This window comes from Pelophylax lessonae (genome assembly GCF_965119305.1).
Source record: "Pelophylax lessonae genome assembly, chromosome: 1".
NCBI lineage: Eukaryota > Metazoa > Chordata > Amphibia > Anura > Ranidae > Pelophylax > Pelophylax lessonae.
Genome location: NC_138768.1, coordinates 855,031,341 through 855,319,698, shown reverse-complemented (window position 1 = coordinate 855,319,698; position 288,358 = coordinate 855,031,341). Strand labels below are relative to the sequence as shown.

At 43.4% G+C, this 288,358-nt stretch overlaps 2 protein-coding genes across 2 annotated transcripts in view; one reads left to right on the top strand and one right to left on the bottom strand.

Moving 5' to 3' along the window:
• The window catches only part of SFXN5 (sideroflexin 5), a gene marked incomplete at its 5' end in the record, with an annotated part of 451,990 nt that extends 362,400 nt beyond the window's left edge, over window positions 1-89,590 (top strand). The window contains 2 exons of the mRNA XM_082264426.1: window positions 5,305-5,422; window positions 89,166-89,590. Coding sequence (XP_082120552.1) covers window positions 5,305-5,422; window positions 89,166-89,243 — 196 coding nt within the window. The 3' untranslated portion in view covers window positions 89,244-89,590. The remainder of the gene's footprint in view (window positions 1-5,304; window positions 5,423-89,165) is intronic.
• An 89,365-nt stretch (window positions 89,591-178,955) lies between these two features.
• EMX1 (empty spiracles homeobox 1) lies at window positions 178,956-279,427 on the bottom strand. Its single transcript, XM_082257615.1, has 3 exons — window positions 278,902-279,427; window positions 220,509-220,693; window positions 178,956-179,542 (listed from the first exon to the last, which is right to left on the bottom strand). The coding sequence occupies exons 1-3, from the start codon at window positions 279,242-279,244 to the stop codon at window positions 179,375-179,377; spliced, it is 696 nt and encodes a 231-aa protein (XP_082113741.1). The 5' UTR covers window positions 279,245-279,427; the 3' UTR covers window positions 178,956-179,374.
• Between the last annotated feature and the right edge of the window lie 8,931 nt (window positions 279,428-288,358).

The following is a 288,358-nucleotide window of genomic DNA, read 5'->3' as shown; positions in this document are numbered from 1 at the left end:
CCATTGAACATGTCCCTTTTCTCTTCACATAGAACACATTCCTTTGTTTGTCTCTTCACATAGCAAACAGTGCATTTATTTCTTTCCACATAGAAATAGTCCAAGACCTCACCTTGAGTAGTCTTCACACTTTTTACCCTCCTCAGCGCACATCGCTCCAGGAGGTCTTCTCCCATGCTCACACAGCGTCGGGAGGCACACATGACTGTCCTCCTCTCCCCAGATTCACACAGCATCAGGAGGCAGCAATCCTTAGACTTCCTTGGGACAAATTATAGAGGCCTTAACTTCCTCATTCTGAACAGCTGAAGGCCTTTCAACTTCCTTAAGCCATCCTGGCTACCTTTTCAGCCGACACCCTATAGTAATTGGTGAATTTTCTAAACCAGGTGGAAATGTATCTCCTGTCTGTGACTACATCCACAGATTTACCTGACTTCCTGTCACAATATATATATATATATATATATATATATATATATATATATATATATATATATATTCTGATATATACACCAACTGGCACTTTATATCACTAATCACCCCTTATTGGGATCTATCTTATTAGATAATATCACTAAGCACTTTATAACAATGATGATTACTTATTCCTTGGTTTTATTAGTGCTTTTATAAGTGATGTTTTTTGGATGTTATTTTTGATTTTAGTATTTATTGATATGGTGTACTTTTTTACCAATCTGTATGTGGTAAAGGCTTAACAGCCATACAGTCAATACCCTTGAGTCACCGAAATTCTACCACCTCTGTGAGGTAATATAATCTGCTACCCAATATTTCACTGGCAGCGCCATATTCCCTACCGTTATCTATTCAGACCAGTGATTTGTTTAAAACGTGGGCACGTAATCCATGTTTTAGCAGTAGCATAACTTCAAGAGGAACTTTTTTTTTTTTCCTCTTACCCTGTCCACTGGGTTGTCTTAAAAAAAAAAAAAAATACTCCTGCACCCAGTGACGTAAGCATGGGGGCAGGGGTGACCAACAGGGTTTAGAAAGAAACTAAAGGCAAAACTTTTTTTTTTTTTTTTTCATTTTGGATAGAGTATTGGAGGGTTATAACCCCTGTCATCTTGGTCCCATTGGGAAGATTACCCTTCGCTTCCTGTTCCATAGTCAAAACAGAAAGTGGGAGGAAATCCCTCCAAAGTGAGGGAATCCCTGGTTGTGATCAGAACTGCTGTCCCCATGTATGAGAGGTAGGGACCTCAGATTGTAAGCTCCTTCAGGGCAGGGACTGATATGAATGTGCAGTATATGTAAAGCACTTCGCAAATTGTCAGCACTATATAAATACCTGTAGTAAATAAATTGTTCCCCAAAGTCTTTCGCTCTGTCCCTCTCTGCAGAGATTTTTGTTAGGGAGCATGCACTGCATGACCACGTGTGTCCTATCTCATAAAGCCATGCACAATCTATGGAGATTCCACATAACAAACTTCTTGTAGGAAGTGCAGGAGAGCATCTCGAGATGTGGACCTTATTCCCCTGGTGGGAGCGTGCATGTCGGGGTGTCTTCAGGGAAACCCTACATGTGGCAATGAAAGATAACCAAACTTCTGATAACTTAAAGTGGTTGGTAAGCCACTGTGATAACTTCATACAATCCTCTGTTTTATAATGATAGATGCCCCACTGTGTGTACTTTATAAAAATAATGCCTCTGTATATCTTATTTAAGAGCGCTCATGTGACTGGCTGCCTCTCTCGATCTGACAGCTCAAGTGGGAGAGGCCGAGAATCCCTCGCTGATGTCATTTGGGGGGGAGGGGAGGATAGAGGTGGCCTGTCACGTGAGCAGCACTCTGAAATAAGGTATACAGTTTACTGTCCTTCAGATTTATGGGGGGCCAGACTGTGGGCCAGTGGGAGTGGAAAATATCTTTGCATATGTGTGAATAAACAAGGTTCGATGGCCAGTGGAAGTAAAAAAAAAAAAAAAAATGCGCATGTGGTCTGTAGGAGGAATAGTGCTTCACATTTGATATAAGTTGGAGCAATAGTATCCATTCAGTTATATCAATAGGAGGAATTATGCCCCATTGTTGGTCTCAGTGGGAGGAATAGTGCCCCACTTATTGTTAGTGTCCGTGGAAGAAATAGTGCCTCATCGTTGGTGTCAGTGGAAGTAATAGTGCCTCATATCAGTGGGAACAATAGTGCCCCAAGGGCCAGGTAGAAGCAAGCAAGGAGCCACAATCGGCAGTTTGGAGATAACTGGGCTAGGATTGCGTCAAACTGTGCAAATTTTGCCTGGTCTTGTGGTGGGACTGCATTAGGCAAGGCTGCCTGGTGCAGTCCCAACACACCTGGTGCGAATGGGCCCCTAAGGTCACCATACAATGCTCAGTTTTAATGAGAAAAAATCAGTTGATTCCCCCATCCGCTTGAACAGCACAAATGGAGGAATCTCCACTGCCAGCTGTTGTATTCAGGCAGCCACAGGTGCTGATGCTGCCTGAATACCTGAACAGGGATCTTCTCTGAAAGGTTTCCACCTCACCCCTGCGATTTTTGAATCGACTGTTGATGAATCAAGTAGTGCCTTGCTCAAGGCTCAAATGGTATATATATTAAAAAAATGGTCAATCCTAAATTCTTGAGGCCCTAAAACACCAGGACAGTACAAATATCCCCCACACAACTCCTTTTTGGAAAGTAGACAGTCTAAGGTATTTAGTAAGAGGCATGGCGAGTTTATTGAAGTTGTAATTTTTTTGTCACAGTTTTTTGTAAAATGAAGAAATTAAAAAAAAATAAAAATGTTGCCACATTTTTTCAAGGCTCAAATGTCAGCCTATATAGTCAGCATTGGCAGAAATTCAGTCCCTCTGTGGGGGTCTTTAGATGGTAGATACAGCGCCAACCTCTCTGCATCCCATCATGCAGTGCACATACCTAAGCAGGCAATAGAGGTGCATGCATTGCATCGTGAGATTTTGGAAGTCCATGCTAGTCTTGGCTTTACTAAATGACTGTAGATCAACCAGGGTTCCTCCAGAGGTAGTTAGGGGTTCATTGAGCTGTTGCCAATTGACCTCCAATCTAATGATGCCTGTATAGTTCCCGAACCAGTGCTACTTGCCCATTTTTTTTTTTTTCAAATCACTGGTCTACAACTTGTAAAACATTCTTAATGTCAAGGCATTACCCAAACTTACCCAAAACCTTCTTCCTCCTTCTGGAGCAGCCATTTTCACCCAGGGTTACATGGAAAACTAAGGTTCCACTAGAGGTTGCTAGGGTTTCTTGAGCTGTGACTGGTTGACCTTCCACTGGATGTCCTGCTTAGTTCTGATGCTAATACCACTTGGCAAAGCCAGCAACATGACCCCAATGAACTTTTTAGCTGTCTGTTGCATTCTTTCTACTGACCACCAATGTAAGGGACATTTTTCTCATTGACCTCCAATAATTATGTAGCATTGTCCCCGTAGGGCTTGCTGTATGATGACTTGTTGGGCCTCCACTGATTACCTGCACACAGTCACTTAGTGAACAGTTCACACATCCCTCCAGACTCCCCATGGCTCGTCGCACAATAAACAGTCCAGGGATATCGGTTTTTAGTGTTTCTTTTGGAACTTGGATGGGAGAAGGGAATATTGGGATACTCCATCTGTAAATAGAGGTGCATGCATTGCATCGTGAGATTTTGAAAGTCCATGCTAGTCTTGGATTTACTAAATGACTGTAGATCAGCCATTTTCAACCAGGGTTCCTCCAGAGGTAGTTAGGGGTTCATTGAGCTGTTGCCAATTGACCTCCAATCTGATGATGCCTGTATAGTTCCCAAACCAGTGCTACTTGCCCATCTTTTTTTTTTTTCAAATCACTGGTCTACAACTTGTAAACATTCTTAATGTCAAGGCATTACCCAAACTTACCCAAAACCTTCTTCACTCTTCTGGAGCAGCCATTTTCACCCAGGGTTACATGGAAAACTAAGGTTCCACTAGAGGTTGCTAGGGTTTCTTGAGCTGTGACTGGTTGACCTTCCACTGGATGTCCTGCATAGTTCTGACGCTAATACTACTTGGCAAAGCCAGCAACATGACCCCAAATGATCTTTTTACATGTCTGTTGCATTCTTTCTACTGACCACCAATGTAAGGGACATTTTTGTCATTGACCTCCAATAATTATGTAGCACTGTCCCCGTAGGGCTTGCTGTATGATGACTTGTTGGGCCTCCACTGATTACCTGCACACAGTCACTTAGTGAACAGTTCACACATCCCTCCAGACTCCCCATGGCTCGTCGCACAATAAACAGTCCAGGGGTATCGGTTTTTAGTGTTTGTTTTGGAACTTGGATGAGAGAAGGGAATATTGGGATACTACAACTGTAAATAGTTGACATTGGATAAGGACTCTCTCACTTGGCCTCACCAGGTTGCTTGTGGAAGCAGCTGCACTGCTTGAACCATACTGCCACATGTATTGAAAGGGTCAAGTCCCCTTGCTCTTTTCTCTCCAACAATAGACTTGGTGATCCAACATTATCTTCGGGACACTCACTAGCATCCCCTTTACTGAAACCCGTCCACTGACTCTTCTAGCTGCAGGGGTGCCCCCCCCCCCCCCCTCAAGTCAGGCCCCTTGACACAGATCTGTACTCACTGTACTGTAGAATCAGATCCTCCAGTGTCTCCTCTTTCAGTCAGTTTCACCAGACCTCTCGGTTCAGCTCCTCACTAGCACTCTCCAGGCCCTCAGGTTGACTACCTAAGGCCGCATGGCACCTCTACAGAGGAGCAGGCAGCCGCCCCCTCCCTCCGGGACTCAGCTATCCAGCTGAAAGACCCTGAGGACATGTGCTCCTGGCTTTTATACAGTATCCCAGCTTGCACCGAGGGCATTTTCCTCTGCCAAATCACCAGGGCTGTATCAAACGTCTGTGCACTCATTTGTCAGGTTTCCTCCCACTGTCCAACATGCCTCCCTATTGGACCAGTATGAAACACTCTGCAGACCGAACAAGTTGAACCTGAGCACAATGAGCAGACCTCACTAACAGATCCTGCTCTCGGGTAAGCAGAGAACAATATAGATTTACCTGCAGCCCTGTTGGTAAGCAGATAGGACTCAAAACTATACTTTCCCTCTAGCACCTACCTAGGAGGGTGCTACAATTCGTTTTAGTAAGGGTTCCTTGCAACCTGAAAATTACCTTAGCGGTTCCCCTGGGGTAATAAGGTTGAGAAGGGCTGCTGTAGATCCTCTTGTTGTGCTCCAGCAATATCTCTCCATCCTCATGGTCATCTCTCTTCTCTTCTCCAGGACATCCCTGCTGCGAACATACCCAAGACTGCTCCTCCCAGTGCATAGCCTTGTGTGCCTTGCTGCCTTCGGACTGGCTCTCCCTCTAGCCATCAGTCTCTTCCCACAAATGTCTGAGGTGAGTCACATGACTGTCAAAGTTTTGGGAAAACAATGCAAGTAAGAAATTTTGTTTTTTCTTTTTTTTCTCGTTATCCGTGTCCCCGTTCTTAGTTGCCTGGCAACAGAAGCTGCCCCAACTGTTCCAGAATCGGATGTATTCACACCTAATGCTGTGTGCGCAGGTAGAGCGCCGGGGTGAGCAAGTCTGCTTTGTTTAGAAGGGGGTTTTGTAAACTGTCAGCTTCTCCTTGGAGACAATCTGACTTTGTACTGCTAACAATTATTCCCAGGCAATGAAGATAAAAAAAAAACTCTGTAAAAACCGAAAACTTCATTCCTTTGTCCAAATATGAATTCCTGAAAATGCAGCATATGAGCCCAAAAAAATTAAGGATTTTATTCACCTTACCCCCACAATGTTTTACCCCATTCATGACCATGGCATTTTTTGCTATTCAGCACTGTGCTGCTTTAACTGGCAATTGCTCGGTCATGCAACACTGTACCCATATTTATTTGATATGATTTGTCACACAATTGCAGCTTTCTTTTGGTAGTATTTGGGTTTTTAATTTTTTGTTATGTAAATGAAAAAACAGAAAATTTTGGAAAAGGAAAAAAAACTTTTTTTCTTAGTTTCTGTTATAAAATTTTGCAAACAAATATCCTTTCTTCATAAATTCAGACCAAAATGTATTCTGCTACATTTCTTTGGTAAAAATAACCCAAATCAGTATTTATTATTTAGCCTGGGTGGAAGTTATAGCGTCCGCAAACTATGGTATGTATATTTAAATAAAATGGTCAATCCTAAATTCTTGAGGCCCTAAAACACCAGGACAGTACAAATATCCCCCACACAACTCCTTTTTGGAAAGTAGACAGTCTAAGGTATTTAGTAAGAGGCATGGCGAGTTTTTTGAAGTTGTAATTTTTTGTAAAATGAAGAAATTTAAAAAAAATGTTTTTAATATACTGTCACCAGTGCAGTACAGAATCATCATATGACTGATGTCACAGTGATCAGGGATACTGACTGGCCACAGTATGTAAAAAAAAAATAAATAAAAAAAAATGAAATTGTTTTTATCCAATTTTTTAAAAAACTGCCAGTGTACGTTGTGGTGTCTGCAGCTGCCGTCCTCTCGCAGTATAATTAACGACGCGTTCTCGGAGCTTGCGCTCCTTCCTCAGGCCGATATTGCGCCATTTTGGATGTTGAGGTTCAGGCTCCCACTGTACTTAAGTCCCACATCCAAAATGGCGCAATATCGGCCTGAGGAAGGAGCGCATGCTCCGAGAACGCGGCGCCATGACGTAATCACGCTTCCGGAAGTGAAGACGGATCGGCATCAGAGTGTCCCCGGGACTAGGAAGTGCGGCCAGCTACCGCTCACAGCCTGTCTACCGCAACCGCTCATGCCATCCTGATCCTATACCAGAGTGTTTGCTTATGAGCCTTCTATACCATTACCATTGTGAGTACCCCTTTCTTTGGTTCTATCCAATAAATCTCAAGTTACTGCACTTAGAGTGGCGCCTGTGTTTTCCTTCCAATTGACATCTAACAAACACGCTTGTAATCTGCCAAAAAAGAAGCTCATATACTTTTTTTGCGCTTCAGGCGTTTTGCTTCAGGGGACAAAACACTCATATGTGAACAGGGGCCATTGAAATAAATGGGATTTTGCTTGTTGGGCGTTTTGAGACTTCAAAGATGAGCGATTTACAAGCTGAAAAACGCTCAGGTGTGAACAGGGCCTAAAGGTGAACTAACCCTTTATGGCCTAAACAAATAGCATGCAGACAAGTATGGTCAGAGAAGGCTATACAGATATGTGTATGTATTTTATTGTGTATTTGGCTTTAAGCAAGATTTCCTTAGTGTTCAAGATCGAGACTGCTACTCCTGTGTACTCTATGACCATTTGTCAGTAGAATGATCTGGTGCCCCAATTCCCCTTCCCCCCCCCCGGTCCCTTCGAGACCCGATCCTGCCACTCAAGCTTAGATCTCTTAGAAGCTATCCTGTCCCTTTAATGTTGGTGACAGCTCCCCAGAAACATCATGTGAATTCACTTTGTGTCGCAGCGCCCGCCAAGAATTTGGTGGCCATGCGCCCTAAGCTCCCTCGAACGTGCCAGGAATGCCAAGTGCCCAGATGCAATCAGTAGTTTATTTTTTCTTTCCTCTCCATGTCGTACAAATGTACTCTTCCCTCATTACAGGCAGTCTGTGTTGGCTCTATTACCGCAGTCTGAGGTCATATGGCCATCACTGATTTTATGATTAGCGGAATGATTAATAACAACATTTGAGAATTAATGAGACTGCTGCGCTGGCGAGGATCGGCTTCCCGTCCAAGAACAAAACAAGTGTTCTTCCCTCTGTTTTTGCAGATCTCCTGCATCTATTACCCCGCATCTTTCTATAGAACCTGCTGCAATGACATGTACACTGAGTTCCCTCTATCGTTGGCCATCCATAAGACTACACATAGACTTGAGGGACGGCCAAGTATAAGCAATGCCATAGATAGATCATGAACATCACTGAAAAGAAAAACGTGGATGTGAAGTTTGTCTGTTTTTCGTTGTATGAACTAGAACAGTGGTCTCCAAATTGCAACCCAGGAGCCGGGTGTGGCCCTTTGCTTGCCTTTATCTGGCCATTAGGGCAGTCTTCCTCCCACTGATACAAAGCACTTTTCCTCCTACTGACACCAATGATGGAGCACTATTTATTCCCACTGACACTAACAATGGAGTACTTTTCCTCCCATTGACACCAATGATGGAACTCTAATCCTTTCACTGACACCAACAATGGAGCACTATTCCTCCTATTGACACCAACAATGGGGCACTATTCCTCCTATTGACACCAACAATGGGGCACTATTCCTCCCACTGACAACAATGGGGCAATAGTCCTCCCACTGACATCAATAATGGGGCAATAGTCCTCCCACTGACATCAACAATAGAGCACTATTCCTCCCACTGACACCAACAATGGGGCACTATTCCTCCCACTGACATCAACAATGGGGCACTATTCCTCCCATTGACACCAACGATGGCGCACTATTCCTCCCACTGACACCAACGATGGCGTACTATTCCTCCCACTGACACCAATGACGGGGCATTATTCCTCCCACTGACACCAACGATGGGGCATTATTCCTCCAACTGACACCAATGATGGGGCACTATTCCTCCCACTGACACCAATGATGGCACACTATTCCTTCCACTGACACCAACGATGGGGCACTATTTCTCCCACTGACACCAACGATGGGGCACTATTTCTCCCACTGACACCAACGATGGGGCACTATTCCTCCCACTGACACCAACGATGGGGCACTATTCCTCCCACTGACACCAACGATGGGGCACTATTCCTCCCACTGACACCAACGATGGGGCACTATTCCTCTCACTGACACCAACGATGGGGCACTATTCCTCCCACTGACACCAAAGATGGGGCACTATTCCTCCCACTGACACCAAAGATGGGGCACTATTCCTCCCACTGACACCAAAGATGGGGCACTATTCCTCCCACTGACACCAACGATGGGGCACTATTCCTCCCACTGACACCAACGATGGGGCACTATTCCTCCCACTGACACCAACGATGGGGCACTATTCCTCCCACTGACACCAACGATGGGGCACTATTCCTCCCACTGACACCAACGATGGGGCACTATTCCTCCCACTGACACCAACGATGGGGCACTATTCCTCCCACTGACACCAATGATGGGGCACTACTTCTCCCACTGACACCAATGACTGGGCACTATTCCTTGTAGATATTTTATTTTGAGAAGTTTCCAGAGGCCCATAAATTATTGTAAGGGTTCCTCCAAAGTAGAAAGGTGGAGAAATGCTACCTTGGGGATCAGGAAGGACTTTTTTACGGGTTTGAACCTAGACTATAGGTTTTTGTTCCCTACTTCTGTGTCAACTGTGGGTATAAGGTTCTGTTTATGGAGGTTTACTAAAATTGGTTGAGCTTGATGGACTTTTTCAGCCTATGTTACTACCATTTTACATGTCTGTCTTGCAGTATTTACAATAATTGAACACAATGTGAACTCTCTATGAATAAAACCTTTTGTGTTTATAGGGTGAAGTTCTGTATGAAACTCTATATGCTCAACAATTGCTCACAAATGACCACTGGTGGCCATCATAGGAGGGCCTTCTTCCACTGGTGGCTAATGTAAGGGAGGCCTTCTTCCAATGACCACAAATGCAAGGGATCCCTCTACTACTGAGTGATCACCAGTGTAAGGAGCCAATCTCCTCTTGAGCACCGGCATAAAAGGGCATCTCCCTGGCTATTTACACCAATATACTAGGAGCTATAGATATTTTAGCAGAGGTTCCCTAAGACCTATAAATTATTGCAAGGGTTTCTCCAAAGTAGAAAGACGGAGAAAGGCTACCTTACAGGTTCAAGAAGGACTTTTTTCCTGTTGGAGCAAATTAGATCAAGATTTATTTATTTTTTTTCCTTCCTCTGTGTCAACTATTGGTATAAGCTTCTGTTTATGGAGGTTTTTCTAATATTAGCTGAACTAGATGGCCTTTTTGGATTTTATGTTACCATCATTTTACATGCCTGTCTTGACGTCTATACAGTTCTATATGAAACTCGCTATGCTTGACATTTGACCACAAATGACCACAAGTCTGACCAGCGCTGTTTTATGTCTGAGCATCTACTTAGTGCTTTCTCTTTGCATAGAGCAGCAGTGAAGTGGCAGAAGGGTAGACATGGATTGGATGTAGCCCACACTGGCTTGACTGTTAAGAATACTTGTGCTATCAAACTTTTTTTTTGTTTTTTATCTGTCAACTGCCCTGAGGCAGTTGACCTAAAGTCAAGATGCTGCTTTATTCTGCTCTGAGGTTTACTTTCCTTGTGACAGATGTTGGCACTAGCAAAAAGTGATATAGTTACATAGTTACATAGTTACATAGTTAGTGAGGCTGAAAAAAGACACAAGTCCATCCAGTTCAACCTATGATGTGTGTGTGTGTTTGCTTTTAACCGTACATTGTATACCCCTGTATGTTGTGGTCTTTAAGATGTCCATCCAATAGTTTTTTGAAACTATCAATGCTCCCCGCTGATACGACTGCTTGCGGAAGAGAATTCCACATCCTTACCGCTCTTACAGTGAAGAACCCCTTACGCACTTTAAGGTTAAACCGCCTTTCCTCAAGTTTTAGTGAGTGGCCACGTGTCTTATTGTATCTCCTTTCTCTGAATAGTTTGTTCCTTATGCTAGGGTCGCCAGTACAGTATTTGTACATTGATATCATATCCCCCCTCAATCGTCTCTTCTCCAGAGAGAATAAGTTCAGTGCTTGTAGTCTTTCCTCATAGCTGATGTCCTCCATTCCCCTAATTATTTTTGTTGCCCTTCTCTGGACTTTCTCCAGTTCCAGCACATCCTTCCTGAGGACCGGTGCCCAGAACTGGACAGCATACTCCAGATGTGGCCGGACCAGAGTCTTGTAGAGTGGAAGAATAATCTCTTTATTTCTGGAGTGAATCCCCTTTTTTTATACAACCCAGTATTCTGTTGGCTTTGCTTGCAGCGGCTTGGCATTGCATGCCACTTCCAAGCCTGTTGTCTACCAGTACCCCCAGGTCCCTTTCCATCCTAGACTCACCCAGAGGTTCCCCCCCTAGTGAGTAGCTTGCTTTCTGGTTTCTGGCCCCCAAGTGCATTACTTTACATTTTTCTACATTAAATCTCATCTGCCATGTAGTTGCCCACCCCGTTATTTTGTTCAGGTCTGCTTGCAAGATTTCCACATCCTGCATAGAAGATATTGGCATGCCTAATTTAGTATCATCTGCAAATACTGAGATTGTACTAGATATCCCCTCCTCTAGATCATTTATGAATAAATTAAACAGGATTGGTCCCAGGACAGAACCCTGGGGGACCCCACTTTCCACACCCGCCCAATCCGAGTACTCCCCATTAATCATCACCCTCTGGACTCTCCCCTGGAGCCAGTTCTCTATCCAGGTACTCACCTTATGGTCCATACCTACCTTCCTTAGTTTGTACAGTAAGCGTTTGTGGGGAACGGTGTCAAAGGCCTTTGCAAAGTCCAGATACACCACATCCACAGGCTTACCTTTATCTAAGTGGCAGCTCACTTCATCGTAGAAGGTTAATAGATTGGTTTGGCATGAACGATTTTTCATGAATCCATGCTGATTACTACTTATAATACCGTTTTCATTACTAAAGTCTTGTATGTGGTCCCTTATCATCCCCTCCAAAATTTTGCAGACTACTGATGTTAGGCTGACCGGCCTATAGTTACCCGGGATATATCTCGGCCCCTTTTTAAATATTGGTACCACGTTGGCTTTTTTCCAATCAGCTGGCACCATACCTGTCTGTAAACTATCCTTAAAGATCAAGAATAATGGTCTGGCAATCACCTGGCTGAGCTCATTAAGAACCCTTGGGTGCAAGCCATCCGGTCCCGGGGATTTATTTATGTTAAGTTTCTCTAGTTTAGCTCTAAGTCTATCCTCTGTTAGCCATGGCGGCACTTCCTGAGGTGTATTATTTAGTTCGGCCTTACAAGCGGGGTTCGTGTAGCCCCTCGATTCCTTTGTGAAGACTGAAGAAAAGAAATTATTTAACACTTCCGCCTTTTCTCTGTCCTCAGTGGCCATTTTTCCTTTATCATCTTTTATGGGGCCAATGTGTTCTGGCCTCGCTTTCTTACTGTTTATATACTTAAAGAACTTCTTGGGGTTCTTTTTACTCTCCTCCGCTATATGTCTCTCGTGTTCTATTTTAGCCGCCCTGATTTCATCTTTACATTTCTTATTGCACTCTTTGTAGTGCTTAAATGCTGCCAATGACCCCTCAGTCTTGTATTTTTTGAAGGCCTTTTCTTTAGCTCTAATATACATTTTTATGTTGGAGTTTAGCCACCCAGGGTTTAGTTTTGCTCTTTTAAATTTATTTCCCTGTGGAATGCACTGGCCCACCCCCTTGTTAAGTATGCTCTTGAAGCACTCCCATTTTTCCTCCGTGTTCTTTGTTCCCAGGGTTCTATCCCATTTGATATTTTCTAGCAGCGAGCGCAGTTTAGGGAAATTGGCTCTTTTGAAATTCAGTGTCCTTATATTACCCTTGTGTTTCCTATTACTGTAATTAATACTGAAACCAATTGACCTATGGTCACTGTTCCCTAAGTTGTCCCGTATTTCTATATCCGTGAGCAGGTCTGTATTGTTGGTAATCAGTAGGTCAAGTACCGCATTGTTTATTAATACTGTTGTACTAGTTTGACTGCTGACTTCCTCGCATCCAATTTGCAAGACAGGAGAGTGTGACCGGCTTTCCGTGGAGCCCGTTCACACAGCTCCAGGGCAGCCGCGGTCCGCATTGGAAAAGGGTCGTGTGAGTCTTTGGTTCAGTTTCAAGTCCAAATGCAGGCAAAAATTCAGACCTGATTCAGAGGGATTAAAAGGCTCATAAGGTGGGGTGACGATCCAGCAGAATGGTGAAGGCGTCCGAGCCTGAAGTACACAGCTGTCATCTAATTCGGAATCCCGCCGGTGAGTGTGGTGTAACTCCTTGTGCAGGCTTGGTGGAGAGCAGCGCGGAACGCAACGCCAGTTGGCGTGTGACGTCACCAAAGAGGGGAAAACACAACGCATTTCTGAGCATGCGCAAAGCTTGTACAGAGAATGTGCGCTCCTTTCTCAAGACTTGACATGCCAGCTGGCGTTGCGATCCACACTGCTCTCCACCAAGCCTGCATCCGAAATTACACCACACTCACCAGCGGGATTCTGACTTAGATGACGGCTGTGTACTTCACCATTCTGCTAAATCGTCACCCCATCTTATGAGCCTTTTAATCCTTCTCAATTTGTGCCCTCATTTGGCTGATTGCCTTTTTTATGTAAAATAAACTGCTACACTTAGAGGCACTCTTCTGTGTTTTCTTTGTGCCTCATCTAGAGTCGTCTTCACTCTTGGAGGAGAGCTTTTGCCCCAATGTTTGACCACTTCTCATCCACTCCAGCCTGTTTATGGACATTACTATAGACCAGTGATGGCGAACCTTGGCACCCCAGTTGTTTTGGAACTACATTACCCATGATGCTCATGCACTCTGCAGTGTAGTTGAGTCTCATGGGAAATGTAGTTCCAAAACATCTGGAGTGCCAAGGTTCACCATCACTGCTATAGACACATTTTGCATTTTAGCCATATCTGTGAATACTTTGAGCGCTGGCATTTTATCTCTGTTAACATGTTAAAAGGTACATGAGATTTTTAATGAACGCGTTTACATTATTTTTCATTCCAATGAGCTGGCATCTGTACTATTTTGGATATGTGGTTGCGCCTTTGCCTTACATCACATAACCCCAGCGCTTACAAGAATTGATCCCATGACCACCAGTGACTTTTATCCAGGTTGTAGTCACTTTGAATCTGCCCATCCTGGCAATCTATTAGCCACCCTTGTAAGGGGAGCCCTTTCCCTGGGTCCTTGTACCATGGCCCTCAGCCCAAGTTGTTGTTTTCATCCTGTGAGAGCCCTCGCGCTGCTGGCAGGACAAGTCAAACGCAGCGAAAGGTTAATGAGCCAATGTGCAGGAGGATGACAGGGAAGCAGTAATTACTAATTAGATGCATTTTAACAGGAGGGAGGAAAGTGACATCTCCTCTTCACCAACTGTCAATAATTAGCAGATCTGCCGAGGCTGAAATGTGTCCACAGTTAAAAGGCTGACGCTCTAATGAAATGCCACTTGACGAAGGAGCTATACAGAGGTTGCAGGGCGGGACCCTGGTGACACAGATAGTGTGGAGATATATTGTTCATTCAAGGCTGATCTGTCAACGTCTTTACCAAAGCTGGCAATACACAGATCTCTTACAGCTATAGGTTGTACCTATGGGCTGCTGCAAAGGAGAAGAGCATGAAGGTTGGGCTTGGGTTCTGTCTGTCTTATACAAGGGGCCTACTTATAAAGGGCAACTCATCCCAAAAATAAAAAGACGCCTATAGTTTGTTACTAGGCTGAACTTGGAACAGTTGGCATGTTGGGCTTCAGGAAGTGCAGATAAGCCCTCTGGTAGTCACGGTTTCCTTAGAATACTAGTCCATGTCTATAGATAGATTAGGGGGTTAACTTGTATGAACCCTTTTATATAACTGCAGGGTGTATGGCTTAGGGCTCTTTCACACTGGCAGACCCGCCTGCTTAGCGGGAGATCTCTTCACTGATCGCCGCTGAGCAGGCGGATGACGGATACAACCCGACCCACTTCCTGTCCATTTACATCCAACTGTCATCTGATCTGCCAGGCAGATGGAGAATGGATCCCCCATCCATCTGTTTTTAGCGGATAGGATCGGATGTTGGCAGGTGTATAGGGACACATGTCTGTTTCAGTTATGGCTGGTGCTCCATGGGTCGGGGGGGTCGGCAGACGGACCTGACCACGGACCACACCGGCTCTAGCCCGCACCACGCTCCATACCCCCCCCCCCGGTCGCCAGCTCACTTACCCTGTGCTGTCCCTGGACTGACGTGGAGGTGGCAGCTTCCTCCTCAGTCTCCTCCGTGTCCCCCTTCGTTGGTCGGGCTCCTTCGCCAATAGGATGGCTTCTCCTTTCGGCCAATTGGGAAACGGGTCTCAGGACCCACTTCCTGATTGGCCAGGAGGAGGATCCGTGTGACAATAGCAAATATTAATTTGCTATTGTCACACAACTGGGTGGGCTCAGGGCGCAGTGCTCTGCGCCCCGAGCCCACCCTTTTTTGAAGCCTATTAGAACCTCTGGCTCTAATCACGTGCTTCAAAAAAAAAAAATCCCCCGTTGGAATCCATGCATCTGGTGCCCTGCATGTAGATTAGGGGGCCGAACGCATGGATGGGGGGGCGGCACGCCTAATGGACGGGCCGCCACTGGTCGGTTTACATCTGCCACTCCATAGAGGGCAATGGATGGTTCGATCAGAGCCACCTAAAAAACTGACAGGCAGACCCGATCAGTCCACAGCCTTATTATGGACCAGCACACCTTGAATATATTTTTTCTCAATGCATTTGACCATGAAGCCTGTTTTATACACACTTCAGCTTGTATAAGAGCAGTGTGAACAGCAAGCTTTGTCCAAGCATTTGCAGAGCTTTCAGCAGCTTTGTTGAAGCTTTTAAAATACCATTCAACTCCAGTTTGTAAATGCTGAACACAGTTCCGAATTAGTGTTGAATTTCACTTTAAGCAAGCTGATAGCAGGCTTCAGGAGGCTTTCAAAAAACAGGATCTGTGTTCAGCATTTTACAAACTGGAGCTGAATGGTCTTTTAAAAGCTTCAACAAAGCTGCTGAAAGCTCTGCAAATGCTTGGTTAAAGCTCGCTGTTCACACTGCTTCTTTACAAGCTGTAGCCCGTGTGAAACAGGCTCAACCACTTCAGCTCTGGAAGATTTACCCCCATTCATGAACAGGCTATTATTTGCGATACGGCACAATTGCGCCTTTGTCCTTTTTTCCCTCAGAGCTTTCTTCTGGTGGTATTTGATCACCTCAGAGGTTTTTATTTTTTGCAAAAAATGACCGACAATTTTGGAAAAAAAATAAAACAATATTTTTTAAGTGGGGTACACACTATAAGAAAATCGGGCAAACAATTGTCCGATTTTCCTCGTTTCACAGCAAATCGGACCCGCTCAAAGAAATTTCTTGCGAAAATTCGTATGAAAATTCTTGTACAACAAAGGCTTTTTTTGTTGTTTACTGTCTGATCGTGCGCAGTCTTTCTTTTCTGATTTTTCTCATACAAAAATCGTATGAAAACGATACACATTAAACGAAAATTGTTCGTTTTTTCACCTACGAGAAAAATTTTGGAGTTTGTCCCTTCGAGAATTTTCATAGGAAAATTCTAAATCGTCTGTAGAAAGTTCTGTACACACTATATGAAAATCGTACGAAAATTCTTTGGACATAAATGTTCGCCCAATTTTCTTACAGTGTGTACGACCCTTTCTACTGTAAAATATATATTAAAAAAATGGAAAAAATCCAGTTTTTTCATAAATTTAGGCCAATTTGTATTCTGCTACGTATTTTTGGTAAACAAAAATCCCAATAAGCGTATATTGATTGGTTTGCGTCTACAAACTATGGGATTATAGATAAATAAAAAAAAAAATGACCAAAATATCGGTATCGGCAATGAAAAAACTATAGCGGACGATCCCTATGTGGTACCCGATGACTGGCTCCTGCTGAGTATAATCCCAGCAGGAGTGAGTTGCTGGCAGCGTGCATTCGCGCCTGCTACCCAGGAGAGCCCGATCATGTGTGTATATATATATATATATATACATGATCTGGTGCATAGCTGACAGCCTGTAGCAGTAAAACTGCTATAGGGTGGTCAGCAAGTGGTTAAAGGATAAGTTCACTTTAAAAAAAAAAAATGCACATTTTTTGTAGGCAAAATTAATGTGCATTTACTATATATTTTTAGTAAATGCCTGGAAAGCATTGTACCTGTGATCAGCAGATCGCTGATGCCATTCCGGACTCCGACAGACTGTCACTGTAAGCTGTCTGGCCGTACACGCAGGCAGTTTGACAAAGACAGATAGACTCAATGAACTACTAGAGTGCTCAACGGTGTCCTGGTAGGTCATTGAGAACTACAAGCGAACAGTACTTAGGGACCTGTAAATCAATGACGAGGTCATGTGGGCGGAGCCCCGCATGGCTGTGGCTGCACTCTTTTCAAAATAGCGACAACAGGTGTGGGGAGAAGATCCCCGCCTTGCTGTCACAGGCAGTGCGGGGATCGGGTAACGGCTGCAGGATCGGGAACATGTTACCGAAGGTAAACTTATCTTTTAACATAAGAGCCTTGGAACCAAAATATAAAAAATATTGCGATTTTTTTTTTTTTGGCAAAAAATATGTAGCAGAAAACAAATTGGCCTAAAATGTTAAAAAAATTTTGATTTTGAAATTTTTTTTTGAGAATTTTATATAGCAGAATGTGAAAAATATTTTTTTTTTTTCTTTTTTTTTTTTTCCGAATTGTCGCTCTTTTCTTTGTTTAATAAAAATAGACGGTCCGGTAACACTTAGGCCTCTTTCACACGGTCCACCTCCGTAGGCGGATCCGTGTTGCTCAGCGGGGATCGATCCGCGATCCCCGCTGAGCCGGGCGGATGACAGCTCCGTCTCCGCTTGCAGAGCGGAGAGGGAGGTGTCTAAGCCCCCGCTGCCCTCTATGGGGGATTGGAGGAGAGCGGACCGCTTTCCGCTCTCATCAGATCCACTCCGCTCCGATTACTGAACGGATGGAAAAATAGGGTTTCCATCCGTCCAGATTTCACGGACAGGATCGGATGCAGATGGCAGCGGGTGTCAGCGGAGGTGACCTCCACTGACACCTGCTGCCCCATAGAGCTGCATGGTGGATCCGATCAGATCCGCCTAAAAAACTGACAGGCGGATCTGATCGGACCGCCCGTGTGAAAGAGCCCTTATAGTGATAACACCTCCATCCCTAAATCATTTACATACAGAAAGGGAAGATTTCCCTGGGACTTTAGAATGAGGCGAACACAGGTGGCCACTCAATGAAGTAAATGTAATCTCAATTTAATGATTAGTATCAAGAAAATGACATCATGTAACATGGTACATGAAATGTTAACCAAGCCAAACAAAGTATAGGCACAAATATAGTACATGCTTGAAATTAGTAACTGTATTGTTGCATGGTTGTAAACAGGCATCTTAATAACTTTGACGTGTTTCCAGAGAAAACTGCTCGCTTCTTCAGAAATGGATGCACACATGCATGTCTGTGAAAACACATATACAGAAATAGTATTGTAACAACAATCCAAAAATTAGTTATTGATGATGTTTGCAGGGTACAAAACCCATGAAGGATCCCAAGTCAGGGACCCATACTTACCAGTTGGCCGGGCCTGGACAGCGAAGAGACACTGAACTCCAGTGGCGGCATGAACGCCTGAACCGAGAGCTGATGGAAAGGGACCCAAAACCACCCAGCCGGGAGAGGATGAGGGACAGAGAAATGGTGTAGGTGTGTCTTTTTTTTGTTTATAGCGCAAAAATTTAATCGCACAGGTGATCAAATACCACTAAAGGAAAGCTCTATTTGTGTGAAAAAAAAAGGACATCAATTCTATTTAGACGACTGTACAATTGTCCATTAAAGTAACACAATGCCGAATTGCAAAATATGGCCTGGTCATTAACCACTTAACCCCCGGAAGATTTTACTCCCTTCCTGACCAGGGCCTATTTTGCGATTCGGCACTGCGTGAATTTAACAGACAATTGCGTGATCGTGCGACGCTGTACCTAAACTAATTTGACGTCCTTTTTTCCCACAAACAGAGCTTTCTTTTGGTGGTATTTGATCACCTGTGCGATTTTTTGATCATGCGCTATAAACAAGAAAAGAGCAACAATTTTGCAAAAATAACAATATTTTGAAATTCCCCAAAAAAAAAAAATGTAAAAATCTAAATTTTTTAACATTTTTCGGCCAATCTGTTTTATGCTACATATGTTTGGTAAAAAAAAAAACGCAAAAAGCGTATTTTGATTGGTTTGCGCAAAAGGTATTGCGTTTACTAACTAAGGGAAAGATTTTTGTCATTTTTATTGTTTGTTTTTTTTAACGAGTAATGGCGGCGATCTGCGATTTTTTTTTTTTTTACGGGACTGCGACATTGCGGCGGACAGATCGGACCCTTGACTGACATTTTTGACACTTTTGGGGGTACCAGTGACATTACTACAGTAATCAGTGCTATACATATGCACTGTTACTGTAAAAATGACACTGGCAGGGAAGGGGTTAACTTTATTGGAGAGGGAGGGGTTAAGTGTGTCCCTAGGGGCGTGCTTCTAACTGTGATTGGATGTGGCTTTGTGTGTAACAGCAGAGATCAACAGTCCTACATAGCAGGACCGTATGATCTGTGCTTTTACACAGGGGAGAATGACAGGCGGCTTTGTTTACATTAGCCGCCTGCCTTTCTCCCTCTCCACCCGACGATCGCGAGTGACCGGCGGACGTCGGGTCTGCCGGTCACACGCGCGGACTGCTTAGGGAACGAGCGGGGGCGGGAGCGTGCCTCCGGCGACGCGCGCTGCCCTCTATTGGCTCCCAGGCTAGTGACGTACCGGTATGTCACTTTGCCTGGGAGGGGCTGATCGCCGCCGTATATAGTCGGGCGGCGGTCGGCAAGTGGTTAAGGGGGGCAAATCATTCCGGTTCAGAAGTGGTTAATCATAGCTTTGAACCTTTGGGATGTGGTGGAACAGGAGATTCGCAACTGCGTGATGCTCGCATGCCAATATGGAGCAAAATCTCTGAGGAACGTTTCCAACACCTTGTTGAATCTATGCCATGAAGAATGAAGGCAGTTTTGAAGGCCAAAGGAGGTCCAACCCGGTACTAGCAAGGTGCACCTAATAAATTGGCCGGTGATTGTATGTATCCTAGGTGTGTGTTCGGCTTTTAATATTAGGAATGGGCTTTATTTTGAGGCTATTTGAAGAGTTGCTCTAAGGACCCCCTACTTTCACCTCCTTTTCTATTGATGAATATTTTATTCTAAATGATATTCTGAGTTGAGTCCCTTCTCTCTCCTTCTTCGTGACGTCAAGTGATGGTCATGGCACAGGCTGGGGCAGCTCATCCTGCTGACATAAATCACAATTATCAAGTAGCGGAAAAATGCCTCTCTTTTATCAAGTGCCTTTTAAGTGCTCCTTTCAGAGCCCCCGAAGGGTTAGTTTGGCCAGGGCCGTCGGATGTCAGCCATCCTCCCTTTGATTCCTTAATGGCTCCCAGCTATCGGGAAGAGATCAGCACTGGAGGTGTGAAGAATCAAGTGTCACCGTCACACCTGCACAAGATGCTGTGCGGATGGTTGACATACCTGAGCGTGTAAACACGAAACCAAATCCCCCGCCTGCACCTGAATGACGGGGACTAAGGAGCCACTTCCGGGCCCCGCTGCTGCCAGCCACAAAATATACATTGTGTTTACTGTGTACAGCCAATCCTTGGTAGCAATACAATCTGTAGGATACGGCCGCCAAAGTTTTTATTATTATACATGATTTATATAGCACCAACAGTTTGCGCAGCGCTTAACAAAATGAAGGCAGACATTACAGTTACACTACAATTTGGAACAAATGTAATCAGAGGGCCCTGCTGGTTAGAGCTTACAATCTAAAAGGGAGGGTCAATTGATACAAAAGGCAATAGCTGTGGGGGATGAGCTGATGGAGCAAGTGAAACAGTGTTATTAATAGCCGGGTAGGCTTCTTTAACCACTTTACCACCGGAGGATTTTGCTGTCTTACGTCCAGGCCACTTTTTGTGATTCGGCACTGTGCGACTTTAACTGACAATTGCGCGGTCGTACAACACCGTACCCAAACGAAATTTACGTCCTTTTTTTCCCATAAACAGAGCTTTCTTTTGGTGGTATTTGATCACCTGTGCGATTTTTACTTTTTGCGCTATAAACAAAAAAAGAGCGTAAATTTTGACAAAATAACAATATTTTTCACATTTTTTTATATGAAATTCCCCCCCAAAAAAATGTAAAAAATTAAATTTTTTTTACATTTTTGGCCAATTTGTTTTCTGCTACCTATGTTTGGTAAAAAAAATCACAATAAGTGTATTTTGATTGGTTTGCACAAAAGTTATTGCGTTTACTAACTAAGGGAAAGATTTCTGTCATTTTTTTTTTTTTTTTAACGCGTAATGGCGGTGATCTGCGATTTTTTTTTTTTTGCGGGACTGCGACATTGCGGCGGACAGATTGGACCCTTGACTGACATTTTTGACACTTTTGGGGGTACCAGTGACATTACTACAGTAATCAGTGCTATATATATGCACTGTTACTGTAAAAATGACACTGGCAGGGAAGGGGTTAATTTTATTGGAGAGGGAGGGGTTAATGTATGCCTGGTGCTTACGAACGTGTGTGGGGGGAGGTGACTGAGTGACATAAGGACAGATCGCATGTTCAGCTATGCTGAACACTGCGATCTGTCACTCCCTGTCACTGAGGAGATCCGCCCGCTTTGTTTACACAAGCGGGCGGATCTCCACACTCGATTCCCCGACGATCGGGGAAGAGCGGCGGCGATCGCTGCCGCTCCTCCCCTGGCCCGACTCCTGCTGTGACTGAACACAGCGGGAGCAAGCCTCCGGCGGCGCGTGCGCGCCGCCCACAAGGGGCGGAGTCCAGCGACGTAGGTCTACGTCGCTGGACGATAACGAGCAACATTGCTGCAGTAGCAGCAATGTGAGCGGGGGTAAAGAGGTTAAAGAGAAGAGTTTTCAGGGATCGTCTAAAGATGGATAGATTAGGGGACAGTCGGACATATTGGGGTAGAGAGTTCCAAAGAATGGGAGAAGCTCTGGAGAAATCCTGGAGGCGAGCATGGGAAGAGGTGACAAGGGAGCTAGAGAGCAGGAGGTCTTAGGAGGACCGAAGAGAGTGGCTTGGTTGATATTTTGAGGTTAGTGATGTAGCTGGGGGCAGAGTAAAACTTAAAGCGTAATGCTGGCCATACACTACCCGAAAGATCGTTCGAAAATCTGTCATTTGGTCCGATCGTTCGTTTTTCGTCCAGTTAAAACGGTTGTATACTTATAAAAAAAAAACAAAAAAACACAAACCTTGTAAGACAAAGGCATAATGAGCTAGTTTGCATCGCATACTAGCTCATTATGAAATACTTACCTCAGAATGAAGCCCCGGCGCGGTCTTCTGGACAACGCTGTGGGAGGTGTCATGCTCCCTCGGCGTCGCTTCCTGGTTCGGCGGCTCCAGTTGGTATTCCGCTGACATCCGCAATGCCATTGACTTACATTATGTCCGCAAATCATCCGCAAAAAAATAGGATGATTTGCGGACATACGGAGCGCCCGTGTGAAAGGGCCCTAATGCTGGAGGGTCTATTGATACTGGCTGCTGGGGAATCTATTGTTCCTGGTGGGGTTCTATTTTTGCATGGCGGTCTATTGTTGCGGATGTGGTCTAGTGTTTCTGGTGGGGGATCTATTGTTGCTGAAAGGGATCTACTGTTGATGGAGGGGGTCTATTGTTGTTGGAGAGCATCTATTTTTTCTGTGGCAGTCTATCGTTGTTGGGGAGGTCTATTGTTGCTGGTTGGGGTTATGTTGCTGGGGGGTCAATTGTTGCTGGCTACTGGAGAGTCTATTGATGCTGGGCTGGCTGCTGGGGTCGATTGTTGGTGAGGTCCACTGTTGCTGGGGGTCTATTGTTGCTGGGGAGAGTATATTGCTGCTGGATACAGGAGATCTACTTTAACCACTTGCCAACTGCCTAACGCCGATCTACGTCGGCAGTCAGCCCCTCACAGGCAAAGTGACGTAGGGCTACGTCACTAGCTTGTGAGGGTCTAGGGAGCGAGCGCGCGCCCCCGGAGGCGCGCTCCCGCTCCCGCGTGGTCACGGACCCCCCCGCGCGTGTGACCAGCGGACCCGATGTCCGCCGGTCACTCGGCGATCGGCGGGGGAGAGGGAGAATGTCAGGCAGCTTGTGTAAACAAGCTGCCTGTCATTCTCCTCACTGTAAAGACACTGATAAAACGGATCTAGTATGTAGATCCGTTGATCAGTGTCCTTACAGCTCAAGCCACAGCCAATCACAGTAGAAAGCACGCCCCTAGGGATACACACAGCCCCTCCCTTCCAAATAAAGTTAACCCCTTCACAACCAGTGTATTTTTACAGTAACAGGGCATATGTATAGCACTGATTACTGTAGAAATGTCACTGGTAACCCCAAAAGTGTCACAAATGTCAGTCAAGGGTCCGATCTGTCCGCCCCAATGTCGCAGTACCGTAAAAAAAATCACAGATCGCCCCGCCATTACGCGTTAAAAAAAAAAATGACAAAAATCTTTCCCTTTGTTAGTAAACGCGATAACTTTTGCGCAAACCAATCAAAATACGCTTTTTGCGATTTTTTTTTTACCAAACATATGTAGCATAAAACAAATTGGCCGAAAGTTTTAAAAAATTTTGATTTTTACTTTTTTTTTTGGGGGAATTTCATATAAAAAAAATGTGAAAAATATTGTTATTTTTGCAAAATTGACGCTCTTTTTTTGTTTATAGCGCGTGATCAAAAAATCGCACAGGTGATCAAATACCACCAAAAGAAAGCTCTGTTTGTGGGAAAAAAAGGACGTCAAATTCGTTTAGGTACAGCGTCGCACGACCGTGCAATTGTCCGTTAAAGTCACGCAGTGCCGAATCGCAAAATACCCCCTGGTCAGGAAGGGGGTAAAATCTTCCGGGGCTTAAGTGGTTAATGCTTTGCTTGGTAATATTCCATAAATCCCATACAAATTACTTAGTACCACAAAATGATACTTCTATATCCTCTAATGATAGTTCTGTATTCTCTAAAAGGGGTAGATCCAAGGAATGGTGCTCGGAGGGGAGTAGGGGGGCGGAGACAACAAGGGTTCCTGCACCTATTCTCTGAGAAAAAAAGCCCTGATAAGCCCTATAATAAGGCATACCTGTAGGTACAATTAATATCTCCTAAACCTGCACGGTTTAGGAGATATTTGCACTGCATGCAGCCGCTGACGCTAGCGGCGCATGCGCTCTGAAGGTCCGGCGGACCTTCAGAGTTCCTTGCCAGGCACTTGCCGGAAAGTGACTCTTTCAAAAGAAAAAAATTGCCAAGGGTGCTTGAGCTTCTATAGCAGCAGTTTTTTTTTTTTTTAAATAAAAAGTTTGATTTAAAAAAAAAAAAAAGACCATTTGAAATAAAATAAGTCATATTCTGAATACTGTCTTATGTCTTGGCCACACTGTTCCCAAAATAAATTTTAACCACTTGCCACCTGCTCACTGTCAAATGACTGTGGATCTGTACGGCTCTCATTCTGGGCCGGTGTTGGCCCATTCAAACGGGGCATGCGCAGCCCTGCACTGTCGGCTGTGTGTCCCCGAGACACAGCTTATCACTGACAGGGGGAAAACAGCCAATGATCGCAGCTGTTTACCATGTGATCAGCTGTGATCCATTCACAGCCGATCAGGTGGCTCTGCTCCCTGTGTAAAGTGCGCATGCGTGTGATCAGGAGTACGCTGCGCAGTCGTGTCAATTGCGGCATGTGCCCAGGAACACAGCTCGCTACGGACAGTGGTTAACAGCCAATGACCATGTCTGTTTACCACGTGATCGGCCGTGATCCATTCACAGCCGATCACAAATGTAAACACAATGCGGTAACTGGCTGTTACCAGCTCTTCTCTCCTCGCACACCATTTCCAATGTGAGAAGAGAAGAGCCAGGAGCAGTGAGTTGCTGATCTCTGTTTGTCAGGGACTTGCACCAAACACAAATAAAGAGAAGCTGTCACATCACCCCATTAACAGTGCACAGTCACATCGGTGCCCAGTAGCAATGTTACTGTCGCCCCCCCCCCCATTGCACTAGTCACCCAACAATCACCACATCAGTGCCCATAAAGTGCACCTGTCACCCATCAGTGCCCATAAAGTGCACCTTTCACCCATCAGTGCCCATAAAGTGCACCTGTCCCCATCAGAGACTACCATCAGTACCGTCAGCGGGTCCCCTATCACCCATCAGTGCCGTCGCCTGTCAGTTATCAGTGACCGTCGCATGTCACCCATCAGTGACCATCATTATTCACCCTTCAGTGGGGCGGTATGTAGTGGCCCTGACTCTTGGGGGATGTGACACTCCAGTGCTGGTAGTTGGGGCATTTGAAATTCCTGCGCTGGTACTTGGGGGTGATACTGGAGCGCTGGTGCTGGGCCTGGGCATTTGATGCTGGTGGCAGTGCTGGTACTGGGCATGGGCATTTGATCCTGGGGTCTATTGCAATAGACAACATCTTTTTTGGCTTCTTTGGCCTCCTTCAGATGGTGGAATGTTGTCAGGGAAGTGGTGCTCATGAAGGGGTCTTTGTTAATAGATGAGGGACGGGACAATTTCTTTGATTCATTTTAGGAAGGGGGTGGGGCTTTCCGTGGATTTGGTGTAGGAAATATATGCATTATAAATGGCCAAATTATTTAGATAAATCACTACTTTCTTGTACCATAAATGGGACCTCCTTGTTGCCAAATAGGGCTGAAGCCTACCGCTTGGACTGATCTTTTGCCCTGCTACTGTAATACACAGGGGTCTCACATATGTGAGGGGCTCCAGAATTGTTTTTCTGGATGGAGAAAACAAATTTTTTGGTTTTCTCCGGGTTTCGTAATTTCTGGATTTCGGAGGCTTTAAAGAGATTTGGGTGGCAGAAGCTTCCACTCCTGTGCCCAGGTCTTACCTGACGAGGCCTTCAGCCTGCTGCTAACTTACTGCCATCATGCCTCTGCCTGCCGCATGAACTGACCATACCTCTGCCTGCTACCTGTACTATGAGAATAATTAGCTGTAGCAAGAGGCAGTATGTTTATGAAGGGCTGGAGAGCGGTACAATGAGTGTCTGCAGGTAACAGTGTACCAGGACCAATATTATGGCTGTACTGAACATTTCTGCCTGGACAATTCCTTTGGACAAACGCTTTCCAATATCCCTGTACTTACTGAATAGTCCTGCCTGCTACCTGGATAATTACTATTGTTGTTGTTGAGCATGTCCCTGCCTGCTGCCTGGACCAACGCTCTCCTCTGTGGGCAACTGCACTACTAAAGCCACAGGTAATACTTTTTTTTTTTACCCTTTCCTCAATAGAGTTTATTTTGGAGTGTAATTCTGGTATGTACATGCTATGTGTTAGAAATATGAAGGGCCTTCAGAAATGATAGGTCGTCATGACATTAGATGTATAATTTATGTCCCTAGAACACCTGACGGTGTTTCCTGCATGTTGGGCCTCTGTTTGTGGCTAGGCTGTGAAAAAGTCTCACCCATGTGGTATCCCAATACTCAGGAAGAGTAACAGAATGTGTTTTGGGGTGTAGTTGCAAGTATGCATATGCTGTATGAGAGAAATACGTAACCTGTTAATATGACAATTTTGTAAAAATAAATAAATATTCATTTTTGCAAAGAATTGTGGGAAAAAATTACAACTTCAAAAAAACTCACCATGCAACTTACTAAATACCTTGGAATAGCTTCTTTCCAAAAAGGGGTAATTTGGGGGATATTTGTACTTTTCTGGCTTGTTAGTGTCTCAAGAAATGAGATAGGTCGTCAGTACATCAGGTGTGATCAATTTTCAATGATTGGCACCATAGCTTGTAGACAAGCCTTTCTTAACCCTTTCAACACAGAGGAACCCTTGAAAAACATTTCTGGTCTCGGGGAACTCCTGCTAAAAATGTAAAATCTACAACTGTCACATTAGTGTGACAGTTAGTGGGAAGAATGCTCTTTACTCTTGTCATCATTGGGAAGAATTACCCCCTTACAGACAGCAAAAAGGACTAATGGTGTCATTAGGAACTTATCTGAGAGGCAGAAATTGCCCCTAGCAAACTCAAGAGGAACCCTGGTTGAGAAACTCTGTTGAAACAAAAAAACAAGCGGAGCGCCTCTAAGTGCAATACGTTTAATGGAAGTAAAACATACAACAGGTGGTAACTCACTAGATGTGGATGAAGTAAAGGCACAAAAACAAACGTCCTGGGGTCAGGCTGTCCATGTAGCTAATGCCGAGAGAAAGGATGTTAAGAGGATCTGATCCGGTAGATGAAGCAGCGGGGAGATGCCGGCTCTGTCTTCCCCGGGACCGGACTCTCAAGGCAGGCGGGGACTCAGCTTCAGCCGTAGGACGTAAGCACGGTCAGGGGTGCACACGACGCGTTTCAGAGCGTGCGCCAAGCTCGTGGAGAGTGTGCGGGGGTCAGAAACTCTGTTGTAGACTCTATAACTTGGTCACCAAGACCAAATAATATACACCTATTTAGGTTATTTTTACCAAAGATATGTAGCAGTATAAATTTTGTCCAAAATTTATGAAGAAAAATTACTACATTTTATGACCGAAGCAAAGAAAAAGGCGTTTTATCACAAAATTGGCGGTATTTTTTTTCTTATAGCACAAAAAATAAAAAACCCAGTAGTGAATAACTACCACCAAGGTATTTGTGTGAAAAAAGGACACATTTTATATGGGTACAGTGTTGTGTAATTGTCATCCAAAGTGTAAGAGCACTGAAAGCTGAAATTTGGCCTGGGCAGGAAGGGGGTGAAAGTGCCCAGTAGGCAAGTGGTTAAAATGCAATAGTAGACCTTTATTGCCAGTATAGGGACCAATTTAAAGATTCTCTTATCTTGTTGGCAGATCCATACCCTTCCTTCATGTCTATTGCCCATTCAATAAGCACTTGAAATTTTCATCTTAGGCGACTACGCAGCACAACATACTGGTCTCAGGTATGCCAACAATTTGGCCCCTCTTGAACTCCGGCAGATGTTGATATGGGGCTTTTCTCTGTCTTCTTTGAATTCCATATAATCGCTCAATTTTCCTTCACTTACAAAGGTCACTGTAAAAAGATGCAAATTCAGCAATTTTGATCTTGAGGAAGGCAAAGATCCCATCTGTGACCAATTTTGTCATTCAAGATAAAATCCTTTTTGCATGAATTGGACTGGCCAAGATATTACCTAATATCCTTGGTATACTAGATGGCTAAAAATTGATGCGTGAACATCACATCTTCATATATGGCTTTAAACATGTGGACAACCTTCCAAATTACTGAGGTGTTTGAAATGAACGGTATTGTTAATACCACAGCATACAACAATTTGGGGGCCTTTTCTATTCCAGCGTTCCTCGTTCACAAAAATAGCTTGAAAAAGACATCGTTTGTTGAGTTTGGTGTTATCACGTACCTGGAGGTGAGCCTGAACGGTGAGGAAGGCCTCTCTTACGCCTCTGACTCAGGACCCCTGATAGTGCAGACAGGAGGCGCCGAGTATAGAGTAGCACGAGTGCCTGATGTAGCTGGAAGCAGGCTGATGTCCACAGACAGGGATAGCCGGGTAGGTCCAGAGCAGGTATGCAGGCAACTAGTGCTGGTGGCAGGAGCGTAGTGAGACAAGCCGGGTCAGAAGTCAAACGGTCATACAGAAGCCAGAAGGAGCAGACGTCAAGGGACAAGCCGAGGTCGGTGCAGGCGGAGAGCAGAGGATAGTCAGGACAAGCCGGGTCTGGTACTGGTAAACAGGATACAGGTTAGCAGGTTCAGGTCAACAAGGCTGAAGACAAAGCAGCACTGGAGCTGAGCAAGGGCTGGGTTTAAATAGCCCATTTGGCGCCAGCATCTGTCACGTTGCTTGCGCGCATTCGCATTCGCCAAGTCCCGGCAGGATTGAACAGAAACACAACTCTGAACAGCAAACCTCTTCTTACAGGTGTGGATGAACTTGAGTGGTCTTCACATAGCCCTGACCTCAACCTTAGTAAATACCTTTGGGATGAATTGTAACAGTGATTGCGAGCCAGGTCTTCTTATTCAACATCAGTACCTGGCCTCCCAAATGCTCTTCTGAATAAATGGGGCACAAATTCCCACAGACACACTCCTAAATCTTGTGGAAAGCCTTCCCTAGAAGAGTAAAGTATATTGTAGCCACAATGGAGGGTCAACTTTATGTTACCACTCAAGGTTGTGTGTGATGGACAGGTATCCACAAACCTTGGCAATGTAGTATATTTATAACTCTGCCACACTAGTAGTTATTAAATATTCATTAGATGCTTCTCCTAGCAAATAATTGTAACAACCCTGAGGTTGGAGTGCCACTAGTCTACAGTTAGTGGACCGATGGTCTGTACCCAGCCTGAGCATTCATTGTTTTTGTTTTCTGCATTCGCTGGGTTAATTCTAAGCCTAGGGCCTAGTTTGCTACTGCTTGATTCTGGGGAGTGTTCACCATTGAATAGAGCAAGAATATAGAATGTTATGGGCTATGAAGGTTTATTTTACCCCAAGCCCATAACTAGGAGGTTTGTTGCCTATTATGGGGCTCAGGAAGGCGATAAATATTTTGGGATCCCTTCTAGAAGGTTTGCTCCCTCCCAGCCATTGCCCAGCGAGGTATTTTTGGAAGTTGTGATTCCTTCCCAGGCATGCTGCCTTAGGAAAATAATCCAGAGGCCTTTTGACTCCCAAGTCTGCTGTTTGGGTAGAGTACAATTCAAGTGCCTAGGGCCCAAGATTGGAATCTGGCCTTCTGGCCTTGGTTGGGGCCTGGAAGTACAGGAAGGACCCTGCAAAGGGAAAAACCTTCAGATAAGTTTGCTCAGTCATTGCTGGTTTTAGCTTGATGGCACCCCACTGGCCCATGAAAAGAGCACAATTATTTGCGTGGAGAGAATATTAGTCGCTGTTTGGGTATCCTGTAAACCCCTGTGTCATGGACTTGCAATAGTTTGGCAAGCTTACCTGTCCCATCATGTCTGTATTAGAGGTCAGACTGCACTTCTGGTTCCTTTTTATCACCTCTCCTTCCTGTTCCTGCCCCACCCAGGTCATCACAGGAAGTCTATATTAACCAGTGCACTGCAGGTCTGCTTTGCTGTTCAACAGTGTTTGTTCCTGTTTGCCGTGTGCTTGATCTACATTTCTGTGTACCGACTTTGGCTTGTCTCTGACTATTCCTGTTTCCCTGTTACCCTGACCTTTGGCCTGTCCCTTGGTTACCCTTGTCTGCCTGTTACCCCGAGCTCGGCTTACCTTTCACCATTCTGTGTGTCCTGAGTGGCTGCTTCCCTTCTCTCCCTTCGGAGCGTGACCTGGGGGACCCCAGGGGCCGCGACCTGGGCCCAGCTGCAGCCAAGTCCATCCTCACCACTAGAGGCTCTGGTGAACACCTGCTGGGTCTTAGACTCCGCGCCCTGGGGAATCTTGGGTTCACGTTCCGGTCCATCCGCAGCAGTCTGCTATCGGGTTCACTACCTTGCGCTGCGCCCCTGCCTCCAACAGGGTGCAGTTGTCACCTGGCCACAGGTGACCTGACACCCTGTCCCTCTCTTTTTTGGATGCTGATCCAGTAAAACCTGTGTGGAAGTTGGCCGTTCATTCTTTGTTGGTGGGTCAATGCGTGCTTTGGGGCATCTGTAGGCTAGGTCACCAGAAGGCTAGCAGGGCCTGAAAAATCCAGCGACTCCTACTGGAGCCTTCACTAGGGCCATTAAACCTCATAGGACCATGTCATTCTAGCGACCCTGTCACTGAAGGCAAATCACCAGCAACAGGATCACTAAAGAGATTAGTGACCTGCTCCATAGGTGTCTTACCTTGTTGGCCCAAATGCTGCAAAGGGAACAGTGACAGCGCAGCACTTCTCTGTTTCAGCCAGCAACAGGGGGGCACGGCGGGAGCAGGTATGTGTTTTAGCGCCTCTCTTAGTGATTCTGTAGCTGGCAAGTTGCTGCCATCAATAGGATTGTTGTTGTCACATGGGCAATAGTGATATGATAGACATCCTGTAAGGTCTTGCTTTTCAACATTGCCATGACAGCTGCTTGTAGAGAGAAGGAGAAAATATATCTTATGTTAATTTCATGCTTCAGCTGTCTACTTTTGTACATCAGTCAAGTAAACAGCCAGGGTCTTGTTTTTCATCGTTTTATGACAGGCCTGACGTAATTCTGAGTTATAGGAGCTCTAGAGGCTAAAAAGTATGTTTAAAGCACGTGTTGTACTTTTAACGCTTTTAGATATAGAGGAAAAATATACCAGTCAGGTTTGCAATAAATTGGAAGTGCAATGGTGGGACATTGGCCTTGGCGTCATTTATATAATATTTCAATTTAGATATGTTCTTGGAATAATGTCTCTTTAAGCTCCCGCCGTACAGGCCAGGAAGAGCATGTGTGGACGAGCTGTGATTAGTAAGAGCAGACCAGCTGCTGCCGCCATCCTCTCCTACAATCTTTCCTACGACAAGAGAGGCCTTGGCGCTGCTCCGCCATTAATGAGCGCTGCCCACCCTTCATTAACAGTGCCCAGACTTATTAAGCTGGTAAACAAAGATGCAGCCATGTAAATGGAAGCATTTGGGTGTGTGCGCAAATGTCAGCTTCTACTTGATAGTCATTATTAATAGTATTGTACGCAATGCCACATGCTCGCTATTATCATATAACATGGAACAGATGTATGTACAGATCTCTGGTCTGTTCCTGTTATAGCCTCTGCTGACATCCTCCACCTGACACATCGATCCACCCAGAACTGAACCACAATTTTCTTTCTATTTTTTTATGTGCTGTCCTCATTTTCCTTTCCTTACCCATTCCTTCACTGAGAAATTAACACAGTACTCCTTTACCATAATTACAGTTTGAACGACATTATCTTTTATTGTCCTTACCATACCCACTGCTCAACCCAGAAATTAACACAATATTATAAGAATTATTGCTTTACCAGCTCCATTCTTTTTTCCTTCCCTTTACACCACTCTACTCAGAACGCAACACAACATTGCTTTCTTGGAATCTCTTATGTAAGCCTTGCTTCAGATGTGTTATTATTATTATTATACAGGATTTATATAGCGCCAACGGTTTGTGCAGCGCTTTACAATGTGAAGGAAGACAATACAGTTACAGTACAGTTCAAAATAGGAGGAACTAGAGGGCCCTGCTCGTTAGAGCTTACAATCTAGAAGGGAGGGTCAAGTGAAACAAAAGGCAATAACCGTGGGGGATGGGTTGATGGAGAAAATGGAGGTATATTTGTTAGGAGTTGGTAGGATAGGCTTCTCTGAAAAGGAGGGTTTTCAGAGATCGCCTAAAAGCTAACAGAGTAGGAGATAATCGGACAGATAAGGGTAAGGAGTTCCATAGGATTGGAGAGGCTCTGGAAAAGTCCTGGAGGCGAGCATGGGAGGAGGTGACGAGGGGGCTAGAAAGCAGGAGGTTTTAAGAGGAACGAAGAGAGCGATTAGGTTGGTATTTTGAGACTAGGCTAGTGATGAAGCTGGGGGCTAAGCTGTGGATGGCTTTGTAAGATGTTGTAAGTATTTTGAATTTATTTCCTTGGGTGAGCGGGAGCCAGTGGAGGGCTTGACAGAGAGGAGCAGCGGACACTGAGCAATTGGTAAGGTGGATGAGTCTGGTGGCAGCATTCATGATGGATTGAAGGGGGGATAACCTGTGTAGAGGTATGCCAACGAGAAGGCAATTTTGGAGATGTTGCGGAGGCTGAGGCGGCAAGATTTGGACAGCGATTGGATGTGGGGTTTGAAGGAGAGTTCAGAGTCCAGGACAACACCTAAGACCTTGGCATGCGGGGATGGGCTGATAGTAATTCCATCAATATTTACAGAGAAATCAGGGTAAGGGGCACGTGGTGGAGGAAAGATTATAAGCTCGGTTTTTGGATGGATTGAGTTTGAGTAAGATGTGTATCATCAGCGTAGAGATGGTATTGGAAGCCATGGGAGGCTATCAACTGACCCAGAGAGGAGGTGTAGATTGAAAATAGGAGGGGTCCAAGAACAGAGCCTTGGGGGACCCCAACAGAGAAGGGAAGAGGAGAGGGCGTACTTCCATCCTAACGTCTGTGAACGTTTTCTTCCCATGCATTTTGCTCTGACTTTTTTTACCAAAAAAAAAACCAACCCGTCGTGAACAATATTGGAACTTCCAATACCAGTGCCAGCACTAAATGCTAAATTCCTGTAAAGGAAATGCTCCATACAATCTTTTTTGATCTCTCCTATCTGGAATACTGCGCTAGGTAGTACCCAATACTGCCTTCCTTTGAACACTACTAGTTAATTCCAAATTTACTTGTTCTACCTAGTACCAAATATGGATCACCTTTTCTGGAAATTACACTCTCAACTGTAAATACTGGGCCATCCAACTCCTTCCGCTGATTCGTTTTCCTGGAGATAACGGACCTAATTATAACTGGCTTCCATTAGCTGAAGGTTTGCAGAACAGCAAATCCCAGCACAGGAATCTCACCAAACAGCCCTGAGAAACCTGGTTCAGCTCCAACGAAAAGGGTCAGTTTTAGGTGGGGTTGCCCTTTCAAGCAAGGTGAACACATCCGGAAACTATAGAGCTGGGATAGGCAAACTAAGGCATGGGTTCTAGGGTGGGCGTGCAGTGTAATTTTCAGTGGCACTCAGAAGATCGTAATGTGGTGTGCACACTGGCTCTTACTGAAGCGTCAAAGGAATGGAGAATCTTTCATTGGGCTCCTTCTCCCTACAAATACAGCACCACTGCTAATTATAAAGCCTGGGCTGGCCTTCTGCAAGAATTGGGCCTGAACTGAGGTGTGAAGGTGCAGGAATTAAAGCTGATCTGAGGTGAAAAAGTGCAGGAATTGGGGTGATCTGAAGTGTGAAGTTGCAGGAATTGGAGTGATCTGAAGTGTGAAGTTGCAGTAGTTGGGGATGATCTGAGGTGTGAAGATGCAAGAATTGAAGCTGATCTGATGTGGAAAAGTGAAGAAATTGGGGTGGTCTGAAGTGTGTAGGTGAAGTAAATGGGGTGATCTCAAGGTGCAGGAACTGAGGCTGATCTTAAGGTGTGAAGGTGCAGCAATTGGGGCTGATCTGAGGTGTGAAGATGATGGGACTAGGGCTTATATAATGTTTTCAAGATGCAGGGATTAGTGGGGATCTGAGGTGTGAAGGTGCAGGAATTGGGGTGATCTGAGGTGTGAGGGTGCAGGAATGGGAGCTAATCTGAGGTGTGAATGGTCAGTAATTGGAGTAACTAGGGATGAACTAATATATAAAGATGCAGGAATTTCAGCTAATCTGAGGTGTGATGGTGCAGGAATTGGGGCTGATGTGAGCTGTGATGGTGCAGGAATTGGGGCTGATGTGAGCTGTGATGGTGCAGGAATTGGGGCTGATGTGAGCTGTGATGGTGCAGGAATTGGGGCTGATGTGAGCTGTGATGGTGCAGGAATTGGGGCTGATGTGAGCTGTGATGGTGCAGGAATTGGGGCTGATGTGAGCTGTGATGGTGCAGGAATTGGGGCTGATGTGAGCTGTGATGGTGCAGGAATTGGGGCTGATGTGAGCTGTGATGGTGCAGGAATTGAGGGTTAATGTGAGCTGTGATGGTGCAGGAATTGGGGCTGATGTGAGCTGTGATGGTGCAGGATTTGGGGCTGATCTAAGGTGTGAAGTGCAGGAATTGAAAATTGAGCCCATCTGAGATGGGAAGGTGCAGGAATCAGGGCAGATCTGAGTTCTGAAGGGGGAGGAATTGGGGTGATCTTAGGTGCAGGAATTGAAGCTGTTCTAAAGGTATGGGAATTTGGGTTGATCTGAGGTTGTGATGGTGAAGCATTTGGGTTGATTTGGGGCTGATCTTAGGTCTACATCACGCTGTTGTTAACTGGCATGCCAGCTGTCCAAGGCTCCATTCACACTTGTGCAACTTGTCATCATGCAACTTTGGACATCAAAGTTGCATGACAAGCCTTTCCCTATGTTTTCCAATGATAACCATTCATATATGCATGACTTAAAATTGCAGTAACTTCAGAGTAGTTCATGCACTACTTTGGTCTGACCTTCATGCAACTTGAGGGCCATAGACTTCAATGTTAACCCCCAAAAGTTGCATGAAAGTCATACCTGAATGTTATACAATGCAACAGTTGTCCATTATCACTGATCAAAGACAAAATCGTATCAAAGTTGCATCCATCCAAAGTTGCGTCAAAGTTGCACCCCAAAGTTGGTGCAACTTTGGAGTCGTACAAGTGTGAATGGAGCCTAATGCTTACACATTGATGCTTATTGTGGAAAAGATTGCTCACCTGTGTTATAGAGGCTTCTGGCTGATTTTGTTGCCTGGCAGCCTTCTGTCAATGAGAAGGCCTCATAGGTAATCGCTTGACCTTTTGCCAGAGGTGTAGCTACAAATTGGGAGATATCTCACAGGGGTCAACCAGGTAGGCTTGTTGTATGTAGTGCAATGTATTAATCATCTCTTTTTCTGATGCAATTCACCCAACAAACGGAAAAGGTGTTGCATGCACAATTACCATCTTCATTCCCTCTTCTCAATGGGTCAGCCAGGTCCCACAGAGAAGTATTCATTATTGTCTCCTATAATAAAAAAAATATTTTCTCTCAATACGGGTGCTAAGCTTTTGTTTCGAATATATAAGTGTACAAAATACATTATATCAGTACATACCTGTTATCCTGCCAGTTTCATGTACTTCTTTATTGGAAGTGGCAGTGGTATTCCAACCAATTCTCTGTCTTCTGCATTGCGCATTATCCAGTTTACCTGTGAAGGAAGCCATCATTTCTCCCCAGCTAGCCACCGAGTTTGACAAAACTGGACGCCTTGCAAGGAAGCTCCAATGGCATGTTTAACAGTGGGTTCCTCCTGGGTGTCTTTTTGTCATACATTGAAGCTGTACAACCTTGGGTAAAGCATGGCAATGTTCTTCTGTGAGTTATACAGTACATGTTGCACACAGCCAGGGCTGCTGTTAGAAATTATGGGGTCCTGTACAGCCTTCCTGACGAGGCCTCTCCAACCCCGCCTATTCCACCCCCTTCCTGGGGTGCAGCTGAACAACGGCACTGACTTTATCCGCCTACCCCCTGAAATTGAAAAAAAAATTCCCACCTCTTGGGCCCCTCTGTTGACCGGATAGGGCCCAGAGAAATGTAATTTAAGCTGTGGTGAGCACGCATGAGGGGGGATGTGGACTAATAAAATCCAATTATTCATTTAGGCAGAAATGAACAAAAAAGTTGCCTTTTGCCCCCCTGTTTATCTGATGAGGCCTGGGCCCAGTACAACAGGACCAGTTGTACTGCCTTATCAATGGCCCTGCATGCAGCCTCTAAAGGCTCGTACACACTTGACGGAAATCGGACGAATATCCTCTGATTTTTCTCTCTCATGCTCAGTGGTCATAACCGTTTTTAGTTGACAGTGCATAAAGTTCACGAAATTTCTCGTCCGATTTTTTTTTTTTTGGTACATTTGTTCCTAGACTTCCGGGTCGTTAGCAACTTCAGATCATGCGCGGTCTTTCGTATCCGGTTTTTCGCGGACGTACTGCATACACATTAAATGAAAATTGGTTGTCTGGGGACGGACGATAAAAAATTTTGGTGTTTGTCCTTCCGTTTTTTTCGTTGAAAATGTCGGCATCGGCTGCTGAAAGTTGTGTACACACTAGCCGAAAATCGTACGATTTTACCTCGGATGGGAATTTTCGGCAGATTTTCTACTAGTGTGTACCCCACTTTAGGTCTGCTTACTGATCATACATTTCAATGTAGAGGAACATAGTAAAGGTCATCGGACCACAATGTGGAAGAGCATAAAAGATGTTTTATAGACTATTATTTTATTTGTTTTATTTACTTCTCTTACACCTCAACTTGTTCACATAGGGTTAACATGCACTTTAATGCCCCCATATCGAGACAAGACAGGGTTAATAACAGCAGTTTTCTGTCTCCCAAATTCCAGAAGTACTGCACATACCAGCATGTCCTGTCATATGTTGGAAATTCAGCCTCTGGCTTTACTTGTCCCCACCCTAGACTCGTCACGTAGCCTTTAGCCATATTCATCCAGATTTTCTTTCTTTTTTGTTTCCGGAGAGATGAGGAGCTGACAATCAGGACAGGTAACAATGACGACCGATATAAAGCGCGTCTTGCAGTCGTGCGGGACTTATCTCCCTGTGATGACGGCATGTCCAGGTGTGTTTCTGCACGGGTGAGTTGAAAGCCCGCTGCGTATATCTGGACTGACCCCTATCAGGTCAGTTTTGTTTGTTTCCAGAGGAGACGGAGGTCAGGAGACCAGCCCTGTAAAAAATGTAAAGTGCCCTGATCAGACAAGTGCTAATTATTTCTTTGAATTTCAATTAGAAACAAATGGGCATGGTAGGACTGGAGGTGTTTTAGGTCCTTTAATTATGTAATTGCTGTAATAAATATAATTATTGGTATTATTATTGCTAAATGAATGCAGTTAAATATTGGTTTAAAAATTAGTTCTTTTAAATTCAGCTAGATACCCAAATTCATTTAATTGCTCAGACTGAGAGAGGGAGGGCCAGAGCTAAAAACAAATTTGTTTCTGTAACAACACACATGCTTGCTGCAAACAGCCCAGAGAAACCTTACCTGTGTTCATAAGCTGGCCATAGATAGATCGAATCAGCAGGGAACGGCCAAGGTTTGATCCATCTATGGGAAGGCTGATTACCCAAGTCAATATCGATCAACTTGGGTGCAACCAGCTTGTTGGATTTTTCACATGCGATCAATGCCAGCGGCTTTAGCCAATGAGCAGTAATCATTGTGTTCTGCCGACCGTGAAGGCTTCCTGCCGGCAGAACACAATAGCACTGTGGGAGGGGTTTCCCCATCAACACAGTTAGGAATCAATCTCGATCGACTTGGGTGCAAGCAGCTTGTTGGATTTTTTACATGCGATCAATGCCGGTGGCTTTAGCCAACATGCAGTATTCATTGTGTTCTGCCGACCGTGAAGGCTCCCTGCCGGCAGAACACAATAGCACTGTGGGAGGGGTTTCCCCATGAAAACAGTCAGGAATCAAGGGATTTTCTTTTCTTCCACCCATGGTGGATGGAAAGAAAATGTAATCATCTATGGCTTGCCTTCCTCCTGCGATCCTCCTTGATTGTCCAACCAGAAGGTTTGGAGTGTACAGTATATGCGTCCTGCTGCAGTCCTTAACAAGGGACGTCAATAGGGGTTTTGGGGCACTTAGTCCTCCTGATACAAATGACCTGGGAGAGGAAGCAGAGAATTAATTCACTTACCAAGAATTGACCTACAAGGAGGCCTATTGTAGAGGCCGTACATTCCTCACACATTTGGGGTGTCCGGCTCACGCAGCCATCCACCACTGCAGGTATCGCTCATCACAGAAGGTCTTAGAAGTTCATAACCTCAGACATAGAACAATGAGATTAAAGTAGTACTCCAGGAATAAAAAAAGGTTTGGAGTGGGGAAAGGTAGATTTTCCACCACTTCCTGACCTTAAGACAGTAAGGTAGTTTCCACAACTCCGCAGCCAAATCCTGGCTCAGAGGTCCTATAACCTTATTGAATAAAGTGCCTTTGATGCTGCCTCTGTGCCTATTGGAGATTATCCTCAACTGGTTGTCATGCTGATCCTTTGGCCCGAGTACCTGCTTTTGCCCCAGGGCAAGTATGCAATGTTCCAAATTTAGTGGCCACATGCTTGGTCATCAACAGCCTGGCATCTAGTATTTATATAAATAGTCGGCAGTGGCAGGTTATGTATTTTTTGGCACATATTTCTTTTAATTCTCTTACCTGTAGCTCTACCCTACTCGTACGACCTGCTTTCACCTTTGCACTTAAGCACATGATGAGTCCTGTATCATTTTTTTCCTGTGGTTTAATTTGCATTTTATCTGTTTGGCGTGGATTCCAACAAGCACATCTTCCAGAGGTATAAGCATGCATCTTGTGTCAATGGCACACTATACAGACATACCATCAAGTTTTAGGATGGGTGCTGAAGTGATCCAATGGATGGCACCACCAAACTTAAATATCTTCAATTTGTAGAGAAAATAAAGTTCCTCTACAGGCTTCACCTTCCTCTCCAGCCACCCTGCATCAGAAGCTGGCTCCTCGCGGTCATGAATTGCTCCACATCCAACATTGGAGTGCTCAGAAGAAAGGGAGAAAAAAACACTCACCATAAAATACAAAATTAAAGTATTTAAAGCAAACCATTGCATAGACAAGTCTACAATGAGCAACCAAACCTAACCCATTTCACTCCTAACTAATGCTTAATCGTAGAGGCTCTTTGAATAAGCTTCAGTTAAGAGTGAAACTAAGGTTGGTTGCACCTGGTGGTCTTGTTTGTTCATTAATAAATTTACCCAGTTCATCAAACTTCTGGTCAAAAACTGAAGATTTACTATGTTATAAAGAACATATAGAAATGTTAATTGTGCCTACGCAGTATCCTGAAATGTACCTTTTATCTGGAATTCCATATGAAAAATAGAAATGCACTTCCTGGTATGTGAGGGCGCTTACGCACCTCCTATTCTGGACCTACAGCATCATATCAGTCAGCCTCAGACTGTGTGCAAAACTCCTGAACCATACCAGGCCACATGCCCCCTGGCAAAGCACCTTGTCTTCATGTTGATGAAAAAAAATGCCTATTTTCCAAAGCCTTTATGGGAATCTGGAAGCCCCCTTTAATAATAGGAGGGCACACAGATACCACCCCCCCACGCTAATGAGTATGATACATAGGAACCCTGCTCTTTCACAAAAAAAATAAAATGTTACCTAGAAATATGGACACCTAAACGTCCTTTATTAAAAAAAATATTAAAATCCCCCCTAAAATATCCCTCATTGTAAATTCATTGTCAATCACAATGGCTGATGGGAAAAAACAGATGACGTTCACAACTGATCCCGATGGTACTCCTAGCCAAATGACAGCTCTCTGAGCTGTCATTGGCTATATCGGGGGAATGGGCAAGGATAGTGGTGACATCATTGGCCATCAATGTCACTGTCCAAATATGGCCAGTGGCCATATTTGGCCAGTGATGTCATCGCTGTCTTGCCTCTAGTTACATTGCCAGAGATTCCCGGTGATGTCGGCGCTTCCACAACAAGTGCATTTTCCCATCCAGTATGCGAAATCCATTAAAACTTAAGCCCTGATGAAGGGGTTATCATTTGTACATTGGAATATCTGGTGTGACTTAATTTCCTACAGTTATCAGCCAGGGCGACAGTTGAGATCCTTTTGAGTGGAGAAGCAGCCTGCCTATAATCCAGATACCCTGACCAATCTAATTTTAATTTTTACACCAGTTGGTTAGTTCTAAGGCCACAGCACTTCCAGTTAATTTTTTTCCAAATATCGTCATCTCAAAAAATTAAGAGTTAGAGTCTGCAACATTACTATTTTCACTAGTAGGACACCATACCAAAATCTCCCTGGGTGCCATATTGGCCCTATACCAGCACAGAATTGGTTGTACAGTTACGGAGTGTGTGAGTGTTCAGGAGGGCCAGGTGAGTAAGAGAGCTGCTCCAGGAATGTGCAATGTAGGAAGAGATTATCGTCCTGTGACAGCTCTGCACCTCTGGCTAGAATATATATATCACAAATCTTCCTGTTTAATGTTCCTGTCTTACCTTGGACCCCAGTCATTTTCTACTGCTGATGTGTCCACCGATTAGCTTAATTAGCCTCAGCTTTAACGCTTAGGAATCTATTTATATAAGATTAGTTTTCCTAATTATTCTCCGAAACTGACTCGTGCAGCATTGATGTATTCATTTTATCAATTTTTTTGCAAATTGTATAAAGCTCTGGCTGTTGCACGGAATGGGCAAAATTGAATGGTCTTTGGTTTGATTGTGACCATTGCTGTAGGGCAAATAGTAAGAACTCAAATGGCGCTTTTCCACTGCATGGTACGGATCGGTTTGGCGCTTTTCCCCTGCATGGTACATGTTAGAATGGTTCGGTACGGTTTGGTACAGCGGCGCTTTTCCACTACACGGTACGGCTCGCTTGAACAGTACCACCTTGGTTGGGGTTCCAAGCAGGCCGCACCGATACCATATCCCACAATCCTTTATATGCAGCATTGATTGTTTGTCACTACTAGCCACTGATTGGTCAGAGAATCGTTGTAATCCCACCCACTTACTACTTAGTAGAAAAGCAAACCGGGCCGAGTAGAGCCTATACAGTGCTGAAAGGTGCCGACTTGTGCCACGCAGTGGAAAAGCAAACTGAGCCGAGCTGGGCCAAGCAGTGCCGAGTGGAGCCGAGCCGGTACTTGCAGTGGAAAAGTGCCAATATATTTTTTGTAATGTAAATATTGGCTTGTCCGCAAATGGAGAACGAATAATGTTGGTAGAATGTTCTTAGAGCTGTTTATCTTCTGATTTGGGGCGGTCATTTGCTTATCCATACCTAGAATAGCAGGAACATTTTGTTGTGGCAGCCACTGAAGAAGTAAAGTGTGAAGGTAAGTATGAATTAATCGGGTGGACTTTAAAGAGGACTTTCTACCTGAAAGGCAAGTTCTGCTTATTCCAGTGGCCTTCATTCCTTCCTTCTTAACTTTCCCCGACATCCTCCTGCAGCACCTAAATTAAGGTGATGTTATCCTCCTTCTGGACAGACATTGGAGAGTGTTGAGTCGCACAAATCTCACAAGAAGACGATCCTACATTATACTGCAGCATCTTCCAATGGGATTCTGGCCAATCCGCATTCTTGACAGTAGGATGGCATAACCCTCTGCACTACAGAAGTTAGGGAAATGTAAGTATATTATCCAAACCCCCCCCCCCCCCCAAAGTACATTAATTCAGCTTTTTAAGGTGTGGAAGGGCCGCCTTGAATAGGCAGACCATGCCAATGAGGTAAAAGGCTTGCTTTAGCCCCCATTCACACTTGAGAATTCTATTGCCTCATTCCCAATGCAACCAAGCTCAAGATAAAGAATCCCATTATTCTCAAAAGGCCATTCACACCTGAGTGTTGTATCACGGGTCGCCTGTTACGTGAAGTTTGAAAAAGTACAGGGGCACAATTGTGCATTTTTGGCCCCAAAGTCTTTAAAGTGATGCTAAAGGTATTTTATTAAAATAACAAGTATGTTATACTTACCTGCCCTGTGCAATGGTTTTGCACAGAGCAGCCCCAATCCTTCTCTTCTTGGATCCCCCACCGGTGCTCCTGACTCCTCCCCCAGCTAAGTGGCCCTATAGCAAGCCACTTGCATGCCTGCTCCCCAGCCCCACTCCCAGGATGAGACTCAGCCCCACCCCCTCTCCCTCCTCACTAGCTGTGAGTGACAGCAGCCAATGTCTCCTGCTGCTGTGTCTGAGCCAATGAGGAGAGAGAGAGATGCTGCTCTCATGCACATTGCTGGATCGAGATCGGGCTCAAATAAGAATAGGGGGGGGGGTTGCATACTGAAGGTTCTTCATACCTTCGGCATTTAGAATCACTTTAATGGGAGCACTTGGCAAATCATGTTTACGTGCATTATTCAGGCGTTCCTATTTGAAAATTTATTGGGCCAAAAAACGTGTGATTCTGCTGATGTATTTCAAATCGTGTAAAATACGCCATGTACAGTAGAGCAAAAAAAGCCTCTAAACTGCCTGGCTACACTTACGCTCAAGTGTGAATGGGGTCTTGAATGGGCCCTAAAGGAGCAACGTGACAGAGTCTCTTTAAAGACCTTCCGGCTTCAGAGACAAATTTGTTAATAGCTTTCATTTAGAGATCTAATCTGTTGGAAAGTAAAGAAAAGTATTTCTGTAGACCGCAGCCTTTACATCATTCAGAAAAGGGAATATGCCCCCTGGCAATATAGGGAAGGAGCATGTGTAATATTTATTGTGTCCGTACATCTTCAGACAGAGGATTCCGGTGTATTTACAGCACCTGAAACACACTGCAAGTTAGGACAGGATTAATTGCCACCTGAAGAATTTGGAAGAAGGTGGTAATAAATAGAACAGACATTAAGGACTATTAGGAAACGGTGTTGACCAAAAACTCCCAGGAATGGTTTCCTGCCATTCATTTCTCCCCTCCGAGATTGCTGTGATCAGCTTGGATGTTATGACAGGACAGAGAAGAGTACTGTACATGAGAGGGATTCCTCTGTAATTCACATCTGGGAATGTACAGTTCTCTTTCTACGTCAGGTAGTTTATTGGTGAAAAACAATATTCATAAATATTACATTTTTTGGATTTACAATAGAGAGAACAAATACAGAGTAAGACAGGACAATGTGGCTTGCAGGGTCCGAGTGTGGTCAGATATCTACTGGTAACCAAGTGGCTTACAAAAATTTTAAACCAGAAATTACATCCTATCAATGTGACTTGAAGTTACATAAGAAGAGTGTTACAGTCCGAAAAAAAAAATGTAAACAATAAAAGATAGAAAGTACAAAAGTGCAGTAACTTTAATAAAATGTAGAATAAGTTGGAAAATTCACAGCAAAGAGATATAAGGAAATGGCTGCAGCAGACCTGCTCATAAGGTGTACACAGAATATGGCAGCCATGAGAAAAATGACTAATTGTCCCTCTATTAAATCAACGTGCTGACAGCCATCTAGGCCAGTGGTTCTCAACCTTAATACCAGTGCGTGGTAAATTATTCCAAAACTTTCCTTGCTTCAACAGTGTGTGTGTATGTGTGTGTATATATATATATATATATTTAGTATCTTACAATAGTCAGTACACCGCTCACATTTTTGTAAATACTTTATTATATCTTTTTATGTGACAACACTGAAGAAATGACACTTTGCTACAATGTAAAGTAGTGAGTGTACAGCTTGTATAACAGTGTATATTTTCGGTCCCCTCAAAATACCTCAACACACAGCCATTAAGGTCTAAACCACTGGCAACAAAAGTGAGTACACCCCTAAGTCAAAATGTCTTAATTGGGCCCAAAGTGTCAATATTTTGTGTGGCCACCATTATTTTCCAGCACTGCCTTAACCCTCTTAGGCATGGAGTTCACCAGAGCTTCACAGGTTGCCATTGGAGTCCTCTTCCACTCCTCCATGATGACATCACGGAGCTGGTGGATGTTAGAGACCTTGCTGTCCTCCACCTTCTGTTTGAGGATGCCCAACAGATGCTCAATAGGGTTTAGGTCTGGAGAAATGCTTGACCAGTCCATCACCTTTACCCTCAGCTTCTTTCGCAAGGCAGTGTTTCCCTCAAGGTGTGTTTGGGGTCGTTATCATATTGGAATACTGCCCTGCGGCCCAGTCTCCGAAGGGAGGGGATCCTGCTCTGCTTCAGTATGTCACAGTACTGTACATGTTGGCATTCATGGTTCCCTCAATAAACTGTAGCTCCCCAGTGCCAGCAGAACTCATGCAGCCCCAGACTATGACACTCCCACCAACCATGCTTGACTGTAGGCAAGACACACTTGTCTTTGTACTCCTCACCTTGTTAACGCCACACACGCTTGACACCATCTGAACCAAATACGTTTATCTTGGTCTCATCAGACCACAGGACATGGTTCCAGTAATCCATGTCCTTAGTCTGCTTGTCTTCAGCATACTGTTTGCGGGCTTTCTTGTGCACCATCTTTAGAAGGGGCTTCCTTCTTAGACGACTGCCATGCAGACCAATTTGATGCAGTGTACGTTGTATGGTATAAGCACTGATAAGGTGATCCCCCACCCCTTCAATTTCTGCAGCAAGGCTGGCAGCACTCATATGTCTATTTCCCAAAGAAAACCTCTGGATATGACGTGGTTGGTTGACCATGTTCTGAGTGGAGCCTGTCCTGGCAAACCGCTGTATGGTCTTGGCCACCCTGCTGCAGCTCAGTTTCAGGGTCTTGGCAATCATCTTATAGCTTAGGCCATCTTTATGTAGAGCAAATTTTTTTTTTTTTTCCAGATCCTCAGAGTTCTTTGCCATGAGGTGCCATGAAGTGTAATTTCTTCAGTAATGTCACATGAAAAGATCTAATAAAATATTTACAAAAATGTGAAGGGTGTACTCACTTTTGTGAGATACAGTGTGTGTGTGTGTATGTATGTATATGTATATATGTATATATATATATATAAATCTATATATTGTGGGGACTAGCTCGGTGGTAGGCGTGGATGACCCCTTGGGGGTTGCGTTTTCACAGAGAAGATAGTCGAGAAGTGCTTGCAAACAACAGTTTGATTTATTAATGCATCTTTCTTCACCAGACTGCAAGCATCAAAACCAGCAAAAAAAAATAAAAGACAAAATAAATCCTTGCCTCTGTGGGCGGCTACCTTCTCACACTGGAACCTACCTAAGAGTCTGTCCCCAACCTACTGTTGGGCCGACTTTCTTATCCTACAGCGGATACTCGACAGTCCATGTTTTATCTCTTCACACAGCACATGTTCATTTAACAGGTCCCTTTACTCTTCACAATGAGAATGTCCCTTTGCTTGTCTCTTCACATGGCAAACATTCCTTTATTTCTTCCACATAGAAATAGTTTGTTTTCTCACCTTTGAGAAGTCTTCACAACTGGTTAATTTCCCCTTCACACAGGAAATGTCCATTGGTTTCTTTTCACCTAGAAACGATCCAAGACCTCACTTCAAGTAGTCTTCACACTTGTTACCCTCCTCAGCTTCACATCGCTTTAGGGGGTCTTCCCCATGCTCACACAGCTTTCAGGGGTCACACATCTGTCTGTCCTCCTCTCCCAGCCCACACGGCGACAGGAGACAGCAATCCATAGACTTCCTTTGGACAAATTATAGAGGCCTTCATTTCCCCATTCTGAACAGCTGAAGTCTGTTCAACGTCCTGCTGGCTAGCTCTGCAGCCGACACCCTATAGTAATTGGTGAACTTTCCAATCCAGGTGGGAATGTGTCTCCTCTCTGTGACTACATCCGCAGATTTACCTGACTTCCTGTCACAATATATATATACACACTTTATGCTCACACCATAAATGTATGGGAATACAAAGTATGTATTAAAGTGTTGGAATGGAAGGCTTTGGGTAGGCCTGTGGGGGGGATTGAGAAGGGGGTTAGAGGACTCTGCAGCCGACATGGTGGCCCTGTAAAATGTGAGGTGTCTGCAGTGAGTTGTAGGCAACTGTGAGGTATAGGATCTCATGAGGAGGTTGCTGGTCTCTATAGGAGGCTGGAGACTTTGCACAGGCACTGTGGAAGAAGACTGGAGGGCCCTTCAGGGGCTGGAGTGCACTGCCGATCAGTGCTGGAGGTTGGGGGAACTATGGAGGATGCAGCAAACTAGGGGGCACTGTGGGGGACTGGGGTTCTGTGGAAGGTTTTGCAGCACTGTGGCTACTCAGATTTTTTTACGAGGTCTGGGAGCACAGTGAGAGATTGAGTGGCATTGCCACCCACTATGAGAGGTTGGATGACACTATAGGAATTGAGAGGCACTGCATAAAGTTAGGGGATCTGCAGCTGGCTGGATGTCTGGGAGGAGGGAGGCTGCGGTCTGGCAGTAGGCCACTGCCCTTTGTCTGAGAACCACTTGTCTAGGCAATAGCCAGACTATGGCCAGTGGAAATAGAAAATGCCCCGGTTTCAGTGGGGGTAAACGAAGGCCCAACTTGGTTTTAGTGGAAGGAATAGTGCCCCATTGTTGGTATAAATGGGAGGAATAGTGCCCCATTGTTGGTAGCAGTGGAATGAATAGTGCTCCATTGTTGGTATTAATTGGAAGAACAGTGCACCATCATTGGTGTCTGTGAGAGGAATGGTACCCCATTGTTGGTGTCTGTGGGAGGAATGGTATAATTTGTCAGTGGTTGGAACGGTGCCCCCAGGGCCGGATAAAGGCATAGAAAGGGCCACACCTGTCCCACCAGCCGCAGTTTGGAGGCCACTGATCTAGACATTTTGCCATCACAGTGACCTGGAAGTGGGTGCATTGATCATATTCCATGTTAGCCACAGTGAGAGGGGTCTTCTGGATTGGGGCCCCAGATGAGTCATCATTATACCTCGATGCTTTGAGCTCATTTTGTTTATTCCGCATCTTTATTTTCTACACTATTCGTGCACTTTCAGCTTGTGCTTTTTGAGAGGATTGGCTGAACTTTTTGGGCTGATCTGACATAAGAGCTGTCAACACCTCACCTGCCCCTATACATCTTGCTCAGTGCTCAGGATCTTTTTTCCTGTCCAAACAATACAGGAAGTTATCAATGTGTTGGTAAAACCTTACATTTTAACATCAGTTACAGCAGCTGAACTCCAAACTCAACTTCTGTGCTTTCTCTCCAAAAGCCTGCCCTTCTTCTTAGTTGAAAAAAGTAGAAAGATCCCCCCTTCTAGGTTCCTGGCCCTAGGGTGGCTCCGCTACCTTGGAGGGTGCCATTGAGCCACCTTTTCACTTGCGCATGCTCCTGAGAGAATCCAAGTAATGCTATGAAGATGTCTGTGCTGATATGCACATGCAGCCTGGAAGATCTGATGGGCCAAGAATGCGCAGTGGCAATGGTAATGAAACCATGGGACTGGTAATTCCAAGGAGGTGAGCGGGAGACTTTCTCTGAAGTAATCAGTACGTGCCTCAACCAGAAGTTCAGGGAAGCAGAGCACCTAGAAGCTGTGATAATGAAGAAACAGCATTTAAAGTATTTTTTTATAAAAATGTATATTCTTATGTTCAGCTGGTTTCAACAAATGTGATAAAAATAAAAAAATGTAGCATTTAATTTAGGGAATTAATGACCCAACTGTGCAGGTGTCAAATTTAAGTGACAGAAGCTGCTGGAGCTATTAGTATCAGTTGTCCATCGACACGTCACCCAGTTCCTTAACGGAATGTCCATACCGACATGTTGCTGGAAGAAGATTCTCCAGAAGCCTGTACATTGTACCTGTGATCCACCGATCTAGTCTTCCATCCGGATTGTGTTCCATCCAGAAAGCACAGCCAAGTCCTTTCACTTCAGCAGTACAGCTTGGTCGAGAACAAACCACCAGCCTGCTGATTGGACAGTGCAGGAGCAGCAGGGCTGCCATCAGGGGGGTACAGCCCATACAGATGTAGGGGGCCCAGGCGTCCCGAGGGGCCCAGTCCCGAGGGATGCCCAGGCTCCAAGTTGACACCCCCCCTTTTTTTCTTTTCCTCCCCTACACTGGCAACTAGTCCCTACTCTCGCTGGTGCCACCCTTTGCACTGGCTCCCGACTCCCAGCCTCCCCCTGGCCGCCAATGTCAAAATGATTGGTTGCTAGGATCCCTTGGTGTCCTTGCATTCAATCAAATGCATTCACAAGCCCAGGCAGAGGAGGAGGATGTAACTTGGTGGTCAGGCCCGGGGGGGCCCAGGCCTAAAGCTGTTTAAGGGGCCCCAAAATTTCTGATGGCAGCAGCACACTGATGAATCAACACACTTTTCACACCACCCTCTGTACTAAATATTTTTTTGCTCTCAGCTGAGGAGTTTTAGGTGAGCAAAAGAAAGGTTAGTTTGTACTTATGCAAACGCCCCCCCCCCCCGGAATCTGAACTTCCCCTTTCAAGTGGTTGTTAAGCCACTTTATACCATCCTGTCTGGTCTGTTTAATAATCCTGTGTGCCTGGTGTGTCTGTGCTTTAAAAAAAAAAAAAAGCCATTCTTTACCAGTTTACCAGTTTTCAGTGGGCCAAGCGCCGCTCACGTGACCCGTCGGCTCTCTCCTATCGCCCTCTGACAGATGCCTGCAGTGGGCGGGGCCGAGGATTCCTCACTGATGTCAGTCGGGAGGGGAGGAGGAGGAGAGAGGCGGCGGGTCACGTGAGCGGCGAGTGGCGCTCTGAAAACTTGTAAAGAATAGCTTATTTTTATAAAACAGACACAGGGCACACAGGATTTATTAAACAGACTGTAGACAGGATATGAAACTTTAAATGAAACTACAGCAGCAGGAGGGGAGGGGGTGCGGGCACTGACACAGGAGCAGACAGACAGGGAGAAAAGGGGGAGAGAGGACAAGACTGATGATGGAGGCACGTAAACTGACCACAGTGTCATTGCTCAGCAGCCATGGTATACCATGGTCAGTTTACAGAGGGGAGTACATAGCCAGGCAGGATCAGCCAAGTATTTTAGGTGATAGAAGTGGCCAAATTACACAGCAAAGCACTGCGCTGTATAACATGCTTTAAGTTTAAGGGAACAGGATCAATATTTTTTTTTTTTTTAGGTTAACAAATGCTTTAAAAATAAATGCTGCTCAAAATAAGTATATTGACTAAGCCCCTCCCCTTCATGACATTGTTGAAAAGGGACAGAGCATGGGTCACCTTAAAATTATGGGTGACCTTAAAATGATGCGCCCCCCCCCCCCCCGAAAAAAGTTCTGCGGAAACCCATGGCTGTTGGTAGATGGGTTCTTCTATCTTACCCCCCTTCAATACCTTCTATTGTAGTGCTCTCCCTGGGGGAACCACTTGGTAGATGGGTCCTCCTATCTTACCGCCCTTTAATACTTTCTTTTGTAGTGCGGTCCCTGGAGGGACCACTTCATAGGTAGGTCCTCCTATCTTACCTCCTTTCAATACTTTCTATTGTAGTGTTCCACCTGGAGGAACCACTTGGTAAATGGGTCCTTCTATCTTAACCCGTTCAATACGTAATATAGTGCTCCACCTGGAGGAACCATTTGGCCAAAAATATCCCTCTCTAGATGTGCAAAGCTGGTAGAGACATCCCCAAAAAGGCTTGCAGCTGTAATTTCAGTGAAAGGCGGCTCTACAAAGTATTGACTCAGGGGGGCTGAATGCACTCCACACTTTTCATATATTTATTTGTAAAACATTTTGAAAACCATCATTTTCCTTCCACTTCACAATTATGTGCCGCTCTGTGTTGGTCTATCACAGTGATGGAGAACCTTGGCACCCCAGATGTTTTGGAACTACATTTCCCATGATGCGCATGCACTCTGCAGTGTAGTTGAGCATCATGGGAAATGTAGTTTCAAAACATCTGGGGTGCCAAGGTTCCCCATCACTGGTCTATCACATAAAATCCCAATAAAATACATTTACATTTTTGGTTGTAACATGACAAAATGTGGAAAATTTCAAGGGGTATGAATACTTTTTCAAGGCATTGTATGTGCTAAATCAAGATGAGGCTACACGAGGGCCGTGTATAGACAACTGTTTTCAATATCACCACCTGCTGCTGCGTCTGTATCAACAAATATGTACAACATTTTCATTCTCATGCAGCGCTAAGTGTACAGTGGTGCTAATAAATTAAATTAAATACTGGTGCAGCGAATATTAAATATTCACTGCAAAAAGCTTATTCCCCTTTTAACAATTAATAAAGTGCTCTGGCAAAGAAGTGCTCTAGCAAAAAAAGTGACAGAGTGCAGTCCGCAAATAAAGCATCAAGTGACAAAATCTTGGGTCCCTAAGGCTGCATTCACATGTCAGCGTATGGATCACGGGCAGAATCGCCACGATTCCGCCCGCGATCCGGAAATCATTGCAAATCGCGGGACGCCTGTGTGTTGCCCGTGATTTGCAATAGCATACCAAACGCTGAGCGATGTTGCCGCGATTTCCGCCTGCCGAATCGCGGTAACATCGCACAAAAAAAAATTAGTACAAGAGCTTCTTTGGAGCGTAATGCGTCCCTCGATTTTTTTTTTTGCGCGATGGAATCGCGGAAATCGCGGCAACATCGCACAGCATTTGGGGTGCTATTGCAAATCACGGGCAACGCACAGGCGTCCTGCGATTTGCAATGATTTCCGGATCGCGGGGAGAATCGCGGCGATTCTGCCCGTGATCCATACGCTGACATATGAATGCAGACTAAGACCCTACACAAACTGAAGGAGATTTACTAAAATTGGAGCACTCAGAATCTGGTGCAGCTCTGCATGGCAGCCAATCAGCTTCTAACTTCAGCTTGTTCAATTAACCTCTTTACGACCGCCCACCGCAGATATACTGTGGCAGGCAGCCGCTCCCAGGCGAATCGCAGTACATGTACGGCTCTCGCTCTCAGGAGGCTAGGGGGCGAGAGCGCGCCCCCACTCGTCAGCGGGGAAGCCAATGCACGGGGCAGGTGGCTCAGATTGCCGTCTGACACCCGCGATCGTTCCCCACTGAGAGAGAACGGTCAGCTGTTGTAAACACAGCTGACCGTTCTTCTCCCTGGAATGGTCATAGAGCCCATGTGATCCTTCTATATAGGATCGCATGTCTCTATGATCATTTCAGAAGCCACGCCCCCCACAGTTAGAATCACTCTCCTAGGCTCACATTTAACCCCTTGATCACCCATAATGTTGACCCCCTCCCTGCCAGTGTCATTATTACAGTTACATTGCATGTTTTTAGCACTGATTACTGTAGTAATGTCACTGGTCCCCCCAAAAGTGTCAAAAATGTCAGTCAGGGGTCTGATCTGTCCGCCGCAATGTCGCAGTCACGCAAAAAATCGCAGATCACCGCCATTTCTAATAAAAAAAAAACTATAAAAATGACATAAATCTTTCCCGTAGTTAGTAGACGCGATAACTTTTGTGCAAACCAATCAAAATACACTTATTGCGATCTTTTTTTTTTTTTTTTTTTACCAAAAATATGTAGCAGAAAACAAATTGGCCTAAAATGTTAAAAAAAATGTTGATTTTTGAATGTTTTTTTCTTTTTTTTGAGAATGTCATATAGCAGAATGTGAAAAATATATATATTTTTTTCAAATTTCTTTATTAAACAAGTAACAAGTGTACAGAGTATGTATGGTGGGCATATAAGTCCAGACTATAACATGAGAAACATCCGAGCCAGTTATCTGTACAGCAAACCACATTACAGAGAAGGTCAAGTCATTTATATTTTATTTCAAAATAGTTTTTATGTTAATAGCGCAAAAAATAAAAAATCGCACAGGTGATCAAATACCACCAAAAGAAAGCTCTATTTGTGGGGAAAAAAAGGACATCATTTTTATTTGGGTACAGTCGCACGACCGTGCAATTGTCCGTTAGAGTAACGCAGTGCCGAATCGCAAAATAGGGCCTGGTCAGGAAGGGGGCAAATCCTTCGGTCTTAAAGTGGTTAAGCTTTGACAATAAAAGCTGGAAGCTGATTGGTTTCTTTGCAGAGCTGCATCAGATTTTGCGCACTCCCGTTCTAGTAAATCAGCCCCACTGTTCCCACAGAGTTCACCAATATGCTGGAGGTGCCAGGAGGAGGAGGGCATTGCTCCATGTCTTCTGGTCATGTCAGAGACTTCAGGATTTCTGGTCCCATGTCAAAGTGGATTTTCAAATTCACTGATATCCAGATTTCTGACAACCCAGCTGCATTCCTCTTTGACCCCTATGTCACTGAAACACTATAAATGTTCTCTCTTGCCACACCCCCTTTATGCCGCTAAGGCATGCATACCGGGCTGTTGGAATCAAACGACATCTCCCTAAAACACTGGTTTGCCAAGGTTGCCGAAGTCAGATTTAAGGAGGAACTCATGGCCAGGGCCAACCATACTGAAGAATGCTTTAAAAAAAAAAATAAAAGTGGTTTTATTGGACTGCCTTTACGTGCTCTCCTGAATAAAACACAATTTTGAGCTCCCAAGCCTGACTCCACTTCTGTCATGGTCCTGGACGGGGGCTACTCCTGTCTTTTCCCCCTTCCTCCCTCTCCCCTCTCCCCAGCATCCTTCCACCCCTTCTCTCTCCACGCTTCATAAACACCCCTACCCTTTTTTTCTTTTCTCTCTCCCTTTTTTTTTTTGATACCTCACTGACACTAGGCCAGAGTTGGCTAGTCTGAATGGGCACTGAAGCCAGGGTCACCGTGTGTGTTTTTTACTTGTCTTGATCTTACATAGTTACATAGTTAGTGAGGTTGCAAAAAGACATCAGTCCTTCCAGTTCAACCTATGATGTGTGTTTGCTGTTAACCGTACATTGTATACCCCTGTATGTTGTGGTCTTTAAGGTGTCCATCTAATAGTTTTTTGAAACTATCCATGCTCCCTGCTAAATCCACTGCTTGTGGAAGAGAATTCCACATCCTTACTGCTCGGACAGTAAAGAATCCCTTACGTATTTTAAGGTTAAACCATTTTTCCTCTAGTTTTAGTGAGTGGCCACGTGTCTTATTGTACTCCCTTTCTCTAAAAAGTTTGTTCCTTATGCTAGGGTCGTCACCAGTACAGTATTTGTACATTGATATCATATCCCCCCTCAATCGTCTCTTCTCCAGAGAGAATAAGTTCAGTGCTTGTAGTCTTTCCTCATAGCTGATGTCCTCCATTCCCCTAATTATTTGTGTTGCCCTTCTCTGGACTCTCTCCAGTTCCAGCACATCCTTCCTGAGGACCGGTGCCCAGAACTGGACAGCATACTCCAGATGTGGCCGGACCAGAGTCTTGTAGAGCGGGAGAATAATCTCTTTATTTCTGGAGTAAATCCCCTTTTTTTATACATCCCAGTATTCTGTTGGCTTTGCTTGCGGCGGCTTGCCATTGCATGCCACTGCCAAGCCTGTTGTCTACCAGTACCCCCAGGTCCTTTTCCATCTTAGATTCACCCAGAGGTTCCCCCCCTAGTGAGTAGCTTGCTTTCGTGTTTCTGACGCCCAAGTGCATTACTTTACATTTTTCAACATTAAACCTCATCTGCCATGTAGTTGCCCACCCCATGATCTGACAATTATAAGAGAATATGTTGCCAAAATGAGTACCACATCCCATATATAACTAGATCATAGAAAATTCCTCAATAAGGGAGCTAAGGAGGGGACTTTACTGGTACCACAGGAAGACGCATACATTTAAATACAAATGCCTTTATGTACAAAGCATTAAACGTGATATTAAAATTGGGGAATCATTTGTTGCCGCATAATACAATTGCTTTTTCCCAACAACAAAGAATTTTTAAAGCAGTTTACATGCACTCACCGGACACTTTTTTTTGGTACACCTTGCTAGTACCGGATTGGACCCCCTTTTGCCTTCAGAACTGCCTTCATTCTTCGTGGCATAGATTCAACAAGGTGTTGGAAACATTCCTCAGAGATTTTGGTCCATAGTGACATGATGGCATCACGCAGTTGCTGAAGATTTGTTGGCGGCACATCCATGATGCCAATCTTCAGTTTCATCACATCCCAAAGATGCTCTATTGGATGAGATGTGGTGAGTGTGGAGGACATTGGAGTACAGTGACCTCATTGTCATGGTGAAGAAACCAGTGGTGAGATGATTGGAGCTTTGTGACATGGTGCATTATCCTGCTGTAAGGAGCCATCAGAAGATGGGGACACTGTAGTCATAAAGGGATGGACATGGTCAGCAACAATACTCAGGTAGGCCGTGGCATTTAAACGATGCTCAATTGGTACTAAGAGGCCCAAAGTGTGCAAAGAAAATATCCCCACGCCATCACCACCAGCCTGAATCGTTGATACAAGACAGGATGGATCCATGCTTTAATGTTGTTTATGCCAAATTCTGATCCTACCATCTAAATGATGCAGCTAAAATCATATAAACTCTTCAGACCAGGCACCGTTTTTCCAGTCTTATATTGTTCAATTTTGATGAGCCTGTACGAATTGTAGCACTTTCCTGTTCTTAGCTGACAAGAGTGGCACCCGGTGTGGTCTTCTGCCGTTCTAGCCCATCTGCTTCAAGGTTTGATGTGTTATGCGTTCAGAAATGGTATTTTGCATACCTTGGTTGTTATTTGAGTTACTGTTGCCTTTCTATCATCTCGAACCAGTCTGCCCATTCTCCTCTGACATCTACAAGGCATTTTCATCCACACAACTGCTGCTCACTGGATATTTTCTCTTTTTTGAACCATTCTCTGTAAACCTGAGAGATGATTGTGAGTAAAAATCCCAGTAGATCAGCAGTTTTTGAAATACTCAGATTAGCCTGTCTGGCACCAACAACCATGCCACGTTCAAAGTCAATTAAATCCCCTTTCTTTCCCATTCTGATGCTTAGTTTGAATTTCAGCAAGTCATCATCACCACGTCCAGATGCCAAATGCATTGAGTTGCTGCCATGTAATTGGCTGATTAGCAATATGTGTTACCAAACAATTAAACAGGCGGACCTAATAAAGTGACCGGTGATTGTATACCTTCATAGCAAGCACATAGATAGGTCAAGGCGTTTCACAAAATTGCTTCTTCGGGACACTTCGTATGCTTCAAAGAAGAGCAACCTGGCTAAAAAAACATACATCAGATTTGAGATACCAAAATCTTTATACAATTCATGAATCACAGGTGGTGTTGATTTGATTATTTTGCTGACGTGTCATTCTAAATGTAATGTCCATGCCACCCCGGTGTACCCCTAGGCCACATGTGTCAAACACGAGGCCCGTGGGCCAAATCAGGCCCTCCAGGCCTTTTTATGTGGCCCTCACACCTCTACTGCAGCTGCAGCAACCTCCTAGTTTCTGCCCCCACCTTGTCCCACCAGCCAGCAGCAGCGAGGAGAACAGAATTCCTCCACCTGATCCTAGGCTTCTCCGTGCTGCTGCATAGAGGCTCGTAAAACAAAAAACATAGACCAGTGCTTGTAAGACAAGTAGTACAAATGGTGAACTATGATTACATAGCCTGTGCATGCATAACGATGCATAAGGGATGAGGGCTCATAGTCCCTTCTAAGGGTGGACAGGGTTTATAAGCGACAGTCTTGAGTAGAAAGTCTATGGGTGAGAGGGGTGGCTGCCGGCTCCAAACAGAGCTAGATGGCACTCTGTAGCAAAACAAACAAGGGAAAGGGAGAATAGCGCAGCGCCACGTCAGTGTAGGTTTAAAAGATAGGTTTATTGCATAAAGACAATTAAAAACTCACAAGATGGATGTAAAAAGCCAGCATGGTATAATAACCATCTGCATCACTTGGGGATGAACTGGGAGATGGAGGGGAACAGCCTCTGGTCCTGGCTGTTTCGGTTATGTCCAGTACTTCCTGGTTCCTGAGCCGCCTTCCAACAGCGTCCTACATCACATCCGGCGGGTAGCAGGGAGGTGCTCGCATTCAGAGCATGCGTGCTCCTCGGAGTTGTATAAAGTACTCGAAACCCATACTTGAGTAAAAGTACAAGTGCTCGATTAAAAAGTGACTTGAGTAGAAGTACTAAAGTATTCAACATTTTTTGTACTTAAGTATTGCAAGTAGTTTTTTAAAAAAATGTGCTACTCAAGTACTGAAAGTAAAAGTACAAGTACTGTATTATGTAGTTATTAAAGAAAGAAGTCAAAAGTACACATGACATTATACACATTTTTTGAGCTTCATGAAACCTGCCATCTACTGTTCTGGCAGTGGTAATTTTTATAATTGTAACGAGTAACTATGCAGCACATAAAAAAATATCGGAGTAGAAGTACTGAAATCATTGAAAAAATGTAGTGAAGTAAAAGTGGAAGTAGGAGAAAAAAATTCTACTCTAGGAAAGTACAGATACCGCCTTTCGGTACTTAAGTACAGTAGTGAAGTAGTTCTACTTAGTTACTATACATCTCTGGTGCTCCTTCAGGCGTTGCTAGACTACTGCATAGGGGAGGAACCTAAATACGGAGACGTAGACCGAGGGCAGCGGCTCCTGTCATCATGACAATAAACAGCCGGCACGAGAGGCCAGCATTAAACATAAAACCTAGAGCAGGACTGATGATAGAAATGAAAAAAAAAATGGAAATGTGTGCTGTTTAAAGATTGTATAGAAAGAAAAAATATAATACATAAATAATTAGGATTAAGGATGCAGAGAGGCTCGCCTCTGCCCTCCCCCCATCTCAGCAGTCAGCAGCAGAGAGGAGGACAAGACTCCTCCTACAGATCCTGAGGCTCTCTGTGCAGCACCCCCTTGTCCCTGCTTCCCCTGGTCTCCTCCTTTAGAAGACTCCAGTAGCTGACTCTAGCCCTCCTCCAGACCCTGCACTTTCTGCTTCCCAACTTCGCCCCCAGCTTCTTCCCAGCAGCAGCACAATGTAAAGGGGTATACAGTCATGTAAGAGAGGGTAGACTTTTGACTTCTGATGGTAGGAGGGCTCTTGACATCTGATTTAAGGAAGTGGTGTGGTGCTGCGGACATCTAGTCCAGTGTTTCTCAACTCCGGTCCTCGGGACCCACTAACAGGCCAGGTTTGCAAGAAAACTGAAATACATCCCAGGTGATATAATTTGCTGCTCAGGGATTGCAGTATTGTAGTCTGCATCTCCCCAAGGTAATACTTAAAATCTGGCCTGTTAGTGTGCCCTGAGGACCGGAGTTGAGAAACACTGATCTAGTCCAGTGGTTCTCAATTCCGGTCCTCGGGACCCACTAACAGGCCAGATTTTAAGTATTACCTTGGGGGATGCAGACTAGAATACTGCAATCACTGAGCAGCAAATGAGATCACCTGTGATGTAATTTAGTTATCTTGCAAACCTGGCCTGTTGGTGGGTCCCGAGGACCGGAGTTGAGAACCACTGATCTAGTCTGATAGATACAACCGGCCCTTTGAGGGCAACAATAATAATAATGCGGCTCGCGATGAAATTTAGTTTGACACCCCTGCCCTAGGCAATAACTTAGACTTGCATACGTTTACTATGCCTTCTGGGCCTTTTGTGTATGTTTTAGTTCTTTCTGGTGCGTTTTCTGAGCATGTTTTTCTTTTGGTAGCATCTTGAAAATGATAAAGATGTAAAAAACAAGTAACAAAATGTGGGTTCTTTCTGCTGTATCTTTCCAACACCTCTCCTCTGTGCAGTGAAATCACCATATTCCATTTGACCTCTTACCAGTACGAGAAGGTCAAAAATTATTATTATTATTACAATACAGGATTTATATAGTGCCAACAGTTTGCGCAGTGCTTTACAATGTGGGGGAAGACAATACAGTTACAATACAATTCAATACAGGAGGAATCAGAGAGCCCTGTTCATTAGAGCTTACAATCTTCAAAGCCCTTATTTGTCAACTGAATTTTGATGTTTGCACAAATGGCCTTTTTATGTTAAGATTAACCGCTTGCCGACCGCCGCACGACTTTTTACTTCTTCGGTCAGCCCCTCACAGGCAAAGCGACGTAGGGCTACGTCACTAGCCTGTGAGGCTCTAGGGAGCAAGCGTGCCGCTGGAGGCGCGCTTCCGCGCGGTCACAGGCCCCCCGTGCGTGTGCCCGGTGGACCCCATGTCCGCCGGGCACTCACGATCTTCCGTTACACCGGAAGAAAGGAAGGCAGCTAATGTAAACAAAGCCACCTGTCATTCTTCCCTGTGTAAGAATGGAGATCAGACTGTTCTACTATGTAGGACCGTTGATCTCTGCTCTTACACTAGTAGCCACAGCCAATCACAGTTAGAAACACTCCCCTAGGACACACTTAACCCCTCCCTCTCCAATACAGTTAACTCCTTCACTGCCAGTGTCATTTTTACAGTAACAGTGCATATGTATAACACTGATTACTGTAGTAATGTCACTGGTAACCCCAAAAGTGTCAGAAATGTCAGTCAAGGGTCCGATCTGTCCGTCACAATGTCGCAGTCCCTCAAAAAAAATCGCAGATCGCCGCCATTACTCGTTAAAAATTAAAAATGACAAAAATCTTTCCCGTTGTTAGTAAACGTGATAACTTTTGCGCAAACCAATCGAAATACCAAAACCAAAACATATGTAGCATAAAACAAATTGTCCGAAAATGTTAAAAAAAATTAGATTTTTACATTTTTTTTTGGGGAATTTCATATAAAAAAAATTGAAAAATATTGTTATTTTTGCAAAATTGACGCTCTTTTTTTGTTTATAGCGCATGATCAAAAAATCGCACAGGTGATCAAATACCACCAAAAGAAAGCTCTGTTTGTGGTAAAAAAAGGACGTCAAATTCGTTTAGGTACAGCGTCGCACGACCGCGCAATTGTCCGTTAAAGTCACGCAGTGCCGAATCGCAAAATAGGCTTAAGTGGTTAAAGCTCTACCACTTTTTTATTTTTTTTACAAGAAAACTTTATTAATTGTTAAGGGAATGAGGTTTTTGCACTGAATATTTAAAATAATTATGTATTTAATTTAATTCATTAGCACTATTGTAGCACATAGCGCTATATGAGTGAAAAAAATACGTGAGGGCCTTGAGTTTGAGGCTTTGAGCTTTCTTCACCAAGCTGCAGTACACTGTGCTAAAAAAAAGCCATTTAAGCAGTGTTCTCACTTGAGTCCACTTCAGCATGCTTGAAGTGCTGTGCGCAACTGAATAAATCAAGACCACTGCTTTTTTATTGGTTATTGTCATTTCATTGTCAATGTGCAAGAAGAACACTCTGTATTCTTATAATAGCTAGAAGGAAAATGTGTTTTTCTAAACGTGATTGCAGAATGGAGATATTTTCTGTAAAAGCTTTATTGCAAGAATACGTCATTTCTTGTCTTCTGACAAAGCACCTCTAAAGTATAGAGATTCTTCTTTTTGACTTTTGTATAAAATGCTGTTTACTTCATCAAAGCTACTGACATTACCTCTCAAAATACTCAGAGCAACCTTTTCTTCTATAGAGTTCTTTACTCCCAGTGTCTGCCAAGTGAAGTAAGAGTGACTATAGAGGACAATGGCCAGTGAGACTGCTACCCATCATTAACCACTTTACCACCGGAGGATTTTGCTGTCTTACGTCTGGGCCACTTTTTGCGATTCGGTATTGTGCGACTTTAACTGACAATTGCGCGGTCGTGCGACGCTGTATCTAAACGAATTTGACGTCCTTTTTTTCCCACAAACAGAGCTTTCTTTTGGTGGTATTTGATCACCTGTGCGATTTTTTGATCATGCGCTATAAACAAAAAAAGAGCGACAATTTTGCAAAAATAACAATATTTTTCACATTTTTTTATATGAAATTCCCCAAAGAAAAAATGTAAAAATCAAAATTTTTAACATTTTCGGCCAATTTGTTTTATGCTACATATGTTTGGTATAAAAAATCGCAAAAAGCGTATTTTGATTGGTTTGCGCAAAAGTTATCGCGTTTACTAACAAAGGAAAAGATTTTTGTCATTTTTGTTGTTTTTTTTTTTAATGCGTAATGGCGGCGATCTGCGATTTTTTTGCGGTACTGCGACATTGGGGCGGACAGATCGGACCCTTGACTGACATTTTTGACACTTTTGGGGTTACCAGTGACATTTCTACAGTAATCAGTGCTATACATATGCACTGTTACTGTAAAATTACACTGGCAGTGAAGGGGTTAACTTTTTTTGAGAGGGAGGGGTTATATGTGTCCCTAGGGGCGTGATTCTAACTGTGATTGGCTGTGGCTTGAGGTGTAGGAACAATGATCAACGGTCCTACATAGTAGAACCGTATAATCACTGTTCATACACAGGGGAGAATGACAGGCGGCTTGTTTACATCAGCCGCCTGCCTTTCTCCCTCTGCACTGACGATCGCCGAGTGACCGGCGGACATCGGGTCTGCTGGTCACACGCGCGGAGGGGGTCCGTGAGCGCGCCTCCGGGGGCGCGCGCTTGCTCCCTAGACCCTCACAGGCTAGCGACCTAGTACTACGTCGCTCTGCCTGTGAGGGGCTGACTGCCGCAGTAAATATACTGTGAGCAGTCGGCAAGTGGTTAAACATGATGCACCAGGACATATAAGGGTTGATTTACTAAAACTGGAAATTGCAAAATCTGGTGCAGCTCTGTATAGAAACCAGTCAGCTTCCAGGTTTTAATCTCAAAGCTTAACTGATTAAAGCGGAGTGTAGCTGCTGACTTTTAATAAACACACACACGCCTGTCCCACGGCCCAGCGATGCGGCCAGCGGGAGCCTCCATTCTCTCCCTCTTCTCCTCGCGGCGCCGGCATCTCTAGTGTGGGCACCCGGCTGTGATAGCCTGCAGCTTTACAGCCAGGTGCGCACTGCGCATGCGTGAGCTGAGTGGATGGGGCAACCTTCTGGGACCTGTGACGTGTCACAAAAGATTACAGGGAGGGAGGAGTAGAGGAGAACTTTCACTTGAGCCGCCTAGCCAGCCCAAGCGGAAGTGGGAGCGGATACCTGTCAAATCTAGGTACCCTCCAACAATAAAAATGACATACCAAATGTGGCATGTCAGGGGGACAAGAGGCCTTAAAGCGAAAGTTCCACTTTTGGGTGGAACTCCAATTTAAGCTAAAGTTAGAAGCTGATTGGCTACCATCCACAGCTGCACCAGATTTTGCACTCTCCAGTTTTAGTAAATCAGCCTCATTGTAACATACTCTCTGAATCAGCTGAGAAACCAGGGAGGCATGTGTGCAGTAAAGACTTCTTTACACTTTCTCCGTAAAAAACAAGTTGTTGAAATTGAGGAGATTAGTCAGTGATCCAACTAGTTTAAAGGATGACTAGAGTTTGTTGTTTCATTGTTTAGGTATAAATGTAAAAGACAAAAACTTACTATGAATTTCTCATCAGCTGTCCATGAACTGTCTCCTTCTACTTCTCATCAGATTAATGATCATGAACTGGCTATCTCCTACCTCTCACCAGCCTGTCCATGGACTGGCTTTCTCTACTTCTCGTCAGATTGTCCATAGACTGACTCTTTCTTTATCATATGAGACTGTCCATAGACTGAAGCCCCGTACACACGTACTGATTGTCGGCCGTAAATATTCGGCCGACGACCGATCGGCCGATTGTAGGCTTGTTAGTATGATGCTTCCTACAGCCGACAGCGCACTTTCGGCCGAACAGAATCTGGCGTGCAGGCATTAAAATTTTTGTAGGCCAACACCAGAACGGCCGATTGTTTGCCAGTCAGTACAGAATTCGGCCGACAATCAGCAGATTTGCAAGACTGGGCATGCTCAGAAAAGAAAAAAGACAAGGAAAGTTAACCATCACATGACATCACTTCTGCAGTCGGCTGCTGTTGGCCGACAAAATTCGTGTGCAGTCTTTTGCACTTTTCAGCGGACACGACAGCCCTGGACAAAAGACGGCCGATCGTTGGGCCGACGATCGGTACGTGTGTACGGGGCTTTACTCTTTCTACCTCATCAGATGGTCCGCAGACAAGCTCTATATACCTCTCATCAGTCTGTCCATGGACTGGCTCTCTACCTCTCTTTAGACTGGCCATGGACTAGCTCTCACTACCTCTCATCAATCTGTCCATGGACTGGCTCTTTTAACTTCTCATCAGACTTTTCATGGACTGGCTTTTTCTACCTCTTATCAGACTGTCCATGGACTGGCTCTCTACCTCTCTTCAGACTGTTGATGGAGTAGCTTTCCCTATCTCAAATCAGTCTGTCCAATGACTGGCTCTTTCTACATTATCAGACTGTCTATGGACTAGCTTTCTCTACCTTTGATGAGATGCTCTATAGACTAGCTCTTTTTCTCTTACGTCCTCCGACAGTCGCCGCCTCCTCTAAGTCATCACAATTGGGTATTGTCCACCTATCCGTAGGAATAGCTAGGCATATAGACTTAGTCAAAAGACAAAAGGCATTAGCATGTACACACCCACGGGGGCTGTCCCATCTGGTCAATACCCCCCCTGCATCACCACTCCCAACTCGGTTTTAGTTTGCCTAGCTTTCAGGAATAGTCAGGCTCCCTTGTGCTGGGGCTTCAGTCTCAGCCTTCCTATATCTTTCATTTGATTTTCTTTGAAAAATGTCAGTTTTTCTCTCTCACTTTACTAGCTGTTTATTTTACCAGCTCTAGTGTTAGTTTATTCTTCGGATGAAGATGGATCATGCGGTGCTGGGATTCGGACTGGCCGCCCTGGTTCTCCAGGGCACAGAGGGTCAGATGGATCCCCAGCCCGCCATCGAGCGTTCAGCTATGGTTCGCCCTGGCGTTGTGAACGACCCATCCCTGTTCGCTGCAGGGATGCAGCCGTGAGGTGGCTACCTCACAGGACTCGTCTGCGCTGCAGCAGCTTCATGTCCCTGGCTCACGGCACTCCCTGTCAGGAGAGGACAGAGGTTTATCCGTGCATAGAGGCTCCCCCACGCCATTGGGTACAGGTAAGTACTTTTCTGTGTGGGGCCTCTGTCTGGGGTGGCAGTCTGTGTTGCTGTGTGTCCCCATGTCTGTGCCTGTGTGACTCCCTGTGCGATCCCTGCGGGGTTCGTTTTGTGCAAATTGTATGTTTTTTGCTGGGGGTCCCTGTCCCTGTGTCACCTTAGGTGCATGTTGGGGGTGCAGACGTGCGTGTTGTGCGGCGACCGCTGCGGGGGTATGTTCGTCCGGTCCGCCATGTTTTTTACTACACATGGATATGGCCCCTCTGGGGCGAGTGTACAGATCGTTTTGGCGCCCTCCGCCGCCATTTTGTGGGCTGTAGAACGATCGGTTCGGCCGCATGTCGGCGGCCATTTTAGTGAAGCCTCCAATGCATTTCCTATGGGCAGCCATTTTCCCTTAGGTCTGGCTTATAGCCAGCCCCTTCCAGCAGCATTTCCTTTTCCTCTCAGGCAGCAAAGGACACAGGTAGCAACGATCTGCGGGCTCTGCACTGCATCTCTCTGTCTTCTTCTGCATACTGCTTCTGGCTCAGTTTTTTGGGGGTCTTCATAACTGTGACAGTAGCGGTGGGCTGCACACTCCGCAGCGCTATTTAAGGGGACAGTACATCTTTTTTGCACTGTAATTTTTTTCTTGAGCCATGGATTCTCAGGAAAGCAAGTTTCCTCCAGCCTTAGTGGGGGGTCCCAGTTCTCTTGTGGCTCCGCTGCGACCTGATTTAGCTGCTGTAGTTGCGACTTTAGTGGCAAATATGGAAATGCTGATGTCTGAACGGGCTGCGAGAAAACGGCCCAGGCTGTCTCTCTCTTCTGATTCAGATGGGGATATGGCTGCTGCTGCTGCGAGCGTGCCCTTTTCAGGGTCCCGCTCATCCTTAGACCCCCCGGGGTCTGAGGGGGAGGCTGAAGTGAGGGTGTTGACACATCCTCCCCAGGGTCACCTGAAGAACGGGCGACCATGGATGAGTTGATTGTTTCTGTAAAAGAAACCTTGCATTTGGCGGATGAGCCCAATCCTCCGGGCGTGGTGTCCTCCTTTGGGACGCACAGGACACGCAAGTCTGCGCAGGTTTTTCCCTGCCCAGCTGAATTTCATTACATTGTCAATGAAATGTGGCGCACGTTAAAACGTCCATTCGTGGTGCCTAGTCGGTTCAAATTGCTTTATCCTTTTGCGCCGGCTACGGAATCGCGATGGTGTGTGCCTCCACAGGTAGATCACACTGTGGCTATACTGAACAAGGCTACCTTGGTTCCTACTGAGGATACTCCGGTTTTCCGGGATCCCACGGACCGGCGGTTGGAGTCTCTAGCCCGCCATTCCTATACGGTGGCGGGTTCGTTGCTCAAACCCGTTTTCACGTCCGTTATGGTGGCTCAGGCGGTGGCTGATTGGATCAAGGTGTTTAGAAACAACCTAGTGTCTGACGACGTGCCGCCTGCCCGACTGGAAATGGTGGACCAGATCCACCAAGGAGTCATGTATTTGTGTGATGCAGCCTTAAATGAGGCCCCCCTGGTGGCTCGCCTCTCGAGTTTCGCGGTGCTTAACCAGCGACTGATATGGTTGAAGAGCTGGTCGGCCGACCTGTCCTCACGGAAAACAGTTGCTGATTTTCCCTATGCTGGCTCTCGCCTTTTCGGCGAGGCGTTGGATACCCTGGTGAAGGGCGTCACGGGGGGCAAGAACACTATGCTACCCCAGAACCCGAAGAACAAGTCCTTCCGAGGCAAGCGGGGTTCTGCGCCTAGATCCACTCAGGGGTCCTTTCGTGCCTTTCGGAACCAATCCGAGGCCCAGGGCAACCAGAAGAAGCCCTGGGCGGGTAAGCAGAAGACCGGCAACGCCGGCTCGGCGGGACAATCCGCCTCTGCCTGAAAGGGCGCCCTCACCCATTTCAGGGGTGGGGGGACGTTTGCGCGGTTTCCTTCAACCTTGGCTGCTCCGGGTATCGGACAGGTGGGTCCAGGAAATCGTTCGATCAGGTTACAAGATCGAATTCCTTTCCAGGTCAGCGGACAGATTCTTTCCCTCCAATCTTCATCTGCTTCCGGGGCGTCTGCAGGATTTGCATCAGGCGGTGCAGGACCTGCTTGCTCAGGGAGTGATTGTACCGGTGCCTCACCGGGACAGGTTTTGGGGGTTTTATTCGAATCTGTTCACTGTGCCCAGGAAGGAGGGCAAAGTGCGTCCTATTCTGGACCTAAAAGCGCTGAACCGCTTAGTGCGTGTTCGAAAGTTTCGAATGGAGTCTCTCCGTTCGGTTGTGGCCTCCTTGAGTCCGGGAGAATTCCTGGCTTCGATAGCTCTGAAGGATGCGTATCTGCACATCCCCATTTTCGAGGGTCATCAGCGGTACCTTCGGTTTGCTATCGCAGAGGACCACTACCAGTTTGTGGCCTTACCTTTCGGTCTCGCTTCGGCTCCAAGGGTCTTCACCAAGGTGTTGGCACCGGTTCTGGGCCTGCTTCGGGCCCAGGGCATTGCGGTCCTGGGGTACCTGGACGATCTGCTTCTGAGATCGAGGGCCAGCCAGGACCTTGTGCGCAACCTGTCCATTACGGTACAGACGCTTCAGGAGTTCGGATGGACCATCAACGTTCAGAAATCAGCGTTGTCTCCGTCGCTTCGCCTTCCCTATCTGGGAATGGTTCTGGACTCTGCTCAGGCAAAGGTGTTCTTGCCGGAGGACAAGCTCCGGACTTTGCGGGATGAACTCAGGTCCCTCAGGGACAATCCGTCCTCGTCACTCAGGACCTGCATGCGGGGCCTGGGGTTGATGGTGTCGGCCTTCGAGGCGATTCCCTTTGCCCAGTTCCACGCGCGGGCTCTCCAGGCGGAGATCCTGGCCAGGTGGGACAGACTTCCTCAGTCCTTGGATCTGGAGGTGTCCTTGAGTCGCCAGACCAGATTGGCTCTTCTGTGGTGGATCCAGTCCCCGGCGGTGGCGGAAGGCAAGTCCTTCCGTCCGTTGGTGTGGACGGTGGTTACCACGGACGCCAGCCTGTCGGGCTGGGGTGGAGTCCTGGGCAACCTGTCTGCCCAGGGCACGTGGTCGGAGGAGGAATCCTCCCTCCCGATAAATGTGCTGGAACGAAGATCAATAAAACTCTGTCTCTTCCAGTGGTCGGACCGTCTCCAGGGCCTGCCTGTTCGTGTACAGACGGACAATGCTACCGCGGTGGCTTACATCAACCACCAAGGGGGCACCAGGAGTGCTCGAGCGGCCCGGGAGGTGACCGACATTCTGTATTGGGCTGAGGCTCATGTCCCGGCAATCTCGGCAGTTCACATTCCGGGTGTGGACAATTGGCAGGCCGACTATCGGAGCCGCCAGACCCTGGACCAGGGGGAATGGTCCCTGCACCCGGAGGTCTTTCAGATGCTGTGTGCGAAGTGGGGATCCCCAGATGTGGATCTGTTCGCATCTCGGCTAAACAGAAAGGTGGAAAGCTTCGTGGCAAGAACGCGCGATCCATTGGCGGACGCCTCGGATGCGTTGGTGGCCCCTTGGCATCAGTATCGTCTGATGTACGCCTTTCCTCCGATTCAGTTACTATCCCGGTTCCTTCGCAGATTGGCCTCGGAACCGCACATGGTGATTCTGGTGGCACCGGACTGGCCTCGCCAGTCCTTGTACGCCAACGTTGTTCACCTGGCAGTGGCACCTTCGTGGCGCCTGCCTCTGTGGGAAGATCTTCTGTCTCAAGGTCCGATCTTCCACCCTGCTTTACGGTCGCTGGCTTTAACGGCTTGGCTGTTGAGACCCAGGTCTTGAAGGACAAGGGTCTATCTCCTGAGGTTATTCCTACCCTGATCAAGGCTAGGAAATCTTCCTCTGGTAAGATCTATTACCGTACCTGGAAGGCCTACTTCACCTGGTGTGAGTCCAGGGGGTTTTCCCCTCGTTCTTACTCGGTGTTGAGGATCTTGGCTTTCCTTCAGTCTGGAGTGGATCAGCGCCTGGCGCTAGCCACAATAAAGGGCCAGGTGTCAGCACTGGCGGTCCTTTTCCAACGCCCTGTGGCGTCTCATTCCTTGGTGCGCACCTTCATTCAAGGTGTGCGACATTTGGCTCCTCCTAGGAAGGAGCCTTTACCTCCATGGGACTTGAATTTGGTCCTGTCCGCTTTGCAGCGTGCTCCCTTCGAGAATATCAGGGAGATATCGCTGCCTCTGCTATCGAAAAAGGTTGCTTTTCTTGTGGCAATCACTTCGGCTCGTAGAGTGTCGGAACTGGCGGCGTTGTCTTGCCGTTCCCCTTACTTGATAATTCACAGGGATAAGGTGGTTTTGCGACCACCCCCATCCTTCCTTCCCAAGGTGATCTCTGATTATCACCTTAATGAGGACATTGTCCTGCCTTCGCTTTGTACGAAGCCTAAACATCCGAAGGAGATTGCTTTGCATTCCTTGGATGTTGTTAGGGCGATCAGGGTTTACCTGAAGTCTACGGAATCCTTTCGGAAGACGGATTCCCTCTTTGTCCTTCCTGAGGGACCTCGGAAGGGCATGGATGCGTCCGCAGCAACTATTGCCAAATGGATCAGACAGACCATTGAGCAGGCTTACGCCTTGAAGGAACGGGTTCCGCCCTTCCCTGTTAAGGCACACTCTACCAGGTCTTTGAGTACTTCCTGGGCCTATTGGCATCGAGCCTCGGTGGCCCAGGTATGCAAGGCGGCGACTTGGTCATCGGTGCACACTTTTTCCAAGTTTTACAAAGTAGACATTCTGGCATCAGCTGATGCTTCCTTTGGCCGCAAAGTTCTCAGTGCGGCTGTGCCATGATGGACCCTTGGTTTTTTCCTGGGTCCCTGGCTGTTGGCATTTGCTTTCCTGGGCTGTTGCTCCTGTTGAGCATTGTTTTTTGCTGTTGCCCAGTTGGTTCTTACAGTGCGTGTAAGATTCCTTTCTCTGATGTGGGTACTGCGTTGCCTTTTCTGCGGTTGCGTCTCCCACCCCTCATGTCTTTACTGCTTTGGGACATTCCAATTGTGATGACTTAGAGGAGGCGGCGACTGTCGGAGGACGTAAGAGAAAACGGAATTTTTGTAAAATCTTACCTGTAAAATTCCTTTCTCTGAGTCCTCCGACAGTCGCCGCCCCCGCCCCTCTTTTTGGGGTTCTTATTACCTACTGCTAAGCTACCAAACTGAGTTGGGAATGGTGATGCAGGGGGGTATTGACCAGATGGGACAGCCCCTGTGGGTGTGTACATGCTAATGCCTTTTGTCTTTTGACTAAGTCTATATGCCTAGCTATTCCTACGGATAGGTGGACAATACCCAATTGTGATGACTTAGAGGAGGCGGCGACTGTCGGAGGACTCAGAGAAAGGAATTTTACAGGTAAGATTTTACAAAAATTCAGTTTTTTACTTCTCATTTGACTCTCAATGGATAGGCCATCTCTACCACTCATCAGTCTGTCCAATGACTTGCTCTGTCTGTCATCGGACTCTTCATGGACTGGGTCTTTTTAAAGCCTCGTACACACGCGTCGAAATTCGGCCGTGAATTTTCGTCCAACGACCGATCTGCCGATTTTCGGCTTGTTAGTATGATGCTTCCGGCAACCGACTCCGACTTTTCGGCCGAAAAAATTCTGGTCTGCAGGCTATAAAATTTTTGTCCTCCGTCAAAACGCATCCGATTTTCGTGCAGTCAGTACAGATTTAGACAGGGAAAAATCTTATGAGCAAGACTGGGCATGCTCAGAGAAGAAAGAACACAAAGAAAGCAAACCAACACATGACATCACTTCTGAAGTAGAATTTTGTTGTGCAGTCTAGGCACATTCCAACCAACACAACACAACTCTGGACAAAAGACGGACGACTGGTCGGCGGAAATTCGTTGCGTGTGTACTAGGCTTTACTCTCCTCAGTCTGTCCATGGACTGGAACTCTCTACCGCTCATCAGACTGTCCATGGGCTGGCTTTCTCTACCTCTCATTTGACTTTCTATGGATTGGTCTGCTCTATTATTATTATATAGTATTTATATAGCGCCGACAGTTTATGCAGCGCTTTACAACTTGAGGGTAGACAGTACAAATACAATACACTTTAATACAGTAGGAATCAGAGGACCCTGCTGGTTAGAGCTTACAATCTAAGAGGGACGGTCAAGAGATACAAGAGGTAGTAACTGTGGGGGATGGGCTGATGGAGAAAATAAGAGTACAGTTGTTAGGTGGTTTCCAGATAGGTTTCTCTGAAGAGATGTGTTTTTAGGGATCGTCTGAAAGTAGACAAAGTTGGAGATAGTCGGACAGATTGAGGTAGAGCATTCCAGAGGATGGGAGAAGCTCAGGAGAAGTCCTGGAGGCGAGCATGGGAAGTGGTTACAAGGGAGCTAGAGAGCATGAGGTCCTGGGAGGAACGAAGAGAACAAGTTGGTTGGTATTTTGAGACCAGATTAGTGATGTAGCTGGGCGCCAAGTTATGGATGGCTTTGTAGGTTATGGTTAGTAACTTAAATTTAATTTGTTGGTTGAGTGGCAGCCAATGGAGAGATTGGCAAAGAGGGGTAGCAGACACAGAGCGGTTTGCAAGATGGATGAGCCTGGCAGCAGCATTGATGATGGACTGAAGGGGGGATAGTCTTTTTAAAGGTAAGCCAATGAGAATGGAGTTGCAGTAATCGAGATGACCAGGGAATGGATTAGAAGCTTTGTGGCATCATTGGTTAGGAAGGGACGTATCTTGGAGATGTTGCAGAGGTTGAGACGGCAAGCTTTGGACAGTGACTGGATGTGTGGCTGAAAGGAAAGTTCAGAGTCCAGGATTATACCTAGGACCTTGGCATGGGTGGCCGGGTTGATAGTTGTGCCGTTGATGTTGACAGAGAAAACTGCTCTACCTCTCATCAGTCTGTCCAAGGACTTTCTCTTTCTGTCTGTCATCTGACTCTTCATGGACTGGGTCTCCTTACCTCTCCTCTGTCTGTCCATGGACTGGCTGTCTCTACCTCTCATCAGACTGTGAAAGGACTGGCCTTCTGTGCCTCTCAGCAGGCTTTCAATGGCCTAGCTCTCAATGGACTGTCTGTCTTTACTCTCATCAGTCTATCCATGGATTGGCTTTCCTCCTCTTTTATTAGGCTGCATTCACATGTCCGCGTATGGATCGCGGGCAGAATCGCCGGGATTTCGCCCGCGATCCGGAGATCATTGCAAATCGCGAGACGCCTGTGCGTTGCCCGTGATTTGCAATAGCACCCCAAACGCTGAGCGATGTTGCTGCGATTTCCGCCTACCGAATCGCGATAACATCGCGCAAAAAAATCGGGGGACGCGAGAAGCTCTTGTACTTTTTTTTTTCACCTTGTCAAAATTATATTTCTCCCTGAAGTTCCTGATGAGTCACATCTCTGTGCTCCTCCGATGCTAATAGCACATTTATGTATGCATTTTACATAAATTATACAAAATACATTAGAATTAAACCCATCTGTAAAAATAAATGCACTGCTTCGTTTCACACGTCTGTTCTTTCATACGTAATACACTGGTAATTGTTTCATATTGCTTATTGTGTCTAGTGCTTTATTGTTCTTTACAGGTAATTATGTCTTTACTCTTTGCTTTACTGTAAAACTCTGCTGTTGGGTTAAAAAATAGTTGCTTATGGTCTGATGTTGTGGGGCCATTGCAGAATTTGAAGCATTGAGAATAAATGCCCAAAAGTGTCCTTCATGGTGCTTTAAAACATTTTAAATGATGAAAGTACAGCCCTACAAGGCCATTCATCTAGCTTTATAGGGCTGCCCTGGGCAAATATCAACAGAAAGTCAAAATGTAGGCAGTTCCCAGTGTTGTAATATTGGGTTAATGAGCAAAGTGGAGTGGTATATTTCAGATTTAGGTGCAGTCTTCAGTAGATCCACAGTAAGAGGAAGAGTTCTACTTTTTCGGTCATCCTTAACCTCTCTCTTGACATGCCTGCCGAAAAGGAGAAAAATATGTTTTAACGGTTAGAAGCAATTATTTTGGATATGCATTTTAGTCAAAAGACTATAACTAAAACTAAATCGAAATTTGCTGCCAAAATTAACACTGGTTCAGGGGGTTCGCCACTGTGCGGTCTCCGATGCCTTCGTGGGACCTCAATTTGGTACTGTCGGAAACTGCCTTTTGAAAATATTCATGGGATTCTCCTGCTTACATTGTCCCAGAAGGTAGCCTTCTTGGTGGCAATTACTTCCGCACGTAGGGTGTCCGAGCTGGCAGTTTTGACTTGTCGTTCACCTTGAGAGGTATATTTGGAGTCCAAACTGAAATGAGACCGCTCCAGGTGAGATGGTATCAGGTGCTGGTCGGATCCGCAATCCGGTAACTGTTTGATCAAGAAGAAAATGACCGCATCTCCGAAATGAAAATCAAACAGGAGTGTATTTATTCCACATCAAAAATGGCATCAAAACTTCAAACTGTGAGACATAGGACAATAGGTAGACGCGTTTCACGACTAAGAATGTCGCTTACTCATGAGTAATGAGTAAGCGACATTCTTAGTCGTGAAATGCGTCTACCTATTGTCCTATATCTCACAGTTTGAAGTTTTGATGCCATTTTTGATGTGGAATAAATACACTCCTGTTTGATTTTCATTTCGGAGTGCTGTCATTTTCTTCTTGATCAAACTTGTCGTTCACCTTATTTGGTGGTTCACAGAGATAAAGTGGTGCTTCACCCTTGTCAAGTCGTTCCTTCCTAAGGTTGTCACTGGTTTCCATCTGAATGAAGATATTGTGTTGCCTTCCCTGTGTCCTAAGCCTAAGCATCCTAAGGACATTGGCTTGCATTCTTTGGATGTGGTTCGAGGGATCAGGGTGTACATGATGGCAACCGAGTCATTTAGGAAATCAGACTCACTTTTTTGTCCTTTACGGATGGACCTCGCAAGGGGTTGCCCGGTCTGCTGCGACCATTTCCAGATGGATCAGACAGACGGTGGTGCAAGCCTATTCGATCAGGGGTCAGGTTCCTCCTTTCCCTGTTAAGGCGCATTCTACGTGGGTGCTTAGTGCCTCCTGAGCCTTCTGCCATCAGGCGTCAGTGATGCAGGTTTGCAAGGTGGCCACCTGGTCGTCTGTGCACACTTTCACAAAATTGTATTTAGTAGATGTGTTGGCAACTGCGGATGCTGCTTTTGGCCGCAACGTTTTGCAGGCTGCTGATTGAGAGGACTTGGTCCTCTTTGAGGGTGTATTGTTTTCTAGTGAGCTCCAGTTGTTCCTGGTTGAGCTCCATGTTACCTGGTTGGCTAGCTTTAGCCTTTGGGAATTTTTTCTGCTGTGTTTTTCCAAACCCTTAATGTTTGACACTGCTTCGAGACGTCCCAATGGTCAAGAAGATTCTGGAGCTGTGTCCGTCAATGAACAAAAGAGAAAATTGGATTTTTTTCTTACTGTAAAAAAAAAAAAAGTAAAAATGATCAACGAAAAAAATTGAGTGATATAATAGATTGATCAGGAACACGTGCCATGTCCTAATAATATGAATTAAAAATATAGTAAAACCTTGGTTTGAGAGTAACTTGGTTTAAGAGCGCTTTGCAAGACCAGCAAAATTTTCAATTAAATTTTGACTTGATATACAAGCGATGTCTTGATATACAAGTAGCCTCAAGTCACAGCTAAGTATAAAAGAGAAGAGAGGCGCCTCTAAGTGTAGCAATATGGTTAAATTTAATGAAGGTACAACATTTAGCAACTCGCATGGTTGATGATTGGAACAGACACATCTAAGTATGCAGGCATCTGGGGTAAAGCTGTCCACATAGACCATCCTCTGCACCGACATCTACGTCATCCCTTTCATGCTGCCCCTCGCTTTCAGATTGCTTTACTGCAGGTTGGTCTTCCCGGTCAGGATTACAGACTGGCAGCCGGTGGTGCAGAAGATGGTCTGTGGACAGCTTTACCCCTGATGCCTGCATACTTAGATGTGCCTGTTTTATTCATCAACCATGTGAGTTGCTAAATGTTGTACCTTCATTAAATGGAACCATATTGCTACACTTAGAGGCGCCTCTCTTCTCTTTTATACTCTGTAGCTCCTGCTGGATTTTGCTTCTAATCCCCTTATGGAATCCCATTGTGGGTGGACATTTTATGGTTACACAACCTATCGCAATGCTATAATCTTTTTATATGGACTATAAACTGAAGGATTTATGAATAAATGGTTGTGGAACGAATCATCTGAGTTTCCATTATTTCTTATGGGGAAATTCGCTTTGATATAAGAGTGCTTTGGATTACAAGCATGTTTCCGGAACGAATTATGCTCGCAATCCAAGGTTTTACTGTACTGTTTTGGACCACAGTCCATAGACTTTATGGGCACAAAACACTTGTATTAGTAAAAAGAAATAATTTTTATTTTTGTTCAATTTAAAATCAAAATCGTGAAATCAATTAAACGCAACCAGTAGCATATTTGCACCTACTGTATATATGGCTTACAGTAACACCTGACTTGGTGGTGGATCCCAGACTCAAGGTTAATGTAAACCTTTACCTTGTTGTATGGTACGAGTGTTGCATGCCCATAAAATTCATGGACTGTGATCCAAAACTTTGTATTTTTGTTTCATTTTCAGATGTTATTCTACATTGTGAACTGGCAATATATCCTTTGTCTTTTGTTGACACCAGTTCCCATGTGGTAGTTTTTACAGCACCGCGATTTTCTTCAAACCATTTTATAGGAATTTCCTGTTTGAGCTACAAATATAGCATAGCAAAATGTTGATAGGACCTCCCAGTTACGCCCTTACTGTCATTTTATTTTAACATGGAGTACAAATATAGTGGGGAGAGGTAGCAAGAGAGCTGTCAGTGTAGACCAGAGCTGTGAACAGATGTTATAAGGGTTGTACAGGGTTAATTTCAGTGCTGGCTGGAATGAGCAGAAGCTATGAGGGCAATATATCTACACTACTAATATAGGTAATTAAATGCTCCTTACTGCACAGACTGCAAACTTAATGCATAAGTAGTGATGAGGATTCTAAATTCTCCTCCTGTATGTCTTCGTCTGCTCTTTTTTATTGGAGATGTAACAGGAAGTACAGGATCAGAGTCGACGGCAACCTCTACAGTCCTTAAAGGAGAATTATAGGCATAGTACAGTATCTCACAAAAGTGAGTACACCCCTCACATTTTTGGAAATATTTTATTATTTCTTTTCATGTGACAACACTGAAGAAATTACATTTGCTACAATGTAAAGTAGTGAGTGTACAGCTTGTATAACAGTGTAAATTTGCTGTCCCCTCAAAATAACTCAACACACAGCTATTAATGTCTAAACCACTGGAAACAAAAGTGAGTACACCCCTAAGTGACAATGTCAAAAGATGGGCCCAATTAGCCATTTTCCCTCCCCGGTGTCATGTGACTCGTTAGTGTTACAAGGTCTAAGGTGTGAATGGGGAGCAGGTGTGTTAAATTTGGTGTTATCGCTCTCACTCTCTCATACTGGTCACTGGAAGTTCAACATGGCACCTCATGGCAAAGAACTCTCTGAGCATCTGAAAAAAAGAATTGTTGCTTTACATAAAGATGGCCTAGGCTATAAGAAGATTGCCAAGACCCTGAAACTAAGCTGCAGCACGGTGGCCAAGACCATATAGCGGTTTAACAGGACAGGTTCCACTCAGAACAGGCCTCGCCATGGTCGACCAAAGAAGTTGAGTGCACATGCCCGGCATTATATCCAGAGGTTGTCTTTGGGAAATAGACGTATGAGTGCTGCCAACTTTGCGGCAGAGGTTGAAGGGGTGTGAGGTCAGCCTGTCAGTGTTCAGACCATACTCTGCACTCTGCATCAAACTGGTCTGCATGACTGTTGTCCCAGAGTGAAACCTCTTCTAAAGATGATGCACAGGAAAGCCAGCAAACAGTTTGCTGAAGACAAGCAGATTAAGGACATGGATTACTGGAACCATGTCCTGGGGTCTGATGAAACCAAGATAAACTTATTTTGTTCAGATGGTGTCAAGCATGTGTGGAGGCAACCAGGTGAGGAGTACAAAGAAAAGTGTGTCTTGCCTACAGTCAAGCATGGTGGTGGGAGTGTCATGGTCTGGGGCTGCATGAGTGCTGCCGGCACTGGGGAGCTACAGTTCACTGAGGGAACCATGAATGCCAACATGTACTGTGACATACTGAAGCAGAGCATGATCCTCTCCCTTCAGAGACTGGGCTGCAGGGCAGTATTCCTACATGATAACGACCCCAAACACACCTCCAAGATGACCACTGCCTTGCTAAAGAAACTGAGGGTAAAGGTGATGGACTGGCCAAGCATGTCTCCAGATCTAAACCCTATTGAGCATCTGTGGGGCATCCTCAAATGGAAGGTAAAGGAGCACAAGGTCTCTAACATCCACCAGCTCCGTGATGTCGTCATGGAGGAGTGGAAGAGGACTCCAGTGGCAACCTGTGAAGCTCTGGTGAACTCCATGCCCAAGAGGGTTAAGGCAGCGCTGGAAAGTAATGGTGGCCACACAAAATATTGTCACTTTGGACCCAATTTGGACATTATCACTTAGGGGTGTACTCTCTTTTGTTGCCAGCGGTTTAGATATTAATAGCTGTGTGTTGAGTTATTTTGAGGGGACAGCAAATATTACACTGTTATACAAGCTGTACACTCACTACTTTACATTGTAGCAAAGTGTAATTTCTTCAGTGTTGTCACATGAAAAGATATAATAAAATATTTACAAAAATGTGAGGGGTGTACTCACTTGTGAGATACTGTATATATATTTTTATAGTGTTACAATGGTCCAGCTTGGACCAACGTAACTATGTATACACCACATGTGTCCGATTTTCCCTGGAAAGCTGGAAATCACTGAAGTAAGGACCGCTACTCCAGTGATCCTCAATAGCTTCTGGGTCCTGCGCTAAGCAGCTGACCTGATGCATTCTGAACACTGAAGATTGGCCACTCGACATCCGAAAATTTGCTGAATGAATGCAAAACGTTCTCGGATTGGGCAAGGTGGAAAGGTGGGGGCAGTGATGTTGGTATCATGACATATACACAGATTTTCTATAATTAAAATGCCTCAATAGTCCATTTAATGGGGGGCCCCCTCCACCCCCAAGCCCCATAGCTGCCGCATGGGCTGCTATGGCTATTGTTAACACCGCTGGATGGAACAGAAGAATAGGTGTATAGACTATGATCTCCAAGCATTCATAGCAGGTGGAAGAGGGGGCAAGTGTAATGAGTAGAAGACCTCAGCAGTGGGTGTACTTAAAGCAAAATATGATCACCCAATGTAATGTAATTAAATATTACGAATAAACGATGAAGCAAATATGCTACAAGGAGAGAATGTGGTAAGGGTGAATTCAGGACTCATTAACCCTTTGCAGCGCAGGACACGGCCAGCTGGCTCGCCCTCCCTGTCAGCGATCGTTACCTGGGATTAATATTCCGTTGGTGGGTGAGCACGTCTAATAATGGCACAGCAAGAAGTAGGCTGCATCTGTTATAGATTTATGTACAAATTTAGCTCCTCACACCTCTGACACCCAAGATGTCTCCACTTAAAATACTTGCTGGCACAGCGTACTTTGCGCCACCACTTCCTGATACAATATTGCCACCACTCTCCTGTTCCCCGCATCATTTCCTTTATGTTTATATATTTCTACTTCATTAGTGCTGTCTGAAGGGTGATTAGATCCTTCAAACATTTTACAGAGGTTAAACGTTGATTAAGATTTAATTATTACTGTAAATAGCATAGTATGACATATGGTGCAAAACCTGACATATGTGCATTTGAATAAATGAAGTGCGATTTCCCATGATGCTCCAGTAGCTGTTTAACAGCTTTGCTGAAGGGTTATGTCGCACCTCATGTCTATCTCGCTTTCATGTTATATTTTGTTGGTTTTTGCAGCTCAAAACTAAGAATTTTTTTTTCCTGTTTTTTTTTTTTTATGTTTTTTTTTTTTAGCGTGTGTTGTGTTTGTGTGTTTTTTTTCTTTCCAACGTTGAATATTTTAAATACCTAAATTGTTTGCTACTATGTTATCCTAATTTGTTAAACTAGGTTAAACATATTTAAGGTCCTAGATTTAGGTTTTTTTTTTTTTTTGGGAAAGGGGGCAATTTGACTTAGCTAATTTATTTTCTTTGCATGTGTTTGTCAGCATCGGAGTGGAAATGCTATGGCTAATGAACTTGGCAGAACCTTTTGTTAATTAAATTGGAAGACCCCACAAACACCTTTACTTTAAGGAACGTGGTGGCTTAGTGAATGTGTTTGCGTGGGTTTTGTATGAGTGATCCACGTTCCTTCCACAATCCTAATAATTAATCCTTATTAATCCTAATCTACCCAAAACTGTAAAATATGTGAGTGGTTGTGGTAAGGACGATTGAGTGTTAGCTCCACTAGGTAAGAGACTGCTGGGAACACTTCAGAGTTCTCCGTACATCACTGTGGACTATGTCAGAGCTATGTAAATATATAATAATAGTGTGTAACTATAGTAAAGGCAATAGAATGAAAGCTCTTTTGACCAGAAACTGAGGAGACAAGTTGCTCAAGTTTAGGAATAGGAATGTTGTCCCATTCTTGTCTAATACAAGCTTCCAGTTGCTCAACTGCCTTAGGTCTTCTTTATCGCATCTTCCTCTTTATGACGCGCCAAATGTTTTCTATGGGTGAAAGGTCTGGACTGCAGGCTGGCCATTTCAGTACCCGGATCCTTCTTCTACGCAGCCATGATGTTGTAATTGATGCAGTATGTGGTCTGGCATTGTCATGTTGGAAAATGAAAGGTCTTCCCTGAAACAGATGACGTCTGGATGCGAGCATATGTTGTTCTAGAACTTGGATATACCTTTCACCATTGTTGGTGCCTTTCCAGATGTGTAAGCTGCCCATGCCACACGCACTCATGCAACCCCATACCTTCAGAGATGCAGGTTTCTGAACTGAGCGCTGATGGCAACTTGGGTTGTCCTTGTTCTCTTTAGTCCAGATGACATGGCGTCCCAGTTTTCCAAAAAGAACTTCAAATTTTGATTTGTCTGACCACAGAACAGTTTTCCACTTTGCCACAGACCATTTTAAATGAGCCCTGGCCCCGAGAAAACGCCTGCGCTTCTGGATCATGTTTAGATATGGCTTCTTTTTTGGCCTATAGAGTTTTAGCCAGCAACGGCGAATGGCACAGTGGATTGTATTCACCGACAATGTTTTCTGGAAGTATTCCTGAGCCCATGTTGTGATTTCCATTACAGTAGCATTCCTGTATGTGATACAGTGCCGTCTAAAGGCCCGAAGATCACGGGCATCCAGTATGGTTTTCCGGCCTTGACCCTTACGCACAGAGATTGTTCCAGATTCTCTGAATCTTTGGATGATATTATGCACTGTAGATGATGATAACTTCAAACTCTTTTAAATTTTTCTCTGAGAAACTTCTTTCCGATATTGCTCCACTATTTTTCGCCGCAGCATTGAGGGAATTGATGATCCTCTGCGAATCTTGACTTCTGAGAGACACTGCCACTCTGAGAGGCTCTTTTTATACCCAATCATTTAGCCAATTGACCTAATAAGTTGCAAATTGGTCCTCCAGCTGTTCCTTATATGTACATTTTACTTTTCCGGCCTCTTTTTGCTACCTGTCCCATTTGGAATTGGGTTTGTATATACCATGCTAGTTTTGTACAACAGTCATTAGATATCATGATGCCTTTTCTGTATGTCTGAGCGATTTCTAGAGCCCCCTGTTTACAGCTACCCAAATCTTTGTGGTTCTTATTTTCCAAATTGTTTCAAATTAGTAGTGGTGTTGAGTTCTACAGCTAAAAATGTCTTAAAAGGAGAAGTAGGGCCAAAGCTCTTTTGGCTCTACTTCTTTTGTGGGTCACAAGACACACTTAGTTCTGCACTTCTGTGACCCATATTCAGCTGACAGCAGGCTAAAGTCCACTGTTGGTTCATGTCACTCAGCTGGTCCATACTCTAGAGGGATACCGACTTTAATGTCAGGATCTACCCAGATTTCTGACCGGCAGGTGGCTCAGCCTCTTAGCGTGCCGCTGAGAGTCTGAGCCAGCCGCTCCCGCCCCCTCAACAGCCTAGAGCTCCAGTGAGCACTGGAGGGGCAGAGCAGAGAGCCGGTCACTGGTAGTCACTTGCTCTCTGCTCACTGAAAACCAAGTACCAAGTGATCAGCAGTCTTTGATCGCTCGATTCTCAGTCTTCGAGGCAACCAGGGACAGATGCAGCATCGGAGAAAAGCTGCATCCACCTAGATGAGTGTGATTTTTTTTTTTTTTTTACCAACACTTTTCTTTTAAAGAAGGTCTGTCATGATTATTTTTGTTTTACAGTTGTGTCCCCTATGAAATAAAGTACATGTAGTATGTTGTCCCATGTGTCTTTCTAACTCTAGTAATGAGGTCTGACCTGCCCCCTTCCCCTGCAGCAGCTGATCTAACAACTATGAAGGAGACGGCTGATTCATGGCTGCAGCTAGTCTTGGCTGTAAGCACTTTCCTGAGACAAGTAATGGCAAAAGGAATGCAGAGGGAGGGGGAGCGTGTCGGCGTTTGCATTTTTCTTGCTTGTCTTGCAGCTGTCTCCTTTATAGCTGTTGTTGAATCGGCTGCGGCGGGAGGGGAGCAGATCAGACCTCATAACTAAAGCAGCCCATAGATTATGCAATTTTCTTTCCTTCCACAGTGAGTGAAAGGAATGAAAATTGCTCAGTTCCCCCATCAACACAGTCAGTATTGATGGGGGAATCCCCCCACAGTGCTATTGTGTTCTGCGGGTGGGGAGCTTTCCCTACCGGAATAACACAATGATCACTGCTGGCGGCTATAGCCGACGGCAGTAATCACATGAAAAAAAATCAGACAGGCTGGTGGTATGGAAGTCGATCCTTCCTATCGATGGATCAAATCTCGGTTGGTCCCTGTTTCTAAACGGGCTGAGATTCAAACCATCTATGGCCGGCTTAATGTTACAAATCACCTAGCAGCATGGGACAGAGTATTACACCATTCTTTGCCCCATAAGGAACAGAACTGTAAAATAAAATTATAAGCAACAACTGGATATAAAACAGCTGGGATATAAATTTGGTTGAGATACCTACATATTCCTAAACTGATGTCAGAAAGGAGCACAAACTATCATAATGATGAGTGAATCAAAAGACTCAACAACTTAATGGGTGACTTTCTCCAATGTATGCTGCATTGTGGATGTCTGGGTAGAAACCGCTTTCTACTGTGTCGGCACCATCATTCAGTGGCATGGTGTACCATGACTACCACAATCCCGAAGGTAAACATCTACAAACATGTCTGTGCCTGGGGACGGTCCAGAGTAGATTGGGGAGCTCTCAGATGAAGGGGTTTTTATACCTGTACCACAGCCTGCTTCTTTTACACTCGTATCTAATCCCTTCTCCACCATGTTGGATGTGAAAAGATAAGGTTATTTGAGCAATGAATTTCATTGGTGGGTCATAAACCTGGAGTCTCCTGGCATGGTTTGCAATGTGTATAATCCAAACTAATATTTTTGGTAATACCCAACCATGAATATGTACACAGCGCACCCTTAAACTCTGCACTCTGTACACAGCACACCCCTGAACTCTGCACTCTGTACACAGCGCACCCCTGAACTTTGTACACAGTGCACCCCTGAACTCTGCATTCTGTACACAGCACACCCCTGAACTCTGTGCGTAACTTACTCCTGAACTGTGCACTCTGTACATAGTGCACCCCTGATCTGTGCACTCTGTACACAGCGCACCCCTGAAATCTGCACTCTGTACACAGCTCACCCCTGAACTCTGTACACAGTGCACCCCTGAACTCTGCACTCTGTACACAGCGCACCCCTAAACTCTGTACATAACCTGCTCCTGAACTCTGAACTCTGTACATAACCTGCTTCTGAACTCTGCACTCTGTACATAATGCACTCCTGAACTCTGCACTCTGTACATAATGCACTCCTGAACTCTGCACTCTGTACATAATGCACTCCTGAACTCTGCATTCTGTACATAATGCACCCCTGAATTCTGAACTCTGTACATAGTGCACCCCTGAACTCTTCATTCTGTACATAGTGCACTCCTGAACACTGCATTCTGTACATAATGCACTCCTGAATACTGCATTCTGTACATAATGCACCCCTGAACTCTTCATTCTGTACATACTGCAATCCTGAACACTGCATTCTGTACATAATGCACTCCTGAATACTGCATTCTGTACATAATGCACCCCTGAACTCTGCCCTCTGTACAAAGTGCACCCCTGAATTCTTCACTCTGTACATAGTGCACCCCTGAACTCTCCACTCTGTACATAATGCACTCCTGAACTCTGCATTCTGTACATAGTGCATCCCTGAATTCTCCACTCTGTACATAGTGCACTCCCGAACTCTGCATTCCGTACATAATGCACCCCTGAATTCTGAACTCTGTACATAGTGCACCCCTGAACTCTTCATTCTGTACATAGTGCACTCCTGAACACTGCATTCTGTACATAATGCACTCCTGAATACTGCATTCTGTACATAATGCACCCCTGAACTCTCCACTCTGTACATAGTGCACTCCTGAACTCTGCATTCTGTACAAAGCACACTCCTAAAATTAGTAGATACGTAGTCCTAAAGATACAACCGGCCCTTTCAGGGCATACTGCTAATGAGGCCCGCAATGAAATGGAGTTCGGCACCACTGCTCTATATGATCCTGTGAAAGATCCTTGTACATGGGGCTTTATTTACCAACCGTGTTGGAAGCCTTCCATTTACAAGTGAAGGTGGACAGCATCTAAAAGAGAAAATATTAGCCGTGTTTTGGAAGGTAAAAAAAAAATCACTTTCATGATGCTTGAACCGTAGACTCTCGGCAGCCCGCCGCTTTAGCGCCTGTGGAGGACAGCTCTTTTCCCGTGTTCAATTACGAGCACAGCTTCTCCACCTGACATCTATAATTGAGATGATGATGTCTATAACATATGTTTACATTTATGGATCACTAAACAGATTTGGTAACTTCCTACACTCTTTCCTGCATTATGGCGAGAGATAATAATCAGAAGTAAATGCAACACATTATGGCACCCACTATCAAAACATTTCAAAATATTAATTTATGAAGCATCGGTAAATTATGTAACTCATTAGGGTTTGCGGTCTTTATATTATAACGTCTGTCTTCAGCCTGCCATCCAACACACTTATAGATATTTAGTTCATTGCATGCTGAGTGAGAATTCTCATCGTCTTCTAAGGACCGGCCGATGACCACACCACATAAGATGGACATGTCATGGTTGGAGGAGAGGTTGAGTGGTCACAGTTGGGATTTTTAAAGGTCTGGCCATTGTTTATTTCCAGTATGAGTACAGTGATACCATTATGTAACACTTGATGGAATTTTTACATCATTTCACACCCCCAAAGAGCTCGGGATCTGTTGTTGCACCACAATTATTGACATTAAAAGTTTTTTTGAGGGCAACATTTTTTTTAGTTGTAGGTAGAGTGATGAGGGGTTAGAACCCCTGTGAGGTTCTGGGTCTTTCTCCTCTGTGGGGAGAGTGGCTCTATGGGGTTGATTTACTAAAACTGGAGAGTGCAAAATCTGGTGCAGCTGTGCATGGTAGCCAAACCGCTTCTAACTTCAGCTGTTTGATTAAACTTTGGAAGCTGGCTGGTTTCTATGCAGAGCTGCACCAAAACCAACCAAAAAAGGGATGAGCTACAGTATGGCAACAACAAGAGAAGGGCGCACCGACCTTCTGCATTACCACTATAAAAGTTTATTAAAATCCAAATAGATAGCAACCATTATACTCGCAAATATAAGATGTATACATGCATGTAGGAAATAAGAACCAATCGCCTCCAGGACACTTCTATACTGCTGGATAGCGTGATGGGGGTCCACAATGACCTGGCTTTACGCATTTCGAGGGAGAACCCTCTTCCTCAGAGCCAAAATCGCCACCCTCGAAACACGTCATTCAAACAACACAGAAAAGCCGCTCAGGTGAGGCAAACACCCAGGTGCCGGTCGGATCCGTCGTCCAATAATCAGATATTCAAAGAAGCTTGACTACTTGGAGAATAAACACTCCAAGTAGATAAACTTGGAGTGTTTATTCCCATAAAACGAAAACCGTGCATCACATAGAAATGGACATAGTTGACGCGTTTCACGACTCTATGGGTCGCTTACTCATAACCCTTATGAGTAAGCGACCCATAGAGTTGTGAAACGCGTCAACCAGTTCCATGTCTATGTGATGCACTGTTGTTTTCGTTTTATGGGAATAAACACTCAAAGTTTATCTACTTTTGAGTGCGGTCAAGCTTCTTTGAATATCTTGAAACACGTAAGCCAGGTCATTGTAAACACCATTGTTGTCTTTCAGTGTCCTGAGGGGGCAGCAAGACCACCTATTTTTGTGCCAACAAGACCATTTAGATCACTCACCTTCTTGCACACCAATTGAGCGCAGGAGAGATACTGTTTTAGGAATCATGAGCTACAGTATGTTCAGATCCAAACTCAGTCTGAATCGAGTTTTTCGGAACCTATATGATCAGATCACCTCCGGTTCAATGAACTGTGGGCAGGAGATTCCCTACCCTGCAACTGTATTTATCAAAGGAGCATGGTGAGATCCATTACATAATTTTGCCAAACTGAACCCAGTTCAAGCTGAAGCCAAGCTCATCCTTGGAACCCTTCTCTGCTCTATCTAAAGCTAAAAATACATTTGGTTTGATCCAATTTAAGAATAAGCAGATTAAAGCAGTATTTTAACCCAAAAGCAAACAATTATTATATTGCAGCTTACAATTTCTTAGATGTGATGGCTACATTCGTTTTCTTTTGGGACTTTCTTCCCTTTATTTTCATCTTGTCATCCGGCCAATAAATGTGTTGTTTTTCAAAAGAACACGCTGTCTTTTAGATGTAGCTTCAATTTGTTAGTGTATCTAAATCTGCTAGTGCATCTGAGGTCCCTTTCACATTGGTGATCCAAGCAGACCCGGCCAGAATGGAGTTAGGCGGGTAGGACGCCAGTGTCTGTTTACACCCGACTGCCCTCTAATCCGATCTGTTTCTTTTTAGTGGACCAGATCAGATTGGAGGTAGGCGGGCATAAACGGGCACAAGTCCAGTTACACCTGCTGGTTTTTAGAGGTACATGGACCATATGATCATGTCTGCCTGAAAAACTGACAGGCAAACCTGATCGGATGGTTCATGTATCGTTATAGACCGGCGGGTATAAACAGACACATGCCTACTTCCAATCCAATCTGATCCACTAAAAAAAAACAAAAAAAACGGATCTGATTCGAGGGCAGTCACACAGGCGTCCGTTTACACCTAGCTACCCATAGAGCAGAGCGGGCTGTGTCTGTGTCCACTCTGTTTTACCACTTAAACCCCGGAAGATTTTACCCCCTTCCTGACCAGGGCCTAATTTGCTATTCGGCACTGCGTGACTTTAACGGACCATTGCGCGGTCGTGCAAAGCTGTACCTAAACGAATTTGATGTCCTTTTTTTCCCACAATCAGAGCTTTCTTTTGGTGGTATTTGATCACCTGTGCGATTTTTACTTTTTGCGCTATAAACAAAAAAAGATTTTTGCAAAAAAAAATTTTTTTCACATTTTTTTATATGAAATTCCCAAAAAACATTTTAGGCCAATTTGTTTTATGCTACCTATGTTTGGTAAAAAAAAAAATCGCAAAAAGCGTATTTTGATTGGTTTTCGCAAAAGTTATCGCGTTTGCTAACTAAGGGAAAGATTTTTGTCATTTTTGTTGTTTTTTTTTTTTACGCGTAATGGCGGCGATCTGCGATTTTTTTTTGCGGTACTGCGACTTTGCGGCAGACAGATCGGACCCTTGACTGACATTTTTGACACTTTTGGGGTTACCAGTGACATTACTACAATAATCAGTGCTATACATATGCACTGTTACTGTAAAATGACACTGGCAGTGAAGGGGTTAACTTTTTTTGAGAGGGAGGGGTTATATGTGTCCCTAGGGGCGTGATTCTAACTGTGATTGGCTGTGGCTTGAGGTGTAGGAACAGTGATCAACGGTCCCACATAGTAGAACCGTATGATCACTATTCCTACACAGGGGAGAATGACAGGCGGCTGTGTTTTACATTAGCCGCCTGCCTTTCTCCAGCTCTAACGGACGATCGCGAGTGAGCGGCGGACATCGGGTCCGCCGGGCACACGCGCGGGGGGGGTCCTTGACCGCGCGGGGGCGCGCCTCTGGTGACGCTCGCTCCCTAGACCCTCACAGGCTAGCGACGTAGCCCTACGTCGCTTTGCCTGTGAGGGGCTGACCGCCGCAGTAAATAGTCGTGCGGTGGTCGGCAAGTGGTTAATCTGACCGGACACTTCCAAAGGTGCCCCCTGTGCTCCTTTATTCAGAGTGGGGGTGCTCTAATACAGGAGGTGTGTTACTGGCCAGGTGAAAAATAGGGAAAGTTCCTAAAAAAGAAAATGAATTCAGCCACTGTAATGATTGATAAGCTGCAATATATTACATTTTTGCTTTTGGGTTTAATACTACTTTAAAGCTGGTTTCATATATGTGCGAATTGGATGTGGCTTTTCCTGCAACCAATTCACATGACATGCGAGTGTGACCAGCTCTCAATGTAGCAAGTTCACACGTGTCCGGGGTGGCCGCGGTCTGGATTCCAAAAGGGTCCTGTGCGTGTTTGGGGTCTGGTTGAGGTGCAAATTCAGGCAAAAATTCGGACCTGATTCACACCTGTACCGGTGAACAGATACGCACCAGGCCCTGGGCTGCAAAGTGCAACCGGACATGTGAACTCGGCTTTAAGCTTCCAATCTGTTTTTGGATGACGGAAGGAAGCTCACACAGACACAGGAAGAAAATTAAAACACACTGATTACTGCTAGTGGCTATAATAGTCGCTAGCATTAATTGCATGTAATCTCTGACAGGCTGGTTCTACAATTAGCCCTACCCATACATGGTTGCCCTGCTGAACCTGCCGAGATTCGAACCATCTATGGCTGGCTTAAGAGACAGCCTAGATTTGCATTTAACTCTAGCTATCAAAATAAACAGCAAAATCCCTGCACAAAGTCGTGACAAAACGTGTCGGGGCGAGGCTGTACGGCAACATGAAGTGACGGATCAGCGGTCACGTGAGACGCCGAGTGCATCAGCCTGGCCATAGTTATCCAGTCAAGCTAGCGACTTTATACATTTAGGGATTTAAACATTTATTGGCATGTGAGATAGATGGGAAATAAAAGGTGTTTGTATTGTTATTACACTATTGGAGTTCCATAGTTTTTTTTTTTCTCTCTCTATATGAGCTACATTTTGCCTGTACACGCACATGAAATTTAATGGCATCCCAGGCTTAGTCCGTAGGGTTCAATATTAAGTTGACCCACCCTTTGCAGCTATTACAGCTTCAACTCTTCTGGGAAGGCTGTCCACGAGGTTTAAGAGTGTGTCTATGGGAATGTTTGACCATTCTTCTAGAAGCACATTGTGAGGTAAGGCACTGATGTTGGACCAAAAGGCCTGGCGCGCAGTCTCCGCTCTTATTCATCCCAAAGGTGTTCTATTGGGTTGAGATAAGGACTCTGTGCAGGGCAGTCAAGTTCCTCCACCCTAAACTCGCTCATCCATGTCTTTATGGACCTTGTTTGTGCAGTCATGTTGGAACTGTGTCTGGACCATTGGATGGATCGTCTTCAGGGTTGTCCAGTGCGCATTCAATCGGACAGTGCAATGGCTGTGGCTTATGTCAATCACCAAGGGGGCACAAGAAGTGTCCTGGCCACTCTGTAGGTAGCCAGCATTCTAAGGTGGGAAGAATGGTTCCTTCCAGCCCTCTCCGCCGTGCACATTCCGGGGTGGAAAATTGGCAGGCGGATTACCTCAAGTTGGCAGGTGTTAGACCAAGGGGAGTGATCCCTTCATTCGGGGAGGTGTTTCATTAACTCATCCCCAAACTGTTCCCACAAAGTTGAGAGCGTGAAATTGTCCAAAATGTCTAGGTATGCTGATGCCTTAGGAGTTCCCTTCACTGGAACTAAGGGGCCAAACCCAACCCCTAAAAAACAACTCCACACCAAAATCCCCCCCCCCCCAAATGATTTGGACCAGTGCACAAAGCAAGGTCCATAAAGAAATGGATGAGTGAGTTGGGCAATTTTTGACAATATAGGCAGAGATGTATAGTAACTAAGTAGAACTACTTCACTACTGTACTTAAGTACGGAAAGGCGGTATCTGTACTTTCCTAGAGTATAATTTTTTTCTCCTACTTCCACTTTTACTTCACTTCCTTTTTTTCGATGATTTCAATACTTCTACTCCAATATTTTTTTTTTGTGCTGCATAGTTACTCGTTACTATTATAAAAATTACCACTGCCAGAACAGTAGATGGCAGGTTTCATGAAGCTCAAAACATGTGTATTATCAGCGCATACGAAAATAAATGCTACTGTATGCATAAATAAAAGCTGCATTTGAAATAATAAAAAACAATATGATGTTCAAACTTTTGACTTCTTTCTTTAATAACTACATAACACAGTACTTGTACTTTTACTTTCAGTACTTGAGTAGCATTTTTTTTTCAAAACTACTGGTACTTTTACTTTCAGTACTTGAGTAGCAACATTTTTTAAAAAACTACTTTCAATACTTAAGTACAAAAAATGTTGAATACTTTAGTACTTCTACTCAAGTCACTTTTTGATAGAGCACTTCCACTTCTACTCAAGTCACTTTTTGATCGAGCACTTATACTTTTACTCAAGTATGGGTTTTCGAGTACTTTATACAACTCTGAATATAGGGCACTTATGAGTAACTTGATCTGGAGAGTACCGATGGTGGAGTACACTAATTAAAAGGGTCAAAGCGCATTTTGCCAAACATGAGAATGTGAGTGTCCTACTGAGAGCACGAGGTGGGGTGTGAAGATTGTACTGCACAAAGATGTTCACAGGGTCCTTTGATATGGACTTACATGTGGACTTTTAGTTACAAATATTCTTTCAAGTTACTGGGTGATTTTCTTTTCAACTTTTATTATTTTTATATGCATTTGGATTATTTTTTTGTATATTTACTGATTCATTTAAGGTAGCGCGGCTACTTCTATTACTAGGGGTGAATATATTTTGATTTGTTGTTATTTTGTTAAAAGCATCAGCGATCAAGATGAGGATTTATTATTATTTTTTTTATTATTTTTATATCTGTGGTGTAAAGGTGAGATTGTTGAGCATTGGGTGGTGGTGCACAATCATTTTAAGGCATAAAACAGCAAAGCCAAGTAAACAGCTGATGTTAGCAGAGGTAATCGGTGTTTCTGATGTCCTCACATCTCTCACAATTTTCTAAAGCCCCGTACACACGCAACGATTATCGGCCGACCGATCGTCCGTCTTTTGTCCAGAGTTGTGTTTTGTTGGTTGGAGTTGTGTTTTGTTGGTTGGAATGTGCCTAGACTGCACACAAATTTTCTCGCCCAACAGAATTCTACTTCAGAAGTGATGTCATGTGTTGGTTTGCTTTCTTTGTGTTCTTTCTTCTCTGAGCATGCCCAGACTTGCTCATTAGATTTTTCCCCATCGAAATCTGTACTGACTGCACGAAAATCGGACGTGTTTTGACAGAGGACAAAAATTTTAATGCCTGCACACCAGATATTTTTCAGCCGAAAAGTCGGAGTCGGTTGTCGGAAGCATCATACTAACAAGCCGAAAATCGGCAGATCGGTCGTCGGACGAAAATTCCTTGCCAATTTTCGACGCGTGTGTACGAGGCTTTAGACTATGAGCTGTTCTTGTATACAAACAAATCTTGTTTTGCACTGTTCTGAAAAGTTTTGCATGTACAGTATGCTTTCTAACAGGAACTTTTCTCTTTGAATCCTTCACAGATTGAGACCTCTCGACTTGAGCCAGAGATCGCAAAGAACACCACCTGCCACACGGTGGTCTACAACAAAGGATTGTAAGCCAAAATACATCACCTCAGCACGGAGCAGCGAAGAAGAGCCCCCTAGTCACTCAGCGTGGAGCGGGGAAGAGACAAGTGCACCTGTACTTTTCTTCCCTGACAGCTGGGAAATTTTCACACCTTCACTCCACTATCACCTCACCAGACTAGTAGACACGTCACATTCAAGGTTTAGCATCACTACAGGGGGGACAAGAAGCTGCACAAATGTGGCATCACCATCTTTAGGCTTCAGATGAAGAATACATAGCCCACCATTACTGCATGAAGAGTGAATCTACCCACGTGCCAAGCCTGCGGACCTAGTTCAATGTGCAAAACACGTTGACTGATGCCACATGGCCCAGTTCTAAAGCCATATGGCAACAAATTATGTCCCCTGTCTTGCTCCTGTACCCATTAGACACAGGTGGACGTCGCACAACTAGGTCTTGGTTTTTAAGCAAAGCTTAAACTCACATGTCCCAGTCCTGTTTTTACTGGACCAGGCAGGGTTTAATGAAGGTGACCCTATTTCATTACCATCAGCTGATGTCACATGACCCAGTTCTTTGTCTATTATCAGATTTTACAACACTAACTAATGACATCAAAGTCTACTGTTGTTTAACACAGAATTGTAGGCCTGGCCTTGTGTCATTCTTCTAGATCTCAGGTTTACAGATTTTAGTCGTTATGTGAGATTAGTCCATTTTGGTGGAGTCTAGACTCCAGAAGAAGTTTCACAGTCATGTTGGGATCACTTACTGTAGCTGTAAATGTGGAAGTTACAGGGGAATTATCTTCTAGGTTCTTTAAAATCACTCAGTCCACATTTATTACGGAGTGGTACAGTATATTTTGTGGAGTATTTCAAGATGTCTTATACTTCTAGTAGGACTTTCTAGAAATCATGTGCACATCTGGGTCTGTTGTGTACAAAACCTACTTACAGAGGGACGCCTCAGGTCATGTTGTCTTTATTGCGGGTCATATTCATTCTTCGGGACCCATCCAAGCCTGGGAAAGCACTGGACCTCAAATGCTCAATTTGAATAGTTTTCATATATCTGCATCTACAATGCAGAATATTTTATTTGATGGTACTGTCTTTTTTTTTTATATAGCGCTTTGATTGCTTATATGTTCCTCACTAAACCCTGTACTACTCTATACCACTACCACCTGTTTTGACATTATGGGGCTTTGTCCCATCTTGCACTTTATGGCCAAAAGTTTGTGGACACCTGACCTGCCATTATGAAGTTGCCTCACTTCGCTCTTCTGAGAATGCATTCTACAAGAATTTGAGTGTATCTTTGGTAATTTGTGCTTATTTTGGCCAACAAAAGCATTTGCAAGGTTAGGTAGTGGTGTTGAATAAGAAGGCTGGCTCATATTAAAAATAGGAGTCTATCCAAAATTGTTCAGTTGCATTGAAGCCAGGGCTATGTGCAGGCCACTTGAGTTCCTCCACATTAGACTCAATAAACCATATCTCTTCGAACCTGATTTTGTGCAACTGAACTGGATATTTTGAAGGAGTGCCTACATACTTTTGGCCATATAGCATATCTTTTTTTGTCTCATCTTATCTCTCTAGGTCGTATCTTGCTAATCCAACAAGACCATGTCATTCCATTTTCTGCTATGCTTTGTCCCATAATGTATAGTTGAGTTATTTTTCATAGTGTATATTTTGAGTTCTTTATTGCTTTCCAATGTTCTGTTGTATTTCATGGTTTTATACTATATCTTATCTTGTGTAACTGAGCCATTTCTTGTCGTATTCTACTGGGTACTATCTTATTGTATTTTACCTGGCTATATTCCATCCTATCTGTCTGTGCCGTATCTTCTCATCCTCCACTGGGTTATTTCCCATTCCTTCTGATTGTACCATATCTCCTCATTCTCCAGGGGATTGTTTCCCATCCCATCTGACTGCACCATGCATTCTCATCCTCCACTGGGTTATTTCCCATCCCATCTGACTGTACCATATCTCATATTCTCCAGTGGGTTATTTCCCATCCCTTCTGACTTGGCCATATTTCCTATTCTCCACTGGGTTGCTTCCCATCCCATCTGACTGTATCATATATAGCCATACTTCACTGGTTTATATCCCTATCCCACCCTGCCTACCTGTACCATACCCCATCCTATCTGTCTGTGCCATATCTCTCTATCCACCACTGGGTTATTTCCCATCCTTTCTGACTTGGCCATGTCTCCTATTCTCCAGTGGGTTGTTTCGCATCTCATCTGACTGCATCATAAATGCCCATACTCTACTAGTTTGTATTGAATCCTGTCTAGCGGTACCATACCCCATCCTATCTGTCTGTGCCATATCTCCCCATCCTCCACTGGGTTGTTCCACATCCCATCTATCATATATAACCATACCCCACTGGTTTATATTCCATCCTGTCTATCTGTACCATACCCCATCCTATATGTCTGTGCCATATTTCTCTATCCTCCACTGTGTTATTTCACATCACTTTTAACTTGGCCACATCTCCTGTTCTCCAGTGGGTAGTTTCACATCTCATCTGATTGCATCATATATGCCCATACTCCACTAGTTTATATCCCATCCTGTCTAGCTGTACCATACCCCCCCATCCTGTATGTCTGTGCCGTATCTCCCCATCCTCCACTGGGTTATTTCCCATCCTATCTGACTGTACCATATATCTTCAACCTTCACTGATTTATTTCCCATCTAATCTGATTATACCATACATCCTCATCCTCGACTAGGTTATGTGCCAACCCATTTAACTATACCAAAACTCCTCTTCCTCCACTGGGTTATATACCATTTTGTCTGTCTGTTCAATATCTCCTTGTCTTGCACTTGATTATATTGCATCCTATCTATCCGTGCCATATCTTTATATCCCATCCCATCTGATTGTGCCAAATATCCTCGTACTCCACTGGGTTTATTTATCATCCTATCTGTCAATGCCTTATCTCCTCCTAGTCCACAGGGTTATATATCCCACCCTACTCCACATGGTTATATCCCATCCTATCTCTCTGCTAGAACCCTATTCCAAAAATGTCGGATAATTGTGTAAAATCTACATACAAACAGAATGCAATGATTTTCAAATTTTATAAACCCATATTTTATTCACAATAGAAAACATATCAAATGTTTAAACTGAGAAAATGTTTCACGTTAAGAAAAAAATAAGGTAATTTTTAAAATTGATGGCAGCAACACGTCTCAATAATATTAGGGCAGGGCAACAAAAAGCTGGCAAAGTAAGTGGTACTAACAAGGAAGAGCTGTAAGAACATTTTGCAACTAATTAGGTTAATTGGCAACAGGTCAGTAACATGATTGGGTATAAAAAGAACATCCTAGAGAGTCAGAATGTCTCAGAAGTAAAGATGAGGTTAAACAATCTGTAAAAAGATTAAAATTGCAAATACTTTAATTATATCATCATCTACAGTACATAATATTAAAATATTCTGAGAATCTGGAGAAATCTCTGTGCAAAAGGGAAAAGGCCAAAATGCAAACTTGGAGGCCCGTGCTCTGTAAGGGCATACTTTCAAAAATCACTGTCTGTGAACACAGTTCGCCGTGCCATCCAAAGATGCAAGGCAAAGCTCTATCATGCAAAGAAGAAGCCATATCTGAACATGACCCATAAACACAGTTGTCTTTGTACCAAAACTCATTTTAAATGATCTGTTGCAAAGTGGAAAACCATTGTGTGGTCAGACAAATTAAATTCTGACATTCTTTTTGGCAACCATGGGCACCGTGTCCTCTGGAGTACAGAGGAGGGCTCTTCCGGCTTGTTATCAGCACTTGGTTCAAAAGCCTGCATCTCTGATGGTATGGGAGTGCATTAGTGTCTACGGAATGGGCAGCTTGCACATCTGGAAAAGCACCATCAATGATGAAATATATATCCAGGTTTTGGAGCAACATCTGCTCCCATCCAGATGATGTCATTTTCAGGGAAGGCCTTGCATATTTCAGCAGGACAATACTAAACCATATACTGCATCTGACAACAGCTTGGCTTCGTAGTAAAAGAGTCCAGGTGCTTAAAGTGTTACTAAACCCACATCCGTAAAATCAGTCTGTATATGCAGTAAAGCATGCTTGTTATACTCACTGTGAAACCTAAGGGGTTAATCCTCTGCATTGTGTAAAAGGCTGTTAAATCCTATCTTCTCTGATCCTCCCCTTCTTCCACTGCCCCCAATCCATCTCCCGATAAGACCGTGCCTTTGGAGTCACTCTGCACATGCTCAGTTTGGTGTGTATTGCTAGAGGTTTCTTTAAAGAATGCATGTGATCAGCACAGGGCCAATCAGAACTGTCCAGACAAAGGGTCAGTGGTCCTGCAGCCTCATAGGACAGTCAGAGTAGAATGAAAATTACTTCTACAAGCTTTAATCTGTCACTGATAGACGTCACAAGACTGCTATATACTGCTGATGAGAAAAGGTATTTAGCAGTTTATATTTACTAAAATAATTTAATGTTCTGTGTACTGTGGGAGACCAGATATAGTGAATCCTGTATGTGTTTTTAATCCCTTTGTGTTTTAATAAATGGTCAATACTGCATTTATTACATCCCACATAGTGAATGCAGGGTCCCGGGTTTAGTAATACTTTAACTGGCCTGCCTGCAGTCCAGACTTTTTACCTTTCAAATATGGCAAAGATGACCTAGGATTGTTGAGCAGTTAGAGCCGGTTCACACTACCGTGACCAGAAAGCCGCCCCATGAAGGAGCGACTTTTTAGCTTGACTTGTAAGAGACTTGAATGATAGGCGACTTTGTCTGTGGGGAATGCCTGGCTAATCTTTTTCTTCTTCCTGAAAAGTCTGATCACATTCGCTTGAAAATAGATAAGGATCCGACTTAGAGGCGACTCCCATTGAAGTCTATGTGCACAAGTCGGATAGAGGTCGCCTTGAAATAGTACAGGAACCTTTTCTGAAGTCAGAGCGACTTCCGTAGTGCATATTAAGACAGCTCTCATTCATTTACATTGAATTTGTAATGACAAGAGACTTGGGGCGACTTGAGGGCACACAAGTCGCGTCCCAAGTCGGAATAGTGTGAACCGGCTCTTAGAATCCTACATCAGGCAAGAATAGGACAAAATTCCTCTCCCAAAACTCCATCAAGTGGTCTTCTCAGTTCCCACATGTTTACAGTGCGTTAAAAGAAGAGGGGATGGTACGTGGTAAACATTGCCCTATCCCAACTTTTTTGGATGCCTGAGCGGTGTTATCTCTCTTCATTGTCCAACTTTTTTGGATGCCTGAGCGGTGTTATCTCTCTTTATTGTCCAACTTTTTTGGGACATGTTGCTGCCATCATTTTCGAAATGACCTTATTTTTTGTCCTAAAATGGTACATTTTCTCAGTGTAAACATTTGATATATTTTCCACTGTGAATAAAATATGGGTGTATGAGATTTGCAAATCATTGCATTCTGTTTTTATGTAGATTTATGTAATTGGGGTTGTACATCTTATTATACTCCACAGGATTATATCCCATCTCATCTGTCTATGCCTTGTCTCACCATGTTTCTGTAGGCCATTTTAGAATATGTCATATCTCATCATAATTCTCTGGGACATATCTCATTTTTAGCTGTGCCATATTTTATTTTTGTCTCTTTACATTTTTTGTTGTCATTGCTTTCCATTACTGACTGGGGTGAGCCCTTTTCCTAATGGAGATGGGTCTCATCATTTTCCAAAAGTTCATGTCTCATTTTTGCCCTTTGAGATACACATTTTTAATGTGTTGTGCTTTATCTCACTGGTGCGCCATACCATGTCTTGTTATTGGTGCACTTCTTTTATGCTCCTCATTGAGCTCCATTTTATTATAACCCTTTTGGGAGACTTTGGGTCTCTTCTTACTGGCCGTGTCTGATTATACATTACTCTGTTGGGTTTGTGTAGCATTGGACATGCCGGTATAGGACTTCTGTTGTGACCAAACCCTTCACCATAGGAGGCTAATCGCTGCATTCCAGCATTTGAACAATAATATTAGTTAATTAATGAATTTTTAACAACAAAATACCTGCAAGCGCTCATCTTTTAGCAATAATTTCAGCATTAAGGGTAGGGGTTCTTATGAAATATGTTGGAAGGCTGAGTTTCCATGGTAAGCCAGCAAGCATGATTGTATTGTGTTGTGTTTTAACCAGAAATGATGAGAATATATGTAAACTAATGACAGAAATCTATGAGAGAGATTATTTTAAGAGTATCTCATAAATAATAATGACATTATAATGATTATATGATAAACTTACTGTGAATTTAACAAGAAATGTGCAACAACAATGACTATCTTCATTTGCCCAGCTCCAAAGGTAGAGCATGTCAAGGTTTTGTGATCCAGACCCTAAAACCAGGTTTTTTTTCACAGCATCACCATAAGGGACCTTTTACCTGTTAATGAAGAAAATAAATAACGGGCAGGCTAAGGAGCACTCTGGGATCCAAGTGACCTATGCCATCTCTAAGGAGCAGGGCAGCCATCAGAAATTTTGAGGCCCCTTATACAGTTTTAGGCCTGGGCCTCCCCTCGGGCCTGACCACCAACATCCCCAGGGCCCGCCTACCATGGAGTCCTCCTCCTCCAGTCCCATCTCCTCCATCCCAGGAAAAAAAGGTGATCGGTGCTAGTAAATGCCGCTCCTCCTGTCCAGGAGTGAACAGCTGGAGAACAGGGGAGCGCGGGGCCTACAGCTGTGTGTGGGGGCTAGTGAGGGGCAGGACTCCCCACATAGTGCCAGTCTGCAAGGGAACGGCGGAGCTTACAATTGAATGGTATTGTGAGGACAGGAGGCAACCCTACCCTGTTTGGCGCCCCTCGGGATGCCCGGGCCCCCTACATGTGTATGGGCTGTACCCCCCTGATGGCAGCTCTGCTAAGGAGTGGAATATATTTTCCCTTTCTGTCTTCGCCAGTCGGCTCATGCATTGCAGTCTACCCATAGGAAGTCTGCAGTAGAAGTGATTTTTTGGTCAGCATTGACCTCTTTTAAGACACCTGTGACTGCATCTGAGCAGATTGCGCAACATTTGTGAGGTGGCATAGAAAATAAAGAGATGTTTGATCTGCTTTAGCCAGACCTGGCTTCTGATTTTGTTGAGTCTCCCCATATTCCAGCACTGCCCACTTGTTCCTTACCTCTGATAGCACCATACCACTCAACAGGTAACCAAAGTGGTTCCATTGAAGCCTTTCTGGTCCGTATTTGGTACCAGGGTTTTCTTTTTCTACTGGTGCACTGCTTCCCCCTTATTGTTGTCCGGTAGGCTTAATCACATTACAGAATAGGCTATAAAATATGACCTACCTGACTCACACATGTCATTTACTGCAAGCTTGAAAACCTCTGCAATCCACAGAACCAAACATACAGGATCACTCATTATGGTTCCCTCTAAAGCTACACAGGAACCTGAGATGACAATGCCTCATTATGGGCATTTTTGGCCAGATGGGCAATTGGAGTCTGAAGGAGGATCCCATCTCACCAGTTGGCCACTGTCTGAGGGTAGAAGTGAATCAGGTTAGGTTAGTTGAGTGCAGGGCTTTTTTTCTCAGAGAATAGGTGCAGGAACTCCCCCCTTCTGAGTTTTCTTGTCTCCACTCCCTACCCACCTCTGAGAAACGTCCCTTGGTTCCACCCCCAACCCACCTCCCAGTACCACCCCTTTAGAGACTACAGAACCAAGTATAACTTTTTGGTGATAAGTCATTTGGTCCCCCAGCAGCCAGCATCAATAGACTCTTCAGCACACCACAGTTCCTCTTGCCATTACACACAGTCAATGCTGGAGGTGCCGGAACTGCGTTCCTCTGCATTCCTACTGAAAAAAAGCCCTGGTTGAGTGACACTGGCAACTTTTCATCTCCTCCACCCTCCCCTCTCCATTGATATAAACCTGGAATGTTCAACCAAACCACATATTTGAGTTCATGGACACATCAGGGTTGATATACTGAAAACGGAGAGTGCAAAATCTGGTGCAGCTGTGGTAGCCAATCAGCTTCTAACTTATGCCTCATACACACGCAACGATTATCGGCCGACCGATCGGCCGTCTTTTGTCCAGAGTTGTGTTTTGTTGGTTGGAATGTGCCTAGACTGCACACTAATTTTTTCGGCCAACAAAAATCTACTGCAGAAGTGATGTCATGTGCTGGTTTACTTTCCGTGTGTTTTTTCTTCTCTGAGCATGCCCAGTCTTGCTCATCAGATTTTTGTCTGCCGAAATCTGTACTGACTGACGGAAAATCGGCCGTTGTGTTGACGGCCAACAAAAATTTTATAGCCTGCACACCAGATTTTATTCGGCCGAAAAGTCGGAGTCGGTTGTCGAAAGCATCATACTAACAAGCCGAAAATCGGCCGATCGGACGTTGGCCAAAAATTCCCGGCCAATAATCGATGCGTGTGTACGAGGCATTAGGCTTGTTCAGTTATTGGTTTCTATGCAGAGCTGAACCAGATTGTGCACTCTCCAGTTTTAGTAAATCAACCCCATCATGTTGGCTGAGGGAAGTCAGATTGTTCTTCAAATTGTCATTCTCCCTCAGAAGTCTAAACTAAGAATCACTTTCAGGCTCACCCAAAATATTTTCCAGCTGCATCTCCTATAGGCAAATCAAGCTTGCCCACCGTTTATTAAAGAATTTGTAAAAGCATGATCGAAATTTGCCTCCAAACCTTCATTATGTTCCAGGATTGTTTTTCTCTTTTATTGTTCCTTTACTGATAAACTGCTTTTATTACTCCATGTGACATTACCTGGCTTATAGAATTCTTACAGGGGATGCTGCTGGGAGGTCAGTTCCTACTTACATAGACACTACCCTCAGAACTACATGTCCCAAGAGCCTTTTCTCTACACAGTGTGTGGGGCTGGCTTTTTGGTGTAAAGGCAGCAGCATTGTATGCATGTAGGGAGGGACAGAGAGTGTTGGTGATAAGAGAAATTCTGTAGTCAAGCAGGAAGGCTTGAGATTTCAGAGCTCCAAAGGCATTGTGTTCTCAGCAGAAACAGGAAGTAGAGAACAGTTATTTTTCTGTATTTGCAGCATTTTTAGAGGGATACACCATGGTGAAATGTCCATATATTACAAAGATGTGCTGAATGTCTTTTTTTTTTTTTGCCCTGATCTCTATTTTAAATGCTTGGCCCAAATACCTGACTAAACCCTTTACACATTTCAGCAAAAAAGAGAGGATTTCTGCGTTAATGCCATTTATACATGGCAAGGTTGAAGGTAAAATCCTCACCCAATGAGTTTTTTCAGCATTATGTTGCGTTTGGTCAAACGAAAGGGAGGTTGGCATCCCACTCATTTGGCTATTCAATAATCCCTCACTCTATGCTGCCCCTGGAATTTCTGCTGTCCATTACCTGATGCAAAATGCATACATTGATTAGATGTCCATCTATAGTAGACAAAGTAGTATAGACAACATGGCATAAAAGTGAAGTATACATTTAAAAAGGACTTTATTGTCCTTTTTTTTTCCATTGCATGCTATAAAAAATGAAGCACCAATAATGTCTGTAATTTCTGCAAAGTTTGCACCTGAGAAAACCACATTTCCTCTTCTCTAGAGGGACTTTAAAGCGGAGTTCCGGGCACAGAATCTTTTTTTAATGAACATACCCCCGGGACAGTCAGGGCTAGTACATTCCACAATGGCTAGCCCTCTGATCTGTCTCGGTTCGCACTTACCTGCAAGAAGAAATACTCACTTTTAAAATTTCTTCTCCAGCGTTGCCATCTCTGTTGTGGGCAGCTGAAGCCAGCGCGATCCTCTTCTGCGTCCTCTTCCGCGTCTTCTTCTCCCAGAATGCGTCTGCACCGGCCCCTCTCGTCACTTCCGGGGCGTCGCACCGGAAGTGACGAGCGGGGCCGGTGCCATCGCATTGATTCCTGGGAGCGATGACGTTCAGCTCCCAGGAATCATTGCAAACCGGAAGTGACGGCGCGGGCCGCGGCCACAGAGGGAGGAAGTGGAAAATAGGTGAGTATTTCTATCTACAATTACAAGGTAAGTAAAAAAAAAAAAAAATAACCCCAACTATCCAATTCCTTTTCAGGTGAAGAAGAGCAAGCGGATGGCCACAAAATCGAGTAGGTCGATTTTGTGCCCGGAAATCCGCTTTAAACATCCATCCCCTTTGTGATTATGACATGTTCCACATAGACATTCATACAAGATAATCTTCTAAGAATGGCAATCCAGCCTATGGATTTACATAGCCTAAATAAATTTTGCATGATCATACACTCTATACCAGGGTTTCTCAACCAGGGTTCCTCCTGAGGTTGCTAGGGGTTCCTTGAGCAATGGGCAATTTCTGCCTCTCAGATAAGTTCCCAATGACACCATTGTTCCTTTTAGCTATCTGTAAGGGGGTAATTATTCCCAATGATGACAACAGTAAGGAGCATTCTTCCCACTAACTGCCGCACTAATGTGTCATGAGCAGTGTTCCCTTTAAGGTGCGCGCGTGCGCGGACGCGCAGTGGAAATTACGTCCCGCGCAAGCACCTAGTTAGACGGCGCAGCCGCAGACGGAGCGGCCAGGGAGCAGAGCGTGCACCCCGAGAGCACGCCCATCGTGTGACAATAGCGAATGAAAATTCGCTATTGTCATACGGGTCCTCCTCCTGGCCAATCAGGGAGCGGGTCCTCCCGCTTCCTGATTGGCCGAAAGGCCAACTTCATGCCATTGGCCGAGGAGGAGGCGCCGGGACTCGGGAGGATGGAGACGCGGGAAGCTGGAAGCCGGGGACTGAAGACAGAGTGCCGTGACCGTCCGTGAGGTAAGTGCACGGGGTCGCGGGGGGGCATTGCTGTGGCACTCTGCAATTTATTGGGGGCATTGCTGTGGCACTCTGCAATGTATTGGGGGCAATGCTGTGGCACTCTGCATTTTATTGGGGGCATTGCTGTGGCACTCTGCAATGTATTGGGGGCATTGCTGTGGCACTCTGCAGTTTATTGGGGGCATTGCTGTGGCACTCTGCAGTTTATTGGGGGCATTGCTGTGGCACTCTGCAATTTATTGGGGGCATTGCTGTGGCACTCTGCAGTTTATTGGGGGCATTGCTGTGGCACTCTGCAATGTATTGGGGGCAATGCTGTGGCACTCTGCAATTTATTGGGGGCATTGCTGTGGCACTCTGCAGTTTATTGGGGGCAATGCTGTGGCACTCTGCAGTTTATTGGGGGCATTGCTGTGGCACTCTGCAATTTATTGGGGGCATTGCTGTGGCACTCTGCAGTTTATTGGGGGCAATGCTGTGGCACTCTGCATTTTATTGGGGGCAATGCTGTGGCACTCTGCATTTTATTGGGGGCATTGCTGTGGCACTCTGCAATTTATTGGGGGCAATGCTGTGGCACTCTGCAATTTATTGGGGGCATTGCTGTGGCACTCTGCAATTTATTGGGGGCATTGCTGTGGCACTCTGCATTTTATTGGGGGCATTGCTGTGGCACTCTGCAATTTATTGGGGGCATTGCTGTGGCACTCTGCAGTTTATTGGGGGCATTGCTGTGGCACTCTGCATTTTATTGGGGGCATTGCTGTGACACTCTGCAATTTATTGGGGGCATTGCTGTGGCACTCTGCAGTTTATTGGGGGCATTGCTGTGGCACTCTGCAGTTTATTGGGGGCATTGCTGTGACACTCTGCAATTTATTGGGGGCATTGCTGTGGCACTCTGCAGTTTATTGGGGGCATTGCTGTGGCACTCTGCAATGTATTGGGGGCATTGCTGTGGCACTCTGCAATGTATTGGGGGCATTGCTGTGGCACTCTGCAGTTTATTGGGGGCATTGCTGTGACACTCTGCAATTTATTGGGGGCATTGCTGTGACACTCTGCAATTTATTGGGGGCATTGCTGTGACACTCTGCAATTTATTGGGGGCATTGCTGTGACACTCTGCAATTTATTGGGGGCATTGCTGTGGCACTCTGCAGTTTATTGGGGGCATTGCTGTGGCACTCTGCAGTTGATTGGGGCAAGCTGGTCACTCTGCATTGACGTCCCCCCCCCCCCCCCCCATTGCTCAATCTAAAGGTTTGCGCTCAGAAATTTTTTTATTTGCTCAGCACAGTAAAAAATTAGAGGGAACATTGGTCATGAGTTGTAGATTTTTCATTTTTAGCAGAGGTTCCCTGAGACCAGAAATTTATTTCAAGGGTTCCTCTGTGTTGAAAAGGTTGAGAAAGGCTGCTCTATACTATACAACAAAAATCGTATGTGTTATGCATCAATGTTCATCTAGTATATGTGAACAACTTCATAAAGCTGCATGGAAGCCACTCAACCCAACGTAAGTTCAGGAACCATATATTAGACAAGAACTTTAGTGAGGAGGATCTGGGACATTATGTCCCCAACCCCCCCCCCCCCCCCAACCCCCCACCTTTTTCCACAATTCCCCATTTCACTAAACCCTGTTCTCTGGATCTGCAGGGATTCTACTACTAGTTCAAGCATCTCATTCAGTTTAAAATATAAATGAAAGGCAAACCATTTGTGTATACATCTAAAGAAAAGCATTATACTGAATACCCTTTTTTCACATTCCATCTGTTCTCAGCTACATAAGAGCTGGGGGGGGGGGGGGGGGCAGCAATACACTGAACTTCCTACTGAAGAGCTTGGCAGGGGTGTCAGGAAATGCCAATTCCTGACACCCCTGCCATTGGAGGAAAGCAGGCTGAGTTCCCAGCATAGCTGGAGAACTGACCACAGTGTGTTCTCCTGTTTCGCGTGGTCAGTTTTTAAAAAGGAAAGCAGAGGGACTGGTGGGAACACCAGGGATTTCACACAAAGGAAGCAATACAAAGAGAACAGGATACTTTTACGTACATGTACCCATTACAGCAGGCACATATCAGGAATATGACATTTTGGGTTTACATACTCTTTAAGACTAATTCTAGGTAACCCATGAAACCAATGAGTGAGCTACCAGTGCTATCCAGTAAACCTTGGATAGGTGCTAAAACAGAAAACCCCATTTAGTTTCCCTGACTTCTCTGTAATCTGCTGCAGACAGAATTCAGAGGACACCCCAGAGGGTAATTGGGAGATTACTTCCTGCATCACCATAAACATTCAAATTTCCAAGGCATGTTTAAATTTGTTGATTATGATGAACTACTACAAGCCTTTTTTTTTTGCATCAGACTTTCTGTATTCGAGACAAAGCAAGGCGTGTTTTGAATTCCTCACCTGCATTAAGTGCATGGGTTCTCAGATCAATGGATTACCAGCAAGAGGCATAGAGGGGGACTGGTTCAGTACAGCCATGTCTGGGTAAAAAGCCCTGAGCAGGTTGTCTGTGCTCCCTATATGTACCGCAAAGTACCTCAGCTGTTACTTTAGGAACACAAATCCTACACTTCCCCCTCATGTATGTTGTGTTAGATAAAAATTCCTCAGGACTGCACTGCGCAAACCAGTTCAGTGTGTTTTGATTTTATGAACTGCTCCCATAACTGCAGTGGAAGTCTGACACGTGTGACCTGTAGGACAATTTATGTGTATAGTATAAAGCTGGCCATATACAGCAATTTTGAGTCAATTGTAACAATTTTCAAGCCAATGGAAACCAAGAAATCTACCACCTTTGAGTTTTATTGACCACCAGAATTCGGTCAGTTGTGAAGTTGAAACTGGGCAATAAATCAGCAGCTTCAATACTATTAATTGAAGGATTCAATTGAAATTGAATCAAAACCAGAAAAAACTATAGCAAAACAAACTGATTTTATTGCTGCCTTCCATGGGAGTTAATTTTGATCCCATCTCTGGACAGTCAACTGAAACCACCATTTTATTGTCATTGATTGCTATGGGAATTGAAAGGATAGGAGTGGAGCTACCCATCTAAGAGTCCAAAGTAGGTTTATTAATGCTACCCGATACAAGATGAATCCACCTACTTACGGGTTTCACTCCATCTGGAGTTTAGTCATATGGACTCTTAGAAGTTGAGCAGCTCCACTCCTATTTTTTCCATTATAATTTTTCAGCTGGTCATGGACTGTTTGGAGCTGGCATCCTTCAGTAGGTACTGTCTGCAATATGGAAATCGAAAGTTTGATTGCTCGATGAAATAGTCACATATATGGCCAGCCTAAGAGTGGTACGGATAGCTTCAAGTACAGGTGACGTTGCTAGCCCAAAGTCCTGGGGGTCTACTCATGATACTCAAATGCTCATCTGTGAAAATTTGATCCATTCTTTTTCTCCATGACAAAGGGAAGGGTGGCAACTATTTTCAGGGAGCATTTTCCAGCACATTTGTTGTCACTTACTAGGAATTCAGGGACAGCCTTATAATCAAAAGCAATGTTGAAATGAAGACCAATAATTGTAATTCTCTACATCCACTGTGATGAAAGTCCACATTGCTAGCCTTTCTCATTCTGTACAAGGCCAGGGTATCCCAGTAGGGCATGGTAAGACCACAATATTATCATACATTTATAACGGCTAGTGACATTGTTAAAAAAATCACTTACTGCAGGGCCAAGAACACTACCTAGATCAGTAAAGGGATAAAATTAATGGGAGGCAAATGACAGGTCTGTGCACATTCCATTAATTGCTAATTAATTATCCTGCCCTGAGTAATGAGGCTGGAAAGACCGAAAACAACAGGCCCTCTTACCTCAGTTTGTAGGATGGGGAATTGAGAGCAGCTGATAATGATATTATTCCGGCACTATAATTAGCTATAGACCCATGAACCGAATGTAATTGATTTCTTTGTGTATTAATTAATGGAAAAAAACCAAGAGGGAATGAGTGATATGCAATAATGATAATGTAGGGACATGTTACATCATACAACATAGCTAGATTGAAGCAAACCTGTCCCCACTATATAAAATCATAGCCACAAGTAGGGTTGTAGGGTTGTATTTAGAATCTTTAAATTGTCTCCCCAATAAGGAAAAAAAAAAATGGTTCCACGCTTCCATCAGTCCACCTTCTCACCATAACATGACATGACGAAGGACATGGATGAAACCCACCCATCACACTGCTCTGTCTGAAAATCCCATTCATCTTCTCCAAGCTGCAGAACTACACCCTAAAGCTGACCATACACTAGTAGAATTTTGTTTGAAATGTTTTGTTTTAGGGACAGTCATTCGATTTGATAATTGTTAGTGGGGTCAAATTGATATCCATTTTCAACCACAGTGATGGAGGTGGGATATTTTTTTGAAAAATAGAAACTTCCCATTAATTCCCATCAAGGGGTAATGGACAGAAAAAAAGGGATTTATGTGCCAAAAAAAATGTAATTTTTACAAAAATGTCTTAGTAAATTCGATACCTTGACTAGCATAGTTTATTTTATTTATTTCAGGTACTTATGTAGCGCTGTCAATTTACGCAGCGCTTTACATATACATTGTACATTCACATTAGTCCCTGCCCTCCTTACAATATAAGGTCCCTAACTCACATACATACACAGTAGGGACAATTTTTTTTTATACAGGATCCAATTAACCTACCAGCATGTCTTTGGAGTGTGGGGGGAAACTGGCGTACCCAGTGTAAACCCACGCAGGCACAGGGAGAACATGCAAACTCCAGGCAGTTAGTGCCGTGGTTGGGATTCGAACCAGAGACCCTCTTGCTGCTAGGTGAAAGTGCCAACCACTACACCACTGTGCCGCCCATAGTTTCAAAGTACTTAAACATTTTGCTTCTTTTTAACATTAAATTTTGGGACAAATGTACATTTACTGTTCAAAATGTGTTCATTCATGAAAAAAAGTCCATCTTGCAAGATACTGTAGGTGTGGGGGGGGTCTTGTCATAATCATATCATGGCACTACCCACTATAGCAGGGATATGCAAACTGTGGCCCTCCAGCTGTTGCAAAACTACAAGTCCAATCATGCCTCTGCCTCTGGGTGTCATGCTTATGGCTGTCAGAGTCTTGCTATGTCTCATGGGACTTGTAGTCCTGAAACAGCTGGAGGGCCACAGTTTGCATATCCCTGCCCTATAGTATCAAATAGAAACTTCCCATATACTCCCAACAGGGGGCAATGGGAAGATAAAAGGGGATTTATATGCCAAAGAAACCTAAAAAAAAGATAATCCATAAAATGTTATTTTTACCTTTTACATTAAAATTATCAAAACCTAAAAACATGTATCATCAGCTATAGTCTGGTATGAGGAATTTGCATCAAGACGTGAAGAAAGGTAAGTGGATTAACGTGTTTCGCTTGAAAAGAGCTTCCACAGGATTCACTTCGTTGTTCCCTTTTTAAAGCATCATAGGCAATAGATGAATGCAGTCAGTAAAGATCCCAAACAGATATGACCTGTATCATATGTCTGCAATAACCATCATAAAATTACATTTTTAATTCCACATTAAAATGATCAAAACCTAAAAACATGTATCATCAGCTATAGTCTGGTATGAGAACTATGCATCAAGACATGAAGAAAGGTAAATGGAACGACATGTTTCGCTTGAGAAGAGCTTTCTCAGGATCTACTTTGTTGTTCACTCCGCATTATAGCCAACAGATGAATCCAGTCAGTAAAGATCCCAAACAGATATGATACGTAGGAGATGTAGATGTCTGCAATAACCACCGTATAAGAGTCTAGTGTGTCAATATGAAGCATCAATCCCTAATATAGAACCCCAACAACAAGGAATTGTTGTCATTCCAGGCTACAGATGTAATATTCCTAAAGATACATATAGAAATTTTTGCTGCCATTGTGCGATTTTTCTGCTGTTGCTTGTCCTGTTGGTTTGTGGATGCACTTCTCATGTTGTGGTGTGGTATGCTTCAGATCGGCATACCTTGGCTTCTTTTATGTATCCTTAGAAATTTTCTGTAGTCTGGAATGGCAACAATTCCTGGTATTTGGGGTTCTATATAGGGATTGATGCTTCATATTGACACACTGGACTTTTATATGGTGGTAATTGCAGACATCTACATCTCCTACGTATCATATCTGTTTGGGATCTTTACTGACTGCATTCATCAGTTGGCTATAATGCTGAGTGAATAGCAAAGTAGATCCTGAGGAAGCTCTTAAGTGAAACACGTTGATCCACTTACCTTTCTTCATGTCTGGATGCATAGTTCTCATACCAGACTATAGCTGATGATGCATGTTTTTAGGTTTTGATCATTTTAAGGTGGAAATAAAAATGTAAATGTATGGATTATGTCTTTTTTTTAGGTTTGTTTTGCCACATAAATCCTCTTTTTTCTTCCCATTGCCTCATGTTGGCAATATATGGGAAGTTTCTATTTTTCAGTTTGATACTATAGGGCAGTGTTTCTCAACCTTTTTTCATTCAAGGCACCCTTTAAAATTCCGTACCCCATTCTAAAATGGTAAAAACAAAACTAATAGTTTTACATAACGCAGCAACATCCACACACGTAGGATACCCAACGTCAAAGGTGATTCATTCTTCCAAAGACACGCCTTTGCACACAGGTACTGACTAGTATTCCAATGTTTCTCTTCCTCGCTCAGCTAGTGCTGACAGAAAGGGGCAAGGGAGGGGCAAACAAGGATGCCGTGCAGGCGTCTGACGTCCTCCTTCTCAACCAATGTCATTGGTCGTTAGGAGGCCAGCAAATAGAAGGTCGTAATGGTGCATAATGAAAAGCTGTGGCTTTCTGTGACTAAAAGGCAGGCTTGATCCACTCTCTGGTTTGTATACAGTTTTTGGGCAATTTTTTGGAATTTTAACAAGGCAACCCTAAAATAAATTCCAAAGGTACCTTAGGGTGCGTGGGCACCCTGGTTGAAAAAGGCTGCTATAGGGGATAGAGCCATGATATGATTATGACAAGACCCCCCCCCTCCCCCCACCTTTCTTGCAAGATAGAAATTTTTTCTTGAATGAACACATTTAGAGCAGTGAATGTCCATTTGTTCCAAAATTGAATGCCAAAAACAAAATGATTAAAGTGTTTCTATAGGCAATTTTTTTTTTCTAGTTTGGGATATAGGGGAGAAGAGTTAGAATGCTGGTCAGTTTTTATTACTGTCTGTGCTTCTGTTGGGGGATTCACCCTCTATTTGTCCTGTTTACCATTATCATTGAAAGTAAAAGAAAATTCAAAATTTTGGGTTGTCCCCAAAAAAGTAAGTAAAGTAAGAGGGAAAATCTTCCAATGGAGACACCAATTTAGATCACCTGGGGGTCCCAAAGGGATCCTGTAATTTGCAGGAATTTCCTCTCACTTCCTGTTTGGCTATGGAACAGGAAGTGAAATTAAAATCTCTGCAATGGGACACAGATGGTGTAAAAAAAAAAATAAGAAAATCTCACAGGTTATAACCCTCCCATTGCTCTATCGAAAATGAGCAAAAAAAATTTGCCTATAGTTCTACTTTTAGCACTTTGGAACTACGGCGGTCAAGTCATCAAATTTTCTAAATATTTTCATACTAATTGCGTACTAATTTTTGTATGAATGGTCATATGAACATCTACTGGTGTATGGCCAATTTTACAGGAAGTCCTGCGAGAGTACAGAAGAACCTGGCAGGTCAGAGATTGAAGAACTGGGTTGTTCAATTTTCATAGAAAGCCGACATGTATATATTATACAAGCAACTGAAGCTTTGGTATATGGAATGGTTTTACATTGCCCTTGGATGAAAGGTAACCAGATTGCAGATAGGATCAGTACTAAATGTACAAACTGATGACAGGTACACTTTGATAAAAAGAAAGTGAGGCATTCCTCAAACTGTGGGCTGATGCCAGGGGGCTGATGCAGGCCATAGTGGTCTCCCAATGTAGAACCCTCTTGATTAGCTATTTGCATTCTTTAAAAAAAAAAAAAAGCAAAGGTTAGCATTTCCAATACTTTCTTTTGGACATTAAAACTCTTATTATGTAAGAGTATCGGGAAATATAGCTAGGCCAAGCCATACCTCACTTGTAGACCAAGCCATACCTCACTTGTAGACCAAGCCATACCTCACTTGTAGATTTTACAGATACAGGCAGATAATATTCTTTGAGTTGTGCAACACGGCACATGCCTGCCAAACGGAGTGGATGACTATTAGTATAATCCACCTGGTGGTTACTTCGGGGGTCCAGCTTAAAGGCCACAAACACACCAGTCCAGTGTTAACAATGGCAATATCTAACCTACCTTACTTTAGTTTCATGAATAAAAATGGCTAGCTGCGACAAACTGGAGGTAAGAAAATGGGAATTAAAATTAATGGCTTCTCCTAGAAACCAGATTCCTTGTTTCATCTTGTCTGAGGATAAAAGATGAAGCTTGATTGGTTCACCATGGACCCATTTTTTTTTCTATTTTAAATAAGTAGCTCCCAAATTTTTTTGGAAAGCAAAACATTTGCGGTTTCCCAGAACAGAAACCCAGAACCAGCCAGATTTTTTTGGGGTTTTTTTTCCCACACTGTACTGGAAGAATGGAGAATAATATGGACAAGCTCCTCATTTACCCACTTGAAGACCAGATCTTTTCTGGCACTTTTTGATTACATGAAACAATCAGTATTTTTTGCTAGAAAATATCTTAGAACATCTAAACATTATATATATTTTTTAAAGCAGAGACCCTAGAGTGGGTTTTGGTATTTGCGCAGTGGTTTTTCAAACGCAATTTTTTTGGAAGAAATACACTTTTTTGGATTTTTAATGCAAAAAAACGCAATACATAACCCAATTTTTTCAAAATTTAAAAGATGATGTTAGGCTGAGTAAATAGATACCAAATCGATTAACTTGTTACGTTTTAAAATTGTGCACGCCTGTCCACAACATTCAACAGAAAGTGCCCTACTAAAACTCACCAAAGACTTACTAACTGCTAAAACCAATGGCCAGTACTCCATACTCATACTCTTAGACCTTTCTGCGGCCTTCGACAAAGTTGACCACCCACTCCTCCTCAATAAACTCCACTCCCTTGGCCACCGTGACTCTGCTCTTTCCTGGTTCTCCTCCTACCTATCTCAGCTCACTTTCAGCGTCCCATAAAACAACATCTCCTCCGCTCTTCTTCCTCTTTCTGTTGGGGTTCCCCAAGGCTCTGTCCTAGGGCCCCTCCTATTCTCTCTCCTATACCTTTTCTCTGAGTCAGTTACATAGTTTGTGAGGTTGAAAAAAAGATATCAGTCCATCCAGTTCAACCTATGGTGTTAACCGTACATTGTATACCCCTGTATGTTGTAGTCTTTAACCTCCCACGGCTTCCATTACCACCTTTATGCTGACGACACCCAGATCTATCTCTCAACTCCTCAACTCACCACCTCAATCTCCTCACGCATTACAAACTTACTGAGTGACATATCAGTATGGATGTCACATCACTTCCTCAAACTCAACCTTTCTAAGAGCTTGTAATATTTCCTCCTCCCCGATTCTCTCCACACGACTTTACCATTGAGATCAATGGCACACCCATTGGTCCTTCCACACATGCCAGGATGCTTGGTGTAATCCTAGACTCTGATCTCTCCTTCAGCCCCCATATCCAATCAGTGGCTCAATCTTGCTGCCTTAACCTCCATAACATCTCCAGAATTCTCCCCTTCCTAACTAGCGATACCACAAAACAACGTATTCACTCCTTGGTTATTTCCTGCCTTGACTACTGCAGCTCCCTCCTCACTGGCCTACCTTTAAACAGGCTATCCCCACTTCAGTCCATCATAAATGCTGCTGCCAGATTATTACACCTTACTAACCAATCAGTGACTGCTTCCCCTCCCTGCCAATCTCTTCACTGGCTTCCCCTACCCCATCGTACAAAAATTCAAAATACAAACCACAACATACAAGGCCATACACAACATCACCCTCAGCTACATCACCAACCTAATCTGCAGATATCGCCCAAATCATCCTCTGTTCCTCCCAGGACCTCCTGCTCTCTAACTCCCTTGTTACCTCCTCCCATACTTGCCTCCAGGACTTCTTCAGAGCCTCTCCCACCCTCTGGAACTCCCTGCCCCAGTATGTCCGGTCAGCTCCTACCCTGTCCGCCTTTACGCGAATACAGGCTGAATGTACCCAAGTTGGTCGATCAATCAAGTTCTCTTCAATTGTCAGCCGCTGGGAGTGCAGGCGGGGATGGAGTTCATCCCAGCTCCGTGGATACCGATGCAAAGAAAGGGAAGTCCCATAAGCTGCACATCACAACAAATCCCTGCATGTGGAAAGTGAAAGCAGCCTCAGCCCGGGCTCCATCCAGGCCACACACCCCAATGTATTTCACCCTGCCCGTCGGGCTTATTTATGGGGATACCCATGATTAAGCCTGTGGGTGTGGTGTAACATGTTGGGGTGTGGCCAGGATGGAATCTAGACGGAGGCTATCTACACTTTCCGCATACAGAGTTTTGTTGTGATGTGCAGCTTATGGGACTCTTATTTTTTTAGCAGCTTAACTCTACAGTTGAGCATGCAACATACCTCACCTGGCAAAGTAAATTACTTTTGACAGAGAAGGAGCATATACTTGTCCAAATTTAGTTTTACACAGTCCCTCGATGGCCAACTGTATTCCAGGTAAACTTAGCCAAGAATAAATCCTGTAGACAATTCTGCTTTTCTTCTCAACTTTGACCCTTCAGGAACCTCTGTGACTTTTCTTTGTCACTTGGTCACCTTAAAGCATAGGTCAAGGCAAAAAAAAAAAAAAAAAAAAAAAAATCTCTAGATAACATGCAGTATGTTTTATCCCTTTAAACACTACAGAAAAATAACTTTGATGGGCCAGAAATATCGTTTTTTTTATTATACAGGATTTGTATAGTGTCAACAGTTTGCACAGCACTTTACAATATAAGGGATAGTTATGTTATAATTCAAGGCAAGAGGGTCAGGAAGAGCCTGCTCTTGGGAACTTACAATCAAAAATGGAAGGCAAGTGATACTAAAGATAGCAGCTGTGTGGGTGGAGTTGTTTTACAAAGTGGGGAGAGGGAAGAGATAGGCTTCCCTGAAGAGGTGAGTAATCAGGGATAGCTTAAAGACACATAGTTTGGGATAGGGTGTTCCAGAGGATGAGAGAAGCTCTAGAGAAGTTCAGGAGGTGACCAAGGAGCAAAAGAGCAGGAGGTTGGATGATATTTTGAGACAAGGTTGGTGATGTAGCTTGGGGCAGAGTTGTGAATGGTTTGTGCTGTAAGTATTTTACATTTTATTGACAAGGCGATTGGAGGCCAGTGGAGGGATTGGCACAGAGGGGTGGCAAACACTGATCGGATGCTAAGGTGGATGAAGCTCTCAGTAGCATTCATAACTGACTGAAAGATAAGAGAGCCTGTGTAGAGGTTGGCCAACAAGGAGGGAGTTGCAGTTGTCAGGGTAAAAGGTAAAAAGTGATTGAATTAGTGTGATGGTGGTGTCATTGGTTAATTTGGGGCACATTTTGGAAATTTATGGAGGTGAAAGAGGCTCATGACTTCCATGTTGACATGACAACATAGCTCTGAATTCCTAATGAAATGTCTTCAGCCCTACCAACTTCATTTCTGATGGTTTACACTGAGCACAGATTTCTTCTCACCTACCCCTACCATCCCTGAAACCCTATACATTTCTGGAAAAATCCACTTATTGAACACATATAAGAAAAAAACTTCAGTGTCATTTAACAAACAAAAAGGGAGCAAATAAAGCCCACTGACTGATGGGTTTACATATACAGGGGATGGACAAAAATATGGAAACACTATGGTTTATAGGTGTGAAAATGACAACATGTTTCGGGTTGTGATGTAACATTCTTTTGCTTCCGCTGTGTGATGAGACACCTCGCTAACAAGTGGGAAGCCTCACTTTTGTCATTCACTGCATGTACTGCTAGTAATACGGAGCCATGTCAAAGCTTACTGAGCTTCAAAGAGGGCAAATTGTTGATGCCCGCTTAGCTGGTGCATCTGTCATTGAAGTTGCCAATTTATTTGCGGCGCAGTGAGGTACAGTATCAAAGGTTATGACGGCATATACAGTTTAGGGGGAAACGTTGTCTGATAAGCATAAGCGCGGTCGGCATGGTCAGCTGACCGAAAGAGACAAAAGGACATTGCGCAGGATTGTGCCCTGCATTTTTGCATGAAGAGTGATATCAGATTCCATTATCCACCATCCAAGGGTTATATTTGTCAATTCCCATGCGAATTCAGGCTGTCTTGGATGCCAAAGGCAGTCCAACCCCATATTAGGTAATAAATTAATTATTTTACCATACTTGTTTCCATAATTTTGTTCAACCCCTGTACATCAATGTAAAGCTCATAATTTCAAAAGTACCTTTCCCTTTTCTGAAAAAGAAGTATCTTTGGTCTTCATAGACTTTTTCTACTACAATTACTCAAAAATATAAGAATGTAATTTAGTACATATCAGAAAACCTACCTATTTTAGTCCACTAGATGTGCTGTGTGGAGCCACCTTCTCTCTATCCAGTTAGCAAAAAAGTTAAATTTCCAACCTGATGGGTCACTTCAAGAGGTGGTCATTCAGGTCAACCACCCTAGATGGTGTCATTGTTGCATGGTTCAGCCAAAAAGAACCGACTGTGTATGGTCAGCTTTAGCTTAGAAGTTCTGCTGTCAAGTGTGGAGCCAATTCAAGTTATTGTTCAGCCGGGACTAAAATTTCAGTGGTGGATGGTCTCTAATGGACTTCTTGCATCTATTGGGGATTCCAATGGAAAAATCTCCCTAAACCATGGAGCATCAACCCCTAAACCATGGAGCATTAATCCTTCTGTGGTTTCCTTAAATTAAACATCCATTCTTCTTGCAATTTTCTCTGATAGTTGAAGATCCCAATAAATGCAAGAAGCCATTGATTCAAGCTTTTAGCACCCAGTCGAAACATGAAACTCAGCCTGGTTGGAATGACTTCCTTTGGTCAGAAGTATATTTTTGTCTTTCCTTTATTTACATGGTAGATATCACCCTAAGACACACAACAAGCATATTTTTCTACTAGACATAGCATACTTGTATATTAGTATCTTTAAGACAATAGCACAATGATATAACATATATTCTGACATATATTCTAGCTCTTACAGTAAATCTAGACCATCAGGATTTCATTCATTGTAGCATTGTCCATGGAGAACTCACAAAATCACAATAATTGCCATCACAACCACTAAAACCTGTCTTGTGTAAGGAGTGTCAGTGTGGCCCTGTAAGAGCAGGGCCCGGGGGGTCTGTGTGCACCTTATAACCTTTACTAGTGGGGCGGGGCAGAATGTTATGTCTTCCGACAAGCACATATACCTCTCTGAGATGTAAAGCCACTTTTTATCTTTCACTATGTAACACTGGCATCTAGAAAATAAAAGAAAGATATTAACTTAAGTCTCTTGTTTTGTGTTCACTCGATGCTAACCCTAGTGCACCTTTCTAGAAAAGCCAAGTGAAGAAAACGTTCGAGAAAGAGGGCTTAAAAGGCTGAGACTTTTGGCCATTGTGTTTGATCAGGGCTGAGTCTAACACTCTGTGGACCCAAAGAAGCATCGTAAAGGTAAGTTGTTTACCAGAGACAACATAAATGTATTATTTGGATCAGAAGATTGGAGAGCTACACCAAAATGTTGAGTCCAAAAAAAGATTTTATTCCCAAATGTGTAATGGCCAACATATTTTGGGGGGCCGTATTTCTCATGCCCCACCCTTCATCACCCTAACAGTGAGGGTGAGGTTTGGCCCCTGAAATGTGTTGGCTTTTGGGTTAATTTTTCATTTTGGGAATAAAACCTTATTTTGAACTCCAACATTTTCCAATCTTCTGAACCAAGTATTTCATTTACATCCCAATGTTTCTGTGGGAGTTACTCGGTGCGTGGAAGCAGCCCACATATCACCCAAATTCCCCATGGGTGGACTCGATCCATATAGTTTTAATATAGGTGTGAATGAAAAAAAACAAATTCTGATCTGCCACACATGATATAATCCAATTGCCTCCATATAGAAAAAAAAAAGAACCAAAAAAGTGGGACATTGAATGAGGCATTTATGATTGAAAAGGGGGATTTTATTCATGGATCAATGGAAAAGTATGTAAACATCATTAAAAATCATTCATATATAAACAAATATAGAAAGACAACATATAACAAGGTATACCATTCACATTGAAAAAGTAGGTACAATATGGTAGGATCAAAAATAGGATCTCTGGGAATTATAATTTCAATATAAAATGTTTGTTTGTCAATTCATAATTCATAATCTGTTGAAATCAATTGAAATAGGATAAAACATCTGAGTTAAATTTTAGGCTCGACGCGTTTCTTGGACCTCCGTCCATTCATCAGGAGTTTTGGATACATGTAATGTATCTAAAAATTAAATTTTTTCAGCGTCAAAGGATTTACAAAGTACATTGAAGCATTGTTGCATCAGAACATTGAAAATTAATAAAAAATGTCAAATTCAGAATAGAAAATACCTTGACTGTCTCAAAGGCTAGCTTGTCAAAGGACAATCCAATACTGGGAGGGAAAAGTGGAGGCACCACGGGCACAGTCTCCCCCGGGGCTGAGGTGCAGATAACAGCCCAGGACAGAGGGGATAAAGAAGCCACAGCCAGAGCAAAAAATGGATCTCCAAAATATCAATCCCAAAGGTGAAGATAAGGCACATTTGAACTGGGAGGGGTCTAAGAATAAATATATAAAAAATATATATGAAAAAAATATGGGGTATGGGTTAATCACAGAGTCTGTGTATATAAAAAATATAGAAATATATAAAATAGGATAAATAAACTGGTCCAAAGAAAGTGCCCAAAGGGTGTGAGCTAAGTTGATCATGTGAATGATGTAATTTGGGTTGAAGAGGAAATGGAAAAAGAAAACACCAAGTGACCAGTACCAGAACTCGTGCAATGGCAACAAAGTGCTCAACTGAGGTGAGGGAGTGAGAGAAGGACTAATTATAGGACATACCAAAGATGATCATAGTACAAAGAGGAGAATGGTCCCCATAGATAGGCAAGCTGGTGAAAGGGAGAGCCGGTCAAGCTCCCCAATGTTCCGGGCAGGTCTGCGCCAACGCCATGCAAGCCGCCAAATATGTGTTCTCAACTCCGGTCCTCAGGACCCACCAACAGCCCAGGTTTGCAAGATAACTGAAATACATCCCAGGTAATATAATTTGCTGCTCAGTGATTGCAGTACTCTAGTCTGCATCTCCCCAAGGTAATACTTAAAATCTGGCTTGTTAGCGGGTCCTGAGGACTGGAGTTGAGAACCACTGCTCTACCGGCTTCTCTGTAATGGTGAGTGAGTCCTGCCCTCAATCCCTAGTGATTCAGGCCCCAGCACTGTATCTGCTTGTGGTGATCCGAGAGGCAGCTTGCATCCCCGTCGTCTGCCACCGCTACTCTGACAGTTCGGATGGGCGGAGCTCTCTGATCGTCTCTGTCTCTCTCTTAAAAAAAAAAAAGAGCCTGAGCATACTATATACAGCAGAGGTGGCTTTCCAGAAGAGGTAAGGGAGCGGTGAAGGGGAGGGGAAGAGCTTTTGGGAGAGTGAATGTGTACAGAGAGAACTGTGAAAGTGGGGTTTTGGGGAATGTGTACAGAGGAGAACTGGGAAACGGGGGGTGGGAGGGGAATAGTGCAATGAAGAGAGCTGGGGGGGGGGATTTTGTGCAGAGAGGAGTGCTGGGGTAAACTTTTAGCAGAGAGGGCAGGTGGGAGGGGCGAATCTGCTGCTGGGACCACCCTTATGTTAAAGAGGACCGCCCGCTGTTTATCTGCTGCCATAACTCCTGTATTTAACGTCAAAGTACCGACGTAAATACAGCGTGGGCGGTCCATAAGTGGTTAACAACATAAATTATTTTTTATGCTTCGAATGCGAGTGGCGCGGTAGTCTTTGACTCCTGGAAAATCCGCTGATTCTTTTTGCATTATCATTTTTCATTATTATAAAAATGCACTACATATGAAATGGAAACATATTGCAAATCAAATAGTAAGATATAAAAGTGAAATCAGATGATTCCTACTTATTGTGTTTGGTTTGGATGGCGAGGAATCCATCAGAATCTCTGAAATATAACAAATAAATCCAAAATACACCACTTGGACCAGGCCTATTTCTGACACTTGTTGTTTACAAGTTAAAATCAGTATTTTTAGCTACTTTAACCACTTAAGCCCCGGAGGATTTTCCTGCTAAAAGACCAGGGGTATTTTGCGATTCGGCACTGCGTGACTTTAACGGACAATTGCGCGGTCGTGCGATGCTGTACCTAAACGAATTTGGCGTCCTTTTTTTCCCACAAACAGAGCTTTCTTTTGGCGATATTTGATCACCTGTGCGATTTTTTGATCACGCGCTATAAACAAAAAAAGAGCGACAATTTTGCAAAAATAGCAATATTTTTCACATTTTTTTATATGAAATTCCCCCAAAAAAAAATGTAAAAATCAAAATTTTTTAACATTTTCAGCCAATTTGTTTTATGCTACCTATGTTTGGTAAAAAAAATCACAAAAAGCGTATTTTTATTGGTTTGCGCAAAAGTTATCGCGTTTACTATCAAAGGGAAAGATTTTTGTCATTTTTGTTTTTTTTTTTTAACGCGTAATGGCGGCGATCTGCGATTTTTTTGCGGTACTGCGACATTGTGGCGGACAGATCGGACCCTTGACTGACATTTTTGACACTTTTGGGGTTACCAGTGACATTTCTACAGTAATCAGTGCTATACATATGCACTGTTACTGTAAAAATACACTGGTAGTGAAGGGGTTAACTTTATTTGGGAGGGAGGGGCTGTGTGTGTCCCTAGGGGCGTGCTTTCTACTGTGATTGGCTGTGGCTTGAGCTGTAAGGACACTGATCAACGGATCTACATAGTAGATCCATGTGATCAGTGTCTTTACAGCGAGGAGAATGACAGGTGGCTTGTTTACACAAGCTGCCTGACATTCTCCCTCTCCCCCGACGATCGCCGAGTGACCGGCGGACATCGGGTCCGCTGGTCACACGCGCGGGGGGGTCCGTGACCGCGCCTCCGTGGGCGCGCGCTCACTCCCCAGACCCTCCCAGGCTAGTGATGTTAATTAACGTCACTCTGCCTGGCAGGGGCTGACCGCCGCAGTAAATCTACTTGCGGCGGTCGGCAAGCGGTTAATTACTTAGAACCCCCAAATATTATATATTTTTAGCAAAGACTCTGGAGCACAGATGTCAAATTGGCGGCCCTCCAGCTGTTGCGGAACTACAAGTCCCATGAGGCAATGCACTGACTCCCACAAGCAGAGGCATGATGGGACTTGTAGTTCTGAAACAGCTGGAGGGCCGCCAGTTTATGGCGGTCGTTGCAATATTTTTTGTCAGGTGGTATTTGCGTAGCGGTCTTTAAAACGCATTTTTGGGGAAAAAATACAATTCACTGCAATTAAAAAAAAAGAAACAGTAAAGTTTGTCCAATTTTTTTGTATATTGTGAAAGATGATGTCACGCCAAGTTAATGGATACCTAACATGTTACGGTTTAAAATTGCGCACGCTCCTGTAATGGCGACAAACTATGGTACTTGGTATGGTATCTCCATAGGCAACGCTTTAAATGTTTTTAACAGTTACCAGTTTAGAGTTACAGAGGAGGTCTTTTTTAAAAATGATTGCTCCCGCTCTGGAGATCGCGGCAATACCTCACATGTGTGGTTTGAACACTGTTTTAATTTTTGGGCGGGACTTACGTATGCATTTTTTTCGTGCATAAGCTCATGGCAACGAGGGCACTTTAAAAAAAAAAATTCTATTTATTTTATTACATTTTTTATTTTTAGCACAGTTTTAAAAAAAAATAAAAATCTCACACTTTTATTGCTGTCACAATAAAAGTGATGTTTACATTGTGACAGTAATAGGCAGTGACAGATACATCAGTGTCCCATGATGTACTTCAAGAAATGGATTTTACAGGTAAGTCTGTATTAAAAAAATCAGTTTTTCTTTTCGTACATTACGGGACACAGAGCCATAAATCATAACATATGGGATGTCCCAAAGCAATGCATCTGAGGGGGACACAAAAAATACCGCCATTTGACCCCCAAAAAAAAGGATTACACCGCTGCCTGCAGAACACTGCGGCCAAATGCAGATTCCTCCTAGATCCCAACATCCACTCGATAGAAACGAGTGAACGTATGCACCGACGACCAGGTCACGGCCTTGCAAATCTGAGCCATAGAGGCTTGATGGCGATGTGCCCAAGAGGCACCTACTCCTCTGGTAGAATGTGCCTTTACAGGAAAATGTGGAACCTTTCCTTCTAAATCATACGCCTGGCTAATAACCTGGCAAATCCAATGAGAAATCGTAGACTTAGATGCTGCCAACTCCTTCCTGGGCCCTTCTGGCAGCACAAACAAGCTTTCGGTCTTACGAATCTGAGCTGATTTTTCCAAGTAAAACTTAAGTGCACGCATTAAATCAAGAGAATGCAATAACTTTTCCTCCTCTGAGTGAAGATCTGGAAAAAAGGAAGGTAGTATAATGTCCTGATTCAAATGAAAGGCAGACACCACCTTGGGCAAAAAACCTGGGTGTGGACGTAAAATCACCCTATCTTGATGAAAAAATCAAGAATGGCTCTTTACAAGAAAGAGCTGCTAGTTCTGATACCCTTCTAGCCGAAGTTATCGCAATCAAAAAGACCAGTTTCCTGGTCAGAAGAACAGGGGAACCCGCCCCAGAGGTTCAAAAGTCTGTCTGTAAAGCTGCCAGCACCAAATTTAGGTCCCAAGGACATAATGATGGCTTCACAGGTGTAAGCAAACGTAACATTCCCCAGACGAAGGTCTGAACCAACGAATGGGAAGCGATCGGTTTTTGGAAGAAAACCGATAAGGCTGAAATTTGCCCTTTAATACTGCTCAAGGCTAATTTCATATCTACCTCTGCTTGAAGGAAACCTAGAGTTCTCCCGATTATATATTTGCGGGGATGCCATTTCCTGGCTTCACACCAGGTAATGTAGGATTTCCAGACCCTGTAATAAATGTTTCTAGAGACTGGTTTCCTAGCATTTATCAGGGTATAACCTGCAGGGCCAGATAGACCCTGCTCCTTCAAGATTAAGGCTTCAATAGCCAACCCGTCAAATTTAGAGACTGTACAGCAGGGTGGAATATCGGATCTTGAGAGAGAGTAGGTCCGGACGCAGTGGAAGAGCCTAAGGCCTTGTGACTGCCAACCTTTGGATTTGTGCATACCAAACCCTCCTCGTCTATGCCAGAGCTACCAGGATTACTGATTTCCCCTCTACCTGGATCCTGCACAACAGATGTGGTATCAGCTGCACCAGAGGAAAGGCATAAATCAGGGAATACTCCTCCCAAGCATACACTCTGGCTGCGAGTGGATCCCTGGTGATTGAAAAATCTTGGAATGTAAGGACTATTCCCCCGAAAACATCTGTTGACGGCTCAGAAAATCTGCCTGCTAGTTCTCTATTCCTGGAATAAAAACTGCTGTCAGGCATGGCACAAACTTCTCTGCCCAGGACCTCTTTCTGGGCTGACTAACTCTTAGTGCCTCCTTGATGGTTGATATAAGCCACGGTCGTGGCATTGTCGGATTGCACCCTGACCAGGTGACCCCAAAGTCTGGGCGTCCAGTATTTCAAAGCCCGACTAACTCCTCGGATTTCTAGAATGTTGATGGGGAGACCTCTCTCTACCCTAGACCATTTCCGCTGGACATTGACTTCCTCCAGAACCGCTCCCCAGCTGGAGAGACTGGCATCTGTAGTCACCACCTTCCAGGTTATTGGAAGAAAGGATTTCCCCCTTCTCCAGATTTCAACCACCAATTCAGACTCTGATGTACTCTTGGTACCAGAGACATGGACCAGTCCAGAGACTGAACCCTTCCGGTCCATGTAGACAGAATGTTGTTTAGTAAGGGTCTGGCATGGAATTGAGCATAGGGAGTTGCCTCGAATACGGACACCATCTCCCCCAAAACTTCATGCAAAGACATACAGAAGGATATCTCAGCCTTACTATGGACCGAACCAGATCCTTCAGGTCTGTGAACTTTCTTGTTGGCAAGAATATCTTTGCATGTACTGTGTCCACCAGAAGACCCAGATATTCCAGATGCTGGACCGGCTGTAATGCTGACATTGCCAAGTTCAGTATCCAACCCAGACTTTCTCGGAACTGTACTGTCTGGAGGACATCTCGGTTTAGAGCCGAAGCCGATTGATCTATAAGTAATAGATCATCCAGATATCCTATTACAGATATCCCTCTGGACCTTAAAAAAGCCAATACCGGAACTAGGATCTTTGTGAACACTCTTGGAGCCGTAGCTAACCCAAAGGGTAGGGTCACAAACTGAAAATGACCGTTTTCTATTGCAAAGCGTACAAACCTTTGATGAGCCTGCAATATAGGCACGTGAAGATATGCATTCTTGATGTCTATGGGTGCTAGATATTCCTCTCCCTGCAGGGAGCCTATGACTGAACGAATTGACTCCATACGGAAAGTACGAACGTTCAGAAAATGGTTTAGAGCTTTGAGATCTAGAATAGATCTCACATCCCCGCTTGGTTTGGGGATTATGGACAGGTTTGAGGTTCAGGTTCTGAACCTTTTGTTCTCCGGAACCTCCCTTATCACTCTTTTGGGCCCTCAGCTGGTCCAACGCCAGAAAGAGAGACCTACTTTTTAGGGGATCTGTTGGTATACTTGACTTTACAAACCGAGGATGCGGGAACACCCAAAATTCCAGTTTGTACCCCTGCAAGATGGTGGAGATAACCCAGTTGTCGTTTCCACCCACACCTTCGAAAACCGAAGCAGCCTTCCCCCACCCAAGTGTGTGGGGGCGCCCCTTCACAGAGTAGGCTTAGAGGAAGACTTGGCTGATCTCTGGGCCCAGGGCTTTTTTTGACCCTGCCCTGCAGGCTTGGTTCTGGACCCAGATGGCTGAGGCTGAGTGCTGGGGATCTTAAAAGAAGGAAGCTTGCTCTTCCTTTTTACAGGTAGCAACGTTACAGGTAGCAACGTACCCTCCCCCCCCCCCCCCTCAGATCTTATTTTATCGTCACCAAAAAGGCGTTCTCTCTGAAAAGGGAAACCAGCCAGCAACTTTTTACATGGTAATTCCGCAATTCTGTCTTGGACACTCGCTTCATACGGTCTTTTAAAGACTGAGAAACTCCTATGGCCGCTATTGCTGGTTGTTTTACAGATCCTGCAACCACATAGTAGGCTTTCAATAAAGATTCCAACTTCTTATCTGCTGGATCTTTAAAAACCTGGGCATTATCCACAGGGCAGATTAAACTCTTGTTAACTGAAGAAATGGCAGCATCCACAATGGGTATATTCAATTTTCTTTCCATCCATATGATACAATAGGAATAACCTTTTATGAGGAACAAAAATACTATCATTATACATTTCTTGCTCCAAAAGCGGATGTATGGGAAACGTCCGAAGACTATGAGGAGGGCGCAATGAGCCTAGAGAGGAAAAAGATACTTCAGCCGTCTCGAAGGGTGGAAATTTATATCCAGACCGGATTATTTCAGTAAGAGACTGAACTAGCAATCTCTGTGTTTGAGAGGCTGATAGAGACTTCTCTGACCATAACTCCCCAGAAGTGGAAACCTCAGCTTGACCTTCCATAGGACCATCATCAGCTACTTCGTCCACATCCTCTGTCCAATCCTGAACTGATTCAGGTGAGGGGGATCTATTACGTCTCCTCCCTCCATGTGATGCTGCAATCATGCCAGCAATTCTACCCTTAAGGCTGGCTAATGCTGATGCCAAATCGTCCTTAAAGACGTAGGTTGCAGCAGACTACCGTAATGGCTCAGATTGGCCAGTCGCCTCTGGCTCTTCAGGGAGAGTAGAAACAGAGGAAGAACGGCTAGGACCTTCAAGGTCTGACAGTGGCATCACAACTGTGCCTGCCCCAGCCCTCTTTCGAGCAGACATTGCTTTATAGCAAGACAAACTTGAGGTACTGACTTCAGTGTACCCAATGCTTGTGCCAAGCTTATACAGCTTATCGCACACAGCACTGATTTTCTTAAGACACAGGACCTGTTTGTGCCAGTAACATACACCCACAGTGACTCGCACAACCCAGCTGCTGCTGCTCTGTGTCCGCTTCAGCCTCTGACAGAGGCTAGCATGTTGGAAACCATGCCTTCTAAATCGCGCCCATTTATGCTGTATTGCGCATATGCGGCATGCTATGTGGCATCCACGTGCACGCCAATTGCGTTCAAACACACCCCCTCCACGCGGCGTACGCCTGTTTTAAAAGGCGAAGATTCGCGCGAGCGAATAGGCCTTCACCATAGACACGCTATCAAGGGAGAAGACAAATATCTGGGCGCTTATGCGCCCAGGCTAAAACAGCAACCACATGGGGTGAGAGCAGCTTAGGCTGAATTTTGTTCGTCACAGCTGATACCTTTCAGGTGATCAGCCCAGGGCTAAAAAACAGTGTGATAACAATAGGCAAAGAAATAATGTTTCAACAAACTTTGCATCAATCCCACAACTGCACAAGCTCATATAATCTCAATTGATATAAATTGCACATTTAGTGCCTGAGGAAAGGCCAGAACTTTCAACAATATGTATTTTGCATAGCTTTAACATCCACAGTCTCATGCACACATAGGTTTGTCACAGCTGATACCTATCAGGTGATCAGCACAGGGTGAAAACAGTGTGTCAGAAACACAAGCAAAGAAATAATGCTTAACAAGATGCATCTTTTTAAAGGGCACAGTGCATAAAATATTTACAATCTGCAACCATGCCAGCAATTTTTACCTTCAAAGTTTGCTGTATGTGTAAATATTTTAACCACTTCTGGAGCGGAAGGATTTGCCCCCTTAATGACCAGGCCATACTGACAGATCGGACCCCTAACTGACATTTTTGACACTTTTGGGGGTACCAGTGACATTACTACAGTAATCAGTGCTATACATATGCACTGTTACTGTAATAATGGCACTGGCAGGGAAGGGGTTAACTTTATTAGAGATCCAGGGGTTAAGTGTGTCCCTAGGGGCGTGATTCTAACTGTAGAGGGGCGTGGCTTTTGATTTAACCACAGAGACATACGATCCTACATATCAGGACTGTATGATCTCTGCAGTTATACCAGGGAGAATGACAGGCGGCTTTGTTTACATCAGCCGCCTGCCTTTCTCCCTCTCCAGCGGGAAATCGCGAGTGACCGGCGGACATCGGAGCCACGGGTCACTCGCGCGGTGATGGCAGTGAACAAACCATATTGGCTCGTGGGCGAGTGACGTACCGATACGTCGCTTTCCCCAGGAGGGGCTGACCACCGCAGTATATGTACTTGCGGTGGTTGGCAAGTGGTTAATACCATCGGTAACAGATGTAAACCATCGTGATCTCTCCTATTATCTATTGTTTGGAAGTTGTTACACATTTGCCTACATACTCCAATATTGTACCGCCTTCTTTTCTGTTTTTCTATGTAAACTCTAATAAAATGCTTTGAAAAAAAAAAAAAATAAAAAGTACATGCTCCACCAACACAATCAATCAATCAATAATAAAAAAAAAAATCCCAAATTCATCACACAAATAAATAAAACTAATGAGTGAAATGTTATCAATAGTCAACACTAAATAAAAATCAAAATGAATTAATATATAAAAGTCCATGCAAAATCAATCATCAACAATTAATAAATATTGTGCAAAAGGTCCATACATATATCCTCCAATAAATGCAAAAGGAGGTGACCAGTAGGTGCTTTCCACATGGATCCTCCACCACAGATCACAAAGCCTCATATCAGATTTTATTGAACTTCATATACTATATACACTATATTGTCAAAAGTATTGGGACGCCTGCCTTTACACACACATGAACTCTAATGGCATCCCAGTCTTAGTTAGTAGGGTTCAATATTGAGTTGGCCCACCCTTTGCAGCTATAACAGCTTTAAGTCTTCTGGGAAGGCTGTCCACAAGGTTTAGGAGTGTGTCTATGGGAATGTTTGATCATTCTTGCAGAAGCGCATTTGTGAGGTCAGGCACTGATGTTGGACGAGAAGGCCTGGCTCGCAGTCTCTGCTCTAATTCATCCCAAAGGTGTTCTATCAGGTTGAGGTCAGGACTCTGTGTAGGTCAGACAAGTTCCTTCACCCCAAACTCGCTCACCCGTGTCTATATGGACCTTGCTTTGTGTACTGGTGCACTGTCATGTTGGAACAGGAAGGTGCCATCCCCAAACTCTTCCCACAGTATTGGAAGCAGGAAATTGTCCAAAATGTCTTGGTATGCTGACGCCTTAAGAGTTCCCTTCACTGGAACTAGTCCATGTCTTTATGGACCTTGGTTTATGCACGGTTTCAAATCATTTAGTGGAGGGGGGGGGGGGGGGATTCTAACTTTTCCAAAAAAAATGTGAACTCTCTAAATCCAGGAAAGGTCAGTTCAGGTTTGGCGGGTGAGCGTTGTACATCAGGACCCCATGCAAATCCAAAAAAGTGTCAAAAATGTCAGTCAAGGGTCCGATCTGTCCTCCGCAATGTCGCAGTCCCGCAAAAATAATCGCAGATCGCCGCCATTACTAATTAAAAAAAAACAATAAAAATTACATAAATCTTTCCCGTAGTTAGTAAACGCAATAGCTTTTGCGCAAACCAATCAAAATACGCTTATTGCGATTTTTTTCACCAAAAATATGTAGCAGAAAACAAATTGGCCTAAAATGTAAAAAAATTTAGATTTTTACATTTTTTGGGGGAATTTCATATAAAAAAAAAATATGAAAAATATTGTTATTTTTTCAAAATTGTCGCTCTTTTTTTGTTTATAGCGCAAAAAGTTATAATCGCACAGGTGATCAAATACCACCAAAAGAAAGCTCTGTGCAAAAAAAAGGACATCAATTTCATTTGGGTACAGCGTCGCACAACCGCGCAATTGTCCCTTAAAGTCACGCAGTGCTGAATCGCAAAATAGGCCCTGGTCTTTGAGCAGCCAAATCCTCGGGGACTTAAGTGGTTAAGTAGGATGACATTTCAATGATTATGACATCACATGGAGAAGTATCCGAGGCTGAAAAAGTCTTGGTTCTTGCGTTCTTCATTGTGGTGAGAAGACTGGGTAGTGTAAGGGGTAGCGGAAGTGTGATTTTCTGTGGCACATCCACTTTATTGTATTTAATTGAGGCGGCGCACCTATTCACATAGATTTACGAATCTTCCAAAATACCAGAAGAATAACAGAACTTCCGAAAATACGAATCAATTCGGGAACAACGAATATATACCCTGCCGAAATAACAAAAACGTTCTGAAAACGAATCGTTTTAACACAAAGAAATGGTTTACTTAACAAATGAACCCGAAACGAAACCCATTTTTCCGCCATGCACATCTCTACTTTTGGTTGAAGTCCATGGAGATACGTCTTTTTAGGAGGACATGGTAGAGTCTACGGAGTCTCTCGGAAGCAGAAAACTTTGGAGGTGCGCCCTCTGGAGGGTGGTGTGCGGCAGAAGGGGTTAACGCACCTTTGTTTTCTACGCTGGGGCTGCTCTGTTTGCCGTCTCAGTCACCATTATATCTCCTGACACATTTGAAGCCTCGGGAGGAAGGAAGAGGGATTATCACTTGTAAGTCCTCACCTGTGGCAAGTCATCCACGCCGGCCTCTAAGCTTCCCGCGCTCGGCAAAGGTGCTGCGAGATCAAATTACTTGGCATCCTTGTCTAAGGCTTTGACACCAATTACTCCACGACACCGCGCCCGCCCGGGGCCCGGGAGAGGTGTCTGATCAGCTGAGGAACAGGTGTCATCCCAAAGGCTCCTCTAACAAGCTATGTAACGAACAAGGGCCAACAGTGCTAAATAAACAAACAATTAGCCACTGGCAGTCCGGGCACACCTGGGGATGGCAGGCCGCGGGAGGGATGATGGGAAATTGGCCGCGGATGGCTGACATCTCATCCTTCACACTATGCCGGAAAGGAGATATCTATAGTTAGCCCTATGACCATCACCAGCAACCCATTGCCTAAAAGGAGCAGATCTGATGTACAACGCTCACCCGCCAAACCTGAACTGAGCTGTCCTGGATGTAGAGAGTTCACATTTTTTGGAAAAGTTCTGATTTCAGCGCTGATCTTCTTTGTATTATTAAGTCCTCTGTGTTCAGTATTAAACTGAATCACTATTATCTATTCATATTACTGTATATCGGCTGCATTAAAGTGTATATAAAGCAATTATTATTTCTTCCACTGTTGGATAGAGTGGAGCGGTGGAGGTCAACTTTCTTGATATGGGGCCTTAAGTCCGGTCTTTGACATCACCAATGGGCCGCACATCATTTTCATGGAATGTAATGCTTACTAACGTAACTGTCAGAGACAGCAAACATGCAACAGGGGATGGTCAGAGACTACAGGTATGCTGCAAGAGATGATCAGAGGCTATAGGGATGCCGCAAGAGATGGTCAGAGACTGCAGACATGCTGCCAGATATGGCCAGAGACTATAGGCATGCTGCCAGATATGGCACAAGACTATAGGCATGCTGCCAGGGACTATAGGCATGCTGCCAGGGACTATAGGCATGCAGAAAGAGTTGGTTAGGGAGTGCAGGCATGCTGCAAGAGGTGGCCAGAGACTTTAGGAATGCTGCAGAAGATGGTCAGGGACTGCACATATGCTGTAAGAGGTGGTCAGACTATAGGCATGCTGCAAGAGATGGTCAGGGATTGCAGATATACTGCAAAAGGTGGTCAGAGACTGCACATATGTTGTAAGAGAAGGTTAGAGACTGTAGACATGCCACAAGATATGGTCAGAGACTATAGGCATGCAGACTGCAGACAAGCTGCAAAAGGTGGTCACAGACTGTAGGCATGCTGAAAAATTTGATCAGAAACATCAGGCATGCTGCAAGTGATGGCCAGAAACTACAGGCATGCTGCAAGAGATGGTCAGAGACTACAGGCATGCTGCAAGAGATGGTCAGAGGCTATAGGGATGCCGCAAGAGATGGTCAGAGACTGCAGACATGCTGCCAGATATGGCACGGGACTATAGGCATGCTGCCAGGGACTATAGGCATGCTGAAAGAGTTGGTCAGGGAGTGCAGGCATGCTGCAAAATATGGTCAGGGACTGCACATATGCTGTAAGAGGTGGTCAGAGACTATAGGCATGCTGCAAGAGATGGTCAGGGATTGCAGGCATACTGCAGAAGGTGGTCAGAGACTGCACATATGTTGTAAGAGCTGGTTAGAGACTGTAGACATGCCGCCATATATGGTCAGAGACTATAGGCATGCAGACTGCAGACAAGCTGCAAAAGGTGGTCAGAGACTATAGGCATGCTGCAAAATTTGACTAGAAACATCAGGCATGCTGCAAGTGATGGCCAGGGACTATATATATACTACAAGAGGTGGTCAGAGACTACAGGCATGCTGCAAGAGATGGTCAGAGACTATAGGCATGCTGCAAGTGATGGTCAGAGACTACAGGCATGCTGCAAGAGATGGTCAGAGACTACAGGCATGCTGCAAGTGATGGTCAGAGACTACAGGCATGCTGCAAGTGATGATCAGAGACTACAGGCATGCTGCAAGTGACGGTCAGAAACTGCAGGCATGCTGCAAGAGATGATTATTATACAGGATTTATATAGCGCCAACAGTTTACACAGCACTTTACAATATAAAGGGAAACATTACAATTACAATACAGTTCAATACAGAAGGGCTAGGAGGACCCTGTCCATGAGCTTACAATCTAAATGGTCGGAAATTGCAGACATACTGCAAGAGATGGTCAGAGACTGCAGACATGCCACCAGATATAGCCAAAGACTATAGGCATGCCACAAGAGTTGGCCAGAAACATCAGATATGGTGCAAGTGATGGTCAGGGACTGAAAAGATGATCCAACTAATATTCATAGACTGCAGGCATGCTGCAAGAGATGATCAGAGACTACAAGAGTCGGTCAGAGAAGCAAGAATGTTGTCACTGCACAAAGCTAATCATAAGCGATTGAGACTGGAGACATGCTACAAGAGATAGCCAGAGACTGGGGACATGCTACAAGAGATAGCCAGAGACTGGGGACATGCTACAAGAGATGGCCAGAGACTGGGGACATGCTACAAGAGATAGTCAGAGACTGGGGACATGCTACAAGAGATAGTCAGAGACTGGGGACATGCTACAAAAGATAGCCAAAGACTGGGGACATGCTACAAGAGATAGTCAGAGACTGGGGACATGCTACAAGAGATAGTCAGAGACTGGGGACATGCTACAAGAGATAGACAGAGACTGGGGACATGCTACAAGAGATAGACAGAGACTGGGGACATGCTACAAGAGATAGCCAGAGACTGGGGACATGCTACAAGAGATGGCCAGAGACTGGGGACATGCTACAAGAGATGGCCAGAGACTGGGGACATGCTACAAGAGATAGTCAGAGACTGGGGACATGCTACAAGAGATGGCCAGAGACTGGGGACATGCTACAAGAGATGGTCAGAGACTGGGGACATGCTACAAGAGATAGTCAGAGACTGGGGACATGCTACAAAAGATAGCCAAAGACTGGGGACATGCTACAAGAGATAGTCAGAGACTGGGGACATGCTACAAGAGATAGTCAGAGACTGGGGACATGCTACAAGAGATAGACAGAGACTGGGGACATGCTACAAGAGATAGACAGAGACTGGGGATATGCTGCAAGAGATAGCCAGAGACTGAGGAAATGCTACAAGAGATAGCCAGAGACTGGGGACATGTTACAAGAGATGGCCAAAGACTGGGGACATGCTGCAAGAGATAGTCAGAGACTGGGGACATGCTACAAGAGATAGCCAGAGACTGGGGACATGCTACAAGAGATAGCCAAAGACTGGGGACATGCTACAAGAGATGGTCAAAGACTGGGGACATGCTACAGGAGATGGCCAGAGACTGGGGACATGCTACAAGAGATAGCCAGAGACTGGAGACATGCTACAAGAGATGGTCAAAGACTGGGGACATGCTACAAGAGATGGTCAAAGACTGGGGACATGCTACAGGAGATGGCCAGAGACTGGGGACATGCTACAGGAGATGGCCAGAGACTAGGGACATGCTACAAAAGATAGTCAGAGACTGGGGACATGCTACAAGAGATAGTCAGAGACTAGGGACATGCTACAGGAGATGGCCAGAGACTGGGGACATGCTTCAGGAGATGGTCAGAGACTGGGGACACGCTACAAGAGATGGCCAGAGACTGGGTACATGCTACAGGAGATGGTCAGAGACTAGGGACATGCTACAGGAGATAGTCAGAGACTGGGGACATGCTACAAGAGATAGTCAGAGACTGGGGACATGCTACAAGAGATAGCCAAAGACTGGGGACATGCTACAAGAGATAGTCAGAGACTGGGGACATGCTACAAGAGATAGTCAGAGACTGGGGACATGCTACAAGAGATAGACAGAGACTGGGGATATGCTGCAAGAGATAGCCAGAGACTGAGGAAATGCTACAAGAGATAGCCAGAGACTGGGGACATGTTACAAGAGATGGCCAAAGACTGGGGACATGCTACAAGAGATGGTCAGAGACTGGAGACATGCTACAAGAGATGGTCAGAGACTGGGGACACGCTACAAGAGATAGCCAGAGACTGGGGACACGCTACAAGAGATAGTCAGAGACTGGGGACATGCTACAAGAGATAGCCAGAGACTGGGGACATGCTACAAGAGATAGTCAGAGACTAGGGACATGCTACAAGAGATGGTCAAAGACTGGGGACATGCTACAAGAGATGGTCAAAGACTGGGGACATGCTACAGGAGATGGCCAGAGACTGGGGACATGCTACAGGAGATGGCCAGAGACTAGGGACATGCTACAAAAGATAGTCAGAGACTGGGGACATGCTACAAGAGATGGCCAGAGACTGGGGACATGCTACAGGAGATGGTCAGAGACTGGGGACATGCTACAGGAGATGGTCAGAGACTAGGGACATGCTACAGGAGATGGCCAGAGACTGGGGACATGCTTCAGGAGATGGTCAGAGACTGGGGACACGCTACAAGAGATGGCCAGAGACTGGGTACATGCTACAGGAGATGGTCAGAGACTAGGGACATGCTACAGGAGATAGTCAGAGACTGGAGACATGCTACAAGAGATGGTCAGAGACTGGGGACATGCTACAAGAGATGGTCAGAGACTGGAGACATGCTACAAGAGATGGTCAGAGACTGGGGACACGCTACAGGAGATGGTCAGAGACTAGGGACACGCTACAGGAGATGGTCAGAGACTAGGGACACGCTACAGGAGATAGTCAGCGACTGGAGACACGCTACAAGAGATGGTCAGAGACTGGAGACACGCTACAAGAGATGGTCAGAGACTGCAGACATGCTACAAGAGATGGTCAGAGACTGGAGACATGCTACAAGAGATGGTCAGAGACTGGAGACATGCTACAAGAGATGGTCAGAGACTGGGGACATGCTACAAGAGATGGTCAGAGACTGGGGACACGCTACAAGAGATGGTCAGAGACTGGGGACAGGCTACAAGAGATGGTCAGAGACTGGGGACATGCTACAAGAGATAATCAGAGACTGGGGACATGCTAGAAACGATGGTCAGAGACTGGGCACATGCTACTAAAGATGGTCAGAGACTGGGGACACGCTACAAGAGATGGTCAGAGACTGGGGACACGCTACAAGAGATGGTCAGAGACTGGAGACATGCTACAAGAGATGGTCAGAGACTGGGGACATGCTACAAGAGATGGTCAGAGACTGGAGACATGCTACAAGAGATGGTCAGAGACTGGGGACATGCTACAGGAGATGGTCAGAGACTGGAGACATGCTACAAGAGATGGTCAGAGACTGGAGACATGCTACAAGAGATGGTCAGAGACTGGAGACATGCTACAAGAGATGGTCAGAGACTGGGGACAGGCTACAAGAGATGGTCAGAGACTGGGGACAGGCTACAAGAGATGGTCAGAGACTGGGGACATGCTACAAGAGATAATCAGAGACTGGGGACATGCTAGAAACGATGGTCAGAGACTGGGCACATGCTACTAAAGATGGTCAGAGACTGGGGACACGCTACAAGAGATGGTCAGAGACTGGAGACACGCTACAAGAGATGGTCAGAGAGTGGGGACATGCTACAAGAGATGGTCAGAGACTGGAGACATGCTACAAGAGATGGTCAGAGACTGGGGACATGCTACAGGAGATGGTCAGAGACTGGAGACATGCTACAAGAGATGGTCAGAGACTGGAGACATGCTACAAGAGATGGTCATAGACTGGAGACATGCTACAAGAGATGGTCAGAGACTGGGGACATGCTACAAGAGATGGTCAGAGACTGGGGACACGCTACAAGAGATGGTCAGAGACTGGGGACACGCTACAAGAGATGGTCAGAGACTGGGGACACGCTACAAGAGATGGTCAGAGACTGGAGACACGCTACAAGAGATGGTCAGAGACTGGAGACATGCTTCAAGAGATGGTCAGAGACTGGGGACATGCTACAAGAGATGGTCAGAGACTGGGGACACGCTACAAGAGATGGTCAGAGACTGGGGACATGCTACAAGAGATGGTCAGAGACTGGGGACACGCTACAAGAGATGGTCAGAGACTGGGGACATTCTACAGGAGATGGCCAGAGACTAGGGACATGCTACAAGAGATGGTCAAAGACTGGGGACATGCTACAAGAGATGGTCAGAGACTGGAGACATGCTACAAGAGATAGTCAGAGACTGGAGACATGCTACATGAGATGGTCAGAGACTGGGGACATGCTAGAAACGATGGTCAGAGACTGGGGACATGTTACAAGAGATGGTTAGAGACTGGGGACACGCTACAAGAGATGGTCAGAGACTGGGGACACGCTACAAGAGATGGCCAGAGACTGGGGACATTCTACAAGAGATGGCCAGAGACTGGGTACATGCTTCAGGAGACATAATGACACAATGAGCCATAGGTCAGAGAAATACTACATGAGGGTATACTCCTAGATATCACTTCTTTTGCAGCTTCCTCTGCTTCCTATTTCCCCCTTAAAATTACCATTGTCATAATTGATATTTTTTGCAACAAGATCCATCAATAAAGATCAAAGAACTAAAAGTATATATAAAATCGATATGGAGAGCACAGAAAGAAGGAAGATATTGTAAAATAAATAATCCAAACCTTTACGCTAGGGTCACACCTGTGCATTATTGCGGGCTGCATTTCCGTGGACACGGTAGCTTTTTCAAATGACTTTGCTGCAGTGCCGGTGTTTCCACAAAAAAAAGGTGAATGCGATTTCCCTCTGTTACCCGCACATGCATTGCAATTCTACACACATGGGGGTGCCATTCAGTTTTCACAGGTTTCTTTTACCTTCATGCATTCTTTATATGAAGGTAAAAAATCTTCTCTGTGCGGCATCCCCCCTCCCCAGCCCCCCTAATACTTACCTTTGCCCCATCTTGATCCAGTGATGTGCGCAAAAGCCTTGGCTCTCCAGGGGTTCTCCTTCCTCATTGGCTGAGACAGCAGTCAATCACAGTCAGTGAGCCAATGAGAAAAGAGTAGATGAAAATAAATAAATAAAAATAAATAAATGAGTAGAGGCGGGGCCGAGACGCAGCTCTGTCTGAATAGACACACAGAGCAGCAGCTCGGGAGCGAGCCGGCTTAGGTGCCCCCACAGCAAGCCGTTGGTGTTGGGGGCTCTTGGCAGGAGGGAGGGGTCAGGAGCACTGGCTGGAGACCCAAGAAGAGGAGGATCCAGACTGCCCTGTGCAAAACCAACTGCACAGAGGAGGGAAGTATGACATGTTTGTTATTTTTAATTGAAAAAATATTCAACCTTTATTATTACTTTAAGGCAGCCCTTGGGTCGCATTCACATCTTGCGATATGAAACGCATGTTTTTTGTTTGTGTTTTTTCCTTTGCGTGTTTTTCGAGCATTTAGGGCAGCCCATTTTTTTTAACGCAAGTTTTGACGTGTTTGTCGCACTTTTTTGTGCGCAGCAAAACGCGCATTCGCTTTTCTGGTTTGGGGTGCTTTAACCAGTTCTGGACCGGAAGGATTTGTACCTAAATAAAATGGATGTCCTTTTTCCCCCACAAACAGAGCTTTCTTTTGGTGGTATTTGATCACCTCTGCGATTTTTATTTTTTGCGCTATAAATAAAAAAAGAGTGACAATTCTGAAAAAAAACAGGCCGTTTTTTGTGATTCGGCACTGCGTTACTTTAATGGAAAATTGCGTGGTCATGCGACGATGTACCTAAATAAAATGGATGTCCTTTTTCCCCCACACCCACAAATAGAGCTTTCTTTTGGTGGTATTTGATCACCTCTGCGATTTTTATTTTTTGCGCTATAAATAAAAAGAGCGATGATTCTGAAAAAAAATTCCCAAAAAAAAAAATTTAAAAATCAACAATTTTTAACATTTTAGTCCAATTTGTTTTCTGCTACATATTTTTGGTAAAAAAAAAAAAAAAATCGCAACAAGCGTATTTTGATTGGTTTGCGCAAAAGATATCATGTTTACTAACTACGGGAAAGATTTATGTCATTTTTATTGTTTTTTTTTTACTAGTAATGGCGGCGATCTGCGAATTTTTTTGCGGGACTGCGACATTGCGGCGGACAGATCGGACCCCTAACTGACATTTTTGACACTTTTGGGGGGACCAGTGACATTACTACAGTAATCAGTGCTAAAAATATGCACTGTTACTGTAATAATACCATAGAAAAAATTCCCCTGGAGAGTGGGTTTTTAGAGGCAATGACCAGGACTTGAGTATGATAAGTATGGAGTTTATTAAATAAAAATATGTAATAAGACAAAAAGCAAAAACAAACAAACAGAAAAAAATGTATCATTAAATGATACATTTTTTTCTGTTTGTTTGCTTTTCTTTTTGTTTGTTTTTGCTTTTTGTCTTATTACATATTTTGTACAACACATGCTTTGTATTATATTTGTTTAATAAACTCCATACTTATCATACTCAAGTCCTGGTCATTGCCTCTAAAATCCCACTCTCCATGGGAATTTTTTCTATGGTATACCATACAGGGATGTTGGCAATTCCCAGGGCAAACACTGAACCCAAATAACCTTTCTCCTGTTACTGTAATAATGACACTCGCAGGGAAGGGGTTAACACTGGGGGTGATCAAGGGGTTAAATGTGTGCCTAGGGGAGTGATTCTAACTGGGGGGGGGGGGGGGCGCGTCGCTTGTGAAATGATCACAGAGACATGTGTTCCTATATAGAAGGATCACAGGCGCTCTGTGATCATTCCAGGAAGAAGAACGGTCAGCTGAGTTTACAACAGCCGACCGTTCTTCTCTTTCAGCGGGGAACGATCGCAGGTGGCAGGCCGCAATCGGAACCACCTGCCCTGTGCATCGGCATCCCCGCTGACAAGCGGGGGCGGGAACGCGCCAGCGGCGGCACGCGCTCACCCCCCACCTGCAGGCGCGCGACCAAAGTATACCTACGTCAGTTTGCACAGGAGGGACTGCCTGCCGCAGTATAACTGCGGCGGGCGGTCAGGAATCGGTTAACAGTAATGGCACTGCAATCGTGATGTGTTTTTTTTTCATGACCGTTTCTGAAACGCACAGATGTGCAGGGAACCCTAAATCGAAGGAGCTGTTACAACTGTTCCTTGTGGGGTGCTGCATGTGTTTGCGCTGCCGCTGCATTGCCCTATGTATTGGGGTGCTATTAATAAAAATGAATGGCACCCCAACATGCTAACCCACATAACATACGCTGACATAATGCACGTTAGTCCAGCAGGGCAGAAAATGGAGTGTCAGCTCTGATACAATAGCAGAACCCTCATCGACACACCAATGCACCTGGCCAGAGATTATCATTGGCCTCCTCTGGCCTTCATGAGCGTTGAGGCTGATCCGGTCTCCCAGCCCAGGTATGCCGAGTATCCAGCTGCCCTCCACACCTGGCCGGAGGATTAAATGTCCACAGAGGAGCGACTCACAACAAATCCCCCTCCTGTTTAACCTGCAGAGAGGATAAAAGGCTGACAAGGTCTTTTATCAGCACCTATCAGGTCTACAAAGGTCACCTTAACACCTCCACCAGGGTCAGACGGGGTCAACTGGACAACAATGGCTGCTTGTTTGTACACAACTCATCAAAGGATCGGGCGGATGTCCTGCCAGGGGGGTGAGGCTGCTTCCACCAGGACCATGGAGGATACAGAATGGGGCTCATTCTACTATAATGGACAGAGCCCAGACTCTGGACAATGGAGATAAGTCCTACGGACAATGGTTTGAGCCTATACTGCATAGAAAGGTGACCATAGACCTCAGATGACAGCAGACATTTACATGAGCGCTCAGATTGTTGAAGACTTCCTACTTGTGAGCTCACTTGACTTCTGGCAGGGTCAGCACATATTGTTGAAGAACTCATCGAACAGATATTATAAACTACTTTCAATGGTATATTTACCAAGAGAGAAGGTCATTGTTGGGGTCACAGACACGTTAGGGGTTTTGTAGTATTGCTGACATTTGCATTGGAAAGTGTTGCTGGTTAACAAACATCTGAATAGAGCCTGCAGTACCCAAGGGGCAAGGTACAACAATGCAGCCTCAGAAGTGTCATCTACAGTGCCTTGTGAAAATATTCGGCCCCCTTGAACTTTGCGACCTTTTGCCACATTTCAAGCTTCAAACATAAAGATATAAAACTGTAATTTTTTTTTGAAGAACCAACAACAAGTGGGACACAATCATGAAGTGGAACGAAATTTATTGGATATTTCAAACTTTGTTAACAAATAAAAAACTGAAAAATTGGGCGTGCAAAATTATTCAGCCCCTTTACGTTCAGTGCAGCAAACTCTCACCAGAAGTTCAGTGAGGATCTCTGAATGATCCAATGTTGACCTAACTGACTAATGATGATAAATAGAATCCACCTGTGTGTAATCAAGTCTCCGTATAAATGCACCTGCACTGTGATAGTCTCAGAGGTCCGTTTAAAGTGCAGAGAGCATCATGAAGAACAAGGAACACACCAGGCAGGTCCGAGATACTGTTATGGAGAAGTTTAAAGCCGGATTTGGATACAAAATGATTTCCCAAGCTTTAAACATCCCAAGGAGCACTGTGCAAGCGATAATATTGAAATGGAAGGAGTATCAGACCACTGCAAATCTACGAAGACCTGGCCGTCCCTCTAAACTTTCAGCTCATACAAGGAGAAGACTGATCAGAGATGCAGCCAAGAGGCCCATGATCACTCTGGATGAACTGCAGAGATCTACAGCTGAGGTGGGAGACTCTGTCCATAGGACAACAATCAGTCGTATACTGCACAAATCTGGCCTTTATGGAAGAGAGGCAAGAAGAAAGCCATTTCTTAAAGATATCCCGTACGCGTTGCGTCATGGACCCCGCTGATGAAGTCTATGACGCAACGTGTACGGGGGAGGAGCCTGCACGTCATCACGTCGATTCCCGGAGACCACAGGCAGCGTTTGATGCTATGATAAGTCCGCACTGCTGAAGTGCTTTGAAATGTAAGTGCGATTTCACCATTTATGATTTAATAAATAGCCTTAAAATCAGAGAGCACTAGATCTTGCTTTTATTTTTTCCACACCAATGCCATATAAACCTGGAGGGACTATCAGGAGGCAGTGATGGGAAGGCAAACCAGACTGCAGTGATTATCCCAGAGTGTGTATTGACTCTCAGGAGTCTGTTCCTAAGGTGAGCTGCTAATCTGTCACTAGTCACTAGGAGCACCTGGAGTGAAGCATGCAGCACTTTTGATCACGTTTGTGGATGAAGATTTTTTGATTTTCTTTCAGTCACTATTTTCACTGAGGATTGGGACTATTAATATTATTGATTTTATAATCACGGCTCAGAAATTGATTTATCACTTTAGTATCACAGTTGATGGACTGATTTCGAGTTATTGTGATAACATTTTGTACATTCTGGAAGAAAACCTGATGGAGTCTGCAAAAGACCTGAGACTGGGACGGAGATTTGTCTTCCAACAAGACAATGATCCAAAACATAAAGCAAAATCTACAATGGAATGGTTCACAAATAAACATATCCTGGTGTTAGAATGGCCAAGTCAAAGTCCAGACCTGAATCCAATCGAGAATCTGTGGAAAGAACTGAAAACTGCTGTTCACAAACGCTCTCCATCCAACCTCACTGAGCTCAAACTGTTTTGCAAGGAGGAATGGGCAAAAATTTCAGTCTCTCGATGTGCAAAACTGATAGAGACATACCCCAAGCGACTTACAGCTGTAATCGCAGCAAAAGGTGGCGCTACAAAGTATTAACTTAAGGGGGCTGAATAATTTTGCACGCCCAATTTTTCAGTTTTTTATTTGTTAAAAAAGTTTGAAATATCCAATAAATTTCGTTTCACTTCATGATTGTGTCCCACTTGTTGTTGATTCTTTCCAAAAAATTACAGTTTTATATCTTTATGTTTGAAGCATGAAATGTTGCAAAAGGTCGCAAAGTTCAAGGGGGGCGAATACTTTCGCAAGGCACTGTACCATGGAGGTACATGGGAACCTGATGATCTGCATATGATGTGAGCAGATGTCATGTGCCATTCACCAATCACACATCTAGCATGTCCCTAGTCTTTGACCACACTTTTACTATGCTCTTAGAAGTCTCTGACCATCTCCTGTAGTATGTCCCCAGTCTCTGACCATCTCCTGTAGTATGTCCCCAGTCTCTGACCCTCTCCTGTAGCATGTCCCCAGTCTCTGACCATCCCCTGTAGTATGCCCCAGTCTCTGACCATCTTCTATACTATGATCCCAGTCTCTGACCATTTCCTATACTATGACCCCAGTCTCTGACCATCTCCTATACTATGACCCAAGTATATGACCATCTCCTATAGTATGACCCCAGTCTCTGACAATCTCGTACACTATGACCCCAGTCTCTGACAATCTCGTACACTATGACCCCAGTCTCTGACCATCTCCTGTAGCATGTCGCCAGTCTCTGACCATCTCCTGTAGCATGACCCCAGTCTCTGACCATCTCCTGTAGTATGTCCCCAGTCTCTGACCATCTCCTGTAGCATGTCCCCAGTCTCTGACCATCTCCTGTATTATGTCCCCAGTCTCTGACCATCTCCTATACTATGACTCCAGTCTCTAACCATCTCCTATACTATGACCCTAGTCTCCAACCATCTCCTATACTATGACCCCAGTCTCTGACCATCTCCTATACTATGATCCCAGTCTCTGACCATCTCCTATACCATGACCCCAGTCTCTGACCATCTCCTATACTATGATCCCAGTCTCTGACCATCTCCTATACCATGACCCCAGTCTCTGACCATCTCCTATACTATGACCCCAGTCTCTGACCATCTCCTATACTATGGTCCCAGTCTCTGACCATCTCCTATACCATGACCCCAGTCTCTGACCATCTCCTATACCATGACCCCAGTCTCTGACCATCTCCTATACTATGACCCCAGTCTCTGACCATCTCCTGTATTATGTCCCCAGTATATGACCATCTCCTATACTATGACCCCAGTCTCTGACCATCTCCTGTATTATGTCCCCAGTATATGACCATCTCCTATACTATGACCCCAGTCTCTGACCATCTCCTATACCAGCCGTCACTAAATGGCGGCCCGCGGTCCAGGAGCGGCCCGCACGAGGCTTCCGCCCGGACCCGTCAGGCCGCCACCGTAAGTAATCATTGGTTTGCTGGGACCGCGGGTGTCCCAGCAACCAGTGACATTCCGTGTGTGCGCCCCGCCCCCTGCTTCTTTCTTCGGCTCCCTCCCAGCCAGCCGCGAGTTGGGGCGTGACGTCACGTGCGTGCCCCGCCCCCCTGCTCCTAACTGCGGCTCCTGACTCTCACACTCAGCCTAGCCGCGGGACATCACATGCACGCCCTGCCCCCCTGATGTTCGCTGCTCCTGGCTCCCACATTTTTCGCTCCCAAAGGTATGTGGGGCACAGTTTTATAAAATACAGACTGATGGGCATATTTTGTTAAGGGGCACACATTTGTGTCCATTAGAGTGCCCCATAAAATAAAATATGCCTATTAGAGTTCCCCCTAAGATAAAATGTACCCATCAGCTTGCGCCTTATTTTATGTTAAGGGTCACGCTGATGGGCACATTTTATGTTAAGGGGCACTCTAATGGGCATATTTTATGTTAAAGGGCACTCTAATGGGCATATTTTATGTTAAGGGACACTCTAATGGGCATATTTAATGTTAAGAGCAACACTGATAGACACGTTTTGTTTTGCCCATCAGCGTGCCCCTTAACATAAAATGGTCCCATTAGAATGCCCCCTAACATAAAATGTGCCCATCAAAGTGCCCCCTAACATAAAATGTGCCCATCAAAGTGCCCCCTAACATAAAATGTGCCCATCAGAATGCCCCCTAACATAAAATGTGCCCATCAAAGTGCCCCCTAACATAAAATGTGGCCATCAGAGTGCCCCCTAACATAAAATGTGACAATCAGCGTTCCCCTTATTTTATGTTAAGGGTCACGCTGATGGGCATATTTTATGTTAAGGGGCACGCTGATGGGCAAATTTTATGTTAAGGGGCACGCTGATGGGCAAATTTTATGCTAAAGGTCACGCCGATGGGCACATTTTATGCTGGGGGCATGCTGATGGGCAAATTTTATGCTAAGGGTCACGCCGATGGGCACATTTTATGCTAGGGGGCACGCTGATGGGCAAATTTTATGCTAAGGGTCACGCCGATGGGCAAATTTTATGCTAGGGGGCACTCTGATGGCCACATTTTATGTTAAGGGGCACTCTAATGGGCATATTTTATGTTAAGAGCAACACTAATGGACACGTTTTGTTTTGCCCATCAGTGTGCCCCCTTACAAAATGTGCCCATCAGCGTGCACCCTAACATAAAATGTGCCCATCAGAGTGCCCCTTATTTTATGTTAAGGGTCACGCTGATGGGCAAATTTTATGCTAAGGGGCACTCAAATGGGCATATTTTATGTTAAGAGCAACGCTGATGGACACGTTTTGTTTTGCCCATCTTTCTGAGTCATAGCACAGACTTCAGATTCGGACCTCGGCCCAAAGAAAATTTTAGCGACCGGACCTCCTTTAATTCTAATTAATTACCCCTGTCCTATACTATGACCCCAGTCTCTGACCATCTCCTATACTATGACCCCAGTCTCTGACCATCTCCTATACTATGATCCCAGTCTCTGACCATCTCCTATACCATGACCCCAGTCTCTGACCATCTCCTATACTATGTCCCCAGTCTCTGACCATCTCCTATACTATGACCCCAGTATATGATCATCTCCTATAGTATGACCCCAGTCTCTGACCATCTCCTGTATTATGTCTCAGGTCTTTGACCTTATCTTGTAGTGTGTCCTGAGTCTCTGACCATCTACTGTATTACGTCCCCGGTCTCTGACCATCTCCTGTATTACATCCCCAGTCTCTGACCATCTCCTGTAGTATGTCCCCAGTCTCTAACCATCTCCTGTAGCATTACATAGATGGAATTTTATGTGCGCCTTTTGTTGGCATTAAAGGCCATTGAGCCCCCTATATCTAGTAAGTTGCCTTCCAATGCTGGAAAACTTTCATTACCAGTATTTGTAGGAGAGGTGGTCATGGAAGTGTGTGTACTTTCTCCATGGAGTTGTCCTTTAATGTCACTGCACAGTCTTCTCTGTGTGTCCTGGTTCTCTCTTACATAAGACATAACGCGGGGAACGTGTCATTGGGTGACATAGAATGGTGTCAGATGTGTAACGCATGATTCCGGAGGATGCTTGTTGTATAACTTCTCACCACTAACACTTGTCATCTGCTTATGTAAGATGCCATAAGTACATGCTGTGCTGTGTGACATTCTCACTGGGTCCTCAATACTCCACAACCGGGAGCAAGCTATTGGCATTCCCAGAGGAAGAAAGCAATGGTGCTTAGAGCTGCTTCATCGCAGCACTAAATAGATGGTGGGAACCCTCATGGTGGACACAGCAGTTTTCTAGACCTGAAGGGCAGAGATCTCACCAGCTTTTTCCTCCCCAGCTTGACGGTCCCTGGCCCACCCTTAATTCATTGGATTTTTTTTTTTTTCCATGGAGTCTCAGCTTCACATGTGGACCTTATTACAGCTTCTTATTTCAGCACCCTGCTGTCCCTTTCTACCGGCCATCATCTGCCTGTATTGCATAGGCAGGCTGGAAACAGATAGTGTTGAAAGATACCCAGTGTAGGCCCTGCGTGTTCAGGGATGAGGGTCCGGAAAACAGGTCTTCTGCATTCGGGGCCTTGGACCCTGATAACACGGAGCCCTAAACACTGAAACTATTCTGTACAGCTTTCAGCCTGTTATAGACTTTAACAGCCTGCATTTTGTTGCTTTGCAGTCAGACATGAAGACAGAAACAGTTTTTGTTTTATCCATCTGTATTTACTGGTGCAACTTATAACATCAAAGTGAAAGATAAAACACCAACCTGTCAGAAAAAAAAATTAATTAACAGAATCACTGAGTTGAGAAAAGGATCCCCCCCCCCCCTCGTGTCAGTATTTTGCTTTATACAAAAGGAAGATTGGGGTGTCTGCTTTTTGCTTTATTTCCAGCCTTTAGTCAGTTTGCATTTATCCCTTACTTTCCACATCTAGTCTTTTCAATATTTGCCCACTCTTCTTTTCAGAACTGCTCAGGTTCAGTTACAATTGATGGTGAACGTTTGTGGACTGCAGTCTTCAAGTCATTCCACAGATTTTCAATGGGGTTTATGTCTGAGCTCTGACTAGGCCATGCAAGGATATTCACCTTTTTCTCCTTCAACCACTGTGTGGTCATTGTTGCTGTGTGATTTGGGTCATTGTCATGTTGGAAGGTAAACCTTCTTCTCATTGACAACTTTCTGGCAGAGGGCAGCAGATTTTCCTTAAGAATATGATGGTATTTTGCCCAATCTATCTTTCCTTCTATCCTGACAAGTGCTCCAGTCCCTGCTGCAGAGAAACACCCCCATACCAGGATATTACCACCCCCATAACAGGATAGTACCACCCCCATAACAGGATAGTACCACCCCCATAACAGGATAGTACCACCCCCATAACAGGATAGTACCACCCCCATAACAGGATAGTACCAACCCCCATAACAGTATAGTACCACCCCCATAACAGGATAGTACCACCCCCATAACAGGATATTACCAGCCCCATAACAGGATAGTACCACCCCCCATAACAGGATATTACCAGCCCCCATAACAGGATAGTACCACCCCCATAACAGGATATTACCACCTCCATAACAGGATATTGCCACCCCCATAACAGGATATTACCACCCCCATAACAGAATATTACCACCCCCATAACAGGATATTAACACCTCCATAGCAGGATATTACCACCCCCATAACAGAATAATACCACCCCATAACAGGATAATACCACCTCCCATAACAGGATATTACCACCTCCATAACAGGATATTACCACCCCCATAACAGGATAGTACCACCCCCATAACAGGATAGTGCCCCCTCCATAACAGGATGGTACCACCCCCATAACAGGATGGTACCACCCCCATGACAAGATGGTACCACCTCCATAACAGGATATTACCACCCCCATAACAGGATGGTACCACCTCTATAACAGGATAGTACCACCCCCCATAACAGGATAGTACCACCTCCATAACAGGATAGTACCACCTCCATAACAGGATATTACCACCTCCATAACAGGATATTACCAACCCCATAACAGAATAATACCACCCCCATAACAGGATATTACCACCTCCACAACAGGATATTACCACCTCCACAACAGGATATTACCACCTCCACAACATGATATTACCACCCCCATAACAGGATATTACCACCTCCATAACAGGATATTACCACCCCCATGACAGGATATTACCACCTCCATAACAGGGTATTTTCACCCCCATACCAGGATATTACCACCCCATGGGAAGAAGATTTACCTTCCAACATGGCAATGACCCAAATCACACGGTCACAATGTCCACACTGTGGTTGAAGGAGAGAAATGTGAATGTCCTTGCATGGCCTAGTCAGAGCCCAGACTTAAACCCCAGTGAAAATCTGTGGAATGATTTAAAGACTGGAGTCCACAAATGGTCACCATCAAACTGCAGTTGAACAGTTCTGCAAAGAAGAGCGGGGAGATATTGCAACGTCTAGATGTGCAAAGTTAGTGGAGACAAATCCCAACAGACTAAAGGCTGGAATTAAAGCAAAATGTGGTCCAACAAAATACTGACATAAGGGGGGGTGATCCTTTTTCCAACTCAGTTAATCTGTTTTTTATTTATTTCTTTTTCTGACATGTTGGTGTTATATCTTTTACTTGGATGTTATAAATTGCATTAGTAAATACAGCTGGATGAAACATAAACTGTGTCTGTCTTCATGTCAGGCTGCAAAGCAACAAAATGTGATTATTTTAAAGGTGGGTTATTCTTTTCTATACCCACTGTACTGGTTTGTGTTCAGGCTACTTCCAACAGCACCCCGGAGGTCCTCCTATTAATACCAGTGTATTGATACCATGCAGCCATATTGTTCCAATTGGGACCTTCCTACAGCATGATGTCACTCCCAGTGTCATCTCTCAGATGTTCCCACACATATGACACCATTGTTGATGTCATCTGTATCTGGAGAAATGTATTTCTTGGTTTCCACAAATACCTGGCCCCAAGACCAAGGCTGGACCCAGGGGTAGACAGAAGAGGTAGTCGCCTTGTGCGCTTAAGTAATTTGGCGCACAAAAAGGGTAGCAATTGCAACCTATGCTGCCAAAAAAAATCAGAGTCAATTTGGGGGTGGGAGAGGTCAGATTGGTGCATTTTGGCTAAAGTATCTTATTTTGAAGACCTTTCTTTACACCCAGGGAGTGAGATGGGAAGGTAGCAGGGGACGTTCCTTTTCTATCCCTGAAGGACTTTCTTCTTACTCCTCTGTGGGGTCCTTGAGCTCCCTGAGTCCAGTGACTTTGCCTAGACTGTGACGATGTCATCACTCTGCTACAGGAAGGAGGATGAATTTCCTCAGTCTCCTCCTCCTTGTGATTAAAATTGCAGATGGTATCTTTTTAGGTCAAAAGGGCCCAAAGGCCTGCATTGGACATAAGGACACCCAGGAATAGTCCACTGCTGGAGCACGTGGGAGAACTGTTTGCTGGGGAAGTGGAGGATTGGGTAAGTAAATGAGCCTTCGCAGTACAAGTACAGCCCCACTGCAAGACAGAAGTTTGACTTCCCAGAGTTGGGCTTTAAATGCTCATTTAGATAAGGGGTGCAAGGGTAAAAAGTATTAAATACTCTATTCCTAGCTCAGGCAAGTTTCCCTAAACAGAACAACTGGTCCTCCAAAGTGTCCTTTCTAAACAGGTGCAGGCCATGGTCACATGCTCAGGTTCAAACCTTGACCATATGCTCAGTTTTGAGTTGTGGTCACATGCTGAGTTTCGGGCCATGGTCACATGCTTAGGTAAGGGGAGTGGTCTTGTGCTCAGCTTCGGGCCATGGTCACATTTTTAGCTATGAACCCTTGTCACATGCTCGGTTTCAGATCATAGCCACATATTATCAGCTTCGGGCAGTGGTTACATTCTCAGCTTCAGGCCATGGCCACGTGCTTAGCTTAGACCTTGGTCATATACTCAGGTTTTTTTAGCCTGCTCAGCTTCAGCCCATGGTCACCTGCTTAGCTTCGGCTGTAATCACCTGCTGAGCTTTAGGCCGTGGTTACATGCTCAGCTTTGGACCTTGGTCATATGCTCAGGTTTAGGCCGTTGTAACCTGCTCAGCTTCAGGCCATGGCCACATGCTTAGCTTTATCCCATGGTCACCTGCTCAGCTTCAGGCTGTGATCATCTGCTCAGCTTCAGGCCATGATCACCTGCTCAGCTTCAGGCCGTGATCACCTGCTCAGCTTCAGGCCATGATCACCTGCTCAGCTTCAGGCCGTGATCACCTGCTCAGCTTCAGGCCATGATCACCTGCTCAGCTTCAGGCCGTGATCACCTGCTCATGTTCTGGCTGTGATCACCTGCTCAGCTTCAGGCCGTGATCACCTGCTCAGCTTCAGGCCGTGATCACCTGCTCAGCTTCAGGCTGTGATCACCTGCTCAGCTTCAGGCCATGATCACCTGCTCAGCTTCAGGCCGTGATCACCTGCTCAGCTTCAGGCTGTGATCACCTGCTCAGCTTCAGGCCGTGATCACCTGCTCAGCTTCAGGCCGTGATCACCTGCTCAGCTTCAGGCCGTGATCACCTGCTCAGCTTCAGGCCATGATCACCTGCTCAGCTTCAGGCCGTGATCACCTGCTCAGCTTCAGGCTGTGATCCCCTGCTCAGCTTCAGGCCGTGATCACCTGCTCAGCTTCAGGCCGTGATCACCTGCTCAGCTTCAGGCCGTGATCACCTGCTCAGCTTCAGGCCGTGATCACCTGCTCAGCTTCAGGCTGTGATCACCTGCTCAGCTTCAGGCTGTGATCACCTGCTTAGCTTCAGGCCGTGATCACCTGCTCAGCTTCAGGCTGTGATCACCTGCTCAGCTTCAGGCCATGATCACCTGCTCAGCTTCAGGCTGTGATCACCTGCTCAGCTTCAGGCTGTGGTCACATGCTCAGCTTTGGACCCTGGTCATATGCTTAGGTTTAGGCCCTTGTAACCTGTTTAGCTTTAGACCACAGCCACATGCTTAGTTTGAGCTCATGTTTACCTGCTTAGCTTTGGGCTGTAATCACCTGCTCAGCTTCAGGCCGTGGGCACATGATCAGCTTTGGACCTTGGACATATGCTCAGGTTTAGGCTGTGGTAACCTGCTCATCTTCAGGCCATGGCCAAATGCTTAGGCTCAGCCCATGGTCACCTGCTCAGCTTCAGGCTGTGGTCACATGCTCAGCTTTGGACCTTGGTCATATGCTCAGGTTTAGGCCGTGGTAGCCTGCTCAGCTTTAGGCTGTGGCCACATGTTCAGCTTTGAAAGTTGATCATATCCTCAGGTTTAGACCGTGGTAGCCTGCTTAACTTCAGGCCGTGGCCACTTGCTTATTAGCTTCGGCCTATTAGCACCTGCTTAGCTTCGGGCTGTGATCACCTGCTCAGCTTCAGGCCATGGTCATACGCTCAGCTTCAGGCCATGGTCATATGCTCAGCTTCAGGACATGGTTACATGCTCAGCTTCAGGCCTTGGTCATATGCTCAGCTTCAGGACATGGTCATACGCTCAGCTTCAGGCCATGGTCATACGCTCAGCTTCAGGCCATGGTCATACGCTCAGCTTCAGGCCATGGTCATATGCTCAGCTTCAGGCCATGGTCATACGCTCAGCTTCAGGCCATGGTCATATGCTCAGCTTCAGGACATGGTTACATGCTCAGCTTCAGGCCTTAGTCATATGCTCAGCTTCAGGCCTTGGTCATATGCTCAGCTTCAGGCCATGGTCATATGCTCAGCTTCAGGCCATGGTCATACGCTCAGCTTCAGGCCTTGGTCATACGCTCAGCTTCAGGCCATGGTCATACGCTCAGCTTCAGGCCATGGTCATATGCTCAGCTTCAGGCCATGGTCATATGCTCAGCTTCAGGCCATGGTCATATGCTCAGCTTCAGGCCTTGGTCATACGCTCAGCTTCAGGCCATGGTCATACGCTCAGCTTCAGGCCATGGTCATATGCTCAGCTTCAGGCCATGGTCATATGCTCAGCTTCAGGCCATGGTCATACGCTCAGCTTCAGGCCTTGGTCATACGCTCAGCTTCAGGCCATGGTCATATGCTCAGCTTCAGGCCTTGGTCATATGCTCAGCTTCAGGCCATGGTCATATGCTCAGCTTCAGGCCTTGGTCATATGCTCAGCTTCAGGCCTTGGTCATATGCTCAGCTTCAGGCCTTGGTCATATGCTCAGCTTCAGGCCTTGGTCATATGCTCAGCTTCAGGCCATGGTCATACGCTCAGCTTCAGGCTATGGTCATATGCTCAGCTTCAGGCCATGGTCATACGCTCAGCTTCAGGCCATGGTCATACGCTCAGCTTCAGGCCATGGTCACATGCTCGCCTCCTCAGGTATAATGCAGGGCTATTCGTCTTGCATTGTGTGTTATGATGCCAAGTGATCATCCAGAGCTTACCCACAGTCCAGGATTTGAGCACAACCTGCTGGACCAAGGGCTGTGGTAAGCAAGCCGGCAACATACATGCTGCAAGCCTGCACTTGCGGCCCGCTCGCAGTATTTTTACTGCGATTGGTCATCAGGAAGTTAAATAAGCCAAGGGCACAACCAGGAATCAGACAGAAGGGAATCCAAAGGCAAACTGAGTAGGTAACAGGAAATTAAGACCTACACGATGATGAGGATACACGGAAGCAATGGTTATGGACAAGCTGAAGACCATTCCGCAACCATCTGTCACTGCTTCTTCCTATAAATAGAGCGTTTGATACAAGTTCTGGAATCGCAGACCCTGCAAAACCTGCCTGTGTGAATTTTTACGTTAGCGAGTGCATCCAGGCAGGATACTGGAGAACAGTGGCTTACAAACGGGAGTGTGTGTGTGGGGGGGGGGCAGCCCTCATGTCCATGTGAAAGCAGCTACAGTAGCTGCTCCTTCTGCCCCCGCTACTCACCTGCATACTGTGAGCACATAGTGTTGTTCCCCTGCGACTCCACAGGTAGTAACTCATATTCCCTGGCCTGGGGGGCCCCATCTTTCCATCCAGAGGGCCCCAGGTGCGCATTGAGGGAAGGGAGGGTGAACAGCCGCTGACAGGAGAAGTGACAGCAGTATCACTGCTCCTTTTGCCACACGCCTGGAGGGATGCTGGGGAAGCCACTGCAGTGACAGCTCAGCCAAGTAAACAAAGAGCAAAGGAAGATTTCCACCATTGGCTTCCTCTGCTGGGCTCTGCAATAGATGAGTTATCAGTCAGAGTCTGGCAGAGAAGTTAGTAGAGGAAGTTTTCTTTTGTGAGATGGCCTGAGCTATCACTGCACTGGTATCCTGGCATCCCTTCAGACAAGAAAAATTAGCAGACAACAGGATTCCAAAGGATTCCCAATGGATCAAGCAGACAAGTATTGAGTATTGAGTACCAGTCCCCCCCCCCCCCGCCCACTAACTGGCAGTGCCCCCAATCTGCCCCTACTAAGCACCAGGACTCCCATCTCCCCCACTAGACACCAAGACCCCCATCTCTCTCCACTAAGAACCAGGACCCCCCATCTCCCTCACTAAGCACCCAGACCCCCCCCCCATCTCTCCTTACTAAGCGCCAAAAACCCCCCTAACTCTCCCCACTAAGCACCAGGACCCCCCAATTTCCCCCCACTAAGCACCAGAACCCACCATCTCTCTCTAGTATGCACCAGGACCCCCATTTCTCCCTGAAATGCACCAGGACCCCCCATCTCTCCCCACTAAGCTCCAGGACCCCCCATCTCCCCATTTGCATTTTTCAGGCAGGTATGCAGGGTCAGGGGGTGGGTTTAGGGGCAGGGCTGAGGGCCCAATTGGGTAGGCTGTAGGGGGCCCCATGATTTCTAACTAGCTGCATATAGAGGAATTGATCTTTCCATATTCGTCTTGCAGCCGCTGAATGCCTGCAGAAGGGAGAGGAAGAGAATCAGGCATTCAGCGGCTGCTTACCAGCCCACCCTAGTGCTCTTCAGCCCCCCCCAGTGCTTTCCAGATCCCCCCCCCCCCCAGTGCTCTCTGGCTCCTCAGTGATCTTTGGCTCTCCCAGTGCTCTCTGCCCCCCTCCCCCGTGCTTTCCCCCCTCCCCCTTGTTCTCCCTGGCCCCCCCCAGTGGTCTTTTCCCCCCTCCAGTGCTCTCCACCCACCCCCACTCTACAACTCCCCTGCAATGCTTTCCAGACCCCCCCCCCACGCCCTTCAGCTCCTCCAGTTCTCTCTGCTCCCCCTGTGCTCTCCGGCCCCCCTAGTGCTCTTCTATCATGTCTGCAGTCTCTGACCATCTCTTGTATCATGTCCGCAGTCTCTGACCATCTCTTCTATCATGTCCGCAGTCTCTGACCATCTACTGTATCATGTCTGCAGTCTCTGATCATCTCCTGACTGTATCATGTCCGCAGTCTTTGACCATCTCCTGTATTATGTCCGCAGTCTCTGACCATCTCTTGTATCATGTCCGTAGTCTCTGACCATCTCCTGTATCATGTCTGCAGTCTCTGACCATCTCCTGTATCATGTCCGCAGTCTCTAACTATCTCTTGTATCATGTCTGCAGTCTCTGACCACCTCCTGTATCATGTCTGCAGTCTCTGACCATCTCCTGTATCATGTCCGCAATTTTTGACCATCTCCTGTATTATGTCCGCAGTCTCTGACCATCTCTTGTATCATGTCCGCAGTCTCTGACCACCTCCTGTATCATGTCTGCAGTCTCTGACCACCTCCTGTATCATGTCCGCAGTCTCTGACCATCTCTTGTATCATGTCCGCAGTCTCTGACCCCCTCCTGTATCATGTTCGCAGTCTCTGACCATCTTCTGTAGCATGTCCGCAGTCTCTGACCACCTCCTGTATAATGTCCGCAGTCTCTGACCATCTCCTGTACCATTTCTGCAGTCTCTGACCATCTCCTGTATCATGTCCGCAGTCTCTGACCATCTCTTGTATTATGTCTGCAGTCTCTGACCACCTCCTGTATCACGTCTGCAGTCTCTGACCATCTCTTGTAGCATGTCCGCAGTCTCTGACCACCTCCTGTCTCATGTCTGCAGTCTCTGACCACCTCCTGTATCATGTCTGCAGTCTCTGACCATCTCCTGTATCATGTCCGCAGTCTCTAACCCCCTACTGTATCATGTCTGCGGTCTCTGACTATCTCCTGTAGCATGTCCGCAGTCTCTGACCATCTCCTATAAGCATATCTCCAATCTTTTACTCAAACTTAAACACATTGCTAATAGTATTAGCTATCTGTTAATGCGGAAGGTAGGACTGTGCAGGGGGAGGCAGAGAGTGTAAAAGGGGGCACTGTGATTAGAGAGACAGGGGGAGGAGTCCCGACTTACTGCAAGGGGCACTGTGATGGAGGGCTGTACTATTTGTGCAATAAATATTCCTGAGAACATTACAAATTTTTTTGTGGGTGTTTTTACATTTTAAAGTTGGTGGGGGGCGGGGTGCCAGATATAGGATCAGCCCCGGGTGCCAAATGCTCTAGGTACTCCACTGATGGAGAAAGTTCCGGGCCGGGTATTGGTGCATGGGAGATGCTGACCTTATACCTGTAGAATTTTGTTTGAACGTCCGGACTAGAAAGTAATGAAAAACCACTTGTCCAACCATTCTGTGGTCCCTTCATGGACTTTTTGTTCAAGTATCATGTTAATGCCACAATTTTTGTCAAAATAACTTTCTACGATCATATTAAAAGAGAAACATGTTTTGTTTTTTTTTGTTTTTTAAGAAATGTATATTTATTTATGTATTTTTATATTTTTTTTTGGATTCACACTTACCTAGGATTCTGTCCCCCGGCGCCTCTAACACTGAGAACCGAGTGATCAAACACCGCTGATCGCATGATTCTCACAGCTCCCTGAGCAGAGCGCTTCTGATTGTCAGCCAGCAGGTCTCTGCTCTGCCCCTCCCCTCCATGGTCATTGGAGCACTGGCTTGTAGAGGGGGTGGGTGCAGAGGGTTCAGGCTCTCAGTGGCTCGTTGAGAGGCTGAACTGGGTGCCGGTTCAGGCATGTGGGCGGATTCCGACTCCGTTGTCGTGATCTTGCCCGAGCCTTGATCGGCTCTGTGACATCAGCCGACAGCGGACTTCAGATAAAAGAATATGTAGATTCCGCGCTAGGATATATGAATAAATAAGGGCTGCTGCCTACCTCAAATACCCCACTGGGGTATGACAATAATATAAAAAAGAGGGGGGGGGGGATATAGTGGTGCTGCCTATGAATAAAGTGTCATGTGTGCAAAGAAGTGCAAAAAAAAAAGAGGATATGGTGGCGTATCCTATAAATGTATAATCAATATATAAAGTGTCATATGTGCTAAACAGTCACTATAAATGAAGTATACAAAGATAAAGTGCACAAGTAAAGTGCAAAATAGTACAATAAATTAATCAAAATCCCTCACTGAATACTAAGTTTAAAAACATACATAAATTATTCAATTATTCGAGTGCTATTAACAATTAAATACACGACAAATCACAAAAAAATTTGAAAAAATCAAGAAATATCCGAAATACAAAAAAATGTAATGTATGAGAAATTATTATAAAAGTGACATAGTCCAATAGTCTCAATAATTGTGCAAAGTGCAAGCTGAGAATGTGCAAAATGTTGTTTAGTTGTATAGAAATCACTCCGTGCAAGCAGGTGCAATTGTGCTCACGCCGCTCCTGATGACGTCACTCTGATGAAATGCGTAGAGCTTCATTGCGTCACTTCCGGACATTGGAACGCATAGCGTTTTTTGGCTGTCGATACCGGCGCAACATTACTTTGAACGTTGTGATTTTTTTTTCTACCTTCCTGTAAGTGCAATATTTATTTATCTAATAAAGCCCTTATTTACGGATTCACACTATGTAGCCTCTTCTTCCTGCTTGGCCGTGAGGAGTACGCACTACTTATATAAAACTCTGGAAAAGGGACAATTCTACAGCAAGCGTGGGCTGGGGATTTATCAGTGCTGGTCGGTGTAAGAGTGGCGGGTGGAGCCCAATTCCGATTGTTGGCTGCAGGGATACTTCTATTTGGTGAGTACTGTCCTTCTGGGGGAGCACCATTGCTCCTGCTTGCACGGAGAGATTTCTATACAACTAAACAACATTTTGCACAGGGCTGTCTTTAACACAGGGCAAAAGGGGCAGCTGCCCTGGGTCCAGTCATTGTTGTGGGGCCCAAAGCAGCTGCCCTTGAGCCCACACTGCCTGCAAATAGCTAATAAGTGGTTTTCGGAGGGCCCAAGAAAATATTTGCCCAGGGTCCAATCAATATTAAAGACGCCCCTGATTTTGCACATTCACAACTTGTACTTTGCACGATTATTGGGACTATTGGACTATGTCACTTTTATAATGATTTCTCATACATTACATTTTTTTGGGATTTCTGATTTTTCCTGATTTTTTTTTTTTTTTTACATTTTTTGTGATTTGTCGTGTGTTTAATTGTTAATAGCAATGGATTAATTCAAGTGATTTATGTATGTTTTTAAACTCAGTATTCAATAAGGGATTTTGATTTATTGTTGTACTATTTTGCACTTTACTTGTGCACTTTATCTTTGTATACTTCACTCATAGAGACTGTTTACCACATAAGACACTATAATCCTACCACTTTATAAAACTCTGGTCCGACCGCATCTGGAGTATTCTGTCCAGTTCTGGTCGCCAGTCCTCAGGAGGGATGTGTTGGAGCTGGAGAGAGTCCGGAGAAGGGCAACTAAACTGATTAGGGGATTGGAGGACCTTAATTATGAAGAGCGTCTGCAATCGCTTGATTTATTCTCCCTGGAGAAGAGACTCCTGAGAGGGGACATGATAGCAATTTATAAATACCTCAATGGTGATCTCAGCATAGAAAAAAAGCTATTCATAGGGGGCGTGTCCGGCTGGGAACCAAGATGGCCGCGTAGTGCTTTAGCTCCCGCCGACCTCGGATCAGTAGCGGCACAAACAGCTTCCCCAGGGATCTTTGAGACCCGAACTAGCGGTGACCCGATCCCCCTGGCACCGGGGGAGATGTCGCGGAAAAGAAAAGATGGCTCGCGGCCGCAAAAACTGACTGCTTTCTTCACGCAGCAGACCCCGGGAAGAAGGCAAGATGGCGCCGGCTCCTCCGCGCCGGAGGCTTCCCGCTCACGCGGCAGTCCGCAGCAGCCCTCACCATCGGCATCCAGGGAGCCAGCGACGGGAGTGACTCTCACCCTCAGCTCCACACCGCAGTCAGGCAGCCCAGCTAAGGCTCGGTTCCGGCTGGACGACCGCAACTCTGGGCCGGAGGTGAGTCCTGGGAGCAACCCTGGGGATGACACTAGGGATCTCCCTGAAGATATAATGGCGTTCCCCACTAACAACCAGCCAGTTATAGACACTGTTCTGAAGGACATGCTGGTGTCACTACGAAGCTCTCTACAGACAGATCTGGCAGCTTACATGCATAAGTTTAATACAGACTTACAAACAGTGAATACCAGGGTGGACCATGTGGAGACCAAGATGGGGGAATTTGCCACCACGATCAACGACCTTGTAGACGCCCATGACCGCAGGGATGAAGAGATGGAGTGGGTTAAGGCGAAATTGGCTGATATCGAGGACAGATCGAGGCGCAATAACCTCAAAATCCGCGGGGTCCCCGAATCAGTGTCCCAGGACAATCTCCGTGAATACGCCACAAAGCTTTTTAAAACCATCATACCGGGAATTGCTGACCTTGATGTGACCATTGATAGGATCCACCGCCTGCCCAAGCCCTCGTACTTACCCGACGCTGTTCCCCGGGATGTTATCTTACGGCTGCACTACTTCCACATAAAAGATCAGCTTATGAGGTCTTCCCGGACCCTGGGCTCCCTGCCCCCTCCATACGCGAACCTCCAGTTTTTCGCTGATTTGTCGCAGTATACCCTGCAGAAACGAAGGGCCCTCAACACCATCACTAAGCCACTTCGAAACCACAACATCACTTACCGTTGGGGATACCCTGCACGGCTAACAGTTACCCATGCTGGCAATACCCATGTGATCGACTCTCTGGAAAAAGGGATCGCTCTCCTCAAACAATGGCGCATCCTGCCTGACGATAGAAGAGGGGACTCTCAGGCTGGGGGTAGCGGCAATGGCGACCCCGAGTGGCGCCTAGTCACCCAAAAGAACTCCCGCACCCGTACCTAAGTGGGGATAGCAGCATTATCTCCGTGGTAACGGCGGAGCACTTAATGTTCCCTTCGGGCAATGGACATTATGCCTGAAATGGCTTTTTGCCTCCTTTGGGGCGGCACGAATGCCGCACCTTGCTGCTGTTCTTTCCAATCCACGTTAGGATTTCTCGGACAGCTCTGCACAGTTTATTCTTTTTCTGTTGTTTTGTTTTTTTCTCTTTTTTGTCATTTAAGGTCAATTCGCATACAGGACTTCAACAGCGGCCTGACACACAGCTCTTTCCGTATGTCTCCGCATCGGCAAACACTAGTGAGTACAGTTTTATTTGAATTTAGTCCACCGCAGCACATTTTTACACACAAAAGATGGGGATAAACTTTCTTACGGTTAACGCTAAGGGGCTTAACCACCCAGTAAAGCGGAAGTCCCTGTGGCAGGAGGCCATGTCCCACCAATGCGATGTCCTGCTGGTGCAGGAAACACACTTTCTCAACTTGAACCCCCCTACTTGTGTTCATAAGAGTTTCCCGCATATCTTTAGTGCTGCAACGGACTCCAAAAAATGTGGGGTGTTGACTGCCATCAGAGACACGGTAGCGTTTAAACTTATCAGGGAAATTAAGGACTCCAGGGGCCGCTACCACATCCTGGTGTGCGAGCTTAATGCAACTACGCTAACGCTCGTTAACGTATACGCACCAAATACAGGCCAAAGAAGGTTCCTCACGAAACTGATGAAGATAGTGCGTAACTGCAAAAAAGGATCCTTGCTTCTTGGGGGTGACTTCAACATTACGCCTAATCCTCGCATGGACTCTTCGTCTACCCCTAAGAGACAGCCTCCGGCCTTGCAACCATTTATTGATGCTAACGACTTATATGACGGCTGGCGCTGCCTCCATGGCACCGAACGGGATTATAGTTTTTTTTCTCCTCCGCACAACTGTTATAGCAGGATTGATCTTTTTTTGTTGGATCGTGATCTCATGTTGAGGTCTTCTGCAGCCTCTATTAACACTATAACCTGGTCGGACCATGCTTCGGTTAAACTAACTGTGGAAGACTCTTTTTCTGCACCTGGCTCGACTACATGGAGACTAAATGCTAAATTGCTCCAAACCAAAGGAAATGTTGACTTATTGCAGAAGGGCTTGACTGCTTATTTTCAGGATAATGTTTCTCATGTGTCAGACCCTTTTCTATTGTGGAATGCCCACAAAGCGGTGCTTAGGGGGCTCCTTATTAAAATGGGAGCTAGGGCGAAGAGGCAGCGGACCCAACGTATAGACGAACTTACTAGAGACATCCGCAAACTGGACTCGGCAAACATAGCCTCTCCCTCTCCCTCCAATCAAAAGGAGGTGGCACGGAAACGCTTGGAGCTGAGATCCCTCCTGCTGGACAGATTTGAACTGGCCAATAGAAGATTGAATATGACATATTATGCCTCCGGTAATAAGGCCGGTAGGATGTTGGCTGGACGGCTGAGGGGATTGCGGCATAAGACTAAAATCCCTTATCTACTCCACCCTAGCACCAAACAGCGAATACAACACCCCCGGGACATAGCGGAAGAATTTAAATCGTTCTATAGTTCATTATATAACCTGCGCTCAGACGCGGAAACCCCTCAGCCAACGCAGCCGTTGATAGATGAATTTCTGGCCAAATTAAACATTCCCAAGTTAGATCTTGACATGCTAAGCTCCTTGAACGCCCCTTTCACCGTCCCTGAAATCACTCAGGTTATAGCTACCCTCCCTGCCAATAAATCCCCAGGCCCAGATGGTTTCTCGGGGGAATATTACAAAACCTTTCCTACCCTCCTGGCCCCACACATGGAATCATTATTTAATGCTGCCGCTGCCTCTTCGACCTTCCCTACAGAAATGCTTAGTACCACCATTGTTACGCTGCCGAAGCCGGGGAAGGAACCCGTATCTCCCCAAAATTTTCGTCCTATTTCGCTACTAAACTGTGACTTAAAAATCTACGCTAAACTCATAGCGAATAGACTAATGCACATAATGCCATCCATTGTCCATCCAGACCAATCTGGATTTATCAAGAACCGCCAGGCAAACGACGCCACTCGTCGGCTCCTGAATGCGATTCATGCGATGGGCACTACGAGAACGCCTTCTCTGCTCCTTGCGTTGGATGCAGAGAAGGCGTTCGATAGAATCCACTGGGTGTACCTGGCCAGGACTCTGCAAGCGTTCGGGTTCACGGGACATATCTACTCTGCAATTATGGCGCTCTACACTTCCCCCAGCGCTAGAGTGCTGGCCTCCGGGGTTCTGTCCGACGCCTTCCCCATAACCAATGGCACGAGGCAGGGGTGCCCCCTCTCCCCGCTAATTTTCGATTTGCTAATGGAGCCCCTGGCGATTTATATTAGGTCGAGCCCTGCAATCTCAGGCATATGTATCAACGGCAGGATGCACAAAATCAGCTTGTTCGCTGATGACGTCATCCTAATGTTGACTGATGTGGAACGTTCCCTGGCTTCGGTGCACTCCGTATTGAATGTGTTCAATGGTATTTCATATTACAAAGTCAACGCATCCAAGTCAAATATCTTGGCGATTGGTGTCCCTCGGGGGGTGAGGGCTAGATTGATGTCCTCTTTCCCATATGAGTGGGCCGAGAAAGGGATCAAGTATTTGGGAATTACCCTTACACCAGATACAGCTGGTTTGGTTAAGGCCAACTATACTCCATTTCTCGAGGATATGCAGAGTAGGCTCAATAAGATGGGGCGTACTGAACTCTCTTGGTCAGGGAGACTTGCCTCTTTCAAGATGATAGTGTTACCCCAGCTACTATATTTATTCAGAACCCTCCCCATCCCGGTACCCACCTCCTTCTTTAGATCTGCACAATCACTGCTGAGTAGGTATCTATGGAAGGGACAGAAGGCGCGCTGCTCCTTCACCAAATCCTTTCGTCACAAGAGGGCAGGGGGAGTGGGGATGGTGGTTATTAGAGACTACTACGATGCTGTGGTTCTCTCCTCCCTTAGGCCTTGGTTCCACCACAATGGGGATCTACTGTGGGTTCACATGGAAAGCTCATATGTGCCTAATAGGGACCTGCGTAGCTTTCTATTAGCAACTCGACTTGGAGCACGTCTAGCCGGTAATTTTCCACCGACTATGGTGGCTGCGACGACCTCTTGGCGGAGGCTCGCACAGCTCGATGTGGGGGGTTGCTTGTGTGCTCCTATATTGGTGCCCATAACCAGTCTCCCGTCAATGATCCCGAACCTACACATTGCCTCTTGGCAAGCGAAAGGCATATCCCATATAGATGATCTTATGGTGGGCCCGGCGGTTAAAACTTTCCGATCGCTTCAAATTGAGTTTAATCTTCCCCCCGAGGAATACTTCCGATATTCCCAAATCAGTCATCTTCTACGTCACCAAGTAGTGCCCCCCTTGAACCTGCCCTGGCAAGTGGTGCAGTTCCTAACGGCTAAAAATACTACCCTGAAGGGGATTTCGTTGTTCTACAGTAGGCTACAGGATAAGGACACATTCCTTAAGTCTCCTCCTTATGTCGCCTGGGAGGCGGATTTTGGGAAGTCGTTCTCCAACGCGTCATGGCAGAAGTCTCTTTCCCATACGTTTGCGGCCACTAAGAGCTCTAACATGTGGGAAATGACGCAAAAGATCAACCTGAGGTGGTACATGACCCCCAAACGCATTGCTAGTTTTGCACCCCAGGCCTCTCCCCTATGTTGGAGACAATGCGGAGGAGTAGGGTCATTATTCCACATTCTATGGGACTGCCCGAAAGCTCGAAGGCTTTGGGACAAAGTATCGGCAATCATAAATCAAGTAACGGGTTCCCCAGTATTATTGACTCCTGAACTAGCGGTCTGTTCGTTGGGAATCGAGGGCGTCTTGGCCCACTGCAGGACACCAATTGTCCATATCCTACTGGCCTCTCGTCTTGCTATTCTCAGACACTGGAAGCAATGCGAGATTCCTGGGATCTCTGAGGTGATTCGCATTACGCACACTCATGCTTTATACGAGTTGATGTTCGCATCTTCAGTGAATACGGCAGATCGAGCATACAAATTGTGGGATCCATGGATGCAATGGTATTCTAACAAGGGTATACATCTTTGCTGAATAAGCTGGATCTTTAGTCATAGCTGTTATGCCAATAAGCTGCACAGTATGTTTTGTTGACCTTTTTCTTTTCTTCTTCTCATTTGTTACCTCTTCGTGCCTTAATGTTGTTGATGCTCTACCTCTGGTAATGTTGGGCCGTTGTGGACGGGGGCGGGGACACCAGGGATGGGGGGGGTGGGGGGGGCGCTTTCCGGGTTGGTGCGGGCCTACGGCCACCCCCGGACCATTGATGAGGGATCCGGGCGGGGCCGGGGTTGGCGCCGGCCGGGTTGGGTCCTCCTATCGCCCTCCCCTCCCATTGGCTCTTGGATTGAACACACGGCTGTAATGTGACTTGCATTGCTCCTTGATACGAATAGAGCATCTTGTGTTATGTATGTTATTTTCGATGCACATGTTCTTTGTTGTACTCTGCAATATTCAATAAAAACCTATTGAAATTAAAAAAAGCTATTCAGTCGAAAGGATGGCATGAGGACTCGAGGGCATACAATGCGATTAGAGGAGAAGCGTTTTAACCTCAGGCAACGCAGGGGGTTCTTTACTGTTAGGGCTACAAGATTGTGGAATTCTCTACCGCAGAGGTGATTTCTGCGGGAAGTATGGTGGCTTTCAAAAGACTCTTAGACGTACATCTCAAGGATCAGAACATTCAGGGGTATGTGAGATGATTATGGCCACACACACCTACACAGGTTGAACTGGATGGACTATGGTCTTTATTCAACTTGAACTACTATGTAACTTTATTTATTGATTATACATGTATAGGCTACGCCACCATATCCTCTTTTTTTTTTTTTGCACTTCTTTGCACACATGACACTTTATTCATAGGCAGCGACAGCGGACTTCAGCCTGCTGTCTGCTGAAAACGGGTCACAGGAGTGCAGAATGAACTGCACCCATGTGATCTACAGGAGAAATACACCAAAACGAGCTTTGGCTGTACTTCTCCTTTAAAGAGGAAGTAAACCCTCCTTTGCAAGTTGTACCTATAGGTAAGCCTATAATAAGGCTTACCTATAGGTATTGTAAATATCTCCTAAACATGCACCGTTTAGGAGATATTTACCTTACATTGCAGCCAGTGACGTCACAGGCGCATGCGCTCTAAAGGAACGGCCGCTGGTGCCGTTCCTTCAGAGCTCCGTGCTGTGACCATCGGCTCCCGGCGGCTCCCAGCTCCCGGCGTGCGCGGGAGTGACGTCACCACGGCTCCGGCCAATCAGATGGCCGGATGCCGCGATCCCGGAAGACAGGCGACTGGACATGTCGCCCGTCATACAGGTAAGCGGACGGCACGGCGGGGGCTCGTTCTAAGGTAAGTATTTCATATTGAGCTAGTATGCGATGCATACTAGCTCATTATGTGTTTCTCTTTCAGGTCGAAAAAAAAAAAAAAGTTTGTAGGACTAGTTATGATTTTTCTTGGCCGGGAGCAAATTCAACTATTAGTTATTTATTTGTGTCCATTAGATTCAACAAAAGATTTTAATCCTTATCCATTGATTTTTTTTTTTTTTTACTCGTTCTGGATTGTCAAGTTATGTCCTTTAACTCTTAAATCATCAAATTAAATGACAACTTTCAAATTTAAATTATCTGGGGTGAGGCCAGCTTTAGTCTCCCTTGTCCCAGCGGTTGGCAGCAATCTATTTACCATACAGGAAATCAGACATGAGCGTGACAGCGCCTATATAATGCTGCATCTGGCTCCCTGCAGACACCATTGCCCATCACTAAGGAAGAAATTCTCCGCATTGCCAACCTGGCAGGCTCCGATCGCAGAGATAGCATTTGTTGTATCTGCTGCAGAAACATAAATATTATTAAGTATCATCGCAGCCCCAATGCTGACTCTTCCTCCAACAAAACAAACCCAGTATGTATGCAGAGGCGGATCCGCTGACCCGCTTGTTTACCCATTTGCGTGCGCCGGGGCTCCGCGTTGGCACCGATGGAGTTAAATATTGAAAAAAAGGAAGAATCGTGAAACAAATAGAGACTTGGAATGAAATTGTTCATTTCCAGGAAATTCTACCGGGAATAACGTACAGACGGAATCTGATCTGGGTTTGCGGCAGCCAGCTCTGGTGCGGCTCAATCCTGATTGGTTGGTTGGACTTTACACCGCTATCGTGAGCATGCGTGGAAAAAAATTGACAGGCGTGTGGAAACCTCTTCCCATCAGGAGAAGACTTTGAGTGACAGTCCGCATCTGGCATCAGGCTGCATTCAATCCCGAAAGAGCAGCCGAGGGACAATACAGCTCCACCGAAGATACTCAACCTGCCCATCTGAGAAGCACCTGCTGGAAGCAGCTATTCTTTGTCTTCCAGCCTGTGTGCTAATTCTGGGGCAGCGTTGGCACTCAAAGTGAAGCTAAATTTATTTTATTGTTTGTTTTCAAATATTTATACATTTTAACCAGTTCCCACCCAGGCCATTTCTCTCCTATGTGTTAGTCCCCGTTCACACTGGGGCGACCTGGTCGCCTCACAGGTCGCCGTAGGTCGCCTCCCATAGAGAAGCTGGGGACCCGTTCTAATAGGAGCGACACAAGTCGCTCCGACTTAGAAAAAGGGTCCGGAGCTTCTTTGGGGCGACCCGGAGCGACCGTCATAGACTTCAATGTTATGAAGTCCGTGCCAGCCGCTCCAAGGTCGCGGCGCGCTGCTCGCACCGCGACCTCGGAGGTCGCCCCTGTAAGTCGGATCGCCCCAGTGTGAACGGGGCCTAAAAATCTGTTGGTTTTTTTTTGCTAGAAAATGTCTCAGCTTTTGATACAGTCCTGATGATTGGCAGAGGGCAACATTATAAATGATTTTTTTCTTTTAGCAGGGACCCTAGAGAATAAAATGATAGTCGTTGTAATTTGTTATGTCACATGGTATTTGTGCAGCGATTTTTAAAACGCATTTTTTTTTGGACAAAAAAAAACACTTTAATGAATTGTAATGCAAAAAAAACAATATTTTACCCAATCCAGCTCTAATGATCCATTTGCTGTATAGTATTTTGGGTCCACAACCTCTGGTGAGCGCATTCAACTTCTATTCTGGTGGTGTGGGGACCTATCTGCATCTTTGTTCACCTGTATACGTTTGGATGGTTCCCCTTTATGGTTTAACCCTTTTCACTTGGGACTCACCAACATATATTTCATCATTTTCACATTATTATTTTGTTCTTTATTAGACTTTATTTGTGTTTTTTTTTTAGCGCTGCACTTTATTTGTATAAACTGTTTGAACAACTTTATGTCGGTTGATGTGCTGACAGCTTTTCTATTTTGTATGTTAGCGTGGTTTGAAATTCCATTTTTTTATAAAATATAAAAGATGATGTTACGCAGAGGAAATAGATACGTAAAATGTCACACGTTAACCACTTTAGCCCCGGAGGATTTGGCTGCTAAATAACCAGGCCCTATTTTGCGATTCGGCACTGCGTTACTTTAACGGACAATTGCGCGGTCGTGCGACGCTGTACCCTGATAAAATTGTTGTTCTTTTTTCCCCACAAATAGACTTTTCTTTTGGTGGTATTTGATCACTTCTGCCATTTTTATTTTTTGCGCTATAAACAAAAAGAAAAGCGACAATTCTGAAAAAAACAATATTTTTCACGTTCTGCTATATAACATTTTCAAAAAAAAAAAAATTTTTATTTTTTTAACATTTCAGGCCAATTTGTTTTCTGCTACATATTTTTGGTAAAAAAAAATCACAATAAGCGTATTTTGATTGGTTTGCGCAAAAGTTATCGCGTCTACAAACTAGGGGAAAGATTTATGTCATTTTTATTGTTTTTTTTTTTTTTTACTAGTAATGGTGGCGAGCTGCGATTTTTGGCGGGACTGCGACATTGCAGCGGACAGATCGGACCCCTAACTGACATTTTTGACACTTTTGGGGGGACCAGTGACATTACTACAGTAATCAGTGTTAAAAATATGCACTGTTATTGTAATAATGACACTGGCAGGGAAGGGGTTAACCCTATGGGTGATCAATTGGTTAAATGTGAGCCTAGGGGAGTGATTCTAACTGTGGGGGGGGCGTGGCTTGTGAAATGACCATAGAGACCTGTGTTCCTATATAGAAGGATCACAGGAGCTCTGTGATCATTTCAGTGAGAAGAACGGTCAGCTGTGTTTACAACAGCCGACCGTCCTTCTTTCTCAGCGGGGAACGGTCGCGGATGTCAGGCACCTCGGCGTGACATGCACGGACTTCATATCATTGAAGTCAATGCAAGTCGCTCCGAGGTCGCCCCGAAGTAGTACAGGACCCTTTTTCTAAGTCGGAGCGACTTGTGTCGCTCCTATTAGAACGGGTCCTGTACTATTCAATGGCGAGCGACCCACCGCGACTTGTCAGGCGACCAAGTCGCCTGACAAGTCGCGCTAGTGTGAATGGGGACAAAAGGAAAAAAGTTAATATATATAAATAAGTGACAAATCTATGATGTCCAATCGTGATAAAATCTAGAACGTCCACTTCCTTAATCTAAGTGAATCCACATGTAATAATATATGTGGTATGCTTACACCTCCATTAAACACCACTGTGCTCATAGAACTCTCACCTTAGTAATTAATCAGATACGCCTTATAATCAAAACTCAGAAGACGGTATGGTGATCCTCAACTCCAGACTTCCTCCTAGTCACCTACATGAACTTGTTTAAACTCGGGGTACTGGTCAATGTGTGTGCTCATGACCACATGTTACGACAAAAGATAATGCCTCCCATAGTGTAGTATTAAAATTATACCAATTTATTGTGTTAAAATACCCCTTACATCAAACGCAGTGCAAAAACACATTGAAACATTTAAAAACTCAGCATTTGCGGTTCTTTTACATCACTTCCGGTCCGGGAGCCCTACGCGTTACGTCACGTGACTTCATCAGGGTCCCCCGATGAAGTCACATGACGTAACACCAACCAGTCATTATTCTTCATCATAATTGTTTGTTTTTTTGTGTGGTTTGCACTATATATTTGGGTAGCGCTGAGGTATCTCCTATTATTTCTCAAGATGTTGGAAGGTGCCATCATCCCATAACAATAACGTATCTAGAAAGAACCACCATTTTGTGGGATTATACAGGCACCGGCAGAGAAAGTTTTACATAAAAAAGTGGAAAAACTTTTATTAATACAAAAAATATTTAAAAGCATACATATATACAATAAGCGGCTTCACATATACCAATGTAAAATCTCATGATTTGTAACATAGATGGGGGCCCAATTGGCAAAAAATAGATAGAGGGGCAACTGACACTTTTTTGAGACTCTTTTTTAGAGGTGCCTAAAACTGAATTGGAACAACCTATAATGTAATAAAATATAACGCGGTAACTACTACTTAATTAATTAACTTATTAATTGAATGATGAATAATGATGCAAAACAATACAAATAAATGTGTAAAAAATGCAAATTCATATAAAATTTGTGAATTTAATATCAAATCAGCGATGTGATATGATTGAAGATCAAAAGTTGAAGTCACCATCACCAGCCACCACCAACATGTGCCTCTTACCAAGTTCCAAGACCATAAATTATAATTGGTCAGATACGCTCAAAACGGGCAGATGGATGGAAAGGCAAACTGCAGGTGTGGGAATCCATATACTCGAACATAAATAAACAAACCAAATCCCATAGTGAAGACCGTCAAGGATGTGATGTTTATTAAAACAATGGTACAATTACCTTACCAAAGGTCAATATACAGCAATGTGAGATACCGGCAAGCTGTAGGCCACAGCGAAACACCGCTCCGTGTTCGCGGCTATGCATGCGTGATGACGTCACCTCCAGCTCATTCAATATATAGGTACTAGTTAGCGTGTTGTGAGCGCGATAGCGCTGCTTTATATTTTTTTACATAATTATTTGACTGGTATCAGGTTCATAAATGGCTGTTTTTTTTTTTTTTTTGAGTGCGGATATTTTATTTGTTATATAACCTATAATGTAAACATATCAATAAATGTTCAAAAATATGCTACACATAAATATACATCAATACTGAAGAAACATTATACCGCAGTGATGGTGAACATTGGCACCACAGATGTTTTGGAACTACATTTCCCATGATGCTCATGCACTCTGCAGTGTAGTTGAGCATCATGGAAAATGTAGTTCCAAAACATCTGGGGTGCCAAAGTTCCCCAAAACTGTTATATCGTCATGGGTTGTCCCAATACTGACCCAGCTGTGAGATGTATGCAAGAAGGAAAAGCCGCCATATTAAAAACTCAGGATATCCGCTATCACCATTCCAATGTGCCTCCAAATAAAGTCAGGGGGTCAGGACACCTAAACAACACAACTGTCATGGGTCTGCTACCTAAGGGGTTAACTTAGTGCAGAGTCTGCAGACTAATTGCAGTGATTTGCAACAGGCTGCTCTATTTAAACTCCGCAGCAACATTATGTCTTTGCTGTCTGATCTGCAGCTTCCTGTGACCCCTGCTCCTGTTTACCTGCTTCTGTGATTGATCTCCTGTACGACCCGGCTTGACTTTGGACTTCCCTTGCTTTCTGCCTGCACCTGACCTCGGCTCCCCTCTGACCTTGAATCTGCATGCTCCTTTGGATTCCACGCCGCTTGCCTGTTGTTGACCCGGCCTGTGAACTTATCCGTTTGCCTGTGAGCCCCCAGAGTGAGTGTGGACTCGGGTGTTTTCCGTCCTTCTGCCTGCCTGCTGTTGGGATCCTCCTACCTGCTGGTTGTCTCCTTTTAAAGCATCTGGGACCTTGGAGCTGCCCGCCCAACAGCTGACCCGCCAGGCCCTCATACCATTCTGCTCTCCCGTGCCACCTGTCTGCTCTACCAGGGGCAGCGAGTCAGATACATAAGGGAGGCCTTCCTCTGCACCATCGGGCTCATCAGTCAGGTACGTGAGAAGTTGACAGTATCAGACAGCCATGTCTGTGCCCGAGCGAGGAACCTCCCCCATGGAAGAACTGTGCCGACATCTGGCGGGTCTGACACAAGCTGTTAAGGATCTGCAAGAGGGATATACTCGGCTGGAAGAACAAGTTCAAATTCTGTCATCTCCCGCCAACCCTACAGGTGCTACCTCATCCGCACCTGTGGTAGTGATGTTACCACCAGAACCAAGGGTACCCACACCCGAAGGATTTGCGGGTGAACGTAGCAAATACAGAGCCTTTCATAATGCTTTCGAACTCTATTTTGCCCTGCAACCCCGCACCTTTTCTTTGGAAGCAACCAAAGTGGGATTCTTTATCTCCCTGTTGACCGGAGAACCCCAAGCCTGGGCACATCGCCTTCTGGAGCAAAAGGCCAAATCGGTAAGCAACCTCACCATGTTCTTTGACGCGATGTCCCAACTTTATGAGGACCCCCAGCAGACTGCTACCGCTGAGGCCGCAATACATGCACTTCAACAAGACCGCAGAGCGGCAGAGGACTACGTGGCCGAGTTCAGGCGTTGGAGTTCTGATACCAATTGGAACGATGCAGCCCTTCGTTACCAATTTCGGATGGGACTATCTGATCCTCTAAAAGATGAACTGGCACGAGTTGAGATACCCCAATCCCTGGACGCACTTATTAACTTGTCAATTCAGATTGACTGACGACTAAGGGAACGTCGCTCTGAAAGATCCTCAGGCCAATATCGGCCAACTTGGATGCTACCTAAAGTTCCCAGTTTCTCCAGCCAGACTCCTTCTGCTCCAGTAGCTCCGGGCCCGGACACCTCCGAACCCATGCAGTTGGGCTTGCTTCGTCCCTCTCTCACCATGAAGGAACGACAGCGCAGACGAATCAATAACCTCTGTATGTACTGTGGGGAACCCGGGCATTATGTGAGGTCCTGCCCTGCAAAGATGCGTAAGTGCCTTTCAATCTCTTCAGTGCATGTTCCTGTTTCACCTAACCAAGCCTCTCATCTTACTCTCCCCATCATGTTACAGCTCCCAGGAAGGAGTATCCAGGTATCCGTCATAATTGATTCCGGAGCCTGCAGCTGCTTCATAGACTTGACGTTTGCAGCCAAACACCTCATTCCACTTCAACCAAAGGCCCAGGGACTAGCTGTACATCTTGCTGATGGCTCTGTCATTAAATCCGGTCCAGTCACACAAGAGACGGTCCCTTTGCTTACTACCAAGAGTTTTTACGCCTGGATGCCATTTCATCACCTCGGTTCCCCATCATCCTAGGTATGCCCTGGCTACAGGCCCATAACTCCCAAATCAACTGGGCCACTGGAGAAATCAAATTTCCTTCAAGCTATTGCCAGCAACATTGCCTGCAAGAACCTTCAGTTAACACCTCACCCTTTGAAAATATATAAGGTGACAACACCCTAAACCTGCGCAAAGTAACAGGATAGTGAAGAAAAAAACGTATATCTTAATTTTTTTAAAATATCATAGACACACACATGTCTTATAATCGTGCAATAAACAGTGGGGGAGTGATCCCAAATCAGAAGCCGCAATCAACACAAATATGTGAAGAATGATAAATGAGTACTTATTCCTAAATATACGATTGCGCTAAACCAAAATCCACTGTGTAAAATAAATCAGCAAACTATAAAATAAAAATAAAACAATACAAACAATGAATTCAATAGTAGGTGAAGAAATAATAAGTGATATATTCACTCAATTTTAAGTGTTCATAGCGTAGTCCATAAATGGCAGCAGATATTCAGATGTTATGTATCAAAGGATTCGCTTATAATATGGCACTATAAACCTCCACCAGGACACCCGAAATGTGCATGCGCTTACCGGAGGCTGTGGACCCCTTATTATAGGGGGTCAGACACGCAAGTAAGATCATAAACACCAGGCATGGGATAGAGGCACCTTTTCCCCGTAAACACTGCAAGTCCCGATCTGTTGACCCAGGATATGGGCTTCCAAACAATATATCCAGGGAAAAAACAAGAAGGGCTCGATGGTGAAGTACGTTAAAAACCATACAAGTTTATTCAGAAAAGAGTGCACTCACAATTAGGATGAAAAATAGAAGCTCAAATGTACATCAAACGGCTCTCCAGGTGTAGGAACGTCTTCCGCGTTCCACGAGCCTTCCACCGAGAAACCGGAAGAAGGGATGGCGTAGTCACAAGTCCTTAGCGTCCCGATGCGTTTCATAAGCACGCCGGCTTACATCATCAGGGCCCCCAGAAGGGTGCAGAGACCCTCCCTCCTCATAGGTCCTACGACTGCCCTTTTGAACTGTTACCAGTGGCTGAGGTCCCTTTCGGAAGGATTTACCCTTTAACTGAGCTTGAATTGGGCACGCTAAAGGACTATATTGATGATAACCTAAGAAAAGGGTTTATTCGCCCATCTACCTCTCCGGCTGGCGCAGGCATCTTCTTTGTTGAAAAGAAGGACCATTCACTGTGACCCTGTATAGACTACAGAGAATTGAACAAGATTGCTGTAAAGAACCTTTATCCTCTGCCTCTTGTGCCCGAACTGTTTCAAAGACTGGGAGCCGCAGTCATCTTCACTAAACTGGATGTGCGGGGAGCAGTATTCGAGAAGGAGATGAATGGAAAACGGCATTTCGTACTCGATTCGGGCACTTTGAGTACCTAGTCATGCCTTTTGGGTTATGCAATGCACCGGCCACCTTTCAGCACTTTGTCAATGACATTTTTCGTGACTATCTGGACTTGTACGTCATCGTGTACCTGGATGACATCCTGATTTTCTCCTCCTCACTTGATGACCACCGTAGACATGTCGGAAATGTGCTAACCCGAGTACGGCAACATGGCCTCTACGCCAAACCAGAGAAGTGCGATTTTGAACTTCAGTGTATCCAGTTCTTAGGTCTGATCATCTCTGTTGAAGGCATCAAGATGGACCCTCAGAAAGTCACCGCCATCTTAGATTGGCCAGCTCCTATGGACAGAAAGGGGGTTCAACGCTTCATCGGGTTTGCCAACTTCTACCGGAAGTTTATTAGGGGGTTCTCTGCTATTATCGCCCCCCATTACCGAACTAACTAAGCAAGGAACCCGATTCCTCTGGTCTCCCAAAGCGCAATCTGCTTTTGAAGCCCTCAAGAAGCTGTTCACGTCAGCACCCATCTTGAAGCACCCTGACCCTGCCTTACCGTTTGTTCTTGAAGTTGACGCCTCGGAAGTTGCAGTGGGGGCTGTGCTGTCTCAACGTCAAGGAGCTAAAGCCCTACTCTACCCGGTTGCTTTCTTTTCCCGCAAATTATCAATAGCGGAAAGAAATTATGATGTAGGAGAAGCGGAGCTTTTGGCCATCAAGGCCGCATTGGAAGAATGGCGTTACTTACTTGAAGGTGCAGCACATCCCATTCTTATCTATACAGACCACAAGAATCTAGAATATCTGAGAACGGCTAAGAGATTAAAACCTTGGCAGGCAAGGTTCTCATTCTCATTCCATATAATGTACAGGCCAGGGTCGAAGAATTCAAAACCAGATGCACTTTCCCGTATGTTCAACGACCCTGAAATGTCCACACTCCCAGACACCATCCTTCCCTCAGGAAACTTTCTTATATTACAGGAGAATCTCCTATCCCGACTCAAACAGGTTTCTGCTGAGATTGCTTCGTCTTCTGAAACCAGCTTACAGGCACAGGATGGCCTACTGTGGCATGAAGGTAAAATGGTTGTACCTAAGGACTTAAGAATGACGGTGTTAGAGCTCTGTCATGACCACAAGCTGGCCAGACACTTCAGTGTCCTGAAGACGGCTGAACTGGTACAACGCACGTTCTGGTGGCCTCAGGTGGTAAGCGACTGTAAGAGCTATGTGGAGTCTTGTACTACTTGCTCCCAAAGCAAGAACAGCAGGGTAAAGGCCTGGGGTTTACTGAAGCCATTGTTCCAGAGAGACCCTGGAAAATGATCTCAATGGACTTCATTGTGGAACTCCCCCCGGCAGAGGGTTTTTCTACCATCTTTGTGGTGGTGGACAGACTGTCCAAAATGGCCCATTTTTTGCCCATGAAAGGTACACCCTCGGCTGTGGAAACTGCAAAAATTTTCATCAAAGAAATTGTAAGGCTCCATGGTGTTCCAGCCAACATCGTGTCCGACCGGGGTGTCCAGTTCACCTCCAGGTTCTGGAAAGCTCTGTGTGGTTCTCTAGAGATTGATTTGGCTTTCTCCTCCGCATACCACCCTCAGACGAACGGACAAACAGAAAGAACCAATCAGACCCTGGAGCTGTACCTCCGTTGCTTCTCTTCCTTCTCCCAAGATGACTGGGTCTCTTTACTCCCCCATTGCCGAGTTTGCTTATAATAACTCTTTCCATTCTGCCAACAAACAAACTCTGTTTTTTGCTAATTACGGCTACCTGGCTATGCTGTGGATGAATGGCTAATGTGCTCACCTGGAGCAGCTTTCTTTTCAGTGATAATGAACCTGAACCTACCATCCAGTCTGATAAACCAAACCACTATTTCTTTACAACTACAAAAGGTAGAAATCTGTTACAAAGTTTGTTAAATCCCTGAAATGTACGTTGATCACCCAGAGGAAATTTTTTTATTTGCAACAACAATGGAGTTACTATTTAGGTAAAGCTGGCCATACAATACGTGTAAAACTTTGTAGAACGTTCTTTTTATTTTCCAATCATTAATGGGGGTCAAGTTGACATTTGTTTTTGACCGCAGTTAAAAGCAAGTTCAAAGAAGCAGTTTTCAAATGCATGAATTTCTAACAGTATAACTGTATGTGGTTTTCATTCAGGAAAGTTCATTCCTTCCAAAATCAAATGTTAAAAGCAAACAATATAGTCTGCCCCTCTTTCTCCCCCTTCTTTCCGGCTCCTTTTCTTCCTTCCCACCCATTGTCTGGTCCTTTGTTTTTTTCCTAGCCCTTTTTGGTCCCCCCCCCCCCCTCAGCATGGACGAGCTCACGGTGGTCTCCCTGAACGCTAAGGGGCTGAACGTCCCGGAGAAGCGTAAGGTCCTTCTTAACGAATTGCATCGCCAGCGGGCTGATGTGGCGTTTCTCCAGGAGACGCATTTCCGCTCAGACCGCCTGCAGCGACTGACTAACCGGTATTACCCCACTTCCTATCACTCCACGCACGCTGCTGCCAAGTCACGGGGGGTGTCCATTCTTGTGGCTGCCAGGGTGCCTTGGACTTGCCAGGACTCCCTACTGGATCCAAATGGCCGTTTCGTGTTTCTGAGGGGCACCATTGGGGAGACTATGGTGACACTGGCGAGTGTCTATGCTCCTAACGATGGCCAGGACGTGTTTATCGCCCGAGTCCTTAAGCAGTTGGCCTCCTTTCAGGTGGGCCAGCTGATCTTGGGGGGCGACTTCAACGTCCCGCTGTCCCCGACATGGATACGTCCTCTGGCGGCTCTTCAGTGCCCCACACCTCGCGGAAACGAATTCTTCGTGCTCTCCACGAGGCTCAGCTTATCGACGTGTGGAGAATGCAACACAATGGGGAACGAGACTATTCCTTTTTCTCGCCACCCCACAGGTTATACTCCAGGATAGACTACTTCTTGATCCCGCATTGCCAGTTACACGCGGTGCTGGAGTCCGCGATCGGCACGGTGACTTTCTCTGATCACGCGCCGATTTCGCTGGTGTACAAGTTGGCGGATGGCATGCGGGGGAAGACGCGGTTCTGGCGCCTGAGCGATTCCTTCCTCAATAACGAGGAGGTCCGCTTGGACGTCCTGAAGGAACTTACGGAATTCTTCCGGACTAACGCCACGGATGACTGCGATCCAGGGATCGTCTGGGAGGCCCATAAGGCGGTCATTCGGGGGGTGTACCTGAAACATGGTGCTCGGCTGAAGAGGCAGAGATCTCAACAACTATAGCGACTCTTGGGGGCGATCCACCTGTTGGAAACCTCCCACAAAAAGCACCTGGACCAGTCAGATGAACAGGAACTGTTCGTACTCCGCCGCCAGGTGCAGGATCTTATGTTCTCCAAAGCCAAAGCTGACCTGCAGAGGGCCCGACATGCCTTTTATATGGAGGGGAACAAGTGCGGGAGGCTTTTGGCGGCCTCGGTTAAGGCGCAGAAACTTGCCAATTATGTTCCCCGTATCTCGTCTCCCGCGGGGGGTTCCGCTACGCTGCCCGAACAGATCGCTAGCACGTTCCGGGGCTTCTATGACTCCTTGTATAACCTCCCGGACCAGGGGGGCACTTCGTCCGCCGTGGAGGAATACCTGGCCTCGGTGGTCCTCCCATCTTTGGGAGCTGAGGCCAGGGAGGAACTGGAGGCACCCATTACCCCACTGGAGCTCCAATCAGCGGTGGGAGCTTTGCAGGCGGGGAAGGCCCCAGGTCCTGACGGCTTCACCCTGCCTTATTACTCCACCTACCTGGAGGTCCTTGGACCTCACTTAGTGGCGTGGCTTAACTTGCTGGGCAGGGGGGAGTAGTCTTTTCCACCGGACACGCTTCGGGCTCACATATCGGTCCTCCCCAAGGACGGGAAGGACCCTTCCAGCTGTGGCAGCTACAGGCCTATCTCCTTGCTGAACATAGACCTGAAGGTGTTCACAAAGATTCTGGCCAATCGCCTCAGCCACCATATGCCGCACTTGGTCCACCTGGATCAGGTGGGCTTCATTCCCTCCCGGGAGGCAAGGGACAATACCTCTAAGGTCTTAAACCTTATCCACATGGCCCAGTCGATGAAAACGCCCTGCGTATTACTCAACACGGATGCTGAGAAAGCGTTTGACCGCGTCAGCTGGCGGTTCATGCTTTCTACGTTGAGGGCGATGGGCTTCGGGGATACGTTGATGTCCTGGATAGGGCATATTTACTCTCGCCCATCGGCCCAAGTGAAATGTAATGGGGTACTTTCTGCCCCTTTTGACATCTCTAATGGTACCCGGCAGGGATGTCCCCTATCCCCGCTGCTGTTCGCGCTTTCTCTGGAGCCATTTCTGGGGCGGGTACGGGCCAACCCCGATATATCGGGAATTAAGGTTGGTGACCTGGAGTGCAAGGTGTCGGCATACGCCGACGATATGCTCTTCTCCATCACGAACCCGGCGATCTCAGCGCCTAATTTGCTGATGGAACTGGAACGGTACGGCCGGTGTTCTAACTTGAAAGTGAACTTTCACAAGTCCGAGGCTCTGGGGGTGGGCGTTCCGGCCCCCCTCTTGGCGCACTTGTCTTCAACGCTGCCTTTCAGATGGACTCAGGGAGCCCTGACGTACCTCGGGACCCACATCCCCTCGGATTTGGCCAAAATCTATGAATTGAACTTCCCGCCCCTCCTGACCCATATTCGTGGCCTGCTACAGACTTGGAATACCGGACTGCATTCCTGGTTCAGCCGGTGCAACCTAATTAAGATGTCGATCCTCCCGAAGATTTTGTACCTGCTGCAGGCACTGCCTGTGAGGATCCCGGCCTCATTCTTTGCCCAAGTCCACGGCGTCTTCCTGAAATTCATCTGGGCTCACGGGAGGCCGAGACTGTCTCGGGCCCAGTTGACTCTACCGAAGCACTCTGGGGGCCTGGCCCTCCCGGATGTAGCTAAATATCATCAGGCGGTCCACCTCGGCCGGCTGATTGACTGGCGGAGACATGGTACGGGTAAACTGTGGGTGCAGTTGGAGAGGGGGCAAACTGCCGCCTCCCTGGAGGGAATGCCGTGGGTTAGGGGGGAACTTCCCCGAGGCATCCGGGCGCATCCCACGATAGGCGTGACGATTACTACCACTCATCGCGCTCTTTCCCACCCCTCCATATCCACGCGGACATCCCCGCTTTACCCGATCCTGGGTAACCCAGAGTTTTCCCCTGGATTGGGGGACTCGGCTTTCCGCGAATTGATGTCCAGAGGCGTTTCTCATGCATTCCACTTCCTCAGGGGATCTCGGTGGCCGACGATAGAGGAGCTGATGTCGAGTAGTGGCTCCTTTCGACTGGGGTTCTGGCACGCTGCCCAGGTACACCACTATCTTCGCTCCTTACCAGACCCCTCGGCATTTTCCAGGGACCTCACTCCATTTGAGGAATACTGCGTGGGGGACGGGAACCTGCCGGGCACGCTGTCTAAATCCTACGGCCTCCTGATCTCACCGGGGGAGGACTATGTCCTCCCTGGATTGGACAAGTGGGAGCAGGATCTTCAGCTGCATCTCACCCCGGCGCAACGCCTGAAAGTGTACACCCTGGCTTTGAAGACCCCGACCTGCGCGAAATTGCAAGAGTTAAACTATAAAATCCTCACCCGGTGGTATAGGGTTCCCTCTATTTTGAATAAAATCTTCCCAGACACGTCAAACCTTTGCTGGAGGTGTCAGAGCGAAGTAGGCACGATACTCCACATTTTCTGGTCATGCCCCCGTCTACGTCCCTTCTGGCAAGCCGTCCGGGCCCTCTTGGGGGAGCTATCGGACCGGGAAATCCCGGACACCCCGGAGTTCTTCCTACTTCAGGTCTCCTCTACACCGATCTCGAAGAGTAAAAAATCAATTATCCCCCATGTTTTGAGTGCTGCGAAGGCCTGCATCCCGGTGCTTTGGAAGACGACCAGAGTACCGACTATAGGGGATTGTATGCGCAGGATGGAAGATATAAACAGGATGGAGGACCTCACCCTCACGAGGCAGCATCGCAGGGAACGATACGATAAGATATGGGGTTTCTGGAATGTCTTCGTGCTCTCTGACAAGGGCAGGTCTCTGATGTGCGGTTGATTCTCACCTCGGGAATGCCCGTGGGTTTTGTCCGTGCGGGGAGTTGCCCCCTCTGTTACCCCCCCCGTCCCAATCCCTTCACCGTCCTTCTTTGTCTTCTCTGTGTATCACCCATTCTTTGGCTCTGTTTTCTCTTATCTTTCCCATCCTTTAGATAAAATTGGGGAGCGACAGCCGGAAGCGGTTTTCCTCTCTCCGTAATGCAGCTTTTCTACATACCTGTATTAGTGCCTGGCTATCTATGCATCGTGTTGGAAGTGCCTGCACCATCCCCGCCACCGGGGATGGGTCCTACGATTATGCCAGGACCTTCATTGATCATTGATCTACTGTTTTAGTTTGCTTACATATGTCTGTATGATACATGTCACAAATTGTTTCTCGACTGTTGTTCCTTTTTCATAAATAAAAATATTTGAAAAAAAAAAAAAAGCAAACAATATTTGGAAGTACTTTCCAATAACATTTTTCAAGTCATCAATTTTTTTCAGGATTTTCATACGAACGTTCGTTTGGAAATCTGCTAGTGCAGGCATCACTAAATGGCTGACCACAGTCCATACCCGGACTGAGCCACTGTCCCATCTGGATCGCCACGATCCTGCCATTTAAGGGCTGGCTTTTCACCTCAGCCGCCCCGCTGTCAGTATCACAGCAGAGTGGAGAGGCGGGCAGAGTAGTTCTATATAGAGAGCGGGAGGCACAGCAGCTTTGGATAGAGGGTGGGAGTGGGAGCTGCCGGAGTTAACTTTTCACGTTAACCAGCTGATGATTGGTTTTTGGATGCAGGGCGGTCCCAGCAACCAATCACCCTGATGGTTAACTTGAAAAGTTACCTCCAGCAGCTCCCACTCCCACCCTCCATCCAGAGCTGTCTTTACTCTGGCTGTCTGCTTCGTGCCCCAGTAAGGTAGGAAAGTGAAGGGGCAGAACTGCAGGGGCTGTAATGTTAATGGGGGGAAGTGCAGAGCTGCAGGGTCTACAATGTAAATTAGGGGGACAAAGCTGTGAGGGGCTGTAATGTGCCTCGGGGGGGGGGAGCAGAGCTGCAATGTATATTGGGGAGACAGAGCTATGGGGGGGCAGACATTCAGGGCTGCAATGTGAATTTTTAGGAGGGGGCAGAGCTGCAGGGGCTGTAATGTATATTGGGGAGACAGAGCTATGGGGGGGTAGACATTCAGGGCTGCAATGTGAATTTTTAGGAGGAGGCAGAGCTGCAGGGGCTGCAATGTAAATCGGTGAGACAGAACTATAGGGGGGAGGCAGACATTCAGGGCTGCAATCTGAATTTGTAGGAGGGGGCAGAGCTTTAGGGGCAGCAATGTATATTGGGGAGACAGAGCTATGGGGGGGCAGACATTCAGGGCTGCAATGTGAATTTGTGGGAGGGGCAGAGCTGCAATGTTTATTGGGGAGACAGAGTTATGGGGGGGGGGGAGACATTCGGGGCTGCAATGTGGATTGGGAGGAGGGGGCAGAGCTTCAGGGGCTGCAATGTATATTGGGGGGACAGAGCTATGGGGGGGGCAGACATTGAGGGCTGCAATGTGAATTGGGAGGAGGGGGCAGAGCTGCAAGGGCTGCAATGTTTATTGGGGAGACAGAGCTATGGGGGGGGGGAGACATTCGGGGCTGCAATGTGGATTGGGAGGAGGGGGCAGAGCTTCAGGGGCTGCAATGTATATTGGGGGGACAGAGCTATGGGGGGGCAGACATTGAGGGCTGCAATGTGAATTGGGAGGAGGGGGCAGAGCTGCAGGGGCTGCAATGTTTATTGGGGAGACAGAGCTATGGGGGGGGGGACATTCGGGGCTGCAATGTGAATTGGGAGGAGGGGGCAGAGCTGCAGGGGCTGCAATGTATATTGGGGGGACAGAGCTATGGGGGGGCAGACATTCAGGGCTGCAATGTAAATTAGCCACTTAAAGACCGGAAGGTTTTACCCCCTTATTGACCAGGCAATTTTTGGGATTTGGCACTGCATTATTTTAACTGACAATTACGCGGTCGTGTGACGCTGTACCCAAACAAAATTTATGTCCTTTTTTCCCACAAATAGAGCTTTCTTTTGGTGGTATTTGATCACCTCTAAGGTTTTTAATTTTTGTGCTATAAACAAAAAAAGAGCGACAATTCTGAAAAAAAAAAAAACAGTATTTTTTACTTTCTGCTATAAAACATATCCAATAAAAAAATGTAAAAATGCTTTTTTTTAATCCTTTTAGGCCAATTTGTATTCTGTCACATATTTTTGGTATAAAAAATCCCAATAAGCATATATGGATTGGTTTGCGCAAAAGTTATCGCGTCTACAAACTAGGGGATAGATTTACGTCATTTTTATTTATTTTATTTTATTTTTTACTAGTAATGGCGGTGATCAGTGATTTTTCGCGGGAATGTGACATTGCGGCGGACAGATCAGACACTTAACTGACACTTTTGAGGGGACCAATGACACTAATACATTAATCAGTGCTAAAAATATGCACTGTTACTGTACTAATGACACTGGCAGGGAAGGGGTTAACACCAGGGGCAACCAAAGGGTTAAGTGTGTCCATTGGGAGTGCTTACTAACTATGTGGGGGATGGACTCTCTGGATGAACACAGAGACCTGTGTTCCTAAACAGGAGGAACACAGGATCCCTGTGTTCATCTCTGACAGAACAGCAGTCTGCCTTTACATGGGTAGACCTGCCGTTCTGTCTTCATAGGGAGCGATCGCGGGTACCGACGTCCACCAGACCCAATGATTGGCTCCCCCTCTTGCCAATCGGCGCGTGTGCGCGCCCCCCCATAGCTGCTACACGAAGTGCAGCACCTATCCTCCCTATGTTTCATTTTGCATAGAAACCCCAAACGCTACCATAAAGATTGAACACACTTTGAACCTACCTGTCTCTCTGTCTTTGATTTCATCAACGTGTGTTCCCGGTACCAATAGAGGAAGTTACTGGTCATCCAAGGGATGAACATAATAAGTTTAACTATCAGTACAGGTACGTCGTTTCGCATAATAAAACTACGGCGGCTGGTGGGAAAGTGGTTAGAGGGACACAGCTGTGGGGGGTTGTAATGTGAATGGGGGGGGGGGCAGAGCTGCACAGATTGTAATGTGAATGGGAGGGGTGAAGGGGGGGGGGGGCAGAGCTGCACAGGTTGTAATGTGAATGGGGGAGGGGCAGAGCTGCACAGGTTGTAATGTGAATGGGGGGGCAGAGCTGCACAGGTTATAATGTGAATGAGGGGTGAAGGGGGGCAGAGCTGCACAGGTTGTAATGTGAATGGGGGGGGGGCAGAGCTGCACAGGTTGTAATGTGAATGGGAGGGGTGAAGGGGGGGCAGAGCTGCACAGGTTGTAATGTGAATGGGGGGGGGGGGGGGGCAGAGCTGCACAAGTTGTAATGTGAATGAGGGGTGAAGGGGGGCAGAGGTGCACAGGTTGTAATGTGAATGGGGGGGCAGAGCTGCACAGGTTGTAATGTGAATGGGGGGGGGGGGGGGCAGAGCTGCACAGGTTGTAATGTGAATGGGAGGGGTGAAGGGGGGGGCAGAGCTGCACAGGTTGTAATGTGAATGGGGGGGGGGCAGAGCTGCACAAGTTGTAATGTGAATGAGGGGTGAAGGGGGGCAGAGCTGCACAGGTTGTAATGTGAATGGGGGGGGGCAGAGCTGCACAGGTTGTAATGTGAATGGGGGGGGCAGAGCTGCACAGGTTGTAATGTGAATGGGAGGGGTGAAGGGGGGGGCAGAGCTGCACAGGTTGTAATGTGAATGGGGGGGGGGGGCAGAGCTGCACAGGTTGTAATGTGAATGAGGGGTGAAGGGGGGCAGAGCTGCACAGGTTGTAATGTGAATGGGGGGGGGGCAGAGCTACACAAGTTGTAATGTGAATGAGGGGTGAAGGGGGGCAGAGCTGCACAGGTTGTAATGTGAATGGGGGGCAGAGCTGCACAGGTTGTAATGTGAATGGGGGGGCAGAGCTGCAATGTGAATAAGAGGGTAGAGCTGCGAGGGGCTGTAATGTGAATGTGGGGGCAGAGCAGCGGGGGGCTGTGATGGGAAGGGGGGGACAGAGAACATTGCTGTGGGGAGGGGATGCTGTAAAGGGGGCCAGAGGACACTACTGGGGGGGGGGTGATGTGAAGGAGGGAAGGGGATATCGATGTGTGGGGGAGACTGAGGACCTTGATGTAAGAAGGGGATTGTGATATAAGAAAAGGGGGCTGTGACGTGAAGGACCTGTGACATCTAATAAACGTGATTCGGACCTCTGCTGGCAGAAATTTTTTATGATCAGACCTCCCAAAATTTTATTTTAATACCTCTGTACTAGAGTATCCACTAGTGGCCAGCTTAAGTCTCTCCTATTTCTCTATATGTATCAAATATATGTCATCTCTACATGTATGACCTATGTTGTGCATTATTTTTGGCCTCAATATTGAATTGTGGTTAAAGTTTGGCCAAACCTAAACCAGGTTTGGCCAAACATTAGCCACAATTCAATATTGGGGGGGGCATTCACCTCCCCATTGTATTTTTTATTTTTTTTCCCCCTTCATATCACTACAGGAATGCGCACTCTGTTTCAATATTATTTTTTATTAACACACATTTACACACTAAATTGGTAATAACTACTTTTTTTATCAGATAAAGAAAATAAATAAAAAAAATTAAGGAAAGAAATAAGGAAGGCCAAAAAAAAAAGAGATTTTTTTTTTTCTTTTTGTTTCACAACCATAAAGTCAACGGTCGTTTTTACAGCTGATAAAAGTCCATAGTGATATCAGCTTGGCCTGGCCCACGTCTCCATGTGGTGTGACAAGTGCATGACTTCCTCCATAACACTGGTCTACCCCCCGAGCCCATGTCTCAACAGCTTTGTGGGGAGATTCCATGTTATTTGTTCTGGGTCATTCCTGTTCAGTCATTTTTTTTAATGTTTTCTTCCAGCTGTGAAAGTCTGTGGTTGGTTTGGGGCACTAAGAATCCACCCACTTAGTCATTGGATGTGACATCAATGTCTTCCCCGTTGGATTGCTTGGTGGCCAGTCTCCATCTGTTAATGTGGTGGGAGCCTTTCTTCTTCTGGTCGGAGTCTGGTCCTTCTTCCTCCAACTTCTGTCTCTTGTACTTGGTTCTTCTGTTCTGAAACCAGACCTTCACCTATCAAAATAAATGAAAGAATTTACCTTTTTTAGTGTGATTTACTTTTGAGTAAAATTCTAAATATTAACGACAACCTACAAAGCCATCCACAACTCTGCACCCAGCTACATCACCAACCTTGTCACAAAATATCACCTAAGTTGTAGTCTTCACACCTTCCAAGACCTAGCTCCTTGGACCTCAACTTTCCAAGACCTTTCAAGACCTAGCTCCCTCATCACCTTTCATGCTAGCATTTAGGACTTTCCCAAAACCTCTCCCTACCACTGGAACTCCCTACCTCCGATCTGTCTGGCTGTCTTTTACTCTGTCTACCTTTAGGTGATCCCTGAAAACTCGTCTTTTTAGGAAAGCCCTATCCCACCCCCAACTAACTACTAAAAGTTACTTTGTCGAACAACTCATTGCACTTCCCTTTAGATTTAAAACAGTGAAAGAAACCTCGCGCTTATGGTGTGACTATATAAATGAATAAATAATATATAAAAAAATATAAAAATAAATGACACTCTCAATTGTCTGTGCAATAGCTGCTAGCTGCAAATTAAAGTGCATGTGCCTTTAGAAAATATAATACCAGTGTTGCAGCGCTACTATTAAAAAATGAATGTAGAGTTGTGCAAAAAATATCAATTCGTGCAAATGTGCAACAATGTGTAAATATAGAATATGTGAATCACACAATATGCTTAATCAGTAGTGTTAAAATTAATTAAAACATACTACTAAAAATCCACAAATATTGTGCTAATCAATAAAGCATATAAATATAAATATCATTATGATAATTGATAAAAAAAAAGTCCATAAATATCCATCAATATGTGAAATAATTGTGAAATAATTGTGCTCCGCTGAGCACCCGCATTGATTAATCCTCTTGGCTTGAGTTGTAAGGAACCTGCAATCTGAATTGTATGGAAACTGCAAACAGTTCATATAAAATTTTGAACAATAATAATAATAATAATACTTTATGATAATTTTATAAAGTATATCTACAGTATTTTTAATTTAAATAGAGTAGGGTTTTCTCTCACTTTCAGTCCTGGCAACAATGGCCGCAAAGGATAAAAGGAAAGGTTTAATCTTCCTAGTGGGCACACAGACAGCAATAAAAACATGAACGGGATTTTAGCCGTTCCACATTCTCTTCAAAACTGGAAAAAAAAAAGTTTTTGTTTTTAGATACGCTTTGTGTAAAATGTAATATTTTTATTTACTTTAATAAAATCTAAAATAATTTTAGATACACATAATAAAGAAAAAAAAATGTATTTTGTTTATGTTGTTTACTTTTATATATACAATATATTTTTTTTCTCTGTTGATAATTTTTTTGGTCTTTTTATTTATTTATTTATTTATTTTTGTCTAATCCATTGCAACTATCTATTCCAGTAAAATATTATTTTATATATATATATCTATATATATATATAGATATATATATATATAGATATATATATTATTGTCATTAGTTTCAGCAGCTTTTTAAGTGTTAAAAACAAAATAATTTTAGATACACATAATAAAGAAAAAAAACTGTTTACTTTGTTTATGTTGTTTACTTTTATATATATATATATATATATATATATATATATATATATATATATACAGTATATATTTTTTTCTCTGTTGATAATTTTTTTGGTCTTTTTATTTATTTATTTATTTATTTTTGTCTAATCTATTGCAACTATCTATTCCAGTAAAATATTATTATTTATATATATATTATTGTCATTAGTTTCAGCAGCTTTTTAAGTATTAAAAACAAAATAATTTTAGATACACACAATAAAGAAAAAAACAGTTTATTTTGTTTATGTTGTTTACTTTTATATATATATAACATATTATTATTTTTTTATATATATATTATTGTCATTATTATTATATCATACAGGATTTATATAGCACCAGCTGTTTCCGCAGCTTTTTACAAAGTAAATGGAACATTTAATTTTCATTTTGATATCTGATTATAGCCATGAAAGACTTCCTTCAGTGTTCTTCCTGCATTTTGATGTCTTGGGTAATTTATAATTATTGAAAGTAAACTGATTAAAAGATTGAAATATGTTTAATAAAATAACAACATATTGACAAGTGATGAGTGCTTTCATCTTATATAAGATAATATGACTCACTCAAGATTAAATATTTTTCTTTCCAGAAAAGACTACAAAAAGTAAGGTTCAAAATTGTTTTGTTATCTTTAGAGCAAGATTCTAGCTATCCATGTGTATAATCCAGCTGCAGGGATGAACCATTGTTTTGTGCTATAAGGTGGCTGAACATTTTGTTTAAAGCACATAATTGGATAATAGCTTTTAAAATGTTAACTTTCAAGTCATATAAACATTATTACAAAACAATAAATGACATTAGATTTAGCATGTTTCTAGAACAAAGACTGTCAACCTTTTTATCTTTGGGAAGTTAAAAGTTATGTACAAAATTTCTATTCATTTAATAATTACTGCTTTTAAAAAATTTGTGATTCTAAAAAAAAAAAAAAAGCTTCAAAACATTTTGTTCTCAAAAGAGCTCCAACTGAAGGAATAATTTACCAGCAACAAAAATTGACTTCAAGGCTGTCCATACGTTTTACAATGTTCCTTTAGATTTGTCAAAACCATATAATATGAGGTCAATCCTAAACACTTTTAATTTGTATGTAATCAGACAGGCCCTTGCACTACATAGTTGAACAACAATTTAAAGGAAATTGAATAAGTATATTGCAAAATGTATGGCCGGCTTAAGACTCTTATTAGGGCCCTTTTATTTAATACAGGTATTTATATAGCGCCCCCCAATTTATGAAACACTTTACATACTCTACAAGTTCACGCCCTTTAAGGAGCTTATAATCTAAGACCACTATCTCACATGCATGCGTATACTAGGGCCAATTCAGACAGGATCCAATTACCCAACATGACTTTGGACTATTATAGGAAACTGGAGTACCCGGAGAAACACATTCAGAGACAGAGACATAAACCGCAAATAGTGCATTAGGTAAAGGTCTTTGATGCACAATGTAAACCTAATGTTAGCGAGAACGTTTAATTTTGTTTTGGAAAGAGAAGAGAAGGGTGAGAATGTGTCAAGTTTTTATATCTATAAAACCTGATTTTATAAAAAGTATTTCTGTCCCAATTAGGGTTGTGTTCTACATGTAGGAGGTCAAGAACCAGAATGCTGGCTGCTGCCGGTAGTACTACAATAGAAAAGGGTGGAGATCAGTTAAAAATGTTCAACTCAGCAGGTTGACTTTTCTTCCAGTACCCAAAGGTTATCTGTTGTAGTCCTACATGCATGAGGTCAAGAATCACAATGCAATGGGGTGGATAGAGGAAGTTAAATCTCTCTTGGCCAGGGAACATCTTACTTACAAGCATAGAGGGAGCACTACGAAATTTGAGCGAATATGGGGACCATGGCTGGATGTGCCAGGGCTGGCTCCCCTTCACCTGGTCACGAATAGGATCGGGGGGGAGGGGGGGTGAGCCACTCCTCCTAATATGGTGTTGACATGCCTGGTTATGATGTGATAGTGCCCGGGCGGATGTGGGGGCTTCAGGAGGAGAGGGTCACATAACTATCTCCGCCCTGTTGGGCTACATTTTATGGCGGGGAGGGATCAAGGAACAATTTACCGTTAGGCTGGGTGTGTGCACCGTTTGTTTTTCTCTTCTTCTTTCTCTTTTATCTTATTTTATCTTTCCGGAGTAGTGCAGTGTATTTAGACCAATCCTTCGCAATTGTATAGCCAATCCTTGGCATTGGTTTTAGGACTGGGCTGTTCTCCTTGAACCCGGGGGGACTCATACTTTACATGTGATAGTTGTCCATGCTGTACCCCAAATATGCATTTATGGCTGTACCCACTCCAGTGTTATTTGCTTGTATACACCGCAATTGTCTTGTTTTCTTGTGTAGTGTTGGATGTCTTTCTTTTTTTTTTTTTTTTTTGTAATGAAAAGTTTTTCAATAAAAATTATCTGATTAAAAAAAAAGAATCACAATGCGGATAGTGCTACAATAGAAAAGAGTGGAGATCTGCCAAAAATGTTAAACTCAGCAGGTTGACTTTCCTTCTAGAACCCCCAAGGCTTTCCATCGCAGTTCTACATGTACAGTACGAGGTCAAGAATAACTATGCTGGTAGTACTAGCTATGGAAAAGAGTGGAGATCAGTCAAAATGTTTAAATCAGCAGGTGGACTTTTCCTCCAGTACCCAAGGTTATCTGTTGTAGTCCTACATGTATGAGGTCAACAACCACAATGCTGGTAGTGCTGCAATGGAAAAGAGTAGAGATATGTCAAAAATGTTCAGCTCAGCAGGTGGACTTTCCTCCAGTACCCCAAGGTTATCTGTTGCAGTCCTACATGTATGAGGTTAAGAACCACAATGCTGGTAGTGCTGCAATGGAAAAGAGTAACGATCTGTCAAAAATGTTCAGCTCAGCAGGTGGACTTTCCTCCAGTACCCCAAGGTTATCTGTTGCAGTCCTACATGTATGAGGTTAAGAACCACAATGCTGGTAGTGCTGCAATGGAAAAGAGTAACGATCTGTCAAAAATGTTCAGCTCAGCAGGTGGACTTTCCTCCAGTACCCCAAGGTTATCTGTTGCAGTCCTACATGTATGAGGTTAAGAACCACAATGCTGGTAGTGCTGCAATGGAAAAGAGTAACGATCTGTCAAAAATGTTCAGCTCAGCAGGTGGACTTTCCTCCAGTACCCCAAGGTTATCTGTTGCAGTCCTACATGTATGAGGTTAAGAACCACAATGCTGGTAGTGCTGCAATGGAAAAGAGTAACGATCTGTCAAAAATGTTCAGCTCAGCAGGTGGACTTTCCTCCAGTACCCCAAGGTTATCTGTTGCAGTCCTACATGTATGAGGTTAAGAACCACAATGCTGGTAGTGCTGCAATGGAAAAGAGTAACGATCTGTCAAAAATGTTCAGCTCAGCAGGTGGACTTTCCTCCAGTACCCCAAGGTCATCTGTTGTAGTCCTACATGTATGGGGTCAAGAACAACAATGCTGATAATGCTGCAATGGAAAAGAATGGAGGTCCATCAAAAAAGGTTCAACTCAGCAGGTGGACTTTTCCTCCAGAACTCCAAGGTTATCCATCGCAGTTCTACTTGTATGAGGTCAAGAACCACAATGTTGATAGTGCTAGCTATCGAAAAGCGTGGAGATCAGTCAAAATGTTTAACTCAGCAGATAGACTTTTCCTCCAGTACCCAAAGTGGTCCATTGCAGTGCTTTCTACACATTACCTTGGGGGGGGGGGGGCGGGTAGAATGGGCTGAGAGACAGGGGAAAACTTGCCACCCTAGTACTAATAATATATATTGAGCACCCCCAAATGGAGCAACTCCACTGTTCAGGCAATAATCCAACCGGGACCACAATTAAACAGCTAGCTGCTCCTTGTTTAGACCTGCTACTACATTGTCTAGCAGACTAAAGTTACCAACTTCCTTTAAGATATCATGGGGCTAAATACCTAGAGATGTAAGAATGTATGTTACTTTAAACCATGTCCTGTAGGAACGTTTGCTTTTCGCTATGCCCGCCAATCACTGAGTCACCATGGCACAGGTTGCGTAGTACAATTACTTTTTTCATGTAAATCTGTCCATACCATGAAGAGGGCACTTGATTGTTCTTGCCTTCAAAGTCTAAGGCCTGCAGTACTTCCTTGGCCATTATCAAAATGTCAAGACCACAGTTATCAGTTATAGGTCCACTTACTAAATTTTTAGTCCGAGACCCAAATAATTGAACAATATTAAAACAGAGGTGTATGTCCTACCTGGCTCAAGACTTTCAAGCAATGTATTAGAGAATTGTATGGGTTTCACTGATGTAAATTAATATTCCAAGCTTTTGAGACAGCCCAGGCCGTCTCACACCCTGACTGAAGAAGAGGTTTTGAGCCATCTCAAAATTTGCAGCTACGATTTGCTCCAGTCCAATAGGAGGTATCATTTAACTCTGCATTTTTGTCAGTGAAGCAAGCACAGGATTGGGAAATTGGCGTAAAACTTGCATATTTTAGTAAATCCTTCCCTGTATTTCCGGAGCCTTTGTGTAGTTTGAGGTGTCAACCCTACATGCGTTGTGTTAAGAAACAACTGTATTATAAGTCAAGTAATTTAATCATTGTATTGGCTCAAGTTTATATGGAAAAGATGATGGTTTAATATGTCGTCTAGCGGCGCTAATAACATTGAATGGTCTGCGGAGAGGGGGAGGGGGGAGGAAATTATCGCATGCGTGAACAGGGAAAAAAAATAACATATATTTCAAACAGAATCTACTGGGTGAGAACTCAGCGTGATGGCAATTATACACATTGACTAATTCCAAGATATTCAGCGTGAGCCGCAAACTCTCAGTTGGCCACAATCCACAAGAATGTGAAAATGCAAACTGCATATTTAATACTCCAATTTTAAAATGCAAGAGTACATGATCATCTCTCAGAACGGAGGCAGTCAGGCACCCGATGACAAGTAGACAGCTGATACGTGGCACACAGATTCAGGGTATAAGGACACTAAAAGGGGAACTCTGTAGCATCAAATAGTGACTGGAATTTTTTGAGACACCCGCTGTGTTCTTTTCGTTACACATCAGTTACCCACGTTACAAAAAAATGAGTCTCTGAAACTCATACCCGCATTTGGATTACCTAACTCTCATTATCCATTGTCTACAGCTTGTTGGGATGTTATTTTTTTAATTGTACACACCTACCCTCGTTTTGCTCTGTTGTAGTTTGTTTTGTGATTATGTGCACAATGCTGTCCACATTAGGGCATATTGTATGTCCAGTACAATAAAAGATGTGATACAGTATATGGCTAAAGGTTTTAGAACAGCCAACCATCAAAAGCATGCTGGATATCCCATTCCAAACCATGGGCAATTAATATGGATTTACCCATCCATCAACCTCCCCTGTGGTTATAACTGCTTCTACTTTTCTGGGAAAGCTTTCCACAATATTTTGGAGTATTCCTGTGAGCATTTTTGCCCATTGAGCCAAAAAAGTTTTTGGGAGGGCAGGTACTGATGTTAGTTAATAAGAACTGGCTCCCAATTGGCGTTCCAGATCAACCTAAAGGTGTTCAGTAGGGTTGAGGTCAGGGCTCTGTGCAAGTCACTCAAGTTCCTTCACATCAGACTCAACAAACCATGTCTAAATGGAGCTGACTTTTTTTTTGTTTTGCAGGGGCAAGGTAAAACAATGTTTTATCTGAAAGAAAACTGCCAGGAATATTGTACAGTGGTTGGACAGTATGCCAACAGTTTGATTAGGCCACAATAAAAGATAGAGAGATTAGGCAGCTTTTATCTTGGAATAAAAACGAAGTGTCTTTTTTTCTGAGACAATAGCTACTAGTATTGTTCAGTGGCTGGACAGTATGTAAGTAGCTTGTTAGGCCGCAATATAAGAGGGAGAGACAAGATAGGTTTTATTTTTAAATATAAATGCCATGGTTGACCAAAGAAGTTGAGTGCACGTGCTCAGCCTTATATCCAGAGGTTGTCTTTGGAAAATAGACATATGAGTGTTGCCAACATTACTGTAGAGGTTGAAGGGGTGGGGGGTCAGTCTGTCAGTGTTCAGACCATACGCCACACACTGCATCAAATTAGTCTGCATGGCTGTCGTCCCAGAAGGAAGCCTCTTCTAAAGATGATGCACAAGAAAGCTTGCAAACAGTTTGCTGAAGACAAGCAGACTAAGGACATGGGTTACTGGAACCATGTCCTGTGGTCTGATAAGACTGAGATAAACTTATTTGGTTTATATGATGTCAAGCGTGTGTGGCGGCAACCAGGTGAGGAGTACAAAGACAAGTGTGTCTTGCCTACAGTCAAGAATGGTGGTGAGAGTGTCGTGGTCTGGGGCTGCATGAGTGCTGCCGGAACTGGGGAGCTACAGTTCATTGAGGGAACCATGAATGCCAACATGTACTGTGACATACTGAAGCAGAGCATGATCCCCTCCCTTCGGAAGACTGGGCCCCAGGGCAGTATTCCAACATGATAACAACCCCAAACACACCTCCAAGACAACAACTGCCTTGCTAAAGAAGCTAAGGGTAAAGGTGATGGACTAGCCAAGCATGTCTCCAGACCTAAACCCTATTGAGCATCTGTGAGGCATCCTCAAATGGGAGGTGGAGGAGGTCTCTAACATCCACCAGCTCTGTGATGTCGTCATGGAGAAGTGGAAGAGGACTCCAATGGCAACCTGTGAAGCTCTGGTGAACTCCATGCCTAAAAGGGTTAAGGCAGTGCTGGGAAATAATGGTGGCCACACAAAATATTGACACTTTGGGCCCAATTTGGACATTTTGACCTAGGGGTGTACTCACTTTTTTGGCCAGTGGTTTAGACATTAATGACTGTTTGTTGAGTTATTTTGCGGGGACCGCAAATTTACACGGTTATACAAGCTGTACACTCACTACTTTACATTGTAGCAAAGTGTCATTTCTTCAGTGTTGTCACATGAAAAGATATAATAAAATATTTACAAAAATGTGAGGGGTGTACTCACTTTTGTGAGATACTGTAAATAGTAATACATTTTTTTAAGATTTTGTGTCCAAACTTGCCTCCAAAGTCCGGTTTTGCGCTTCTTTTGTTTCTTTATATATTTCTACCTGTCATCACAATTGTTTAATGTATTTTATTTTGTGTTAAAAATGATTTACAAATTTCCTGTTTTTAATTTTTAACATTTTGTTTGTCCTTGTAAGATCATCCCTGCCGAACAAACACAAAGACGGATGGCAATGCAAACTATGTAAAAAATACTGACAGCTGGGGGGGCTGCCATATTTGGTCAGAGACTAACTTCAGTCCTAGTTGACTTTTGAACAAGGACAAAAGGGAAAGGACATACAGCAGAAATAAAGTAGGCATATAATCCTATGACCATAGGCTGCTGCCCTTCCCCAGAGTGAAGTCTTCAAACACAAAGCAGCATGTGCCAATGCCCATCCTACTGTTTCAAGTAACAACCTCCCCATGTCAACTCTTTGCTGGAGCCGGAAAAAAATTCTCAAATCCCACACGCTCTTAGCACCTGTATGCCTGCTTGCCACCTGAACTGCTTCCATAATTAGTGGTGAAAACATTCTCCTTCCTCTAGGTTATGACCTGATCATTGCAACCTTTTCATACCGTCATCACTTTTTTTATGTTTTTTTTTTTTTTTTATTTAACCACTTTACCACCGTAGGATTTTCCTGCTAAAAGACCAGGGTTTTTTTTGCGATTTTTTACTGCGTGACTTTAATGGACAATTGCGCGGTCGTGCGACGCTGTACCTAAATGAATTTCACGTCCTTTTTTTCCCACAAACAGAGCTTTCTTTTGGTGGTATTTGATCACCTGTGCGATTTTTTGATCACGCGCTATAAACAAAAAAAGAGCGTAATTTTTGCAAAAACAACAATATTTTTCACTTTTTTTTATATGAAATTCCCCCAAAAACAAATGTAAAAATCAAAATTTTTTAAAATTTTCGGCCAATTTGTTTTATGCTACCTATGTTTGGTAAAAAAAATCGCAAAAAGCGTATTTTGATTGGTTTGCGCAAAAGTTATCGCGTTTACTAACAAAGGGAAAGATTTTTGTCATTTTTGGTGTTTTTTTTTTTTAACGAGTAATGGCGGCGATCTGCGATTTTTTTTGCGGTACTGCGACATTGCAGCGGACAGATCGGACCCTTGACTGACATTTTTGACACTTTTGGGGGTACCAGTGACATTACTGCAGTAATCAGTGCTATATATATGCACTGTTACTGCAAAAATGACACTGGCAGGGAAGGGGTTAACAGTATTGGACAGGGAGGGGTTAAGTGTGTCCTAGGGGCGTGATTCTAACTGTGCAGGGACAGGTCTACTAGTGTAAAAACAAAGATCAACAGTTCTACATAGTAGAACCATCTGATCTTCACTTTTACACAGGGAGAACAGACAGGCGGCTTGTTTACATAAGCCGCTCTGTCTTTCTCCCGCTGTACCGGCGATTGTAGTGTGACCGGCGGACATCGGGTCCGCCAGTCACACTCCCGCACTCCTCCGTGAACGAGCCTCAGCGGGCGCGCGCCTCAGCGGGCGCGCGCCCGCCCGCTATTGGCTCTAGAAGGAGTGACAGGCGAGCGACGTAGACCTACGTCACTCTGCCTGGCCGGGGCCGACTGCCGCAGTAAATATACTGTGCGCAGTCGGCAACCGGTTAAACATTTCTATAGATTTATTTTTTATACTTTTCATTTTTTTTTATTTTGAGATTTTATTTTTTTTTATTTATTTATTTATTTATTTTTATGATTGTAAGATAAGATTTGCCCATACCGAGCAAACACAGGCAGGTATAGCAAAACTGTAAATAAAAAAAATGAACTTCTAGATGTTGAGGATGCACCGCAGGCTAGAGGATGTCCAACATGCGTATATGGTACTTGCCTGTCCTGCTGCAGGTTTCATGTCAGAGTTGGCCCCCAGCGCAGTGGGGGGAGGTTTGTGACCAAGAAGCTGACTTATAATAAAATGGATCAGACCTGGATCACAGAGGTCTATCGGACACCCACTGCATATATTACTGATAAAATCAATACATTTATTTTATATACGCTGAACCCAAAACTTTTCATGTAAATCTTGTTGCTCCTGCTGCTACCAACTGACATTTTTGCCTCTGATACGGTTCCTTCTTCTCCTTTCCCTTCACCGTGCAAAAAAAAAAAACAACTGACCCCCTCAAATCCAAAAAGATTTATTTTTAATTTTTTTTTTCTTTAATTAAATCAATTTTTTTTTTAAAAGCAAACTTTCTGTACCTTCTGTCTTAACATTGCCCTGTGCCTCTACAGTTAGTGGATCAACAAACTCTGAAATCAGCACAAATCTACCTTCCCATCATAAATATCCTATAATATCTTCCAAAAAAGTGCAAGTGCAATAATCATACTCAATAATAATTATTACAGAGAGAAGAAAAAACTTTCTCTAATAATCAGTTCAAAAATATGTTGAAAATAGTGATAAAAAAATTTGAAAAAATATGTTATAAAACAACTATTCATATCAGTGAAAAAATCAGTGGAATAAATGTGGGATAACAAAACAATTCATATCAGTTAAAAAAAATAGAGATAAATATATACAAATCAAAAACAAAATTAATAAACAATGTCCATACTTTAATATTCCTAATAAAGTCCTAAAAGCATTCAATTAAAGGGGAGAAAAGTGAAAATATTCTGTGCAATGAATTCGCCCGGGACTCGGACACTGGACATCACTGCGCATGCTCGATTCGCGCAAATAGAGCACAAATATTACATGCTGGAACCCTTAGTGTCAGGTATACACTTGCTCAATGTAATTTTTTATGTTTACTTTTAAATAAACAAAGAATCTTTTTTATAGAATTACGCTATGTGGATTTATTTTTCCTCCTCCAATATGGTATATCCCTATCTGCTCCTATAAGAGTGTCTGTGTGACAGGGAAATGGCTCAGCCACTTCTGCATCTCAACCAATGAGGAGGGAGAGACCCAGGAGAGCCTCAGCTTTTGTGCACATCGCTGAATCCAGTTGGGGATCAGGTAAGTATTTGGGGTGAGGGAGCTGAGGTGGGAGCTGCACACTGAAAGTTTTTTTCCTTCATGCATACAATGCATGAATGTAAAAAAAAACTTCAGACTTTAGAACCACTTTAAGGCCAGACAGTTCCTCATGGTCACAAAAGAGTGATCCTTGAACATACCAAACCTTTTGGCAGTACCTTTGACACCTGAACTCGAGACTTTAATTGGTATCCACATATGTTGGCCATATAGGTGTGATGGGTAGGTTCCACCACTTTTTACCATATGATGTACTTCTGCATCCCCTTAAACTGTATTGAACAATGAGCACAATTTACAGACAGCATTGAAGTCCACTTGGATCATACAATTGTTTTTTCTGTAAAAATTAAAAAGAAAAAAAAAAAAATCTTTTTCCCTACAGCTCACTATGGAAGATTTCTTCAAGTGATGTTATAAAATTTCTTATTTGGGAAAAGTTACATAGTTACATAGTAGGTGAGGTTGAATAAAGACATCAGTCCATCCAGTTCAACCTGTATAGGTGTGTGTGTGTGTGTGTGTGTGTGTCAGTGGCCTGATCATTTCCCATAACCCTGAATGTTGTGATCTGTGATATGCACGTCCAAAAGTCTTTTAAAAGTAGCCATACTCCCCGCAGCTACCACCAATTGTGGAAGAGAGTTCCACATTCTCCCCACCCTTACAGTGAAGAACCCCTTACGCAGTTTAAGCGCCTCTCCTCTAATCTCATTGTGTGGCCACGTGTCTTCTTGCACTCCTTGGGACTAAATAGTTTTCTACCTATGCTAGGTATTTGTAAATCGCTATCATGTTCCCTCTCGGGCGTCTCCTCTCCAAAGGAGAACAAATTAAGCGCTTGTAACCGCTCCTCATAATTAAGGTCCTCCAATCCCCTTATTAGTTTAGTTGCCCTTCTTTGGACTCTCTCCAGTTCCAGCATATCCTTTCTCAGGATTGGGGACCAGAACTGGACAGAATACTCCAGGTGTGGCCGGACCATGGTTTTATAAAGTGTTAGGATTATAGCTTTGTCTCTGGAATTTATCCCCTTCCTTATGCATGCCAATATTCTGCCGGCTTTGACAGCTGCAGCTTGACATTGCTGCAGCTTGATATATATATATATATATATATATATATATATATATATATATATATTATTTTTTTTTTTCAAAAATTGTCAGCCGTTTTTTGTTTATAGTGGGAAAAAAAAACCGTTGAGGTGATCAAATACCACCAAAAGAAAGCTCTATCTGAGGGAAAAAAGGACAAAATTGTCAGTTAAAATAACGCAGTGCCGTAGTGCATATTTTTTAGCACTGATCACTGTATTAGTGTCGCTGGTCCCCAAAAAGTGTCACCTAGTGTCAGATTTGTCTGCCGCGATGTCGCAGTCCTGCTACAAATTGCTGATCGCCGGAATTCCTAGTAAAAATTTAAAAAAAAGAAATTTCCATAAATCTATTCCATAGTTTGTAGACGTCATAACTTTTGCGCAAACCAATCAATATACAATAATTGGGATTTGTTTTTTTTACCAAAAACTTGTAGCAACATATTGGCCTAAATTAACGAAGAAATTTGATTTTTTAAAATTTTTTTATTGGATAGGTTTTATAGCAGAAAGTAAAAAATATTTAGTTTTTTTTTCTAATTGTCGCTCTTTTTTTGTTTATAGCGCAAAAAATAAAAATCACACAGGTGATCAAATACCACCAAGAGAAAGCTCTATTAGTGGAAAAAAAGGACATCAATTTTAAATTTAGGAACAGCGTTGCACAACCGCGCAATTTTCTGCTAAAGTGACGCAATGCCGAATCGCAAAAAATGGCCTGATCATTAAGGGGGAAAATCCAGTGGTTAAAAAAAAAAAATATGAGAGTTAAACAGCTCTAATAATAAAAGTGCCATTTTGAGGCATTCATTGTATTTTGCCTTTCCATCTACTTTAACTTCTCAGAGCTGGCTCCCTTGGACCTCTAAGTAGGCTTATTTGTTGGGAGGGGGGAGTAGTTTCCTGATCACATGACTGCTGTGATTGGCTCTCACAGTGGTCACATGATTGAAAGCCAGTCCCACTAGTTACTGATCAGAAGCCATGACCTGTGTGCTCGGCTCGCTCATATGTGCAGCGGCCAGGTGTCATGGACAACCTTTCCTGCCAAAGCATACATGCATTACATGGTTGGGTAGAGGTGTGCCGACCTGTGTGTAGACATCTAACCAATACAGCCCTAAGGTAAATTAAGTAAAAAAAATTTAAAAAAAAGCTTTAAAAAGTGAAAACTAAAGTAGCCACCACATCTAAGGGCTGTCATTCTGCAATATCTGACGTCTTTGTAATTGGGGTTTGATACACTTTAATGCTCTAGCATCTTCCAAACATGGAAATGCTGATTTTGGGTCAACTAACCCTTTAATTATTCTCTTTGTTTATGCGTTATAACAAAAGAATGTGGCTCAGCCATTCAACAAATGATCCCATGTTGGACAGTTGAGCGAGTTTGGCCTCCTCTGTCTAAACAAACAGAAGGTGACAGACATTAGCAGATTTATATGGAGGAACAAAAGAACAAAAGAAGTCTCAGCCTCGAAATTGTCACCTTCGTCACTTGTGTTTCTCCATGTTCAAAGGTGTCCTCCTTGAGTGATTGACAAGCCTGTCCATTGTGACAACTGACCTGATTTCTATGAGGAAATGCAACATCAACTTTCACAAAGGAAAGGTATTGGGTCAAATCCTCTGTGTTCAAAAGTTTTGGCCTTACCAAGGTCAACATCTGCTGAGAAGGATTTCTCTGGCCCTAAAACTGAACTCCAGGCAAACAGCGGAATACACAAGAATATTTTTGTTTATCTGGCCTTCACCACACCTTCATTCTGGTGACCTAAGTTTTTTTCTAATGCAGTCAAGCAATGTAGCTTGGTCACCTCCCCACCTCTATTCTCTGCTCTCTCCTCCTGTGAGAATGATTCTCATCAGCACATGATCATGCAACAAACACTATACTGTCAAAAGTATTGGGACGCCTGCCTTTACACGCACATGAACTTTAATGGCATCCCAGTCTTAGTCCCTTGGGTTCAATATCAAGTTGGCCCACCATTTGCAGCTATAATAGCTTTAACTCTTCTGGGAAGGCTGTCCACAAGGTTTAGGAGTGTGTCTATGGGAATGTTTCACCATTCTTCCAGAAGCGCATTTGTGAGGTTAAGAACTGATGGTGGACGACAAGGTCTGGCTCACAGTCTCAGTTCTAATTCATCCCAAAGGTGTTCTATTAGGTTGAGGTCAGGACTCAAGGACTCAAGGACTTGACTGCAGGCCAGTCAAGTTCCTCCACCACAAACTGGCTCATCCATGTCTTTATAGACCCTCCTTTGTACACTGGTTCGCAGCCATGTTGGAACAGGAAGGGGCCACCCCCAAACTGTTCCCACAAAGTTGGGAGCATGAAATTGTCCAAAATGTCTTGGAATGCTGATGCCTTAAGAGTTCCCTTCACTGGAACTAAGGGGCCAAGCCCAAACCCTGCAAAACAACCCCACACCATACTCCCCCCTCGAAACTCCCCCTCCAAATGATTTGGACCAGTGCACACAGCAAGGTCAATAAAGACATGGTTGAGCGAGTTTGGGGTCCCAGTACTTTTTACAACACAGTGTATCTGGTTGGGCCCTTGGGTTTGCTGTTCTCTGCCACAGGTTGAATGCTGCTGAGCAGAGGATGATATCAGGACAGACTCAAGTACAGTATCTCACAAAAGTGAGTACACCCTTCACATTTTTGTAAATATTTTATTATGTCTTTTCATGTGACAACACTGAAGAAATTATGCTTTTCTACAATGTAAAGTAGTGAGTGTACAGCTTGTATAACAGTGTAAATTTGCTGTCCCCTCAAAATAACTCAACACACAGCCATTAATGTCTAAACCACTGGCAAAAAATGTGAGTACACCCCTAGGTCAAAATGTCCAAATTGGGCCCAAAGTGTCATAATTTTATGTGACCACCATTATTTTCCAGCACTGCCTTAACCCTTTTGGGCATGGAGTTCACCAGAGCTTCACAGCTTGCCACTGGAGTCCTCTTCCACTCCTCCATGACGACATCACAGAGCTGGTGGATGTTAGAGACCTTGCGCTCCCCAACTTCCATTTGAGGATGCCCCACAGATGCTCAATAGGGTTTAGGTCTAAAGACATGCTTGGCCAGTCCATCACCTTTACCCTCAGCTTCTTTAGCAAGGCAGTGGTTGTCTTGGAGGTGTGTTTGGGGTCGTTATCATGTTGGAATACTGCCCTGGGGCCCAGTCTCAAAATGGTGGGTATCATGCTCTGCTTCAGTATGTCACAGTACATGTTGGCATTCATGGTTTCCTCAATGAACTTTAGCTCCCCAGTGGTGGCAGCACTCATGCAGCCCCAGACCATGACACTCCCACCACCATGCTTGACTGTAGGCAAGACACACTTGTCTTTGTACCCTTCACCTGGTTGCTGCCACACACGCTTGACACCATCTGAACCAAATAAGTTTATCTTGGTCTCATCAGACCACAGGACTTGGTTCCAGTAATCCATGTCCTTAGTCTGCTTGTCTTCAGCAAACTGTTTGCGGGCTTTCTTGTCCATCATCTTTAGAAGAGGCTTCCTTCTGGGATGACAGCCATGCAGACCAATTTGATGCAGTGTGTGGCGTATAGTCTGAGCACTGACAGGCTGACCCCCCACCCCTTCAACTTCTGCAGCAATGTTGGCAGCACTCATATGTCTATTTCCCAAAGACAACCTCTGGATATAACGCTGAGCACATGCACTCAACTTCTTTGGTTGACCATGGCAAGGCCTGTTCTGAGTGGAACCTGCCCTGTTAAACCACCGTATGGTCTTGGCCACTGTGCTGCAGCTCAGTTTCAGGGTATTGGCAATCTTCTTACAGCCTGGGCCATCTTTATGTAGAGCAACAATTCTTTTTTTCAGATCCTCAGAGGGTTCTTTGCCATGAGGTGCCATGCTGAACGTCCAGTGATCAGTAAGGCATAACACCAAATTGAACACACCTGCTCCCCATTCACACCTGAGCCCTTGTAACACTAACGAGTCACATGACACCGCAGAGGGGAAATGGCTAACTGGGCCCAATTTTGACATTGTCACTTAGAGGTGTACTCACGTTTGTTGCCAGCGGTTTAGACATTAATGGCTGTGTGTTGAGTTATTTTGAGGGGACAGAAAATTTACACTGTTATACAAGCTGTACACTCACTACTTTACATTGTAGCAAAGTGTAATTTCTTCAGTGTTGTCACATGAAAAGATATAATAAAATATTTACAAAAATGTGAGGGGTGTACTCACTTTTGTGAGATACTGTACATGCACCAACTACATTTAAAAAAATGGTCCATCTTTTGCAAAAAAAAAAATATTAAATGCACCAGCACTGATATAATAAAAATTTACATTGGCTAAGTTTTGTGCACGGAAACATGCGCAACACACAGGGTCTATTAATGTCTCAGGTTAAAGAGCCACTGAACTACAGAATGGAGAGGGAGGATCTCCAGCAAGCTCTCTACTAGTCCGTACCATAGTAACAGATGTAGTATTTGTTAGAAAACAATCCCTGGCCTAGATTATGGAGCTGTACGGGAGGAGTCTTCCACAACCTCACTAAATAAAAAAAAAATTAAAAAAGAAGGAATCTTTCAATAAATGCACCGTGAAATTCAGTAAAGGGGGCAGTTTGGATTTTTTCATTAGTGTTTTTATACCATGTTTTATCTTACACCCTAAATATAGGTGGAAGATGAAACATGGTATAAAACGTGGAATATGCCCCTAAATATACATTTTATTGTTATTTAGTATCACTATTCTAATTTTATTTTGCTTTTAAAAAGTAACAATTTAAATTAATAAATGACTACCCATACAGAGGATGAGCTTCACAATTATGAGAAGAATAACATTTTAATGGGGTAAATTCAAGAACCAAATATGGCCTGTTCCATTTCCATGGTATAACCTTGGGAATGGGTTCTTTACTGCGTGAATAGGAACCAGATAAGGAAAAATAAAAATAGACATGGAGTATAAACAGGTATTATAAGAACATGGAGAGACTTTGGTTCAGAGGAGGAATAAGAGGGTCTGGGTGAGTGTGGGTAGGCAGGGTGGTTGGGGGGTCCCTTGAAGGTTGTATATCATATAGGTGGACTCAGGTTGTGAATTAAAGAGTGTAAGGAGTTGTATAGCCAAAAGATTTAAAGGAAAAATAGGCAAAACTTTTTTTTTTTTTACATTTTGGATAGAGTGAGGGAGGGTTATATGCCTTTCAGATTTTCTTTTTTCCATCTGTGTCCCATTGGGGAGATTAACCGTCACCTACTATTTCATAGCCAAAACAGGAAGTGAGAGGAAATCTCTGGAAATTAAGGGAATCCCTTGGGGCCCCCCAGGTCACTAGAAGTAGTGTCCCCATTGGAAGATTACCACTCTATTACTTTTCCCAAAATTTGGAATTTCCCTTTTAATGATAATGGTAAACAGGACAAATAGGGTGAATCTCTCTAAGGGGGGCACAGGCATGAATAAAAACCTGACAGGGGTTCTAATGCCTCTCCACTAGTTATACTTTAAGCTGGTTATACATTGATCGAAGTTTAGTCGGTTCAGCAGGGACTGGCCAAATTTCGATCCATGTATGGGGACAGTGGTTGTGCACAAGTCGGTCTACCTCTCGGTTTCTGTACAACCAAACCTGTTGGATTTATCCCACTTGATCCACACCACCAGCTATAGCCGGCTGCACTGATGATTGTGTTCTGATGGCGGGAAAGTCTCATCAATAGCTCAGAGGGAGGATTCCCACTTGCACCTTGAATGTGTGGATGTTGGAATGGGGTCAGTTTTTATTTTCGGTCAATCTCCCGGTTGAATAATAAAACGAATTCCTCTATGGGCTGCTTTAGGAACTTGTGATGAGTCATTAGGGATACTGGTTAGTTTCAATTTACCAGGTAAGTGTTCATTTGGAAAGTAGTCTATGTCTGAAATAACAACGCCAACTGAGTCGTTCTTATCCTGGGAACTACCGTTTTAACATCTGACTATTCACTGGATTTCTGTAAGTGTTTAGTAACCTTTTCTCAAAATAAAAGTCTTTTACACTATGTGGACCCCCTTTTTCTTCCTTATTGGTCACGTCTGAGGAACACCAGGGGTTGGTTTGGCCAGGTATGTCACCTTCCTTTCTGGTCTAACCATTGAGGGATTCCCTTTGAGTCCTGGATCATTAAACGCTTGTCTAGACTCCTATAGTGTGGAGTCTAGAGATTTGGGAAGCTCACATACTGTTTATTATCACGGTGGAGGTGCACCAAGTGGATATTCATCTAAACAATCACATTTCTTTGGATATTACTTCAATGGACTTTCTTTTCATCTGTCACTACGCACTTTAGTGTTCAACCACTATATGGACTATTTTTCTGATTATTTACATTGAACTTAATTAATTTAGCGCTTGAAGAAACAATACACGCAAATATTGAAACACGTTGGGTCTCTGTGGCCCTTTAACCACTTGCCTACTAGGCCTATTTTTGAATTTTGGTGTTTACAAGTTAAAATCAGTTGTTTTTGCTAGAAAACTACTTAGAACCCTCGAACATTATATATATTTTTTTAGCAGAGACCCTAGAGAATAAAATGGAGATTATTGCAATATTTTTTATCACACCGTATTTGCGCAGCGGTCTTCCAAACGCAATTTTTTTGGAAAAAATTCACTTTTTTTAATTAAAAAATAAGAATCCAGTAAAGTTAGCCCAATTTTTTTCCATAATGTGAAATATAATGTTACGCCGAGTAAATAGATACCCAACATGTCATGCTTCAAAATTGCGCACGCTCACGGAATGGCGACAAACTTTGGTACTTAAAAATCCCCATAGGTGACACTTTAAACATTTTTAGAGGTTGCCATCTTAGAGTTACAGAGGAGGTCTAGGGCTCAAATTATTACTCTTGCTCTTTCGATCGCGGCGATACCTCACATGTGTGGTTTGAACACCGTTTACATATGTGGGCGGGGTTTCCGTATGCGTTTGCTTCTGCGCGCGAGCTAACGGGGACAGGGCGCTTTATTTTTTATTTTTTACTATTTATTATTTTTAATTTTTACACCGTTTACACCGTTTTTAAAAAAAAAAAATTGATCATTTTTATTTCTATTACAAGGAATGTAAACATTCCTTGTAATAGAAATAAGCACGACAGGACCTCTTTTTTGTGAGATCTGGGGTCAAAAAGTCCTCAGATCTCACAAGTACACTAATAAAGATAGAAAAAAAAAGGGACCTTTAAGCCGGTTGCTAGGCAACGACATTTGCCGTCGCTCCGGTCCTCCAAGACCATAGAGTCGAGTGAGGGCAAGCTTGCCCTCACTCGACATCCTGTCTATGAGGATCCGGGACCCGATAGTTTTCCCCGCTGCCGGCCGGTTGCTGAGCTTACATATGCGTTTGCAAATGCGTGTCAACTAAACCCCTGTTCTTTGTATATTGAGACAGGTCTACTTGGTTGGTGGCAGACTGGAGGATCCAGGTGCAAGATCTCCCATCCATGGTTCTCACTTTCCAGGTTTTGCCCATTCCTGCTCACCAAAAGTGAGGAAGGAAGAATGTCTGTTGGATTTTTACTCTCACATGGGGCTCTGTAAGTGTCGCCTAACAGTCCTGGCGACCCCCGGAGGTGAAGGCTGGAGAGGTTACCTGTGATAGTCTGTCTATCCCCTGATATGCTCATGCTGGCCCGTTTGGGTCTGGTATCAAGGTGAGAGGCCAATCTTACTGGTGGAGGGAGTTCACACACTGGTGGTTCCTGCTTGATTCACAAGGGATTGAGGCTGTCCTGTCATCACCTGGATATACTAATTATTACTTTGGAGCACTTTATATGAACATTTATGTTTCATCAGAGCACATATGATGGACACCATATTTTGTTGATAACACTTGTTGATTCATGTAATCACTGATCATTTTTGTGCACTTCTGGCGCAGCACGTTTTCTGATTTTTATGTTTTTGTTGTGAGGTGTGGACACAATTTGTGTATGCAGCCGGATTTATATTGTTTTATTCTAGCACATTTTATACACATTTGAATTTCACTTAGTCTTGCGCTGATAGTTTTTTCACTATAGACGTTTGCCGTCGCTCCGGTCCTCCAAGACCATAGAGTCGAGTGAGGGCAAGCTTGCCCTCACTCGACATCCTGTCTATGAGGATCCGGGACCCGATAGTTTTCCGGGCTGCTGGTCGGGGAACCGGGACGTGGCAGGAGGGGGGGCACCTCTTCTGCCATCTTGGAAGGGTGATCCCCTGGTGAATCCGCTGCTGGGACCACCCTTATCAGAAAGCTGATCGCCTGCAGTTTAAAAAAATACCAGGGTTATGGCAGCTATCTGCTGCCATAACACCGGTATTTATGTTTAAATGCAGGACGTATATATACAGTGGCCGGTAGGGAGGTGGTTAAGCGTCCTCCTCTGTATTTCATGGTCAACTTTTTTTTGTACAATCAGTCGTCAGAATATTTTATATATGTATATACTCATATGTTTTTCTATATATCTTTATTATTTGTATCAATAAAAATTATTTAAATTTTATTCACATGAGTTTTGCCCGTTATAGTCCCACTTAGGGGGTATCTCCTTTCTGCCTATCGTTTAATGCAGGGATGAGGGCATTCTGACCTTCAGACTCTTATATAGACCCAACCACTTGTATTCTTTCTGGTCTGATGAGGAGATGTGTCTTGCTTCTACCAGCATGGCGAGCTAATTTTTTTTTTATTAGGTTGTAAGACTTTTTGTTCTGTTACGGAGGTGGGTTGCCCAAGGATCCTTTGGTATATTATTGTAGAATAGTGGCTGCAGTATTTTGAAATCCAAGTCCAGAATTAAAAGTTAATTAAGTTAATCTTAGGGCAAGACCACCATATGTGAAATATGTTTCCAGTTTGGCCACACCCTTGAGAAGGTTTGCGACTATACTGTTGATTTGTTCTGGTTATGAGGACCAGAACCCAATACCATTGCAGTAATACTTTGTATGCTGATTCATTGAAAAGGTACATTTGTCAAGCTCTGTGCTACACCAAAGGTTCCCCTCCCCTCTCTTGTATTCATTCTTTAATATACTCTCACCGGCCACTTTATTAGGTACACCTTGCTAGTACTGGGTTGGACCCCCTTTTGCCTTCAGAACTGGTTTCATTCTTCGTGCATAGATTCAACAAGGTGTTGGAAGCATTCCTCAGAGATTTTGGTCCATAGTGACATGATAACCATCACACAGTTGCTGCAGATTTGTCGGCTGCACATCCATGATGCAAATTTCCCGTTCCATCACATCCCAAAGGTGCTCTATTGGATGAGATGTGTTGAGTGTGGAGGCCATTGGAGTTCAGTGACCTCATTGTCATGTTGAAGAAACGAGTGGTGAGATGATTGAAGATTTGTGACATGGTGCATTATCCTGCTGGAAGGAGCCATCAGAAGATCGGAACACTGTAGTCATTAAGGGATGGACATGGTCACCAACAATACTCAGGTAGGCCTTGGTGATTGAATGATGCTCAATTTGTACTAAGGGACCCAAAGTGTGCCAAGAAAATATCCCCCACACCACTACACCACCAGCCTAAACCGTTGATACAAGGCAGGATGGATCCATGTTTTCATGTTTATGCCAAATTGTGACCCTAACATCTGAATGTTGCAGCTGAAATCGAGATTTATCAGACCAGGCAACGTTTTTCCAATCTTCTATTGTCCAATTTTGGTGAGCCTGGTCGAATTGTAGCCTCAGTTTCCTGTTCTTAGCTGACAGGAGTGCAGTTGTAACGAGTAGTTATTTGTGGTACTGTTGGCTTTCTGTCATCTGAAACCAGTCTGCCCATTCTCCTCTGACCTCTGACATCAACAAGGTATTTTCCTCCACACAACTGCCACTCACTGGAACTTTTCTCTTTCTCGGACCATTCTCTGTAAACCCGAGAGATGTCTGTGGGTGAAAATCCCAGTAGATCAGCAGTTTTTGAAATACCCAGACCAGCCCGTCTGGCACCAACAACAATGCCATGTTCAAAGTCACCTAAATCTCCTTTCTTTCCCATTCTGATGCTCAGTTTGAACTTCAGTAAGTTGTCTTCACCACATCTAGATGCCTAAATGCATTGAGTTGCTGCCATGTGATAGGCTGATTAGCAAATTGTGTTACCAAGCAATTGAACAGGTGTACCTAATAAAGTGGCCGGTAAGTGTATGTGTGTGATTTCTAGAACATATGTTAGGTAAGGGTTGAGTATAACATGGATAGTAGATTGGGTGGCTGCTTGAACTCAGAAGTCTATAGGAATTAATGGAATTGCAGAGCATCTGGGAACATTTTTGATAAGCGGCTAGATGATCTCACTGAATCAGGGACAAATGAGTAGAGGATTGGGAGTTGGAGGTGCTCTGATGTAAGTATATCTGCAATAAAGGTGCACTTACAGTAGAGTTAGGGTCAGCTAGGTCAAAGCTAGGGGTCACAACACAGGAAAACAATTTATGTTTAACTTGTTATCAGTAATAAATGGGTAATTAAAGGTTAAGTAATTTGGAACTAATCTAAACACCACAAAATTATTTCCTGGGGCTTATCAGGACATCCACTGTGATCTTATAAGTATTTCTTCAAATTACAATTCCCATGCGAAACATTCATTTTCAATCTTTTAACTATCAAATAAAAAAATAAAAAAATAGACATTTTGAATTTAACAAGTTGAGTGAATGCCTCTGTTTTACAGCCCTTCTTATTTTTTTACAACTTCCATACACAGTATAATCTATAAGATATATATATATAAAAAAATGATTCTATCTGCTGTATAGAAACATATTTGTTAGATGAAATTGAAAATGAAATTGTCTGTTTCAATTTTATTTGTTTAGCCTTCTCTCCCTTTTTTTAATCTATCTACTTTACTTTTTCCTTCTCCTTTCTTTTTATTTAATAGAAGAATGATGGCTGTGTCCCATTTTTCTTAATCTTTTATAAAAAAAATTCAGATTTTTTTTATAATAAAAAAAAAATAAACTTTTGGTATAAATGTTTTAATTTGGAAAATAAGTATATACTTTCTATGAATGTCCTAAAAAGCCTCCTGAATAGATATATATACAGGGGATGTGGACGGTCAGTTAAGGCTCATGTTATTAAATCATTACATTTTTGTTAATTTACCCATGTATATTATTTTATTAGGTATTTTATTTTATCAAATTATATTTATTTAAACATTCAATTTATGCACCCTTAAAAAAAATATTTTTTGAGCTGAAAATATAATTCATGAACATTTTCATAAACGTGTTTAAATTATTGCATGAGTTATTGTTTAGTGCATTAATGCCAAAGGTAGCTAGGGGCATACAAGAAAAAGAGGCATCACATCCAGGTATTTTGTAAATACATTGAAACAGTTTTCGCTCAGATGTAGCAAAAACTTGCTAAAACCCATGTCCATATTAAATTAAAAACCAGCAAGTGTTTGGAGTTAAACACATCAAGCTACAATACAATGTACATGGCAATTTCCTCAATGTTACAACAAATCTCCAGCTTGCTAGTATAAATAAAAAAAAAATTAAATAAAAAACATTTTTAGATTTAAATTATATATTTTTTTATTGCATATACTGTAAATATGCATAAAGATTCATATTTTCAAATATATTACAGCAAGCTAAAGCTTTGTGTTTACATGAAAAATATTTTACTTGAAAACAAAGTTTAGACCCTTATATGTGAGGCTGCGGTTTATGCCTCAAAAAATCTCAACTGCTCAAAAGTTGCAATTGGTTTGAAATGCAAAAATTAAAGTAACAGTCAACTCCCCCTTTTTGGTTCACTATATTTAAATCCACTAAGTAAATATTCCCCCATATTTTTTTTAATATGTGGTCAAGCATTTACATTTTGTACTGTTGTAAGCTGCTTAGCGCTACTTCCCTGAATTTCTGGTTGGGGGTCAAGCACTGAAAGCAAATCACAGAAAGGTCACGTTATGGTCTTTGTTGGGTCTACACATCCCATCATCCCTAGGGCCATCTAAATGAAGCACATGCATGCCTCATCCTTATAGATGTTCAAGGAGTCTTGAGAGCCGCTGTCAAACAACTGACTTGGAGGAGAAGCAAGGAGTGGCTTGAGGTCATGGGCATCAGGCTTGTCTGTATTGAAATGCCCATCTTCGTTGGGTCTACATGTCAGGTCAAATGGCCGTTAGGTCCCATAACTGCCTTTGTTGGGTCTAGATGTCCCATCCTCCCTAGGGGCATCTAAACAAAGCACATGCATGCCTTGTCCTTATACAGGTTCAAAGAGTCTTAGGAGCTGCTATCAATCAACTGACTTGGAGGAGGGACAGGGAGTGGCTTGATGTCATGGGCATCTGGCTTGTCTGTATTCAAATGCCCATCTTCATTGGGTCTACATATCAGGTCGAATGACCACTAGGTCCCATAACTGTCTTTGTTGGGTTTAGATGTCTTATTCTCCCTAGGGCCATCTAAACAAAGCACATGCATGCCTTGTCCTTTTACAGGTTCCAATAGTCTTAGGAGCCGCTATCAATCAACTGACTTGGAAGGGGAGGGGAGGGCAGGGAGTGACAAGGAGTGGCTTGATGTCATGGGCATCAGGCTTGTCTGTATTCAAAAGCCCATCTTCATTGGGTCTACATGACTGTCTTTGTTGGGTCTACATGTCAGGTCAAATGACCGTCAGGTCCCATAACTGTCTTTGTTGGGTCTAGATGTTCCATCCTCTCTAGGGCCATCTAAACAAAGCACATGCATGCCTTGTCCTTACACAGGTTCAAAGAGTCTTAGGAGCCGCTATCAATCAACTGACTTGGAGGAGAGGTAGGGAGAGGCAGGGAGTGGCTTGATGTCATGGGCATCAGGCTTGTCTGTATTCAAATGCCCATTTTCATTGGGTCTACATGTCAGGTTGAATGACAACTAGGTTCCATAACTGTCTTTGTTGGGTTTAGATGTCTCATTCTCCCTAGGGCCATCTAAACAAAGCACTTGCATGCCTTGTCCTTTTACAGGTTCAAAGAGTCTAAGGAGCCGCTATCAATCAACTGACTTGGAAGGGGAGGGTAGGGATTGGCAAGGATTGGCTTGATGTCATGGGCATCAGGCTTGTCTGCATTCAAAAGCCCATCTTCGTTGGGTCTACATGACTGCCTTTGTTGGGTCTACATGTCAAGTATACATGTCCCATCCTCCCTAGGGCCATCTAAGCAAAATACATGCCTGCCCTGTCCTTATAGGTCTTGGGAGCCACTGTCCATTAATTGACTTGGAGGAGGGGCATGGAGTGGCTCGATGTAATGAGCCTCAGGCTTGTCTGTGTGTTTCAGTGTACGCAGAGTTGGGAGGTCTGGCTGTTGTTAAAAAATAACATATAACCCATCCCACACCTTCACATTTCTTGCCTGACCCTGGGGTGTGGCCAACTGGAACACACCATTTTTGCTTATGGCTGTGGTCCACACAGCGTTGCTACAGTGGGACTCTACGGGACCCTGCAATGCAATGTAGTCACCCAAAAAACATGAACAGAAAAGAGAGATTTTTCAGATACAGAATGAATACTGAACTCAAAACATTGGATTTTCCTTCCCTTTAAGTCCAGATGACAATGGTCAGCAGGCCAAATATCTCCCCAAAGAGGACAGAGACAGCAATAAAAATCTGAAACCATTTTTTGGCTTAGAAACACTTCATCAATGGTAGGGGAGGTCACAATGGAGAGATATTTTATCTTGCCTCTGTCTTACAGTCCTGTTCTCAAGTTTCAGGGTCCCTTTGTGGCGTTTCCCTGTAAAATTGAAGCATACTGTAGATTTTTTATTTTAAAATCTTCTAAATATGTTTGAAAGAAAAGGAAGGGCACCAACCAATTAGTACTCTAATATTTATATATATGCAATCACAAGGATCCCATATATGGGTATGTGGCCAATGTGCAGCAGTCCATTGCTCGGAGCTTCACAATTCCCTCAGGTAGACTACCATTGCCTTGGACTTGGTTCCTTGGAGAGACGCACCATCTATGCAGACTATGCAGCCGTGCAAGGCCCCTTTGGAAGTTACCATCAGGAAAATGCTGTGGTCCCTGTTTTGACCTTCACAAGTGGGGTGTTTGAACCATCCTTCATGATGCCCCAACCATTTTCCTGGTTCGTAATATCCAGGTGGCAATTGCACCACTGAATAAATGGGGGACTGGGGCGAAATGTGTTCATGCAATGAGACTGGCACAGTCTGCCACTGTGCTGGACCCAGCTATGTTGACAGAGTTTGGCACCTTGGTTACCAGCATGTTGTATAAATCGTCTGCCAATGTCCTGGTTAGGCCAAAGCACAGAGCAGTAGTGTGAAAACAATGCATTTGTCAACATAACTTTTGCAGATAGAGCCTGCTATTCAGTGGATTTACCGAAGCACTGTTCTTCCCCTTTATCAGAGACCATGTGAGCCATGCCAAGGCATGTCACCAGTGCAAAGGCAGGCACTGCCTCAGATAGAGCCTTCTGTTCAGTGGATCTGCGGAAGCACTGTTTTTCCACTTTATCAAAGACTATGTGACCAATGCCAAGACATGTGACCAGTGCCAAGGCAGGAACTATAATGTTCAGAAAGAGCCTTCTATTCAGTAAAGCACTGTTTTTCCACTTTATCAGAGACCATGTGAGCCATGCCAAGGCATGTGACCAGTGCAAATGTAGGCACTGCCTCAGATAGAGCCTTTTATTCAGTGGATCTGTGGAAGCACTGTTGTTCCACTTTATCAGAGACCATGTGACCAATGCCAAGGCACTTTGACGTTTGTAAAACTTGAGACACATTGGTATTAACTCATTTTTGACTCATGCAAATCAATTTTTTAAAATAAATGATAAAATGTAAGCCTATGTTCACAGATCAGTAGCCTAGCCTGACACTTTCCATTATTATGCATCAATGTTACTGAAGACTTTCACACATACCTAGACTAGTCCTTTATGATTAAATGTCTTGCTCTATGCTACACATAGATATTTCCATGGTACAGTGAGGATTGATATGAAGGATCACATTAGCATCTTTTAATGTGATATGAAGGAAGTAAAACTGCTACTATGTTAATATTTATAACAACTTATTTTTTTTTTTTTTTAAATCCTCCCCATCCCTCCAACTCTGTGGGTCCTGTATGCTTCTGTTACTTCAACACTGTGATAAAAATTCACAGCCAAAAATTCAAATCAACAGATTTGTTCACTCTATGAAAATATATTTGTGGAATAAAAATGTCAGTAAAATTGTCCGTCTGTCTCTCAGATTTATCTTTTTAGCCTTCACTCTATCTATCTATCTATCTATCTATCTATCTATCTATCTATCTATCTATCTATCTATCTATCTATCTATCTATCTATCTATCTATCTATCTATCTATCTATCTATCTATCTATCTATCTATCTATCTATCTATCTATCTATCTATCTATCTATCTATCTATCTATCTATCTTATACAGCAAAAAAATAAAAAATAAATTAGTAGACAGAAGAAATTATGTTTACTTCGGAAGCAGATAATTAGTTTGGAAAAAACCTTTCATGGCGCAGGTAAGACCTTTAAACCAATATGGCCGCTGTTGCAGCATTTCAGCGTAAAATACAAGATGAACCCGTGAATATTAAAAGAATTCCTGGATCTATCTATCTATCTATCTATCTATCTATCTATCTATCTATCTATCTATCTATCTATCTATCTATCTATCTATCTATCTATCTATCTATCTATCTATCTATCTATCTATCTATCTATCTATCTATCTATCTATCTATCGTAAGAGGGGTTTGATTTTTATTTGTTGTTTTTTTTTTCCCTGCCTCTAAACGCCCTTCTTTGTCAGCCTATGTGTCCTTACGTTTACAGGCAATTAAAGGCAGGAGCGTTTAGAAAAAAATCACTTGCATGTTCAGGAGAGGAGCGTATTGTCGGAAAAAAACGCTAGACTCACCTAAATACACCTTATTGCTAGGCACGTTTAGCGCGGAAGTGTTCATCCATTTTAATGGTCACAATAAATGAATCACTTTCCAACCGCCAGCAGTACACATACTGCGCCAGGTCAGCTCTGTCCCGTGAAACAACTTAACTGTTCATCGTTTTGCGGGACCGCTAGTGGGGGTGCACGCACAGATTGGCTACAGGGGGAGCCAATCAGCAGGTCACGTGGCCACGATGTCCGTAGGACATCCAGTGTTTTTCATTAAGATCATCCGCAAAAAAAAAAAAAATCCCCTACTCCTGTGATTGGCTTCCTGTTTCCACTTATGACAACACTGGGCTGATCATGTGACTATAGAAGGCAGACCTCCCGCCTTCCCGTACTTCAGGCGCAGAAATATGTAACAAAATCTGTGGAATAGGTAACATTGGCCTGTGGAGGAATATGTTTTGTCTCTGGAAAAGTAGAGAGAAGGGAACGCCTTGCTCATGTTTTAATCCCCTTTGATGCCACTAGTGATTGATGCTTAGATGCCCAGACCAAATTTACCACCGTCAGCTAACTTGACATAGTCTGACAGAATGGTATGGAAGCTAGGAACATGCACAGGTGCGCATTCCTAGTTTTCTACTGTAATGTCAAACAATACTTTCACGGAATGGGTCATCGAGAAGATTTAAATTAAAAAACTGCAGTCAATTTTTTCCCCCTAAGGCTGTACTGTCTATCAATCCAACATGCACAGATTCTTTAAGAATGATACCTTGGGGAATTTTACTAACTATATGTATACGTATATATATATATATATTTTTTTTCCTATTTCTTTTACATTTTAATACGCTTATATTGCCTTTAATATTAAATATGAAATATTATTAAGTTAAATAATAATATTAATAATAATAAAGGGGTTGTGTGTTTGGCAGATGCATTGGTGTATATTTTAGGTAATGGTGTATACTGTATATAAAAAACTTTATATGTTTTTGATATATTTTAGTGTTTTTAGTAACTTCATAATCTATCGATCTTTTAATATTACTATTATTGTTGTTATTAATATTATTATTATTATTACTTTTATCATTATTTATCTATTTTATTTTACTTTAATTGTCTATCTATCTCCCTATCTATTATTATCATTATGTTTATTATTTTCTATCTATTATTATTGCTTTTATCTGTCCATATATTATTATTTTTATCTATCTATCTATCTATCTATCTATCTATCTATCTATCTATCTATCTATCTATCTATCTATCTATCTATCTATCTATCTATCAATCTTTCATTATTATTATTATTATTATTATTATTAATATTATTATCATCTGCCTACCTATCTATATTTCATTATTATTAATTATTATTACTTTCATCTATGTATTAATATTATTTTTTATTATATTTTATCTATCTATCTATCTATCTATCTATCTATCTATCTATCTATCTATCTATCTATCTATCTATCTATCTATCTATCTATCTTATTTATATTATTACTTTTATCTATTCATATATTTATATTAACATTATTTATTTATTTATCTACCTTATTTATATTTATTACATTTATCTATTAATTATTCTATCTATCTATCTATCTATCTATCTATCTATCTATCTATCTATCTATCTATCTATCTATCTTTTATTAATATTATTATTGTTGTTATTATTATTATTATTATCTACCTATATATCTATATTTAATTATTATTTGTATAATTTTTACATCTATCTATCTATCTATCTATCTATCTATCTATCTATCTATCTATCTATCTATCTATCTATCTATCTATCTATCTATCTATCAATCTTTCATTATTATTATTATTATTATTATTATTATCATCTGCCTACCTATCTATATTTCATTATTATTAATTATTATTACTTTCATCTATTTATTAATATTATTTTTTATTATATTCTATCTATCTATCTATCTATCTATCTATCTATCTATCTATCTATCTATCTATCTATCTTATTTATATTATTACTTTTATCTATTCATATATTTATATTAATATTATTTATTTATTTATCTATCTTATTTATATTTATTACTTTTATCTATCTATCTATCTATCTATCTATCTATCTATCTATCTATCTATCTATCTATCTATCTATCTATCTATCTATCTATCTATCTATCTATCTATCTATCTATCTATCTTTTATTAATATTATTATTGTTGTTATTAGTATTATTATTATCTACCTATCTATCTATATTTAATCATTATTTTTATAATTATTACATCTATCTATCTATCTATCTATCTATCTATCTATCTATCTATCTATCTATCTATCTATCTATCTATCTATCTATCTATCTATCTATCTATCTATCTATCTATCTATCTATCTATCTATCTATCTATCTATAAGAAATTATGTTTACTTCGGAAGCAGATAATTAGTTTGGAAAAAAACCTTTCATGGCGCAGGTAAGACCTTTAAACCAATATGGCCGCTGTTGCAGCATTTCAGCGTAAAATACAAGATGAACCCGTGAATATTAAAAGAATTCCTGGATATTTCATTGCGGCTTATTTAAGTCGGGCCGGGGTAACTCTAGCTGACAGTAATTCCAAATTACTTTATCCGCCTCTCCTACCCTGGGCCTTCTCGTTTCTGTCAAAAATTCTAATTTATACAGACGTCACCCCTGCAAGGCAAAATTCCCGCAATCTCGAACTGCTGACTCATTTACATATCCATTAGTGTCTCCACCAATGGCGAGCCTTCACCTACTACCAGCGTTCTCACCCCTCCCAGCTGCATGCAAATGCCTTTTTTTTGCGCTCAAACTGGCGGACAAAGCAAGGTTTTTATATTCCTGGCAGCGGAGGAGCCGGCGCAGGGAGCTCTGGGAGGTGATAGAGAGAGAGAAACGTTTATAGGTGTATCACAACATATGGTGGAATTATCGACAAATACATTACTCGTAGGTGGCGATCCCTATTAAGAGCTTTTTCATTGCCGTGCGCTGTGACTTAATATGGAGCGCTCAGTGGGACTCCAGTAATATATTAGAAATGTTAAATGTTTGTGCCACGTGGTGCCTGCCAGCATGCGCTGTCTGTTGGCGCTGAATATATTTCGCTTTTTTCGGAGTCGTCAGATAAGTTTTACTACTTTAAAAGAAAACTCCACCTTCCCTAAACATTTGAGGCAACGTATACAACAGCTGCATAAATCCGTTTTGCAAATTAATTCAAATTTCAATTTTCTTCAAAATGATCTTTACGTTCCAATTGGCTGCCTCTGTATAATTTTTAATGTATTTAATTGTATAGAGGAGCAGTGTTGTCATCCCAGGACAAGTAGTGGAGTATCCACATCTCAAAAACATGTGGTGGGGGGGTTCCAGTAGTCCTAACACACTTCCTGAGAAGATTTTTTGATATACAAATGCAGAGTACACAGGACAGTACAGGATTTCTGGTCGTTGTTTGTACTGATATAACAACATTTTTTCAAAAGAATATTTAATAGACCAAAAGGTTCATTGTTAGGGTTTACATACACTTAGGTGTTACTTTATGGTAGCCTATTATTAGGAATGAGTTTGGGTTTGATCCCAACTGGGAAGAAAGCTGTTAGTGCTGGGCCAAACAGCTGTTCGCTATGAAGAGATGAGCTTGGGTTTGGTCCAAACTCAGAAGAAAGCTGTCAGGGCCACCAATGTGGCCTATCGGGTCACCATTCTGGTTATTGCACAAATAACCATTCTCCACTTTTCTTGACGTTGAGTTTTACAGCAGCCCAACAGAAATAGGCATTGCAAAACCACAAAATGTAGTTATTATAGAAGTGCAATAATACAACCAAAGTTGTGACTTGTTCATTATGAAGGGAGAGGCTTGGGTTTGGTTTGAAGCCAGAAGGAAGCTGTCAGGGCCACCAATGTGGCCCATCAGGTCACCATTCTGGCTATTGAACAAATTATCATTCTCCACTTTTTATGACGTTGAGTTTCACACCAGCCCAACAGAAATAGGCATTGCAAAACCACAAATGTAGTTATTATAGAAGTCCAATAATACAGCTAAAGTTATGACTTGTTCATTATGAAGGGAGGAGCTTGGGTTTGGTTTGAAGCCAGAAGGAAGCTGTCAGTGCCACCAATGTGGCCCATCAATTCTACTTTTTGAACAACTAATCATTCTCCACTTTTGTGACGTTGAGTTTTACAGCAGCCCAACAGAAATGGTCATTGCAAAACCACAAAATATAGTCATTATAGAACTGCAATAACAAAGTTAAAGGTCTGACTTGTTTATTATGAAGAGAGGAACTTGGGTTTGGCTTGGGTTTGGTTCGAACCCAGAAGCAAGCTGCCACTGCCATCAGTGTGGCCCATCAGTTCGCCAATTCTGGCTATTGAACAAATAATCTATCCCCACTTTTTTTTACTTTGAGTTTTAAAACAGTCCAACAGAAATAGGCATTGCAAAACCACAAAATGTAGTTATTATAGAAGTGCAATAACACAGCTAAAGGTATGACTTGTTCATTATGAAGGGGGGAGCTGGGGTATGGCTTTGTTTGGGTTCGAACCCAGAAGCAAGCTGTCACTGCCATCAGTGTGGCCCATCAGTTTGCCAATTCTGGCTATTAAACAAATAATCTATCCCCACTTTTTTTACTTTGAGTTTTACAACAGTCCAACAGAAATAGTCATTACAAAACCACAAAATGTAGTTATTATAGAAGTGCAATAACACAGCTAAATGTATGACTTGTTCATTATGAAGGGAGGAGCTGGGGTATGGCTTGGGCTGGGATCGAACCCAGAAGCAAGCTGTCAGTGCCACCAATGTGGCCCATCAGGTCCCCAATTCTGGTGAGCCATTTAGCAAATAATCACTCCACTTTTTTGGCTTGTGTCTTTGAGTTTTACAATAGCCCAATGGAAATGGGCATTGAGAAACTACAAAATGTAGTCAATATGAAACTGGAATATGAAGGGATGAGCTTGGGTTTGGTTTGAACCCAGAAGATAGCTGTCATTGCAAGTTCAATAAGCTCCAGGTGGGGATTACTCACCTTGCAGCTACATGTACACAAAGGGGCAGAATTGGAGAACAGTTTGGGTTTAGTTTGAACCCGGAAGAACTCTATGATTGCCAGTTCAATCAGTTCTGAGTGGGGATTACTCACCTTGCCAGTGGCATAGCGTGGGGGGTGCTGGGGGGGCCAGCCGCACCGGGCGCAAAATCTGGGGGGGGGGGCGCAGTGTCATGCTGCCATTTAGGAGCCTGCTCAGCCATCCTTAGTGTAGGAATCAGGTAGGTCTCTGTAGTGGTCAGTGTAATTGTCAGGTAGGTTTGTGAAGTGGTCAGGTAGGTCAGTGTAGTGGTCAGGTAGGTCAGTGTAGGTGTCAGTATAGAAATTTGGTAGGTCAGTGTAGTGATCAGGTTGGTTAGTGCAGGAATAAGGTAGGTCAGTGTAGGTGTCTGTGTAGTGGTCAGGAAGGTTGTGTAGTGGTCAGGTAGGTTTGTGTAGTGGTCAGGTAGGTCTGTGTAGGTGTCAGTATAGTAATCAGGTAGGTCAGTGTAGGAATAAGGTAGGTCTGTTTAGTGATCAGCTTGGTGAGTGTAGGTGTCAGTGTAGTGGTCTAGTAGATTTGTGTAGGGGGCGCAAATTACTTACCTTGCCCCGAGCGCTGAAAACCTACGCTACGCCACTGCACCTTGCAGCTACATGTACTCAAGGGGGCAGGATTGCTTGTGACCTCATTGACCTAATATAGTCACAAGGCCAAATTAGGTCAAAGACAGCACCATGCCATGTGGCATTACAGGTCAATAATGTCATGTGCATCTCTACACCTTTGTAACATGGAGCTGCGGGCAGGGTATTCCCCCACACATAGCTGAATGGCATGGCACTGACAGCTTCTATCTTGGTTTGGACCACACCCAAGCCAAACCCAAGCTCATCCCATTATAGTGAACAAGTCACATCTTTGACATATATACTGTATGAGGCTATTCTTTATTCTTACGGCGCTTTTAAGTCATGGCTTTAGCCTAACATAGTAGTATTGCTTTTCTACAATGACTATATTTTGTGTTTTTTGCAATGCTCGTTCTGTGGAGACTGCTGTAAAATTCAAAGATGCAAGTCAAAAAAAGGGGAGAATGGCTTGGTAGAATTGGAGAACTGATGGGTCACACTGGGATATAAAGTCCTCAAACTTGCACTGTAGGCATAGGTGTGCGCAGCCTAATGCATTAGGGTGTGCACACCATAGCTCAAACATACATTACCGGTCACTCTCGATGTTCATTCAGAAAGGAAGGGCCCGGCAAATTATATATTTACTGGCCCCTTTCCCCACTCATCCTAAAACATCCCCACGCCAAAAGCAGGCTGGAGAGGAGAGGAGGGAAGCCGGGAGGGCTGTGGGGGTAAGGGGGAGGGGAGCCAGGGCAGTAGGGGAAATCTGTGCTGCACAGGGTGATTAGGGTGTGCCTGGGTACACCTGGCACACCCTGTGCGCACACCTATGACTGTAGGAGCTTGAGTCCATGAACACATGCAGCTTATGTTAAAGTACATTCTACCAGTTGCTTCTGAGATCATTCACAGTTGATGGACAGGTGCGATTGAAATGCATGTGACCTCCTTGAAGGCTGTATAACCCTACCTCAAGCTGTTTTTGTGTTTCCATTGACTTGTATAGAGGGAGAAGCAGTTCTGACCCAAATAAAAGCTGGTCAACACTGGCTGTTTTATTCCTTGAAAGCATTCTGCCATCTTTTTTCCAGTATGTGTTCTACATGCTTTATATCCTCCGTACTACAATTCTATCTAATGCGTGTTCTTTAGTTTTTCACAGAGAAGAAAGGTCATTGTGTTAAATATTTGGAAGCCAAAACTCCGCAGGATTCTAATGGATGCGTGTGACGTTCAGCAAGCAGCCGAGAGCAGAGCCGCATGTGCAACAGGAACATGTGCGGGTGTCGAAATATGCGATTATAAATGGAAATATTAGCATACAAAGCTGAGGAATCTCACAGATGGTTTCTAGAAAATGTGTCTCAGTCTGTACACAAATACCCCGGCGTATCCGATTTCCATCGCTGCTCATGTGTGGATGCGGCAAGCTTGCTGCAGACATGGAGGGGACATAGTCATTACCGTACTTTACCAGGTAGAAAAGATATGACAAAGCCAATAAAAATGGATTTGACCTTAATACTAAGTCAGACCAATGATTCCCAGGGCTATTTAAAAAAAAAAAAACAGAAATGTGCGATGTGGGATAAAAAAAGCAACATTCTCCAAATTTGCTAGATTTCATGAACTGATTCTCCCACTACACTTGGAATAAAAAGTAAGTGAAGATGGCTGATAGTAGGTAGCCAACACAATGGTGGAGAGCCAGTTAGAAGCAACCGCAACGTGAATACAAACAACGTCTGCTTATTTTGTTCCCCTTGTGGGTATTACTATTCAATACATTTACTATCATCATTTGGATTTTTGGCCCATCACATTTGTGAAGAGGATATGCTTGATATTTTTTTAAAGGGATTTAAATTTATTTATGGCTTTTTGTCAACATTTATTGCTGTCTGTGCCCCAATTACCATTATCCGTCATGTTTACCATTATCATTGAAAGTGAAAGTAAAATAAAATCCAAACTGTTGTGTTTTTATTAGTGATTGACCAATATAGTTTTTTAAAACCGATACCGATACCATTATTTTGGCCATTGAATATCGGTATCGGCCGATATTGGCAGATATTTTTGTACATTTTTTTTTTTCTTGATAGGTACTGTTGTGGAGGTATCTGGGGTCAAAAAGACCCCAACCCCCTCCTTTGCACTTAAAAGCATTCAAAACGCCAAGTTTGGCTGTTTTTAATGCTGTCATTTTTTTTAATTTGGCGCCGAGTACCCCGAAGTGATGTCATAACATCACTTCCGGGTTTTTATATGGAGACCCGATCAGAGCCAAATGTGGCTTTGATCGGGTCTTCGGCGGCCGTGCAGGATGGTTGCCCGAGTCTCCCGTCCCAACGGCTGGAAGGCGGCGAGAAGGGGGGGCGTCCTCTCCGCTCCTTGTAATGACAGCCGAGCGGCTTCTCAGCCACATCGGTTGTCATTACAAGACAGCCGACCATCGGCAACGGACGCCGGTATCGGGGTGATGCCTCTAGCTGCAGGCATCACCCCGGTACAAGCACTTTCCTGAAATATTGGCAATATCGGAAACCTCAGGGGCATTGCTGATAATCGGGTGATCCCTAGTTTTTATCCCCATAAAAGTAATAGAGGGGAAATCTTCCAATGGGGACACTAGTTTTGGTGACCTGGGGGGTCCCCAAGAGATTTCATTAATTTGCAGGGATTTCCTCTCATTTCCTGTTTTGGCTATGGGGCAGTAAGTGAAGGTAAATCTCCCCAATGTCAATCCAATGGGACACAGATGGCAAAAATAAACCTTGCAGGAGTTATAACCATTCCTTCATCTATATAAAATGAAAAAAAAAAAATGTTTGCCTATAGTTATACTTTAAAACTTTCATAATAAAGTTGCTCAAACCTAATTTTTGTGTTTCAACAAAGATATATCAACAGCTGACATATAAATTATTTAACTTTTTAGGTATGGAGGAAATTTGTTTTCTTTGAAAAGTGAATAAAGCTATGGCTCTAACTGTAGAATTTGTTGGTCCTTCTTGATGCTTTTAACAAGAAGTCTTTATATGTCTTCTTGTATACTATGCATCTGAAGTCTTTATATGTCCGCTTGTATACTATGCATCTGAAGCGCTGAGTTTATGTGTGTATAGATCATCAACTAAGTAATCTGAGAAGTTGGATCGTGTTGGGGGATTCACATGGTGTAACTATCCTGGACTTTTTAAAGGCATACGATGTGGATTACACATCCATAGCGCTGCTAATGCTGTCTTCTATTGTGCATATGTAAAGCTAAGTTTACGTTGTATATTTTGGGTATGATTGTGTTTGACTCTGGCCATCTAACGTGGTGTAATTGGGCGCTTTAAAATGTTCCTGTTGAAAGTAAATTTTTAAAACTCTCACAAAATGGCCACTTTTGGTTTTCAGCTGTGGGCTTGACCAGCAGTAAATGGAAGTAAGAGCTTTTTGAGGACCTGACCCAGTAGTTTGCCACATGGAGAACTAAGGACTGTAAAAGGTCTTAATTTAACCCCATGAAGGATTGGCTGATATACAGACAACTTTGGGCTGTATGAAGAATTGATCCAGTGGTTTGCTACATGAAGAACTTGGAGCTGTGTGTAGATAGGACCGCTCTCTGAGATATAATGTTGGTATATAGAGAATTAAGGGCTGTTTGAGAACCTGAACAAGCTCTAAGACGGATTGTTTGGTATACAGGGAAATTAGGGTTGTGTAAGAACCTTACAAAGTTCTGAAATGGATTGGTCACTATATGGAGAGCTATGTGAGAAATGGACCCAACTCTGAGATGGATTGGTTACTGTATGGAGAGCTATGTGAGAAACTGACCCAACTCTGAGATGGATTGATTGGCATTTGGGGAGTTGTATAAAGACCTGAGACAGTTTTAAGGTGCATTGGTTAATATACTAAAAAAAAAACTGACTAATCCCTGAGATGGATTGGTTGGCATATGGAGAGCTGTGTATAGATCTAAGCCAGCTCTAAGATGGATTGGTTGATATATGGGGAGCTGTGTGAAGACCTGAGACACTTCTAAAGTGCAGTAATATACTGAAAAATAAGAAATGCGTTAAGACTTGACTAAGTTCTGAGATGGATTGATTGGTATGTGGAGAGCTTTGTGGAGATCTAAGCAAGCTCCAAGCCAATTTTGATATGGATTGGTTTGTATACAGAAAGCTGTGTAAAGAGATCTGAGCCAACTCTGAAATAGATTGGCTGCTACACCAAGAACTTAGGGTTGTGTTGGGAACTGAGCTTTCTGTAAAATAGAATGGGCTATGTGAATGTTTGACCCAGCTTTAAGATGGAGTGTTTGCTGTAAGGAGACTACTAAACCAAACTCTATGATTAATCAATTATACTTGAACCCAGTGCTTTAAGTGGGCCGGTATGCACTGGTATTTAGTACCGCCACTTCCAAATACGGCTCTTGAGCATACCGCCACCTCTCCATGCGCCTTAGCGTACCAGTACGCTCATTTTGGACATCTGCTCATTTTGGACATCTGCGCCCTCAATTGCCCCCCCCCCCCAAGAATATTTCCCACTCCAGAGCCAGACCAGTCACCACCAGTGAGTCCCCCTGCTCCGGAGTCCCAGCCCTGGCCAGGGGGGGGTGCTCTGTGGGGACCCTGATGTGGGATGGGGGGACAACAAAATTTATAGGCTATAATAGAGTACCGGCACCTCTTTGAGTACCGGGACACTTAAAGCACTGCTTGAACCTATCTATCTCAAGTGGCTAAGCATGGTCCACACCTCATACAACTCTCCATGAGGTTTTATAACAACCAAGGGGGGTCAGTGGGGTTGAGGTGGGTTTAGAGCAAAGACAACTATATTATTTAATCTTATTATGCAAGTTGACCTGATGACATTTTCTAGCTAACATGTGCTGGCAATTTCTCACTACAATTATATTTCATTACCTCGCTTTACCTTGTTAATGATTTGCTATGTCTTGGCCCATTTTGCTGGTTGACTTGAGTTATCTATACATGCATAGAGTAGCTATAGGGTAGGGTTGTCACCTGTCCGGGATTCTCTTGGACAGTCCGGGTTTTGAGTCATATGTCCGGGTTTCAGTCTGCCTAAAATCCAGACACATTATTCAGACTGGACCGTGGCTTCCCAAGTAACCGAGATAGTCGCACACAAATCTGTCGCCATCTGTGAATGCATTTTGGCGACTGTTCGCCATGGCGCAGTCTCCTTGGTGCACCCATAGGTCTCCCAGGTCTTTTACAATCTTATAATGTATACTTGTATCAGTTGTGGATTTTTCATGAAATGTTCCCATACATGTGTAATAATCTATCTCACCCACAGGTGGTTTTAAAATGGCTGCCGCATATTTAATTAGCTATGTGGTTGTGGGGGATGTCCCGCCATGTGTTGCTGCAAAGTGACCTAGGAGTGGTCAAAAGATATGACCACATCCTGTGGGTGGTCTTTTTTGTGTACAGGACAATAAAAGGAGTGATTTGCATGAGAAAAGGCCCCTTTTGCCTTTCGCTCTCTCTCTCACTGGATGAACAGCTGTGGGGACAGCCATGATGCAGCCAGGATTTTCACAATGCCTTGCTTGTTTGTTCCAGAGATCTATTGGAAGCTGCTGAATCCACCACCAGAGCTAAGTATTTATTCAATATTCTTGGGACAAGGGTTGTATGTTTAAGAAGCGTATTTCTGCTGTTTACAGACCATAGGCTGTTCATGTGTTAGGCATTGTTATATCTGCCAGTCTTGTGATATGTTCCTAATATTGTAATAGTTTATATGTACAGCATGCTTTTGTTTAGTAAAAGTACATTTATACCCTGCAGAGGTCTGAGCTTCCTTGTTTATACCGCAAAGTAACCTTGCTAGTTACACGCAAGCAAAACAGTTTGGGGGCTCGTCTCAGATAATTGGGGGTTCATCCATAACAATTGCGTGCACAAGCAAAACAATACTACAAAAAAATTGCCATGCGTCACTAAAGTGTTTGGGTTTGGCTTGAAGAAAAGGTGGCAACTCTACTATGGTGACAGGATAAAATGGTGGCTGCATTCATTTTAACCTGATTGCAACTGTCATCCATGCTGAGTGCAGTTCATAGCAGCTTCAGGATAGAAGCATTTAAGTGTTAATACATAGAGCCCTTACCACCTTTCAAATAATTAAAACAATGTTCCTAAGCATTTAGTTTGATTAAAATTTGGAAGGATTACTGAATCTATATCTACCGTTGGTGCCATGGAACAGGAGTTGTCACCTCTAACCTCATACACTGTAATTATTCTATAGACTGCTGATACTACTGAATACACTGACTTTATGAGACTGTGATATAGGGATATGAATACCGATGTACTGTGCAGTACACAGACAGTAGTGGTATACACAGATGACTGTAATTACCTGTGTTTCTGACAAGCTGAGGCTACTGGCCAGCTGTTTCCTCTCTGCCCCCACCACATAATGGTTCTTCTCGAAGGCCCTCTCAAGCCGCAGCAGCTGTGAGGGAGAAAAGGCTGTTCTGATTCTCTTAGGCTTCCTGGCGAAGGGTCCATGTAGAAGAAGGCTCTCCTGAGACACGTCGCTGCCTGGAACAAATGAATGCAGGAGTCACCCTCATGTGCACGCATGAACACAAAGACTGGCCTTTTGTATGTATGAGCTTCTTACTAAGATCTGGAGGTATTCCCCCATAATAACCAATTAGTAGGCTTGTATCAAGTTCTTAGTAGGAACACATTGACACAATATATGGCTATGTATTTTGTGGACATCTGTTTATCACACTGACCTACTGTACATGGCCAAAAGCATGTGGTAACCCCTCCAAATAACTGAGTTGAGGTGTTTCCAGTGAAGGGTACTATTATTTGTACAGTGTACAAAGACATTTTAGACAATTATGCATTTCCCAACTTGTGGCAATGATTTTGGGAAAGGTCCTTTTATTTGTTCCAGCATAAAACATGAAAGGTGTGGGCGCTGACAGATTCAAAACATCCTGAACCCAAACATATAAGTCCATAAATCATCCAATGTCATATATGGGTAAAAACTCCAAAGTTCCTTAAAGTGCACCGGGGCAGGCTTTTCCAGTGAGGAGAAGCAGGCTCTTACATATAAAGCAAACAACAGAGGAAAGGGGAAAGCGCCTCTAAGTGCAAACTTTTTAAAAACTTTTATGAAAACACAAAATAGCCAAATGGCTACTTACATATGTTAGGCAAGTAATAGGCTCATCATATGTAAAGTAGCCTGGGATGCAATGCAGCATGACTACTGGGGAGCCATCAAGGATCACTACTATGCTGTGGGATGGAAGAAGAAGCTGGCCAGAGGAATCCAAGATGTTGCTGGATTGCAAGCGTGGCCTGCAGCGTCAGCGGGTTGACGTCACGAGATAAAATGCCGCGTTTCTGAGCATGCGCCGTGCCGTATCTGGGCATGCGTGCTCTTCATCAGGCTTTATAACTAGCCCTTTGGTTGTTTTGCGTTTTGATAAAAGTTTCACCTTTCTTCTCCTTTTTTGTTCCAGCATGACTGTGCCCTTGTAGATAAAAATAACTTCATAAGGATATGGTTTGATGAGTTTAAGGCTCGGTTCACACTACGTCGCTCCGACTTGTACGGACTTCATAAAATGAATGTCTATGCAAGTCACCTCCAGGTCGCCCCGAAGTAGTACAGGATCCTTTTTCTAAGTCAGAGCGACTTGTGTCGCTTCTATTAGAACGGCTCCTGTACCGCACAATGGGAGCGTGACGGACCGCAACTTGTCAGGCTGACAAGTCGCGGTCCAAGTCGGATCAGTGTGAACCAACACTAAGGTGCAGGAACTTGAGTGGTCTACACAGAGTCCTAATCTCAACTCTGAATGAGATTAGGACTCTGTGTGATGTCACTGCCAAATCAAATTTTATGGATGTCATGACAGTGATCTCACATGATATGGATATCCCAATCAGCTTCAAGGTTTTATTGTCAAAGCTTAATTGAACAAGCTGAAGTTAGAAGCTGATTGGCTACTATGCACAGCTGCACCAGATTATGAGTGCTCCAGTTTTAGTAAATCTTCCCCCCATGTCACCACTCTCATACAACATGCATTCTCTGCCCTCACACAACATAGATGTCATGTCTCTGCCCTTACATAATATGAATGTAATTGCCATCATGTAACATAGACAAGATGACCCTGTTCTCACACAACTTGCAGAAAACATCCCTACCCTTACCAATAGAAAGGTACTACCATTGCATATTACAATATAGAGATTAGGTCACTTGTTTGTTTTAATGACCTCACATACTACGGAGCTCACTGGAGATCACTGTCCACATAGGGCCTTCAGAGATTAGAGAGATCAAATCATTTCTCTGATATTGGATGATTATGAGATCATTGACCACAAAAGTATGAAGATGATGTCACTGGCCTATTACAACATCAGGAAATTAATAACACTAAACACCCAAGTCAGAAAAAGTAGCTTTGCAAGGATATGGATCACTACCGACTCTGTAAAATATTATATTCCAAGCATTCCAGGTATAAGCAGCTGTGTAAAGATTGCATAAAATAATTTGTACAAGGAACTTACAGCCTGATATTACTGCCACAAACTGGTAACATACACAACAGATAGTTTTGAAAAAAAAAAGCCAGTTAAGCTATCAGAATGTTTTTGAAACTAAACAAGACACAGAAACATGACAGAATAGACAAACTCCATGCAAATTGAAAATTAGTGGGAAATTAACCCAGGAACCCTGCATTTTCCCTGATGAAGAGAGCTAACTACAGGTACAAGGCAAATTGGAGATAGTGTTGGCGCACTCACGTTATTTGGAAATGATGTTGGTGCCCTTAGCCTTTATAGGAGATAGCCTGTTGTCCTAACTCTATATGGATATGTTATTGGTGCCTGCATAATCTATGGGGATGGAGATGTTGCCCTTACACTAATGGAGATAGAGTTGGAGCCCCTTACCCCATATGAATATGGTATCAGGGTTCCCAAAATCAATGGGGATAGTGCCTGCACACTAATGGAGATAAAGTTGGTGCCCCTTACCCCATATGAATACGGTATCTGGGCCCCCAAATTCGATGGGGATAGGGATGGTGCCTACACACTAATGGAGATAGAGTTGGTGCCCCTTACCCCATATGGATAAGGTATCCGTGTCCCCACAATCAATGGGGATGGTGTCCGCACACTAATGAAGATAGAGTTGGTGCCCCTTACCCCATATGGATACGGTATCTGGGGTCCCTATAATCTATGGGGATGGTGCCCGCACACTATATGGAGATGGTGTTAATGTCCTTACCTTAAGTGGATATGGCATTGATGCCCTTACATTATATGGAGATGGTGTTGGTGCCCCTTACCCCATATGGATAAGGTATCTGTGTCCCCACAATCAATGGGGATGGTGCCTGCACACTAATGGAGATAAAGTTGGTGCCCCTTACCCCATATGAATACGGTATCTGGGTCCCCAAAATCGATGAGGATGGGGATAGGGATGGTGCCTACACACTAATAAAGATAGAGTTGGTGCCCCTTACCCCATTTGGATAAGGTATCCGTGTCCCCACAATCAATGGGGATGGTGCCTGCACACTAATGGAGATAAAGTTGGTGCCCTTACCCCATATGAATATGGTATCTGGGCCCCCAAAATCGATGAGGATGGGGATAGGGATGGTGCCTACACACTAATGGAGATAGAGTTGGTGCCCCTTACCCCATATGGATAAGGTATCCATGTCCCCACAATCAATGGGGATGGTGCCCGCACACTAATGAAGATAGAGTTGGTGCCCCTTACCCCATATGGATAAGGTATACGTGTCCCCACAATCAATGGGGATGGTGCCCGCACACTAATGAAGATAGAGTTGGCACCCCTTACCCTATATGGATAAGGTATCTGGGGTCCTTATAATCTATGGGGATGGTGCCCGCACACTATATGGAGATGGTGTTGATGTCCTTACCTTAAGTGGATATGGCATTGGTGCCCTTACATTATATGGAGATGATGTTGGTGCCCTCCCACTAATGGAGATGAAGTTGGTGGCTTCACACTCAATGCAGATGGCATCACACTCAAAAAAATTGAGATAGTGTTGGTTCCCTCACACTGTATAATGAATGTATTGGTGTCCCCACACTAATTGAAATGGGTTTGGTGCCCTCACAGAAAATACAAATTATATTGATGCCCTCACAAAATATGGAAAATGTATCACCCTATATGGAGATGTTATTGATGCCCTTACACAATCACAATATTGAGGTGTTATTATTGCCTTCACATTAAATTGAGATGTTACTGGTAGAATTCCCAAAGATGGATATGGTATTGGCGCTCTCACATTATATGAACACGATATTGGTGCACGCATGCTATCTGGAAAGGGTTTTTGTACCCTCTCATGATACGGTAATGGTATTGATGTGCTCACACAATATTGAGATGGTATTGGGGTCCTCACACTATATGGGCACAATATTGGTGCGCTCACACCTGAGTAGAGGGTTTGAGTACCATCTCATTATATCACCATAGTATTGTTGAGCTCACTATGTGGAGATGGTGCTCTAACACTAAATGGGCATATTATGGTTGGCCTCAAACAAAGTGGAGATTTTCCTGTTCTTAATCTCAGAGAAGTTGGAGATGCTCTTGTTGCTGTCACACATTATACAGACAGTAATATTATTATCCTCACAGAAGATGAAGACGGTAATATTTCAATGTTTTCTTCCACTCTCTATCAAAATGTAGAGTCATTTGATTATCAGGGGTTACAGATAGATGAGTGCTTATATTATCCTGAAATACACATGATTTCACACCGAAACGTAAATGATGTCACTGTTGTAGCAAGGAACATAAGTGACATCATGGTCACCACAGATTGCAGGGAAAGTGTCATTTCCATTCCTCACTAATTAACAGGTTGTCATTTCGTTATGACGTTTTCAGGCTCTATCAGATGTGTTTTACCTGAAATTGTGAGAAAACTAAACACACTTCACCGCAAACACCTGGACTCCTTCCCTCGTGTAAGGGAATGTTGTGTTAATGCGGGGAGATGTTCCATCACATCCATGAAAATATATATCTATAACCAGTCATTGATGCAATGCCAATCCCTTCCTGGTTCGATCACTGAACGTACGGTCCCTAGCACCTCTAAAGGTGGAACCCCATTCATTAGAAAGTAACAGGATACTTTTTAACCACTTTACCACCGGAGGATTTTCCTGCTAAAAGACCAGGGGTTATTTTGCGATTTTTTTACTGCGTGACTTTAACGGACAATCGCGCGGTCGTGCGACGCTGTACCTAAACGAATTTCACGTCCCTTTTTTCCCACAAACAGAGCTTTCTTTTGGTGGTATTTGATCACCTGTGCGATTTTTTGATCACGCGCTATAAACAAAAAAAGAGCGTAATTTTTGCAAAAACAACAATATTTTTCACTTTTTTTTATATGAAATTCCCCCCAAAAAAAATGTAAAAATCAAAATTTTTTAAAATTTTCGGCCAATTTGTTTTACGCTACCTATGTTTGGTAAAAAAAATCGCAAAAAGCGTATTTTGATTGGTTTGCGCAAAAGTTATCGCATTTACTAACAAAGGGAAAGATTTTTGTCATTTTTGGTGTTTTTTTTTTTAACGAGTAATGGCGGCGATCTGCGATTTTTTTTGCGGTACTGCGACATTGCGGCGGACAGATCGGACCCTTGACTGACATTTTTGACACTTTTGGGGGTACCAGTGACATTACTGCAGTAATCAGTGCTATATATATGCACTGTTACTGCAAAAATGACACTGGCAGGGAAGGGGTTAACAGTATTGGACAGGGAGGGGTTAAGTGTGTCCTAGGGGCGTGATTCTAACTGTGCAGGGACAGGTCTACTAGTGTAAAAACAAAGATCAACAGTTCTACATAGTAGAACTGTTTGATCTTCACTTTTACACAGGGAGAACTGACAGGTGGCTTGTTTACACAAGCCGCTCTGTCTTTCTCCCGCTGTAGCGGCGATCGTAGTGTGACCGGCGGACATCGGGTCCGCCAGTCACACTCCCGCACTCCTCCGTGAACGAGCCGAGGCGGGCGCGCGCCTCGGCGGGCGCGCGCCCGCCCGCTATTGGCTCTGGAAGGAGTGACAGGCAGAGATGTATAGTAACGAAGTAGAACTACTTAAGTACTGTACTTAAGTACCGAAATGCGGTATCTGTACTTTCCTAGAGTAGAATTTTTTTCTCCTACTTCTACTTTTACTTCACTACATTTTTTCGATGATTTCGATACTTCTACTCAAGTATTTTTTTTTGTGCTGCATAGTTACTCGTTACTTTTAAAAAAATTACCACTGCCAGAACAGTAGATGGCAGGTTGCATAAAGCTCAAAAAAATGTGTATAATGTCATTTGTAAATCAGCGCATATGAAAATAAAGGCTGTGTATAATAAAAGCTGCTATACCAAATCTTTCCAATAAAAAGAAAATATGAAACAAACAAATAAATGGTGCTACAGCACTTAAAGTGCATCAAGAAACTACTAACAAACACCGGTTAATCATTTGAATAAATCATTTGAAATAATAAAAACAATATGATGTTCATACTTTTGACTTCTTTCTTTAATAACTACATAACACAGTACTTGTACTTCTACTTTCAGTACTTGAGTAGAAATTTTTTTTCAAAACTACTGGTACTTTTTACTTTTAGTACTTAAGTAGCAAATTTTTTGAAAAAACTACTTGCAATACTTAAGTAAAAATAATGTTGAATACTTTAGTACTTCTACTTAAGTAACTTTTTCTGCGAGCACTTCCACTTCTACTCAAGTAATTTTTTGATCGAGCACTTGTACTTTTACTCAAGTAGAAATTTCGAGTACTTTATACAAGTCTGGTGACAGGCGAGCGACGTAGACCTACGTCACTCTGCCTGGCCGGGGCCGACGGCCGCAGTAAATATACTGTGCGCAGTCGGCAAGCGGTTAACTACTACTAAAGCAATTCTCCAACTATCTTCTTCCATTGCTTTTGTACAGGTTCTTGAATAGATAGTGATTATGTTAAAGCTGATTTTAATGTGAATATATATTCATTGTAAAAATTAGCATCAAACTTTGCCATATGGACGAAGTTTGCTTAAAATAAAGGCTTTGCTTACTACTATGTGATTCACTTTTACAAGGACCGTTTCACAGTCCTGTTTTACTATATAAAATGGTGAGATGGTCAGGATGCTGCTGTAATATTAAATCTATCCATCAATTTCATGTACAAAGGCTACAGCCTACTCTTGTCTTTCACTCTGGAAAAAATTAAAGAAAAACTAAAGGCAATGCTTTTTTTGTTTTAATTTTGGATAGAGTACGGGAGGGTTATAACCCCTGTCAGTTTTTTTTTTTTTTGCTATCTGTGTCCCGTTGGGGAGATTTCCCTTCACTTCCTCTCCCATAGCCAAAACAGGTAGCGAGAGGAAATCCCTACAAATTGAGAAGGGATCCCTGGGTGTCACCTTGGTCCCCAGAGCTAGTGTCCCCATTGGAAGATGTCCCCTCTATTACTGTTCTGGTGGTGTCCCGTTGGGGAGATTTCCCTTCACTTCCTCTCCCATAGCCAAAACAGGTAGTGAGAGGAAATCCCTGCAAATTGAGAAGGGATCCCTGGGTGTCACCTTGGTCCCCAGAGCTAGTGTCCCCATTGGAAGATGTCCCCTCTATTACTGTTCTGGTGTCAACCCAACATTTTGGATTTTCTTTTACTTTTCACTTTCAAAAATAACGGTAAACAGGACAAATAGAGAGGATAAATCTTCCTAACGGTGGGCACAGACAGCAATAAAAACTGTCAGGTGTTCTAATCTCTCTCCGCTCCATCCAAAACTAAAAAAAAAAAAGTTTTGCCTCCAGTTATACTATTTCCTAGCTGAAAATATTGTTTGAATATTGCCATCTTCTGGTGGGTGGGTCATTATAATGTTTATTAATGTTCAGTGACAAGCACACGTATGTTTGGATGCAGCCATTCATGGTCATTATCCAACACTTTCATCATCATTATTGGTCCATGTAAATTATTGCTACAGTTTCCAGAAGAGGAAGCAATGACATCCGTGTCTATCCTGCAGGTAGATCTGACCTGGCCTGGAGGCATAGACCAAATAGTCACGTGATCGTCCTGCTGAAGGATATAACAGGGCATATGATAAACTAATATGGCTGGTTTTCTTTTTTTTTCTTTTCCACTTCCTCAGCCTGGAATTTTCTCCCTACGTATGTTCACCAATGACCAATCGGAGCAAGGGGAATTTAAATAGATCACTTGTCGCAGACGTCCTGGCACAGCTGTTCCATCTCCAGGGTCTTGGTGAATTAATAGCTACAAAAAAATGTAATGACTGATCATCTATTATGGCATGATGCTTTGGTGCCAAGACATTTTCAGAGGAAAAAGAAGTATCAGCATTATGAGTATGGCTGTTTTTGTGCTTAAAGATGTGCTTAAAGATAAATAGAGTTAGCAATTTGGGTTAAGATTAGGTTAAGGGTAAAGGTTTAAGGAATAAGGTTAGCGTTAAGCCTCATACACACGCAACTAATTTCCGCCAACCGGTCGTCTGTCTTTTGTCCAGAGTGCGTGTCTGTTGGTTGGAATGTGCTCTAGACTGCACACAAATTTTCCCGCACGACAGAATTCTACTTCAGAAGTGATGTCATGTGTTGGATTGCTTTGTATGTGTTCTTTCATCTCTGAGCATGCCCAGTCTTGCTCATTAGATTTTTCCCCATCGAAATCTGTACTAATGAGACAAAAATCGGACGTGTTTTGACGGAGGACAAAATTTTTAATGCCTGCACACCAGGATTTTGTCAGCCGAAAAGTCGGAGTTGGCTGTCGAAAGCACCATACTAAGAAGCCGAAAATCGGCAGATCGGTCGTCGGACGAATTTTCCCGGCCAAATTTCTTCTCGTGTGTACGGGGCTTAAGGGTTTGGATTGGCTGTTGAGCAGTTTGGAAATGAGAATAGGATTTAGGGTTAGGTTTTGGGGGGTTGGTTGAGGTGTAGATGGTGGAGTGCGGGGTAGGGGGCAGGTTGGGATTGATATTATGTGTAAGGTGTTAGGTTGAGGGTTAGTGGCTAATCTGAGGGATAGGTTGGGAGTTAAGATGTAGGTTAAACATTAGGTTTAGAGGTTAGGTTGGGAGATAGTAGATGGAGTAAGGGTTAGGAGATAGGTGAGGGGTTAGGTGTCAGGCTGAGGGTTATAGGATTGGTTGAGGAGTAAGAGTCTTTCTGATGGTTAGGAGATAGTTTGAGGGTTGGGGGATCAGTTGAGGTTTAGATATTAGACTGAGGGTTAGCAAAGGATTTTTAGGGTTGGGTATTAGTCTTAAGGATAGAGCATTGATTGATGGTTAGCGGCTGTGCTGAGGGTTGGGACATAGTTTGTGGGTTGGGGGGTGGATTGGGGTTTAGGTATTAGACGGAGAGTTAGCCAATGGGTTTAGGGGTTGGGTGTTGAGCTTAGGGATAGGGTATCGATGAATGGCTAGGGGTTGGGGTGAGGGTCAGGAAATAGGTCAAAGAATGGGGTTGGACTTGGGTTTGAGGATATGTTGGGGGTTATAATATAGGTTGAGATTGAGGGTTAGTGATTGGGTTGAGAAGTAGGATTATGGTATCTCAAAATACCACTAGCTTCTGAATGACAGTAATTAAAGTGTCCATTGAATACACTATGGAGTTGATTTACTAAAACTGGAAATTGCAAAATTGAACAATATGAAGTTGGAAGCTGATTGGCTGCCATGCACAGATGCACCAGATTTTGCACTGTAAATGAACCCCATTGCATCTAAAATGGCAATGAATCCGCCTTGTTGTATCCCACTCACTTTCTGGCTGTATTTTGTACAGATTGCTGCCCTGCTTGCTAAATGCATTGCTGATATCCTTGTCTTCTTAATATACAGAGTCAGGGGTTTGCTGATTCTGACTCTGTTACTCAACACAGAGTGAGAGGACAAGAAGCTAAGTGTTTGCTCAGATTACAGTGATGGCGAACCTTGGCACCCCAGATTTTTTGGAACTAAATTTTCCATGATGCTCATGCACTCTGTAGTGTAGTTGAGCATCATGGGAAATGTAGTTCCAAAACATCTGGGGTGCCAAGGTTTGCCATCACTGGCTCAGAAGAACCTTAACAAGCCTGCTGAATCTGACTGCAACAGATCATGTAAAATTCCAATGGAAGAACATTGAATAGACTGTCTGACTTTTGTCCAGCTGCAAATATTTCCTGGAAGAAAAAGTAGTTCTCACTTTGCCTGGAGCTGCTTTTAAGACTAAATTGAATAATGTTTTTGCTTTCTGACACTAAGGCCCCATTTACACTGGGGCGATCCGACTTCCAGGGGCGACCTCCGAGGTCGCGGTGCGAGCAGCGCGCCGCGACCTCGGAGCGGCCGCCACGGACTTCATAACATTGAAGTCTATGACGGTCGCTCCGGGTCGCCCCAAAGAAGCTCCGGACCCTTTTTCTAAGTCGGAACGACTTGTGTCGCTCCTATTAGAATGGGTCCGCAACTTCCCTATGGAAGGCGACCTGTGAGGCGACCAGGTCGCCTCACAGGTCGCCCCAGTGTGAATGGGGACTAAATGTCTCCTGCAGTATATCAGTACTGAAAGCTGACCTGGTGAGTAAAACTATGGAAAATACAATACACATCACATGTTGGTGGTACTTTCTCGATCACTGAGACAGATGGTGGAGATCTAAATTCACTCTGACCCTTCAGTTTTCTGAGGAAGCATTGAAGCTAATGAGAAGCAGAGAGCTGAGTAATGACCTCATCAGTGGACTGCTACTCCTTTACTGACTAATTAGCAGGCTATGACCAGAATGGTGACCCAACTGTATCATAACTACAGTAGAAAAAAAATGTGCTCTGCTCACCAACGCAGCTATTGCATCTGGCAGGGGTGCTTGCTAACAAGAAATACAATTTTTATTTGAGTTACTTGCTTAAAGTTGAGCTTTAGCCATCCTATCTACCATGGCTGTGTTGTTATCTTTGCCACACTTTTAACTAAGGAACCTTACTTTTTTGTGCCCTCACGACTGAACTGCATACCAGAGCTGCATTTGCCACTAAACAGAGTGTTACCTGGGATCTACCGGTAAACTTTTTAGACCTACACAACATACTAGAGCCAATTAAGACAATAGCCAATTAACCTACCACCATGTCTATGGAGTATGGAACGAAATGCACACAAACAATGCAAATTCCATACATAGAGTGCCCTGGCCGGGAATTCGAGCCAAGGACCCCACTGCTGCAAGGTATAAGGTCCCTTTTACACGATCGGATCGATCAGGTCCACCTGTACGTTGTTCAGGCAGACCCGATCGGGCCACCCATTGTCCTCTATGGGGAGGTGAATGTCAGTGGACATGTGTCTACTGACACCCGCCTGGCATTCGATCCGTCAAGCAGACATAAGTTTGCCATCCGTCCAGCAGGTCGGATCGGACGGTATCAGATGAAAACGGACAGGCTGCCCGTTTTCTTCTGATTTCCCCATAGAGGAAAGCGAGACTTGGACAGGTCCGTCTCTGCACAGTGAGCGGAGACGGACCTGTCATCCGCCTGCTCAGTGGGGTTTAACGTAGCTAAAGGGCCGTACGCACTTGACGAAAATCGGACAAAATATCCTCTGATTTTTCTCTGTCTTCTCAGCGTTCATAACTGTTTTTAGTTGACAGTGCATAAATGTTCACGAAATTTCTTGTCCGATTTTTCTTTTTTTTTGGGACATTTGTTCCTAGACATCCGGGTTGTCAGCAACTTCAGATTATGCGCGGTCTTTCATATCCGATTTTTCACGGACGTACTGCATACACATTAAACAAAAATTGGTCGTCTGGGGACGGACGAAAAAAATTTTGGTGTTTGTCCCTCCGTTTTTTTTCGTTGAAAATGTCGGCATCGGCTGCTGAAATTTGTGTACACACTAGCCGAAAATCTGACGATTTCACCACGGGCGGGAATTTTCGGCAGATCTTCTACTAGTGTGTACCCCACTTAAGCAAGCGGAGCCTGTCAAAACAGATTCGCTCTGTGTGAAAGGGGCCTAAGTGATAACTACTAAGCCCCTGTTCTGCGCCTTTTAGCTTGACAATGATTCCATTTAGATTAAAAAAATTAGATAGAAGAAGTCCATTTTAGTTGAAATTGAGAAGAGTGCTCAAATGTGAGATTAAATGTGACCAAAGGACATTATTTTGCATCAGTTTCAGTTCATTTTTTTGATTTTATAACATTTTTAACTGTATTTTTTTAATAAACTTCTACATTTTAAAATTAAGCCTCTTACGCAGGGTACAGCCTTGCCATTGGTGTCACATAGAATATCCAAAGAGTGGGCATAGCAGAAGATGTTTACCTTCAGACTGTCTCTCTACAATTGAAAGCCTTTAGGGAGCCGCAAAGAATAGTAAATGATGGGGGAACAGAAAGATGTTTTAATTTCCTGAAATTTAGAATGAACAGTCAGGACAGATGGAAACACTGTTTAACATTTTATTTATAAAATTTCTTTATAGCAGATGTACACCCAATCAAGTAAATATGTTAATGTAATGTAAAAAGTCATTTTCAAGCATTTATAATCTTCATTTAAAAACAAGCATCTTTTTATAATCTTATACCTTTATATAATATAATATATATATAATATATTTTTATAATCTTTGCCTACAAAAAAAATAAAAATAAACTGCTTTTTTTGCAGACACTTTCTGTTTTATGGTGGCAACGCTCTGTGCCTCTCTGCTTGTCTCTCCAGCGTTGTCATCCTGTCACAGGAGTCCCCTGGTGGAGACTACAAGTGGCTGTTTTTCATGCAGGCATCATCCTCTGTTGTTAGCAACAGGAAACCCACTCCCAAAAATTTATTGCAGCCATCACTGCCATGCATGTGGACAGACAATGGCTGTAAAGAGGCTGCAGGTGGTCAGCAGCACTAAGATGCAACGAAAGATGAAAAAAAAAAAAAAAGGCTAAAAAAAAATATTAGATTAAAAAATAAAAAAGGCAATTGTTTATTATTTTCAGTGCTTTAGAAAACTAAATCTTCTTTAGGATTTTCATGTCTCTGAAATTCCCTGTAGCGGTGTAATAGCTCAGTGTACTAATAAGGGCTGGAGCGCAGCCTCCTCTCGCGCTACAGAAACGCTTTCCCATAACAAGCGTGGGACTGGCTGCCTTGTATCGAGGAAAATCTTCTGAACAAAACACAGATGTTTAATTACACGCCAGTAACAAGCCATAATTAGACAGTATGGTTATTAAAATATAATATGTAATAATTAGCAGTTATTAGGGCTGGCTGTAAATTGAAAATGAGCTGGCTCCATAGCTCACATAGACCGATAATTGAATTGAAATTTGTATGTAATATAAAACTAAGTGTAAATTAACAGTGTTTTAAGTGTTGGTGCTGTAATGACCTCAGTACCTTCTGCTTCTCCCAGAAACAACATGTAGGTTGAAATATAACTCAACCTAAATTAGAAAAATCGATATAATCTGCATTTCCTATCCAAAGACATATCGGCAAGTTTTCTCTAGGAAGCTGGTTATTTTCAGCACCTCTAGCTTCAGCCAAAATGTTTCATTTTATTTTGGATGGAACAGGAAATGGTGAAACCCCCTGTATGGTGTCCCATTGGGGAGATTTCTCTTCACTTCCTGTTATGTAGACACAACAAAAAGTAAGAGGAAATCTCTCTAAAGAGGGGAAAAATTACTTCTTTAGCTTACTATACAATGTTAGTGCTCCTTCTGGCCGTACAAGGGTAGTGTTCTTTCTGGCTGTACATGGTTATCATTCTTTCTGGCCATACATGGTAGTGTTCCTCCTGGCCATATGAAGTTAGTGTTCTTTCTGACCATACAAAGTTAGTGTTCCTTCTGGTCATTCAAAGTTAGAGTTCCTTTTGGTCATTCAAGGTTAGTGTTCCTTCTGGTCACACATGGTTAATATTCCTCCTAGCCATACATGGTTAGTGTTCCTCCTAGTCATACAAGGTTAGTGTTCTTTCAGAAATACATGGTTTGTGTTCCTCTTGGCCATACATGGTTAGTGTTCCTTCTGGCCATACAAAGTTAGTGTTCCTTCTGGCCATAAAAAGTTAGTGTTCCTTCTGGCCATACATGGTTAGTGTTTCTCCGTCCTGAATGTACACGATTTGTGTACCTCCTGGCCATACACGGTTAGTGTTCCCCCAGCCATACAAGGTAAGCATTCCTCCTTGCCATACTTGGTTAGTGTTCCTTCTGGCCATACATGGTTAATGTTCCTCCTGGCCATACATGGTTAATGTTCCTCCTGGCCATACAAAGTTAGTGTTCTTTCTGGCCATACATGGTTAGTGTTCTTTCTGGCCATACATGGTTAGTGTTCCTCCTGGCCACACATGGTTAGTGTTCTTTCTGGCCATACATGGTTAGTGTTCCTCCTGGCCACACATGGTTAGTGTTCTTTCTGGCCATACATGGTTAGTGTTCCTCCTGGCCACACATGGTTAGTGTTCTTTCTGGCCATACATGGTTAGTGTTCCTCCTGGCCACACATGGTTAGTGTTCTTTCTGGCCACACATGGTTAGTGTTCTTTCTGGCCATACATGGTTAGTGTTCCTCCTGCCCATACATGGTTAGTCTTCCTCCTGGCCATACAAAGTTAGTGTTCCTTCTGGCCATACATGGTTAGTGTTCCTTCTGGCCATACAAAGTTAGTGTTCCTTCTGGCCATACATGGTTAGTGTTCCTTCTGGCCATACAAAGTTAATATTCCTTCTGGCCATACATGGTTAGTGTTTCTCCTGAATGTACACGATTTGTGTACCTCCTGGCCATACACGGTTAGTGTTCCCCCAGCCATACAAGGTAAGCATTCATCCTTGCCATACATGGTTAGTGTTCCTTCTGGCCAAATACGGTTTGTGTTCCTCCTGGCCATACAAAGTTAGTGTTCCCTCTGGCCATACATGGTTAGTGTTCTTTTTGGCCATACATGGTTAGTGTACCTCCTGGCCATACATAGTTAGTGTTCATTCTGGCCATATATGGTTAGTGTTCCTTCTGGCCATATATGGTTAGTGTTCCTTCTGGCCATATATGGTTAGTGTTCCTCCTGACCGTACACAGTTAGTGTTCCTCTTGTCCATACAAGGTTAGTGTTCCTTCTAGCCATACATGGTTAGTGTTCCTCCTGGCCATACAAAGTTGGTGTTCCTTCTGGCCATACAAAGTTAGTATTCCTTCTGGCCATATACAGTTAGTGTTCCCCCTGGCCATACACAGTTAGGGTTTCTCCTGGCCATACAAGGTTAATATTCCTTCTAGCCACAGGTTTCTCCATCCACACAAACGGAGTGGATAGAAGACCATCCCCCACCTTCCCACTGAGACTTTGGCTTACATTGATTGCATTGATTGATTGCAGCCGCTCATCAGCCAAAAAAGTTTCCAACATGTCCCTTTGACAGAAGTCAATTAAAAAATTGACTTCTGCTGAGTGGGGGAGCCCACACACTGATTGAAATTAGGCTGTGCCCTGCTGGACCAGCCAAATTTTGATCAATATATGGCCAACTTTAGACAGATGTCACAAGAACAAATGTCCCCATTGGAAGACTTCCCATCTATTTCTGTTCTGGTGGATACTTAAAATGTTCACATTTTCAGTGACAATGGCTAAAAGGACAAATCAAGAGATTGTATCTCCCTATCAGGGACACAGGCAACAAAATCAGCAAAGTTCTAACTACCCCCCACAATAGCCAAACCTAGAATAAAAGTTTTGGGCTTTAAATACACTTAAGGCTTCCAATATAAATTTATCCTTATTGTATCAAATCTCATTGTTTAGGCCCTGAAGAAGGAGGCATCCCTATTCCCTGAAGCGCATTGGCTGTATATGATAATCTTAACAAATAAATGTTTTAATTAATTTCAAGCAAAATGAGAGTTTGTACTAGGTATCTCTAGCCACACACCCACAAGTTATTCATCTTTTAGGTGATTGAACTATCAGAGATCAGAGAGGCAGCAGCCTATGCCCTGAGCTGGGGACTTACACTTAACTCACCACAAATAGCTGAATTTCTACATGACTGTATGTAGCACTACCCCCATAGGGGCCCCAGATGACTGGTTTTCCCACTCCTGCGCAGCCAGGCAACAAGCATTTTCTACTTTCATTCAAACACAAGGAACAGCCTTTGAGCTTGATTTTTTGCTGTTTATTAGGGGTAATAACTTGGATGGGGAATATGAATTATGGGATGCCCAGTTTGACTGCAACAAAACAGGGGCAACTTCCTGTTTATGTACATGTTCCAGAACTGTCCTCCTTCCTGGACACTGACAGTTTCTGAAACTTGAACGTGACACTTAAACTACTCCATGAAAACCTACAACTGCAGGTGAGAGAACTGCATTTTCAAAATTGTCCTACTCTACAGAGTCTGGGTCTGTGATGGCTTACCACCTCTTGGTCTCATAAGTTCTCACATACTGGAGTGCAGTTCCCAAGATACATGTAGGAAAAGCTACTATGATGGCAGTGCTTGAACTAGTGAATGCACTTTGCAGGGCAATTTTTAAAAAAATCTGACTGGTATACCTAGTAGTAGTTGGTCACATTCAACTAGACTTGTTCCGTAATGTTGAAGATGTTTCTTAGCTTATACGAAACATTTCTTCAACTCTAATGAGTTCAAGAAACTAAGGAAGGGGCTTGGATAAGATAAGAAATGTCTAGAACAAATTTCACTGAATGTGACTAACTACTACTAGTTATACCATGCAGTCCCAGGACAAGCGGTGGGCAGGAGGGGCCGCTGCCCTGGGCACTGTGGTATCATATGAGGTGGAGGGTTGCTGCAAGGAGATTGGGGATAGGGGATTTGTGTTGGGAGGGGTAATTTGGGGGCGGCAAGGGGTAAAAATTGTTCTAGGAGGGGAAATTTAGGGGAGTGTGCTAGGAGTGATGATTTCGGGGGATTTGTGTTGGGGGGGAGCGGATGGTGGCAGAGGATTTGTGCTAGGAGGAGGGGTTGGGGGGTTTGTGCTCAAATAGAGAATAGGTAATATGGTAGAGGGGGAGGGGCATTTTACTAGGAGGGGAAATTATTTTTTTGGCGGGGAGGGGAATTGTGCTAGGGATGATTGGGGGGAGGGGGGTATCGGTGCTAGGAGGTCAAATTTGAGGGGGAAGAATTGTGCTAAGGGGGAGGATTGGGGGGGATTTGGAGTGGGGGGGGGGAGATGTGTACTCAGAGAGGAAAGTTGAGGGGTGATTTTTTTGGGGGGAGGGGCATTTGTGCTGGGGAGATTTGGGGGGATTGGGGGGGGCAAAGATTTGTGCTGGGAGGGGGGGGAAATGTATGCTTAGGAAGTAAGCTTGCAGATTAGTGCTCAATTTATTTGATGCGGAGGGGGATTTTTGCTGACACATAATGCTCGTCCATCTTTGGGGGGGGGGGGGGTCACAGTTTGGTTTGTTCACCCTCGGCTCTAGATGACCTTGCCCTGTGGCACTGATACCATGACCTGATTGACTTCACAGCAATCCAATTGTTGGTGGTGTAATGGTGTGGGGGATATCTTCTTGACACAATTTGGGCCCCTTAGTACCAACTGAGCATCATTTAAATGCCACGTCCTAGCTGAGTATTGTTGGGGACCATGTCCATCCCTTTATGACTTCAGCGTACACATCTTGTGATGGCTCCTTCCAGCAGGATAATGCACCATGTCACAAAGCTCCAATCATCTCACCACTGGTTTCTTGAATATGACAATTGGGTCACTGTACTCCAATGGCCTCCACAGTCACCACATCTCATCCAATAGAGTGCCTTTGGGTTGTGGTGTAATGGGAGATTGGCATCATGGATGTGCAGCCGACAAATCTGCAGCAACTGCGTGATGGTTATCATGTCAATACGGACCAAAATCTCTGAGGAATGTTTCCAACACCTTGTTGAATCTATTCCACGAAGAATGAAGGCAGTTCTGAAGACAAAAAGGGGGTCCAACCCAGTACTAGGAAGATGTACCTAATAAAGTGGCCCATGAGTGTATATATAACTCTGGTACTACACTACAATCATCAATCCTATTACCATCAATTATATCCCAGATAAAACACAAATATTCAACAGATACAATTGTTAACCAGTGCAAACTTATTTTGTGTGTTCTTCAATTCACATATCTATGTGTCTCTAATATAACACCTCAAAAAACAACCATGCCAGCATCATTTATGCTCAAAATAAAATGCAAATGTTCCACTAATCAAAATTCTCTTGAGCATTCTTCAGTATGTTCCACCAATCATGCAATCTGTGACAAGTGCCCTCCACCAATTGTGCACTATCCGGGTTGCAATTAACTTAACAAGCTAAAGTATGGTCAATTTAAGCTTCATCCCTCAGTTTCACCACAATATCACCTTCTCCTTTAAATCTCTCCTCCTCAGATCACCTTTCTCCAGCTCCTAACTTAAGCACCCTTGATGTCAAGAATTCACTCTCCAATCTCCACCTTCCACTCCACAATAACGATGTCAAAGAAAAAGCTGCAAAGTGCTTTATCCTTAAAAAATACTTTATTTCTTTCTCCAGTTTTTAAAAACCACACTCACATTATACAGGTGCTCAACCGCACAAAGTTATGCGCATAAATTCTCAATATTATGACAGCGCAAAGTCTCTCTGTAGATCTGCTCTCAATATACAGTTACTGCTGCTCTGCATCGTGACATCATCCAGCCCCACCCCTATGTGTTTCGTCACAGGGTCACGTGACTTCCTCAGGGGGACCTCCTTTACATCATTATTCCTGCCAACCAGACCACAGTGATCCCTGCCTCTGTGCTTAACCACTTAAGCCCCGGAGGATTTGGCTGCTAAACGACCAGGGGGTATTTTGCGATTCGGCACTGCGTGATTTTAACGGACAATTGCAGCGGACGTGCAACGCTGTACCTAAACGAATTTGACGTCCTTTTTTTTCCCACAAACAGAGCTTTCTTTTGGTGGTATTTGATCACCTGTGCGCTTTTTACTTTTTGCGCTATAAACAAAAAAAGAGCGTAAATTTTGCAAAAATAACAATATTTTTCACATTTTTTTATATGAAATTCCCATAAAAAAAAAAGGAAAAATCAAAATTTTTTAACATTTTTGGCCAATTTGTTTTATCTTCCTATGTTTGGTAAAAAAAAATCGCAAAAAGCGTATTTTTATTGGTTTGTGCAAAAGTTATCGCGTTTACTAACAAAGGGAAAGATTTTTGTCATTTTTGTTGTTGTTTTTTTTTTAACGCGTAATGGCGGCGATCTGCGATTTTTTTGCGGTACTGCGACATTGCTATACATATGCACTGTTACTGTAAAAATACACTGGTAGTGAAGGGGTTAACTTTATTTGGGAGGGAGGGGCTGTGTGTGTCCCTAGGGGCGTGCTTTCTACTGTGATTGGCTGTGGCTTGAGGTGTAAGGACACTGATCAACGGTTCTACATAGTAGATCCGTCTGATCAGTGTTTTTACACCGAGGAGAATGACAGGTGGCTTGTTTACACAAGCCACCTGACTTTCTCCCTCTCCCCCGACGATCGCCGAGTGACCGGCGGACATCGGGTCCGCCAGTCACATGCGCGGGGGGGTCCGTGACCGCGCGGGCGCGGGAGCGCGCCTCCGCGGGGGCGCGGGAGCGCGCCTCCGCGCGGGCGCACTCGCTCGCTCCCCAGACCCTCCCAGGCTAGTGACGTTAATTAACGTCACTCTGCCTGGCCGGGGCTGACCGCCGCAGTAAATCTACTTGCGGCGGTCGGCAAGCGGTTAATGATCTATATATAGTTCTGGCATGGTTTGCACTCACATTGAAGCAAACTGAACCGGACCACACGTGAACTGTGCCTTGGATTACCTCTTCCCAGTGATCCCAGGCACAGTACGCTTAACTGTTCCAAGGCGTGATTTGGAGCACTCACACTACATAAATGAACCAGACCACGTGGGTAAACCCTGACCAGGCATGGTTAAAACCACCGGTGTGAGTGCACTGATGTGTACATTCACTATAACATCTATACTATTTTGCCACAAGTATTGGGACACCTGTCTTTACACACATGAACTTTATTGGCATCCCAGTCTTAGTCTGTAGGGTTCAATATTGAGTTGGCCCACCCTTTGCAGCTATAACAGCTTCAACTCTTCTGGGAAGGCTGTCCACAAGGTTTAGGAGTGTGTCTATGGGAATGTTTGACCATTCTTCCAGAAGTGCATGTGAGGTCAGACATTGCTATTGGAGGAAGTGGCCTGGCTTGCAGTCTCTGCTGTAATTTATCCCAAAGGTGTTCAATCGGGATGAGGTAAGGACTCTGTTGTGCAGGCCAGGCAAGTTCCTCCACCCCAAATTCCCTCATCCATGTCTTTCTAGACCTTGGTTTTTTTTTCACTGGTGCGCAGTCATGTTGGAACAGAAAGGGGCCGTCCCGAAACTCTTCTCACAAAGTTGTGAGCATGAAATTGTCCAAAATGTCTTGGTATGCTGACATCTTAAGAGTTCCCTTCACTGGAACTAAGGAGCAAAGCCCAACCACTGAAAAACAACCCCACACCATAATCCCCCAAGCAAAGATTTTGTGCAAAAATGCAGAGGAAACCCCTCATGGACTTTTAAAGACAGACCAAAATCATTTGGACCAGTGCAAAAAGCAAGGTCCATAAGGACATGGATACGTGAGTTTGGGGTGGAGGAACTTGACTGCCCTGACCTCAACCAGATAGAATACCTTTGGGATGAATTAGAGTGCAGACTGCGAGCCAGGCCTTCTCATCCAACATTAGTGCCTGACCTCACAAATGCTCTTCTAGAAGAATGGTCAAACATTCCCATAGACACACTCCTAAACCTTGTGGACAGCCTTCCCAGAAGAGTTGAAGCTGTTATAGCTGCAAAGGGTGGGCCAACTCAATATTGAACCCTACGGACTAAGACTTGGATGCCATTGAAGTTCATGTGTGTGTAAAGGCAGGCGTCCCAATACTTTTGGTCATATAGTGTATTTTATGCAAAGATTTCCCTTTAACTGACATTGTTGCATTTGTAAATCCAAAGGAGAAAATGCCAACGTACCAATGAACCGTGTTAGCATTCAATGTAGGTGTAACTTTATTATACTGGGTAAGCAGATACACAGTTTCCAGACGAGGACTTTGTGTCTGCATGTCCAGAATAATGAAGCTTCACCTGCATTGAAATTTAATGGATCGCCACTAGCTTTTACAACTTTGGATTTACTGGTGGGCGGGGCATAGAATGAGCCATTTGTCATAAAACTCTCTCATGTTTGGGCTGCATTGCTCAGAGCACAACTATTCCAATCATCCCCATCCCTATAATGCTGGTACTATTCCATTACACCTAAATTATGCACAATTAGGAAATAGCGAAAAACAAAGTTACTTACATACTAAGTGAATGGTACAATTACAAGAGAACCGGTCATTAACTGGGTAATATTCTGGCAATAAACCTTTTTGGCACCCTAAGGCGCCTGAAATATGTGATCTGGGCCTAAAAAAAATCCAATGTATCTGATTGGCTATTAAGGAAAAAAATAATACTCTAAAATGATCACCCAACCTAAACCTAATAATAAATGAAAACTGGAGAGTGCAAAATCTGGTGTGGGTGTGAATGGTAGCCAATCAGCTTCTAACTTCAGCTTGTTCAATTACGCTTTGACAAACAAAAAAAAAAACTGGAAGCTGATTGGCTACCATGCACAACTGCACCAGTTTTTTCCCTATCCAGTTTTAGTAAATTGGCCCCATTAAGTACATCTATAAGCAGACAGTTTATTAACTTCATTCTGGTCAACCGGGAATGTGATGGGAAATAATTATCATTATCGTGATCCCCAATTATGTATTTTTTCTTTTTCCAGGCACATGATTGGGTAATGTTTGCAAAGTACATTTTTATTAGCTTCTCTTCATTCACCAAATTAAAATTCTCTTTCAGTATTGTACAAGTGTGTTTCCTTTAGTAAATTATCACCAGGTGAATCAGCCATTCTGCCAACACATTTATTACTAATGATGATATGTGTACTAATGTGAGGGAGTGACACTACAGACGTGGTGCAAGGCTGCGATTGGTTCTGAAGTGCGGACTTCAGGACTGTGATTGCTTGTGAAGTGTGGACTTAAGGATTGTGATTGGTTTTGTAGTGGGGAGTATAGGGCTGTAATTGGTTCCGTGCTGGGAAGTATAGGACTGTAATTGGTTCTGTAGAGATGAGTATTGGACTGTGAAGTGATTGGTTCTGTAGTGGCAAGTATAGGACTGTGATTGGTTCTGTAGTGGGGAGTATAGGGCCATGATTGGTTCTGTATTGGGGGGTATAGGGCCATGATTGGTTCTGTATTGGGGGGTATAGGGCCATGATTGGTTCTGTATTGAGGAATATAGGGCCATGATTGGTTCTGTAGTGGGGAGTATAGGGCCATGATTGGTTCTGTATTGGGGGGTATAGGGCCATGATTGGTTCTGTATTGAGGAATATAGGGCCATGATTGGTTCTGTATTGGGGAGTATAAGGCCGTGATTGTTTCTGTATTGGGGAGTATAAGGTTGTGATTGGTTCTGTATTGGGAAGTATGGGGCCGTGATTGGTTCTGTATTGGGGAGTATAGGGCCGTGATTGGTTCTGTATTGAGGAGTATAGGGCCGTGATTGGTTCGGTATTGAGGAGTATAGGGCCATGATTGGTTCTGTATTGGGAAGTATGGGGCCGTGATTGGTTCTGTATTGGGGAATATAAGGTTGTGATTGGTTCTGTATTAGGGAGTAAAGGACAGCGATTGGTTCTGTATTGTGGAGTATAGGGCCGTGATTGATTCTGTTTTAGGGAGTATAGGGCCATGATTGGTTCTGTATTGTGGAGTATAGGGCCGTGATTGATTCTGTATTGGGGAGTACAGGGCCGTGATTGGTTCTGTTTTGGGGAGCATAAGGCCATGATTGGTTCTGTATTGGGGAGTATAAGGTCATGTTTGGTTCTGTATTGGGGAGTATAGTGCTATTATTGGTTCTGTAGGAGTATAGGGCTGTGATTGGTTCTGTATTCGGGAGTATAGAGCCGTGATTGGTTCTGTATTCGGGAGTATAGGGCCGTGATTGGTTCTGTATTCGGGAGTATAAGGCCGTGATTGGTTCTGTGTTCAGGAGTATAGGGCCGTGATTGGTTTTGTGTTGGGGAGTATAGAGATGTGATTGGTTTTGTGTTGGGGGTATGGGGCTGTGGTTGGTTCTGTAGTGGGGTATGCAGGGCTGTAATTGGTTCTTAAGTTAGGATTACAAGGCTCTGATTGATTCTGTAGTGGGGAGTACAGGGCTGTGATTGATTCTATAATGGATAGTGAAGGGCTTTAATTGGCTCTATAGTAGACAGTGCAGAGTCATGATTGCTTTTATACTTAGTTAGTGCAGGACTGTGATTGGCTCTCTAGTGGGCAGTGAAGGGCTGTGATTGGTCTTTTAGTGGGCAGTGCAGGACTGTGACTGGCTCTATAGTGGGCAGCTCAGTGCTGTGATTGCTTCTATAGGCAGTGCAGATCTGGTATTGGTTCTATAATGATCATGCAGGATTCTGATTGTTTTTTATAATAGTCATGCAGGGCTGTGATTCGTTCTATAATGGTGAAGCAGGGCTGTGATTAGTTCTATAATGGTGAAGCAGGGCTATGATTGGTTCTAAAATGGCGAAGCAGGGCTGTGATTGGTTCTATAATGGTGAAGCAGGGTTGTGATTGGTTCTAAAATGGTGAAGCAGGGCCATGATTGGTTCTTTAATGGTGAAGCAGGGCAGGTATTGGTTCTATAATGGTGAAGCAGGGCTGTGATTGGTTCTAAAATGGTGACGCAGGGCTGTGATTGGTTCGATAATGGTGAAGCAGGGCTGTGATTGGTTCTAAAACGGTGAAGCAGCGCCGTGATTGGTTTTATAATGGTGAAGCAGGGCTGTGATTGGTTTTATAATGGTGAAGCAGGGCTGTGATTGGTTCTATATTGGTGAAGCAGGGCTGTGATTGGTTCTATATTGGTGAAGCAGGGCTGTGATTGGTTTTATAATGGTGAAGCAGGGCTGTGATTGGTTCTATATTGGTGAAGCAGGGCTGTGATTGGTTCTATATTGGTGAAGCAGGGCTGTGATTCTTTGTTCCTGGTACCATGTGCCTCTCTGTGATTGGTTGCAGTTGGGCAGTGCAGTCAGTGAAGTGTTTAGCAGGGGGATGTGAACACATATGTGCAAGTTAACAATTAGTACATATCAGGGGTGGGAGGTGGAGGGGGATGTAAGCCACAAATAAACATTTGCTGGGTAAGAATGAGTCCCCCCCTCCTCCTGTGTGGAGCCCACAGAAATCTGTTCCCTCATTATCTGCTCTGCCTGATGGCCAAACACTGATCACAGCTCAGCTCACTGACCGGAAGTGGGGGGCACACCAGGGGGGCGCCATGTCCGATTACACCGCGCCATTATCACCGCCTGTCTACAGCGACACACCGATCACAACATACACCACTCAGCCATAGAAGGGCCATTGTGCTCTATTCAGGGGACCATTCATAGAGAACATTCCTCACCAGATCTGTCACATGCATTCACTTCAATCATCCAATCATGTGAGAAACAAATTCATGTCCCTTTCATTGGCGCTGGGTGAAGGGAACATGTTCCTTACTAAATCAGCCCTAATGTTTCCTATACACAGCAATGTGTCACCGACATGAGCCCAGCCAGGGGGACAACCTGCTGACGGGGTCACACTAGCCAATCAAAGACTGAGGAGGAAACCAAAAAAAAATCACAAGGTTATAAACATTATTACAAATATTTCTACCAATATGATGATGATGCTGATTAATGTCATGATTTCATTATTATTATTATTATTATTATTATTATTATTAGATTTATGTTGACATATTTTATTTTATATGATTACATTTATATTTATTATTATTAATATTGCCATAATTATCATTATAATAAAATATTATTGTTTTACTACTTCTGCTGATAGCACTACTAATTACTAATATTTATTATTACTACTAATATTACTTTTACTACTGCTATATCATTTGAAAACATTTATTACCTTTATGTTATTTTATGACATGATTTTAACTACAATTTTATTATATTATTTTGTAATGTTTACTACTGTATTATTATATTATGACATTGCTTTTACAACTATTATATTACATAACTTTAATATATTATATTTGTTATTGCTGCTTATACAGTCGTTTAAAATATATATATATATATATATATATATATACATATAAATAGATAGATAGATAGATAGAACACTGCTAATGAGTAATGGAATCCTAATTTCATTGAGATTTTAGCAGATTGGATACAATAATATAAACAGAATGAAAGATTGTATTCATTTTATTGCTACAGCATTATAATTTGTGGTTTTTCTTGACTGATATTATTATCAGTCAAGCTATTATTTTTAACTATACTGATATTTATTTTATATATATATATATATATATATATATATATATATATATATATATATATATATATATATATGCAAAATTTGTTGGTGCTATATGTATAAGTGTGTGTGTGTGTGTTTTCTTTTTTGAAACATTTTTTCTAATATGTTTCATAAAATCACTATTTAGAATAAATCATTTTTAGTCTAGTTTAATAAGCAAGACTGCTGGGAATACTATCTCAGGAGCAAGATCTTATGACAATGTATTACCAGCCATAATATTAATTATAATGTATAACTTTAATATATATCATGTTTATTTCTAAAATGTAAATATATTTAGTTCATAATAATAATAATAATAATATTGTTATTATGATGATGATGATGATAATAATAATAACAATGATAAAAATAATTATATTAGAGACAATAATAATCCTTATCGTGATAGTTTGTAAACATACAGTACAACTGTTTAGAAGAAAATAAAATATGTAAAAGTCAAGGAGAATTTCCCCCCCCCCCCCCCCCTAAAACATTTAGCGGCATCTCCTCTGTGATCAGGGAATTGGCGATTGTCACAATTCCACAATACTTTGCAATTCACATCAGGCGGGTCTAACCCTGGCCGATACAGATCGCACACACACGGTTTTTAAGGCAGCAAACTTTTTGGTAAATTATGATTTAACTGTACTTGTATTTCGTTAGAAACATCGTGGAAATTACGATTTGACATTGATGTGTGTATGTGTATATATATATATATATATATATATATATATATATATATATATATATATATATATATATATATATATATATACAGTGCTGAAACTGTATTGTGTTGTTAGCTATGATTAAAAATATCCCAAAGCTGAAATTGGATCTCTCTTCACAGCAACTAAAAGACAGCCGATCCAGTTATAATCAGCCACGAATTTCGTTACTACTAAGTAAATGCAAACTATTTTCTATATCACATGGTGGATAATATATTATGCTGCACATCATCAGCAGACGTTCTATTTACTGTGGACGTACTACCACAACTAAAATTATCTGTTTTTATTTTTATTATAATTGTTATTATTTTTTTTTTCTAATTATTATTATTATTTTTAGTCGTAGTAGTAGTCTCATTATATTTTATTGTATTAGTATTATTATTATGCTGCACAATAGATCAGTTCAGTAGTAGATCGGTGCACATCGGGACTGCATGCAAAAGAAGAAAGAACTGAAGCATTGGGAAGGTCAGTGAGATATTTTCTCCTCCTGTCAGCTCGTTTTATTTTTTTTTAGGTTTGTTTGTTTTTTTGACATTCTCTTTTATTTCTTTTTTTTATGTTTAATTTTAGGATTTAAAAATAGAAAAATAGACAGGGGACTTTGATCTGTTTTTTTAAGCCAACACGGGATCGATTTATTACACTCGGCAGTTTAGCCCGACTGTGATCTGCCAGATACATCGAAAAATAAATGAATCTTCTTAAGGGCAAAATAATAGCAACACAAATACGTAAGTAAGAATACAAACAATTCGCCTATCAGGAGCTAAAATGTTTTCAATCTTTGATTTTTTCATATTCTTTTAAAAATATGTTTTATATATTTATTATTCTGTATTATTTATATTTTAAATTATATATATATATAAATATATATATATATATATATATATATATATATATATATATATATATATATATATTTATTTATATATTTTATATATATATATACACATATATATTTATATATATATAGTTATTAAAAAATATTATATATATATATATATATATATATATATATATATATATATATATATATACATATACATACATATATATATATATATATATACATACATATATATATATATATATATATATATATATATATATATATATATATTAGAAATGTTTCCAGATTACCAGTTGTGTTAATTAAATAAAAAGGTAAAATAATAATAACAATAAATATCCTAGTTGTGAATATAAACCTATAAACTTCTTATTGATAATTAATAATGAAAGAGTGATGGGCAGATCACAATGACAGATTTTACAGGAAAATCCTTTCTCCACCTTTCACTTTCACAAGTCTGTACATTACTGCAGCTTTGATGCTGCCATATACAACAAGTAGTTTCGTTTCGTGTTTTCTTTTTTTCTTGTCTTTCCAGCACAGCTGGATGAGGTATTTGTTTTTCCTGTCATTCTTTTGCTTTTTAGCCTTTGATCCTCCAGCAGAGGTGATCCTTTGTGTTGTCCTGGGAGAGGACACAAAGCTGCTCAGTGGAGTCCATGGACAATCCATGCAGCACACAGAAGACAGCAGACAGAACCTGTCCTGTCTGATAAAAAAAAAAAAAAAAAAAAAAAAAATATATATATATATATATATATACTGCTGAAGAGATTGAGAAATAAAACTCTGCTGTAATCATATGAAGGGGGTATAAAGACCTTCTCCACAAAATTCAAAGGGGTTGATCTACTAGAAGCATACAAGCTGTTCACTTAGGAATGTAATGTTAGCAAATAAGGTGAATTTGTATTCAATTTGAACGTCCATCAACTATAGAAACAAAAAAAAATCCTGTTTTTATTATTTCCATCTATTAAACATGTTTACCTCATGTACTAACAAGCAAATTGCAAAGTGAACAGTTTCTACATTAACCCAGTTCTTTCTACTTTGTGCAGGAGTGCAATTGATGTATTCTTCTAATGCATGTCTACATCCATCTATGAGCCCTTATTATACAGTTATGACTCACAATTCAATTAATTATTTTTTTTTTAGCAAACTTTTGCTTAAAAACAGAGATTCTTGGTTTGCATATATTGCAAATTGCAATATATTGTATGTTGGTAGGTTAATCGGCACCTGTCTAAACATGTATGTATATATGAGAGCTTGGGACCTTGGATTGTAAGATCCTTGAGGACAGGGACTGATATGAATGTACAATATGTAAAGCACTACATACATTATTAGTGACATATAAATACATATAATAAACATAATATATATATGTACATATATATATATATATATATATATATATATATATATATATATATATATATATATATATATACATACACATACACACACTGTATATAATTATTTTTATTACACATATAAAAAAAAATATATATATATATAATGTTTTTTTTTATTATATATATATTTAGTGTATAAATAGTTTTTATTACACAAACACACACACACACACACACACACACACACACACACATATATATATATATATATATCTATAGATATATATAGATATATGCATATATTTTATTTTTATTTTTTTACACATACACACGTGTGTGTGTACAGTTAGGATGCATTTCCAAAGACTTCCAACAAATGCAATAGGACATAATGTTCTGGTCCCGACACATGACATAAAAATAAAATGTGCAACACAGTGTGCATTACAAAGCCCAAACAATTGAGGTAGATTTACAAATGTAGTTCAGAATTTTCAATTTCAAAATACATGTGAATATTCATTACAGTTAGAATCATGTGAAAATAAAATTCCTGTTCACTATTATGTGTATTGTATTTGTAGTAAAAAAATGTATGAGTGAAGATTATCCACTCCTTTAGTATAGCAGCAGCTCAGTGGCCCACAAGCTCAGACAAAGGATCCTTGTGATAGGCACTTGTCCAACAGTTCTGATCCCTGACATTTCTGCTGTGTCTGAATGAATACCATGGGAGCTTAACCTGTGGCCCTCCAGCTGTTGCAGAACTATAATACATCATGCATCTGCCTTTGGGAGTCATGTTTGTAACTTTCAGTGGCTAGCAAAGCCTAATGGGACTTGTAGTTCCACAAAAGCTGGATAGATGCAGGTTGAGCACCCATGTCCTAAGCTGAGCAGCTCACTGGACATCCTGCATCCACTGACCAATGCTTGGCATTGTGGGGTCCAGATTTAGGCAGCAGCTAGCCAATGGCCTGCCAGAGATGTACAGTGGGCTAAGTTTTTATTTATTATTACAGGTGTTTTTAAACCACCAGCAATTTCTGTAGCACTTTGCATACTGTACATTCATATCAGTCCCAAGCACAGGGGTGCACACTGGGTGTGCCAGGTGTGACTGGGCATACCCTAATCACCTTGTGTGGCACAAATTTCCCCTGTTTAATCCCCTGATATTTCAGCAAAGCCCGGGGCTCATAAACAATTGTAAAATAATATTTTAAAAAGTAATACAAAATAAAATAAGAAAAAAATTGCTGATATCATCTACTGCCCTACTGACACCATCGGTATATACACACACACACACACACACACACATGTGTTTGAGCTTTAAGGTGCACACTCTAATGCAATAAGCTGTGCACACCTATGGTCCCTAGGAGCTTGCAATCTAAGGTCCCTAGCTTGCATGCATAGAGTATACTAGGGCCAATCACCCTGCCAGCATGTTTTAGGAGTGTAGTAGGGGGAAGCCCACTCAAGCACAGGGAGGATATGCAAAACCCATGCAGGTGGTGTCGTGGTTGGTATTTGAACAGAGAACCCCAGTGCGGTAGGGCAGGAGTGCTAACCACTAGGCCACTATGCTGAGCAACACGGTTTCTCCACATCCAACAACCAATTGTATGACACTTTATGACACAATAAGAAGCACCAAAAATCACACAGGTGATTGCCATATGCCCACATTGCTTCCCACATTCTGTGAACCTGCCCTTTAAATTACAAAAAAAAACTTAAAATGCTGGCACCTGATTGGATATTTGAAGTAAAGACAGCATCTCCTTATTTACCAAGCCTAGTGCACTTTTAGGGCTCATTCACACATCAACAGAGTGAGCTGAAGCCCTAGGCCTTTTTATGCGTTAACGTGTGTTGCAGCGGTCTGCGTTTAGCGGTCCATTAGAATTCAAGTATAAAGAATCAATGCATAATAAGTTGGGTTGCGCCGATACCAATACTGATATCGGTATCGGTGCCGATACTAAGCATTTGCACGAGTATCAGTACTCGTGCAAATGCACCGATACCTGAAACCGATACTTTCAGGCTTGGTTCTTTGAGGTGTCAGTGGGAATCCCCCACTGACAGCTGAAACAAAAAATAAACCCAACAATTATCAGTTGTAAAGGAGTGGGGCCGCGGTGTCCTTAACAACCGATGACTCATTCAGCTTTCAGTGGGGTTACCCTGTTGATAGCTGAAGAGTTTAGTCCAGCAAATGGAGCTGTTAAAAAAAAAAAAAAGCAGCCGGCAGTATTTATCAACAACATTGCTCAGCCACTAAGATAAAAAGAAACATTGTTTCTTTTTGTATCTTTATGTTTCTTTATCTACAGATCAAAGGGATGAACTTTGATATACAGATGAAGTCAGTTTAAAGCAAACTGTCAAGTAAAAAGAAAAAAAAAATGTGTGTGTGTGTTTTATTAAATGATCCTCTGTTTAACCCCTTATTAATCCCTAATTTACTCTAATCAGTCTTATTAACTTCCTACTCTCCTCCGTTTAAATATTTACCCGCTGATGTTTTTTTTTTCACTTCTAATTTATAAATAATTAAAACTTTTTTCCTTTTTGTTTGCTTTGTTCATTAATATTTTTACACCTTTAACATATATTTACATGTTTTACATTAAAAAAAAGCACAAAATGTAAAAAAAAATCAATGTATTTAATTTGTAAGTAACGTTTTAATACTTTGTACCATTGCTGATAGCTGAAGTGTAAACAAAACAGTTGTGGTAGGTAATGGTAATTGATATTGGCGAGTACTAAAAAAAATATCGGTACTCATATACTTTAAAAAATGGTGTCCCGAATAAAAAGAAAGGTGCTTTTGGCATATTATTGCAAGGCAGTGCAACACAACACTCTGGGCACCATGGGTTGTGCTGCATTCAGGTGTGTTTTGGAGGTGCATCTTGGGTCATTCACAATGATCAAAGCACACCAACACACATAACATATACATCACAGCACATAGTAGTATTGTATGTCTTACTGCAACATGATTGGTCAAAATGGACCCTCAGCGCCGGTTCACACATATGCGATGTCATACGTGTGATTCGCAGCGCACTGCTCTGCAGATCACATGCGATGTCTGTGTATTGCGAATTCAGCCATACAGATTGTATGGCTGAATTTGCATCACATTCGGACCAAAGTCACACAGGACCCTTTTTTTGGTACGCACCAGAATCGGATCGCATGGGTGTTCGCACCCAGAGCCATCTTTATTACTGATTGGGCCCAGGGTAAACATTTTCTTGGGCCCTCCCAAATTCACTAATAAACTATTTGCGGGTAGCGCAGGCTCAGGGGGCAGCTGCTTTGGGCCCCACAGCAATGAATGGGTCTGGGGCAGCTGCCCCTCTTGCCCTGTGTTAAAGATGGCCCTGTTCACACCTATGCGATCCCATTCATATCTGAACAATAGTTTGATTTACTATAGGATGTTCACTTAGCTTAGTGAATGGGGTGAAGTTGTACTGACTTCAATCATCCAATCATGTGCAAGCAAGTATCCTGTTTTTAAAAATTTCCATGCACATGATTGGATTTTCTTTGCAAAGATTTTACTTTGCTTCATCTTATTCATTTTATAATTCACTTTGCAAAGTGGACATGCTCTGCTCCATTAGTGAATCAGATCCATTCAGGGTGATTTACACAGAATCGTGTTCAGCTGTGCCAATCAACCAATCAGCTTCAAACTTCAGCTTGTTCAATTAAGCTTTGTAAATAAAACCTGGAAGCTGATTTATTACTATGCACATCTGCACCAGTTTCTATGTGCTCCAATTTTAGGGAATATCCCTCCATTGAGTCTTGCTTGGGCCTACGCATCCATATCAGATGCATTCTTAAGTTGAATTTGGCAAAACAAATAGTCATTATTATTAATATACAGGATTTATACAGCGCAAACAGTTTGCAGTGTAATGCAGTTTGATAGAGTACAGAGGTGCAGTGTAATCCAGTATAATAGAATACAGAGGTGCAGCGTAATCCAGTATAATAGAGTACAGAGGTGCAGTGTAATCCAGTATGAGAGAATACAGAAGTCCAGTGTAATCCAGTATAATAGAATACAGAGGCGCAGTGTAATCCAGTATAATAGAATGCAGAGGTGCAGTGTAATCCAGGATGATAGACTACAGAGGAGCAGTGTAATCCTGTATAATAGAATACAGAGGTGCAGTGTAATCCAGTGTGATAGAATACAGAGGTGCAGTGTAATCCTGTATAACAGAATACAGAGGTGCAGTGTAATCCAATATGATAGAATACAGAGGTGCAGTTTAATCCTGTATAACAGAATACAGAGGTGCAGTGTAATCCAGTATAACAGAATACAGAGTTGCAGTGTAATCCTGTATAACAGAATACAGAGGTGCAGTGTAATCCTGTATAATAGAATACAGAGGTGCAGTGTAATCCAGTATGATAGAATACAGAGGTGCAGTGTAATCCTGTATAACAGAATACAGAGTTGCAGTGTAATCCTGTATAACAGAATACAGAGGTGCAGTGTAATCCTGTATAATAGAATACAGAGGTGCAGTGTAATCCAGTATAATAGAATACAGAGGCGCAGTGTAATCCAGTATAATAGAATGCAGAGGTACAGTGTAATCCAGGATGATAGACTACAGAGGAGCAGTGTAATCCTGTATAATAGAATACAGAGGTGCAGTGTAATCCAGTGTGATAGAATACAGAGGTGCAGTGTAACCCAGTATAACAGAATACAGAGGTGCAGTGTAATCCAATATGATAGAATACAGAGGTGCAGTGTAATCCTGTATAACAGAATACAGAGGTGTAGTGTAATCATGTATAACAGAATACAGAGTTGCAGTGTAATCCTGTATAACAGAATACAGAGGTGCAGTGTTATCAAGTGTGAAAGAATACAGAGGTGCATTGTAATCCAGTATGATAGAATACGGAGGTGCAGTGTAATCCAGTATAATAGAATACAGAGGTGCAGTGTAATCCAGTATAAAAGAATACAGAGGTGCATTGTAATCCAGTATGATAGAATACGGAGGTGCAGTGTAATCCAGTATAATAGAATACAGAGGTGCAGTGTAATCCAGTGTGAAAGAATACAGAGGTGCAGTGTAATCCAGTATAAAAGAATACAGAGGTGCAGTGTAATCCAGTGTGAAAGAATACAGAGGTGCAGTGTAATCCAGTGTGAAAGAATACAGAGGTGCAGTGTAATCCTGTATAATAGAATACAGAGGTGCAGTGTAATCCAGTATGATAGAATACAGAGGTGCAGTGTGACCCAGTATGATAGAATACAGGGGTGCAGTGTAATCCAGTATAACAGAATACAGAAGTGCAGTGTAATAATGTATAATAGAATACAGAGGTGCAGTGTAATCCAGTATAACAGAATACAGAAGTGCAGTGTAATCCAGTATAACAGAATACAGAAGTGCAGTGTAATCCAGAATAACAGAATACAGAGGTGCAGTGTAATTCAGTATAATAGAATACATAGGTGCAGTGTAATCCAGTATAATAGAATGTAGAGGTGCAGTGTAAACCAGTATAATAGAATACAGAGGTGCAGTGTAATCCAGTATAATAGAATACAGAGGCGTAGTGTAATCCAGTATAATAGAATATAGAGGTTCAGTGTAATCCAGTGTGATAGAATACAGAGGTGGAGTGTAATCCAGTATAATAGAATACAGAGGTGCAGTGTAATCCAGTATGATAGAATAGAGAGGTGCAGTGTAATCCAGGATGATAGACTACAGAGTTGCAGTGTAATCAAGTATAATAGAATACAGAGGTGCAGTGTAATCCAGTATAATAGAATACAGAGGTGCAGTGTAATCCAGTATAACAGAATACAGAAGTGCAGTGTAATCCAGTATAACAGAATACAGAAGTGCAGTGTAATCCAGAATAACAGAATACAGAGGTGCAGTGTAATCCAGTATGATAGAATACAGAGGTGCAGTGTAATCCAATATGATAGAATACAGAGGTGAAGTGTAATCCAGTATAATAGAATACAGAGGCGCAGTGTAATCCAGTATAATAGAATACAGAGGTGCAGTGTAATCATGGATGATAGAATACAGAGGTGCAGTGTAATCCAGTATAATAGAATACAGAGGCGCAGTGTAATCATGGATGATAGAATACAGAGGTGCAGTGTAATTACAGTGTAATCCAGTATAATAGAATACAGAGGTGCAGTGTAATCCAGTATAATAGAATACAGAGGTGCAGTGTAATCCAGTATAATAGAATACAGAGGTGCAGTGTAATCCAGTATAATAGAATACAGAGGTGCAGTGTAATCCTGTATAATAGAATACAGAGGTGCAGTGTAATCCTGTATAATATAATACAGAGGTGCAGTGTAATCCAGTATAATAGAATACAGAGGTGCAGTGTAATCCAGTATGATAGAATACAGAGGTGCAGTGTAATCCAGTGTGATAAAATACAGAGGTGCAGTGTAATCCTGTGTGATAGAATACAGAATTGCAGTGTAATCCAGTATAATAGAATACAGAGGTGCAGTGTAATCCAGTATAATAGAATACAGAGGTGCAGTGTAATCCAGTATAATAGAATACAGAGGTGCAGTGTAATCCAGTATAATAGAATACAGAGGTGCAGTGTAATCCTGTATAATAGAATACAGAGGTGCAGTGTAATCCTGTATAATATAATACAGAGGTGCAGTGTAATCCAGTATAATAGAATACAGAGGTTCAGTGTAATCCAGTATGATAGAATACATAGGTGCAGTGTAATCCAGTATAATAGAATACAGAGGTGCAGTGTAATCCAGTATAATAGTATACGGAGGTGCAGTGTAATCCTGTATAATAGAATACAGAGGTGCAGTGTAATCCAGTATAATAGAATACAGAGGTGCAGTGTAATCCAGTATGATAGAATACAGAGGTGCAGTGTAATCCAGTATAATAGAATACAGAGGTGCAGTGTAATCCAGTATGATAGAATACAGAGGTGCAGTGTAATCCAGTATAATAGAATAAAGAGGTGCAGTGTAATCCAGTATAATAGACTACAGAGGTGCAATGTAATCCAGTATAATAGAATACAGAGGTGCAGTGTAATCCAGTATAATAGACTACAGAGGTGCAGACACTAAGTGTAATTTCTACTGAAATCAGGCATCCACCAGATTATATAGAAATAATAATTCATGAATGTTCTTTGCATGTGTTCAATTATCATAAAAGGACAGAACAGACTATGAAAAGATCAGTGCCACCATGGAAAGAAAAAGACTTGCAATATCTATCTATTATGCAGTTTAGGGTGCATTTGACCCTAAACCCATGAAGCCAATCTGGACAAAGGCACTGAAAAAAATGCCCCTGGAACCTGCTGATGAGGACACTTTGAGCCTGCAGTGTGTTCTCCCAGGACACTCTTCTATTAGGAATAGTACCCTATCTTCCGACACCAACATGGGAAGTCTTTCCCCCTCTGACAACAGGCCCATGCACAATACACAACTAGGCACCGTGCTTACCTCTGGTGGGAGCACAAGATTCATCTAAAACAAAATCCATATTGCTGCAGCTTCTAATGCACAAGTTGAGAAGCTCACAATGTGCAGTGAAATCAGAGTAAGCCATTTCAGTCCAGGAGAGGAGCCGCTTTAGCTGAGCAAGACTGAAGAGAGGACCAAGGTTCAGAATTAAACCTTTTGGCCTGAGAGAGATGACATCCCAAACCAGGATTGCCAGGCTTGACTAACTGCTGCATACCAGCGGTTGGTCAAAATTGACCTCAGCATAATGTACAGTATTCATATAACTGTGAAGTCCAGTTGTGAGAGAGCCTCGTCTTCCCTATTTAATTAATGTGGGTATGCACCATAAATGAGCCGTATACAATAAACTGGACTATAACTTCAGTCTTCCGCCTGTAAAATCACAAGAGCTCTATAGTAAGTAATTTTTCTCTTTTACTGATGTGCGCTGATGAGGCGGCACTGATGGGCACTAATAGGCTTTACTGATGGGCACTGATGAGATGGCACTTATGAGCACTGATGAGGTGGCACTGATGAGGAGGTACTAATATACCGCACTGATGGGCACTGATAGGTGGCACTTATAGGCGGCACTAATGAGCACTAATAGGTGGCACTGATGGGCACTAAAAGGCAGCACTGATGGGCACTGAGAGGTGGCACTGACAGGCGGCACTTTTGGGCACTGACGGGAAGCACTGATGAGCCCTGACAGGCGGCACTGATGGGCACTGATAGGCAGCACAGATGAGCAGGCACTGATGGGCACTGACTGGCAGCACTATGGGCACTGATTGTGGGCACTGATGGTGGGCACTGTGGGCACTGATGGTGGGCACTGATGGTAGGCACTATGGCCACTGTTTTTTAAATTTCTGTAATCAGGGCACTGATTATCAGTGCCCTGATTACCTGTCCTAGAGTCCCCCTTTGAGGAGGAGCCACTGTTCGGCTCTCCTCGCCACACACTCTACTGTGTGAGGTGAGGAGCGCTAATAAATGGCACTTCCTCATTTACACGTGACTGGACACAGCCGATCACTTGGGTAAGAGCCAAGTCATTGGCTATTTACCAAGATTGGGGTTGCGCCGTGTGCTAGCAACATGGCGCGGCCACGATCGCCGCAATTGCTTGCCCCCGTGGGCACGTGAGATAGGCCGTTCTGGGTAGCCGTCATATGACGTTGTCCCAGAACGAGAGCCACACCGCTCCGCCGTCATTTGACGGTGGCCGGGCGGTATTTAAAGCAGTTGTAAACCTCAGACATGAAATATGAACAAAACACATCCCTCTATAGTGTGTGCTTATCTCAATTCAGAGCACTAAATGTAATTTCTATCTGCTGCCTCCTTCCACTTCTACCAGCATGAGTCACTTCTGATACGTTTTCCTGACACCAAGAGAAAAATGGTGACAGGGGAGGGATATCCAGCTGATTGACAGCCTCAGCTGTATTTCTGTATGCTGTGTGAAGTCTTTGATGAAGACTTCATAGCCGAAACACGTCAAAATATAGCCTGAACCTATGTACCCATGTAACAAATAAAATACTTTTATTCAAGAGCATCTGAGTTCCCAGCCTTCCTGATTCAAGAATTTTACCTATGGAACCTGAACGCCCTGGCTAGAGCACTGCATTACAGTTCATGGACTTCCCCATTAGCAGTAGAGCTGGGGTAACGATTTTTTTTTCTCTGAAGGGGATGTGTCCCTTCCCTCCAATCAGCTCTCAGAACTCTCCTTACTAAGCTCTGCAGAGTGTAACTTCACCTCTCCATCCCCTTTTTTTCTGACAGCTCAGATAAGTTTTATAGATTTTAGACTTTGAACAGATGTAGAGAATAGAATACTGCAGATAAACAGGTACAACTTATGTAGGAGGATTTGTTTAATCTCTCTGTATCACCTGAGGTCAGTCACTTCGCTGGGTATTTGTAAGGCTTTACAAACTCTTTATGGCAATACTCCTTTCTGACTATTCAACGCTCCCCTCCAAATTTAAAGTAATCCATTCTGCATTAACAGTACTCTCCCCATTGTTTTGCAGCTCTTTTCTGCAATGAGCCAGTCCACTCCCCCATTTTCTCCATACCCCCCCCCCCCTACTACAGCGTTGTAACATCAGTACACCACTTCCCCTGCTGTGCAGTAATACTTCCCAGTTTTGCTGCATTCTAGTGCTATAAGACCCCTCCACATTCAGGGCCCCGTCACACTTGTGTGATGTGGTAGTGCATGATAAAGCACATGCACTAACGTATGCAACCACAACTCATGGTCACCCGTGGTGCATTGTGGTGTCGTTCAATGTGAATGGCATCTTAATGCATCGTACAGAGCCTGTGAATGCATCCTCATAGTTCATGGTTATTGCAATACTCAGGATAGGCTCAGGTGGTGCTGACTGAGGATTCTTCAATCTCCCATACAGTCATATAGCCCTATACTAGACCTCGGTGTAATGCTATAGCTACAGGCCACTGCCAACACTGGACCACTGGACATATATATATATATATATATATATATATATATATATATATATATATATATATAAATATACACACTGCTCAAAAAAAACTAAAAGGAAAACTTTGAAAACACATCAGACCTCAGTGGGGAAAAATCTGGACTGGGTAATGTGTTGGGATCTATACTGGTATGGACTGGGTAATGTGTTAGGATCTATACTGATATGGACTGGACTGGGTAATGTGTTAGGATCTATACTGGTATGGACTGGGTAATGTGTTAGGATCTATACTGGTATGGACTGGGTAATGTGTTAGGATCTATACTGATATGGACTGGGTAATGTGTTAGGCTCTATACTGGTATGGGCTAGGTAATGTGTTAGGCTCTATACTGGTATGGACTGGGTAATGTGTTAGGATCTATACTGGTATGGACTGGGTAATGTGTTAGGATCTATACTGGTATGGACTGGGTAATGTGTTAGGATCTATACTGGTATGGACTGGGTAATGTGTTAGGATCTATACTGGTATGGACTGGGTAATGTGTTAGGATCTATACTGGTATGGACTGGGTAATGTGTTAGGATCTATACTGGTATGGACTGGGTAATGTGTTAGGATCTATACTGGTATGGACTGGGTAATGTGTTAGGATCTATACTGGTATGGACTGGGTAATGTGTTAGGATCTATACTGGTATGGACTGGGTAATGTGTTAGGATCTATACTGGTATGGACTGGGTAATGTGTTAGGATCTATACTGGTATGGACTGGGTAATGTGTTAGAATCTATACTGGTATAGAATGGTTAATGTATTAGGCTCTATACTGGTATTGACTGGGTAATGTGTTAGGATCTATACTGGTATGGACTGGGAAATGTGTTAGGATCTATACTGGTATGGACTGGGCAATGTGTTTGGATCTATACTGATATGGACTGGGTAATGTGTTAGGATCTATACTGGTATGGACTGGGTAATGTGTTAGGATCTATACTGGTATGGACTGGGTAATGTGTTAGGATCTATACTGGTATGGACTGGGTAATGTGTTAGGATCTATACTGGTATGGACTGGGAAATGTGTTAGGATCTATACTGGTATGGACTGGGCAATGTGTTAGGATCTATACTGGTATGGACTGGGTAATGTGTTAGGATCTATACTGGTATGGACTGGGTAATGTGTTAGAATCTATACTGGTATAGAATGGGTAATGTATTAGGCTCTATACTGGTATTGACTGGGTAATGTGTTAGGATCTATACTGGTATGGACTGGGAAATGTGTTAGGATCTATACTGGTATGGACTGGGCAATGTGTTTGGATCTATACTGATATGGACTGGGTAATGTGTTAGGATCTATACTGGTATGGACTGGGTAATGTATTAGGATCTATACTGGTATGGACTGGGTAATGTGTTAGGATCTATACTGGTATGGACTGGGTAATGTGTTAGGATCTATACTGGTATGGACTGGGAAATGTGTTAGGATCTATACTGGTATGGACTGGGCAATGTGTTAGGATCTATACTGGTATGGACTGGGAAATGTGTTAGGATCTATACTGGTATGGACTGGGCAATGTGTTAGGATCTATACTGATATGGACTGGGTAATGTGTTAGGATCTATACTGGTATGGACTGGGTAATGTGTTAGGATCTATACTGGTATGGACTGGGTAATGTGTTAGGATCTATACTGGTATGGACTGGGTAATGTGTTAGGAAGGAAAGGATGCCACATCGTTTGATGGAAATTAAAATGATCACCCTACAGAGGGCTGAATACAAAGACACCCTGAAAATCAAAGAGAAAAAATGATGCCGCAGGCTGGTCCACTTTGCTGAAATGTCATTGCAGCAACTCAAAATGGTACTCAGTAGATTGTATGGCCCCCCATGTGCTTGTATGCATGCCTGACAACGTTGGGGCATGCTCCTAATGAGACGAAGGATGGTGTCCTGGGGTATTTCCTCCCAGATCTGTATCAGAGCATCACTGAGCTCCTGAACAGACTGAGGTGCAACCTTGTGGCGTTGAATGGACCAAAACATAATGTCCCAGAGATGTTCTATTGGATTTAGGTCAGGCGAGCATGGGGGTCATTCAATGGTATCAATTCCTTCATCCTCCAGGAACTGGCTGCATACTCTCACCACATGAGGCCGGGTATTGTCCTGCATCGGGAGGAACCCAGGACCCACTGCACCAGCGTAGGGTCTGACAATGGGTTCAAGGATTTCATCCCAATACCTAATGGCAGTCAGGATGCCATTGTTTAGCCTGTAGAGGTCTGTGTGTCCCTCTATGGATATGTCTCCCCAGACCATCACTGACCACCACCAAACTGTTCATGCTGAATGATGTTCCAGGCAGCATAACGTTCTCCACGGCTTCTCCAGACCCTTTCCAGTCTATCACATGTGCTCAGGGTGAACCTGCTCTCATCTGTGAAAATCACAGGGCGCCAGAGGTGTAGCTGCCAATTCTGGTGTTCAATGGCAAATGCCATTCAAGCTCCAAGGTGCCGGGCAGTGAGCACAGGGCCCACTAGAGGATGTCAGCCCTCAGGCCACCCTGATGAACTCTGATTGTTTGTGTATATATATATATATATATATATATATATATATATATATATATATATACACACAGACACAAACACACAATATTACCAAAAGTATTGGGACACCTGCCTTTACACGCACATGAACTTTAATGGCATCCCAGTCTTAGTCTGTAGGGTTCAATACATCTTTTCTGGGAAGGCTGTCCAGGCTCACAGTCTCTGGATCCCAAAGGTGTTCTATCGGGTTAAGGTCAGGACTCTGTGCTGGCAAGTCACGTTCCTCCACCCCAAACTTGCTCATCCATGTCTTTATGGACCTTGCTTTGTGCACTGTTCCAAATCATTCGGTGGAGAGAGGATTATGGATTAGGGTTGTTTTTCAGAGGTTGGGCTTGGCCCCTTAGTTCCATTGAAGGGAACTCTGAAGGAGTCAGCATACCAAGATATTTTGGAAAATTTCATGCTCCCAACTTTGTGGGAACAGTTTGGGGATGGCTCTTCCTGTTCCAACATGACTGCACACCAGTGCACAAAGCAAGGTCCATAAAGACATGGAGGAGCGAGTATGGGGTGGAGGAACTTGACTGGCCTGCACAGAGTCCTGACCTCAACCTGATAAAACACCTTTGGGATGAATTAGAGCAAAGGCAAAAAAAAAATGCCCGACTCCCCTAACAGCAGTTGTAAAAACAACCTGTGTACATGAGCCCTTAGGTGTTAGGAGCCGCCATATGTAAGATTTAAAAAAAAAAAAAAAAAAAAAGCTTTTCATATACATTAATGAGTATTCAAAATGAAAGGGCCTTTCGCACCTGTGCACTGAATTAACACACGCACATTGGACATGTGGTGTTGCATGAGTTATGTGCGTTGTGTTAAGAAGCCCATTTATTTTGGATGGGCTGCCGCCCACCTTTAATGCAATGGACAGGTTGTTAACATCTGTGTGCTGCTGTGCGTTACAATACATATGCATTGTGGTGCATTGTGTTAGCGCATTATGGTGCTATTCACAATGAACGTCAATGCTCCGCGCCACAGTGCATACATTTTACAGTGCGATAAAGCAATGCACAGGTGTGAACAGATCCTAATCCAGAAGAAAGAGACCCTGTCACCAGACCATTCACTTCAACAACAATTTCCCATAGTGCCTTCCTCTTCACAGTTGAGCGATGCTCCCGATTTGCGCTTTTTTTGTGCGTTTTTCTAGCACATTTTTGGAGTGGCGCCATTCATTTAAATGGGCTTCCCTCTGCTCCAAAAATGTGCCAAAGAAGCTCATGTACCAAGCACCAAAGCGTGTTTTGCGATGCGCTTTGTCGCACAGAAAATACATGTGTTTGGGGTGCCATTAAGAAATTATAGCAGCGCAAGCGCATCAAAAATTTTTGCGATTTTTGTGTGCGTTTCTGCTACATCCAGAGGTGAACGGGGCCTATGATTAGATTCAACACATTTAATGCATTTTATTCACCTGTAAAAACGTCCACAAGTCCCAAGACTGCTTCTGGGTGCCGCCATCTTGGATGTGATGTCAGCAGCCCCAACAGTCTCAAAGGACATTCTATAGCAGTGATGGTGAACCTTGGCACCCCAGATGTTTTGGAACTACATTTCCCATGATGCTCATGCACTCTGCAGTGTAGTGGAGCATCATGGAAAATGTAGTTCCAAAACATCTGGCGTGCCAAGGTTCACCATCACTGTATATGCCATATATATATGTAGATATATATATATATATATATATATATATATATATATATATATATATACTTATACAATTTATTTATTTCAGGTACTTATATAGCGGCGTCAATTTACACAGCGCTTTACATATACATTGTACATTCACATCCGTATATATATATAATCATTTTCCCGCTGAAGATGACAGAAAATATTAATAATAATAAATCTAATGGCTGTGCTCTATTCTGTATACTGTTGTCAGTATTATGATATTAATAAGTCGCACCGTGTCCCCTAATAATGATAATAATGGTGGTAATGCAGACATCCTGGGCACAGCAGTGAGATTAGCTGGAACTAGCACTGTGCCTGGCTATGGAGGAGGGGGTCCTGTTTAGCGCTGTGCCTGGCGCTAGGAGTGGCATTGGCGCAGAGTGGTGCAGGGATGGTGGGAAGGGAGATAAGCGTTGGGGGTTTCCCCCCCCTCCTTCTGAACAATGCTGCCCTTTGATGATGCCTGCTCTATAGTGCACACAGAAAGCAGCCAGCGGATTTGCATTTCTAGACCGATAATGAGGAGGGGGGAGGTGAGGAGGCAGCACTAATGTTGTCACCATGATGTACAAATCATGTACCTGACCCCCTGAGCCAAATTCCTCTCACCATTCCAAGCCTGACCTCAGCCCTCCTCTCAGCCTGATTCCATACCAGACCTGAACCTTACTCCCAATACAACTCACTTCTACTGGTCCCAGCTCTGGTCTCCTACTTACTTTTTTCAGGATGTTCTGAATCTAATTAAACATCTCAACCCAGCTTTACTGTCCCTGGTCCTGTCCCTGGTCCTAAACCAGACCTGTCCCAGGTCCTATTCCAAACCTGTCCAGGGTCCTATTCTAGATATCTCCCTGGTCCTATCCAAGATCTGCCCCTGGTCCTCTTCTAGACTTGTCCCTGGTCCTATCCCAGACCTGTCCCTGGTTCTGTCCCAGACCTGTCCCTGGTCATCTTTTAGATCTGTCCCTGGTTCTATCCTACACCTGTCCCTGGTCCTCTTCTAGAACTGTCCCTGGTTCTATCCTACACCTGTCCCTGGTCCTATTCTAGACCTGCCTGGGTTTTATTCCCAAAATGTCCCTTGTGCTTTCCTAGATCTGTCCCTTGTTCTATTCCAGACTGATCAATGGTCATATTCCAGACCTGTTTCCTGGTCCTATTCCAGACCTGTCCTGGGTCCTATTCCTGACCTGACCCTGGCCCTATTCCAGACCTGACCCTGGTATTATTTAAGTAGGACTGCAGATATAACTTTTTCAACCCAGACTTGATCCTGGTCCTATTCCAGACTTGTGTCTAGTCATATTCCAGACTTAACCCTCTACCTTTTTATATACCTGACCCCGGTCCTTTCCCATAGAACTAAAAGTATAACTTTTTTTTTTTTGTTAATTTTGGATAGTGTAAGTGAGAGTTATAACTTCGGTCTTATTTCAGAACTGACCCTGGTTTTATTCTACACCTGATCCCAGTCTTATTCCAGAACTGACCCTGATCCTTTTCAAGACCTGAGTCTAGCCCATAACTCCCAACTGTCCCCGATATTGAGGGACAGTCCCTGATTTGGAACAAAGTCTCTCTGTCCCTCTTTCCTCCTCATTTTGGTCTGATCTATAGAGCTGGATATAAAATTCACTATTTATCTTTCCAAAATTGTTTCCCAGTGCTAAACCTTTCATCCATGCTAAATTGCTACATTTGGAAATTTCAAAAGCCAGTATAAAGTAATAGTAGTGAATAAAAAGGCCCTTGTGGGTTTAACTAATATTTTTTTTCTTTAATTCTCCTTTAAGGGGGTGTGGCAGGGGTGTGTCCTATGCCTACATACTTTTGCTAATAGGTGTCCCTCGTTCCCATCAGAGAAAGTTGGGAGGTATGCTAGCCTTATTTCAGGCCTGACTCTGGTCTTTTTCCAGATATGACCTCTGTCTTATTCCAGATATTACCCTAGTGCTATTCCGGACATGACCCTGTTGCTATTCCAGACCTGACCATGGTGCTAAGCCAGACCTGACCATGGTGCTAAGCCAGACCTGACCCTGGTGTTATTCCATACCTGACCCCAGCCTTATTCCATACTTGGCCTCATTCTTATTCCAGAGACTTGACCCCAGCCTTATGCCATACCTGACCCCCGCCTTATTCAATACCTGGCCCCAGCCTTATTCCATACCTGACCCCAGTCTTATTCCATACCTGACCCCAGTCTTATTCAATACCTGGCCCCAGCCTTATTCCATACCTGACCCCAGTCTTATTCCATACCTGACCCCAGTCTTATTCAATACCTGGCCCCAGCCTTATTCCATACCTGACCCCAGTCTTATTCCATACCTGACCCCAGTCTTATTCCATACCTGACCCCAGTCTTATTCCATACCTGACCCCAGTCTTATTCCATACCTGACCCCAGTCTTATTCAATACCTGACCCCAGTCTTATTCAATACCTGGCCCCAGCCTTATTCCATACCTGACCCCAGTCTTATTCAATACCTGACCCCAGTCTTATTCCATACCTGACCCCAGTCTTATTCCATACCTGACCCCAGTCTTATTCCATACCTGACCCCAGTCTTATTCCATACCTGACCCCAGTCTTATTCCATACCTGACCCCAGTCTTATTCAATACCTGGCCCCAGTCTTATTCAATACCTGGCCCCAGCCTTATTCCATACCTGGCCCCAGCCTTATTCCATACCTGACCCCAGTCTTATTCAATACCTGACCCCAGTCTTATTCCATACCTGACCCCAGTCTTATTCCATACCTGACCCCAGCCTTATTCCATACCTGACCCCAGTCTTATTCCATACCTGACCCCAGTCTTATTCCATACCTGGCCCCAGTCTCATTCCATACCTGACCCCAGTCTTATTCCATACCTGACCCCAGTCTTATTCCATACCTGGCCCCAGCCTCATTCCATACCTGACCCCAGCCTTATTCCATACTTAACCTTGTTCTTATTCCAAACCTGAGCCCAGCCTTATGCAAGACCTGACTCAGCCCTGTTCCAAACCTAATTCCTGACCCAAACTCACTCCACATATGACTCTAAGCTTACTCCAGATCTACTGTACCTCCACACCTGACCTGAGCTTTACTCTGACCTCTTTGCTATTTCAAATCTAATTCCAGACCCAACCGTATTCCTTTTTTTACCTAACTCCAGAACTTACCCCAACTTTCCAGACCTACTTCCACACCTGACCCCAGCCTTATTCTAAATCTAAATCCAGAACTACCTCTCACTTTGTTCCAGACCTAACTCTAGTGCTCACCTCAGCTTTATTCTAGACCTAACTCCAGAGATGGTATTAGCATTCTTCCATACAGAACTCCAGACCTGACCTTATCTATATTTCAAACCTAACTTCTGACCTGCCCGCAACCTTATTCCAGACTAAATTTCAGACTTTATCTCTAGTTTTATTTCAAACACAATTCCGGATGTGACTCCAGCCTTACCGCAAACAAGAACTCAAAAGCTGACCTCGTCCCTGTTACAGATCTGACATCAGCCTTATTCAAGACCCAACCTTATCCCTACTCTGGCCTGACTCAAGACCACATACCAGCCTTATGCCAGACCCAACCTTATCGCTATTCCAAACCTGACCAAAAACCTATCTTCAGCCCTTTTCCATACCCATCCTTATCCTTGTCCCAGACCTGACTCCAGACCTTACCCCTTACAACAACCTTCTTCCAGACCTTACCTCTAGACCCTGGTGCTCAAGCTGCTGCCCTTTGGCACTTTTTATGCAGCCCTTGAGGCCCATGAAGGCACTAAACTGTGTTTCCCTGTTGCCCTGTTATAGCAGTCATTCTCATGTAATACTTCTTCATTCTAGGACTGCCTGCTGAATCATGTTGTCTCCAACAACTCCTATAGCACATTTACAAGCTCTGACCATCTCCTGCATCATGTCGGCCAATGGGCACACTGGGTATTCATCCGGTGGGCCGGGGCCACATGTCTTAACAAGAGTAACCTGTTGATGACCGGCCCACGAAGTAGGAGGAAAGCAGCGACCGCGGTCCGGACAGAGCCGACACAGATCGTGGTCGACGCTCACCTTCTGCTATGTGGCCATGCCTGCATCTCCTCTCCTGGCTCTCCCTCCCCACCAACAATGTCATCCTATCAGCAGTGAAGGGGGCAGGAGGAGCTGGAGATCTGCACAGAGTCTTTGCATAATAACAAGCGGGTAATCACCCATTTGTTAATATGATCATGATCTGCAGCTCCTCCCACCCCCTGCCCTGCTGATAGGATGGCATCTTCGGCCGGGCAGGAGACACTGGAGAGGACACATAGGCTGAATCCTGACTCTGCCTTGCCAAAGGTAGGACTGTGCAGGGGAGGCAGAGAATAAAAGGGGGCATTGTGATTAGAAAGAAAAGGGGGTGGGCATGACTGCAAGGGGCACTGTGATGGGGGTCTCTGATTGCTAGGGGCACTGTAATGTAAAGGGTGCAGTACAGTGCAATCCCCTTTACATCACAGTGCCCCTTTACACTGCAGTCCCCTTTATATCAAGTGCCCTTTTACAGTGCAGTCCCCTTTATACCACAGTTCCCCTTTACAGTGCAATCCCCATTATATCAATGTGCCCCTTTACAGTGCAATCCCCTTTATATCAATGTGCCCCTTTACAGTGCAGTCCTTTTTATATCACAGTGCCCCTTTACAGTGCTGTCCCCTTTATATCACAGTGCCCCTTTATAGTGCAGTCCTCTTTATAGCACATTGCCCCTTTACAGTGCAGTCCCCTTTATATCACAGTGCCCCTTTACAGTGCAGTCCCCTTTATATCACAGTGCCCCTTTACAGTGCAGTCCCCTTTATATCACAGTGCCCCTTTACAGTGCAGTCCCCTTTATATCACAGTGCCCCTTTACAGTGCAGTCCCCTTTATATCACAGTGCCCCTTTACAGTGCAGTCCCCTTTATATCACAGTGCCCTTTACAGTGCAGCCCCCTTTATATCACAGTGCCCCTTTACAGTGCAGTCCCCTTTATATCATAGTGCCCCTTTACAGTGCAGTCCTCTTTATATCACAGTGTCCCTTTACAGTGCAGTCCCCTTTATATCACAGTGCCCCTTTACAGTGCAGTCCCCTTTATATCACAGTGCCCCTTTACAGTGCAGTCCTCTTTATATCACAGTGCCCCTTTACAGTACAGTCCCCTCTATATCACAGTGCCCCTTTACAGTGCAGTCCCCTCTATATCACAGTGCCCCTTTACAGTGCAGTCCCCCTTATATCACAGTGCCCCTTTACATTACAGTGTGGAGGGTTGAGTTCAGTTTTATTTCAGGTGATATTAAACCCAAAACCTTAATAGTAATATATTGCAGCTTAACAATCATTAGATCTGGTGGCTGCATTTGGTTTTCTTTTCCCCTCGGTTTTCACCTGGTGATCTGGCCAGTAACACACCTCCTGTATTAGTGTGCCCCCACTCCGGATGAAGGGGGCACATTTGGACAGAAGCATTGCCATTCTGGGGGGGGGGGGGAGGGGAGCGTTAGCTGACTATCAGATTTAAGTAGACCAAACAAATTAAAGTTTAATTCCAGCTAACACTTTATAAGCAGCTACAGCAACCGTTTTTGCTTTTGGGATACAGGTTTTACATAGGTAAATAAAAGCTGGCCATTGTAAGTCAGTGGTAAATGGATTGTCTCAATCATGTAACTGCTACATCTGCAGGAGAGCTTTGTCTGTTAAAAAAAAACAACAGACTTACTGGCCAGATCACCTGATCAAATTTAGGAAGAAAAGCCTAAAAAAGAAAAGAAAGCAGCCACCACATGTAATAAATTTAAGCAGCAATACAAGTTTGCTGTTGGGTTTAACAACATTCCTATTCCAGGCTCAGCTCCTGGTTTCTATGCTCATTGGCTAAAATGTATACAAATGTGTCACAACAAGGAGAAAAACATAATAACAATAATAATAATAATAATAATAATAATAATAATAAAAATAACAACAACAATAATAATAATAATAATAATAATAATAATAATAATAAAACACAGTGATACAATTATAGCACTGGTTCTAGTTACCTTATGACCTCAGGACTTAAGTTTATGAATCCTTCCTAATATACAACTCATTCTATCACATGAAATAAAATAAAATAAAATAAATGAGATACTTTTCTAGTCACATTAATGATCAGTTTAGAGAAGAAAACTGAAATAAAAATATTTTTTATTCTGAATGGTAGTGTGTGTAACATTCATAAAACCGAGCAGAACAATTTCCCCCCTCCAGTAATCCCCACTTCCATCCTCCCACTCTTCATCTTCCAATAATCTGGAGCCGGTCCCTTTAATTGCCTCCCATTCAGATTTTTTTTATCATGTCATTTATCATGCGAAATTAAATAAATAAAATAATCTTACACCAATCACGTTTGTTTGTCATTTTATGTAAATGAATCGATTCAATCTTTCTGAAAACCACGAGAAAGCACGGGGCACGGTGGGTCTCAGCGAAATATTTGAAGGCAGGCAAATTTTGTCGCAAACAAAGCGCACCGATTTATTACAAAGCGCAGTGATCCATCCCTACAGGAGGAGAGAACAACCCAACAGAGCCGTGTGGTGTGACCCCGGACCTCAGTGGGGTCAATCAGTCTGGATGGGCTGCCTGAGAATTATTGTATTTATTTGTCCTATCGGTATAAAAGGCAGTGTGTGGTTAGTACAGAAAATTCAGTCGATTTTTTCTTTCTTTCTATTTACTTCTTTATTTTTCTTTCTTTTTTTCCTTCTTTTTTTTGTTCTCTCTCTTTCTTTCTTTCTTTTTTGTCTTTCTCCCTTCTTTCCTTCTTTTTCATTGTTTCTTTTTTTTCCTTTCTTTCTTTCTTCCTCCCTTCTTTATTTCTTTTTCCTTATTTCTTTATTTCTTTCTTTTTTTCCCCATTCTTTCTTTCTTTTTTCCTCCCTTCTTTCTTTCCTTTTCCTTCTTTCTTTCTTTTGTTCTTTCTTTCTGTTTTTTCATTCTTTTTCCCTCCCTTCTTCCCTTCCTTCCCTCCATTTCTTTTTCCTTATTTCTTTATTTCTTTCTTATGTTCTTTCTTTCTTTTTTCATCCTTTCTTTCTTTTTTTCCTCCCTTCTTTCTTTCCTTTTCCTTCTTTATATTTCTTTATTTCTTTCCTTCTTTTTTTTTTTGGTTCTCTCTCTTTCTTTCTTTCTTTTTTGTCTTTCTCCCTTCTTTCTTTCTTTTTCATTCTTTCTTTTTTCCCCCTTTCTTTCTTTCTCTCTCTCTCTGTCTTTCTTTCTTCCTCCCTTCTTTATTTATTTTTCCTTATTTCTTTATTTCTTTCTTTTGTTCTTTCTTTCTTTTTTTTTCCATTCTTTCTTTCTTTTTTCCTCCCTTCTGTCTTTCTTTTTTTTCTCTTTCTCTCTCTTTCTTTCTTTCTTTCCTTTTTTTCTTCCTCCCTTCTTTCTTTCTTTCTTTCTTTCTTTCTTTCTTTCTTTCTTTCTCTTTCTTTCTTTCTTTCTTTCTTTCTTTCTTTCTTTCTTTCTTTCTTTCTTTCTTTCTTTCTTTCTTTCTTCTGTAGTCCAATGTCTGAATTACCTACCCAATTATTTAACTGTGTTGCATATTTGTATCGTTTTCACCTTTTTAAAATGCTGCTAGTTAATTGAACGTACCAGTTTGTGTTGTATTTATGCTATTTGTTGTATGTTTTTATACATACACACACAATATATATATATATATATATATATATATATATATATATATATATATATATATATATATATATAGTTTTTTAATTATTATTATTATTAAGATCGCAAACGTCTGATTTATTTATTTATTGTGTTTGTTTGTTTGTATGTATGTTGTTGTTGTTTTTGGGTGTTTATTTATTTTTATTTATTTATTTATTTATTTTGCACCACAACAGTACTGAAGAAAAGTCTCTTCTGTATTGAATATATTTGATAACAGAAAGAAATGAAGAGCTTAGCGGGTGGACAGGAGCTATATCAGGAGGAAAACTGTTGCTCTTTGACAACCTCCTGAAATGTCAGACTGACAACCTTCATCTAGAAATAATCGAAAAACTTCTATAGATGGCAGATCAGCATTTATAATTCTTATTCCCCGTGTATGATTGTCCTGGCAGACATGACTGGTCCTCAGAGGCGAGGTATTGTGTCAGATGTATACACAGATCAGTAATGTCCCTGGAAATAATTATGACAGATAACATCCACCTGTATAGTAAGTATATGGAGAATACAGATGTAGGTTGTAGTTATCTGTGTTGTACATCCAGCACAGTGCAGTGTGTACTGGTGACAGGTGGATGTGTCTATCTGCTGTGTGCTGTAGTCAGTGCAGAAGAGTGTCTGAGTATATTAGAATATTAATGTATACAGGAAACATAGGATACCAACAGAGAATGTCAAAGACTCCTTTACAGACACACCAACAAACTGCAGTATAAGTAAATGCATAATATAAATCTCTCTCTCTCTCTCTCTCTCTCTCTCCTTACATCTCTATTTCCTTCTCTCTCTCTCTCTCTCTCTCTCTCTCTCTCTCTCTCTCTCTCTCTCTCCTTACATCTCTATTTCCTTCTCTCTCTCTCTCTCTCTCTCTCTCTCTCTCTCTCTCTCTCTCTCTCTCTCTCTCTCTCTCTCTCTCTCTCTCTCTCTCTCTCTCCTTACATCTCTATTTCCTCTCTCTCTCTCTCTCTCTCTCTCTCTCTCTCTCTCTCTCTCTCTCTCTCTCTCTCTCTCTCTCTCCTTACATCTCTCTTTCCTTCTTTCTCTCTCTCTCTCTCTCTCTCTCTCTCTCACACATGCTTCGAGCATTTAACATTTTATAGTACTTTCGTTCATAAAAGGCGCATATAAATATGGCTTTAGTATATTATAGTTTGCTACAGTGTAGAATAGATAAGTATAGTACATAGTATATAGTACATGTAGCACGTATTTTTAGATTTGCTGTGCACATTGACTCTCTAGTCTAGAGTATCCTTGCACCATGGTCTGTGGCTGTAGCATTATATTTGATTATACGTGGTCTGTAGAAATAAGAGTATATAACAGTATGTAATGGTGAATATAGAATATACAGTATAAAGAAAATATAGTGTGTAATGGTAAGTGCAAAGCATATAGTATATAATAGTACATGTACAGTATATAGCATGTAATTGCGACTATGCAAAGGACAGTATATAACAGTGAGTGTACAATAGAGAGGATGTAATGATGAGTGTACAGTATATAGCATGTATTGGTGACTGTACAATATACATTATGTCACGGTCCGTGCACAGTATGTAATGGTGAGTGTACTATATAGTATGTAATTATGAGTTTACAATATATACTATGTAATTGGGAGTGTATAGTATATAGTATATAATAGTGAGCATACAGTATGTAATGATAAGTGTACAGTATATAGTAATGGTGAGTGTACAATATACAGTATGTAATATTGAGTTTACAGTTTATAGTATATAATGGTAAGTGTATAATATTCAGCATGTAATAATGAGTGTACAGTATATAGTACATCATGGTGAGTGTATAATATACAGAATGTAATAATAAGTGCACAGTATATAGTATATAATGGCGAGTGTATAATATACAGTATGTAATAATAAGTGCACAGTATATAGTATATAATGGCGAGTGTATAATATACAGTATGTAATAATAAGTGCACAGTATATGATGGTGAGTGTATAATATACAGTATGTAATAATAATAAGTGCACAGTATATAGTATATAATGGTGAGTGTATAATATACATTTTGTAATAATGAGTGTACAGCATATAATATATAATAGTGAGTATACAGTACACAGTATGCATTGGTGATTATGCAGTATACAATATATAATGGTGAGTGTACAATGTACAATATATAATCGTGGGTGAGCAGTATATACTACGTAAAAGTGAGTGTACAGTATATGGTATATAATGGTGAGTGTAAGGTAATTAGTATATAATGGTGAGTGTACAATATACAATATATAATGGGTAGTTTACAGTATACAATATATACATGTGAGTGTATACAATATAAAGCAGGTAATGGTGAGCCTACACTATATAGTATGTAATGGTGAACGTGCATTGTACAATATACTGTATGTTGTAGTGAATGTATAATATATAGTATGTAATAGTGAATAGGATAGTGGATCCAATGGATATGGCAATATGTAAATAAAGGAGGATATGTAAACAGATCTATCTATCCTGTTCCACTATAGGACTGTATATTGATTACATGCAGTGTATAGAAATAGTCGCTGCAGTATAAATAACTGTATATGCACATGTGAACACATATCATTTTGAAGTCCTGGGAAAGTCCCTCTAACTGTGAAGGCAGCCATGGGGGGTACAGGAGGGCAGAGGGATCTGAGCCATATCCAGTATAGAGGAACTGGTGAGCAGCCAATGGAACAAGGAGAACCGTTTTCAGGGACAATTCACTTTCCTAAACTGGGACAGATAAAAAGAGGGGGGTCCTGAGGGCAGCCATCAGTGCATAGATACCCATACTATATTCATAATGTACATACAGCAATACGTGAACACGTTGGTGCCCCTTTGCTGTAATATGGAACATCATAGCAAGAGTAAAAGTGTATATAAAGAATTCTGTAATGTTCTGGGAGACAGAAGAGTATATAATGATTACACTGCTTGGATACATACATATAGGAGTGTGATAATAATAGAGTGAATATAACTAGGACTACTGTATATCGCTAGAAAATGGTTATCAGACTGGGAAGTCCTTCTATTTAACAGGAGATATGGAGATATGGGATACAGGCACACAGATTGAACCTTTGTGACATATATACAATACAGGGCACAGTGAATCTCTGCATATCACAAAAAAAGTATGAATCACTGTAAAAAAAAATATATATATATATATAGATATAGATATAGATAGATAGATGAGACATAGATCATAGAAAAGATATACACAGACACAGGCTGAAAGACTGTACATCACAGAGATAGATACATGAATGCATAGGTTACAATAAATCTCACAGAAATAAAAAATATATATAAAGTGACAACTGTCACTTTCACCATGCTGGCGTTGAATCTTTGTCATTTAAAACACATGGACCAGAAAAATTCCCCTGCATTGAATGTTTGGTGAATGTCAGATTGGCTGCTTTATAAATATGCCCCCATAGATATATTGGATACATATTGTACAGTGTGTGTCAATGTAATTATATAATGAGTTCTAATATATACAATTGCAAGATAAACAATACATAGAAGCTAGTTGACATAGGTATTTCAGCAGACTTTAACGATTTATCATTATGAAAAAAAAAAAAAAATATATATATATATATATATATATATATATATATATATATATATATATATATATATATATATATATATATATATATATATCAGATTGATTGATGTACCAGTTCTGCTGGTGTAGTCTATACTGAACACCAAAGTTCAACAATGCAGCAAATATTAGTCAATACAGCTATATATGTATATTTCTATAGAGGGAATAAAAAATAGTTTATGTGTTCTGGTAGATATAGGAATAGCAAAGAGTAGCGAATCTTAGACATAATAGCTATATATAGTAATTATCGGTATGGGGCTGAGTGGTTTGTGCGAATGTGAATGTGAAAAAAAGAAATACTTCCACATATTGTGCCAGCTTCCATTATATATATATATATATATATATATATATACACAATGCATAATATTATGAATACTATGCATAATAAAGATTCACTATAAGCTATATATGAGAAAATGTATCTACATATTTGTTTTGTTTCAGCTTTCATTATATTAATTTATCAAAGTGCATAAGGTGTATAAACAAAAATCTATCTGTACACATTTGTCAGCTTTAGCAGTATATAATATAGGGAGTGAGCAGTTTGTGGGGCTCTATCAGTTGTATAGCTGAAATCATAAATCTAGCAGCTTCTAGTAATTATTGTAATTTGCGGGTCATTATAAGCTGTACTGGAAAAAAAAAAAAATATATGTTTACATGAAGTTGGCTTTTTGCAGTAAAATCATCATATCATCATGTGTTGTATTCTGTAGGTCGAAAGTGCAGAGGAGTAAATATTTTTTAAAAAGATGTATAGATAGATGTATATATGTATATATATATAATTTTAATGATGATATAATTACTAGTAGCTGCACGATGTTTAGTAGTTATATTTCATGACAGCTAGCATACTAATTCAAAACAGCTATTATATTATATATGCTATATATATATATATATATATATATATATATATATATATATATATATATATATATATATATATATATATATGCTATATATATAAATATATATTTCTGGCTGCTTATGTAAATATCAGTACATGATGAAGGTAGGGGAGTTTGTAGGTCACCATAAGCTATATATGAAAAAATAAAGAAATACTTACAGTTTGTCAGTTTCTGTTATATATAATATTGTAAAATATAGACATATTTCATATAAGACTATAAACCATACAGGTGAAAACAAAAACCCATCTACATAAATCTGGCAGCTTATAGTAATTCAGTATATAGTGAAGGCAGAGGGGTTTGTGGGTTACCATAAGCTGTGAATGAAAGCAAATAGCTACGTAATTCTGGCAGATTCTACTATAATATAGACATGTGGTTTATATGAGACTTTATTCTGCATAGGAGAAAACATAAACTTATCTTCATATATCTTAGCAGCTTTGATATCAGTATATAATTTAGACAGTAGGTAGTTTGTGGGTCTCTCTCAGGAGGAAATATAACTACATCCGTTTGGCAGCTTCTAGTAGATACAACAGTATATATTGAGTTTGTGGGTCACTATAAGCTATAAAGTAGAAATATAACTAGAGCTACATAAATGTGGCAGCTTCTAGTAGATATAACAGTATATAATGGAGTTTGTGGGTCACTCTATGTAAAGTATAATATAACTCAGTGGCAGCTTTAATACAAATATCAGAATAAAATTAGATAATAGTTCTGATGGGTCTCTCTAAGCTGTAGAGAAGTAAATATAACTATATATACATGTGTCAGGTTCTGGTAATTATAGCAGTATAAATAACAGCCTCTCTTTAACCTTTTACCACAGAGAAACCTTAAAAATAGTTTCCAGGTCTCAGGGATCCCCACTACAATTATCAGACCATACTGCTCATGTGTGATCAGTAGGTTGTTAAGGGGTTTTAGATAAAACAATGGGGGCCCTTTATCATAAAATGAATAATAAAGACCAAAAAAAGAATTAGTAACAATTGTAGTGTCTCTTACATAGGTGGTCAATAGGCAGAAGATCGATCTACCAATGTCTTCATCTCAAGGATCCCCTATAAATCTATGAAGGAACCCTGGTTGGGAAAAGCTGATCTATTCTTGTAGGGTCTCCTACATTGATGATCAGTGGGCAAGGGGTCAATCTGCCAATCAGTAGGTTGTAGACAGTTTTAAATAAAAAATAATGAAGAACCCCACATTATCAGAACTACTGCTCTTCGTAGATCAGTGTGATCACTAGGTTGTAGAGAATTTTAAAGGAGGGGTATAGAATGGGTTTGCTAAATAATCATAACATGAAACAAATAATAATGTCCAGAAAAGAATTAGTGAAAACCCTAGTGTCTCCTACATTTGTGGTCGGTAGGCAGGGGATTAATCTGCCAATGTTCTCCTCTCAGGGAACCCCAGAAACCTCTGGTGGTTGAGAAAGGCTGGTATAGTTTAAGGTCACTCTATAGCATGACATATAGCTATATTTACATACATGTAGCAAGTTATGGTAATTATAGCAGCATATAAAATAAGGTTCTCAACCTTTTAACCACAGAGGAACCCTATCATTTCAGGTCTCAGGGAACCCCATAATTATCAGACCAGCTTCTCATGGTACATTAGTGTGTCAGAAGATTATTCAGTTTTAAATACAAAAAATAAAAAAAATGAGGGTTCCTTATAATGATAAATGAAAGGAGTAACGCTGGCCATAAAAGAAAATTGTCCTCTTACATTGGTGGCCAGAAGGCAGGAGATCAATCTACCATGGTTCTCTTTTCAAGGAACCTCCAGAAACCTCTGGAGGAACCCTGGCTGAGAAGTTCTGGTATACAATGGAGTTTGTGGACCACTATACTTTGTATAGGAGAAAATATAACCATCTACATGTGGCTGCATTAATAGAGGTATCAGAATGTAGACAATGAGTCTGTGAGTGTCAAAGATAAAATGTAAATTTGGTAGGTTTTGGTAATTCTAGCAATATGTAATGGACCATGGGTCATAATAAACTCTATAGAAAAAAATATAACCAGGTTCTGGTAATTCTAGCGCATATAATAGACTATGTGGGTCAATATAAGCCCTACAGAAGAACATATAACCCGGTTCTGGTAATTCTAGCAGTGTATAATGGACTATGTGGGTCATTATAAGCTCATAGAAGAAAATATAACATAAATGTGTCAAGTTCTGGTAATTCCAGCAGTATATAATGGACTGGTCCATTATAGCTCTATAGAAGAAAATAGAACATACATGTGGTAGGTTCTGGTCACTCTAGCAGACTATGTGGGTCAAGCTCTAAGAAAATATAACATAATTATAGTAGGTTCTGGTAATTCTAGCAGTATATAGTGGAGTTTGTGGGTCACTGTAAGCTCTATAGGAGAAAATATAACATAAGTGTCATGGTTCTGGTAATCCTAGTTTCTAGCAGTATATAATGAAGTTTGTCGGTCCTTGTAAGTCCTATAGAAGAAAATATAACATAAATGTGTCAGGTTCTGGTAATTCTAGCAGTATATAATGAAGTTTGTCGGTCACTATAGGTTCTATAGAAGAAAATATAACATAAATATAGTAGGTTCTGTTAATTCTAGCAGTATATAATGAAGTTTGTCGGTCACTATAGGTTCTATAGAAGAAAATATAACATAAATATAGTAGGTTCTGGTAATTCTAGCAGTATATAATAAAGTTTGTCGGTCACTATAGGTTCTATAGAAGAAAATATAACATAATTATAGTAGGTTCTGGTAATTCTAGCAGTATATAGTGGAGTTTGTGGGTCACTGTAAGCTCTATAGAAGAAAATATAACATAAATGTGTCATGGTTCTGGTAATTCTAGCAGTATATAATAAAGTTTGTCGGTCACTATAGGTTCTATAGAAGAAAATAAAATATAAATATAGTAGGTTCTGGTAATTCTAGCAGTATATGAAGTTTGTCGGTCACTATAGGTTCTATAGAAGAAAATAAAATATAAATATAGTAGGTTCTGGTAATTCTAGCAGTATATAATAAAGTTTGTCGGTCCTTATATGCTCTATAGAAGAAAATATAACATCCACATAGTAGGTTCTGGTAATTCCAGCAGTATATAATGAAGTTTAAGGGTCAGTATAAGCTGTACAGGAGGAAATGTGAACACATCTATTTGTTTCTATTTGTTCTATCAGTGCCTAGCACTGTAGGGTGAGAGTCGGGGGTGAAAGTCGCCCATAATCAGAGGACACACTCACAGCTCAGCCAGTGCCAGTTGCAGGCAATCCATGCACAATGCCAGGTACAGACAATCCATGCACAATGCCAGTTGCAGACAATCCATGCACAATGCCAGTTGGGCTTACCTTGGAACCTGTGGCCGAAGAACCTGTTCCTCAGCACCCAGGGGTAGAAGTTGAGGGGGTCCCTGTGTTGGGCTCCAAAGAAGGAATGGGGGTGCTGTAGATGCTGGTGGGGGTGCACAGTCAGGGAAGGGTGGCTGACAGCCTCTGGGAAGACCAGTTCAGGGTTGGGGTACAGGGATCTGCCGGCTGGGTTGGGGAAGCCAGTGACAAAGGCTTCAGTGGTGGAGGTGGGGTAGGATAGGGCGGTAGGTCGGAGGGGCTCCTCTGGGCTCAGGTGTTGCTGGTTGTCCTTGGCCACTAAGGACTCAATGGTGAAGCAGCGCTTGCCTGCTGGCTGGAACATGGTGTTGCTGGGGCACACTGGCCTTCTTCTCCTTCTTTCTTCTGCCCCCCCTGGCACAAGGGCTAAGGCTCAGCTCTGGCTCCCTGCTCCATGCACCTGGGGATCCTGCTGGATGGGGAGGGAGGGGGGAGTCACCAGATCCTCACCTGCTCTCTGGCTGCCCCTTACCTGAACACTACCAACTGATCTGAGAGGCAGAGGAGGGCTGCAAGGCGTCTGGGTGACTGCTGCCCCGCCCACTTCATGAATTATGCATGACCTGGGGGCCCAGCCTCCCTCAAAATTAACCCTTTGCAGGATGGATGCGGTGCTCTTATCATGTGCTGCAAGAGGGGGCCATCCATCTGACCCCCCCAGCCTGCTGCAGATCTGTAAATACCCTGATATAATATCCCCCCCTCTTCCCTAATCCACCCCCACCTCAGTGTACCCAGGGGGTTGCTGGGGGGCTCTTTCTACTTGTTTGTGCTATTTATTATAAAGGAAAATGTAAGCATGGAAGGAACTGAGCTGATTGGGGGGAGGGGGTGTCCAGGCTCTTGAAGTTTTTGCTGTGCTCTTCGCTGAGACTCATAGAAGGAATTCTGTACAATGCAGTGTGATAGGAGGGGGCCCGACAATAAGATCGACCGGGTCCTACACGAAGTCAGCTGTGTACAGTGGGGTGCAGGCAGAGGCTATACTGTACAGTGGGGTGCAGGCAGAGGTCACTGTACAGTGGGGTGCAGGCAGAGGCTATACTGTACAGTGGGGTGCAGGCAGAGGTCACTGTACAGTGGGGTGCAGGCAGAAGTCCCTGTACAGTGAGGTGCAGGCAGAGGTTACTGTGTACAGTGGGGTGCAGGCAGAGGCTACTGTACAGTGAGGTGCAAGCAGTGGTTACTGTACAGTGGGGTGCAGTCAGAGGTCACTGTACAGTGGGGTGCAGGCAGAGGTTACTGTACAGTGAGATGCAAGCAGAGGTTACTGTACAGTGTGGTGCATGCAGAGGTTACTGTACAGTGGGGTGCAGTCAATTCACATTGTACAGTCTAGTACTGTTAGTGATCTGTGTATAGTGGGGTACAGTCAGAGATCAGTGTGCAGAAGGGTGCAGTCAGAGATCATTGTAGAGTGGGGTGCAGTCAGAGGTCATTGTACAGTGGGGTGCAGTCAGAGGTCAATGTACAGTGGGGTGCAGTCAGTGATTATTGTATAGTCTAGTGCTGTTAATGATCTGTGTAGTGGGGTGCAGTCAAAGGTCAGTGTACAGTGGGGAGCAGTCAGAGGTCAGTGTACAGTGAGGTGCAGTCAGAGGTCAGTGTGCAGTGGAGTGCATTCAGTGAATAGTGTAGATGGGGTACAGTCAGAGGTCAATGCATAGTGGGGTGCAGACAGAGGTTAATGTATAGTGGGGTGCAGTCAGAGGTCAATGTACAGTGGGGTTCGGTCAGAGGTCAATGTACAGTGGGGTTTGGTCAGAGGTCAATGTACAGGGGGGTGCAGTCAGAGGTCAATGTACAGTGGGGTTCAGTCATTGCGCATTGTACAGTCTGGTGCTGTTTGTGATCTGTGTATAGTGGGGTGCAGTCAGAGGTTAGTGTGCAGAATGGGTGTAGTCAGAGGTCAATGTACAGTGGAGTGCAGTCACAGGTCATTGTACAGTGGGGTACAGTCAGAGGTCAGTCTGCAGTAGGGTGCAGTCAGAGGTCAATGGACAGTGGGGTGCAGTCAGAGGCCACTAGACAATGTGATGTGGTCAAAGGTCAATGTGTAGTGGGGGTGCAGTCAGATGTCAAAGTATAGTGGGGTGCAGTCAGAGGTCAGTGTGCAGTGGAGTGCATTTAGTGATTAGTGTAGGATGGGGTACAGTCAGTACTCAGGGTAAAGTGACATGTACTTGTGTACAATGGGGTGCAGTTAGTGTAGGGTGGGGTGCAGTCAGTGCTCAGTGTACAGTGAGGTACAGTCAGTGTAGGGTGGGGTGCAGTCAGTGCTCAGTGTACAGTGGGGTACAGTCATTGAGGTGAGTGGGGTGCACTGTTCAGTGTACCGTAAGGTGTAGTCAGTGTACAGTGGGGTGCAGTGAGTGTAGAGTGGGGTTCAGTCAGTGCTCAGTGTACAGTGGAGTACAGTCATTGAGGTGAGTGGGGTGTACTGCAGGGTGAAGTCAGTGTACAGTGGGGTGCAGTGAGTGTAGAGTGGGGTTCAGTCAGTGCTCAGTGTACAGTGGAGTACAGTCATTGAGGTGAGTAGGGTGCACTGTTCAGTGTACTGCAGGGTGAAGTCAGTGTACTATGGGGTCAGTCTGTATAAAGTGGGGTGCAGTGTAAAGTGAAATGCAGTCAGTGTACAGTGGAGTGAATTCAGTATACAGAGGGGTGCAAAGCTAAACGTAGTGAGGGGGTGCAGTGAGTGTAGAGTGGGGATGAGTTTGTGTAGAGTGGGGCTCAGTCGGAGTAAGTTGAGGCGCAGTCCTCTGTTGCAGTGGCATCCATTGTCAGGCTGGCTGGCTGCTTGGCAGGGGTTAGTGTCCAGTAATTAGCAGAGTTGATGTAACCCCTGTGGAGGGGGCAGTTCTCTCACCTCCTCTACAAAGAGTCTATTTTCCACTCCAGTAAGCTGCAATGCCCCAGTGACTGTGATGTCCCAGGCAGCTTTGTGTCAGGAACTGAGAGGGGGGATCAAGTAATGTGGGAGGAGGAGGAGGCAATAATGTGTCACTTATCTCTCCTACTCCCTTCCATTCGCCAGGCATGTGTGTGTAATAATAGTTACTATGATTTTCATTATTATTGGTATTATTATTATTATACCTATGTACAATATATATATATATATATATATATATATATATATATATATATATATATATATATATATATAGCTCTGGCAGAAAAAAAAATAACTGAACCAGTTACATCAGTCTCTGCCATAGATTAAAGTTTATGGACATTTTATCATTTCAGGCCAGCGGTGGAAACTCATACTTGACTCCATGCTTATCATCACTTTTCTCTGGAGCTCTATAGAAGAAGACCTTCTCAATGGGTTATATTCACCATTAAATAGCCAACATTGGAAGCCAGCAGCTGTGATTTTATAAGCAGCATTAGCAATCAGTGGTGACATAGGGGACATTCAGCAGGACAATGTCAGCGGGGAATGGCAGGTTCACATTCTGAGGTCCTCTCCTGGAAGGGCTGAGGCAAGGCTGGTGTCACTGACCACCTATTTTGAAAATGCTGCTTTCCTGGCTGTCACGCTGAGTCGCTGACCTAGTACAATCATGTAGTGTTTGCTGTCAGAACTCCTGATCTGCTCTATTGTTTTTAATCAAAGATGCAAAATGTATGGGAACCAAAAGATCAGCATGATAGCCATGCCACTTGCATTTAAAAAAAGTATAAGGCCTCAAAAGGCGGCTACATAATTGTCCCAGTACAGAAAAAGACCTTTTGATAATAGATTTAGTGTTAGTTAACATAGCATATAACACCATCACTAGTAATAGTTACCATAGAAGTAATATTACTAGCAGTAGTAGCAGGAAACATGGGCGTCCGCAGAACTTTTTTCAAGGGGGGGCATCATGTTAAGGTCACACATGCTCCGCCCCTTTTTGCCCCCCATAGATTCCCCTTTAGAGCAGACCAGGGTCCCCCATAGATCCCCTTTAGAGCAGGGTCCCCCACAGATCCCCCTTTAGGGCAGGGTCCCCATAGATTCCCCTCTTAGAGCAGGCCAGGAAATGTCCAGGGGGGGGGGCACTGCCCCCCCCCGCCTCACCCATGGCAGGAAGTAGTTGAAGTCATAGGAGTAGTAGAAGCAGGGCCGGCACAGGGGGTGGGCGAGAGGGACGGCTGCCCTGGGCACGATGGTTTCTTGTAGGGATGAGGGTGCCTTCCTTCTATTACAAGGCTGACAGGAGTAGTGAAAGCGGCAGTGATTTTGACAAGCTAGTGACTGTTGGGCGTAGGATTCCTTAAGCTGGCACATCATTACTGGAGGAGGGGGTGCATAGTTTGGCATTTTTGCCCGGGGTGCTAGAGGACCTTGTCCCGGCATTGAGTAGAAGAATTGGATGTAGTCGTAGTAATAGAAATACCATTGGCCGCACTCATAGACAATAAGCAGTAACAGTCAATGTCACATTAGTACTAGTGGTTGTAGTTATATTAGTACCCTTATTTGAAGCTGTCTGAGCAAAAGGATCAGCATAACAGCCAGGCCACTAGCATTTTCAAAAAGTCCCTCAACCTTAGGCTGCATGTCTCAGAACAATATTTTTTAAACACCATCATAATAGTAGTAGCAATAGTATTAGTTGTCATAGTAGTGGTGGTAGACAATATTATAGCATCACTAGTAATAGTTTTTGCAGTAATAATATTATTAGCAGTAGTAGCAGGAACATAAGTAGTGGTTATAGTAGTAGTAGTGTTGGTAGAATTAGCAGCAGTAGTAGTCATAATAATGTTAATAGTATTATTGTTCATTTTAATAGTACTAGAATTAGTAATAGTATTAGTAGTTGTTGTCATAGTAGTAATATTAGAAGTAATAACGGCGGTGATAGCAGTAGCAGTAGTAATAACACAGTATAGGTCCTAACTTTAGTAGTAGTACTTGCCATAGTAAGATTAATAAAATTTGTAGTAGAAGTAGTCATTTTAGCAGAAATAATTTTAGTAGCAGTAGTAGCAGGAATATTAGTATTACTCATAGTAGACATACTAGTAGTGGAATTAGTAGTCATAGTAATAATATTACTCATAGTAGATATACTAGTAGTGGAATTAGTAGTCATAATAATAATATTAGCAGTAACAAGAGAAGTCGTTATACTGGCACTAATAATATTAGTAGTAGTAGTAGTAGTAGGGGAACTAACAGTAGTAATAATAGAAGTAGCAATAGTAACAGTAAAAGCAATAGCAGTATTAGTAACACTATTAATTGTAGTAATAGAATAATACTGCTACTAATATTGCTGTAGTAATAATAATTGCAGGGGTATTAGCAGTAGTCATGGTCAAGGTAGTAGTACTAGAATTAGTAATAGCAGTAAAATTAGTAGTAGTACTAGCAGTGGTAATAGTATAAAGCACTGATATGTTGTGCAGTGCTTTGCAGAGAGCATTGATTGAACCAGTCACATTGGCATTTTACACACAATGCCCCTATTACAGTGTGATGTATACTGGACACAGAGCCGCTGACATGGGGGGACCACCAGTCCTCCTGTAGGGGGCTGGGGCACAAAGGGGGGCCCCAACAGCACAGGGAATTGGTGCGATCGGGCGGAGGGGCAATTACAGGAGGAAGCCCTGTGCGGCTCTCTGCAGCAGCTGAAAGCCAGTTTTCCCCCCTCCTGCCAGCTTTCACCTGCTGAAGGGAGAGACACAGACACAGGGCTTCCTTCCTGTAAATGCTTCCCCAACACCGATCCCCCCTCCCTGTTCTGCCTGCTTCTGACTCCCCTTTCCTGTGTGCACCCCTTTCACTGTGCTCCCCCCCACCACCACCGTATCGCTGCTAGCTTCCCTGTCCTGTAAAAATTGTAAAAAATTATAAAATGAAATAATTGTAAACATTTTTAACATTTAAAAAAATAACATACATTTTTTTAAAATAATGTAAAATACTATTAAAAAAGGGCTAATTCTCACGGGTTCTCTGTTATGTTTGTGTCCTCTAATAATGATTTTAGAGTATTTTTAGTGAAAATATTGTCTTGATAAATTCGGGGGGGGGGGGTGTCTGCCAGGTAGGCTGTACGGGGCCCCATGATTTCTAACAGCAGCCCTGGTTGGACAACCAGGTATATGTGAGCAGTGAGGAATAGTAATCGTTGCAAGAGGGTCACCCTTGACATCTATACCAGACCCTCATCAAGTATAAGGGTCTGGTATGTATTTTAGGGAGAAGCCCACACTGTGTGTGTTTATGGGGGGTCCCCCATTACTATCTATATCAGACCCTCGTCTAGGATAAAGTTCTGGTACAGATGAAGGGAATATTTGTTTGCAAACAGAAGTAGGTGCTGTCACTGAGGCCCCATTCACATACCATGTAATGAGTGTTCCCGTTTGTGATTTTTGTTGCACGATTTTCACGTGATTCCGTGTGTCATGCATAGGGCAGTCCATTCATCTCAATGGCCTGCCCTATACGTGTTTGTCGCCCAAAAGAAACTCCTGCTCTTTTTTGGGTGACAAGCATAGCGTGATTTTTTAACCCATTAAGAATAATGCCACCCAAATGTGCGTCGCGATGCAGCCGATTCTGCTCGCGATTCCAAATTGCGTAATGTAAACGGGTGCCTTAATGACCATGTAAATTGCATGTTTGTTCTTTGTGAATGTCAGAGTTGCTGTAGTAGGTAGTGTACATCGTACAAATGAGCCATTTCATAGGCAAGGCCAGGGAATCCCCAGACATGTTATTTAAAGGAATATTGCATTTTTATTATTGCATTATTAAAATTGCTGCTCCCCACCAAATACAATTTTAAATTTTTTTTTTTGCTTTGGTACATGTCCCCTAGGGCAGTGCCGCCCCCGTGCTATTTAATTAACAATCCCTTTCCTATTAGCCTAGAACACAGGGGTCAAACAGAAGGCCCGCGGGCCGAATGCGGCCCCCCAGGCCATTTCATGTGGCCCTCGCACCTCTCCTGCAGCTGCAGCAACTCCCCTTGTCTCTGCCCCCACCTTGTCTCTGTAGTCGACAGCAGAGAGGACAGAACTCCTTTGCCAGATCCTGCACTCCTCTGTGCAGCTGCAGAAAGGCTCCTCTTTGCCCCCCCAGGACATGGGGTGCTCTGGAGATCTAATCCTACAGATATAACCGGCCCTTTGAGGGCAACCATAATGCTGATGCGGCCCACGATGAAATTGAGTTTGACACCCCTGGCCTAGAATATTAGCATTACTGGTTTTTAACATTCAGCTCCTATTGACTTCAATGGGCTTTGGATTCAGGAACCAAATTTAAGTAACGTTTGCTGTACCTTTGGTTACATTTGGCTCATTCCCCATAATGAGGTGTAGTACAGTCCACAGATCGGGCATCTTGTGTGATGTATGCTGGACATTTAGGTACACTATATTACCAAAAGTATTGGGACGCCTGCCTTTACACACACACAAACTTTAATGGCATCCCAGTCTTAGTCAATAGGGCTCAATATTGAGTTGGCCCACCCTTTGTAGCTATTACAGCTTCAACTCTTCTGGGAAAGCTGTCCACAAGGTTTAGGAGTGTGTCTATGGGAATGTTTGACCATTCTTCCAGAAGCACATTGTGAGATCAGGCACTGATGTTGGACAAAAAGGCCTGGCTCACAGTCTCCACTCAAATTCATCCCAAAGGTGTTCTATTGGTTTCAGGTCTGGACTCAAGTTCCTCCACCCCAAACTCGCTCAGCCGTGTCTTTATGGACCTTGATTTGAGCACCGTTCTAAATCATTTGGTGGAGGGGGGATTATGGTGTGGTTTTGTTTTTCAGGGGTTGGGCTTGGCCCCTTAGTTCCAGTGAAGAGAACTCTTAAGATGTCAGTATACCAAGACATTCTGGGTAATTTCATGCTCCCAACTTTGTGGGAACAGTTTGGGGATGGCCCCTTCCTGTTCCAACATGACTGTGCACCAGTGCACAAAGCAAGGTCCATAAAGACATGGATGAGCGAGTTTGGGGTGGAGGAACTTGACTGGCCTGCACAGAGTCCTGACCTCAACCCCATAGAACACATTTGGGATGAATTAGAAACTGGGATCCAGGCCTTCTTGCCCAAAATAAGTGACTGACCTCACAAATGCACTTCTGGAAGAATAGTCAAACATTCCCATAGACACACTCCTAAACCTTGTGGACAGCCTTCCCAGAAGAGTTGAAGCTGTTATAGCTGCAAAGGGTGGGCCAACTCAATATTGATGGCCCCCTTCCTGTTCCAACATGACTGCGCACCAGTGCACAAAGCAAGGTCCATAAAGACATGGATGAGCGAGTTTGGGGTAGAGGAACTTGACTGACCTGCAAAGAGTCCTGACCTCAACCTGATAGAACACCTTTGGGATGAATTAGAGTGGAGACTGCGAGCCAGGCCTTCTTCTCCAAAATGAGTGCCTGACCTCACAAATGCGCTTCTGGAAGAATAGTCAAACATTCCCATAGACCATTGATGGCAAACCTTGGCACCCCAGATGTTTTGAAACTACATTTCTCATGATGCTATACTATACCGTATAGTTTAGCATCATGTGAAATATAGTTCCAAAACATCTGGGGTGCCAAGGTTTGCCATCACTGCCATAGACACACTCCTAAACCTTGTGGACAGCTTTCCTGGAAGAGTTGAAGCTGTTATAGCTGCAAAAGGTGGGCCAACTCAGTACTGAACCCTACAGACTAAGACTGAGATGCCATTAAAGTTCATGTGTAAAGGCAGGCGTCCCAATACTTTTGGTAATATAGTGTATATGCATACAGGTAGGTGTAGTACTCTCTGGACATTCAGGATTAGCAGGATGTAACTTGCCAGGACAGTGAGTGGAATAAATACCTGCACAGCCTCCTCTCCCTGCCATAAATCCTTCAGTGGCAGCACTGATAGGAATCTGTGCACATCACAGGACAGTATTGTGTCTGATGGATGGAAGGCTTATTACCCTAATGATACATCTCTCCTCCGTCTCATTTCCCTGTAATTAGACTTTTACTGCAGCCGTCACCTTCTGCAAACACCACCGGTGATTATTCAATTACCCCTTCCTGGCTGCTGTATAGTAATAACAATAATAATACTAATAATGCTAATAACAATGTTCTGGATGTTTGCCATTAAGAAAGGACGAATCATCGATTGCTGTTGGAGGGGGGGGGGGGGGGGGGAGTGATTTTCTTTCTCCTTCGCCTCTTTTCATTTCTCTGCCTCCTCTCTCTTTCTCAGTCCTTTTCGCTTTCTAATATCCAAATGCCCATTTCTTGGCACCCTGGTGCTGGTAAAATTTGGTGCAGCAGAGGGTACGATAGGCACCTATAACCCAGTGCACAATAGATGTTAGTGTGATTTTTCAGAGGGTTCTAAAAGTTGGGTCAAGATTTAGGTTAGGGTTAGGATTAAAGTATGA

Bases quoted from the DNA above. Each gene is read 5' to 3' on its own strand.
- EMX1 (XM_082257615.1), bottom strand. From the start codon at position 279,244: ATGTTCCAGCCAGCAGGCAAGCGCTGCTTCACCATTGAGTCCTTAGTG. The intron at 220,694-278,901 runs GTAAGCCCAACT...CATTTGTTCCAG, and splicing joins CTTCGGCCACAGGTTCCAAG to GCAGCGACGTGTCTCAGGAG. The intron at 179,543-220,508 runs GTAATTACAGTC...TTATTTTGATAG, and splicing joins TCAGCTTGTCAGAAACACAG to GTGAAGGTCTGGTTTCAGAA.